At 43.3% G+C, this 213,325-nt stretch overlaps 1 protein-coding gene across 7 annotated transcripts; it reads left to right on the top strand.

Annotated features, from left to right (window-relative positions):
• Positions 1–26,058: 26,058 nt before the first annotated feature.
• On the top strand, positions 26,059–203,605 carry RFX4 (regulatory factor X4). 7 transcript variants are annotated; one of them, XM_070254114.1, is made up of 19 exons: positions 26,059–26,106; positions 28,389–28,492; positions 67,432–67,518; positions 89,967–90,027; positions 103,912–104,035; positions 124,448–124,509; positions 128,658–128,871; positions 130,607–130,684; positions 137,661–137,824; positions 156,184–156,284; positions 158,237–158,295; positions 162,135–162,279; positions 166,568–166,662; positions 167,077–167,194; positions 178,601–178,720; positions 179,051–179,212; positions 191,258–191,417; positions 193,126–193,264; positions 202,014–203,605. In XM_070254114.1, the coding sequence occupies exons 5-19, from the start codon at positions 103,970–103,972 to the stop codon at positions 202,284–202,286; spliced, it is 1,956 nt and encodes a 651-aa protein (XP_070110215.1). In that variant the 5' UTR covers positions 26,059–26,106; positions 28,389–28,492; positions 67,432–67,518; positions 89,967–90,027; positions 103,912–103,969; the 3' UTR covers positions 202,287–203,605. The 7 variants fall into 7 exon arrangements, with proteins under 7 accessions (XP_070110215.1, XP_023486807.1, XP_070110213.1 ...); XM_023631039.2 differs by lacking the exons at positions 26,059–26,106; positions 28,389–28,492 and adding an exon at positions 42,542–42,986; XM_070254112.1 differs by lacking the exons at positions 26,059–26,106; positions 28,389–28,492 and adding an exon at positions 42,542–42,986 and having other exon boundaries at positions 179,054–179,212.
• The last annotated feature ends 9,720 nt before the right edge of the window (positions 203,606–213,325 follow it).

Genomic DNA, 213,325 nt, shown 5'->3' on the forward strand with positions numbered 1-213,325 from the left:
AAAATAACTCCTGTCCATTAGCAATAGATCAATTGTGCTATGTTTACACAGTGGAATACTGTGCAGCAATAAAAACACTATGTACAATATCATAGATAATCTTACAACTATAAGATCGGATTAAAAAAGTTAAACACAAAAGAATTCACAATGTGTTGGTTTCAAAATAGTTCAAATACAGAGAAAACTAATCTATGATCTAAGAATGACAGTTGCCTGTGCAGAATGGGTGGCTAATGACTAGTGCAGGAAGGGGGCTGCTAGGGTGCTGGTACTATTATTTTTTGACCTGAGTGTTGGTTACATGGGAGTGTTTATTCTATGAAGATTTAGTTTTCCCATCTTCAAAACGGGAATAATAATAGTACAGAGACCTAGGGCCGTGTTTAAGATTAAATGAGATAATACGTGTAAAGGGCTTAGCACAGTGCCTGGCACATAACAGATGTTCACAAGTGTTTGTTACTGGTTCCACTGATAACGTCATACTCCTCATTGTGACGCTGCCAGGGCCGGCCTCATGCTGTACAGCTCCATCAGGAAAGAGTTTGGAGAGGTGAACTCCCGGTTTCCTTTGGAAGAGGGAGTTTGGAAACCAGGACCCAGTGCGGAAACTGTAGGGGTTTGTGAAAGCCGCCCCGTTCACGGTGGTGGGGAGGAAGGAGGGTGGCGGGATTAGAGAAACACTTCCCTGGAACAGCCGCTTAGCACGGACATCAAAGTGAGGCCTGTTGTCGGTGCGGGAGTCCCGGCGTAGTTCCACAAAGCCACAGAACCAGGTCTCCAAACGCTTCCATGTGGTGGGAGTCAAGTAAAGGATTTTTTCAAAAAAAGAAAGAAAATGGCCTTGATTGGGTGCTACATAATGGGATAGTTTTCAGCTGCTTCAGAGCATTTTGGGCCAACACCTTTATTTGCTCTAATGAGTCACATGAGATTGAACACATTCGGGCTGGTGGCTGGGCCCATCCGCTGCTGGGCCTCTGGGTAATAGAGAAGCCAGTTTCTGAGAGACCTGTAAATAATTCCTTTGTGAAACGAATGGCCAGAAAAGTGACTGTAAAAGTAGCACCTCTTTACCATCCATATTTACTCCATATGTGTCTTGAAAACAGTTTTATTTCATTTGCTGACCAAAAGTTGGATTTTTACTCTATCAGCCGCACAGGGCCAAGTTTGGTGGGAAATTAAAGTCAAGCTTTAAAGGGGCAGTTTTAAATGGGAAAACAACAAGTGCTGGCAATCCAGAAGTATACACTCTTACCAAAGACAATTTGGATTTCAGACACAGGCTCCAGAAGCAATTAAGAGATTTCCCTCAGCAAATCAAATTGTGATCAGGACGTCATGGCAGAAAATTTCAGAACAACCTGACGCTCACATTTTCACTCACAAGTCTAAACTCTCAAATGATGGTCAAAGGAGTGAAAGTATTTTTCAAGTCCAGGTAATAGCTCTCGTTCCATGCATAATAAATTTTAAGTCTGGTTAACTCCCAATCATCCACGTTAATGGAGGCAAGGAGCGGGGTGAATAAATCAAAACAGATGATGGATCCAAAACCTTTTGCAGTGGATGCCGGGATGAAGTTTGCGGTCACACGTTAACATAACTTGAATGGAGGTTTGGCAAATTTGCTGTACTTTAGTGACTCCTCTGAACACTGTATTTGAAGAAATTGGAATAATACCCTTTATGATTAAGTCATGATGACATCTTTGGAGGGGGCAGTAGCCTTACTCAACTGGGATGCTTCTAGGCCAATGGCTCTCAAGCGTGGTCCCTGGACCGACAGCATCAGCATCAGCTGAGGACTTGTTAGAACTTCAGGTGGAGCCCAGCAACCTGTGTTTAACAAGCCCTCCAGGTGGTTCCAGTGCAGCCTAAAAGCTGAGAGCCACTGCTGTAAGCTACATAAAGAGCTTTGGAGCCTCCCTCCCTCAGAGCCAGCCTTTGGATTTTTAGGGGTGCCAAAGAACCCCTCCCTTGGGAAGTAGCTCCCCACTTTTCTCTCTTCCTTGCTGGTGTGACTTCCCCTTAAGCAGCAGGTCGTATTGGGTCGCTCCTCCCACAGAGCTCCAGCCTCAGTTTCCCAGCCTTCTGCACCCCTCCCCCTGCTGGTGGAGACCCTGCACAGAGGAAACTGGCGTTAAAAGTCAGATTTATACAGGAAAAGCTCTTACCTATCAACCTAGAATGCTGCTTCTCACTTGTGCTGACTGGTTTCTAACTCTCCAGCCCTGAGGTTTCCACTTTCTCCTTCTGCAGCTTCTTTCCACACTGACCACATCTGCCTGCCAGCCCCACAATGATATCCCAGATCCAAAGTGGCCTTTCTGCAATGACTGTTCAGAGAGCCGCCGGTTCTGGCCCTGTCCCGGCTGGTCATTTCAGTCTGCTGTCCAAGTCTTCGCAGGGATGCAGCCAGTGTCCCCCGACCTGGAGCAAAGCAGAACATCAGCCGAGGTGCTCTCGGTGCTACACAGCTTCCTAGGGGTAGTTTGGTACTGTGATTTTCCAACTCTTTCCGGGTGCTAAGCCTGAAAGAGTGGAGGAGCCCCAGAGCAACTGCCCGTGGAGCTGCTGTCCTGAAGATGAATTGGCAGTGGCGTTATCAACAAAGGAGAGGGTGAAGCCACTCTGTCCTGTGTTCTGTGCAGGTGAACACAACAGGGAGGCACCACCCCGCCCTGGACTGGAGTGGGAAGGCCCAGGTCTTCCCCTAACACGTCAAGTCTCAGTCTCATCATCTGTTCAATAGCGTGTAACCTGCCTGCCTGCCTGCCTGCCTGCCTCATCCACCCCACGAAGTCTTGTGCGTGAGTAAGAATAGTAGCTGCCTCAGAGGTTCGTTGTGATGAGATGAGTTAATTCATCTGCCTGCCCTGTGGTACTCAGTAAAGGTTAGCTTTCTTCTCTTTATACGTGTAAACACCAAACTAAACCAGAGTTTCTCACCCTCGGCATCAGTGATGTTTTGAGCCGAGGGTTCTTTGTTGTGGGTGCCGTCCTGTGCTCTGTAAGGTGTTGAGCGGCACCCCTGGTCTCCACCCGCTAGATGCCAGTAACGTCTCCCTAGCTCTGACAATCAAAAATGCCTCCAAACATTGCCAAATGTCCCCTGCAGGGCAAAATCACCCCCGGGTGAGAACCCCTGAACTAAACAATGCATATATAAGCGGTTTAAATTACAAAGCAAATGGGAATAGTCTCAAAATTGTAGTTATGTGGATTTGTCCTCAGTAAACTGATTGCCTGCGTGCTTCTGGATAACAGGGAAACTCTGCTAACAAATGTTAACGTGAACCGCAAAGCCCTTGTTTTTTCTTCCATGTACCAGTTGTAAATAGCATCAGATAAAACTGATGTCAATCATGTGTTGGTGGCAAAGTTAAATAAGTTTCACTCCTATTGTACAATGTGCTTATATATATATATATATTTTTTTTTTTTTTTGAGGAAGATCAGCCCTGAGCTAACGTCTGCTGCCAGTCCTCCTCTTTTAGCTGAGGAAGACTGACCCTGAGCTAACATCCATGCCCATCTTCCTCTACTTTATACATGGGACGCCTGCCACAGCATGGCTTGCCATGCGGTGCCATGTCCGCACCCGGGATCCGAACCGGCGAACCCCGGGCCGCTGAAGTGGAACATGGGAACTTAACCGCTGTGCCACCGGGCCGGCCCCTGCTTTTATATATCTGATGATAATGTGACAGATATCAAAAGATAAGGTTAATTATAATCTCCATTTTTATTCACATTTGCCCACATCCTGGTTTTGTTTTCAATCTAGCTAATTTTTTGTTTTTGTCAAAGATACATACTGATGTTCATCATTTACCCAATCAAACCTCAGCTTGTGTCTGCCTGCCTGCCATGTGGCAGGGACTGTTCAGCTCCCAGTCTACCCTAAAGCCAGAAATTCTGCCTTCCCTTTGAATGGCCGTGTGTGAGGAAATGGGGCCATGAGTCCTGGGAGAGCCCTCTTAGCAAGCTGCCTGCTGCCTGCGCTTTAAATGACAGCAACAGGGCTGGGCCCCAGAGCGGACATCCCAGCAGCGGCAACTGTCTTTCTGAGTTACTGGAAAATTTCCTTCCTCTTTACTCTGGGTCTTGCATGTCCGAAGTAGGGCCACAATCTGTCAGGACCTGAAATATATCAACGCTCATCCAGAAAATTAAACAGGAGGCTGTTCGTGATTCATTACCTGTTCTGCCTGCGGGGAGAGTTATTCTAATTACCTTACTCGGTGTCAGATGTTACAAAAATCCAGGAGTAAATATTTGTAGAGATTGAGGCAGACACGGTTCTGATAGCACAGATGTTGTAGGACCTTTTCTTTTAAATAAAGTCAGAGATGCAAATACACATACATGTGCTTCCGTTCTGTGTCTGGATCCCCTTGGCAGCTCCTAATCAATCATGGCAGTCTACCCTGCTAAACCTGAACTTGGCCTCGGACCTTTGAACACCAAACTCAGCCATAACCCATCAGCTGGGATGCAGGAGTGTGCCGTGGTGGAGAGCAAGGACTCTGCGATCAGAATGCCTGCCTTCAAATCCTGGCTCCGCCAGCCACCTACGGGCTATATGATCTCAAGCAAACTATTTTGCCTCGGTTTCCTCATCTGTAAAAATGAGGTAATGATAGTACCTACTCATAGGGCTAATTGAATCAATTCATGTGACCCACCTAATAAGTGCTCAATAAATATCAGCTATCCTTATGATTAATGGAAGTGGCTTCCATATGGAACCTATTTGGCATCCCTGTATAATAGCATTTCTTCTCTTTCTTATTAAGTCCAATTCAACTGTGTGATTTGTTCCCTAAGTGGAGTAGCCTATCTTGCTGATAAATCTAGGGTTGGACCCTTGTTGGAGTAGTAAGTTTAAACATGCCCCTCACTTTTATTCAAACACTCCCAAATGTGTGCCTTTGGTTACAATGGAGACTGGGTCAAAGGGTGTGGTTGACAAAGTGAAGCCGTTTTCACTCTTGGAAAACAAACAGCTTAAACTATTTACCTAATACTGGGTTAGGAGTGCAGTCTTCTTGTGGGAAAGAAATCCAAGACATCCATATGGCACTCTTGGCCTTCCCATTCAGCATCCCCACTCCCTCCACTTACCAGATTTTATGTATGTATTTCTATTCAGCCTTGTGCATTGAACTCAGCATTAATGTCCCCCGCGAAAGAATCTGATGACCTGTGTAAGAAAGAATTTGTGTATGAAGGAATCATTTGGCTTATGTGCAAAGGAAAAAGTCTCCCCTGGAAAAACGCAGGCCTTACACATTTAGCAGACCCTCTTGTCCACAGAAACAGTCAGTCACTGGCAATTAAGCAACTGCTGAAAGATCAGAGGCAGGAGCCCAAACATGAAACAGAGGCGGCGCATGAAGATCACCGCCTTCTATCTCTGAGTTATGGGCGGCCGAGGTTGCCTCCCCCTGGGCCCAATCTGCTCTGAGCTTTTCCTGCTGTGGACAGAGGCCCCCGGGGACTTTTACTCACCCCAGTCTTCATGCAGCTTACTGATCCCTTTTTCACATGAATGAAAAACGCCTTTGATTTTGAACACTCACGTCTGTTTTGTGTAACACTTAACCGATGTGCCAGAATCATTCTGTACCTTAAAGGGGGTCTTGCACCGCGTTATTAAAATCAGTCCTTCTGTGAAGAGTCACTTTGCTCACTTAAAGGATAACCACCCTGCCTTTCTTAATGATGCTCATCTCGTTAAACCTGGATTAGGGAAAAGAGGGGCAAGCAGACCAACAGTTGGAACCCAGCCCAGAGCCTATCGATGACTTGCTCCAGCCACAGGAGAGACTTCAAAGAAATATTGTCTGCTGATCAGCTGATCTGGAGCCTTGTAAGCCTTTCAGCCCTCTCTTCCTTGGGAACCCTGCTTCAGATCATTAATTCCAGTTAGAATCCTGGTAAGCCAATAGAGACCTTGACCCAGTGGCTCCACTTCATTTGTTCAGATGACAGAATGGACTGTATTATTATCTATGGAATTCCCCATCTCTGGAGAGGTCCAAGAAGAAGTTAAACCATTAATCCATTCAACTAACGTTCTCTGTTTCTTGAGGGCGCCCTAGCAAGTCCTGGGACTGCAATGATGAATGAGTTGCTCAGAACTGGGAGAGAAGACAGAGAATCTACAATTCAAACAGTGGGGAGGCTGCCGTTCATGTATGTAACCTCGGCAAATTCAACTACGTGCTCAGCATTGGAAAAGAAAGGAAGGGTAGTATTAGCCCAGGCTGACAACTCTGTTCTCACCTCCCCTCTGTCAACTCGACTTTAGATTAAGGGAAATGTAATAGCTGTCTGCTCATGCCTCTCACAGTGAGACTCTCTGCTCTAGTGTGAGTCTCTAGAGTTAAACAGATTGTGAGTGGGTGTTTTGTGTTTTTGTACATTATGGACCCTAAATTTATGACATTGTCCCATTGGGTGCCCAAAGGACTAGTCAACTGTTCCAATGCTGAGTGGCTTAAGTTGTCTTCAAAGGTAATTTTTCACTTTAAATCCTGATTGTAGAAGCTAATGCCTGGGTGAGACTAGATTTTTCTATCATACAGCAGAAGGGGAAGCTGGGCTGTGACATCATAGAACGGGAGCTCCTGAGCAGTCAGGGCAAGTTTCCCAGAGGAGGTGACTGCCAGAGCTGACTTTTTCTTTTTTTTAAAAAGATTGGCACCCATGGGGCTGGCCCCGTGGCCGAGTGGTTAAGTTCGCGCGCTCCGCTGCAGGCGGGCCAGTGTTTCATCAGTTCGAATCCTGGGCGCGGACATGGCACTGCTCATCAGACCACGCTGAGGCAGCGTCCCACATGCCACAACTAGAAGAACCCACAATGAAGAATACACAACTATGTACCGGGGGGCTTTGGGGAGAAAAAGGAAAAAATAAAATCTTTAAAAAAAAAAATAAATAAAAAAAAATAAAAAATAAAATAAAAAGATTGGCACCTGAGCTAACAGCTGTTGCCAATCTTTTTTCTTTTTTCCTGCTTTTTCTCCTCAAATCCCCCTGGTACACAGCTGTATATTTTAGTTGTGGGTCCTTCTAGTTGTGGTATGTGGGACACCACCTCAGCGTGGCTTTATGAGCTGTGCCATGTCCTTGCCCAGGATCCAAACTGGCGAAACCCTGGGCCGCTGAAGCAGAGCGCGTGAACTTAACCACTTGGCCTTGGGGCCGGCCCCCAGAGCTGACTTGTGAAGAATGAATGGACATTAACCAGTAGAAGGATAGTCTAGGGTGGGGTTGGAGGGGAGGAGGAGGACGATGATGACAATGATGAATGGAGAGAGTCAGGAAGTAGAATTGACAAGACTACGTAGGAAGTAACAGAGAGAAAGGAATCAAGGAGGAGCTCTGAAGTAATGGCTTGGACAGCCAAGTGGGTAGTGAACCACCAGGATGAGGAGTAACTGGCAGAAAGCCGATGGTGGCGGGGGAATGGGGGGACAATGATATGTGCCATTTGGAACATACTGAGTTGGGCGCCTACAGGACACCTGAGTCAGCAGCCTGTCTGGAGATGAGAGGCTGGGGCTGCCAAGGCAGACTTGGGAGTCACCAGTGACTGAGGGCATGGGAATGAGCGTGACATTGTCCCCAGAGAAGTGCAAAGGGAAGAGGGCCAGAGAAGGAACTTCAAAGACACCAACCTGCAGGGATGGGTGTGAAAAGAGTCCAAACAGGAGAAGCAAAAGATAGCCAAAAAAATAGCAGTGTCCAACAAACCAGGGGAGGAAGGGTCTCCAAGTAGGTGGGGGGATCAAGAGTCGGGTGCTGTGGAGAGGACCCGGAAGATGAGGTCTGAAAGGCGTTCTGTGGATCTCTCTAAGCTGTGAGAGCAGATCCACAGGGGCATGAAGGGGCTGGGGCTCTAGGGGGTGGGACGTGGCTGTTTAATTGGGTGTCAGAGCTCCTAGTCTCCGTCCTGCTCAGTGGTTCATAGGGCAAACCAAGGGAACACCACTGGCCTGTAGATCGCCTCTGGTGTGATGGTTGCAGCACCCTTTCCCAGATCTTTCTCTGCATCAGTCTGCCTGAAATCCTCACCATTAGACTCCTGCAGGCAGGTCTCCTGGGAAAACACGTTAACCAGTTAACTAAGGAACACGTGATCAGTATCATGACTGATGAGATTAGCTAGCCTGTCTTCTCAAACCCCTAAGGGAATGCACAAGGATCAGGAGAAAGGGGTGAGGGCAGCAAGAGGGGGGCAAAGTGAGCAGACTCAGTCAGCTAGGGGTCTCTTTCCCCTACGTTACCACACCACTACCCCCGTAGTGGGGGCTCCTGGATTCATGATCTGGGGGCGCAGGGAAGGGTGATATGAGAGCATGATGTCCTCACAACTTCCACAGTCTTGAGTTTGACCTACTTGATCAATCCTTCTAGAGAAGGAAATTGAGATTGCTTGAGCACCTGCTTCGCACTAGTCCCTTTGCATAAATTACCCTCCACCTAACCCTGCTCAGTAGGCAGTGTTCTCCCCCATTTTATTCCCCTGTGATGTGATGTGATGGGGGAAATGTCTTAATACAAATTAGCAGTCTAGACTTTTCTGTATATATAGTTATGCAAATTCACACACACACCACACATACACAATCTCTTTTTTGAACTTTAATCATTGAAAATTCCAAATATTTACAAAACTAGAGAGAAGTATAGTGGATCCCCATATACCCATCACTCAGTTTCAACGATTATCAACTCGTTACTGATCTTGTATCTATAACCTCCCCCCCCTTTTCCCCTCCTAGGTTATTGTGAAGCAAATCCAAGATTTACAAATATCAGTTCACGTTAATATTTCAGTATGTACCACTAAAAGGGCTTTTTAAAAATCATAACCACAGTACCATTGTCACACTTAGTAAGAAGTAACAATAATCTCTTACTATCATCAAATATCCAGTGTTCAAATTTCCCAGCTGTCTCGTAAATATTTTTCCCAGATGTTTGTTGGCGTTGGAATCCAGATACTTTACATTGGTTAATCTGTCTTTTGTCTCTTATAATCTATATGGGTCTCTCCAATCTCCCATGTCCCTATCTCCTTTTATTATTTACAATTTATTCGTTGAAGAACTAGACGTTTGCCCTAGAGTTTCCCATAATTCAAACTTTGCCGATTGTATTCTCTTACTATAGTTTTAACACGTGTCCCTGTACACTGTATCTTCTGAAGTTTGCACTTAGATCTAAAGACTTGATTGGATTTAAGTTTGATTTTTGTGACAAGACTAATTTATAGGTGGTTGTGGTTTTCCATCAGGAGGCACGTACCTCTTGACTCTCTTTTGGTGATATGAGTGGCCGTTGATGCTCAATGCCTAGCTTCACTCATGCAATAGAAATTGCAAAATGGTGCTATGCTGATTCGATTACTTCTCCTTCATTTGTTAGCTAGGATACACCTGTTTAGAGAAACTTCCCTTCATCAACTCTTTCTTTACCCAGAGGTATATTTCATCTAGTAAAGGCTGGATATGTACTTGATTATTTTCCTTTACTTACCAGGTTTCAAAATAATGAGTTCGTCTCCTAGCATCCTTCAGTAGGGACCAATGAGCTTTGGGCATATCATTAAGAACTCATGGATTAGCATGTTTCATATATCCCAGTCCATTGCAGTTGTTATCCTTCTGGTGCTCAGATTGCCCTCTCTTTGGCCAAGAGCAGCTGTTCAGGTTTGCTCCTGAGTCTTTTTGATACAAATCCAGGAGCCCTTGAAAACTTCCTTGCTTTCAGGTATGCCCTGATGTTCCAGTCTCCTGTTGTATATTTCCTGTCCCAGGACTGGACTCAACCATTTCTTCAAGGAGCCCAGTCTCCTTTTTGTGAGAAATGATATTTCAAGACCACAATCCATGTGTTAAGGATGCTCGTTACTACTGAGTGAGTAATTATTTCTAAGCCTTTTTAATGGTTAGTGCTAAGATAGATGGGGCATGGGGGGCAAGGAGGAAGGAAGAGAAAGTGTATCACAAGTTCATACTAATACTTCCAATTCCAATTCAGGACTGCAGGGTTATCTTAATTGCATCAGTCTTACATCTATTTCCACACCAAAACTTCCAGTTCCCAGTTCTCAGCAACACCAACAGAATTACTCAGTTACCATCCCAGAATATGTGCACAACAGTCTCAGAATAGCAATATCAACATTACCACCAGCAATATGGCTACGAAGAGAGTTTAATATTTTTGTGGCTTTCTGGTCCTTTCTGTTTATACAGGATATCCCACGAGGGATATGCAGTCAAATTACTGGTTGTGCAGTAATTTAGAATTGTTCTCTGTGAGGTTTTAGGTTCAGTGATTTCATCTGATTTCGGTTGTTAGGGATTTTTAGTCTAGTTTCGTTTTACATTAAGTCTAGCTTATATCCTTGTCCTCTCCACCCTGTTCACTTGCTTCTGTAGATAACAATTTAAAATTTTTTATGTTTATATTTTCATTGGTTTTTTTAAATATATGCACATATCCTCTTCCTCTTCAAAACACCAAAACATATTACCTATACTTCTCCACCTTGATTTTTTGACCCAACACTATAATGCATGAGACAGCTCTATAGCGATATCTAGAGAAATGGGTCTCGCTGTCAATGGGATCAAATATTACATACTATTTTGTGGCCTGCCTTTTATCGCCTAATACTCCAGGAGCTTCTTTCCCTCTTCCTCTAAGGCTTTGGAAATACGATCAGATGAACACCAGCTTCGTGGGAGGGGCCCCATGGCAGTATTTCTCAGGCTTTTGGTTTCGTCCATCAGTTAAAGACTACACATATGTCATCCACCAATTTTAGGTCAAGTAGTGTGTAGAGTTTCAACACACTTGGTAAACAATAAAAACACTATTTTAAATTATTTTCACTTGTTTTAAATCTGTGAAAGAGATGACACTTGCCGTTTTTACCCAGGATTTGTATGTGACTTGATGATACATGGCTGGAGACCCAGGGGAGGGTCCCCATCAGTCTTTTCTTGTTTCTCTTAACTATAAATTTTTACTCAGTTACAAAATCTTAACTCTCAAGTATTCGGTGGTTCTAATAGATAGTTCTGGATGTTTCTTGTGGAAAGTATTTCTATTGCTACCACGAACTACCTCAAAACTTAGCAGCTTAAAACAATAGTTGATTTCTCATGATCCTGTGGATCAGGAACATGGGCAGGGCCTAGCCAGGCAGTTCTTCAGCTCCATGCCGTGTCATCTGGGGTCACTCATTCAGCTGAATCCAGCTGATGGCTGGGCTGGGCTCGATGGACCAAGAAGCCCTCATTCACAAGTCTGTAGGACAAGTTAGGAGTGAAGCTTCAGGAGGCAGAGCACCTGGGTTCAAAATCTGGCTCTGTCACTAATTAGCTGCACGCAACGACCATTAGATAGGTGACCAGGATCAACCAGTCGCTGGACATATTGAGAGGTCCTGCCTATGGCATGCCTTGATGTAGGCGTCCTTGGAACAGCTGATGGTGGTGGGGAGTGAGGCTGGCTCCTAACTTTCATAAAGCTCTCAGAGGTTTTTGTGACCATAAAAGTTTTAAAACTATTGATGCAAAGAAAGCGTGCCTTCTTTAACCATTCTGAATTGGCTACCAATTAGAGAAGTCCTAAAAGAGAAGATACCAGAGATTATAATTTTTCATGTAAAAGGAAGTTGAAATTGGATATTTTTGGTCCCTCTGTCTGCTTTTTGGCTAAGGCCCTAAAGGGTGAGAACTACAGAGTGTCCTCATTTCCCTCGTCAAGGTGCGAGACGCCATGCAGGGCGTGCTGAGACTATGAGACCAGTTCTGTCGCCCTGTCAGCAATCATCTACCTCTAGTTTACAAAAGGAAGGTGGTTGAAGAGGCCAGAGCGGGAGGATTTCTTAGAAGAGAGGAATTGGATTGTTCTGGCATTTTCTCTTCCCCTCACCTGTGAAGGACAGTGGGGAGGATTCTCCCTCCCCTCAACCCAAAAGAGAGTCCCTCAAAGGGACTCCACATGGGTCGGATCTGAAGCCGGACACAAGCCTAAGAAAGCCAAAAGCGAGAGACTGAGGCCATTGGGCTGAGGGAGCAGAGGAGAGGGCCAGCGCTCTGCACTTTCACTGACGACAGGGACAAGGATGTGTGAGGTTTCCCAAGGGCCAAGTGGACTCGCAGGACAGAAGCTGCCTAGTGCTACTGTAATGGAGACACCAGGAAAGAGAATTGCTTCGAGGGGCTATGTGACTCCAAGAGTCAGAGTAGGATTCTGTTAGTTAAGATTTGGTTTGGTGCAAGTGAGAAAAAAACCAACAATGACCTAAACAAGATTGAAGTTCATTTCTCTCAAGTAAGTGTAAGCATACCAGGGCTGATATGGGGGTTCCAAAATCATCAGGGATCCAGACTCCTCCTGTCTTGTTGCTCTGCTGTACTCAACACATAGCTGGCACCAGAGGGCCCAGTATGACCATTCTATCTCCGTCCATTGCTTCTGCAGTGTAGCCAGCTGGAAGGAAGGAGAAAAGCCGTCTCCCTACATTTGAGGACAATTCCCAGAAATTGCTCACATGACTTTCACCTCCATACTATTGGCTAGAACATTGTCATAGGCTCTATCTAGCTACAAAGCAGGCTGGGAAATTTCATTATTCCAAGTTGCTATGCATTCAGCTAATCGAGGATTCTGTTTCTGAGGAAGAAGGGTAAAACTGATGTTGAGGAGCAATTAATAGTCTCATCACATTGGTAGACTGCCCACGATTGAGAATAGAGTTGTAAAAGTCTAGGCATATGAGAGGCATCACCCAGGTCAAAGGAATTGCAAGAAGCTCCCAGCAAGAGCACGGCCAAACACATTGTCCAAAGCATCCCTTGAGAGAGAGAATCTGCACCAGTGCAGGTGACAATTGTGTTCCCCACAGACGGCTGTGCCTCCTTTTCATCTCACGGTCTCTCCCCCGAGAGCTTGAGTTGGAGGAGACGGAAATCATGACCCGTGAGTGGCAGAGCAACCAGTAAAGTAAACACAGTAAAAACCCTCTTTACCCCACTCCAGGCTTGGGTTCAGGCCAAGCTGGGGAAGTTAAGGATCTCTAAATTAGATAAGAGCTTGGATTTTTAAGTTGTTATTCTGCATTTGACTTTTAGATGACTAAAACAAAGCTTGCTGTTCTTATAAGTGCCTGGAGGACTTAAAAAAATCTAATAGTGGCAGTTCCTTAGAAAGCTGAACACAGAGTTACCATATGACCCAGCAATTCTGCTCCTAGGAATATACGCAAAAGAATTGAAAACATATGTCCACACAAAAACCTGTCCACGAATGTTCAGAGCAGCGTTATTCATAATAGCCAAGAAGTGGGAACGACCCAAATATACATCAACTGATGAATAAAAAAAAATGGTATGTCCATACAATGCAATATTATTTAGCCATAAAAGGAATGAAGTACTGATAAAACTTGAAAACATCATGCTAAGTGAAAAAAGCCAGACACAAAAGGGGCACATAAGATATGATTCCATTTGTATGAAATGTCTAGAATAGGCAAATCCATAGAGAACGTCGATTAGCGGTTGCCAGGGGTGGGGGCGAGGGGAGTTTGGGGAGTGGCTGCTAATAGGTATGAATTTACTTTTGAGGTGATGAAAATGTTCTGGAGTTAGATAGTGGTGATGGTTGCAAAACCTTGTGAATATGCCAAAAACCACTGAATCGTACACTTTAAAATGGTGAACTTTATGGTATTTGAATTATATCTCAATTAAAAAATTTTTAGGGGCTGGCCCCGTGGCCGAGCAGTTAAGTTTGCACGCTCCGCTGCAGGCGGCCCAGTGTTTCGTTGGTTCGAATCCTGGGTGCGGACATGGCACTGCTCATCAGACCACACTGAGGCAGCGTCCCACATGCCACAACTAGAAGGACCCACAATGAAGAATATACAACTGTGTACCAGGGGGTTTTGGGGAGAAAAAGGAAAAAAGTAAAATCAAAAAAAAATTTTTTTTAAATCTAATACTAGCCAGAGAGTTATTAATCTTGCCTGAGATTTCATCCAGAGCTGAGGAGAGAGCCGGGCAAGAGGCGTATCTAAGGGGACAGTGGAAGAGTTGTTTATTCACTGTTCTCATGAGAACTGAGTCCCTTCAATGTAGTGGTTACATTTGTGGGAGCTCGTCTAGGATCAAATGGATCGTCTAGGATCCTTTACATGAAACAGAAATGATCAAAATGTTAGAAAGGATTAGGGGACTTCATGTTCAGCTTTCACATGTAAATCTGTCATTCCCATTCTTAGAACAGGAAAAAACTGAGTGAACTGGAAATCAGCCACTTTTCTTGAACACAGCAGAGAACTGAGTCTGTGGGTGTGTTGGTCAGTTCTGGCTGCCCTAACAAAGTGCCACAGACCAGGTGGCTTATTAATAACAGGAATTTACTTCTCACAGTTCTGGAGCCTGGAAGACTGAGATTGGGGTGCCAGCATGGTGGGGTTCTGGTGAGAGCCCTCTTCCGGGTTGCAGACAGCCAACGTTATGTTGTATCTTCACATGGTGGAAAGAGGGCAAGCAAGCTCTCTGGGCTCCCTTTGGACACTACTCCCATTTGTGAGGGCTCCACACTCCTGACTTAATCACCTCCCAAAGGCCCCACCTCTGATACCATCACATTGGGTGTTATAATTTGAACATGTAATTGGCGGGGAGGGGTGGGAGAGACAGAAACATTCAGTCTATAACAGTAGGTCAAACTGCCACCCTAAAATCTGGAGAGACAGGCAAATCCAGACACACATCTTAGATCTGCTTACCTGGAGCAGAAACTGCTGGAGCCATAAACTGATAGGAAAGTTTGAATGGTAATTTTGATGAACTTCTAGAGGGTGAATGTAGACTAGCCTGAGAGTGAGAAACTTCTGAGGTCTTCAGTTTTAGGGGGGCCTTCACACTTTTGTGGGCTTTACCTCTAGCAACGCCATCAGCTTATCATGGTGAAGATGCCAGAAAAATCCCCTCATGGCTCTGTCAAGGACTGGGGAAGAGTAATCATTGTGAAATACAACCAGAGTGTTCTCCATAACAAAGACCTACTCTCCAAGGAAAAAAGACTATACCAGAGCCTTATCCCACCTGAGGGAAGGGCATTCCTCCCCCTTCAGCCCCCCCCTAAGCTCCTGTCTCACTTACTGAAGAAAATCTATACCAACAGAGAATCGCTTGTAAAGGTCACAGGCCAGAGGCACGGCTCACTAGAACACTGATATTTAATGGTAAGGTTATAGAATGCTGTCTCTCCCCTACACTTTACCACCACTCTAACAGGGCTCCAGTAAAATAACAGTGGAATATAGCTGAAAGAGCTGCAAGACACAGACTCATTTCACAGATGAGGAGTTCTTAAGGAAGCCCGAATCCAAGAGAGTAGACACAAGCAAGAACAGTAGAGGAATTTGAATCCTCTGACACCTATGGCTACAGCAAACATTAAATGGAGTCCAACTCCTAACCAGATTAACATAATCCTCACACTAAAGGCTCAGTTCCCATTACTCAATACAACAGATCTAACTCTCAACAAAAAATTACAAGGCACCCCAAGGCAAGAAAAAAACACAGTGTGAAGAGATGAAGCATCAGAACCAGACTCAGATATGACACAGATGTTGGAATTATATAACAGGGAATTTAAAATAACTATGATTTGTATGTCAAGAACTCTAATGGGAAAAGTAGACAACATGCAAGAAGTGATGAGTAGTGTAAGAAGAAAGATGAAAATTCTAAGAAAGAATCAAGAGGAAATGTTAGAAATAAAAAACACCCTAACATAAATGCAGAATGCATTTGATGGGCTTATAAGCAGAGTCACCGTGGCCAAGGAAAGAATCACTGAGCTTGGAGATAGGTCAATAAAAACTTCCCAAATAGAAATGCAAAGGCAAAACAAATAAACAAAAAAACCAGAACAGAACATCCAAGAACTGTGGAACAATCTCACAATTTCAAAATATATAACATACATGTAATTAGAATATCAGAAGAAGAAAGAGAAAACAGAGCAAGAGAAATATTTGAAGTAATAATGGCCAAAATTTTTCCAAAAGAATGGCAGACACCAAACCACAGATCCTGGAAAGTTAGTGAATACCAAGTGGAATGAATACAAAAAATCTACACCTAGGCATATCATACTCAAATTTCAGGAAACTGAAGACAAAGAGAGAATCTTGAAAGAATCCAGAGGGAAAGAAAGACCATATCTATAGAGGGTAAGAATTACCATGGGGGCCAGCCTGGTGGCATAGTGGTTAAGTTCACACGCTCCACTTTGGTGGCTCAGGGTTCACGGGTTCAGATCTCAGGCATAGACCTACACATTGCTCATCAAGCCATGCTGTGGCAGCATCCCACATACAAAATAGAGGAAGATTGGCACAGGTGTTAGCTCAGTGACAATCTTCCTCAAGCAAAAAGAGGAAGATTGGCAACAGATGTTAGCTCAGGGCCAATCTTCCTCACTAACAAAAAAAAAAAGAGGGAGAGAGAATTCCAATGGACTTCTCGTTAGAAACCAACCAAGCAAGAAGAAAGTGGCATGAAATATTTAAGATGTTGAAAGAAAAAAGCCACCAACCTAGAATTCTAAATTCAGCAAAATTATCCTTCAAAAGTGGAGGAGAAATAAAGACTTGCTCAGACAAATAAAAACTGGAAATTCATTGCTAGCAGACTTGCCCTACATGAAAAGCTGGAATATTTTCTTCCAGCAGAAGGAAATTATATAGGGTAGAAACTTGCATCTACATAAAGAAAAGAAGAACATTAGGGAAAGCATACATGAAGGTAAAATAAAAGTTTTTATCTGCATTTTTCTTAATCTAAAAAATAACTGTTTAAAGTAATAATAATAATGATTTCTTGGGTGATTATAACATATGAGTAAGTGAAATAAGTGACAGCAGTGTCATGAGGGGGTGAGTGAGATGAACTGGGAATACTTTGTTATAATGTACCTGCACTACACCTGAAGTGATGTCATGTTATTTGAAGCTGGATTTAGGTTAGTTAAAAATGTATTTTGGAGACTCTAGGGCAACCAGTAAAAAAAGTTTAAAAAGAAGTATGATTGGTATCCTAAAAGAGGAGATAAAATGGAACCATATAAAATGCTCCTTTAAAACCAGAAAAGGCAGAAGAAAAAGAAACAAAGAAGAAATGCAAGGAATAGAACACAGTTATGAACATGTTTGATATTAATCCAACTGCACCAGTAATCACTTTTAATGTGAATTGTCTAAATATACCAATTAAAAGACAGAAATTATCAGAGTGGATTAAAAAAAAAGACCCACCTGTAGGTTGTATACAAGAAACTTACTTGAAATATAAAGATTTAGATAGGTTTAAAGGATCTGATACTGTCACTGTCTAGCTCTGTTTTCGTAGATACACCTGATATCCTTAAAATAAATTTCGTGTTTTTTTGTTAAGCTATTTCCAGGTTTACTTGCCAGCCAAAGAGTCCAAACTGATACTCTACAAAAGACTGCAATGAGTATAGACAAGATAATATGTGCACATGCATTATAAAGGCAGTTAAAAACAGTGGGTATGTATTGAGGAAGGCTTCCTCTGATTATTTGGAACACACATGGGAAATATGGCAGAAGCAAGCAAAAATGTTGCCATGTTATAAGCACAGCTACTGGGGGGAAAAAGCAAAGAGATCGAAAAAGACATACTACTCTAACACTATCCAAAAGAAAACTGTAGTAGCTATATTAATTTCAGACAAAGGAGACTTCAGAACAAGTAAAATTATCGGGAATAAAGAGCGACATTATATCATGATAAAGGGGTCAATTCTCCATAAATACAAAACAGTCCTCAATGTGTGTGCACCTAATGAGAAAGCGTCAAAGTTCATGAATCAAAAACTGATAGAACTGAATGGAAAAATAGACAAATCCACTGTTATAGTTGGAGAGTTCAACACCTCTGTTTCAGCAACTTATAGACCAAGCAGAGAGAAAATCAGTAAGGGTATTTGACCTGATCGGCACTATCAGTCACCTTGATCTAATTGACGTTTATAGAGTACTCCATCCAACAAGGGCAGAATATTCATTCTTCTCAAGCTCACATGGAACATTCATCCAACAAAGACCACATTCTGGGCCATAAAACAGACCTTAATAAAAATAGGTATGGGATCTATATGAAGAAACTTCAATACTCTGATAAAAGAAATCAAAGAAGATCTCAGTAAATAGACAGATATTCCATGTTGAGAGATTGGAAACTCAATATTATTAAGATGTCAATTTTCCCATCTTGACATATAGATTCAACACAATCCTAGTCCAAATCCCAACAAGTTATTTGATGGATGTAAATAAAATGATTCTAATGTTTATATGGAAAGGCAAAAGATCGAGAATAGGCAAAACTATCCTGAACAAGAAGAACAAAATTGGGGGACTCACACCTACCCAATTTCAAGACTTCCTATAAACCTCAGTAATCAGCACAGTGTGTTATTGGTGAAAGGATAGACGCAGTGATTAATGGAACAGAATAGAGAACCCAGAAACAGACTTAGACGAATATAGTCAACTCTTGGACAAAAGAGGACAGGGGATTCAATGGAGAAAGAGAGTCTTTTCAACACATGGTACAAGAACCACTGGATGTCCATATGCAAAAAAGTGAACGTAGGCCTAGACCTTACGCTTTTCACAAAAATTAACTCAAAGTGGGTCATAGACTTAAATATAAAATTCAAAACTAAAAACTTCAGGAAGAAAACGTAGGAGAAAATCTAGCTCACCTTGGGTTTGGTGATGATTTTTCAGATATAACACTAAAATCATGAACCATGAAAGAAAAATTGATGTTAGACTTTATTAAAATTAAAAAGTTGGCTCTGCAAAAGACAAGCCACAGACTTGGAGAAAATATTTGCAAAACACATATCTGATAAAGGACTTGTGTTCAAAATATACAAAGAATTTGTAAACTCCATCATAAGAAAACAAACAACTTAATTAAAATGAGCAGAAGATCTGAACAGACACCTCAGCAAGGAAAATACACAGATGTTAAATAAGCATATGGAAAGATGCTCAACATCATTTGTCATTGGGAAATTTCAAATTAAAACAACAACAAGATGCCACTATACACTGATAGAATGACAAAACCCCAAAAAACTAACAATACAAATTGCTTGTGAGGGTACAAAGCAATGGGACTTCTCATTTTTGCTGGTGGAAATGCAAAATGGTACAGCCACTTTGTAAGACAGTTGAGCAGTTTCTTACAAAATTAAACATAGTCTTACCATATGATCCAGCAATTGTGCTGCTAGATATTTACCCAGCTGATTTGAAAATCTAGGCAAATAGTAAAATCTGCATAGGAATGTTCATAGCAGCTTTATTCATAATTTCCAAAAAAGGGAAGTGACCAGGATTTCCTTCAATAGATGGGTAATGAAACTGTGGTACATCTGTACAGCGGGGTATCATTCAGCAATAAAAAGAAATGAGCAATCAAGCCACTAAAAGACATGGATGAATCTTCATTGTATGTTACTAAGTGAAAGAGTCTGGAAAAGGCAAAACTTTTTGGTGAAAAAGAGATGGTAAAAACATCAATGGTACCATCAGGGGCTTGGGAAGAATGGGGAAGATGGAATGGGGAAGTGAAGCATAAATTTTTTTTAGGTTGGAGAAATTATTGCATATAATACTGTAATAGTGAATACATGATACTATGCATTTGTCAAAACCCATAGAACTTTATAGCACAAAGAATGAACCTTAATGTAAATAAAGTTAAAAAAAATCCTTTAGAAGGTTGGAGGATCCCAGGATGGAATGCGGAATATGACCAAACAATCTAACTGTATTACACGTGTGTGAAACAACTTTATTGAAGGGGGTGGGAGGAAAATGGGCTGACCTAGGTAACTTTGGAAATTAGTAACCTCTGAGACCACAGGCACAAGAAACTGCACATAAGCCCTGGACTCCAATTGATAAAGCTGGTTCTCACGGGGGTATGGGTTAACAATTCTGGTGCCACTGTATGTGTATACTGGAATTAAACAAGTAAATAATGCTGTATGGGGAGAGTCAAGCTTCTCACTATTGGAATGGGAGGGGCAAGAGGGAGCCAAGAGGACCCTAAGGAGACGTGACTGCTAAATGTAGTATGTATCCGGGATGGGATTCTGAAATAGAAAAAGGACATTAGGTCAACACTATGGACATCTGGATAAAGTACTGACTTTAGTTAATAATCATGAACCAATGTTGGTTCATTAATTAATAAGTATACCTTACTAATGTTAGATGTTAATAATAAGGGAAAATGGGTGTGGGGCGTATGTGAACTGTGTATAGTCTTTGCAATTGTTCTGTAAATTTAAGCTGTTCTGAAATAAAAAGTTTATTTAGAAAAAACACTGTAGAAAGTGAGAATTCCTCAGAACTGCAGTTAGAATTATCTAAACTGATATTTAATCTATGTGTGGCAGTAAAATAATAAATGAAACAATATTGAAGAAATTTTGAAGAAAATTTTGAAGAAAGGATTAGAGAAAACCACAATGAGATACCAGTACACCCCCTAGCATGAGTAAAATGTTTTCATTTGACAGTATCAGGCAATGTTGTGGGCAATAATGTGGAGCTGCTGGATCTCCCACACATTGCTCACGGGAATGTAAAATGGTACAACCTCTTTGGAAAACTGTTTGACAGTTTCTTATAAGTTAATTGCGCACTTACCATATGACCCAACAATTTAATTTCTAGGTGTTTCCCCAAGAGATATGAAAGCACACACTCAAAGACTTGTTCATGAATGTTTATACAAGTTTCACTCATAGTAGCCCAAAACTGGTAACCACCCAAATAGGTGAATGGCTAAACAAATTGCCGTATTTTATACAACAAAATACTATTCAGAATTAAAAAGGAACAGATCTACTGATATATGCAGCAAAGTGGATCAATACCCAAAACATTATACTGAGTGATAGAAGCTAAACAGAAAAGAGTATATGCTATATGATTCCATTTTTTATGAAACTCAAGGAAAGACAGATCTAATCTGTAGTGTTAGAAAGCAGATCAGAGGCTGGTCCTGTGGCCAAGTGGTTAAGTTCGCACACTCCCCTTCCACAGCCCGGGGTTCACCGGTTGGGATCCTGGGCACAGACCTGCACACCACTCATCAGGCCATGCTGAGGTGGCATCCCACACAGAAGAGCTAGAATGACCTGCAGCTAGGATACACAACTATGTGCTGGGGCTTTGGGGAGGAAAAAAAAACAAAACCAAACAAACAACCAAGAAGATTGGCAACAGGTGTTAGCTCAGGGCCAATCTTGCTCACCAAAAAGTAAAAAAAAAAAAAAAGAAAGCAGATCAGTGGTTGCTTGGGGCTGAGGAGGGGAGGTGGAAGTTGAGAAGATGCAAAAGGGAACGTTTTAAGATAATGACAATATCATATATTGATTGTGGTGGTGGTTATACAGGTGTATGTGTTATCGACGTTCATCCAACTGCATACTTAAAATGTGTGCATTTTATTGCATATAAATTGTTTCATAATGAAGTTGATTTTTAAAAAGGAGTCGAGAAAAAGTGACAAATCAGAAGATGAAGGAGATTAAACTTGTGCAAAACCGACACTCTGAAGAAAGATACCAAAGAAATGGAATGAAAAAAACTTCAAAAATACAATTCAAGAAAACTTTCTAAAAAACAAAGCCTCAGACCACAGACTGACAGACCCGTCGTATCCTGGAATATCTGATGCAGAAAAATCAACACTGAAATTAGAAGGTTTACTAGGCATCAAAGAGAAATAAAGAATATTTGGGCTTCTATGTAAAAAGTCACCTATGCTGGGAGAAACGAAGGCTGGCCACACACTTCTCCACTGCAACGTCAACAGTGGAAAAAGTTGAGCAATGTTTGCATTTTTATCTCAGATAAATAAAAGACTCATACCCAGCCAAATTTTCTTTCTAATATAAAGCGAACAGCAAATATTTTTGAACATGAAGGGAATATAATGTTCATGAGCCCTTATAGAATAAACTGTAGGAAGTTTCAGCCAACTGCAGCAAGAATAGAGAAACCACGGTAAAAAAGACTAGGGGAGAGGGTTGAATTTTTTTTTAATGTAGAGCCATGCCTAAAACAACTTTAGAAATTGTATAAATATGATAAGCCATGACAGCTTAGAAATAATGTAACTAATAAATGCCTGGAGGAGCAGAAGAGAAGTTATGAAGTAGTTTAAGTGTACTGATTAGCTCATGTTTTACAACCTGAGTCCAAAGGGTATTAAAACTGCTGAGTCAACAATAGATGGAAAAGGACATTTAAGGGTATAAAGTGTAAAGATATGGAAAGGTATAAAGGATATTTAAACATAAGGAGAAATACTAGAACTAAAATCATGATATAATGTAATTAAAAGTTGATGGTGGAAGGGAGGAATGGATGGGAGGCAGGAGGAAGTGGAAGCATGCCAACTCTCTTATTGCATATGGTCAAGTCAATAATTGCTATGTGAAGAAAAAGGGATTAATTATGTAAAATTAAAACGCTAAAATAACTTTAACACTAAACCATTAAAATAACTAAAAACCTTCCAAATCATCAGGAAATGCATGCACAGAATGAAATACAGCAAACACAAATCACATTATTAAAAAGATTTTTTAAAGGAATCAAAAATACATATTGTAACATAAAAGACTATTGAAAAACACCAAATATATCTGTTGCTATTGAAACATTCGAATGGATAAACTAACTTATTGAAAGGAAAATACTCAGGCTGGATCACAAAGCAAAACTCAGCTACTTGAGCAGACGCGAAACATGATATCCAAGAAAGTTTGAAATAGAGATATGGGGCAAAATTCTGGTCTATAGAAACAAAAAGAAAACAAAAATTATCACAGTAAAATTTAGGGCAAAAAGCATTAAATAGGGGTAAATAAAGGCAATTTGAAATAAGGGGAAAATTGCACAATGAAAAATTTACATTTATATTTGTTTATACACGAATTACAATACCATTCAAATTCATAAAGGAAATAAAAGAAGAGAGAGAAATAGAAGTAGAGGACTTCACGTCTCTTAGCCTCTGGCAGATGAAGTTCACGAAATAATAAATAATCTGAAAAAAGACCCAAATAAAATACTTAAGACGAATTTAATGCATTGAACTCCACACAGCCAAAGCAGATAATCAGTGTCTCCTCAAGAACCATACATTTAACATTCTCCAGTCGCAATGCAAGAAAACTAAAAATCAATAATAAAACTGGAAAACAAAGAAAAGCAAAACACCATCACAACTGTTGAATGAAAGAGGAAATCAAAATTAAAATTATAGAGTATTTAGAAAATATGTCAAACTCAAACTTTTGAGATATGACTAAAATAGTGTAGGGAGAAAAATTCAGAGCCAAAGACATTAATATTTGTAAATAATAAAAAATGAAAATTAGTTAATAATCTAACTCAAGAGATTAGAAAAACATAAGGAGAAACTAATGTAAAGAATTTAATATATTAGAAAGTAAAAAGGGTATAACTAATAAGTAAAAAGGGTTATTTAGAATAAAAACAGGAGTCTAATGCAGAAAAAAAGGAGAAAGCATGAAAAATACACACAAAAAAGAAGAGTGATGACAATAACCTCAGACTTAGAGTAAACTAAAACAATTATATGTCTTATTTGTTCAGTTTCCAAATGAAATAAGATGATTTTCCAGGAAAATATGATATCTAATATTAACCTTAGAAAAGAGAGAAAAATCTAAACAAACCATTATGTAGAAAAAATAAAGTTTTAATCATTTAGTCAGCTGTCTTCCACCAGAAGAAGTCCCACATGATTTCCCAGGGGGAATTGAACCAAATTTTTAGGGAATTCTAATGCTTTAATTTTTTTTCTGGAAAATTAAAGAATGTAGTTCTGTAAGTTCATGCATTGAGGTACCCCCTTTTCCCCCAGATGGATAGCAATAATGGACAAAACACACAAACAGAAAGTTAAACAAACCTAGCCAGGTTCAAGAACAAATGAAATCTCTCCACACCCTGGGAAACAGGACAGTAACACAAAATGAGAAGCTCAGCTAAAGGAACTGACAAACTGGGCTCAGAACCTGCCATGGCAGCTGGGAGTTTGTCTTTTGCGAAGTTAACTGGGTCTAGACGTGATCATATGCAGCCAAGGACATCACCAGAAATGAGAGCCTGCACCAGGGCTCCTCCATCTGTGAAAGTAGGCTGAAAAATCATTGCCAACTGCTGCCTGGTGCAAGACTTTCATGAAGCTGTGGTCCTAGGGAGGCAAAGAACAGAGCACAGTTTATGACCAGAATTAAATCAAGCTGTCCACTGACAGCTTGGCAGCGTATTTGCCATTGCTTCAGTATCACCATGGGGCAGGAACCCTACACTGCCAAATAAGACCTAGTTCAGGACTGAGAGGACTGGGTGGAACCACTAAGCAGGCTGGTAGGAGGAAAGTGAAGAAAGAAAGGGGGAGTGATGATAAAATAGACATTTTCCAACATATGAAGACTGAAAGAGTTTATTACCCATTAAATGTGTTCTTCAGCAAGAAGAAAAGAGGAAAGCTGTGGCATTCAAGACACAATGGGTGAGCACAGAAATTAATAAATGTATGGATAAATTTAATGAACTGTAGACATAAAAGCCATTAAAGAAAAGTGACACAAATTATAGGAATCAATATTACGTGGGAGTTATCTTCAATGGGCAGTTAAGATTCTTGTTTTATTTGTGACTTCAGACTTTTTATAAGAAGATTAATTAAAAATATACACTAAAACATCAAGGGCAACCATTGGAAGAGCAGAAACACAGTCAGCACAGAAGGAGGTGAAAGAAGATAGAAAACCTTACCAATTCAACATAAATCAGGCAAGAAAATAAAGCAGAAAAAAAGATAATGCAAAAAAATAGATGTTAAATATAAGTCCACATGTGCTATTTATCACAATAAGTGTAACTAGGTTATATTAGTTTTCTAGGGCTGCTGTAACAAATTACCATGGACTTGGTAGCTTAAAACAACTGAAATTTATTCTCTTAGTGTTCTGGAGGCCAGAATTCCAAAATCAAGGTGTCAGCAGGGCTGTGCTCTCTCTGAAGGGTCTAGGGGGAAATCTCTCCTTGCATCTACCAGCTTCTAGTGGCTTCAGCTGTTCCTTTGGCTTGTGGCTGCATAACTCCAATCTCTGCCACCTTCACATGGCCTTTCTTTTCTATGTGTCTCTCCCCTGCATGTCTCTTAAAAGGACACTTGTCATTGTGTTTTAGGGCCCATCTGGATAATCCAGGATGATCTCATCTCAAGATCCTTAATTTATTTACATGTGCGAAAATCCTTTGTCCAAATGAGGTCACATTCATAGGGTCTGAGGGTCAGAAAGTGGACAAGTCTTTTTAGGAGTCACTATTCAACTCACTAGACAGGTTAACTTACCTATTATAACAAAAAAGAGAAAGACCATCAAACTGGATTTTTAAAATCCAGCTAGACACCGATTACAAATGATATACCCAAAGGTAAATCACATATAATGATTGAACATCAAGGGGAGGAGAAATATATACCAAGGAAATGCTAATAAAAAAAAGTTGATATAGCAATATTAAAGCAGACAGCTTATAACTTGCATTTTCACTTTATTTTCAATGTCTTTTGGTGAACAGTTGTTCTTAATTTTATAGAGACAAATTTATCACTATTTTCCTTTAACATTTTTTGTCTTGTTTGAAATATTCTTGTCTAACCCCAAATCAGAATAATATTCACCACCTATATTTTCTATCAAAAGTTATAAAGTTTTGCTTTTGACAGGTAAGTTGGTGATACATCTGAGTTAGTTATTTGTATGGTGTGAGGCAGGGATCAACTCTATTTTTTTCCAATATGAACAATTTTTTTTTCAGATCCACTTGTGGAATGGTACCTCTTTTCACTACTGATCTGCCATGACAGATAAGTGAGTCTGTTTCTGGGATCTATATTCTATCCAGTGTTTAAATTGTTTATCCTTTCTCCTATACCATGTTATCTTGATTACTGTAGCTTCATAATAATCCTAATAGCTAGCAGGACAAGTCTCTCCTCCTTACTTTTTTTCTCTAGAAGGTATTGACTTCTTTGGGCCTTTTATTTTTCTCTTCAGAGACAATAAAGATCTAAATAAAGAAATCTATTATGTTCATGAATACGAAGATAATAACATAAAGATGCCAGTTCTCCCCAAAATGACCTATAGATTCAATAAAATTCCAATCACAGTTTCAACAGGATGTTCATGAAATTTGATAAGCTAATTATGAAATACACATTCTCTTTGATTCAGCAATTCTATTTCTAGTAATATATCCTACATATACTTGAACATGTGGACAAAGTGAATGTACAAAGAAATTCACTGTAGCGTTGTTTATGAATGCTAGAAAAAAAGATTTTAAAAACAATCTAATATCAACAAAGATGGAACTGGTTAATTATGGAACAACCATATGAAGAAATACCATGAAAATTTTTAAGACCAGGGCAGCTCCATATACATTTAATATGTCATGAGCTCCAACATACATTGTTAAGTAAAAAACAAAGGAGCAGAATAATAATTTAAATTATACTTCTAAATTACTGATTTTAGTTATTATCTTTAGTATCATTAATATCTACTGAACATTTATTGAGACAAACACTTTTCTAAGTGCCAGTGTGGCTGAGATATTTTACCCCAGTGGAGTGTTGAGAGGCAGCATTGCCAGTAATCTACCATTGCCAGAGAGAATGGCAGTGCATTGGAGGCCGCACACACTTATATTTAACTTGGAGAATTTAGCCCTGTGTTCAGGAAGATACCATGTAAATAGTGTGGGCAGTCCTATCCATCATTCCACTCTATAAGCGCATGGTCAGAGGAGAGGGACCCATGAGGGAGATGAACATTGAAATAGTAACTAAAAGGGGCCGGCCTGGTGGTGCAGCAGTTAAGTTCGCACGTTCCGCTTCTCAGCTGCCCGGGGTTCGCTGGTTCAGATCCTGGGTGCGGACATGGCACTGCTTGGCACGCCATGCTGTGGTAGGCATTCCACAGAGGAAGATGGGCATGGAGGTTAGCTCAGGGCCAGTCTTCCTCAGCAAAAAAGAGGAGGATAGGCGGCAGATGTTGGCTCAGGGCTAATCTTCCTCAAAAAAAAAGAAAAAGAAATAGTAACTAAAAGACGTTGACCAAGTGTCTCAAAGGAGAAGAACAGAGCATGATGAAAGTGTATGACATAAGAAATTATTTATTTCTGACTCTTTTGTTTGCAAGTAGCAGAAACCAAACTCAAACTACCTTAAGCAAAAAGGTGAATTTATTGGCTCACATATCTGAAATGTCCAAGAGAAGATCGAATTTCAGGCATGGTTGCATCCACTCAAAAGGCATCACTGGGGCTCTCTCCCTTCCTTTCTTGGCTCTGCTTCCATCCGAGCAGGACTCAGTTTCAGGCAGGCTCTCCTCTTAGGTGGCCTCCAACAGAGCTAGCATTTCACCCTTGCAGTCTAAGCTCTCATTTGCAAGACTTCTAACAAAAGCTCAGGCTATGTTTGGGCCACATGCCCACCCCCTGGTGTGGGAATGGTGTCAATTCCTTATAGTTCAACCACATAGATGGAAGTAGATAGTATCAAAGAAAAAACGGAGCTGTTTTTAATAGAATGAGTGTGAGTAGATAGATGCTGAGCAGGCAAAACATGCAGATGTCTACATTTGGGGCTTAACCTAGTTTGCAAACCCGAGAATGGCTATTTTGGGAATGCGGAATTTAAGATGAGGATTTAGAAAACTCTGCCAAATAGGAAAATATTTACCACTGTCTTGAATAAAGGTTCTTGGAGGTGCTAAGCTGCCTTTTATTGCTTCTACCCCTATGTGACGGTGACGAGGGGTCCCCTAAATTGGAAGGTGGTACAGGAAGAGGCCTGGTAGCCTTGTTGTTTATTTTTGCCTCTATCTTGCATCTATCCCTGAGCATAGAAACAATGTTTTATCTTTGTTATAGTCTTAGCACTCAGCCCAGTGCCTGGTCTGTAGTGGGCAATAGATAGGTGTTTGACAATCAGAGGATAGACTGAGGAATATAATTTCTAAGAATGTCTTTTGTCATTGAATCTACTAAACTGTATTCTTGCAATGAGCTGTTTTTTCCTTCCCATTCCACTTGCTAATATTTTTTCTGGTCTCCCTGCCTCTTCCCTTGATTTTGTATCCAGATTCCTGATAACCTCTTCAGGCCATTCATGTTTTGAAGACTCATTTCAGCTCTGTGTCAGAGATTCCTCGTTCTTCCATAGAGGTTGAACCAGTGTTTATCCAGGTACGTGGACGCTCAGTTTAAAAACTATATTTCCCAGCCTCCCTTGTAGCTAGTATGGTCATATGGCTTAGTTCTGGACAATGGGAGGTACGCAGAGGTGTCCTATGACAACTTCCTGGAAACTTCTGTGGTGGCTAGCCTCTAAAGATGGCCCCCAGCAAGCCGTCTCCTCCTGGACGTGCATGCCACTCTTCTCATCAAGGGGTAGCCTGCGCCCACCACCACCCCTTCCTTGGGCTGGCCCTGTGACTGCTTTGACCATTAGAGTGCAGTAGGAAGGACATTCAGGGATTTCCAAGCTCAGGCCTTAAGAGAGAGAGAGCTTTCATTTCCTTCCTCTTGGGACACTCATGCTTGGAATGGTCCTTTTTGAACGTAGCTCCCATGCTATGAGGGAGCCCAAGCAGCTGTGAAGAAAAACCCTTGTAAAGGAGAACTGAGACTTCAGGCAGTGGCTCCAGCTGAGCTCCTAGCTAACAGCCAGTGCAAACTTGCCAGCCATGTGGTTGAGGTCATTTTGGACATATCCACTGTCCTAGAATGCTGGCCAACACCATGTAAAGTAGAACTGTGCCATCTTCTCACAGAATCATGATATATAATAAATTATTGTTGTGTTAAGCCACTGAGTTTGGGGGTGGTTTATTACACTGCAGTAGAAAATCAAAACACTTTCCGTAAAACATAGTTATCGGGCTGGCCCAGTGGCACAGTGGTTAAGTTCACATGGTCCGCTTTTCCGGGGCCCGGGGTTCACTGGTTTGGATCCCGGGTGCGGACATTGCACTGCTTGGCATGCCATGCTGTGGTAGGCATCCCACAAATAAAGTAGAGGAAGATGGGCATGGATGTTAGCTCAGGGCCAGTCTTCCTCAGCAAAAAGAGGAGGATTGGCAGCAGATGTTAGCTCAGGGCTAATCTTCCTCAAAAAAAAGAAAGTTATCATATACTCCCTGCCTCTTCTTTTCCCTTTCTTCTTCCTGTTCACTGAAATGCATACATGATAAACAAAGCTGAAGCAACCATCTTGGCCTATGAGGCAATCTTGGGAATGTAGGTCATGCAAGAGAAAATAACTTGAATATCTCTATTTCATTTATATACATAAAAGAAAGAAACTTCCATCTTGAATACACCACTGTTATTTTGGGTCTCTTATTCACGTTGAACCTAGTTCTGACTGTATTAACTCATTCTCAGACACCACTTGAAGGTAACTTTTGCACATCCCTCAGTTTCTTCAGTTTCCTTGTTCTTCTGTTTATTTTTAAATTAATTTTTGTTTTACCAAAGAGGCATGTACATACACTTTTAGAATCCAGATAATTTGAGTGTTCCAGTTTCTAACAAGATGAAGGATCAGCTTAGCCTTGCTAATTCCTTCCTCCAAATCCCACCTCATACACGCCACACAAGGGGCTGGCCCCGTGGCCGAGTGATTAAGTTCGCGCGCTCCACTGCAGGCGGCCCAGGGTTTCATCAGTTCGAGTCCTGGGCACGGACATGACACTGCTCATCAAACCACGCTGACGCAGTGTCCCACATGCCACAACTAGAGGAACCCACAACGAGGAATATACAACTGTGTACCAGGGGTTTTTGGGGAGAAAAAGGAAAAAATAAAATCTTAAAAAAAAAAAAAAAACGCCACACAAAACCAGAAGGAAGTTGTGTGGAACTGACATAACTCGTGCAAAATCTCTGGTGCAACAGGAGGTATTTAGGTCCTGCTGTGAGGGAGAAGTGGAACATGGCTGAGCCCCGTGGGTGGAGACGGGCACTTGGGTCACAGAGACTTTGAGATGTCCCTTTTGCTCTTTTACATTTTCCTGGACAGACTCGGCTCATTCTGATGCCACAGTGAAGTAGAAAAAACAGCAGCCACCCCTATATTGTCAGGACTGCCCGTGTAACATCAGAGTGAGCACTCTAGCCAAGTAGGGGGGTTAAGAACCAGTTAACAATGGGTGCAAACAGACTGGTCAGCCCCTTAGCATTCCTTGTTTGACCCACTCTGCTTTGTGGTGACTCTTGCTTCACAGACAACTCTTGAAAAAGAGCAGGTCTGGGATGGAAGTCTAAATCGTAACATCCTGAGGTGTGTTCTCACTCTCTCTCTGCAACCCCCATGTCAAACTTACCAAAAACGACAGAAGCTAGGGCCTCTGCTTTGACCCTTCTCACAAGCCCAGGTTTCTAGTACTTCTGGGATAGGATTTCTCAGTCTTGGCTCTATTGACATTTTGAGCAGATAAATTATTGCTGTGAGAGGATATCCCGTACCTTTTAGAATTTTTAGGAGCATTCCTGGAATCTACCCAACAGAGGCCAGTAGCAATACTCTAATACTGCACTCCGCCCCACCCAGATTGTGGCAAACCAAAATGTCTCTGGAAATTTCTAACGCTCCTGTAGGGCAAAATCTCCCCTGCTTGAGAACCTCTATTCTAGGAGAATAGGTATAGGGCCCCTGCATGGCAGAGTGACAGCCCTGAACATGAACCCATTGGAAAAAATAACTGGACTTGTTGGGAGGGTCACTGGGATAAGAGAAAAACAACAAATGGAAAAATCTAAGCTAGATGAAAGCAAATTTAGCAGACCAAACAGAACAAGAAAGAAAATAAGTATATTGAAGAGATAAGAAAGGATACTATAAAACCAAAGGCCTCAAGGAGCCCCAAGAATTTCTGAGTATGAAGAAAATGGAAACAAAAAACTCAGTAGGTTGACTACTGAATAGTATATTGAATAGCACAGTAAATATAGAATAAATCAAGGAAGTAGAGGATTAGTTCCAGAAAGCCTCAGGATGGGTTATATAGTCAAAATGTAAAACAGAAAAGTTAAAAGACATGGAAAATAGAAATAGAAGCATCAACATTTAAATAATAGAAGTCGCAGAAGAAGAGGAAAAATATAGAGTGGAATATTTAAAGAAATAATAACGAAGATTTCTTGGATTAGAGAAAGTTTTAGAGCCTCAAAGTACAAATATAAGTACTTAAAGAAATACAATAGATGAGGAAAAACATACCTAGGTACATTTTTGTATCATTTAAATGCATCAAAGATGAAGAGAAAAGTCTGAACATTTCTGAATACACAGCAAATTGTCTACAAAGGAACAAGAATCAGACCAACATCATATTTCTCAACAGCAACATCTGCAAGGAGGCCACAGAGCAATATTTTCAGTGTTGAAATAAAAGAACTTGGGACCTAGAATTCCATATCCAGCTAAACTATCATTTAAATCTGATGTCAGAATTAACGTTTACCATACAAAGACCCTCTTTGAAAACCTTCTTAGAAGAAGTGCTCTAGCAAGAAGAAAAACCCACCAGTGGGATGTGACCAAAAATGGACGGATAAATTGAACACTTGGTAACGTTCACTGCCGTAAATTCAGCAACCATTATAACAAAATAAGCAAACAGAACTTCACATGCATGGCAATCAGCAACGGAAATTGATCAGATAGATTGAGATTTCTTTTGCTGGAAACTGTACATTCAGTTTTATTCTTCTGGTGGTTACTCATAACTACTAAAACACAAACTTGGCTTAATTTTAGCCTTTGTAATGGTGAGTAACAAGGGAGGAAAAAACAAAAAGAAAGTGTGATGAGTAGAATACATGAAAATAAGGTTGATAGGATTTTTTAAGAATTTAAATGAGTAATTATAATAAGTAGAAATAGATAAAACTCAGAATAGGAGCCAGCCGGGTGGCACAGTGGTTAAGTGCCCACGTTCTACTTTGGCAGCCCAGGGTTTGCCGGTTCGGATCCCGGGTGCGGACATGGCACCACTTGGCAGGCCATGCTGTGGTAGGCATCCCACATATAAAGTAGAGGAAGATGGGCATTGATGTTAGCTCAGGGCCAGTCTTCTCAGCAAAAAGAGGAGGATTGGCAGCAGTTAGCTCAGGGCTAATCTTCCTCAAAAACAAAAAACAAAAAAAACTCAGTATAAAAATATAAAGACTCAGAGAGGATTAATGTGTATCTACAAGAGAAACACTTAAAGCAAAAGGATACAAAAAGATTAAAATATAGGGATGGAGAAAGATAAACCAGAGAAATATGAATTTTTTTAATGTAGCAATTTTATTAGAACAAATAGATATATGATTAAAAAGCATGCTATATATTTGTAAAACATATTTCAATAGATACAGTGATCATACACATATATTCACCTAAGAATTCTTTGAAATATATATATATTTAGATGACCATTGAAAGAAATAACTAAACCAGCAAGTATAGTTGGTAGTATGAGATACTCGGGTATAAACATCTGTTGTACTCATGGAACAGTAAACAAGATCTGTGCATTTTACTCTGTAAATTATTCCTTTCTCAGTTCAAGTCCTCCAAGAAGCAGGAGCCAAAACAAGATGAGCGACACAAGAAAATTATTGGGGAGAAATGCCCATAAAGAGTAAAGGGAACAGAGCAGGAAAGGATGGGGGAATCTCCCCTGCAGTGCACGTCTGACACCTGTGGAGGGAGAGGGGGAAGGCAGATTGGGTAGGAAGACTCTCAGACTCAACATGCTTCTAAGAATGTTTCAGCTAGACCAAGAGGGAGACCTCAAGCCAAAGTCTGCATCCTGCAAGAATGAACGACTCCTATTACCCTTCCTGTGCCCCATCATTGTAGTGTGGCCTCAGCGGGCCAGAAGGCAATGGTGGATTCAGAATGGTAGCAGCAAGGGCGTGTCAGTCAGCCACGCTCCCTGCAGCAGGTTCTCTGGAAGGAGATCTGAGCAGCACATCTCCCATGATTGTCACATGCCTAGATGAAGTTATGAGAAAATCATCCAGTAGAGTCCCTCTACACCAGCAGTAACCACATATAAAATGTATCAAAGATATCATGCATGATAGCAGCCCACTATAAAGTCTCCTGGAATAAAGCAAACCAGGGCAAAGACTTTTACGAAGATACTCGATTAAAGGGCACTCTTTTTTTTTTAATAAATGGAGAGATTATGCTATATTCATATATGGAATAACAAACATGTAAAAAATGCTGATTCAACTCAAAACAATTTTAATTTTAACTTAAGTCCAATTAAAATTCCTCAAGGATTTTTAATAAATCTGAAAAATTTATTCTAAAATGTGTATATGAAGAAATTAGTTCCATGAGGAGCGAAACCAATTTTGAAAAAGAAGAGAATGGAGAACTTAGCTACCAGATGGAAAGAAATGTTACAAAGCCATAGTGACCAAAATGGAGTGGCAGCAGGTCGGGAACAGGCAAACAGATGAAAGAAAAGACTAAGGAGCACGTGTGTGGGAAAGTAGAATATGATTGTGGTGGAACCACAAACCGGTGGGAAAGCATGGATTATTTAGCAGATAGTTGCTGTGGATGGAGTTGTGTCCCCCTCAAATTCATATGTCACAGCTCTAACCCTCAATGTGACTGTATTTGGAGGTAGGGTTTTTAAGAAGGTCATTAAGGTTCAACGAGGTCCTAAGTGTGGGGGCCTAATCCTGTAGGATTGGTGGCCTTATAGAAGAGGAGAGAAAGATCTCTCCATCTCTCTAGGCGCACATACCAAGGAAAGGCCATGTGAGGGCGCAGAGAGAAGGCAGCCGTCTGCAAGCCAGAAAGACAACCGTCCCAAGAAACCAAATCGACCAGAACCTTGTTCTTGGACTCCTAGCCTCCAGAAATGTGAGAAAATAAAATTCTGTTGTTTAAACCACCCAGTCTGGCAGCCTGAGTGACTAAGACGATAGTTTTGGTGAAGAAAAAGAAGGTTAACTATATTGAAGAAAATGTATACAAAGATCAACTATAGACGGATTAAATGTCTAGAGATGGAATGGCAAAAAGATTAAGCTCATAAAAGAAAAATGGAAACTTTCTTTGTAATCTGGGAGAAAGGAAGATTTCTTAAATAAGAGCCTCAAAGCACAAACCATAGAGTAGAAAAAAAATTGGAAGTGACGTCCCATTACTTTTGCCAAATTCTATTCATTGGAAGTGAATCACAAGGTCCAGCTTACACTCAAGGAGAGAGAATTACACAATTGAATGAATATCAAAGTGGGGGTCACAGGGAGCCCATTTTAAAGGTTGCTTAACAAGGGTAGAAATAAGCAATTCACAAAGGACAAAATGCAAAAATCCAATCAATACAAGAAAAGGTGCTGAACCTCTCTAGTACAAATTAAAGTAGCAATTATTCATCATTTTTACTCCACATTTGGCTAAAAAATGTTTAAGTAATCACATTTAGTGCATGGAAGGGCTTGCAGAAACTGGCACTTTCATATACTGGTGGTGGAAGTGTGAACTGTTAAACTTTTGGAGAAAGCAATCCATCAAGGTCATTGAAATGTTAAATACCTAGCGCCCCGCTTCACAGCAAGCAGTTTGACAGAAATAGAAGCACCAGCACTTAAGAACTTATGTGCAAGGATGGGCCACCGTAACATTATCCACGATGGCAAAAAACAAGGCAAACAAAGAAAAAACCTGGAAACAACCCATATGAACTTAAATAAGGGAAAGATTGGAGAAATTATGGTACAACCAAACTATATTCATATCCAATTACTAATCTATGTTGGAGCATAGAGAAAGGTATGGAATCACATACACCCAACTATTAATATATGTTGCCACAATAGGCTGATGGGGGGAAGGGAGATGATTAATTTTTACTACACTTTCATATAATTTGAATTTTATAGCAAACATGTTACTTTGATATTTAACAAAGGCAAAAATAAGTTTTTAAAAAGGTGAAAATTTTCTCAACCAAGTCTCATCAGTTTACACTTCCAGATGAATTAAAATCACATTGGAATTTCTCTTGGAACTGCATTAAGTGTTTAAACTATTTTCTCCCAGTTACTTATGCATTTTAAAAGCACACATTCATTCATTCAGTCAATGCGTAGTTCCTGAGTGTGACCTGTTTACTATGTGCAAGAGCACTGGCTACTAAGAGTAAAGCCTTTCACGCTGGTAAATCAGTTCTTCTTGTGAACAAGAAGGGGGAGAGAGATATTGGTTGGTCTGGGGACATGGCTCTTCTTTGCACCTGTCAAACCAAACCAAGGAACCGAGTTTTGAAGATTCCATCTTGAGAAATGAGTGAACCGCAAAGTTTTGTGCCATCCTCGGTGGATATTATTTCTCACAAGTGAACTATTGCTGAGAATCAAACAGGAGAGTATTGGAGGTCACGTGCCCCAGCAAGGCAAGGACCTGGAGTGAAGGTATTCATGGACAAGATGTATGTTTTGTTAGTTGACCAGAGGGCTCTTCCCACTACACAGCATGAAGTTATGCAAGGCTGATCCTCTGTTAAATGGTGTGGCAGACACTACTGGCTGCTTACCCATACCTCTCCTTCTTCCCTGGTAACTGAACACAGATTGGGTTCATGTACCTGATGTCTGTGTGTTTTAGAGGAAGATAGACCCCTTTGCAGCCCCAGGGAAGAATTTTGGTTCATCTTAGCCTACCATAGTATTTATTTGCCCTTTATCTATTATTATTAAGGAATGGACAAGTAAATAAATTGTCCAATGAGACAGGAAGAAAAATCTTCCAAGGGGCTTTTGAGAAAGTTTTCCTACTCTTAAGAAAGGACAGAGGAAGGGACGTATTTTTTTCCTTCCAGTCTTTGAGAAGTGTGTGAGGGAGGCTGTGAACCTTTAGCAACTAACAGCCATCTTGTGATCATGAAGAAGGAATGAACTGTGATCACGTCCTAATAGCAGGGGACAAGAACAAGCAGAAAGCAGAGGGTAAGTGTGGGAGGAACCTGAAGCCTGGTAACACCTGAACCCACTGATCTTAGCAACCCAGAGAGACCTTGTGTGAATCCCAGTGCGATACAATAGGAAGTGCAAACACCAGTATGTGCTGTGCTTGCCAAAAACGTGAATCTGATCAAGTCTCTGGACCCAACTAACAATTTACAGGAACTACAGGGGACAGAGGACCATGTTAAATGACACAGCAGGGATGCAGTTAGCAAATTGCAGAATGTTGGGCACATAACAGGACGGAACTGGTTTTGTCTACAAATAAATGAGAAGGAATAAAATAAGGAGGGGAAATCTCCAGGTTTAAAGAAACTTAAGAGACATAGCAACCAAATGCATTATGTGGCTCTGGTTTAGATCTTTTTTTTGGTTTGTATCTTGACTCAAACAAACTAACTTTCTTTTTTTTTAAGGTATGTGTTTTGGTGAGGAAGATTGGCCCTGAGCTAACATCTGTTGCCAATCTTCCTCTTTTTCTTTTCTTTTTTCCTCCCCAAAGCCCCAGTACATAGTGGTATATCCTAATTGTAAGTCATTCTAGTTCTTATATGTGGGACGCTGCCACAGCATGGCTTGATGAGCGGTGTGTAGGTCTGTGCCCAGGATCCGAACCAGTGAACCCCAGGCTGCCGAAGCGGAGTGTGCAAACTTAACCACCCGGCCACAGGGCCAGCCCCTGCAAACCAACTTTAAAAAAGTTATCAGACAATAAGGCAAATTTGAACTGTAAATTTTTTATGGTTATGGAATTGTTGTTGATGTTTAGCTGTGCTAATGGTAATATGATAGTGATTTAAAAAAAATCTATTTTAGAGATATAGACTAGGAGTATTTATGGATGAAAGTATGTGATGTCTGGAATTTGCTTTGAAATTAACCTGTGCATGGGGTTGCGGGGCGGGTAATAGGGTGGAATTATAGATGAAACAACACTGGTCACATGTTGATATTCATTGAAGCTACTTTATGGTTCCATGGAGGTTCATTGTATTACTCCCTCTTCGTTTACATTTATTTGAACTTTTTTAATAATAAAACTTTTTAAAAAGTGCATATTACTGGGCCCACTGCAGACCTTCTGAATCAGAATCCCTGAGGACAGGACTCACCAGTGTGTGTTGTTAACAAGCTCTCCAGCTGATTCTGCTGCACAAGAACAACTTCACAGTATCCTATGAGTTAGAAGGCGAGAAACCAAACAGCCATCCTTTTAAAACCTCTGCATATATGTTTTTGCATTTTCTGACTATAAATAACAGTTGTAGGCAGAAATCAATTCAGCCCTCCAGTGGTTCCAGAGTGAGCTGGGGGTCCCTTCCTCTCATAGCAACTCCAGGCATCCCTCTTGTCGAGGACTTACTCATCTGTCTTACGGTTCTCCTTGACTCTCCTTCACTGAACCCAGACTTACCGTAAACACAGTCTGTTTATCCCCACACCTCACAGAGGTCCGTAGAGGGTGCTCAGGCAGGGTTTGTTGAATGTAATTGTTTAACCAATTAGCAAATGAATCACTAACAAACGTAAGGTTGGGGCTCATGGCTTTACTGGAAGGTAAGATCCACGAAGGCAGGAATATTGCTTATTGTTAGTTTCTTTGTTTATTGTCGGCACTCCCAACAGAATGTAAACCTCCTCCAGGAGGTGGAGGGGGGCGGGAAGCTTGTCTATCCTGTTCGCCTCTGAACCTCTGCCTAGAGCAGAGCCTGGCACATGACTGGTTGTTCACGCGTTGGCTGAAAGAAAGAAAGAAAGAATGAAAGAATGAATGAACGTCTTACTCAGCAGAGGCTTGTCTACTGAAGGTGATCCAGGCTTAGACCCACACATAATGCAACTCTAAAACAGAAATGTGCTCATGTTTTGGAGATTTTTAAAGAGGAGATACTGTCCTTTAGATTTCGTTTTTAGAATCAGTTGAACAGGGCTCTGTCCGGTTTTTACTTAGAATAACCAAGAACCCTTCGGTACTAGGCAAAATGTAAAACTCATGCCCAGTGACTTCGCTGCACAAGGAAACTCGTCATCCTGTGCTCTTGTGGGGCTGTGTCACCTGCCACGAGTCAGGCCACTGGATGGACCATTCATAGCAGTCAGTCGATGCTCTTCAGAGTCAGAGGTGACAGCAGTGAGCAAGAAGCATGAGGTCCCAGTCCTGAGGCTTGTGTCCTGGTATGGAAATGCATACACAGACCAAGGAAACAAATAAACAATTTTAGATGATGGAAAGTTCCATAGAGAAAATGAAACATCAAACAAGTAAATAATTACAATAAAGTGAGTGTTAGGATTGGAAGTACAGGGCACTGTAGAGGCAGAGCATGCCAGAGGATCTCAGAGGGATCCACCCTGGGCCTTTGCCTTATCCACCCATTCCAAGGGCTTCAGCAGCCACCCAGGCAGTGCCAACGCTACACTTTTGTGAGACTGCCTGCCTGCCATTGGCACTGGGCCACCAGGAAGTTTCACAAGTATTTCAAGTCACCTCTCCCTTGAGACCAAATCTTCCCTCCTCCTGCCACCCTCACCTTCCAGTTGGATGATCTCTGAATGGTGTCAAAGCCCAAGTCAGAAACCCTCCCTGCCCCTCGCTGGCCACATCCATTCAACACCAAGGCTGCTGATGTGGCCTCCTCAGTATCTCCTGAACTTGGTCATGTCTCCCTGACCCCACTGCCGTGTCTATTTCAGGCCATCATGATCTCTCTCTCAATGACCTCCATCTCTAGTACCAACCCCCATGCTGCAGTCACACTGTGACCACACTGGTATCTCCAAAACCCAAATCTAGTCTTGCATGCTCAGGACCCTTCCCACATAAATTTCTTAGCATGACCCTCCTGCTCTGATCCATGCCTACCTCCCAAAGAACTCGTTTTTTACTCCTTCCTCCCATTCCATGTGCAGCCAAGGGAAGCTCCAGCCCCAAACACACCACACACACTCTCCTCTTTGCTCTTGCCTCTGTCTATAACACCCCCCACCCCCTTGCCTGGTGAATACGGCTCCTGGCTTAGTCATCACCTCCTCCAGGAGGCCTGCCTTGAGACCAGGTTTCTGGGCTCAGTTTCCTGTCCCCCATCTTGGTTCCTACAGCACCCACACTTTCCCCATCACCCCCTGTGCTATATTTGCTTTAGATCTTGAACTTCTGGAGGATAAGAACTGGATCGTTCATTATTATGTCCAAGGACAAGAGAGCCACACTGAACCCCAGTGTCCCCTTCTCTAAAAGTGAGGACAAAAATGATACTTATATGTTAGTTGTATTGTGGGGATGACATGAGATAATGCATGGAAATGCCTATCATAGTGGAAGCACAGTTAGTCAACACATAAAGAGTAAATGGTAGTTATTACTATTATCATGTTAGCATTACATCTAAAACATCTTATTGACGTTTGAAATACATTCAGAAGAATGCATAAAATCATAAGTGTACACAGCTCAATGAATTTTCACAAATGAACACCCTTTGTCATCAGCCACTAGATAGCACTATTTTTAAGCTCAAATGTTACCTTCTCAGAGAGGCCCTCCCTGTCCACCCCCTACATCAGTCAACCTATATAATCTAATTATGTATTTTACATAGTGCCCGTCTGCCCTCACTCCAGTGTAAGCTCCAGGAGGACAGGAAATGTTTTGGTCTCTTTTTTCTCACTGCCGTATCCCCAGCTCCTAGAATAGTACTGGGCGTATGGTAGGTGTGCAATAAAAATTTGCCGAGGAATGAAGGAATAAGTGCTTATGTTCATTTCTTTAAGCTCCCGGTGCTGAGGCACCGTCATGGCTGAGAACTGGCGCCCTCCCAGGTTAGAGAGCGCAGGGCAGGGCTCCGCTGCACCCAGCCTAGCCTCGTCCTGAGCTGGGCAGGGCACGCATCCCACCCTGCGGGGCCCACCTGTGACACCTTTGTCCTCAGTCCTCCCCCGCGAGCCCAGCCCAGCCCACCTCCATTTTGCTCGTATAATATTTAAAATAAGAATAATAATAATAGCCGTAACAATAGTCTCATCTACCCTCTGGAGACCACCTGGGCCCCTGGCATCACTCAAGGATTCTCCCTGGAAGCCGAAGCACTCCGGGTGGTGGCAGCTCTCGACTGTGAGGACGCGCCCCCCACTGCCACTTCAAGGCACCTGGTCAAGCTCTGGGCCGCGTCTTCGACCTCCCTCCTATTCGCCCCTGTAGCCCGCTGAAGGCGGCTTTTATCATTCGCCCCATTTCGCGGAGGTAGAAATTGAGGCTACGAGACATGGAGCCAGCTCCTCAGATCTTCTGATTCCGAATCCCGCAGTCTTTGCCACGACGCACGCCGCGACCACATGCGGCGATCGCCACCAAAGTGGGTTCTCAGCCACCCCTTTCCCTTCGCCAACCTTGGCAGCCGGAAAGAATGTGCCTGGCGCTGTCCTCGGCTCTGGGCTTACAGCTGTAAACAAAGTTCCCGCAGAAACAAACCGGTAGTGAGCCGGGCAGCGGCCAGAGCAAGAGGGAACCCTCACACAGAGTGGTCAGGCACAGCCACTCCGAGGAGGCGACCCTTAGCTGAGACCAGGGTGGTGGGAAGGAGCCGGCCACGCGGGGACGTGTTGGGAGGGGGTAGATGGTAAGAGAGTTGTAAGTAGAGGGAACAGCAAATGCTCAGCTCCTTTTCTGTTCACCACCTTGTTTAATCTCCCCCCAAACTTTGAGAGGGGACGTCTTTGCCCCATTTTACAGACGAGGAAACTGAGGCTCAGAAAGATGAAGGAATGGACAGAGGCGGGATTCGAACCCGGGGCTCTGAGAGACGCCCAGCCAGGCTCTGTCCAGCCCGCGTTCCGCGCCGCCTCCTTCCTCCCGCACCGTGACCTTAACTCGGCACGTGCTGGCCCCTCGCCCCCCCGTCCGCTCCCACATTGTCCCACTTAGCTCTGCCTGGGGAGGCCAGACTGGGGGGCTTTCCGAGGGACCGCGGGACGCCGCGCCCAGCTTGGGGGCCGGGGTTAGAGACCCCCTCGGCCGGCGTTAGGGACCCCGCCCGCGCCCCGCCCCTTCCGCGGCCGCGCTGCCTCTGTCCATGGTCAAAGCACCCGGTAATCCGCCTTTCTCTTCCGCCCGCCGAGCCCCATTCATATTCTAATCACAGCGCGGCCGGCCCGCGAACGGCCACTTTATCGGGGCCCGCGGAGACGCAGGCTGCCCCCCCACTTCCCCTTCCAGCCCCCCGGCTCCTCGCTCCCTCCTTCTGCACTTTAAACTCAGCCGAGGAGGGGGTCCCTGGGAAAACCGCGTCCCCTCTTGGACGCCGGGCTTCTCACAAACTTCGTGGCTGGCTGGGGGGCGGGGGAGAGGGCGGGAGGAGAGAAGGAGGGACTGAGACACAGACAGACTGACAGACAGAGTTACGGGAAGAGGCGGGGAGGGGGGTGTCGGAGAGACCAAGGGGGATAGAGACAGAGAGGGGCAGAGTCCTAGGGAGAGACAAAGAGACGTGGGGGCAGGGGCTGGACAGAAAGCCAGCCAAAAGAGAGGAAACAGAGGGACACAGAGGACGAGAGAAGGACAGAGTGAGAGACAGAGACAGGGAGACAGGCGGAGAGGGAGAGAGACACAGGGAAAAGAGAGAGACAGGGTAAAGGAGACAGACCCAGAGCAGGACCGAGAAAGTTCTGGAGGCGACAATTCAGCCCCTCACGCTCTCCCTGCCGAGCGGCCTTCTGGCCGCCCAGGTGGGGGATGGGGTCTGAGGGCTGCAAGTCCCCTCCCCACTTTCCCCCTCGACCCTCTCCGCTCCTCCACGCGCGTCCGCGGATCCGCGTGGAAGGGAGTCAAGGCATACCTCCTCCCGCATTCCCAGGACCCCGACTCAAAGTCTAACCCGGGACCAAACCGGGGGAGGGGGCACAAGAGGAGAGGGAAAGGAATGGGGCCCACTCGTGGCCGCGTAGGCGACTCCCCAGGCCCCCCGGAGTCCCCTGCCCCCCCATGCCTGTGCCGCGCCTGGCCCGATCGGGGAAGGCGCGGGGAGGGGGGAGGGGGCCACATCTAAGCCAATTTTGATTTCGCCTATAATGAGTGCCGGGCGAAGGCTGGAGAAGGCCTCTGGAACTTTAAATAAGAAAAACGTTGCTAATGCTATAATAGAAGGGGGAAGTCGGAGGGCTGGGATTGCGTCGCTCTGAGCCCCCCTTTTCGGAGGCGGCTTTTCTTATTCAAAACAGGCCCACAATGGGCTTCACAGTGCGCCTCGCCACGGCCCCATCTGACGAGCGGCCATTCATCAGGCCGGCTGGCCTATCAATGACATTGCTCCCATCGGGGCTCCTATAAAATGATGCTTTTTCCCATGAAACATCCGCAAACATTTTGACGGGTTTGGCTTTGCCCGGCTGGATTACTGAGTGTCCCCTCGCTCGCTCGCTCTTTCTCTCTCCCCCTTCTCTGCGCTCTCTCCTCTCTCTCCTCTTCTCTTCTTTCTCTTTTCTTTCTTCTCTCTCTTTCTTTTCCTTTCCTCTTTTATCCTTCTGCCCTTGCACTCTCTGTGTCTCTCTCCCCTTCTCCCCTCCTCACTCCCTTCCTCCCTGGGCATCTCTAGCACAGGGGATCCCCAAACATCAAGACTTTTGGGGGGCGCCTGTGCTGTCCATGGGAAGAGCATGCATTGTGGGTTACTGGAGGAACCCGACATGGATTCCACAGGTCAGTCCTACTGGTGGGGGGTGGGGGGAAACATTGGGAGGGAAAGAAAGGGGAGAAGGGAAACTTCAGAAGGAGTTGCAAAAAGTTCAGAAGGGTCAACTTGACAGTGGAACCCGAGGAAATAACACAGAGCGTGCAGAAGTTTTCAATCTGGCGCGATGTGTGTAAGTGGATGCGCGGAAGTGTGTGTATGTAAAAGCGTGTGATTGTGTGTGTAAATGTGTGTGTGTGCGCGCGCGCGCACTGAGAAGCGCGCTTTCTCTTGCCGTGGACACAAAGTTATGTAAAGATTCATTGGCTCTAGGCGAGCTCGAGGTGCCACTTGCAGAAACTTTGCGAGCCGACCGCCCCCTCCCTGGCCCGGCTCCTCCCCCGGGTTTGGGGGCCCCAGAATAGCGGTGCGCTCCGCTCCCGGGGCTGGTGCCTAGGCTCCGGGGCTTGAAGCCGAGCGGAACGCCCCAGAGGCGGGGGAGGGCGACGGCTTCGCACAGCGCCTGGGAGGTGGGGACCAAGGCTCCCACTGGTGGAGACGCGCAGCTGGAGGGAGTGGCGGCGGCGAACCCGGTGGTCCTGGGGAATCCGCACCCGGTCCGAGGTGGGAGTCCCGGGCCGTCGGAGGCGAGGTGTAGCCTCCCTGCCCGGAAGGAGCACCGGACCACGCGCTCCGCTCCGGGGCTGTAACTCTGCTGGAGGGAGGGCAGGATGTAGCGCGGCCGGCCCGGCCAGGCCCGGCGTCAGGGTCTGTAAACTGCTCGGCACTTTGGGGGCTGTTGGCTGTGGGCGTCAGGTTTTGGGGTCGCGGCTGTGCGTAACAACGAAGGAAGCAAGCCAAGGAATCTCTTAGAACGAAAAAGCACGGCGTCTCCGTTCTTTCTCCAGGAGAGCCTTCGCCACCTCTCACTTCTAGCACCTTTGAAGAACCGCCAAACTTCTAGATCTGCGTTTTGCTTCCTATGTCCCTTCCAGGTGGAAGAAGTTCTCTGAAAGTTCACCTCCTCCCCCAGCTGCAGTCTCCCAAGCAGTCCGCTCCTGTCCGGGCTCGGCTGCAGGCTCGAGGTTTCTCGGCGAGATGAGGTTGGGAGAGGCGGAAGGAGGGCGCTGAGCGCAGCCTGGGCCCAGGCAGCGGTTTGACGGATGCTCCGGAGGATGCCTGCGAGCATCCACTGCTGGGCTTTGCAGCGTGGAGCAACAAGTGCTTCCAGCCTCTGCCATTCCCTAACACACACACGGCCCTTCTCTGAGCGAATAAACAAACAACACACGAATGTTTCCCCACCCAAGGAACGTTTCCTTTTCCCCCCGAAGCAGGCTGGAAATGGATCTGGGGTGGAGGTAGGGGTCATCCGGCTATCGCCCCAGATGATCTTTCTTCCGTCCCCGTAGACAGACTTCCAGCTCCTCCAGGCTTCTGCCGAGGCCCTAGTGGCCGGAACACCCACCCCCTCTGGCCGGGGGATCTTCAGTTTTCCAGAGTAGTTGTTTATCTCTGATTCCAAGAGCCAAGTCCCTGTCCTACTGCACTCCCCCGAGTGGGTGTGGGTCCCCTGGGAGTGGGGAAAGCCTGAGCCCCGCAGTCCACCTTACTATAGGCAATGACAAACGAAGGCAAGGAGAGGCGTTGCCTGCCGCGGGCCCAGCTGCGGTACGGTGCTGGCCCTGCTGGGGTCCTCTTCACTAGCTGTGAAGAAGGCACCCAGAGAGGGACAAGAGCCCCCCTCATTTTTCTATCAAGTGCTTGTGCCACTACGCATCTCCTGAGCACCCCAACTTTAGAGGGGAATATCCTTGAACAAAATTAAACCCATGTCTGCCTCGTGTGTGGCCAAGTATTTGCAAGGGGCCCAGGCAAGGACTTGGGGGGTCTCCCCACACCCCACACCCGCCATGGTCCAGCTGGGAGTTTTAGCCTCCCCCTCTACACGACTGGAGCTTCTCGGTGCGTTCTGGGGAGAGCTATGAGGCTGTGGAAACGTTCTGCTTGTTGTTCTTGATGTCACTGGTGGTCGTGGAGGCACCTGCTCACTTTAAACTTCAACTGCAAACACCGCAAATGGGTTCTGAAACCGAAATCTTTTCCCCATCCACTCCTTCTCCCATTTTCCAAAATCTGAGACATCTCTGGATCGCCATCCTGAACTCAAAAAGTTCTGGGAAATGGCAGCGTGAAGAAATAACATGAGGCGCCCCAGGTGACATTTCACTCGGGCTTGCAAAACCGACGACAAGGCAAGGACAGCTCGGCGCGGTCCGGTCCAGGAGCCTCCCCTCACCTCCCTTCCAGAGAACTTAATCCAATTAGCTTTTCTTCTGAGTTCCCCTTGTCATGTAAAGGTCCTTTCTTCCCGGGTAGCTGAGACCAGCGCTCCGTGGAGCAGTTCGATTCTGCTCCTTTTACAGCAGGTTGCGCGGGACCAGAACCACGGATATTATTGTTATTATTTCCTCCCGAAAAGGCTCGAGCTATCGACTCGCAGCAAGTGCTGGGGCGAAGTCGGGAGCGTCCAGGATCAGGGAGGCTGGCGAGCCGGGCCTCCGTCCCCTACTCTTAAAAGGAAAAATCCCCGCAAAGTGCCTCGGGCCCGGGAGAACGGGTTTGCAGGGGCCGAGGCTTTAGTGGTCTGCCTTGGGGCCACTTCAGCGTGACCTGCGTAAACGCGCCCCTTTGTTCCGCGCACCGAGCCGGTAATATATTCCTTGAGTTTTCCCAAAATACTCAGTAAGTGTGGGGCTAAGACAATGGCCCGGTCGGTGGAGGCAGGGGAGCCGGCGCGCGCCTCCCGGGTCCTCTGCTAGCTCGCGGCCGGGCGGGATAAATCAGAGCCCCTCTCCCAGGAGACTGGCTGCGCCGCGGAGCTCCAACGGGCGGCGAAGGCCGCAGGCGCGCGCGTGGGACCGTCGAGGCGCGATCCCGCAAGTAGGCAGTTCGCAGTTGGGGCGGGAGCGCGTCTCCCTTGGCCCGCGCCGCAGCCCCACGCTGCGCCATTGCGAGCGCAGAGCCCCGTGTGGCTCACCCTACCCACGCGGGCCACCAGCGGCGGCTGCTTGTTTATGGCCTGTGGGTCCAATCCGGGCTGCCCTTCCCAGGCGAGCGTTGCTCAGTTGCTCAAGGTACGCGGAAATTCGAGAACGTAGGGAGAAAGTCGGTAGAATTTTGCGCCACGGAGAACTTGTGCACAGTGGGCCGCAGCCAGGTTGGTCGCCTACGCAACAGAAGGGTTCTTTCTTGTAAAACGGGATGACGCGTTAGAGAGGGGCGCTGCCGAGCCCGAACTGGAAATTTCTGCCTCTACCCACTTTCCGCCCCGATCTCCAGAATCCAGAGCTGGGGCGGCCAGAGTATCCCTGGAGCCGGATTTGAGCACCCCAGGCCGCAACGGCGGGAAGACACGCTGATCTACAGGGCCCCGGCTCAGGACAAGGCCCGACCTGGCTCAGTGGGCCCCCAGGTGGGGACATCCAGGGGCCTTGGCGCGGGGCCGACGGGGCTGAGAGCGCCTGAGTGGGAACGGGCCCCGGCCTTCTCCATCCTCTCCCAGACGCGGCCCTAGGAAAAGAGCCGCCTTCTCCAGCCGGGGGACCTGGTGTGCGGGCTTGCGGGAGCAAGGGGTCGGGGGTCTCAGCTTTGGCCCTGGCCCAAATCACACCATCTCGGTCCTTCCTGGGCCTGGGTGTGGGGGGGGGGGCAAGTGAGGGGGACATGCACGCCCCCATCCTCGCCACCTGCCAAACACCGGCATCTGGGTCTGGCAGCAGGGTCAAGTGGGAGCCGCGTGGCCGCCGGGTCCCCAGGCCGGGTGGCTGCAGCCCTAGCCATCGCGGACGCGGCACCCAGGCCGGGCTGGGGGAGCTTCGCACGCTCTCGTTGCGGTGTCCCGGGACAGGGCGCTTTCCCGCCGGACCTGCAGGACCCGGAGACCCGGAAAAGTTTGCAGGGGCCGCCGGGTGGCTAGGCCCTGGGATTTCCATAGCCCGGCCCGCCCCCCTCCCCAGCGCGTCGCCATGGAGACTGCTGGAAGTTGGTGGTGGAAAACAGACCCAGCGCAAAGCAAAATATTATGAGTGCAGTTGGGGTGACTTCAGGGAGGCGGGGGACCGGAGGGCATGAGCTGGAGCCAGAGGCAGAAACCGACAACAAAGGGCCGAGTGCGAGGAGGAGAGAGGAGTTTGCACAGGACCTCCCCGCCTCTGTGTGAGAGCTGGACCATCCTGCTTCCCAGAGGCGCCAAGGTCTCTAATTTCTCTCCAGCAGCTACACCTTTTCTCAGCCCGCCTGCGCGCCCCACTCGCCCCCAGCCTCTCCGGGTTCTTTTCCAGCCTCCCTACCCGTCCCGAGGTTAGGCGCCAGCTGGGCAGTGCGCCCGCCTCCCCCAGGAGCCACAGGCTCACCAACGTGAAAGGTTCTGGCTTTTCTTCCCCACGACCCGTGGGTCGCCCAGGATGAATTTCTCACCCCCTTTCTCAAACCGGATCTGAAAGGGTGAGGGGTTAGGATAAAGAGGGAAAGAGAAGATGAGGTGCCTGGTCAGAAATCTTGCGGGGGGGAGGGAGTAGAAAGGAGATCCTATCTGATTTTCTTCTCCTTTGCACAGTGGGAAAAGCTCTGAGTTATAATTCTAACTCAGCCACTTGTAATGTTGCTTTAAGTAAATCTTCTAGCCTTTCCAAGATTGATTTTCATTGCTTGTGAAATGAAGGGTTAGACAGCTCACAGTCTGGGATTCTAGAATCCAGGAAGCCCATATGTGAGCTGGGTACCACTATCTGAACTATGATCCACTGCACAATTAGTGGATCTTTCCCCAAACTAATAATATACTGAAATATCCTTACGAGTCATTTAGGATTTTAAGAGTCAAGAAGAACCTTGGATAGCCACTTTTTAAAGGCAGTCCTTAGGACACTAGATTTTATGGAGCTGGACCCAATGTTAGTTTGGGAAACACTGAAATGCCTCTAGATGATGAAGCCAGCATCACAGACCCTCATGTATGTTGGAGAGGCATACACACTGGCCAATGTGTTAAAATGTTCCCGTCAAAAGAACATCAAACTTTATCCTCCCTTGCTCAAGCTTTTACAAAGAGGTAAGGCTCTTCTCACACCTAGCCAGCCTGCCTGGTGATAATTTGGGCTGAGGAGCCCTTCCCTTTTCCTTGAGACTCTGTTGTCTCATCTTGAAGTGGATGGGTTGGAGGTAAAGATCACTATGGTCTATCTAAACTTCTACCACTCAAGGACATGCCTGTGTCCGTGTGTGTCTTCTGACATATATGTGAAATCGGCCTGGTACTTTGTTTACAAAGTAGTTTTATGGTCGTCAATGCTCACAAGTGTTTCAGGAGAGAGAAATTATTGTGACCTGCGTCTTCATTTTCCAACATTGTAAGATTGTGATTCTAAGTCAAGTTGTCGTGTTTGTGTCTTTGCCAAAAAGGCTAAGAAGGTGTAAAGTGGTGCCATCACAAGTTGGGATGCCAGACGGCAGGTCTCCACTTGCATAGGCGCCTGAGAGCCCACCCTACATGTTCTACAGGTCACTTGGGACACTTTTCAGCTGCCCCTCCAGGGCTCCAAGGGTTTGTGGGATGGAAAACGTGGGAGAAATCCCTGAAGACGTTTTTACCCCTTCCGCTCTATTTTATATATCTTTGCAATTTTACTAAGCTTTAGGGGAGAGGGAATGGACTCAAGGATAGATGATTTGGAAGTGTCAGGTAAAAGTTAAAAAAATACTTTGGGTTAATTTATGTGAGGTTTTATTCAGTCTTACTCACTGAGCACCTGTTGGGTGGCAGACCCTGGGGATGAGCAAGGCCCCAGTCCCTGCTGTCGGACTGTAGAATGTATTTGATGAGAGAAGGTGTGGACACACTGAAAGTGATGAGTGCTCCAAGGGACATAAAGATAGTGCCCTCTTTGAGCCTAGAGAAAAGGGTGCTCTCTCCTGTCCAGTGCCTGCCACATGTCAGCCCTGTAACAGGCACTTTTTTGCACATTAGCCATTTAAGCTTTACAGTTCTGCACTATTCCTTTTTAGCATGAAAGAGGGTCTGGTACTTACCTGGGGTCACAACTTGTACACAGCAGAGCTCGATTGGAGACTAGACTGGGGAAAGCCCAGTCTGTCACCCCACCCAGTCCACTTCGTCTGGACATGGCTAGAGTGCTACACTGCCAGGGTTTGGTTGTGACTCTGGCCTTGAGGTGGAGTTTGATCCCACTCAGTGAGAAGGGAAACATGTGGATGAGAGTGGACAATCCCAGAATGTTGTCGTCTTTGGGCTCCGGAGAAAACCTCTCTGAAGGAGTCATGTGATTCTGCATTTGAAGAGGTTTTAAATGATGGCAGTGTTGGGAGGCAGTGTATCATAGTGGTTGAGTATAGATTTTGGACAGATTTTTGCTTGCTGCATTCATTCATTCATTCATTCACTGAAGAGTGCTATGTGTTTTCTATGTGCCTGTTGCTCTGCTAGATGCTGTGCTTAACAAACACGCCATGTCTGCTCCTCTGGAGCAGAGATTTTAGACAGATAAACACAAAAATTGATTATGTCAGTGACTGATAAGCACTATGGAAAAAAAAACGCTATCTGGAGTAATGACGATAGAGAGCGCGGTGATGGAAAGGTTGTTACCTTTATGCCACATAAAGCTGTGTCCTTTTTGTCCATATTGCTGAGCCTCAATCTTCTTATGGAACTGATACAACCATCCAATAGGGCTGTTGTGAATATGAATTGTGGAAGTGGTAATAGATAACATGTATCCAATACTTACTGTATGACTTCACTTTGCTAAGCATTTTTATTTAAATGCATTATCTGCGTAACGCTCACTACAACGCTGTAAAGAAGGAACTGTTATCATTCGCAGTTTACGTAGGGAAATCAACAGGTTAAAGATAAAAGTCAGACTAGAAGCTGAAATGTTTGATGAGTTTCTGAGCTCTAGAAGTCGGGCTGGTAAGACATACGTTGATTGCATGGAAAGCAGGATCAGTCTTAACTGTGTGTGCCTAACTTCCCAGAGGCAGAATGTGAGTAATATAGCTAGCTTTTTACTTGTATTTTTAAAGCTAATGTTTCTTAAATGCCTTTCATGTACTAAACTGGCACCAAGTACATGTGCCGGGCATGTACTAAGCACTTTAATTGCATTGTTAGTTGTATTTAAAAATATGTTATGAGTACTATTATTATCCACTTCATATTATGCAACGGGAAACTGAGGCAGAGAAAGGCTATCTGTGAGGGGGTAAGTGGCCTAATCCGTGAGTGATCCACACTCTTAGCCACAAGGCTATACTGACTTTCGCTTCTTTTTTGTTTTAGTGAAGGAGAGGGTTGTGGTGGAAAGGCTGTCTCATAAAGCATGTATCATTTTAGCAAGACCATGCTACTTTTTGCCTATATGAAAGTGTTAGCATAGTTCTTTAAACTGTGGAGACAAAATTTTAAATTATTGTTGGCAAAAGTAGGGACATAAAGCATTCATGTCTTTACTACTTTGGGATTCATTTGAAGTTTAGTTAGCATTTGCTTTGTCTCGGAGAATGTCAAGGCTTCATTCATGCTCACAAACAGACACCCTCAGTAAGAATAAACTAATGAGGCAAAAGCTGTTAAGTTATGTGATAATATATGGAGCCTTTAGGTAATTTAACAAACAATATATTGCAGCTAGAAGTAATTCACAGATATTTGTTAACTTATGACTTCAAGTGAATGTAGTGTGACAATGAAAAGAACGTGGGCTTTGCCATCAGACAGACAGACAGAAGTTTTAAATCCTAGCTCAGTCACTTTCCAGCTGTGTGACCCAGGGCAAATGACCTGACTTCTGTAAGCCTCAATTTCCTTCTTTGTGAAAATATTTACTCCTTACCTTCTTAAGGTTGTTAAGAGATTATAATGAGATTGTGCATGTTAAATTAAGCCTGGCTCTTAGACATTGCTCAGTAAATGGCAGATATTATTATTATTTAAAAATAATTCTATGTCTTCCTATGCTTAAACCTGGGTGTATAGCCAAGAAAAGGGGATAAGAATCCTGAAAAAAATTTAGCCTGTTTCAGCATATCTAGATGTTTTCTGGACTATGTTAGACATAGCCTCAGCTCTAATGTCAAGACAAATCATTCTTTTCTAAAGGATTTTGATTGAGGGATTAATTCGTTTTCATTTCTCTACTGTTCACATAAAGAAGGCATTTTGTGAGCTCTTGTTTGCCGTGAATTCATCCTTGCACTTCCTAGTCTGTTGGAGAAAATGGAAAACACGTCTTTGTAGAGACAGCACCTGTTGACTGGGATTTGAATCCTGGAAGAGAGTTCCATGGAGCACTGAGACACACATACATTGCACACCTCTGATGGAGGCCCCTTCGTAACGCCTGATACCCTTGCAGTTCTGGAATGCGACGGCCCACATTCTCCCCCAACCCCCTTTATACTTGTAGGCATCACTGTTTTAAAGACTAAACCATTTTACACTTGCTTTTCATTCAGGAAGTGGAAAACTCAGTTTCAAATGAGCCAGTCTCTGAAGCTCATTTTAGGAGCATCCAGATCAAGAGTTTAGTTTTTTTGCCTTTCGTGCATATATTTTTTTTAATGTGAGGAGAAAATGTCCGTTGGTTCTGTTTCTGTCTTCATAATTTGATTTTTACCTGCATTGTGGTTTTTGAAATGTTAACAGATTTCTTTGAGAGACAGGATCATAAAAAGCAGGAAAGAATTAAATTCAGCCATTATATTTTCAGTTGAATATGGTCCGAATTTAGGCAAATAGGGCTGGATTAACCTGTGCCGGTAGATTATGTAGTCTCTGTTGCATCAGATCTGATCTTTACAGCAGCATTTCTTTAAAGTAGGTAAATAGTTTCCACTTTTGTGGTTGGTTAGTCCTCAGTAAAACATGAAAGTATAATCTGCCTCTGAGTAATCAGTAATTATTAGTAGAAGGTGAACCTGGACATGTTGGGTTTGTAGTATTGTGATTTTTTTCTTTTAATTTAAAGGGATAATAAGAAAGCCTTTGAGAAGGCTGCAACCCAGTGAAAGTTAGCACCTTGTGTTCTGTGTTTTCTGTCTACCCAGTTGTGCTAAAGGTCGGCGTTGTTTAGACGCAGCCTAAGTGAGATGAATATAGCAGATTTTTATTTAATCACAATGGAGAATTACCACTTCATAAGCATTGATCCCCTGAATCCATCATGGTGGAGAAAATGCCCTGTCAGTCAACCCGAGTGAACTACTCTTGGACTAGACTTTGAACTGCCACCGAATAACCTACAGAGTGACTAGTGATTCCTAAGGACGCCGCCAGCATCTCATTTTCGAGGCACGAATGCATTTCGCGAAGAAAATTATGTCAACGTGTTTGTTTTGAATCTTGTAGCTGCTGTGAAATCATTTCAAGCTAATATTAGACTTTTGAAGCAGGAAATGTTTCTTTGAATGTTATAATGATAGAATTTAAACTTTAAAAAAAACGAGCACGAGTGATTTTTTGAGTTCCACATCATCTTTTTCTGAACGATTAGTCTAAATTTGGGGTGTTCATCCATGTATTTATAATTTGTCTACTGATTCTAAATGCTTTTGGGTAGGTCAACTTCCTGTTGAAATTATTAAGATTTTATGAAGTTCCAGAATTGGGCCCATGGCATAAACTCAGATCTATTTGTGATGGAATCGATTCATTCCTTTAAATATTTTGCCACGTTTTCTTGGTGGTGTTCAGTTCCGCTGCTGCTAATAAATGTCGAGTGAGAGAAGAATTAGGTTTCCTCTACAAATTCTTTGCTCCACCGAAGAGAAAATCAACTAATTTTGTATCATCCTTATATGATTACTAAAAAGGCTAAAATTTTCATTTCTAAGAGTTTTATTTCTTTTCCTTGATGACTCCTTTTTTTCAAAAGCAAAACAGCTTCTCCGTAAAGCATTATTTGACGTCATAGGAAAGAAAGAATACTGGCTGAGAAAACCCTGCGAGTTTATGAGGAAGAGGGCCTGAGGCCCTCAGATAAATCGTGAAAACTTTGAAGCATTGGAAAGCAGCTTTCTAAAGCATTGAGAGGTTGTTGTGAGACGGCCTTTGGTCTCCATGAACTTTTATTTTCAACTCAGTGGGCAGAGTTTTTGAGGTTGCTGTGGTTTGGGTAGGGGACCTTTTCAGAAATGCCAGGCTTTTTGAAAAAAAAAACAGCTTTTCTTCTAATCAAGACGCCGTTTGAAAGTTTGAAAACTTTGCTGTGATTAGAAGAATGAATTATTTCGCTGCTTCGTTGGGGTTTCCTCAGGGTGCCCAGGCTGCAGGGCATTCTCCGTCTCGGCTCCCTCACTGGGCACAGCCGAGGAGGTGCGGGGACAGCCGCCCGCCCAGACTTGGCCCCGCATGCAGCAGGCGCAAGCTGCACAGAGGCTGGATGAGCCCAGAGCATAGCCAGAAAAGAGTGCAGGGTAGAGGGCTCCAGAGGGATCCAAGAGGTGAGGGACCTAAGAAAAGGATTCCCTAAGGGTCTGTGGTTTGTTCAGAGTTTTTCCTGGTATTGAGAGATACTGAAAAAAAAAAAAGAAATGAAAGCACCAAAGTTGTGTGTTGATACATAGATCACTTTTGAGAAGGAAAGAATGAAGGAAGAGGGGAGGAAGGAAGGAAAGAAGGAGGAGGGAGGGAAGAAAGGCAGGAAGGAAAGAAGGAAGGAATGAAAAACCTTCAAAACAGAAAGGAATGAAACGACCAAAGTTGTATGTTGATGCATAGATCACTTTTGAGAAGGAAAAAATGAAGGAATTGGGGAGAGGAGGAGGGAAGGAGGGAGGGAGGAAGGAGACAAGGAAAGAAGGAAGGAAGGGAGGGAGGGAGGGAGAAACAGATGGAGGAAGGGAGAGAAGAGGAAACTACCCTGAAATCATTCCTTGACAGCAGGCTGACTTATTTTCAAAAATTTTAGTTACTTTTTTATTAAAGTGACTCCCTTTCTGAAATTGCCTAGTGGATTAATAAAATTTATAATCTTTTCCAGGCACTGTGTTAAATTCTTATGCCTGTTACTTCATTTAACTCTCATACTGAACCTATGGTATTATTGTCCCCATTTTACAGATGAAGAAACTGAGATTCAGAGAGCCTAGGTAACATGTCCAGGCCAAATGGCTAGTGTCAAACCAGGATTTGAACACAGATTATTCTGATTTCGAAGCCAGGCTGCCTCCTTGCCTCCTAAAACCTGGAGCTAGAAGGAAGACCCTAAGGTCTAGAATATCCATTCTAGCTCACCTCCTCTGCTACAGAAAGAAGTTCAGGAGGTCAAGTCATCCCTATCCTGTGGGAGACAGCAGCTCACACTGCAGTGCTCTGGAGCACTGCCACGGGTGTCAGTGGCCGTCTGGCTGCCACAGGCACCTTGATGTGACTTTGGCAGCAGCTGCTGACTGAGGACGCCCATGAGCGCTCCTTCCTGCAGGAGCACCTTCGCGCAGTGTGTGCCTTCCATCCCAAATCATTCTCAGAGCTTCTAAATTCAACCTGGCCCTGCCGCTGGGTTGGTATCCTCCGCTTGCCAGTTGCTTTGGTAAATTTGACATCTTACACACATCCTCAAGGCCTTCATATCTATTTACTTACAGACATGATTTTCCTTATAGTATTGTCTACATAAAAACCTCGGGGTTGGGGCCCGCCCAGTGGTGCAGCAGTTAAATGCGCACGTTCTGCCTCAGTGGCCCAGGGTTCGCCGGTTTGGATCCTGGGTGCAGACATGGCACTGCTTGCAAGCCATGCTGTGGCAGGCGTCCCACATATAAAGTAGAGGAAGATGGGCACAGATGTTAGCTCAGGGCCAGTCTTCCTCAGCAAAAAGAGGAGGATTGGCAGCAGATGTTGGCTCAGGGCTAATCTTCCTCAAAAAAAAACCCTCGGTGTTAAAATAACAGCACTTTCCACTTGCATAGCATGTTCCAGTTTGCAATCAGCGATACGATCATTAATAGCAGGCTATTGCAATCATTGATGCAGTCGTTAAGAGCTGCGGCTCTGGAAGCCCTCAGGCTTGGTGAGAATTGGCTTTGCCGCGGGCTGAATATGTGAACTCAGCAAGTTATGTAACCTCTCTGAGCCTCAACTTGCTTGTCAGTAAAGTGGCACCATGCATAGTACCCACTTTATAGGGTATTGTGAGGATTAAATGAAGTCATGCAGGGAAGGGATCAGCACAGGGCCTTGGCATGTTGTAAAAGCTCAATAAACAGAAGATGCTTCGAGTGCCTCCTGCTTCTCCTGGGTTCCCCTAGGAGCTTCCCAGACCTGTCTTCTCCCCCTCCTCCACCCCACACACCAGGGCCACATGGGGGAAGAAAACAAAGTTTTATACAACAATTCCACTGTGTCCAGTCTCTTCAATACATGACCTCATAAACCTGTGAGTTAGATGGGATCACTCCCATTTTATACTTGGCGACACTGCTGCTCAGTGGGATTCTGTCCATGCATGGGTTCGCGTAGCGAGAGAATGTCTGAACTGAGGTTTGTTATGGCACCAAAGCTGGTCCTGCTTTCCTTCAGCCAGGCCACTTGCATACCGATTAAAAACAGAGTGTCGTCAGGAAGGGGCTGGTGGTTTCCCTCCCACGTAGAGTTCTGACTCTAACTTTGCCTCACGGTGCACTTACACACGGGGTCTAGAGTGCACATACGCTTTCCATCCTCATTTTATGTGTTTACTTGATGCCTCTTCCTTTGTTTCTCACGATTGCCACCTGTGTCATTATTACGTGTTTAGCACAGTGCAAAGCATGTACTAGAGTGTCTTGCACGAGTCAGTGCTCAATAAATATTTACTTAAGATATAAATCAGTCCATCATTCATTTTCTGAAGAATGCTGCATCTCTTTGCTTGCTTTCTAGGAAGCCTGGCTTAAGGCTCCATGTGAACAAGTACCTGATAAATTAACTACAGGTGAACTGACACTCTTTCAAGCCCCTACGAGGTGCCAGCCATGGTGTTGGTGCTTCATTCTTTCATTTCATTCCCTCTCTCCCCTCCATTCTTTTTTCTCCGTCTCCTCATTGCTCTGCTGTTCTGTGCCAAGCACTGTCCTCAGTCCAGGAAGTAGTGGGTGAGTAAAGTATAGTCAGGTCTTAAGGAGCTTATGTTATTTCTCCTAATCCTCGTAATAACCTCATGGGGTAGATTTTTTTATATATATAGGAAGGAAATTGAGACCCATGAGGTTAAGTAATTGCCTAGGGTTGCAGAGTTTACTTAGTCACTTGTAAGGGGAGGACTGGAATTAGTGTCCTCCTGGCTTGCAAGGCCATGTTCTTTTCACTGCACCAAGCAGATCTAAGGATCAAACAGAAAGAGTGATGGCAGAAAGGGACTAAAGTGGAAAGCCTTGGGGGCGGGCGTGATATAAAAATTATAATAGCTAAGACATACAGTGCTTACCATGTGGCACTTTATGTGCCTCATTCACTTAATTCTCATACAGACTCCCTGAGGCGCTGTTATTCCCACCTCCATGTTGCAGACAAAAAGCTGAGACTCAAGAAGGTTGAGCCGTTCACCCAAGGTCATGCAGCGAGGAAGTCAGACCTGAACCTGGCAGTTGAGCACCACAGCGCGTTGTCATTAAAACGAACCAAAAAAGTGCTGTGTCACAAACAAGTGCCTGGGAATCAGAGTGGCTCCACGTATCTAGAACTTGCTCTGTGCTGGGCACTATGCTAAGAGCCTTCCATGCATTTGTTCACTGAAATCTCACCACTAGGATGAGGTAGGCAGGTTATTATCCACCTTTTACTCAAGGGGACACTGAGGTTTAGAGGCTTTGCCCAGAGTCATTCAGCAAGTGAGTACTAAGGCTGGAATTCAGACCATTCATTTGTAGCTAAGTTACTAAGTCACATGCTTAGCCTTCCTTCTCTAGGTGATCCTCAGGACATGATTCCAAAGAGAGAAAAGATGATATGCACCAAATTGGTCGTTAAAACATTACAAAAAAATAGGAACACTAGCTCCATGAACAGTGGGCATCTGTTAAACAATGATGAATATGAAGACTGTGGCAACAGAGGACAAATCTGCGTGATAGAATGTTAAGAGGAAGAGGAATAGAAATCGTATGTTCATTGGGGTTCGTTTACATATACGCACATGTGGACGTGAGGCGAAGCAACATGGAGAAAGGACACGTAATTCACGAGTTAAAGGGTGGGATTGTGGGTGAATGTGTTTCTCTTTCCAACATTTAAAAATATGATTTCTACGATAGATTTAACACCAGAAAGCAAAAAGCATTTTGCCTCAGCGAAGGGAGTTTTGGAGATTTATCTCAAAAGTTCAGGCTAGTTTTAAGACTGTTTGGGTCCTGCAGCCAGGAGTGCCTGACTCCTAAGGTTTGGGGGGGAATCACATCCCCTAAGAGAGGGGGTGAGAAGAAGTGAGGAAGAGGTGGGGGGAAAAAAAGGTGATGATCAAGAATCAAATAATATCAGATGCTGTGCACAGTGATTAGCCTTGGCTCTGGTAACCTTTTTCAGATTCTTACATGTTTTAATAATATCATCATAATAGAAATAGAACAAAGAAAAAGACTGCTGACATTGGGTGTGACAGTTATGCGCCACCCCAAAGTGGAGGGGGAATGACATCTTTACAACCTGGCTATGTGATTGTGTACATTAACTCTTGCATTCCCTGGCATGTTTTCAGAGTGGAGATGTGCTTTTACAGTGAATCTGTCTTCGACAGGAGATGGCACCGAATACCTAGCTTTAATTTTCTCTAGTCTCCAGGGATCCTTGATGAGTTGATGATCTGTGAACTAACCACATTGGTGCACCCTTGGGGTTTCCTCATTAATCCTTGTATATTGTAAATAATGATACCTTACTTAATCTCTTTACCCACTTTAGAGTTTTATATATTGTGTTTTCTTAAATTGAGAAAGGGCAGTGACATTATGGAGCACATATTGTGTGTCTCATATTCTGTTAGACATAACTTAGTACTCACAATCAGACTGCAAGGAATATATAGTTATGGGTATTATAAGTTAATGCTCGGTTCGAGTCAGATTCAAATGCTGGCTCAGCTGCTTACTGGCTGTGTGACCTTGGGCAAGTCATTGCTGTGATAATGATGTTGATGAAAATGATGGTGCTTGCATTGAGAGGCCACAATCCAGATATCATTAGTGTCACCTTGGACTCACCTGCATCATGCTGTGATGAGACCCCAGCTGATGAGGAAGAGACATGGGGACACTGGCCACATGGATTGGCTAGATGAGTGAAGACAGTTAGCTAGAAAGAGGATAGAGTTCTTGTCTTTTCTCCTCTCACTGCATCTGTTCTAGCTCAAGCATCCAAGACTTAGATTGTTGCGGTGGCCTCCTACCGAGGAGGACCATTACGTCCTATTCTCCTGGGAATCCTGGTTTACATGGGTAGTCCTGACAAAATTATTATCAATGCTGTTCTTCAATCTCAAAAGTGTCTAGGTTTGGATAAGTCATATGGTCACTCCACTACAAGGCCTCTTGTTTCCCTTTCTCTTTCCTCTAAGATTGTGTTCAGCAGCCCCAGAGGGAGCTGCCCCCAGAACTGCTTTGCTTATGCCACATCCTGCTAAAACACTCTCAAAGGTTCCCAATCACCGACAGGATAAAACCCAGACTCCTTAACACAGCCCTGAGTGCAGAGGCATGCCCCACAGCATCTTCTAGAGTCCTAGTCTCTGTAAACACGAGAGTCTCAATAAACACATGTTGAATTAGTACCTGAATGAATGTGAGCATTCACACTCAGGGTGCATGTCAATTTCTTCAATGCTTTTGTCTTCTCTCAGCCTCAGGGCCTTTGCACATACTGTTCCTTCTGTCAGGAACACTTCTCCCTCCCTCTTTACCTGGGGTAGTAACATTATGCCTTCTCACTTTTTAGCTGTCCATTTAATTCAATTTCTTCTGAGAAGCTTCCCTGGCTCTCACAAATTAGGTCAGACCTCGTTTTTTTCTCTCCTGTGCCTGTCTTGGTAATTACCTCTCTATTGTGTGATTATTTAATAGCTGACTCCTGCACTAAACTCTAACCTTCCATGAAGACAGAAGCTGTATCTGTCTGGTTCACTGCGACGTCCCTACTGTATGGCTCAGTGCCTCGCACATAGTTCTCCATAAATAGTTGATAAACAAATAGTGGGGCGAATGAGTGTAACTCCCCTAGTAGGCTACCCTTTCTGAGCCAGTGCAGTTCCTGTCACCTGGGTAGTGCTCTCCAATAGCTTCCCAGCACACTTGGAATAAATGTGAAGTCCCTATAAACATTGGGCCCTTCCTGACTTTCTGACCTCATTTCCCACTGCTCTCCCCTTTCCTCCCCTCCTCCACCACACTGGTTTCCTGGTGCTGCCTCACACACTCCAGGCCCACTCCTACCTCAGGCCTTTGCACGTGCCCCAACATCACCTCCTCCGAGAGGCCTTCAGCTTCCTGCTACCTAAGACAGCACCCCATCTCTATCCCATTCCGTGGCTTCATTTTCTTCTTAACACGCCTTGCACTCTGTTTATTTGGTTTTGTCTGTCTCCACCACAGACTATAAGCTCCCTGAGAGCAGGGAGCTGGCCTGCCATGTTCATCACTAGGTCCTCAGAGCCTGGCAAACAGTCGGCGCTAAATCAATATTTGGTGAGCGAGGGAAGGAATAAAAGCAGGGGCAGGATGCAGATGCCCCTTGGAGACAGGACAGGGGCCCCTTCCTAGAACCCAGTGGCCTTTGGGGCAGGGCCAGTGGTGTCGCCATGGCAACCCACTGACCTGAGGGCACCCTGCCATCCCAGGGAGGCCACAGCTGCAGCCTCCTGGGGCCCAGACTTTCCACACGATCCTGTGTGTCACCACCGTGGGAGTCCAGGGGAGAGAGAAAAAGAGGCCGAGAGGGAATGATCAGGAGGAAAGCACAGCCTGGTGCCGGGGCGATGGGAGCAGACCACGTGGGCCTGGTTCCACTGGTAATGACAGGGCCCAGGGGAGGGGGGCATGCGGTGTTCTCTGGCACCTTCCAAGGGACCTGGGGCCTGGTCCTCTCTTGGTAGCTGTGAGTGTGGCATGTCAACTCATTGTGTAGCGTTTCTAAAGCTGTGAGTTCCTAAAATAGGCCCCAGCACTCGACTGTTGAGATAAAGAGTTTGAATAACGCCTTCCATTAAAACCTGGTGACACTTTCTAAGTCAGGTGGCATTTCCTTCAGGTATTGCATCAGTCAGGAATGCCCTGTTCTCACCCAGATCCTTAGGAACAGAGCTCATGGTGGTCCTGCCCCACTGCTTCTGAATCACAGGTGGTTCCCAGCTGCCTGCTGGCAGCTCGGCCCGGTGGGCTAGGCCTTGGCAACCTGCTCCCACCGGCTCTCCAGCCCATCTCCCACCACTCTGTGGGCACGGGTCAGTGAACTCTTCACCTTTCCCAGAACCCACTTTGTTCCTTTGTTCCTGACCACGGCCCTCTTCCCCGAAATGCCCTGCTTTCCTCCTTGGTCTGGCAGATGCCGAATCCTTTAAAGGACCGGCCACTGGTCCTTTAAGGAAATGCCACCCGCTGTGTGAAACAACCAGGCCCAGCTGGGAGCTCCCTTCTCTGTGCCGCCCAGCACCGTGTTATAATAACAAAGGTACTCCTGGCTACCTGCTGAATTAGGGAGGCAGTGTGCCACAGTGAGAGCAAACCAGCTTTTGGGGCAGACAGCCCTGCCCCAGCTCAGGTGACTTTACCTGGCTCCTCTAAGACTCCATTTCCTCTTCACAATCAGAGTTGCTAAAGTCTCTTTTTCCCAGTCACTGTGAGGAGTAGGGATGAGGCATGCGAAGCAGAGGGACTGACACTGGCGGACGCTCACTAAATGCTGGGCATGGCTGTTACTGTCTGTCCCTGTCCCTCGGCTGGGAGCTCCTGGTGGATGGAGACCATGCTCTCCTCATCTTTCCGTGGCCCCCAAGGCCAAGCATGCTAAGCACTTCGCATGTATCATTTCAGTTAATCTTTGGAGAACATGGGAGGAGGGGCTTTAGGAAAGTTCAGGCACCATCCCGATGGTACATCGCTTGTAAGTGATAGGGCTGGGATTTGAAATCTAGTTGTTCTAACTCCAGACCCCACCTCCTTCTGGCCTCTCTCTGGCTTCTCTTTCATCTTGTACCGTCTCTCCCTCGGTCACTCCACATCGGCCGCCGGGCCTTCTTGCCCTTCCTTAGCTAGGTCACCCATGATACCACCTCAGGGCCTTTGCCTTTGTGGTCCCCAATCTCGGATCCTTCGAAGGCGTTGCTCCCTCACTGCACTCAGTCTCTGCTCAGGTGCTGTTTCTTCTCAGAGGCCTTCCTGGGGGAGGATCCCCCGCCCGCCATTCTCTGTTGCTTCAAGCTACTTTACTCCATCACAGCTGTCCCCACCAGCTATGTGCTTGACACTGTCCAGGCTCTTGAGGACCAAGCATCGAACAAGATAGACAAGGTTGTTAGAACTTACATTTTTAAGGTGGGGAAAATAAGAAAAAAAAAGGATACATACACAAGCAAGATATTTTTCAGGTCCTGAGACCCTGGCCCATTAGAGCTATCTTGCTGTAATATATTGGCTTCCTATTAAATAGTATTTGTCTATCTCTTCTGTTAGAACTTTACATTGGAGGCACTTGAAGATTGTTTGCAAAACAAATGAATGGATGGATAATCTGAGATAGAACAACTGGTCTGTGCTCAGTACGATGAAGCAAGAAGAATAAGCATAGGGTTTGGAGATTAAAGATCTGCGTTTGAATTCTGACTTTAATCCTTCTAACTGTGTGACCTTGGCCAAACCACTGCCAAAAAGAGCTACCACCATGTTCTAAAGCCCAGTTTCCTTATCTGTAAAGTGGGATGAATTTCTGTGTCGTGGGGCGGACTGTGAAGGTCAGGTCAGGTTCTCCTTGTCAGTGTGCTCTGTAAACGTCAAGGATTACCTGATTTTGGATAACCACCTTAGTTGGCTCCTCCTACCAGACCAAGACACGTTCAGGAAGCCCTGCTCTGAGCCTTGACTGCCTTGGATGTGCCATGTCCTGGATGCAGCTACTTCCTGGTTGTTCTTTGCTGCTGCAAAGGGAAGCAAGCCTGCTAGAAACCCAATCCAAAGCAGGGAGGCATGAAGAGCTGCCTCTAAGGAGTGTGAGTTAAACTCCTCATAAAGTGAAAATCCACAAGGCGTTATTAGCATCCTCCTTCCTGCCCATGATCTCAGATGAGTCGGGTGAAGTGATGCTTTGCAGCCCAGGAGCCTACACTCACAGCCCTTGCTAAATCCTGTTGGGCACTTAGAGCAAGCTTGGTCCTCGCTGAAAGGTCAGATGAGTTTTATGGATCAAGAATAAGGCAGCTGGGAGCAGGAAGTTATTCAAGTGTGAACTGAGCTTTCCTCCTATGTCCCAAAACACAGTGCCAGTATTACAGCATTGATCATAGTCTGCTTTGTATTAGAATTTTGCTTCAAGCCTCAGTTTTCATATCTATAAAAAGAGATATGAAAACATACCCTGTAATATTGTTCTGAGGTTTAGTTTAAACCACATATGTGAAAATACTTTGCATGGTAGCTGGTGCACAGTAGGAATTTAATGTTGTTTTTCAAAGAAAGTAATGCATTTAACAACACATATTTATTGTGCAACATCTGTGGGGCAGAGTGCCAGCTTCTGGGAGCAAGGTGGTAAAGAAAAATGACAGGGTTCCCGCACTTATGAGTTTGGGGAGTAGCATCTGCCTCATTTTCTAGATGACAGCTAGAGGACAGAAGTCAGCCTTATTCAAGTCTAGAAGCTTCTCTTTATTACAGCTTCTTCTATCTAGAAGTCACAAAACAAATGTTGGTTGAATTTTACTTTATTTGGCAAATCGCCTTGCATGTATACTTTTTTATGCCTTATGTGGTAAAAAAGAAAATGATTAGTAAGTTCTATAGATATGTGGATGTGTCTGTCTATATGCTGTGCATTCTTTGATATCGCATATGTCAATAATGTACCATTTATTGAGGCCAGACTACAGGAAAAACTTTATACCAGGCAATAAGAGAGTCAAAAGGAATAGAACAAAATATGGAGCAAAATAGAACAAAATTTCTCTCCCTCCCCTTTGACGGCCAGGGGTTTGCCGGATTGGATCCTGGGTGCGGACCTATGCACTGCTTATCAAGCCATGCTGTGGCAGGTGTCCCACATACAAAATAGATGAAGATTGGCACAGATGTTAGCTCAGGGCCAATATTCCTCAGCAAAAAGAGGAGGATTGGTGGCAGATGTTAGCTCCGGGCTAATCTTCTTCAAAAAAAGAAATAGAATAAAACAGACTCCATTCTTAAGATGTTTAAGTTCTAAACTGAAGAGCCTGTTATGAATAACAAAGGCTGGCAAAGAAATAAGTAAATGAATTTAGTAAAATTTGTAATATGTGAGTAGAGTTTTAGCAAAAGTTCTAATGCAAAGCAGACTGTGATCAGTGCTGCAATATTGGCACCATGTCCTGGAGACTATGTGGGACGTCAGAGGAGAGCTCAGTTCACACTTGGAGAGAGCATTGTGGTTATGACTCGAGTTTCAATGCTGGTCCTGCCTCTTACTAGCTGCGTGACTTTGGACAAGTCACCTAATCTTTCTGAGTCTTAGTTTTCTCATCTCTAAAATGTGCATATTAACAGCACCCACCTCATAGGGTTGTTATGAAGATTAAGTATGATGGCGTAACGCATTGCACAATGAGTGGCCCATAAAGGCTCAGTATTTGGTGGCCTTTATTATTATTAAATCACATAATCTACAAATAAATAAGTTAGATGAACACAGTGCTTTATAAAATTCAATATACCTGTCATTCTGGTCCAGTAATTCTAGATCTTTGCAACACCCAAATCTGTTGTTAATAGTTTTAAAGAATATAAAGCTTACTTCTGGTGACCTAAATAGAGGCCTTCCGATCATATGGAGCAAGCTGACTTATCAGACGCGAGTTCCAGATGTCCCTGTAGAGGGCCTCACTAGGGAGGAAGACAAAGGTCAAAGGACACCTGTGGATCCAAGGCCCGTGGCCTGCTTGGATATTCCAGGTGTCGCATCCCTGCAGTCTGGAATGCAAGCCCTTGAAGGCTCTGAGTGTCCAGAACTACAGAGGTGATGGTTCTGCCATACTTGGCACTGCTCAGACCACTGTGTGGACCCTCCGAGTTCATCCTAGGTGCCACAGGTTCCAATGGACCTTGGTTAACTGGAAGACAGCCAGAAGCAAGTGAACTGGATGGCAAAGAAGTGGGAACAATTTCTTCCAAGAAAGAGCTGAAACAGGTGGGGTACTTTGACCAGAAAAATGGAGAAATGATGGCTGTCTTCTTACATCTGTCATGTGCAAGAGAGACCACACTTACTCTGTGTTGCCCCAGGGAGCAGAGCTGGGTAGCAGAGTGGCTATAGGCATGGGCCATGGGGTCAGAGAGACCGGAGCAGGTGCAATGGGTGGGGGAAAGGGTTATTTGGTGAGATTTCTTCGTGTCACTCCCAGCCCTCTCTCCCTTCTTGTAACCTTACTTTCATCTCTCTCCAGTGTTGGGGTTGGGCAGTATGGAGGAGAGGCACAGCCGCCAGGAAAGCTCTTACTTGCTTTGGACTCGTGTGGGCGAGTGTTGCTCTCTTTGGGCCCACCTAATGTTTAGAGCTGGCTTCTGTCTGGAATGTTGCCATGAGTTCTTCAGAGAGTGCCCCACCAGTCACTGGGAATTCTCACCTGCAAGAATGGGCCCTTCCAAGAACTCCAGTTTTAACAGGCCTGATGCTGGCACAGGCAAATGGGTGAGAGGAAGAGTGTTTCTCTTAGTTCCCCGTTTCTGCTGAAGGGGGGTGGGTATATGCGTGAGTGTGCGCCCACACACATGTGAGAGTAACTGCATGTAAATACCTGCGTAGGAAGACCAGGGCCTGGCCCGGAACATAGGAGTGGCTTTTGGAGGTATGATTTGGCGGAGGAAGGGGCTGCAAATTTCAGTAGATGCCATCCAAAACCAGCCATGGCTGTTGCCAGGGAAAATGTGCCAGGACTCGAAGCGATTAGAAGATTTGAGTGGAGACATTCTGGAGAGTCCTAAAGAGAATTCTGGAGATGTGTATCCAGATGTGTTTGGATATGATGTGATGACGAACACCCACCTTGTGCCATCGCAGCCTTGAAAACATTACAAGCCATTTGTTTCTACATTATGCCTTTGGTAGCTGGTAGGGGTAGCGTTTTAATGTTTTGGATTTCTCTGCTGCTCAGTGTTTCCCCAGAAGTACCAGATTTCCATATCCTCTTAACAAGCTGGCTCCTGTTCCTCCCCTTGGATATTTCCCCCTACTTATTTGCAATTTTGGAAGCTGCTTTTAAAAGAGCAGTTTGTTGGAACATAAAATACGAGACACAAACTCAACGTTTCTCCCTGCTGTTTGCGTTTGCCTCCCCCGTCTCTACATAGCATCCTCCTCAGTGTGGCTTCTTCTTACAATATGCTACCTAACGTGTCAACTCACAATCTTTCCCTCGGCTCTTTGTATAACAAGGAGTGACTTTACTTAATCTCTAAGCATCATTGCTTTCTAGGAAAAATAGAAATTAAAATCTTTACTTCCTAGAGTTGTCAGAATTCACTGACATAACATATGTAAAGGGCATGTTTAAATAGATGTCAAACTAGATGTTCAATAAATGCTAGTCTAGGGGCCGGCCCTGTGGCCGAGTGGTTAAGTTCATGTGCTCTGCTTGGGCGGCCCAGGGTTTCGCCAGTTCGGATCCTGGGCATGGACATGGCACCGCCCATCAGGCCATGCTGAGGTGGCGTTCCACATGGCACAACCAGAGGCACTCACAACTAGAATATACAGCTGGGTGGGGTGGGGGGGAGGGGCTTTGGAGAGAAGAAGAAGAAGAAGGAAAAAAATGAAAGATTGGCAACAGATGTTAGCTCAGGTGCCAATCTTTAAAAAAATAAATAAATAAATAAATACTAGTCCCATGTTATAAAGACGGCAACAGGACACTGCAGTGTTGAGAAGCACACAGCCACAGGTGTAGTTAGTTCTGCTATGACACCGCATATGCAGTCTTGAAAATCACCACTGTTCTGCAGAATTGCACAATAAAAACCACAGAGTTAACTGGAAAAATAAGCTAGGGATACGACACTCAAAAACTTTGTCAGTGACACACACACACACAAAAGATTGGAACCTGATAAAAATGATAGCACAGTTCTGCACACGTTAAATGGTTAAGAGAGACACAAATACAGTAAACATGGCCCTTCACCTTGGAGAAGACCTGAAGTCTGCTTCTGGAAGCGGGCTTTGGAAGGGCTGCAGCTTGTGAGTTATTGTGAAGAGCTAGAAGTTGGGTTATCTGGGCAGGTGTGACTCATAACACACACGATGAACTGAAGTAGCTGGTAGACGTCGGAGGTGTGAGCACGCGTGCATTTTGCCTGTTCCTGTGGGAATAGTTCAGCTACGTGGGGTTTTCTGCGTTCACTTAATAATTTTTAAGGAAGAAATCAAGCATAAGCAAACACGAAGCTTGCACTATGCTCTAAGTGTTCCCTAATATATGATTTGCATTGGAACATATTCGTATTTTCAAAACAAGCATCCTAGCAGAGCTGACTGTACTTAGCTGACGGTGAATGAATGAATAGTGAATGGGCTAGACCGTGGAATAAGCATTATGCTACATTGTGCAGAGTACATTTGTAGCCTTCGGAATTGGATTAAAACGTCATAGTTTTTTGCATTTTAAAAGTACTACATGGCTATTATAGAGCTTTTGAGACCTCCTCCTGCAGTGTCTTTCGGTCTGTCTTGGAAGAGCCCGTTCAGGGGTCACTGGGCAAAGGGAGGGGAGTTGCAAGTTTCCTTGCCCTCCTTCTCCGCTTCAGCCAGAGCCCTCGGGATTATCTGCTTTTCTTTTTGTTTCCAACCAAAGGAGAGGTTCTGCTGCTAGTTTACAAGTCTGCAGACCACCATCAGTGATTCAGCTGACCAGATTTTGTTCTTCAAACTACTCTGGAACATACCTTCTTTGCAAAGGAAGATGATCCTCAGTTGTATACTATTGGGTTATGAATACTCCAAAATAGTAGAATTTGACGAAGAGATACTCAAGTGGGGCTTTAGCTACCATTTTGCCTGCAAACTACTCTGCCGAGTCTTCTCAGCCATGGTGCGTGTGGAGCTTCACGGAACATCCAGCTCCAGGTTGGGGCAGATCTCAGGGGAGAGTTGACAGGCATTTAAATCTATCGCGTTCGTGATGTTCCTGTCTCTTCACAAACGCCCACGGCAATTCTGCAATTCCGTGATTTTCTTTCTTTCTTTCTTTTTTTTAGAGAGCTGGATTGAAAGATGTCTCAATGAAAGTGAAAACAAACGTTATTCCAGCCACACCTCTCTGGGGAATGTCTCTAATGATGAAAGTAAGTGCTTGAAACTCATTCTTCCACAACATCCTAGACACGGCCAGTGTCCTGATGGGAGGCATGGTGCTTCTAGAATGCTAGGCTGGGCAAGTCCCCTGGAACAAGAGACTCAAGCCATTTATGAAGTACCCCAGGCCCTCCCTGTAGTTTTCTGCAATGGGGAGTGTAATCCAGACAGGGGGATGTGGAAACCGAGGTCACGGCAAAAACTTGCTGTTCACAGATTCACGTTGTCTGAGTCCCCAAAGACCCCATTACAGTGATGTTCCAGTTGGGCAAATGTGGACCCTGAATGGGAAAGGCAGTCTTCTGTGTCACTGTAGATGTGGGTTTAAAGTTGATGTGTCATGGGATTGTTGTAGCATCACAAATGTCCTTTCTATTGGAAAGTAAAAGTTTCTCTTGGATTTTGGACTAGAGAGTTGGAGTTTATAGAACGATATAAATTGCAGTGTTTATACCTTTCCCTGTGTTATGAGACTGGTGCTTCTGCGTACCTTGTATTAAGAGCAGAAGACTACTTGGGATTTGTATTTGCCCCTTAAGTATTACAAAAGTGGGGGCGGCTTATTTAAATGTCATCCCAACAGGGGCAGAAGTGTCTTTCTCCCTTGGTTGCTAAAGTGTGTCTCCTTAGTTCAATCTTCTCAAAATATGGGCCAAGCACCACTCGCTCCATAATCCCCAAAAGCGTTTGTTAGACATGTTGACCAGCTTCCTTCTAGAGTCCCTTCCAGCATTGTCCTTCTATCATTACTATTTTCCTTCATTTTATAAAATTGAGATAAATTGAACATAAAGTACACAAATCTTTTGTGAAGACTTTGATGAAATTTTTTTTTCCATGTTGTATCCACCTGTGTAACCACCACCCAGAAAAGACCTAGAACGTCTCTAGCACCCCAGGAGGCTCCCTCATGTCTCATCCCTGTCAATAACTACTGTCCTGACTTTTATCACTATAGTTCGGTTTTGCCTGTTTTTGAAACTTCATACAAATGAAATTAGAGATTCTCTATTCTTTTGTATGTAGTTTTTTCACTCAACATAGTGTCTGTGGGATTCATCCATGTTGTTGTTTGTAGCAGTAGCTCTTTTTCATTACTATATAGTATTCCATTGTATGCAAGTATACCACAATTTATGTATCAATTTAATGACTGTTTCTTAAGCATCTCTGATCATCCTTTTTTTTTTAGTTTTATTTTATTGTTATAAAACATGCATAACATAGAATTTACCATTTTAAGCATATAGTTCAGTGGCATTAAGTACATTCACCTTGTGCAGCCATCACCACCATCCATCTCCAGAACTTTTTTCATCTTCCCAAACAGAAACTCTGTACCCATTAAACAATAACTTCTCATTCTCCCTTTCCCCAGCCCCTGGCACCACCATTCTACTTTCTGCCTCTATCAGTAGGACTAAGTATCTCATATAAGTGGAATCACACAGAATTTGTCCTTTTGTGACTGGCTTATTTCACTTAGCATAATATCTTCAAGGTTCATCCATGTTGTAGAATATGTCAGAATTTCCTTCCTTTTCAAGGCTGAAGGACATTACGTTGTATGCGTATAGCACATTTTGTTTATCCATCCATCCATTGATGGACATTTGGGTTATTTCCACCTTTGACTGTTGTGAATGATGCTTCTATGAATACGAGGGTACAAATATCTGTTAGAGTTCCTGCTTTCAGTTCTTTTGGGTATATACCCAGAAGTGGAATTGCTGGATCATATGCTAAGTCTATGTTTAATATTTTGAGGAACTACTATACTATTTTCCATAGCAGCTGCACCATTTTACATTCTCACCAGCAATGCACAAGAGTTCCAATTTCTCCACTTTCTTGCTGATACTTGTTATTTCCTGGATTTTTTATAATAGCCATCCTAATGGATGTGAAGTAGTAGCTCATTGTGGTTTTGATTTATATTTCCCTAATGATTTTGATGTTGACCATCTTTTCATGTACTTATTGACCATTTGTATATCTTCTGTGGAGAAATATCTATTCATGTCCTTTGCCCGTTTTTTAATAGGATCGTTCCTTTTTTTGTTGTTGAATTGTAGGAGTTCTTTATATATTCTGCGTATTAATTCCTTGTTAGATATATGATTTGCAAATATTTTCTTCCATTCTGTGGGTTGTTTTTTACTTTGTCGATTGTGTCCTTTGATGCATAGAAGTTTTTATTTTTGATGTGGTGCAATTTATCTGTCTTTTCTTTTGCTGCCTGTGCTTTTGGTGTCATATTCAAGAAATCATTGCCAAATCCAATGTCACGAAGCTTTTCCTGTACATTTTCTTCCAAAATTTTTATGTTTTTAGCTCTTATGTTGAGGTTTTTGACCCATTTTGAGTTGTTTTTGGATATAGTATAAAGTAAGGGTCCAAATTCATTCTTTTGTAATGTGGATTTCCAGTTTTCCCAGCACCATTTGTTGAAAAGACTGTCCTTTCTCCATTGAGTGGCCTTGACACCCTAGTGAAAAATCGTTTGACCATATATGCGAGGGCTTATTCCTGGGCTCTTTGTTCTATTTGCCTATATTTCTGTCTGTATGCTGGGACAACATTGTTTTGATTACTGTTGCTTTGCAGTAAGTTTTGAAGTCAAGAAAGGTGAGAGTTGTGATGTTGTTCTTTTTAAAGACAGTTTTGGCTATTCAGGGTCTCCTGAGATTCCATAGGAATTTTAGGATGGATTTTTCTATTTGTGTAAAAAAATGTTTGACTTTTTATAGAGATTGCATTGAATCTATAGGTCTCTGAGTAGTATTGACATCTTAACAATATTGTCTTCAATCCATGAACACAGGATGTCTTTCCATTGATTTAAGTCTTTAATTCTCTCAACAATGTTTTGTAGTTTTCAGTGTACAAGTCTTTTGCTTCGTTGATTAAGTTTATTCCTAAGTATTTTATTCTTTTTAATGCTGTTGTAAATACAGTCATGCACTGTATGACAACGTTTCAGTCGACGACAGACCACATATACAACGGCCATCCCATAAGATTAGTACCATATAGCCTAGGTGTGTCGCAGGCTAGAACATTAGGTTTGTGTAAGTACACTCTATGACATTCGCATGATGACAAAGTTGCCTGACGCATTTCTCAGAACATATCCCTGTCGTTAGGCAAAGCATGACTGTAAAATTGTCTTCTTAATTTTTTTTTGGATTGTTTATTGTTAGTGCAGAGAGGTGCAACTGATTTTCATGTGTTGATTTTGTATCCTGCAACTTTGCTGAATTCATTTATTAACAATTGTGTGTGTGTAATCTTCTTGTCTAATTGCTCTGGCTACGACTTTCTGTACTACGTTGAATACAAGTGGCAAAAGTGTGCGTCCTTATCTTGCTCCTGGTCTTAAAGGAAAAACTTTTGGTTTTTTACCATTGAGTATGATGTTTGCTGTGGGTTTTTCACATAGGCCTTATAATGTTAGTTTTCTTCTGTTCCTATTTTGTTGAGTGTTTTCATCATGAAAGGGTGTTGAATTTTGTCAAGCACTTTTTCTGCGTGAATTGGGATGATCATGTGGTTATTTTGTTAATGTGGTATCTTACATGGACTGATTTTCATATGTTGAACCAGCTTTGCATTCAAGGCATAAATCCCACTTGGTCATGGTGTATAATTCTTTAACGCACTGTTGAATTCTGTTAGCATTTTCTTGAGGATTTTTACATCAATATTAATAAGGAATATTGATCTATAGTTTTCTTTTCTGGTAGTATCTTCATCTGGCTTTGACATCAAGATAGAGCTGGTCTTGTAGAATGAGTTTGGAAGTGTTCTCTCCTCTTCCATTTTTTGGGAGAATTTGAGAAGGATTGGTGCTTTGAATATTCTTGTGGATATCCTCTTTTGTAAATTACCTGTTCAGGTTTTTGCCTGTTGGTTTTTTCTTTTTGATTGTGCTATTTGTCTTTTCCTTCTTGATTTGTAAGAGTTGTTTTTATATTCTGAATAGGAGATGTTTCTCAGATGAAAGTATTGCAAACATCTCTCGGGTTGTGGTCTGCCTTTTCATTCTCTTAGTGGTATCTTTCAATGACATAAGTTCTTAATTCTTATAAAGTACAGTTTATCAGTGTTTTTCTTTTATAGTTGGTGCATTTTGTGTCATACTAAGAAATCTGTGCCTACCTCAAGGTCATGAAGATTTTTTCATGGTATCATCTATAAATTTTATTATTTTATGTTTTACTTTTATATCAACTGTCCATCTGGAATTTTTGTATATGATGTTAAGGAGAAGTCAAAGTTCCTTTTTTATTTTTAATTTTTGAAGCATAGAGCATCTTTTTTAAAAAAAGAATATACTTTACCCACTGTTCATAAATTAGGAGATCATATATATTTGAATCTGTCTTTTTTTTTTTTAAAGATTGGCACCTGAGCTAACATCTGTTGCCAATCTTCTTTTTCTTCTTCTTTTTCTTCTCCCCAAAGCCTCCCAGTACACAGCTGTCTATTCTAGTTGTAGGTGCCTCTAGTTCTGCTATGTCGGATGTCGCTTCAGCATGGCTTGATGAGTGGTGCTAGGTCTGCACCCAGGATCCAAACTGGCGAAAGCCTGGGCCACCGCAGCGGGGCATGCGAACTTAACCACTCGGCCACAGGGCCGGCCCCTGGATCTACGTCTTCATCTTTATTGCCAACCATTGGTCTCCTTGTCTATTTTTGGACCAGTGCCATAGTCTTTGTTACTGCACCTTTATAATAAGTTGGGACATCTGGTGGCTTGAGACCTCTTTTTCAAGATTGTTTTGGTTAAGTTCTTTTCTATTTTCATATGGATTTTAGAATCAACTTGTCCATTTTCACATGCATCAAAAAATCTGCTAGAACTGACATCTTACCAGCATCGAATTTCTAATCTATGTGCGGGAGTTTGGACGTCCATGTATTGGATGGCCTTTAATTTTTCTCGGCAGTGTTTTGTGTATTTCAGTGTGGAGGTTTTGCGCATCTTCCTTTAGATTTATTCCTAGGTAATTTATGTTTTCAGTGCTATTGTAAATAGTAGTATTTTTAATTTTTTTATAATTGTTAGTTGCTAGCATATGCAAATACAATTAATTTTTTAGGTAATGACTTCGTGTCCAGCCAGTTTGCTAAATTTGCTTATTATGAGTTTACCTTTTGAAAATTTTCTATAAACACAATCACGTCACCTGAGAATAATGATAATTCTCTGTCTTCTTTTATAGTCTTTATATTTTTATTTCTCTTCTGTACCTTAGCACTGGCTGGGACCTCTAGTGCAATGCTGAGTTGAAATGGTGTTAGTAGACATCCTTGCCTTGTTTCTAACCTAGCAGGGAAAGAGTTTCCTGTTTCACCATTAAGTATGATGTTGGTTGTGGATTTTTTGTAGATATTCCTTATCAAATCCCTCGTTTGCTGAGATATCTTTCTTGAATGGGTGTTGAACTTTATCACATGTTTTTTCTGCATCTATCGAGTTGATCGTATGTTTTTCTCCTTTATTTTGTTAACATTGTGAATTACGTTAATTGAATTTTGAATGTTAAACCAACCTTGCATTGCTGGAACAAATTGTGCTTGGTTAGAAGTATTATCTTTTTATATATTTCCAGGTTAGATCGTCTACTATTTTGTTAAGAATTTTGATGTCTATGTTTATGAGATTTGTTGGCCTATGATTTTCCTTTCTAACAATAGCCTTGTCAGGTTTTGGTGTTGAGGTTATACAGGCCTCATAAAAAGAGGTGGGAAATTTCTTCTTTTTTTTTCTCCTGAGGACTTTGTGTAAGATTAGCATTATTTATTTCTTAAATATTAGGAGGAATTCAACACTGAAGTCCTCTGGGTTTGGACTTTTCTTTGAGGAAAAGTTTTTAATGTTGGGTTTAATTTGTAAAATAGCAATAGGATTATTCATATTTTTCTTTCTTCTTTTGTTACTTTAGCAAATTTTTATTTTTAAGGAATTAATTTCACCTAAATTTTCAAATATATTTATGTGACATTGTTTAAACTTTCCTTTTATTACTTTTTGTCATGTTTTTAGCTTCTATAGTGATGTCCCCTTTCATTTCTGATGTTGGCAATTTATGTTTTCTCTGTTTTTCTTACTCAGTCTTGCCAGAGTTTATCAATTTTACTAGTCTTTTCAAAGATCCAACTTTTAGCTTTGTTGTTTTTCTCAATTTACATCTTTTTTCTGTTTCATTTATTTCTGCTCAAATCTCTATTGTTTCCTTCCTTCCACTTTCTTTGAGTTTAATTTTTTATCTTATTCATGCTTTTGAGATACACACTGAGATCACTGACTTTCAATATTTTCCAAGATGGGCATTTAAAGTTATAAGTTTTCCTCTAAGCACGACTTACCTATATCCTGTAATTTTCCTGATGTCATACTTTCATTATCATTCAATTAGACTTATTTTCTAGTTTTAATTGTGATTTCTTCCTTTGCCCATGATTTATTTTAAAATCTATTGCTTAATTTCTAAACATTTGGGTATTTCCTAGTGGTCTTTCTGTTATTGATTTCTATTGTAATTCCACTGTGGTCAGAGAACGTATTCTGTATGATTTCAGTATCTGAAATTGTTGAGACTTGCTTTTTGTCCAGACACGTGGTCTATTTTGGCAAACGCTCATGCACCCTTGTGAAGACTGCATATTGTACAGTTATTGAATGGAGTGTTCTAGTTATCAGATCAGGTTGGTTAATTGTGTTATTCAAATGTTCCATATTATTATGGGTTGTGTTGTTGTTGTTTGTTCTCTCAGTTACTGAAAGAGGTGTATTAAATCTGATTTAATAAGCTCTGATTATGGTTGTCTATATTTTCCGTTTTGTTAATTTCTGCTTTACATGTTTTGGAGTATTAGTTTCTTAGAAATTGAAGATTATTATATCCTCTTGTTGAAATGATCCTTTTTATCATTATTAAATGTTTCTCCTTATATCTACTAATACTTATGGTCTTAAAGTCTATTTTGTCTGATACTGACATAATTATACCAGTTTTCTTTTCATGTGGGTTGCGATATATCTTTTTTCATCTTTTTTATTTTCAAGCTTTCTGAATTCAATATTAAGGTTTTTTATATAGTGATTTTAGATCCAGTCTGATAATCTTTAATTGGAATATTTAGAACACTTCAATTTAATGTAGTTACTTACTCTGTTGGGCTTAAGTCAACAAACTTACTATTGAATTTTGATTTGTTCCCTCTGTCTTTATTCTTTTATTCTTCCCTTTTTGGCTTTTTTTTGGGAGGGATTAAGTAGTTTAAATTTTTTGGATGTTTTCCTCTGCTAGCTTTCCAATTACATGTTGTTTGAGAGTGGTTATCTCAGGGATTATAGCGTGCATCCTTCCTTTCATGTCTGCCTCATATTCCTTCTCCTCCCACTTCAAGCCCAAGCCCAGCATTCTCATGGCGTAACCTCATTTACCTCTTCCCACCCTCTGGGCTATTGCTTCAGTGTATTTTCCTTCTACGTATGTTATAAGCCCTGCAAGACATTATTATTGTTGTTTTAAACAGTCAATATTTATTCCCCTATTTACCCTTCCCAGGGTTCTTCATTCCTGCCAGCAAGTCCATGCTTCCATCTGGGATCATTTTTACTTCAACCCAAAGAAACTTCTTTAATATTTCTAGTAGTGCAATGTAGAGCATGAAAAACATTTTTATTTCCCTTATATCCAGGACATTTTTGCTGGATATAGAATTCTAGGTTGATAAGTTTCTTTTTTCCTCCAACACTTTAAAGTGGTCATTCCATTGTCTTCTGGCTTCCTAAATTTCTGTTGACAAGGTAGTTTTCAGACTTATTTTTACTCCTTTAAATGCAATGTGTGTTTGCATCTCTCACTGCCTTTAAGACTTTTTCTTTGTCTTTAGTTTGCAGCAGTTTGACTATGATGTGCATAGATATGGTTTTCTTATATTTATTCTTCTTGGGGTTCACTGAGCTTCTTGAATCAGTGGGCTGTTCTTCATCAAATTTGTAAAATTCTTGACCACTGTCTCTTCAAATATTTTTTCTGCCCCATTCTCTCTCTTACCTCCTTCAGGGACTCTACTTACATGAATATTAGACCTTTTGACTATACCTCATATGTTTCTTATGCTTTCCTATGTCCATTTCTCTTCTCTCTTGTCTGTTATTCTCTCTTTGTACCTCAGTTTGGCGTTTTCTATTGACTTGCCTTTCAGTTAATCAATTCCCATTTTCTATCATGTCCAGTCTGCTATTAAGCTCATCCCAAGTGGTCTTAATTTCAGATATTGTATTATTTCTTCTATTGGGAATGCCCATTTGATTCCTTTTTCCAAATCTCAGTTGATATTCTCAATTTTTTCCTCTATTTTTTTCATCATTTCTTATATTTTGACCATCTTTTCCTCTGTCTCCTTAACCATATTAACTGTAGTTATTTTAAAGTCCCTGTCTGATAACTCTAATATCTGAGTCATCTCTGGATCCATTTCTATTACAGTCATGTGCCACATAATGATGTGTTTGTTAACAATGGACCGCATATATGATGGTGGTCCCCTAAGATTAGCACCATATAATGTAGGTGTGTAGTAGGCTAGACCATCTAGGTTTGTGTAAGTACACTCTATGATGTCTGCACAACAATGTAATTGCCTAATGACACATTTCTCAGAACATATCCCCTTGTTAAGCAATGCATGACTATCTGTGTTTTTCTTGGATTTCAGGTTTTTGGTCTTGTTTTCAGCACTGTGCCTTTAGTTTTTGATTTAATGCTGGATGTTATGGATGCAAAGTTGGAGGGGCTTTGGGTGAATGATGTTACACTCTTTCCTCCAGAGAGGGTTAAATTTTGTTCTAGCAGGTGATAGAGAACCAGCGGTCTCCTTGATCCTGTCCAGCCTTGGTTAATTCCAGTCTCTCAGTTTTGTCCATACTATTAGGGTGTGATCTTTACTCCTAGATCACAGCCTTTCTGGGTGTACAACTGAAAGCTCTGGGTGTTTACCAAGTTCCTTCTACCTTGACCCAGCTTGAACTGCGACTTTTAACTCCTCAACTAATCAGCTCTTTAGGCTCCAAGCTGGTGTCTTCTCCTCGGTTTTTTGGTTTCTCACTCTCTGTGTGTGCAGCTGAGGAGCGGGCTAAACACTCGAGGGGGACTTTAGTGCAGGTACATTTGTCTCCTTCTCTGTGGTTCTCTCTTTAGAATGTTGCTCTTTGGATCTTAGCCATTCTGTCCCCTCCAAACTCTGACTTCTCACCAGCCCAATGGACTGCATTCTGCTTGAGTTCTGTTTCCTGGTACAGCAATTAAAAATGTCCTCAGGGGAGACACCAGGGTGAATGCGGAGCCCACAGCCTGGGCTTCCTTTCTCTCAAGGCTTGCAGCTCCTCCAGTCCTGTCGTATTGACTGCTCTCCAATGGCTTCATATTGTTCTTTTAGCTTTTACAATTGTCTTTGGTGGATGAGTTAATCCAGTGCAAGCTGTCTCATCATGGAGAGAACTGGAAGTCTGGTTATCTTCAATTTTAGACAGGGAAATTTAGACCTACATTGGTGAAGTGACTTCCTAAGATTGCACAAGTGCAGTTCAATGCCAGTGCTAGATCTAGAATGTGGGCCACCTATCTCCCATCAGGATAAAAGAACCAACAAGTTTCAGTCTACCTGTTATTTTTATTTTCAAAACACAAAAATTACATTAGAAAATATACCCCCTGGCTATAAGAGTCATATGTGTATATGCTTGGAAAATGAAGGAAAAAAATATGAGGAAGAAAAATAATCGCTTCTAATCCCACTATCCAGAGGTAGCCACTCTTGATGTTTTTCTGTGTTTCCTTCTCGTCTTTCTTTCTAAGCACATATTGCTAAACAAAATTTGTAGTTAATCTGTATATTGGCTATCATCTATTAAGCAACAAGAGATGCTTTCGTTCTGTTATCTCATTCAATTCTCACAGTAGTCCTAGGAGGTAGTTTATTATTATGAGCTTTATTTTACACCTGTGAAAACTGAGGCTCAAAGGAGTTAAGTAACTTGCTCAAAGTTACACAGCTGGGAAGTGATGGAGCTGGATTTGAACCCAGGTCTGTATATCTACCATTGAACATTAGTCATTTTAGTCTTCGCACTATTCTGTCTCTCAGAATGTAGTGCTTCAAAGACTTGCTACCGAGAATTTCATAACTTGTCCATAGGAATACCAAGAGTAGAGCTCAGGATGCTCATCACCTGCTCCCAGGGGCTGATGGGTATGTCAATACTTGTCTGTGCCTTGTCGTCTCTTCTACTAGACTGAAAGCCCCATGAGGGCAGGAGGATTGTGTGGTTCACTGTACCCCAGGGCCTGGCACATAGTTGGGGGCTAGGGGATGGTTGAAGTTTTAAAAATTAAGAGAAAAAAACTCCTCAGATTTAGTATTTCAAGAATATTTTGGATTTTAAGAGACAGAAACCTGATATTTATCATCTTATTTAACTAAAAGATGGAAAGGAGGGGGTTCCATGGTTTATTCAACAGCTCAGCATCATCCAGGACCCAGGCTCTGTATGTCTTTCTGCTAAGTCCTCTTAAGTTATTGGCTTTTTGTCCTCATGTTGGTGCCTCATGGTCACAAGGTAGCTGCTTCAGGTCCAGGCACGAGGTCCACATTCAAGACAGATGGATGGGGCAAGGGAAGGCACAGTTAGCTTTCCTCTCATGTGTCTTCCTTTTATCAGAAAACAACAAGATCTTTCTCAGAAGCTCCCAGTAGATTTTCCCTACTTTCTTTGTGTCCAGAACTCTACCCTCTGTAGCTGAAAGGGAGGATAGGACAGTGAATGTTTGTCAAAAGAATAGAAAAAAATGGAATTATGATGGTTGGACCACCCCCACACCAAATCCAAACTGCCTCCTGTTTCTATGCAGGCCACGATCTAAGACACTTTTGCTTTTTGTTTTGTTTTTAATTTTGAAGAGTAAGGAAAAAAAAGACTATGTGAGAGAGACCATATGCAACCCGCAAATCCTAAAATATTTACTATCTGGCTCTTTACAGAAAGAGTTTTCAGACCCCTGACCTCAGTAATTGAGGATTTACCTCTGGAGCTGTCACATTACTGCCTTGACTAAAACTGAGGTTGATTAGCAAGCAGGAAAAAAAGGAAGATTTGCTATTGAGTGGCCAGTTAAAGGGCCTGCCATACAGTTTATCATTTTTTTTCTTTTTTAAAGATTGGCCCTGAGCTAACATCTGTTGCAATCTTTTTTTTTTCTTCTTCTCCCCAAAGTGCCCCAGTACGTAGTTGTATATTCTAGCTGTATGTCATTCTAGTTCTACTATGTGGGATGCTGGCTCAGCCTGGCTTGATGAGTGATGCTAGGTCCGCACCCAGGATCTGAACCTGTGAAACCCTGGGCCGCTGCAGCAGAGTGCGCAAACTTAACCACTCAGCCACAGAGCCAGCCCCTTATACATACAGTTTATCTTTGAACCAGGCCAAGCAGGTAAAAGTACCTTCCCAGGGTAAGTTGAAAAAGGTCCACCTACTGAAAAGTATTTCTTCCACTGGCCTGAGCGAGAGCTGGGTATCAGCACCAGGAAGTCCTGGTTAAAATGAAATGGAATGGGAGAATAATCAGTTTATTAGCCTACAATCAAAGACTCTGAGATTTATAGATCACCTTGGCTCACTCTCCTATTTTACGGATGAGGAAACTGAGGCTCAGAAAATAGACTTCATTTGCCCAAAATCGTACTCTTAGGTAACACTGGAATCAGAACTGTTACCGAGGACTTCTGATCTCTGTCTGGGGCTCTTCCTCTGCTGTCCCTTTTAGCAGCCCAGAAAAGATGGATTTCATTGATTTACCAGAGCTCCAGTGAGCATGGGGAAAGGGACATGGGACATTTGATGGAATGCAGTTGGGAAGAAAACCCTGGACCAGTGAGGAGAGGCTCTAAATGCCTGATGTGTGGGAGCCTGAACAGGAGTGGATGGGTTGTTTATCATCATTCGGGTCTCATGAATTCTCATTTCCGAGCTGAACAAATCGAATTTTCTCCCTGGCAGATGTCAGTAGATTCTTATGTTTCTGGTGGCGTCCTCACCAACAGATAGGAAGGCTGTGCTTGTGAAACATTTCCAGGTCCGTGACTGCTTAGAGCATCATATCCAGAAAGGAAAGCTTAGCAGTGTGGATTGAACAGAGTTGTACAGGTAAAATAGAAGTTCCTGCAGAAACTGGGCCTAGAAGATTCCTTGAGCACTTACCATATACAAGACTCTGTGGAAAGTCTGGTGATACGAGGAAGGAGAGACAGGGAGCCAAAATCACAATATGTTCAACATCAGGCAGGATGCTAGGCATAATCACAGGCACTATTTCCTTTCATCCTCTGGGAGGGACATATTATTTATCCCCATTTTACAGATAAAGAAATTGAGATTCAGCGGTTATATGACTTATTCAATATCATAGCAAGTAAGTTGCAGAGTTAAGACTTGAACTTAGAGCTGGCTGATTTTACAGCTGGCTCTATTTATACTCTATAAACTGTGTCTCCTGGGGTCCCTGCTCTCAAGGGATTTTCAATCTAGAAGGGAAGCTAAGGCACATGCATGAACATTAATAATATAAGGTCATATGTGATAAATTCCGTTAGAATGATGCAAGGTGTTCTACCTTACCATACCAAGTATGCTCCTGGACTCCAGCACAACCTCACTGGAAGCTTGTTAACAATGCAGGATCTCAGGCCCTGAAACATGCTCTGCATTTTGACAAGCCCCCCAGGTGATTAGAATGCATGCTAAGTTTGGGAGAGGCCACAAGGTTGAAGGTGACGACAGGGGGAAGTCCTCTTGGAGGAGGTGCCATGTGCGACGGACCTTAAAAGATCCGTGTGGTTCCTTTAAGTGGTGATGGTAAAGGGCTGGGAGGCAGAAAGCCACAAGGCAGGTTTTGAGCCTGGAGAGTTTTCCAGATTGGCTTGAGCAAAGAGGTTGAAGCATCATGGGAAACAGGGTTGAGAAGGGGAGTTTAGGCCTTATTGTTGAGAGACTTGAATTCCAAACAAGAGATTTGAAATTTGAAGGAGCTGGGCGGAAGAGTGACAAATCAAAGTGGCATTTTCAGGCGAATGTGGAGGGTGGATTAGAGCCAGGAGGGCACTTGAGGGGCTTCTACCTAGTCCAGGTTTGAGGTGATGAGGCTGTAGTCCAGGGTGGCGTTAGCAGGATGGAGAGAACTGGAGAGACTAGGGTGATAGGCTGGGTCCACACAGCAGGAACCCAATGGGAGTCCTTGGGATTCCTGTTTCCCTTCTTGGGAAGCAGAACAAGTTAAATGTAACCCAGATGTACCCAAGTCCTCTACCCTTCAGGTCACCATTTCCTTAATATCTAGATCAAATGACTCTAGCCCCTATCCTATATCCTAGGTGGGAGTCCAGAGTCTTCCCTGTATCTCCAAGACTTATCAGTTCTGTGTGTGTGCATGTGTGTGTGTGTGGTAGATGTGTGGGAAGGGGGCTCTGTTTCTTCTGAGACAGTCCATACTGAGCCCTGTTCCCTCCACTCTTTGACACTTGCTAACTGCCACCCTCCTGTCCTGCCTGCCTCGCTAGGAACGTAGCCATCTTCCTTTACCCTCCCCAGCCCTTCACTTGTCGTGGCTGTTACTGACAGGGAAGGGAAGAGCTGAAATTCAATGACACAGAACAGGGATCACAGAGGGTCACAACTTAATATGACTCATCATTATCCTATTAAAATCTCATCACATTTCAGGGCTATATAAGCGAAAGTTAGGAATCTGTCTCTCCACTCAGTTCACTCAGCGTGTCAGTTTATTACCCAATTTGGGGTCTTATAACTTCATAAGACGGGGTTCCAGAGAAGAGGAAATGGAGTTAAACTATTTCATATTCCCATCGCGTTGTGGACAAAAGCCCCTGACCAATAGCAGAAGGGCATTCAGACAGCTCCAAGAGCAAGGGCAGTGACTTAGAGTGGGAAGTCAGGGGTCAGAGTCCCACAGATGGCCATCCCATGATGGCCTTTAAAACTTGGATTGCCCTCAGGTGGTGTTTGCTGCAGTTTTAGTCCTGGCTGGGGACTGAGGTCTAAGGCTGCTGGCTGGCTGTCAAGGCTCGGTGCTCAGGTTACAATTTAAGACGACCCCGCAGACTCCTCCCCTTCCTCAGCCTTTCTGTCCCCTGAGTGTCTATCTGTCCTCTCCTCTTGTGAAGAACTAGGTAGTCCCTCCTGTGGCTTGGAGCACACTGACAGGGCCCCTCTGTGCCTTCCCCAGTCCTTCCATGGGCCCTGACGCCCTAAGGGGATGGGAGCTTGTCTGATGGGCTATGTCTCACCGGCACTTAACACAGTAGGTTCTGGTACACAGTAGGTGCTCAGTAAGTGTTCATTAAGTAAATGGATATTAGGAAAGCAAAATAGTGTAAAGCCTTGCCAGATTATGAGTATTTATAATTTGCTTTCAGTTTTTGGCACTCCGGGACCACTTAGTCATTCAAACACATTCTTCTTTCAGATGCTCCCTCCCCAAGAGGGTCTTTCAATTTGTTCAAATTTAATTAGAGTGTTTTTGAATCGATAATACATCCCTTGGGTGCAAAAATCAAAATGCTTTAAAAGGTACTCATTGAGAAGTCTTGATTCCACCCCATTCCCCACCTCAGCTCCCTGGTGGTAAGCATTTCTGTTTGTTAATTGTGTATTCTTCCAGTATTTTATTTCTTTATGCAAATAAAAAATTCAAATATATGTTCTTTTTTTTTGCCACTTTCTTGCACAAAAAAGTTGCACCCTGTATGCATTTTGCTGTGACTTGCTTTTTTCACTTAATAATAAACCCTGCAGTGTTCCTTATCAGTGAGAACAGAGAGAGCATCCTCATTCTTTTCTTGTCTTTAATTTTTTTCACAGTTGTGTGGTATTCCACTCTGAGCATGTATCATAATTTGGTTAACACTGGGCTGTTTGCAAGCTTTTGCTGCTACAGACAAGTTGGAACGAATAATCTTGTGTATGGTCATTTCCTGTGTGTCCAGGCGTAGCTGAAGGATCCGCTCCCAGACATGGGTCTGCTGGGTAAAGGGCATGTGGGATTTCAGTAGATTCTTCCAAATGACCTTCCATACGGGAAGGTACCATTCTGCACTCCCCCTGCAAGGCAGGAGGGCACCTGTTTCCCACAACTTCCCAGCAGAGTTGTGTGGTCGCGGTTTGGATTTTTGCCAATCTGATAAGTGAGAAATGGTCATTTAGTGTCGTTTTCATTTCCACTCATTGAGATTAATCATCTTTTCTCATTTCAGGAACATTTGTATTTTTTCCAGGAACTGTGTGTCCTGCGCTTTGGCTATTATTTCTCTTAGTTCTTGGTCTTTTTCCTCCTGGTTTTATTGGAGCTCTTTCTGCGGTGGGGAGGTGAGCCTGTGCTGTGATTGCAATTTTCCCAAGCGTGTTTTTATCTTTGTATGTATGGTGTGGGTTTTTTCCCCCACACAGAAGCTTTGGAGTTTTTATGTAGTAAAATTTATCCATATTTCCTTTTATGGCTTTGGGGTTCGTATCGAAGTTAGAAAGGCCCTTTCCTGCCCCGAGGTTATGAAGGAATCGGCCCAGAGGAGGTGAAAGGAAGCAGGTGTGAGCCCCCCGCTGCCCCCTCCCGCCAGAGCAATGCTGCCAACACCGCAGTTCTCTTTGGGACTTAGCCCTGTTCCCACGGGGAGAAGGGTTTGCTGCCAGGGGTGGATGCCCACTGCCAGAGGCCTGGTCCGGGCCCCCTCCTCATCAGCTGGTGCCCTTTGCAGAGGCTGGGAAGAAGGTAGATAAGGGGAAATGAAATCTTTGGCAGCCCCATGTTCCCAACAGGCGAGGTCTGGCCAGGTGCAGCCAGGTTAGTATAATGAAAGGAAATAGAATTAAAACTTTGAAGTGCAACTCGAGACTCACGTAAATTTGAACCTTTCCTGGGATTTGAAGAGAAGTAATTAATTTAGAAACTTTCTCCCTCAATATTACACTCTGCCACCCTGGCTCCAGGTAGGAAATATTCTAGAATAGGTTCCCAAGTATTGTGAATTCATTCAGCATAGAGGCAGGAAAGAAATGATTAGGCTGATGACATGTCCCCTAAAATCTTCAGTTCGTTGCCATAGATTTGAAGAGAGAGGGTTTGGGTTCGGGGAGGTTTGGAGGTCAGCTAGCCTGGGTCCCTCTTCTGGCTCCACCATTAACTGTGTGACCTCAGACAGATCACTTCACTTCTCTGAGCCTCAGTTTCTTCCTCTGTCAAAGGGGATAATACTAATAATTAGACCTAACGTTGATTAAGCACTAAGTATACATCAAGCACCATGTTTGATATTTCATGTGCGTTAAATCATCCACTGTCTCGGGCAGCTGTGAAAATTAAATGCAGCAACGTAAAGAGCATTGCACAGTGCCTGACACACTATAAATTGTCAGTAAGTGTCCCCTGGTTGTATTGTTGTTTTATATGCTTACTGAAATCAGATGGGCAGGCTCAGCATTGAATTGCGGTATTATCTTATTCATTCATTTATTCCACAAATACTTCGTAAGCCCCTACCATGTGTGGGTGCTGAAGACACAATGGCAAGTGTGGTCTGTGCCCCACAGAGCTTACAAATGAGCATGGCAGTCGCGCTGGTCAGTAAGCAGCCACCATTCCCTGTGAGGAGGCCTTTGCTAGGGAGCAGCCCAGGTGGTGTGGGAACGCAGGGGAGGAGCGAATAACCCTGTCCCAGATGCTGGCCTTGCCAGACACAGCCCTGTGGGCAGGACGAGGGTCCAGGCGCCTGGCCCCTCCGGAGGAGTGACAACTATTATAGCAAGAGAGAACACTTAGAGAGCATGTATCTTGTGCCACGAGTGGTTCAATTAATCCTCACAGTATGTGCCTGGTGCTGTTATTACCCCTACTCGACAGATAAAGAAACTAAGGCACTAAAAGCTTGTTCAAGGTCACACAGCTAGCAAGCGGTGGAGCCAGGATTTGAGCCTGGAAATTTGGCCCCCGAGTTTACATTGAGAGATGGATCCAGAGAGGGAGCAGAGCTGCTGCCCACTGGGAGCTGGACTGAGATTCCCCGGGGTATGCCTGGAACCATAACTGCAAAGTGGCGGCAGAACAGAGCGGCCAGGAGGAGGCCAGGCACCGGGCAGCATCTTGCCGGGAGGTTTTTGAAGGAGGAGCTGCTCTCCAGTTTTGGTAGGATGAGCAGGGTGGGCATTGAGGGCGGGCCTGTGCTGTGAATGGCTCCAGGAATCTTGCTGGCCTGAAATTCCGCCTTACGGGCTGAATCTTGTTTGGCTTGAGGCGTTTCTGCCTGTTAAAATGAAAAGGCATTTGGCAGGACCCGTTCCTAAAGTCTCTATCAACTGTGGCTGTCCCCATGCACCTAAAATGTGCTCTCCTGTCCTCGTCGCCTAGGTGGCTCCTGCTCCTCCTTCAGATCCCTCAGCTGGGCTCCCGTCCCCGTTTGGTGCTGCCCTAGCATCCTGGACCTGCCTTCACAGCTCTTGCCCAGGACTTACATTTTATTTGCTGATAATTTGACTCTGAGCTCAGGCGAGCAGAGACCGTGTCTGTTTTTTCTCACCTTAGCCCCTGGCATAGGGCTGGAATATAGTAGACATTTAATAAATATTTGATGAACGAGTCAACGAGTAACCAGCACTTCGGGTGAATTAGAATCGAGAGCCATCAGATAGGAGGGTCAGGCCTGGGGGTGACACACACCCCCTTTGGGGGAAAGAGGCTGGGTGGTCAGACCCTGGGCACGAAGTCACTAGTGGTCTAGAAAGTGGCCTGCAGAGGTGAACGGCACCTGTGTGATGAGTGAGCCAGGGGGTCCCTGTTGGCTGCCGGGCAGACCAGTTCTCGTCTAAATACTATTAGTAGCCACCATATGCCAAGCACTGAGTGGGGTCCAGTCTCCAGTCACCAGCTGTATGACTTCATGCAAGTCATTCAGCTTCACCGAAGCTCGGTTTCCTTATTTATCAAATAGGGACGTAAAACTTCTTCATAGCACTATTGGCTCCAGCCGAATAGACCACTTGCATTTTCCCCTGGGCCCCAGGTTGCCATTCTCCACACCATTCCTCATGGAGCCCCCTCTCCCTCAGTGTCCTCCTCGCAAAGTCTGACCTGTCCCTGTAAAGGTGAGAGAGACAGGTTATAAGTCAGGATGAACTGTGTGATCTTTACTTGTTTTAAGTTAGGTGTGTGTGCCTGGGTGAACACTGAGAATAGACTGGAGGGAAATAGGATAAAAAGGTTAACAATAGTTCTCTCTGTTGTGAGGGGCTTGGATTTCTAGAGATTTCTATTTTCTCTATATTTTCCAAATTAATAATAATAAAAAAGAACATGTATTATTTTTGCAAACAGAAAACACTTATTTAAAAACCCTGATGGTCTCTTCAGGACCCAGCTCAAACGCCATCTCCTGTTTGGAGTTGTGATGTCCCCTGGTGTGTGTCTGCCTTGCAGGGTCCCTGTCGACACAGTTGTCTTTGCTCCTGTAAATCTTTCCAAGCACAGAGGTGGCCTTCCTTGCCTGCTTCCCACAGCCGATCCCAGCTGGACAGAATTGCCCCAAGGCCTCTTGACCAGCCGGAGCAGCCCAGGGCAGCCTCTGCCACGGAGCTTCTGCAGCTCATGTTCTGAGCTCTTATCCCTTGTTAAGTTCATTTCACTTAATCCTTCCACCCATCCTTTGAGGAAGGCAATATTACCACCCTCAGTTTAGAGACAAGAAACTGTCTTGAACTTGAAACAGGATTAGTAGATTGTCAAACAACCTCCCTCCAGCATCCTTGCTTCATTCCACCACACAATAAGGACGCATGCTCCGGCCACCTGCTTCTGGGAAGGTGGCGTGATCTCTTGGGTCCCTGTGTCTTTGTCTGTCCCCCGCCTTCTCCACCCTACCCCTCGACTTCGTCCCATCTTCCCTGCCATCTGGTGCCCATCTCTGGCCCATTCCAGGTCTCAGCTCCACTTACCACTTCTTCCAGGAAGGCTTCTCTGACTGGACCTGCTTCTTTATGCAGCCTGGGTTGGTGGGCTCTTCTTTGCCTAACTTATCACAGCCTTCATCACTTCTTACTGAACGTGGCCTCTCTCTCCACTGTTTGTCTTTCTCTTTCTCCTACCAGACTCAAGGGCAGGGGCTTAATTTCTTTATCCCCAGCATCTAGGGCATAAATAAGCTATTCAATGAATATTTGTTGAATTAATTAATACGATCCTTTCCATAGCCCTGTAAAATGACCTTTTTACAAATGGAGAAAATGAAGCTCAAAGGTTGAGTGGTTTGTCAGTCATGGCCAGTAAGTTTTGGAATTGCTTCTACAACATAGGTCTTTTGATATCTGGTCCAGCTTGGCTGAAATGCTAAAATTTAAAGAATCAGAAAAAAAAACACCAAAAACCCTGCCAGTTCTAGGGAGAACGGAAATGTTAGTCATGTTCCAGCATAAGCTAGGCAGAGGTGTATTTAGGTTTGTATGTACTTTTCCTTGTTTAAAAAAAAAATTGATCATATTTTTTAATATAGCCTTTTTTTTCTTTTTGATTATTTGCTTAGTATAATTTCTAGAAGTTGGGTTATAGGGCCAAGAGACTGGACATTTTAGATGGCTCTCAAAATTATTGCCAACTTGCTTACCAAAAACATGATTAAAACTACCTTCAGAGAAGTATGAGACTGTCAGTTTTACCATTTACACACCAGCATTGGGGATTATCATTTTTTAAAATTTTTGTTACTCTCAGAGATATAAAGTCATGCCTCATTATTATTTTCCTTTTATTTCTTTGTGAACAATTGAGGTTGAGTATTGTTCTTTGTGTCTATTTACCTAGCTTTTTCTGAGACTCATGGGCTCATACTCCTTGTGTTATTTTTTTAAAAAAGATTGTCGAAGACATTTGTGAAAGGCAGACTCGACTGTTTAATTAAGTGCCAAGGAGAAGGCGCTGGTGGGAGGGAATGCAAAGATGACTGAAATACCATCCCGCCTTCTTAAGTAGGAGCTCTTACGTGGGATACTCAGGTCAGAGATGGACACGGATATGTACAGAAATGATAATCCCGGCAGCTACACTGTTCAACTGAGAGACAAGAAATGGGGTGTCGAGGAACAGAGTTAGGATCAATGATGCCTGACTCGGAGAGTATCAGGGAGGGCTTCAGAGAGGTGGTGGTGTCTATTGGAAGCTGGCAAGAATGCGAAACATTTAGAAGGAGCTCCAGGTTGACAAAGCAGCACGAATGGGTGTGGAGCCCATGATGTATTGGGACATTTTGTCCCTGAGAACATTTAGGGTCAGAACATCCATCAGTTGGGATGGTTTTGGTGGCAGAGAAGAGAATATCCGATGAGAAGAGGTTATATTAACTGAGAAAATTGTATTATCTCACAAAACAAAGCGGCAGCTATTTTTAGGGTTGGTTAGTCAGAAGCACAACATGACATCCAGAACCCCCAGCCTCTCCCCCTTTCCTCTCTGCCTCCCTCAGCATTGACTTGGTCCTCAGGCTGCCCTTCCCCCAGTCCAAAGTTTGCTGCCTCGCTGCAGTTATTGTGTCCTCTCAGCCATGTTCAAAAGCAGGACAGGCCAGGGTCATTCCCCCATTTTCCTTCCTTCCTTCCTCCCTCCCTCTCTCCTTCTCGCCTTCTATCTCTTTCTCTTTATTTATATAAAATAATAGACATTTGCTTTTTCATAGTTTTGGAGGCAGAAATTTGGAGTCAAGGCCCCCATTCCTTTTTATAGGGAAAAATATCTTTCCCAGAAGCATCCAGAGGGCTTCTGCTGAAGTCCGATGGGCCAGCACCAGGTCACATGCCCACCTAATGCATCAGTGGCTGGATGACATAAAATTACCTTGAGAGATTTAAGTTAATCAACGTTCACCTCCCTAGGAGTTGAGAGGGGTCAGCCTCCCTGACGCATGATCCCCTCTAAACCGGGATTCTGTTAATAAGGAAGCTGAGTATGTACAATTGAATAAGGAACAACAACAAACATCTTCAGTTTCCATAAGCAGACATTTTAACCAGAATTATATCAATATTGATAAACTTTCATCAAGAAAATATTTTCTCAACTTCATTAAGCTAATTTATTTTAAAATATTTTTTGGTACAGCGTATTTCACTTTTTCCCACTTTCGCTTTGGTTTTACTTACATTATTTTAATAATTAATTAATAATTAATAGGTATAAATTATTTTCCATATAAATTTTACACCATAGGTTTCTTTCATTGACCATATTACATGTTCTTGTTAAATTTTGTTGATTATATGTGTAGGTTTTTAGATTATTACTTTTCTTTTGAGGCTATTATTTGTACCAGTCTTCCTAGGTCAAATTTTGTGGATCAAGAAATTTTATTTTATGTTGAGTATTTCTCTATCAATAATCTTCATTAGGAATTGGATGAGACTAATTATATGTATTTCTCAGTCGATGATGAAATTGTGAGCAGTTCTTCTTAGGTACGCAAAGATTGGTCTGTTGTTCAGATTGCTGTATTGCAGATGTCAGCAAACTAGAACCCCGCAGGGCCCCCCCACCCCGGCCACATCTGGCCGGATGCCTGTTTTCATAGGGCTGTAGGCAAGAAAGGTATTTACAGATAAATATTTGTAATCTGTTTGATGATAGGAATTGTGAACTTTGAATCCCAAGAAAAACGTTACCCACTCCCCTCAAATAATTTCATTCTTCTCACTGATAGACCTATATTACAAAAATTGTACTCAGTTACTATCATCATATTTTGAACATTGTCAATAAAAGCTTTGTGGAAATTTGTTTTCTCTCCTGTTGTATAAATACTACATAATATTCTTGATTTTGCCCCTTGGCCCCCAAACCCTAAAATATTCACTATCTGGCCCTTTATAGAAAAAGTTTGCCAACCCCTGCTCTATTGTATTGCTCACCTGATTCTTCTGAACTTAGACTCTGCTTACCCTACACCATCTGTTCCACTGAGGTTACAAGGAGCAAATGGTAGGTGAGGTCACCATGGTCTTAGGCTCAGAATCACCAAGTCAGCTTCAGTTGGGTAAACAGCAAGTCGGGGGAACACAGTTATATTGTCCAGTGATGAAGAGAGCTCTCACCCTGTAACCATATTGTGTCCAATAAAAATACAAATCGATGGGAGAGTTTTCTGTCAAAGTCAGCTTCCCCTCTTTCTCTTATTAAAGTATGATAAGTCTAATATGTTGGAAAAGCCAAAATATCATTGCTCTCGAAGCATCAATATTTGAGGTAAATATAGTCTTTTGAAACTTGGGAGAGCTGAGAGGCCTTTTACTTTTTCCTACTGAAGTTAGCTCCTTTTTCTTTAACAGATGAGGAAAAAGAAAATAACCGCGCGTCCAAGCCGCACTCCACTCCTGCCACGCTACAATGGTAAGTCCCGCTGCAGCGCTCTCCGGGGGGCGCTCCTGTACCTGGATCTTCCCGCCAACGGTACAGCATGGCACCCGGATGTTTTGAGATTGTCACAAAAACCTGATATCCATTAGGCCACATGCCATCAACTTTATTTGCAGGTATACGTAAAATATTCAACTTAGATCTAGCCTGGAGATTTGACTTTTCATGTTTATTTTATTTTGGGGGAGATTTTTTTTTCCATCATCAAGACACTGGCAAGGACTGGATTCCACATGGATTTGATTAATTGATTTTAATAGAACCCATTCTTTCAATTAATAATGTTGCAGCAAATTATAGAACCACAGGTCTGTTCATTCCCACCAATGAACCCTTAATGAATTAATAATTAATGGCAACTACAGTACAATTTTTTAACATTAATAACAATAATAATAATAATTTGCTAGAGTGGCTTTCTCTTTAATATTTGGAATTCCTGGACGTGATGTAACATTTAATGATGTTAAGTGATTGCATTCATGTTTGATATTTACAGGTGAATTCTGCTCTAAGAGCTTTACTTAGAAATTATGTTGTAACTTTGAACACCAGAACTCTCTATGCCTGAGATTCACCCCTCAGAGGATCTTGTCCATTAAGGACTATTAGTCTCCCAGCAGTACAGCCCAACAAACCTGAAGAATTCAGGAATGAAGGGGAGGGAAAGAGAAGTGAGGCAGAGAAAGGAACTAAAGTCTCTTATGTGCCGGCCTCCATGCAAGGCACTTTGTACACGTGCCTCATTTCCTGCTCCCAGTTCTATGAAGTTAGTATTGTTATGCCCATTTTACAGATGAGGAAAATAAAGCTTAGGCAGTTAAATCATTTGCCTGAATATGCAAACAGCCATGAAGTGGCAGAGGCAGGAACCTGGCTGGGTCTCTTTAAGTGCAAAGCCCAGGCTTTGGAAGAAAGGAAGAGAAAAATCAAGAAGGATGGAGAAGAGAGAACAGATCAGAAAAGGAAGCCGATGGGCTTTCTGGAGCAAATTATATTAGATTCTCTAGTCTAATCCACCCACAGGTGAGAGGAAAACAACATTGGGAGAAAGCATTCAGGGCCGTAACTCAATCTTCTTTAACAGCCAACTTGTTTTGCTATGAGGATAGCAAAGGTTGTTTTCAAGAGCTCCATTTCCAGCCTTTTGGCTTGTTTCCATCCGTTTGTCCCTATGTTCTTTTTCTCATTACATTTGCTGCTTTTTGCCTTATTTAAAATTCTGTTCTACTTCCTTGGCCAAATTTTCCCCTGCACGCTTCACCCCCAAATTATGGCCACAGAAATTCCCATAATGCCAGGACATCAAATGAGGCATCAACAGAAAGGACTGTGGGAGTGGGAGTTTCTAGAAAGCAAGGAGTCAACAGAAACGCTTGCTGTAATAACCTGTATATGTTGTACATTTCAGAATAGAAAATTTGAAAGAGACTAGAAAAAAATCACCTTGTTCATGTCTGTTTTTGTGATTCTCTGACATCTGCCTGGCAACAGGGAGGCTGTGCAGTGCAGTCTCTTAAGTCAGACTGCCGGGAATTAAATCCCAGCTCTGCTACTTTCCAGCTGTGTAACCTTGGGCAAGGTCCTTAACCTCTCTGTGCCTCAGTCTACTCATCTGTAAAATGGGGATGGCAATAATCTCTACCTCATAGGGGAGTCACGAAGAAGAAATGACTTAGTACGATAAAGAGCTTGAACAGCATATGGCCTAGCGTGGGTGCTGGGTAAATCTTAGCAGCTGTCGATCACTCAGCATCCCCTTCCTTCTAAGTCCCACAAGGACATTCTGGAATAAGGCTTCTCTCCTTCCTGATGTATGTGGTCAGTTCTCCTTCAGTACTGTGCCTAATTCTACACAAAATATCTGTTTTTCTAAATAAAGGGTCACATAGATCATTCCAGAAGTAATTTCATCCTCCTGTTCACCAAGTCAGGCAGTGGATTTTTAAAAATGATATATCTTCTTCCAAGGCTGAATCAGCTTTGAAAATTTATAAATTTTGGTCTTATTATTATCAAAAAGCCTCAAGTCATGCAAACATCAAATTGTCCTCCAATTCCCTTTATATTATATTTTTAAGATAGAATTTTAGTCATTGATCAATTCAAGAAATATTTACGAAGCACCGTGTATTTGCCACGCCCTGTTCTAGGCTCTGGGAATGCATTGGTGAATAAGATAGACCAAGGATAGGGCCTGATGAGGGGAAAAAATGGGTAATAATTTTTAAAATTAACATATTAATGATAAATAAACAAGTCATGTTTTGGATGGTGACAAGTGCCAGGCAGAGAATTAGAACTGGCTGATACGATAGCATCTCAGAGGATATTTTAGGTTGAATGGTGAGGGAAAGCTTCAGTGAGGAGGTGACATTTAAGTGGACATTTGTGTGACAGGAGGTCCTCACTGCCACCATGACAGTGTTGAAATCAGGGGCCAGGGAACGTTCTGGGCAGAGGGAACAGCTTCTACAGAAGACGTACTGTTGTGGGTCAGGCTCTTCCACAGGCCGACCCTGAGCAGAGATGTGCGTACGGGGGGCTTCTTCAGCAGTGCACCCCGTGTTGCCGACACCGTGAGGGTGAGGGAGCAGGCAGAGGGGGTGTCGGGCTGCGAAGAGGCTGCTACGGAGGCTTCAGCGACCCTGCAGGGAGTTCTGAAGCTGGGACGGCCCTTCAGAGATGCCTGGAACTGAGGCAATGGATCAGGGCCTTGATGCCCCCACCTTGCCCATCATTGGATAGGCTGCCCCCAGGGAGGCGGTGTGACTTTGGGTGAGGTAGTTCCCTTCCCGTTCTGCTGAGGACAACTCCCCGGGAAGGATTCTGCCTCAACAACCAAGCTCCCAACAGTGGGGAAGGATGCCCCAGTCCTGAAGGGTAACCTGGGCACACACTGCAGCATCCGCTACTCTCTCCAGGATGAGAGTAGGCTGAGCTTGTTCGAGGAACTATAGAAGGCAACCTGTGTGATTGGAGCATAGTGAGCGAGGAGGACAGCAGTACAGATGAGGTGGGAGAGGGAGGTGGGGGAGAGTGTCTGTAAACATCAGGGAAGAAAAAGCAGGACGTTTCTCTATACTTAAATAGGAATAGAATCATGCTTGAAACTGTGGTGGACAACATGTGGGCTCCAGATAAAGTCCCACATGAGTAAATTTGTTTAGAATATAGTTTCAGTATAGAAAATTGTCTCAAAAGGAACTGGATGCACCCTCCATTTGGGGAAAATGATGTAATTTATACCATGTCCCCTTTTTGCTCTGGCTGCCAGGGAGTTCAGAGCTAAATCTGATGCTTATATACTTTTCAATTTCTTTCCTTTGTCTCATTTTCTTCTTTTTCTTTTATCTTTTTAGAAAAAGGCAAGATAGAAATAAATTTGATAAATATACCTTTAATTTTAATTTTATTTACACAAGTAATACATTTCCTTATTAAAAAATGAAAAATTACAGATAAGGCTAAAGTCCATTCTTCATGTAGTCCCTTGCCTCCCCCTCCAGAACAACCTTGTTCCCAGTGAGAAATATTCATGTGTGTGTACATACATATGTGTATATCTATGTGTACTGTCCCTTGCCTCCGTGTTTACATGCTTACGTACTGATAGACATTTCTGAACGGTGATTTTTTTTTAGTATTTTCTCCCTTATAAAAAGAATATAGACCTATCACACTAAAAATACTGTTCTACAACCTGTTACGTATTGATCCTTGCTTTCTTTCCCAGTAGAACGTCCTGAAGCTATACTCATCTTAGTCCATAAAGAACAACTTCACTTTAACTGCTATGCAGTATTCCATGTAAGACAACAGTGGGATTGATTTCGCCATTGCCCTCTTGACAGACTGTCAGGTTGTGTCCAGATCTCGTCTTTGCCATTACAAACAATGCCCCAAAGAACATCTTCTTATGTCCCCTTGCACACCTGCTGGAGTGTTTCTCCTGAATGGATATTGAGACATGGAAGTGCTGGGTACCCAGATAATGTTAATAGGATTGCAAAGTTACCCCCTCAAATGGCTTTACCATTTTATATCTTCACCCACAGTACAAAATGCTGCTTCTGAAAACAGGAACCCAACTCCACCACATGGCATCTCATTCTTTGAGGCGTTTCTATCCTTCATGTTGGCCCCTCTCTCCAGTGGCAGAGTGCAGCCCCTCAGGACCTGAGGCAGGCAGGCCCAGGAAGGGACATGGCCTGACCATCAAGGCAGCAGCCACCGGCCCAATAGTGCCGAGGTTTTCTGGGACACCTGGCTTGTTTCTGGAGTTGGGTTAGGAGCTATTTGCTTCTCCCCCTTCTCCCTCCGTGCCACGAGTCCCCTCTCTACAGCCCTCGAGACCATCCCTGCTGTAGGGACAAATAATACAGCAGCCAAGCAGCCTACAATAAGCGGGGCTACGTGATCTGGAGGCAGCTCCCAGCAGAAAACAGGCAAATATTGTCAAACGCCTTCTGCCAAACACTTTCCAGCATCCTCCGTCGTAAGATTAGTAACTGCCACCGGCAGGGATGCGGAGCGCTGCACGAGTCCTGGCTGCACAATGACCTCCGTTCACACGGAGGAGTTCGGAATGGGAGTGGCCTGTGCCACCGTCGTGGGCTACTCGCCGCCAGCACGTGTGCCCCTCCACGCCCCGCCCTCTCCCACACCTCCCTTGTCGCCTCTGTCACTTCGAGTTGCCGTGTGCAGTCATGGTGGAGGAGTTCTCCCTTTCTGCAGTTTACAGGGGAAGCGAGACCCTCCCGTAAGGGACGAGGATAGAAGTCCAAATTGTCGCTTTCTTGGGGGGCGTTTTCCTTTCTTTTGAAGAAATAAAAATGAGGCCTTAGGTGACTGATGGGCTTGCAATATTCCAAATTCATATGAAACAAAATAAATTTAATGTTTCTTTTTAAAATGTTCTTGGAAGCCAGAGGTAGAAAATTGAGCTGGGAACTCTTCCAAAGATTCACGTTGCAGGTTTAGACCGGGTCATGGCTCCTAGACCAGACCCATTGAGGGTAACCAATGCCTGACTTTTTGCACTCATTTCTGACTTCATTCTTTATTCGATGGTGGCATAATATTACTTACTTGCGTGATACGAAAGGGAAGCTGAACATTTTTAGCTCTGAATGTAACCAGAAGTGCTAGATAATACCAACAGGTGCGACTGTGTCCTGGTAGCAGCTCTCAGCTGCAGATGGAGGAAGGTGAATTAACAGGACAACATGAAGGGTGTGGATGTCTCAGAGAATGAGTCGCTGTGTTGTGGAGCCAGGTTCCTACTTAAAAAAAAAAGTTTTTTATGCTACAATGAAGGTGTAAAATGGTAAAGCCATTTGAGTGGGCCATTTTGCAATCCCATTAACATTTTAATATATGCATCCAGCAATTCCACTTCCTGATAGCAACATGAGAAACACCCCCGCAGGTGTGCGAGGGGGCACATATGAAGATGTTCTTTGCGGCCCTATTTATAACGTAGAGACAGGGGATAGATGGGAAGGGAAGATTGAGGGGGATGAGTCATGGTAGAGAAGATGCCAAAGTCACCTCAGCTGCCATTCAGGGCCACGAGAGCTCTGGGCTGCCAACCCCTAGCCTAGATCCCAACAATAGTGTGGAACTTGTAACGCTGTGCTATTACATACTGCCTAGTTTCTGTCCAAAAGAAGAAAAAAGGCCTTGATTGGCCAAAAACTGAGCAGAGGGATTCCAGAACCTGGCTTATCCCAGGCCCTTCTGGAAGACCACCTCAGTAGCCTTCAGGACAAACACAGGCTGTGGACTGGATTACTCCAGGTTCTGGTCAGATTCAGTCATTACAATGGCAGAAATAAATCCCTCATTTGGTCCGTTGCTCAGCATCGGCCAAGCCTACAGGTTGAGCAGACATGAGCGGCGTGTCAGGCTGGTACCGGGGGATGTCACCGGCCGAGCTCATTTGATCCTCATGAAAAACCTGTAGACCAGGCAGGGCTATTACCCCTGTTTGAAGAGGAGGAAACCAAGGCAGGTGACTAAATCCCACAGGGGGTCACAGTCTCACTCCCCCCAATTGGGGGACATGCTGGATCCTAAGAAGACCCTTAGCAAAGGGGAGGTGGGGCCAGCAGAGTTCCTGGGAGAAACACAGGAGATGCACCTGAACACGGGTTTCTGGTTGGTTTGTCCCCAGTAGCAAATCGTGGAGTGGACTTAATCGTTGTTGTTTAATAAAACGGATTGGTTATTTGTTTGTGTGTTTTGGCCTTTTGTAGAATCAGCCTCAGGCCTAACTAGAGCTCACATGAGCCAAATGCCACCATTTTTGTACTTATTTTGTACTTATTTATCATCTGGTGGGGATCTCCCCTTGGTTCCCATCTTCCTTCTGAGAAACTGTCCGCTTCTCAAAGGCAATGGCGAGGATCATGTCTCCTTGTTCATGCTGTGTTTTACAGTGCCTGGCACATAGTAGGACTCAATGAATATATGCTGACTCCCTGACTGATGAACGTCAGTCCCTTGCACACAGCGAGAGCTTTAGAAGCATCAATCTGAGTTCAGACTCCAAGCCGGGCTTTTCCCAGCCGAGTGACAGTGGGCGGGTCACTTTGCTTCCCTCGCCCTCCTTTTCTGCCTCCATGTCATGGGGATAATGTTACCTGTCTTGTGGGGGTAGTGACAGCAAATATGAACATCCCTGGCACAGAGTAGGCACTTAAAAATATAAATCAGATATGTTAATATTAACTAGGCTTTTCCTTTAACCACCCAGGTCTTAAGATTTTTAAAAGAGTCTTTTGATCTGTGCAAAGTCTGCCTTCCTTCCTTCCCACGTTCTCTCCTTTCTCCTCTTCCTTCTGCAGTGTTACTTACTGTGTTTGTGGCACAGTGCTAGGAACTATGCTAACATAAATGGGAATTTTTGCTCCCTGCCTTCAAAGGGCTTTCAGTCTAAGATATAAAACATTACCTGAATATTCCACAATAATATAGAAAAATACTCCTAGTTACCCTTTATTGAGTGATCTGCATATGCCAGCTAGAGGGCTGAGGGTTGTGCATGGATTCTTATGTAACCCTCACAGCAACCTTGGGAGATGGTATTGGGTCTTTTTTCCTTCATCACAGATGAAGGAAGTGAGCATCCAAGAGTTCAAGTGACATACCTGAGACTGGTGTTTCTAAGTGGTGGAAGCAGGATTCAAACTCGGTGCCCCCCGACTGTAAAACCAGGGCTGTCTCTCACTGACGGCTGTTAGAGCCGTAAGAAGGTATGAAGAGCTACAGAAATCCCCAGGAAGAGGCAATGGCCTTAGGAGCAGGGGATGTGTCTCCTCTATCAAAATATTCTCCTCTAGACATAACTCAGTACTGCTGTGTAGACCCTTGTAGCGCTCCACCTGTTATCAAATGGATGAATAAGCAAATTTGCCGAGGAAGAGGCGATTAAGAAGTGATTAGCAGATGGGGCTGGGTAAGAATTAAACATAGTTTTGTGGAAGAGAGAGATTTGAGCTGAGCTTTGAAGGGTGAGCACAGCAGAGAGGATCACCTCCCGTGCTAGGAAGGCCATGGAACATGCGTGGGGGATGGAATGTGGCAGGATGTGTTTGGGGAACAGTCAACAGTCCAGTTGGCTGGAAAAGACTGTACATGTAGGAATTGGGGCGAGAGAAGCCTGGAGAAGTAGTCAGGGTCGGAGAGTGGGGGCCATGGCTGCCAAGGTAAGGGGTTTGGACTTCTATGAAGAGGCAAAGGGAGCCATTGATGGGTTTAGACTACTATCTGGCTCTGACTGCTTAGCAAGGTTTTTTTTTTCCCCCACATATTTTACAGTCTCAGATCTCTCTTACAACCTCAGTAATAAGTTATGATGTTTAGCAAATTAAAAAAAAAATCCTGTTGTCTTTTCTTTTGGTAAAATAGAAGAAAAAAGTTTCTGTCCCAGACATGTCTGTAAGGACTTGAGAAGTGGGGACTCAACTGAAAGCCCATGTGTACATATAGGGAAATGGAGGTTGACAATGAGAACAGAAGGAAAAATTATGCCGGGGCTGAGCCATTTGCTCTTCATTGTAAAGCGTTAATACAAAGCTTCCACAATATGCCCTAGGATGCTGCCTGCCGAAACCATATGAGGAGGTCTTTTTAAAATGTATATTGTGGATAATGACTCATGTTGGCTAGTAGACTGGGTTCATTATCTCTCCATAATAGGATAGGCTCAATTCAAATAGGATTGAGTTGTTAAATAGAAGAGCAGAAAATGGAAGAAGTGGGGAATGTTTTTGTGATCATTAAAAAAATCCAGGTATAATGGAGTATTGTTCACCATGTCAGGCTAATGATGGCCTCTAAAAGTGAGGAGGAAAAGGGAAAATTTCATCAGATATGAAGAGAAATAATTAAGTGCCTTTCCTTCTGCCGTGTCTTAGTCAGGGAAGCGGACATTCCAATTAGCAACTTCAGTACCAGCACGGACCCTCTGGATTTTGTAAGGGGGTCTGTGGAAAGGTGTCGTGATGCTATTCCTGTAGAAACTCATCAAGCATCAAAGTTGCCCTTAACGCCAATTACAGCTGTTCCCTCATAGAGCTTATTAAAATGCTTCATAGTCATAAGCCACCTAGATACCTTGAGGCCAAGAAGCTCCAGTAAGAGGAACAAAACGTGGGCAGAGTGCAGTTATTTAGAAGGCGTTTGGCAGGTAACTGCTTAATTAGCTCAGCCTGTGTGGACGGTGACTTACACATCCAATTCCGTTTGTTGCTGCCAGGGCATCGTTTAATGAGATGTATTTTAACCTTGATCTTGTATTTTAATTTTGATCTCTTGGCCAGATTTAGTGAGCAAACAACAACTGGAAACCGAGGTGCAAGGGGCCTTATGTAAAGTAACTAGAGAATGAGGAGCCAGGAGTTTACCTGGGAGGCCGTGCACTTTAACACCACAAGACAACCGAGTGGTACTCAGAGAACTGAAAAAATAAAGACTCAGAGGCAGGAGGACCTGAGTGTTTCCAAGATGCTGTAGGAATAATAATAATGTCATCAATAACAACAGTAACTAACATTAATTTAAAGCTTAGTGTGTGTTCTATTTGCCAACAATGGATTGAATATAAAAGAATAATTTTTTTTAAAACCCAGGTTTCATAGGTTTCATCTTAGACTATTGAGGTCCATTAGGCAATTTCCTTAAAAAGCTTTGACTTAACTCTTTAGACTCTCAGAGCATGCGAACTTAACCACTCGGCCACAGGGTGGGCCCTGAAACTTGGGTTTTTAAAAAAATTATCCTTTTATACTCAATCCATTGCTGGCAAATAGAACATACTAAGCTTTAAACTAATGTTAGTTACTGTTGTTATTGATGACATTATTAATATTCCTACAGCATCCCAGAAACGCTCAGGTCCTCCTGCCTCTGAGTCCTTATTTTTTCAGTTCTCTGAGTACCACTCCATTGCCTTCTGAAAATAACTCTTTCCTAGTAACTCTTCAACGCCAGGGCTTGCTAAACTCTTATGTATGGTGGAATATTTTCCAGCCTAATGCAAACACAAATGAAATTTGGAAGCAGTGTTTCCCCCATAACTTGCCTCTCCTCCATTTCTTAATCAGGAGGAATGGAGCCCCCATTCGTCCATTCAGCCCGGTTGGGAATCTGAGAGAGCGGGCCTTGGTTGCTTCCACCCTCCTCACCTCTGGCATCATGAGACCCACATTCTCCATGTTATCTCTGCCCATGTGGCCACTCCTTCAATTCACACCCCATCATTTCTTGCCTGAACACTTGTAGTAGCCCCTGATCTCATTTGTTCATTCATTCATTCAACAGATACTAATTAGTCAGCCACCATGTGCCAGGCTTCACTAGTCCACCTTGTCCACCCACCATAGAGGTGCCAGAGGGACCTTTCCAAAGAATAAATTTGATCATGCTACTCTCATGCTTAAAAAAGACAACTTGCTCCCTGTCACTTCAAATGATTACACACTTTTTGTAAGATAATTCTGAATGGTTTGGAATGTATGATTGTTGAATGTGTCCATGGATTTTTCTGTCCAGAATTAATTTTAGGAAATCATTAGCAAAGATAAGGAAAAATGGATACTTTCTCCCTGCCCACAACTTGTCGTGCACGAAGTTCCAGCTCCCCAAATTGTTCATGTGTTTGCATTAGACTAGACAATGTTCCACTGTACAATAGTCTAAAGAGCAGACATCAAAGCTTTTTAAGGAAACTGCCTAATTGAACTCTCAATAGTCTAAGATGAAACCTATGAAACTTGGGTTTTTTAAAGATTTTATTTTTCCTTTTTCTCCCCAAGGCCCTGCAGTACATAGTTGTGTATCTTTAGTTGTGGGTCCTTCTAGTTGTGGCATGTGGGATGCCGCCTCAGCATGGCTTGATGAGCAGTGCCAGGTCCACGCCCAGGATCCGAACCAGCGAAACCCTGGGCTGCTAAAGCAGAGCATGCGAACTTAACCACTCGGCCACAGTGTGGGCCCTGAAACTTGGGTTTTTAAAAAAATTATCCTTTTATACTCAATCCATTGCTGGCAAATAGAACATACTAAGCTTTAAACTAATGTTAGTTACTGTTGTTATTGATGACATTATTAATATTCCTACAGCATCCCAGAAACGCTCAGGTCCTCCTGCCTCTGAGTCCTTATTTTTTCAGTTCTCTGAGTACCACTCCATTGCCTTCTGAAAATAACTCTTTCCTAGTAACTCTTCAACGCCAGGGCTTGCTAAACTCTTATGCCAGTCCACATTCTGTCGTGGCATTTAAAGATTCTGCACACCTCCCGCCAATGGTCTTTCCTTTTGGATGCTCCTTTGCAAGCCTCCTACTCCACTCAGACCAGTGTGTCTATCATCCAAAGCACATGCCATGTTGGCCTCTTGTCTTTGCTCTTCTTGTCTAGAATCTCTTCCATCGACTGTGGCACAATACCACAGGGGTTCTGAGTCCATTTACTTGCCGCATGAGCGTGGACAAGTGAGCTGCACTCTCTGAGCCTCAGCTCCCTCCTCTAAAATCTGGGTATAAAACTTGCCTCACATGGTTGTTGTAAGGATGGGAGGAGGTCATGGATGGGCACCCAGTGCCTGGCACCCAGTTAGAGCTCAGCAGATGCTGATTGTTACAAATTTCCAATTGTTAGAAATTTCCAATCCCAATTCATCCATGAAATCTTATTTCTTGCATCTACTGCTTGCATCTTACTACTTACATCTATTCTTGTCTACACACTAATTTCTCTGTTTTCCCACCTCCCACTGCACCTGTGGTCAGGAGTGTTTGTAGTACTTAAATATTCTTATTCCTGTGCATTATTCTCCACAAATAAACTGCAAAGTGAAATAGGGCATAGATCGTGTCTTACATCAACACCAGGGCCTTCAGGAGCCAGACAAGCAGCAGAAAATAGATTGGGTGTAAGAAAAAGAAGGAGGAGTGAGGACTCTGGCCAACTCGAGGCACATGTAACTCTGGCCAATTGTTGTCATGCGGGAATATGGGCCCAGTGTTGCCAGACCTCGGCCTTTTCAAAAGAAGCCAGAAATCCAAATTCTTAGGTAAAATGTCCTGAATTTTAAGAGTTGGGCCAACAGTGTTCAGGCCAAACAAAGCATGTGTGTGAGACCCCGCTTTGTCTTATTCAGATGGCTCCTGAAGTTTGTATGTAAGCTGGTTATTTGGACCTCTGAACCCACTTTTCTAGAGAAACAATACTGTGAATGGCGTTTAGGAGTCCAGGCTAAGCTAGAAGGCTGATTCCTACTCACACCAGACCTGGAGCTTAGGACAGTCCTAGAAACCCGATCTCTATGTGAAACCATTTTCCCAAAGGGAAACACATTTAGAGTTCTGAGTTATGATGTTGGGGACACATATACGAGGAGGTGAGCCTTTCAGGACAGGGCCTTTGTTTTGTTCACTGCTGTTTCCTTAATGTCTAGAACACTGCCTGGCACTCAATAATAATTTGTTGAATTAGAGATTACCTGTGTCTTTATCCATCTGTCCACCATTAATCTGTTCTCTGTATACAAACAAAGACCCTCTTGCTCACCATGGCATCCCCAGCACCTGGTACGTGATAAGAGATCAATAAATGTTTGTTGAATGAATATATGAATCTATCCATCAAACACTTATTGAGCACCTGCGGTGTGACACGGAATATGCTGGACTTCAAGGATGCAGAAGTGAATCAGACACCATCCCAGCCTCAAGGAATTAGGTTGCCTAGAAAAGATTGCATAAACTAATTCCTGGAACACTTCTAAAAATTGTCAGGAGTTACTCAGTGTTCCCCTTCCCAGAAGAGGGGGGTGTGGATGCGATGACCTGGGACCATTCAGCACTACACTTCTTCGTTTATCTGAGCGTCCCTGGGGTTGTATTCATCTGTGGGGTTTGGATGGGAAGTGGTTGAACTGATTTTCTTTCAACCACGTGTCAGAATGAGCCAAATGAGCACTGCCCTTTCAAGTGGGCACCTCGGGAGGCCGTGTCCTCATTCCACTTCAGTTACGACAGCCCTGGACCACTTATTTGGCAAGTGCCCTCAGAGAAAGTTAGAAGCCACTTAAGGACATTTATTTCATTGCGTTAGCATCATGTCTTATTTTTGAGCCCCACACCCCAAATGTTTGGGAGAAAAGAGTTATTCCAGTCACTTTATGCCTGAAACTTGGTTCCAAAGGACTTTGGGTTGTTTCCTAAAATCCACTTCATGATCCAAGGAGAAATATTTTCTGTTGTGAGTTTATTGAACAGTGTGTGCTCCAGGCTCTGAAGGCAGCAGGCCCCAAAGTCCCCAAATTGTCCTGTCCCTCCGCAGTTTCGTTGGAGGAAATGTTTAACCCTCCAACGTGTCTGTGACAGAGGAGGGAGGATTCTTTTGGATGCCTGCATTCTGGTGTTTGGGTTAAAGAGGAAAAAAAGATAAACGGTATCTAGTTCACTATTATATCCCCAATAACTAGTACAAATTCTGGACATGTAGACGCCCAAAAATGTTTTATGGAGAGGAAAAACGAACGATGATGAGGTCCAACATCTACTCAGTGCTTACCATGTGCCAGGCACTGTGCTGGTGCGTGTCACACATTACATGTGATCGTCACAACAACCTTATGGGGTCGTTACAGTCATGGCCTCCAAAAGGAAACTGAGGCCCGAGGTTAAGTTACTTGCCCAAGGTCACCAAGCCAGCAAGTGACGAGGCTAGGATTTGAACCCAGGTGGAAGGTCTCTACCCTGAACCCCTAACCTATACTCATCGAGAAGGTAATGGGTATCGAATCACATAATCCTAGTCGAAGGTGATCCTAAAAAACTAAGTGGTTCAGCTGCCTGCTGTGGTCATGAAACCTCCCTCAGTCAGCAGATTAGTGGCTGTCCAGCTGTCCAGCCTCTCCTTGACCGTCCTACTACACTGCTCTTGTTAGCCAAGATTTTGACACCTATTAGAAATCGCTACACAAGTAAGCATGTGGTTGAAACTTGGCGGAGTGGGGCACCTGCGTGCTCCTGTATTGTTTTTGGAGTTTTGGGGAACCTGATCCATCCCGAATGTGGCCAGGCCACTGACGGCACAGGGGAGGGACTGGGAATTGGGACTGGAAAAGTGACCTGAAGTCATACCCAAGGGGCCAGGAGTCTGATCCTACTAACCTACTATCTTCGTGCATGACCCTAGGCAGATTGCTGTGTCTTCCTCTGCCTTGGTTTCCCCATCTGTAGGAAAAGAGTTATTTCTAAGGTCTGTCCAGGTCTGGAGGAGGACTAGAAAGAACAGACCCTTCTTGCTTGGGGTTTGCTCATTGGGCATTTGTCTCTGCAGGCTGGAGGAGAATTATGAGATTGCAGAAGGGGTCTGCATCCCTCGCAGCGCCCTTTACATGCATTACCTGGATTTCTGCGAGAAGAACGACACCCAGCCTGTGAATGCTGCCAGCTTTGGAAAGGTGAGTCCAGCCTCACCAGGCTTGCTGCTTTCCTTCACCCACTTTGAAGTAATTTGTGTACAGTTCTTAATCATGTTTTGAAACATCATGATTGGTTTTCTTCAGTAACCAAAGTAAACACTTTGGGTTTCTTCGCTGTAAAAATTTCAAACAATTGTTAACAACTAACACCAAAACAAAGTAATATCAAAGTATTAAAAATTTCAAAGAATTCAGACACATTGTGAAATAAATGTGAATGTCTAATTTGAATTTCCTCAGTACTTAATTGTCAGACACTAACTTCTCTGGGAGGCAAATGTGGAACCCACAAGTGTGTTATATGTATGTCAGTGAGCCTGGGACAGGCAAACTGCTTGGCTTCGTAACGTGAAAGGCTGGGGGAACCTGGGAAACAGCCTTGTCTTATCAGCTTGGAGGTCTAGAGTCCTCTGCTGGGAGTGGTACTATCTGTAATATCACTGCAGCCTGACTGTTCTCTGTCTGTCTTATGATAAAAAGATATTCCACGCTTATGGCTATGTCTACAAAAAATCGCTGTCACTCATCATTCCTATTTAACAGGCCAAGGAAGGTTGTTGGAGCACTCCTTAGAACTGATCGTTTACTGATAGATAAAAATCTAGATTTTTACACCTCCAAAATACTCAATTTAATTTGAGTCACTATATCTAAACTCTTTCTCCTTTTGGTAGCTTCTTTTTCCTATGTATAATTTTTACTGCGTCTGCTAATGACAAATAGGCAGGCTTGTTCTGCCCCGCTGTTCCTCACCACTTTTCTAAGTGCAGGCATAACAAGGACTGAAATGGCAGAAGGAGGTCAGTGTACAAGTTTCAGGAATTCCCTTTGCAGATCCCCAACAGATAAATCATTAGCAGGAAAGAAAACAAACAAAAGAGCAGTGTCAGGCCTCAGCCAACCCCCCTGGAGAGTCCAAAACTGAGTGGCTGAGAATTGGCTCCCCTCAATAAATGGGAAGATGCTCTGTGCTGACTTAGGGAGGAGAAAATGTTTATGTGTTGCATTAATGCTGTTTCTCCAAAGTGAAAAGAATTTTTTAAAAAGTCGATGGAGAAGCCACCTTTGCTGTTTGGTTCATCCAGTTCTTCAGTCCATCGGTATCGGCTGACAGGCTGGGTGGCAGGCACTGTGGCAGGCGGCAGAGAACCAGAAGGGAATCTGGTATGGGTCCTGCTGTGCAGGGGCTCGCAGTCTAGGGAGGGGTCAGCCCCTCAGCTGGTGGGAGAAGGAAGAGCATGCCAGGAATGTGTGCGATACTGGAGCTTTTTCATGTGTCTGTGGTCCTGGAACGTTCGCTTGCATCCACATGCTCCCTACCGGTGGCTGCAATGGAGAGTCCAGATAAGGCCTCTTAGATGGAGCGACAGGTTGAGTTAACCAAAAGACCAAAACTCCTCTCTCTCCTGGAGTTACCACTTAACATCTCTGACCCTCAACCCTCTCAGCTGTGAAATGGGACTTAACCCCTACCTTTTGCAGGGGGATGTTGCAAGATTCAAGTGAGAGGATGCTGGTGGATGCTGTAAGGTACTGTTCAGTCAGTCATCTAATAGCTCAGATATTTAGTAAAACCTACCATGTGCCATTACAATTGTTGTTATGAATTCTCCATAAGATGTTTGTGCACAGATACAAATAGCCGTTTGTTAGTTTAGATTCTGGAAAAGAAACCAAAAACCTTCACCATTTCTAGAAACTCCAGTTTTCCTGTTGAAGGACTTTCCATTCCTTTTTTCTCAAATACTTTTGTAAGCCTGTTGTCTGATCAGGGTTTCCTTGACCTTATGATCTAGGTAAAATTGACTTAACTCTGCCCCTCTTCCCAGTACCCCAGTTCCATTCCCACTTTAAATCTCAGGTCTGCCCCCAAGATTTCAGTAAATCCCAGGGCGCTTGCCTTCTCAGGGTCACGTTGACCTGGGACCCTTCCTTCTGCATATACCACCTCTCTCTACACCTGTGTTATTCAGTATGGTAGCCACTAGCCACACGTGGTTGTTTAAAAGTTAAACAAAATTAAAAATTCAGTCCCTCAGTCACGCTAGCCACATTTCAAATGCTCAATGGCCACATGTAATTAGCAGCTACCGTATTGGACAGTGCAGCTAGAACATTCCCATTATACAGAAAGTTCTATTGGGCAACCCTGTTCTGAATCATCGTGAGCCAGGGATGAAACTCAAGGTCCTCTTTGTTTTGCACAAGACAGCCCACAGAAAGCATTTGTGATCCTAGTTCCTGAAGTTTGTAGGAGGGGTTAACATCCCAAACAGTGTCCTATGGAACAGATGTCCCCACCTCAAAATGCTCTTCCACCTCCGCACGACACTGGCTCACTGGCCCTCCACCTGCTGGTTCCCCACAACTAGTCCCAGCCCTTTCCACTCCGCTGCTGCCTCCTCTTTCCTCCGCCACCACCTCCTTCTGCTCCCCCTCACTCCTTTCTCCCCCTCCTTCTTGGAACAATCTCCACCGAATTTCCTCTGTTCTCCAGTCCTTGATTCCTGCTGACGTCTATGCCCACAGGTCTCAGTTATCCCAAATGACTTTTCAAAATATTTTTCCAAATAGTAAGTTTCCTCTCTAGGCAGAATTACAGTACCAGCTGCTTCCAAGATAGTCATTAAAAAAAAAGCATCCAAACTCTGTCTTATCTTCAGTCCAAAAGCAAGGAAATACTCTAAGAGTGTTAAAAGCACAAATGCAAAAGCTCTTTGTAGCTGCCTTGCCATCATTTTCAGAGGCACTGGAAATTGGGGCTGTCCTCCCAGCCACAGAGGACAGAAGGTGCCTACTGAAGGTTTCCACACTGAGCTTGTTGAATTGAAATCCCAGACACATTTGCCCTTCCTGAGGGCTCCCAGCATGCTGCAGCTGCCACCTCCTTGAGAGAAAGGGACTAGTTGTTCCACAAAACCTTGGGGTGTAATCGCGGACAGTCTTCCTTTGAGAGATCTTTCCGAACTTCGGATTCATCTATGAACTTTTAACTCAGCGCAGGCGAGGTTCAAGATTTCAGCGTAGTTTTTAAAGGAAAATCAGGTCGGTGGTAGTCTCCCCACCCAGTTTGCAAGCGGGCTGAAGTGAAACAAGCTCAGTGGCGAAGCTCTCCCACTGTGTCGCCTGGCTGGGATACTGTTCTTGATAAAGAAGGTGGCAGCAATTGCTTTGCTGCAAGTAAGATCTGAAATAGAAATCCTCTTTCCAATACTGTAGCCAAGTTTCATAAGCATTGGCTTCCAGTAAGGTTGTATTGACTTTGGGTCCCGGAATTAATTTAGGAGCTGCAGAGAATGCCGAGGCTTCTAGCTGAGCTGGTCTTGTGCCTGTGTTTGCTGTTGGCTTGGGTAATGAAAGGTCACCCAACTTGGAGTTACTTAACTTTTCTGAGTTCCCATTTTCTTACCATTAGACAGAAATGATCTCTCCTCAAATTACTCTAGGGACAAAATGGGACAGTGCTTATGAGAGTAGTTTTAAAAACTGTATTCTACCAATGGAAGAAATCACCATTATCTAAAATTGGCCCCACTCTATCCTATCTCCTCTATTTCCTTACCATGCTTTATTTTTCTTTATAGCGTTTGCCACTGTCTGAACTATCATATGTATATGATATAACTAATATATTATAAATTTAAATATAAATACAAATATATTTATATATAACAAATATATAAATACATATTTACAGATAACTATATAATACATATAACTATCATATATCTGTATATGTATATATGATACAGCTAATCTATATTTTAGTTGCCCGTGTTTTGTCTGCCGCCTTCTCTAGAACGGAAGCTCATGAGGACTGTTTGTTCACTGTGCAACCCCAGCTCCCACAGTAGTGCCTGGCACATAATAGGCCCTCAGACAGTTGTTGAAGATTGAATGATTTATATTATTACTCCTTGCCAGGGACCATAGCAATCATTTGACCTGTGTGAATTCGTTTCACCGGTACAGTAACCACTGTACGGAAGTGGCATCGTGCCCATTTTCCACTAGCCCGTTTGCGGAGTAGGGATGCCCTTGTGGAGGTACCAATGGAAACTGGCTGTATTTTCACTTACTTTGAAGAGTTGCCTTCAAAGTCCTCTGTCCAGCCTTCCCGGCCTGGCCTCTGGACACCACCGCAGGGAATTCCCGCAGCATCTGACCGTGTTCAGCCAGCACATCAGTCTTGATTGGATAGTGAAAACTCATTCTCAGCTGTGATAAAGCCCAGTTTGGTCCACCCCACATGGGAGCCAGAGCCTCTCTCTCCCCGTGGCTCAGAATTTGCTCTGTGAAAGAGGAGCGGGGCCGGCTCTTTCTTGCTCTTCCTGTGGCTCCTCCAGGGTTGGGGGAGGGAGACAGTAGAGGAAGGCAGTTAGAAGAAAGGCAGCAAGAGTCATTTTGATCAGCTGGTACCCTTTGAGGGCTCGTCCTAACTGTTGGTGCCCTCTGGTACGATTCTCATCCACACGCTGGAGGAAGCGGTCCAGTTGTGGGTTTTGGGGGAGCCCCTATGGGTCTCTGTCCACACTGGCTGAAGGGACGTGCTCTCCAGCCAACCTCCTACCACCCACCCATAGGTTGCTCTTGCTCCTCCGCCAAGGATTCACCCTGTGGCTCTCTTCTTGTGTTGGAGGGTCTCAACCAGCTCACCACACACTTCGTGTTATGCCCTGATTCTTAGAGATGCCCAGATGAGCCTCCACAAGTATAACTGGTGTTTGGAATGGGCTGAACTCGATGACAATAAACAGAAAATAGCTTGCTCTGTTCTTGTCATTTCTTCAAACGTGCTGTCGCCAAATTCCCTTCCCTAGTCCCTGATGGTTTCGTGGCAGGTTCAGTGGCTTTTTGGTGACTGATTATAAGAACAAGCCTCTTTTCAATAACGTAGACTCTCGTTTAGACATTCGAGTCCAGTCCAGAGCTCGGGTTGAACCTGCAGTCTCCCCAGCTCGGGTCCACCACGCGCGGCCTGGACCTGCAGTGGGGAAGGGGAGAGTGTGTCTGACCTTCTGCTCTTCCCTGACCTTTCCCTCCTGCTGCTGGCGCCTCCAGGCTTGTCAGCTTGAGGAAAAATACTTCCAAGATGATAACCCTAGTTCTCTAGCAAAAGCAGTAAAATAAATGTTTACAGAAAACAAAACTATCAATTGAAACAAATACGAGGTAGTGGGGATCAGAATAGGCCTACACATGACATCATACCCAGCTAAATGGTCCAAGATTATTAATAGACAGTCTTTTAAACAGATGGTAGAAGTGTCTAGCTATGTCTGATCATGAATGCAGCATTCAAAGATTTCTCATAAAATTAATAAAAGTCAGGGGCCAACCACGTGGCCGAGTGGTTAAGTTCGCATGCTCCACTTCGGTGGCCCAGGGTTTCAGCAGTTCACATCCTGGGCACAGACATGGTACCGCTCGTCAGGCCACACTGAGGCAGCATCCCACATAGCACAACCAGAGGGACCTACATCTAGGATATACAACTATGTACTGGGGGGCTTTGGGGAGAAGAAGGGGAAAAAAAAGAAGATTGGCAATAGATATTAGCTCAGGTGCCAATCTTAAAAAAAATAAAAAAATAAAAGTCACAAACACCCAGGACTCTCTATGTACCTGGCACTGGTCTAAGCACTTTACATATACCAGCCTTGTCTAATCCTCCAAACAACTCTGTGAGGTAGTAACTGTTATTATCCCCATTTCATAGATGAGTAAACTGAGTCCCAGAGAACTTAGGTAATTTCCCCAAGGCCACACAGCCAGTAAGTGGTAGATTCAGGATGTGAACCTGGGAAGTTTGGCTCCAGAGTCCATGCACTTAACTGTCTCATTTATGCAAAGCAATTTATTTCAGGGGTAGAATGGGTATGTGTGGAGGATAAAACAGTTGTCCTTTTGACTTTGGTGTAGTCATTTGCAACCTCTTAGATGACAGGAATTTGGGAGTGAAGTCTCGGCCTCTCTTTCCCTCAGGGGTCGAGCGTGCTGGTCATTGCAGTTGAGAAATGCCCCCTCTCATCTTCCCCCCGGGGTGTCCCGGGACTGTGAACTCCGCCCCTGCCTCAGTATTTCTCATTCTGCTTCCTCCCTCAACACTTGGGTTCACTCATTTATTCAATATTCCTTTATCTCGTTCTGCTGTGGACCCAGCCCTATGCTGGCAGATGGACTACAGAGTGAAGAAGACAGACTGCCCTCGAGGGGAGGGAGCTGCAAAAGGGGTATGCGCACATGAACAACTGCGAAACAAGATGGCAGATGTGCCTCCTGAGCTGGAACACCCAAGACTGGGGGGACACAGAGGAGGAAACTACTGTCTCCTTAGCGGTAGGGGTGAGGGCAGCCTGAGAACCAGGTCAATCTTGGAAAATGCCCAGGTCCCCAGGACAGTAGTCCCTACTTATCCGTAGTTTCACTTTCCACAGTTTCAGTTACCCATGGTCAACTGCTGTCCAAAAATATTAAATGGAAAATTCCAGAAATAATTCATAAGTTTTAAATTGTACTCCATTCTGAGTAGTGTGATGAAATATTACACCATCCTGCTCCCAGAACGGGAATTATCCATTTGTGCCGTGTAGCCATGCTGTATACACTTCCTGCCCCTTAGTTACTTAGTAGCCTTGTCCGTCATCCGATCAACTGTCATGGATCACAGTGCTTGTGTTCAAGTAACTCTTATTTTACTTAGTAATGGCCCCAAAGCACAAGAGTAGTGATGCTGACAATTCAGATATGCCAAAGAGAAGTTATTGCCGTTAATCTCTTACTGTGCCTAGTTTATAAATGAAACTTTATCATAGGTATGTCTGTATAGGAGAAAAGATAGTATATATAGGGTTCGGTACTATCTGTGGTTTCAGCATCCAGTGGGGCGTCTTAACCCCCCTGGATAAGGGGAGACTACTGTATTATTTTCTCCCAACTCGCAACCTTGCGCGATCCATGGAAGCTGAGGTGAGTGTTTTAATTTCACCAGATACTTCTTCCTCCTGCCTTCCACTGGCTTTTTGGAAACTCTAGAACAAAAACTACCTGCACAAAGATGGAGCATCATGTGCTTAGCAACAAGCTAAGTCTTTTCAGGAAGGAAAACTGGGCCTCAGATTTCTGAGCAAAGAGAACATCTCTAACTTACATATGGATTGCTGTCCAAGCATTTGTAACCTGCATGCCAGCAGAGGTTTAAAGGTCAAAGAATGTCTTCTTCAACAAACCTTTATTGAGGGCCCACCATGTGCTGTAGGCCAGGAGTTTCCCGTAGTGCCAGGTTCTGAGCCCTGAACTTCAGGCTCTATCACCGTTACTCTCTGTTGACCGTAACAGGTCCCTTTCCCTCTCCGAACCTCAGTCCCTCCATCTAGCAAATAAGGAAGCTAGTCTACAAACATGAGGATCTTTACCATATTAGCTGGGAATACTTTTCAACCAGAAATCGCAATGACAGTAAAGCTGACTCTGTGCCAGATACCGGGCCGAGCCCTCTGCACCTGTTATCTCATTTAATCCTTGCACAGTCCTGTGAACCAAATGCCATTTTTGTTCCCATTTAAAGGTGATATATGATTCCACGGCCATTGGAACCTTCTCTATGAAGTAAATCCTGGGTGGAAATCAGAAGGTGTATCAGTTAGGAATTATGTTGGGGCTGTGGGTAAAAGATGCCCTTCTCCATCCCCAAACAGTGGCTAAAATAAATTAGTGGTTTTACTTTTCTTCACATAAAATAAGTCTAAAAGAAGATGACCCAGCGCTGGTATGACAGATTCTATAAGAGTATCAGGGACCCAGGCTCCTTCTCTCCCTATGCTCTGCCATCCCTAGCAGATAGCTTCCAGTTTCTAGGTAACCTCATGGTCCAAAGTGGCTGCTAGACAACAAAGGCTATATTCCAGGCAAGAAGTAGAAAGAAGAGAGTAAGGAGAGAAAGGTCAAAACTCCAGCCGCACCTCAGCTCTCTTTAGGAGCTTTCTCAGAGCCCTCCCCAGTGATTTCCCCTACATCTCACTGGCTGCCCTTGGCTGTCAGGCAGACAGGAAAATGTATTCCATTCCACTTCCATTGTTTACTGGAAAAAAAAAATCACAAAGGGAAAGGGGTAGGCGACTAGCCATTTCATCCACATCAGGGCATTTCAGACACCCATGATCCTTTTTTTAAAATTGGGATATAATTGACATATAATGTATTAGTTTTAGATGTACAATGTAGTGATTTGATATTTGTATATATTGCAAAATGATCACCACAGTAAATCTAGTTGACATCCATCACCACAGTTATAATTTTTTTTCTTGTGACAAGAACTTTTAAGATCTACTCTCTTAGCAACTTTCAAATATACAACGCAGAATTAACTACAGTCACCATGCTGTACATTACAGCCCCAGGACTCAGTTATCTTATAACTGGAAGTTGGTACCTTTTGACCCCGTTTGCTCATTTCACCCTCATGTATCCTTTTATGTCTCACAACTATGAAATGGAACCCAGGATCCCGAGAGTGCAGACTATAGTCTCATAATAGGAGCCCCCAGGAAGTGACATAGGTGATGCAATGGGATCACTGAAGATCGTGTGAAGATAATGTGAGTTATGGCTGGCAATTTGTTGAACTTGTCAGGAAGAGGCAGATTCAGGGACAGGCGCTAGGCAGCGATGATGTAGTGTAATTTGAATACCCATTTAGTCTCACAAATACCCCTACCCCAAACGCTTGCTGATGTCTCAGATTCCTCAATGCCTTTCGCTGAAATCTGTGAAAATGCAACTAGAACAGGGCAGGATAATTCATTAGTACTTATCAGTTACTAACACCTCAATATAAGTTTAATCCATTAAGGGAGCTTCGACATCTGCCGGTGTGACCCCCTCGTTTTCCAGATGAGGAAATTAAGAGTCAGGGGGATTGACTGGTTTTTCCAAGGCTACACATTAAGTGGCAGGGCTGGATCTGAGGAGGGGTGGGAGAGAGCCCTGGGTGCCATGTGGGGCGGGGACACCAGTAAGAGAGAGGGAGACTGGAGAAAGGGAAGCTGGGGTGTCACATTTACTTGTGTAAATTGAATTTATTTCCTCCCTTTTCCCCATGAGGATTTGAAGAAGTTGGCAGTTTGAGCTGTGGATGGCTCTTCCTGAATATTTGACTCCTTCCTCCCCACCAGCCATGCTTAAGCAATGCAAAAGATGCCAAGTGTGTTCTGGGGACCTGTGTGTCTGGCAGCCACATTTACCTGGAACAGAGATAAGGCTAAAGATTCTTCTTGTTTGACATGACTTTCCTCTTCCTTAAGAGTCCTTACACTGCCCTGACACAGAGTCTCTTGCACACCCGTGGAGGGGCAGAGAGGGAGAAAAATGTGCTCTTGAGGCAGCGTTAGGATCCTACAAGAAGTGGTCTTTTTCCCGTTTTCAAAGGGAAAAAATTAAGTACACAGATAGAGTTTCCTTCTACTTTAAATTCTTGCATGTGTTTTTCATAACCTTTAGTGTCTGCTGTGGCGTGTCCACGTCAGAATGTCTGATTTCACACCGGATTCCGTGTTTGACTTCCGGTGTCTTGAGTGTGGTGCAGTGTAAAAGCTCAGAAATCAGATTGTTTGGGTTTCAATCCCGTCTCCACCATTTCCCAGCTGTGTGAGCTCAGGCGATTTCTTAATAGCTCTGAGCCTCAGTTTCTTCATCTGTAAAATGGGAAAATGATAGCAACCACCTGGAGAATTGTTAAGACAATGACTGTCAAAAGGACTTCCCTAGCATGGTGCCTGGTAAATATAAACACTCGGTGCATGTTAGCTGTAATTAGGATTTCGGTTTACCCTAGCAACGTTTCATGGCTTTAATACATCATGTTTTTAATATATCATCACTAGTATATCAACGCTTCAACCCTTCTAGCTGTTCTTCCTTCTGAACAATTTTGAGAACAATTGTTCTAAAAATTTCCTACATCGCACCCGTGCTGCCGTCGCCACCCTCACCCTCTCTTATTATCATCTTCAGAATTATTCCATTTTTGACTTAACCTGTATCTTATGTAACTCAACTTGTTCTAGCTAAATGGGTGTGTGATGACTGTCTTTTCACGTACTCACACACGTGACACATCATCCAGTCAGCCTAAGGACAATCTGGGCTCACGTATGGATTTTTGGACTTCTTGGAATTTTCATCCATGGTACCCCTCAAGGGCAAGAGATTAACTCTTGCCTTTCTAGCCCTAGGGATTTTCACAGAATCCTTCATCAATCCATGCACGTGATGTGAAACTCCATTTCTGTCTCATTACACTCGATATGAATTTCTTGAAAAATTCTTGAAATTTCTCTTGGGGAATTTCCTGTGGAACCTGCAACATTCTATCCTTGCAACCCCCAGTGCCTGGTACCCAGTAGTTGCTACAAAAAATAATTGTTGAGAGTTACATCAGCGTAATAAATTTACTCTGGCAAACGCCCATTTCAAGATGGTAGCGTTGAGGTAGGGTGTTTAAAAATCCTTATTAATACCATTAGGCTTGATTGTTTTTTCTTCTCTGTGAAAGGGGCTAGGTCTATTGTCAACAAAGAAGGTGAATGCCCAATTTCCATTCAGACTTAAAGTTGTGACAATTAGAATCCTTTTAATCAACCTCTTTCCTAATTATTTCTCTCCCTTGTTCAAAAAATTGTTGTTGGTTTTTTAAGAGAAGGCACAAGACTTCTATAATACATGCTTATAAAAGAGCAACTTGTCATTGTACTGAATTTCTAATTCTTGCTGTTTGAAAAACCCCCTTCTTTGCCCACACTCAAATGACTTCTCAAAGACCCACAGCTCTTATTGTTAAACTGTTTTAAGCATACTTGACTCTTTATATACACATGAGTTTGTCTCCTTCAGAGTGTAGGAGGATATGTATTTATTCCATTACATTGGAACTTCTTGTTGGTGGCAAATCTTTGCCTACTTAGGGTGGATTGAATTTTTGGAAACAGCCAAAAGCGTTTTTTCAGAGCCGTCCCTGATGACTAAGTTTGGAGATCAAGCTGGATCAAGACCATATGATTTGGGGTCAAAAATCAAACAAATCTGTGGCCAACTTGGTGCCTAGTGGTTAAGTTCACGTGCTTGGGTTTCGCAGGTTCCGATCCTGGGTGCAGACCTACACACGGCTCATCAAGCCATGCTGTGGCAGCCTCCCACATAGAAAATAGAAGACTGGCCCGGATGTTAGCTCAGTGACGATCTACCTCAAGCACAAAGAGGAAGATTGGCAACAGATGTTAGCCCAGGGCCAATCTTCCTCACACACACACACACATGAAATCTGTAGAGTACTGAGCCTGAGTGGCTTTCCTGTGTGGCTCTGAGGGTGTCTCTTGAGGCAACGGCTAGAGAGGACGTTGAGGGTTTCACGCACAGTTAGTGGACCCTCTGCTGGCTTCTGTGGGTGATCAGCCAGAGTGAGGAAAAGGAGAGACAGTAGAATGGGATTCCTGCTGCTTCCACTGTGAGTCTGAGCAGCCTTGAATCGCCGTAGATCCCAGTTTCTCATCTGTGAAATGGGAATCATCACACTCTCCTCCAGGGTTGTTTTTAGGATAAAATATAATGCCGAGTGTAAAACACCGCATCTAGCGCATGGTGCCCAGTGATGCTCAGTGGGTGTCGGTTCCTCCTCTCACTCTTTGCCGTTCTTGTCTTAAAGGAGGACAGTGGTTTGAATATGCCATTTTCAGGAACATTTGTCTAGAACTCACTCATGTTTCTGAACAACTGCACCCACAAAATTATGTCAGGAAGCCTGCATGCTGAGTTCCCTTCCACCTGGAGCGACGTGTGGTTGTATGGGGAGAAGAAAGGACGGACAGGGGAGATGAATAACGTGACCACCACCACCTAAAAAAGAATTCCAGCAGCTCCAGAGAGAGCAGCTCTCCAGAGCCCCTCCGCTTCCCACCCCCAGCCCGGGAGCCCCCAGCCCTGTCCACCCAGGCTGAAAGAGCGAAGGGTGGGATCCGCGAGTAATTAAAGGGAATTTGGAAGGCTGGGGTGTTGCGGAATGTTAGATCAGTAGCTAGAACAGCGTGTGGTGTTCTTTAGGCAGGCTTCATTGAATCCACACAAAAAGAGAAAGAGGGGCTGCCTGCCGTCTGCTCATTTATCAAACAGCGAAGCTCCACTTTCACAGCTCCACAAAAGTGTTTGCCTGTTTGCTGAGTCTTGCTCCAGAAATTAAAAGCTGCACGGCCTAAGCGGGGCTGAACCTACCCTACATTTGGAGACTCAGACGAAATTGCGCCAGGCTTTCAGATTCAGGGACCAGCTGGTTGTTTGGTGAAAGGAGAGGAGAATAATTTGTAAATTTGCAGCCCATAAGAAACACTTAAAAGGAAAAGAAAGCAACGAAAGCAAACCCCCTTCCCACAGGTTTTTGTTGCGACTGGAAGGAGGAGGTGCTGTCTGCAACGGCCCTTTCTTTGCTGGGAGTGGGAAAAGTCTTGACCTCCGTTCAGCAGATTGTGATGCGGCCCGCTGCGCCTCCGCCCATCCCCCAACCCCACCCCTTAACATTAAAACTTCCTTTCCCCTTAGTTCTTTATTTGAAACTACCTCTCTTTTAGGGGGAGGAGGAGAGGATTTGGCCATCAAATATGTTTAGATAAAAAGTATCTTCACCAACAGAACTAAATATTCTAACCGCACAAATCTCTTGCTTGGGAGACCGTAATAACCACAAAGCCTGAAAACTGGGTTGGATGAGGATCCTCTGGAAATCCATCAAAGCATGAAAGATGGAGTGCTAACTCTGTCCATGAAGAGGACGTGCTAGAAAAGAATGAAGACCAGCGGAAGACGTGATAAGGGAGGCAGAGGGAGATGTTAGCGCATGTGGATCCCCTCCCTGGCAGCTGGTTGCTCTTCTCCAGACCAGCCAAAGGAGGCCCACTGAGCTGGAGCTCCTGCTCTCCTCCTGGCTGGCGCAGTGTTTGCTCCCTGACTCCTCTGACCCTGTGGCAAGCCTGTGGGATAAGCTGAGTGTTATTATCCCCATTTTATAGACGAAGAAAGCTGATGCTCAAATGAAAGAAAGAAAGCAAAAGGTCTTTTTTGGCTCTTCAGATTAGCAGATGTTTTAAAAAGTGATAATACCTTTCTACACTTCATGAAAAGCAACTTGACAGTATTATGTTTTAAGAACCTTGAGGGGCCGGCCCAGTGGCACAGCAGTTAAGTGCGCACATTCTGCTTTGGCAGCCAGGGGTTCTCCGGTTCGAATCCCAGGTGTGGACATGGCACCGCTTGGCAAGCCATGCTGTGGCAGGCATCCCACATATAAAGTAGGCAAAGATGGGCACGGATGTTAGCTCAGGGCCAGTCTTCCTCAGCAAAAAAGAGGAGGATTTGTGGCAGATGTTAGCTCAAGGCTAATCTTCCTCCAAAAAAAAAAAAAAAGAACCTTGAAATGTTTCTCCCCTTTGATCAAGTAGCTCCACACTTGAGAAACTATTAGGAGGGGGGAGAAAACCCAAACAAAATATCAGCAGTAAAAATAAAAATCATTATGCAAAAGGTGTTGTTCATAGCATTATTTATATTAACACAACATTGGAAACAACTTCAGTGGCCAACAAAAGAGGAACGATTCATTCATTCTTTCCTTCATTTATTGAATCAATGAGTTAATGTACTGAGCTATAGTACCTCCTGCCTGGACTACCACAGTGGCCTTCCGACTGGTCTCCCTGCTTCCACCCTCCCCCCTGCACTCAGTTCTCCACACAGAAGCCAGAGTGAGCCTTTTGAAAGATAAGTCAGATCTTGTCCCCCTCTTCCCCGCTGAAAGCCCTCTGAAGTCTTCCCATCTCATTCAGAGTAAAAGCAAAAGACCTATACAAAGGCCTATAAGGCCCTACATGAACCGTGCTCCATCCACCCCTCCCGGCCTCCCGACCTCGTCTTCCACTGCTCTCCCGAGCACTTGCTCTGTTGCAGCCACGTTGGCCTCCTTACTCTTCCTGACACACGTCAGACAAGCTCCCACTCCAGGGCCTTTGCACTGGCTGTTCTCTCTGTGCGCAACTTTTCCCCCAGATACCCACCCCAATCAAATGCCACATTATCACTGAGTCCTTATCACCCTAAATTAAATAACACCCTATCTCCACATTCCCCATTCTCCTCACCCTGCTTTCTTCGTTCCTCTCTGTAGCATTGATCTGATATGAGATATATTGACTTTTTTGTTTATTTTTGGTCTTCTCCCTCTAGAATGTAAGCTTCCTAAACAAAGGCTGTTTCTGATTTGCTCAGGGTCATATCCCTAAGTGCCTAGCAAAAGGTATGGCATATAATAGGAGCTCAATAAATTTTTGTTGTTGAATGAATCTGCTATGTACCATCAGGTAACCTATTATTGAGGCTGCAGCTTGTCAAACTGAAGAAGAGTAGTAGAAAATGAGGCTGGAGATCCGGATCATGTAGAGTCTCGTAGGCCTAGGCAAGGACTCTGTAGACTTGCGTGGAGCGCTGACTAGATGTGAAGAATCTGTGGACAACGTAACCATGGTCACTTAGACCAAAGTGGCCCAAGGAAGATTCTGGGAGGAAATAAGGTACAAGCTAAGATTTGATGGATGAGTAGACATCAGGCAGACAAAGGCCGTGGGGAGAGGGTTCCAGAAAATGAGAATGCCTATAGGAAAGGCCAGAGTAAGAGAGAACATAGTGTGTTCATGAAACTCGAGAGAAGTTCCGTATGGCTGGAACTTGGGCCTTGGGAGAGGAGGAGGGGGAGAGGTGAGTTGGAATGAAGGCAGGACTTGGTGGGTTGGGACTTTGTCTAGAGGCTTCGTGGAGACGTGGTTGTGGTGGGGCATGACTGGACACAGGGGCGATGAAGAGAGCATTGCGGCAATCCAGGCGTGAGATCGTGACTGTGGGACTGGTGGAGGTAGGAAGATGTGGGTAGAATCAGGATATGTTCTAGATGGAGGAAGGTTGGAACTTGGTCGCAGATTGGAAGTGGCAGGTGCAATCATGGTTTGGAGAAGGAAGAGCTCTCATCTGGTCAGGGAATCAGGAAAGGCTTCATGGAGGAGTGGCATGCATGCTGGCTGGGTAGGGTTTGAGGCCACAAGTGGTGAGGAGGCAGAGCGAGTTTCAGGTAGAAGGTGCAGAGGCGTGGAGCCCAGAAGCCAGGAAGCATTCAGAGAATTCACCAACACCAAGCAGTCTGATTTGGATGGAGCTCAGGCTCACGTAAGAAAATTTTGAGAGAAAGGGTGGAAGCAAAGCATGGAGTTGCACAGTGATGTCTGAGCTCCAGGCCAAGGAGCCTCTGCTGGGTCAGCTGGGCATGGGGAATTGTCAGAGGGTGCTGAGTAGACAGGTAATAATCTGGATTATTCCCTTGGTACATCCACCTGGGGACCACAATGATCTGAACAGAATCACTTTTACTTACGTAGTATTTTTATTAAGCAGGAGAAGTGTTTAATTTCCAGATTTCCACTTTACTGGATGCAGATAGATTTAATCTAAGATGAGACACTGGGCTGCCTGCTGATGTCAAGCTGTTTCCTACTTTCCCTAATACATATCAGGGCAGGGCTCCCAGATCCTGTTCATAGTAGAGGCCACCAGAACGTTTCCAAGATGGTCAAAGCGAGGGGAATTGAAAGGAAATCTTCATTGAAGAGTAGATGGGAACAAGAAATCATTTCATTCCTCAAACACACCTAATGTGTGTAAATGCAAGAATATGACATAAAAGAAGGAAAATTGCTGTTAAAAGAAGGAATGAGGGGCTTTGGGGCACTTTCATTCATCCAGAAGCAATAATAATGTTGTGGTCAATAATGAGCGCCGAGTCAGACTGGGTACATTCAAATCCCAGGTCCGCTTCCCGTGAGCTGTGTGGCTTTGTGCAGGTTACTTAGCTTCTCCAAGCCTCAGTTTACTCTTCTGTACAGAGGGAATAGCAATGGAACCTGGCTTGTTGTAATGATGAACTGAGTTCATACAAGTACAGGGGTTGGCACAGTGCCTGAGCCAGGACTTGACCCCACAGCCCGTGTGCTTAACCACTGTACAGAACTGCTTCCTGACGCGCTAGGAAAACAGAGCCGGGGGCATCTAAGTCTTCACGGGAAGGGTCATGGGGCAGTGGAGAAAAGAGAAAGAGAGAGGAGTTGCTCAGGGGTGAGTGGGGGCAGCGTGGGTTTGGCCTTCCAGACGGAGGGACCGGCATGTGCCTGGAGCTTGGGGAGCACGTAGGGGAGAGGCGGGATTTGAGGCTGGGGCATTGGGCTGGGGTAGATCACAGAGAGCCTCATGGACCAGACTGGGGCGGCTGGATTTTAATCCAGTGTAGGTAACGAGAAGGCAGCCAGTGTTTTCAACAAGGAAATGAAATGATCATATTTGGATTTTAGAAAGATCCTGCTGGTGGGGCAGCAAGACTGGAGGCAGGGCAGCCAGTTAGGAGGATGTGTCTGTGGTCCAGGCGAGAGATCTGGGGGGCTAGGGCAGTGGCAGCGGGGTAGAGCAAAGTGGCTGGCTTCAGTGGCTGTCTTGGGCAGAATCAACAGGACATGGGTTGTAGTATCAGGAAGAGAGTGGAGTCTCTCCTGCTTCTGTCTTGGGTGACTCAGTGGAGGGGATGCTGGTCACAAAGATGGTAAAACTGCAGGCATTGATCCACACATTATTCAAAAAGAATAAGTAAAACCCATCAGCTACGGAGGAAATCATAGGTTACATGACTGGTGAATTCACAGGCCCCGTTCCACGGCTTGATAACTCCTTAAGATCATAGTGCAAAGAACTGCAAACACTGACTGTATGTCTTATTGCCTCGTGGAGGTAGAACAAACTGTTCCAGAAGGCCCATCCACGTCCCCAGTGGCTCTCTGGCACGTCTCTAGAACTGAGTCTGCGGCCCTGGCACCTTAGCCGAGGGCCAGACGCTGCTCTTCGCTCTGTGGACATTATTTGGGACACCATTTGGATAAACACCTAGAAAGATTTCAGAACTTTGCCTATTCTCTTAAATCAAGTAATAATAAAGCTTAGCAACCAAAAAAAAAAAAAAGTGCTGCTTTTAAAAATTATATGCATGTTATTTGCTGGGAATAGGGAAAGATTTATTTTTTTTTAAAAGAAAAAGAAAAACAACCACTAGAACATTCTGGTAGATTTTGGGTGCTTCTTTCAAGATTATCTTGAACTTCATTTGCCAATTAAGAATATTTGTAGTGAGAAAATCCTTTTCTATTTGCGAAAGATAATTGATTTCGTACGCAAATTTTATACAAAAATCTTTTTGTTCTACCCACAATCCTACGACCCTAACAAAAATCTGTTTTATTTTTCCATATTCCCTTTCCATTCCCATATTTGTACAAACATGAATTGTAATCCTAGTATAAGTGTAGTTTGAGGTCTGCTATTTCATTTAGTGGTACGTCGTAAGCATTTTCTGCATTGTGACATAGTTTTTGTTACCATCATTTTTAATGCCTGCATGATATTCTGTTGAGCATGTATATACAATCATTTATTTAGCCAGTTCCCTATCATTGGACATTTATGTTGTTTCCAATTTTTCAATCTCATTAGTAGCCCTGCACATAGCTTTTTCTTATTTTAAATTATTTCCTTGGAATAAATCAAAAAGTATGAATATTTTGTGGCTTTTGATATATATTGTAAAAATGCTTTGGGGAAGGATTGCACTAATAATCGGTGAGTATTTCAGTTTTACCACACCCTTGACAGTACTCATTATTATCGTTTTCAAAATGTCTGCTAATCTCAGAGCATTAAACATGGTCCCATACTGTTGTGCTCATTGCATAGGAGAAATTTCCCAGACCAAAATATTAAAAAATCTCTGCTTTTTCTAAGCAACTAATATGTGTCTCTCATATGGATACTGGGACTCTTGTAACTTTATTGTGTTATTTTCCTGGGTTGGTAGGAAATTCAGAACCCAAATCATAACCCACTTTTAACCAATGTGAGCACTCCTCTGGCTCCATCTTTGTGCTTCTCATGTTTTCCTTCCGTTTCTATTGACAGATCTGTATCTGTTCAGTAGTGGACCTTTGTGAACAGCTGCTTCGCATCTTGGCTCTGAAACTAGTCACGTGATGAAAGTCTGGAGGGCGTACTTGGCCAGAGTTTAATATAAGTGGCCCACGGTGATCAGGCCACTAGACCTTGGTGTGGTCTTGGACTGCATAATGGGACAGAGCGTTTAGAGAGCCCTGTCACTGACCCCTGCGTCAGACCCCATCCTGAATACTGCATTTTCCTCGGGTCACAAAACAGTTTGAGAGGGACATAGACAAAGTGAGAAGTACATGTCCTTAGCTTACAGGAAGGAGTTAGGGTTAGAGAAACCAGGTGTGTGTCACCTACAAAGTGACACCCTTAAAGAATTCAGAGAATTACTGCATCAGTTTGTTCAGGATCATCACTACGAGATAACATTTTAGAAGCCCTTTTTACTTCCAAAAGTGGTATCGTGATGTCGTCTCATTAGATTCTCTAACCACCCTTGAGGAATGCAGGTTTTTTCACCCATTTTCAGATGAGGAAGTGCGCCTCCTCCATTCTCCACGGTGGAGACAGTCAGCTTCCTAACATACAGAAGGGTCAATCTTCACACTACCTATTCCAGAGTCTCAGTTCCTCTCTAATTTGTCCACTTCTCTCCATCCTGCTAATGCCACTTTCGTTGAGGCCACCGTCATCTATCCCTCTGAGTAGGGGAGGGTCACGTGAGCCCTGAGTCCGCTGACTCAGGCACGGAGAGGTTAAATAGTATGTGCAACTTCAAACAACTAACAAGGTCACAGTAAATGTTTGTTGAGTGAATGAGCAAATCAGTCAAGGAGAGTATCAGTGTGGATGGAAGAGGGTGTGAACGGATCAATAGAGATTCATCCCTACCTCTGAGAACGTGCTTAACGTTCGCGTCCTACCAGTGGGAAATCAGCAACAGTGTCCTGTCTCAGGAGGACAGCGTGCAGGCTCGCTCTCTCTGGCCACACATGTCTGCTGGATGCTGTCCGAGAAGGGAAGAGAGTCCAGAAGAATGTGGTTAGACTTAAGAGAAAAGTCCCTGGAAGTAAAAGGGAGTGAGTCATTAAGACAATCAGTGGTAATAATGGGTTATGTTTATTGAGCCCTTGCTAAGTACCAGGCACTGTTGCGAATTATTTACATACATTTGCCTTTTAGATTTTCACAAAAATTCTCTAAGGTGGAGGTTATTATCATTCCCATTTTACAAATGAGGGAACTGACTCGTCTGAATGTTAGATAACTTGCCCAAGGGCCCCCAACCAACAAATGGCTGAGCTTGGGTCTCCTCCCCGTGGTCTAGCTCCAGAGCCCTTGCACAGGAGCCCGACACTAGCCTGCCTCTCCACAAACATCATCCCTGTGAACACCAAGGAGAGAGGCCCCGCTGGTTGTGTTTTCACCTTGGCAGATAGCCCCTCCTCCCAGCTTTCTGGCAAATCCATGTGGTCGTCCTGGGCAACAGCAGTTACCACCCTCCACTCTGCACAGGAGTAAAGGACACGCTGGAGGGCAGGCAGGGTCAGGCTTCCTTCCTTCATTCAACAAACATGGACTGAGCTGTTCTCATGTGCCAGCCCTGTGCCAGGCCCCTGTTCTCGTGGAGCTGACATTGCACTTGCAGGAGACAAAATAAGAGTAAGAGGACAAGATAACTTTAGAGAGGGCTCAGTGAGAAGACGTAAGGCGGGGCCACGGGACCCGGGGGGACTGCTCATGCCACTCTGCATTGGCTGATCTGGATCTTGCCCAGAGGCCAGACTGTTATAAGAGAAGGAGCTGATCTAGTGAGGGTCTGGGTGAAATGCACTCCAGGCCGAGGGAACTGCAGTGCAAAGGCCCCAGTGGGAAGCAAGCCTCGTGTGTTTCAGGAGTAGGAAAAAGAAACAGCCAGTGTGGCTGGGATCCTGTGAGTAAGGGTGAGAGTCTTGGCAGAGGAAGGCCAGGAGGTTGGCAGAGGCTGAGGGCGGGTTTTAGCTCCAGGGGCGAGGGAAGCCACTGGAGGGCTTTAAGCAGGGGAATGACGCGTTCCGGCTCAACCAGCACTCTCCCTACGTTGTGAGTAGGAGGGGAGAAGGGCAGAGGGGTGAAATGAGACCCCTCAGGACGCAGAGCCCCAGGCTCCCTCAAGTGCTCCCCTCCTGCCTCCTGCACACCGGCAGTCTTCCTCAGGGTCCCCATGGACTCAAGTCACTGCGACGAAGGACATGTTTTCCTCCCTTCTTTAGGTTGCTGTTTGTAAAATTCAGTCACTGTGCTCCCAACCTTTCCTGACGGGTAACTGATTCTTGTGTTGACTTACAGATCATCAGGCAGCAGTTTCCTCAGTTAACCACCAGAAGACTCGGGACCCGCGGACAGTCAAAGTAAGCACTGTCACCCATTCCACCTGCACAGCGCACATCTCGGGGCCTCCAGTCAGGCCCCGACCCAGGCCTGTCATCCTGAACTCTGAATACAGGCCTGGTGGGAAGTCTGTGTCTGGCTGGAGCATGGACAAACTTTAGACAACCAGGGTGGAGTGGGGTGGGGGGCCTCTCCCAGGACCCTGAGAGAGAGGCTGTCCAAAAGCCCAGGGCCATCTGGCCCAGATGCATCCAGCTGTGTGCCACCTTTCCTTTAGCCACTTTTGTAAATAGTCTTGAACATCATTTAAAAGAAGACCTTGTGGCTTCTTGATCTCCAGGTTACTTGGATTGTTTTGCTGAGCAAATGCTCTGCTCTCGTCCAGTTGGCCAGAGGAGCAGCCTGTACTAATCCCTGCTAGGGAGACGGGGGAAAGGTCCAGCCACACCGTGGTACACAGAGCATACTGCTTCCATCCGTCACTTCTGCCCAACCAACCGATGTTTGCTTCGCACTTTCCATGTGTCAGATACGTGCTGCTGAGTGCCGGGAGCGCAGGAGCAAACGGGTCACTGCCCTCATGGAGCACATGATGTTGGGGAAGACAGACAAAAGACATAATCAGATTGTGACAAAGAGGGTTGTCCTGGAGAATAAGGAAAGAGGAGTGGCCTAGTTTAGAAAGGACGGCCCAGGAAGGCCTTTCTGAGGAGGTGACCTGAAGAGTGAGAAGGATGTGTGAATGCCTGTCTCCCGGGTGTGAGTCGGTGGGAGGGACTATGCCTGTACTGCTCAGGCTTCACTAAAATCTGGATTTATAAGACTTGCCTCAAAGGGTGTTTCAGAAATTGTTATACATTAATAGATGTTCCATGAAAAAGGTCTGATGGCCATGTAAGTTTGGTAAGCACTGAGTTAAACAGGTTCCTCTATGCAGGACTTCTCAGAGCCTTTATTATGCTAAGGTGCATGGTGACTCCACTAGAGGGTGCCTTATCATGAAGGATTTCTAAACGTTTTGATCCTATTGAGTAGCAGGTGAACACACACTGACTTATGAAATACTGAAACTTTTTTTAAAAAAACAACCACCATATAGAACTTATAAGACTTAGAGATCTAAGGATGTTTCAAAAGGAGTGTGTCCAATAATGTCCCCTCACTCCCTTACCACCACCCCGCTCCTGCCATCCCTGGGCAGCACGTTCCCATCCTTCCAAGGTGGGAGTTAGGTAGAGAAAGTTAGGTAAGAAAATGGTTGGACAAACCCTTTTTGGTAAAGTTCTGAAAATAATGAGACTCATTTTTGTGTGTGTGGCGCAGAAGCTCTGAGGGCGATTTCCAAGGAGAGTTACAGAAGACTTTTGAGCAAGGGACATTTTGGAATCAATTTCTAATAGCTTTCTGAAGAATAAAATGCTGAAGAAACAAATCTCCTTTATAATGAGAAATTCTAGTATTTGTTTAAAAATGAGGTTTCAGCCTTGGTAAGATTGTGGTGTTCAATAGGCAGATTCTTCCTTCCTTATTTGCTGGTGAGCACAGTGGTTGGCACACACGGGCAATTCAAAATGTAGATTGAGCAGCTAAGCGGATGGATGGAACAATGTTAAATGAAAGGAGGTGAATTCTTTTTCTCCAGCTCATGGTCTTTGAAAAGTCGTTGGCTCCAATACATTGTCGCCCATTCCTCAGATAGAAGGGTAGAAATAGATAGTAAAGACAGGGAGTAAAGATAATAAAGACAGAACAGAAACGTTTCCCATCTGATATAAACGTGGAGAAAGTTTCCTCCTGCCTGCATGTGCAAGCCTGCTTTTGTTTTGTTTTGTTTTTTGTGTTTTGAGGAAGAATGACCCTGAGCTAACATCCGCTGCCAATCCTCCTCTTTTTGCTGAGGAAGATTGGCCCTGAGCCAACATCTGTGCCCATCTTCCTCTATTTTGTATGTGGGATGCCTGCCACAGCATGGCTTGATAAGCGGTGCATAGGTCTGCACCCGGGATCCAAACCAGCAAACCCTGGGCCACCAAAGTGGTGTGTATGTACTTAACCACTACTCCACCGGGCCGGCCCCTGTGTGAGCCTGTTTTTGTTTTTTGTTTTCTTTAACCTAGAGGTTGGCAAATTTGGCAATATCCTCTTTAAAAATTCAATATAATCAGTTTCATCGTATCTCCTCCATAAGGTTGGTCATACCTTCAACCAATCAAAAAGCTAATAAGCTCTAGTCTCCAACCTGCCCCTGGGCCTTATAGAGACAATCCCTCAGCGGCTTTACTTTGGCAGAATATATTTGGGGGGTGGCTAGCGAGAAAGTGTTGATGTGCCCTACAGAACTGAAATAGAAACACTGAGAAGTGATCAAGGCAGTAACTTCACCGTAGTTGCTGATTTTAGCCACATGCACTCAGAATAATCAACAAGAGGTCTGATCTGAACATGTTTTTACTATCTCGATCTTAAGCAATTATAAAGGGGAACTTTGTAAAGTGAGGGAGGCGTGTCATAACTGCTTCCCCACCTGGAGGGCGCTTCTGGAGCAACGGAACCCGTCCCCTCCCCCCTGCCAAGGAAGCCCTTCGAGATGGAAAGGCAGTTATGACAGTTGGGAAGTAGAAGGCGCAGAAGACAGAGATCAGCTCAACACAAAGAAGAACTTTCTGAAACCGACCTAAGATGAACTGGGCCGCCTTCGGAGGGCCTGAGCTCTTCGTCCCAGGAGGCATTCAGATAGAGGCGAGATGCCCACTGAGCAGAAGTATCACAGAATGGTATCAGGAGTGAAGGGGGGCGGGAAGACGGGAGGTTATGCCAGCTCATCTCTCCCCTCCCCAGGAAGCCTCTCCCATAACTCAAAATGTTTCTCATTTGTGTTATTTTGTGACTATCACCAGCCACACCTCCATGAGTAGAAAAGAGTAGTTAATATGTTGTACAGTGTCTCTGAAAGCGAGGTCCATGAGTTATTTACAAGGGTATTAGTAGTGTGAGTGTAAAAATCTACTCTAGACCTACTAAATCAGTGTCTTTGGGGGTGGGACCCAGGAGTCTGTATCTTAATATGTTTTGTAGTTGATTCTTGTTAGCAGGAAAGTTTGAGAGTCACTAGCTTAGTGGTCAAAAGCACTGTGGAGGTTCCAATCCTGCCTTTACCGCTTACTTACTTGGTGGTCTTGGGTGTGTTACTCAAATTCTCTGGGCCTTAGTTTCCTAGTCTGTGAAATGGGGGTAGTAATTAGTTCCAGCCTCACAGGGGTTTTGTCTACCGTTTACAATAGGAGATAATGACAGTCTCTATGACCATTGAGGATCACGGGGCCATAAACATCCACGGTTATAATACTGCTGGGCAGGGCTTTCCGTTAGTATATCGTAGTGGCTCTGTAGTCAGACAGACCTGTGTCCAAGACCCTGTTCTTCCCCTCCACAGCTGTGTGACCTTGAGCAAATTATTGAAGCTTTCTTGCCTCCATTTTCTCATCTGTGGAAAGGCTAATAATCCCCATTTCATAGGTTTATTTTACAAATTAATGCGTGTGAAGCGCTTTACAAAGTGCCAGGCACGCAGCAAGTGATCCATAGATTGTAGCTGAAATCCACACTATGAAGCCTCCGCCTCTCATTAATCTTAATTGAAAACATTGCTATTATTAAGTCCGTTTTGAGTTAATACAAAGTTCTGGTCTTTGTTTTACATTCGGTGTCAACTGAATTTCTTTTTAAAGGTATACTTCCTCAAGACAACCATTTATTGATTTCGAATGAATTTTTGTTGGCGGGACAGTTAGCAGTCGTAAACATGCCCTTCTTCTTGGGTCCCCACAGAGGTGGGCACTCAATTACTGTGCCTCTGGGATTACATTTGTCTAGATATAAGATATTATGTACAAATGGAAATTTTTTTTATCCCCCTTTCTGCTTTGCAAAGTATTTGACTTAACATTTTCTGTAGGAGGCAATTTTGGTTATTTTTACCTGCCTGATTGATGGCTGGTGACATGGAACTTTGGTTTAATTCTAGATTTCAGAGATGCCGAGCCTTACATGACAGTTAACTCTTCTAGCCCAGGGAGGATGGGCCCAGCCCTCCTTGGCCTTGGGTACTGCCACTCAGGAAACCTCTCTGATAACAGTGCATGTGGGTCTCTCTCTCTTTGTGGCCCAGGTACCATTACTACGGCATCGCGGTGAAGGAAAGCTCCCAATATTATGATGTGATGTATTCCAAGAAAGGAGCCGCCTGGGTGAGCGAGACAGGCAAGAAAGAAGTGAGCAAGCAGACGGTGGCATATTCACCCCGGTCCAAACTTGGAACGTTGTTGCCAGAGTTTCCAAATGTGAAAGATCTAAACCTGCCAGCCAGTCTGCCTGAGGAGAAGGTGACCACGTCTAAAGTGTTACTGGGAACGAGGTTTCTCTCTCCTTCTCTCTCTGTCACACACACACACATGCACGCACACGCAATTTTATTGCAAAATGGTGAGTTAAAAAATTTAAAGACAGAAATCTGAATCAAGTATAGACGTTAGTTAATAATAATGTATCAGTATTGGTTCATTAGTTATGACAAATGTACCATACTAATGTAGGATATTAACAATGGAGTAACTGGGTGCCAGGTATATGGGAGCTCCCTGTACTATCTTCAAAACTCTTCTACAAACCCAATACTATCCTAAAATAAAACATTTATCTATCTATCTAACCTACCTACCTACCCATCTATGATGTTACACTGTCTCGTTTCACAAGTGAAAGACCCCTCTCCTCTAGATTGTTTTTTTAATAGGATAAAGTTTATTTTCTGGGGCCGGCCCAGTGGCTGAATGGTTAAGTTCACGCTCTCTGCTTTGGCAGCCCAGGGTTTCGCAGGTTCCGATCCTGGGCACGGACATGGCACCGCTCATCAGGCCATGCTGAGGTGGTGTCCCACATGCCACAGCAAGAAGGACCTACAACTAGAAGATACGACTATGTACTGGGAGGCTTTGGGGAGAAGAAGAAGAAGAAAAAAAGATTGGCAATAGATGTTAGCTCAGGTGCCAATCTTTTAAAAAATAAATAAATACAGTGGTACAACCTTTTTTAAGAAAAGTTTATTTTCCCATGTGCTGCTGAGGATGTAGTGAAGTCATAGTCCTGTAGACAAACAAGACTTTATAGGTATAGTAAATCAGATAGTTTGGGTCGTAGGGTATTTCGAGGAAATTACTGGAAAACAAATTTGGGGACTTTCCCCTGGGTTATCACATCTCTAATGCACCTATCTTGATGCAGCCCAGTGCACTAGCAGGTGTCGAGCTTCTACTGTCTATATATCGCACTGGAAGCTGGGATGCAGTGGTGAATGAGACATGAGTCCTGCTCTCAGGAAGCTTACAGACAAGCAAGGAGGGAGACGCTTGTATAAGCAAACTACGGTTACATAAAACACGTGTCTGTGTTCTGAAACAAAAAGAATATCTGTAAAGAGTGCTTTAAACCTAAGAACTAGATAAATCTTTATTTTTTTGCTCAAATTTGCTTTTTTTCCTCAACAAACTTCCTGGGCTGTAGCTTTAAAATTCTTGGAAAAATGGAGCTGGAGATGAAATTCTTTTGCTATGCCAGAGAATTTACAAATGTCTTTTTGTGATTTTGGCAAATGTACCTCTTCTTATAAACACACACTGAGTTTTAGCTTTTCGGTATGTTAGCTGATGAGGAGAAATTAATTCGGTATACCAACTGAACTCTACTATGTGCCAGGCACTGTGCTAAATGCTGGATGCGCAAGCATGAATAACATGCCGTTTTTATTTTCCCAGAGCCCACAGTCTGAGGGGGTGGAGAATGGGCGCAGAGAGAGAAACTGATGCTTTCCATATCACAGGCTGAGTGCTCTGATGGAGCAACACATTCAGCTGCTGTGTGAGCACAGAGGAGGAAGCCGAGGGTCGGAGAACATCACCTAATGAAAATGAGTCTCATTTGGGTCTCGCTGGATGAGTAGATGTTAGGCACATTTCCATCGCCTCAACAGGGAATAAATGACTTGAAAATTGAAATTCCAAGCACAGCAGTAATGTGTATTAATGTATGCCTTTATTATTGATCTCTCCCCACCCCCTACAGGTTTCTACCTTTATTATGATGTACAGAACACACTGTCAGAGAATCCTGGACACTGTAATAAGAGCCAACTTTGATGAGGTAGGTCAATAAGTGATGAGCTGTGAATAGCCTGTATTAAAATATTATAACAACACCAGCTCCTCTTTCACAAGCTCCTGCTGGGGGCCAGACCATCTGGAAGCCCTGGATGCACATTAGCTCAGTCTTCACAGGGATCCTATGAAGCCCACACTATTGTTATCCCATTTTACAGATCTTGTATGTGAGCAGCAATTGGCGTGGCCTTTTCCTTGATCTAACTAGTGAACTGCATCCTGCCTGATTGGCCTACTAGGAAGACAATTTGGCCAGGGTATCATTACACCTAGAATTATAGATTCAGAGAAACTAAAGGAAAGTTTTCCTATATTTTGTATTTAATCTCTTCCTGAGGCTCATCCACTTTGGTGCACTCGGTGCTGGTTACCCTCCATTCCCAAGACCAGACCTTGAGAAGGAAGGGTATGTCCATTCAGTGTCCATCAAATCCTGTAGGGCCATCTTTGAATACAAACAATATAAGAAGTCCATTTCACTTTTATTTTAAAATATTACAGTTAAAGAATGGAGAAGAAAAGAGAAGAAAGGATTGAGGCACCATTACATAATAAAAGAGAGACAACAAAATTTTCTTGCCCAAAATGCCATCCAAAAGAGCCTTCCAGAGGGATGGCAAGAAACTACACATCTCACCCCATAAACCTGAGGCCTTTCTGTTTAAAGAAAATGCCTTTCAGGCAAAAAAAAAAAAAGCACCCTGGGATCACGTATGGACATTCAATTTGAGGGAAGATAATACAGGCTCTAAAGGGGCTGTAAAAACCAGTAGTTAGTGGTAGAAAAGATCCCAGAGAGTCCCTTTGTGTGTGTTTTGGCAGGTGGAGGGGTTGCTGCTGGAGATGGAGGGGTAAAAAATGATGGAAGATACAAAATGCTCTTCTCCCCCATATTTTCCTGCCTTTCTACCACTGTGTCTCACAACAGTGAACTTGTAGTAAGACGTGCACTTACTTGTGTCAGCTCATTTACTGTTCCCACAGTAATCCTGTGTTGTCATGGTCGAACGTGAGCTGTCAGTTGGCTCATGGACACAGCTCCAGGAGAGATCCAGTGTGTTGGTGGAGAAGTGCTATTCTTCCTTCTCTTGACTTTTATCCACTAGAGTTTTTAAACCTCCCAAGTTCCTTGAGTGACCATTTAAGTAGATTCATTTATTTTTTTTGGTGAGGAAGATTGTCACTGAGCTAACATTCATGCCAATCTCCCTCTGTTTTGTATGTGAGATGCCACCACAACATGGCTTGATGAGTGGTGTGTAGGTCAGCACCCAGGATGCTAATCTGTGAACCCGGGGCTGTCCAAGTAGAGCGTGAACTTAACCACTATACCACTGGGCCAGCCCCCTTTTTTTAAGGAAAGAAAAATCGCTGCTCTCTCTCATATTGTGGTTTCTCTCAAGTTGGCTATATCTTAACATTCCGAAGATCTCTGAGACCAGGGCAAGTAATGATTCATGATTGGTTAAGACAACACTGGCTTCTGTAACAAATAATGCCCTAAATCTTAATACATGAGAAGTTTATTTCTCCCTCATGTCACAATCCAATGTGGCTGCTCTCGGTTGGAAGGCTGGTTGCTGGGAGTGGTTCAGGGACCCAGGCTCCTTCCCCCTTGCAGCCACACTCTGCCCTAGAGCCTTGGAGTTCTCTTTGTTCAGCTGATGGATGGGGAAAAGGATTTCAGGGAACACATGCTCTTAACCTTGTCAGTCCAGAAATAAAACGCGTCACTTTTTTCCACATCCCGTGGGCAACAGATGGTTTCACGGCCCCACCTTGATGCAGGGGGAGCTCAGAAGTGTGGCCCCTCACTGGGCAGCGGCTTACACTACTACAGAAGAGGAGCTCAGAGCTCTAGTGGACAGCTCTCCCTCTCTGCCACAAGGACTAACAATAAAACTGGTGATAGTCCTCCCTTACGTTCATATGTAGCTTTCTTCATCCCCAAGCTCATCATCTCATTTTACTTAATGCCATTCATTAATCCCAGCACTTACTGGATATCTGATGGTGCCACTCACTGCTCTAGGTCCCAGGAATGGGGCAATAAGTAAGACACGGCCTGTTGGGGGAGGGGGAAGAAGGCACACCAGCAATTAGGAGGCAGATATATGGTGAGAGGTCCAGAAACCTTGCAATGGGCAGGGTGCTCCTATGCAAAAAGTGCCAGACTTGGAGCCCAGGCTTGGATTCAGGACCTGGCTGTGCTAGGAAAGCCTCAATTCCTCATCCTAGAAGTGAAGATAAAAATATCATCCCTGGGGCCGGCCCGGTGGTGCAGCAGTTAAGTTCGCACTTTCTGCTTCTCGGCGGCCTGGGGTTCGCTGGTTCGGATCCCGAGTGCAGACATGGCACTGCTTGGCAAAAAGCCATGCTGTGGTAGGCGTCTCACATATAAAGTAGAGGAAGATGGGCATGGATGTTAGCTCAGGGCCAGTCTTCCTCAGCAAAAAGAGAAGGATTGGCAGTAGTTAGCTCAGGGCTAATCTTCCTCAAAAAAAAAAAAAAATCATCCCTGCTTATGTAATTCATAGGATTACTGGAAGGAGGAGATGAGACAATGCCTGGAAAAGCTCTTTGTAGACACAAAAGGAGTACAAATGCTTGCTTTTATCAGATATGGCAACCAGAGAGTTAAGAGACTTGCCCAAAGTCACATAGTTGGTTAGGGCCAAAGTCACGACTAGATCTTTTGTCACCTGACACCACTAGTCCAATATTCTTTGCACGCCTGTGGCAGGGATATTTGGTGGCTGTTTTTAAGATGGCTAATCAAGATATGGTTCATTCTACCCAACCACAAAAGAATGAAGGGGGATGTTTTACTTCTGATGGGCATGGACTTTCTCCCACCGCTAGGAAAAGTCATTGGTAAATGGATAGTGGGTGCATCTGGTATACCTTGACATTATAGTTTGTTTCAAGTCTTCAAAATATTTAATATCTGTTGTGGTCACAACTTACCCTAATATCACAATCTCAGATTATTTGTTTGCTTGTGCATTGTTTGTCTCCTACCATCATAATGTAAGCCCTTAAGGCCAGGGATCTCGTTTGTCTTGTTCACTGCTGTATCCAGGTCTGCCATACTCTCAGGCTCTCGGTAAATATTTGTTGGGTGGGTGAGTGGATGAGTAGATGGACGGATGGATAAATGGATGGATGGACAAATGACTTGTAGCATTGTCAGGCAAGTACAAAGAGCCCAAGTCTGCATGTAGGAGACTTGCTGCAAAGCCTTCCCCAAACTACATTGCACAAAGAGCATAAAGTCAGATAGTCCTGTGTTGGAGTCCTAAATCCACCATTAGCCTGTGACCTTGAGCAAGGTACTCACCTTCTGAGCCTCAGTTTCTTTTGCTGTGAAATGGAGATAATTATATCTACCTCATAGTTAAATTGTGATGATTACATGGAAATTGTGTATGTAAACTGTCTGATTTCGAACTCAGAGCATAAGAAATGGTAGGTATTTTGGTAGTTACTGTTTTGTTGAGATCCTTTCAACACTGTAGCAATTCAGCACCCTGATTGAAAGTCATTAGATGTATTTCCGCAGGGTGTCAATATGTTAGGAATGAACTAAACATGGGCGTGGAAAAAAAATAGAAAACTTACTTAGATATTCTTAAGGAAATCATCTCCTGATACTTCACTGAGCCAAGAGAAAAAGGGTTGAGAGTTCAGGGGATAATCCAGGAAACTCACTTTAAATAATCAGTTTCAATCGTTTGCCTCTGATTCTTTCACCATTTATGCTTGCAAAGGGTAAGGAGAACTTCTCCCTTCTGCCTAATAGTGAGTTTCCATTTGTTAAATGCCTACACAGTGCCAGACATTTTACATAAGTTATCTTATTTCATCCTAATAATAGGTAGACATCGTCTCCATTGTATAAAAGCTGGTAACTTTCATTTTTATATATTTAGTCCTGAGCTCCAGATTCAATTGACTTGACATCTAACCTAACATGGCCAAATCAGAGCTCTAATTTTCCACTCCGAATCTGTTTTCCCGAGTCTTAGATTGCCACGACCACCCACCCAATTCTCAAGCCACAAGCCTTGATTCTTCTCTTTCCCTCAACCTTCATATGCAGTCTGTTGGGAGGTCCTGTCGGCTCTGCCTCCTGGTGTAAATACCGTGTCTGTCCATTTCACACCTGACTTCCAAGTGTCAGAGCGTGAGCTTTACGCTGTTCTACCTCCTTTTTTCCTCTCGCTCTGAGGAACTGGTACCACTGGACACTAAATAGTCTAAAATGCAGAGGGTATCAAGGGAAGTCAAAACTGGATAATATGCCCTCTACAAGGGCTGCCCAGGAGACCAGGGACTGATCAGGGCTCCCTGTGCTACATGAACAGGCTTGAAACAGATGCCTGCTAAAGACACTGATTTCCCACAGATGTGTTTTAACGTACACAGCCGCTGATCTTTTCCACAATTTCTGCTAGAAATTAACTGCTCATATAAAAAAAAAAGAGTAGAGCTGGATGCAAGGAGAGCTTAGAGATGCAAATGAATTCAGAATCTACCAAATCTTAGGAATCAACTGGGCAGAACTTCTTACTCAGAGTTGGAAGGGAAGGCAGGGAGGTCCAAGCCCCAGCCTGAGGCCAGTGTCCAGGGACAAGCTGGGATCAGGGGACAGCAGAGGGTCTCTGGAGGGCAAGCACCTTATCCTGGAGATGTGGCTATCTCCAGGCCGAGGCCAGGCCAACTCTCAGCCACCAAGGTGTCCAAATGACAGAAAAAGAACCTTGACAGGTGCGCAGAGCCACAATGAGGATCCTGGCTGCGTGACACTCAGAAACTTAGGCAAGTGTGTCTCAAATGCTTCGGGCAGCACACTGGTTTCTTGGACCTAGTAGTGATAGTGCCTCCATGATATGATAAAAATAGCTAATTTATTAAGCATCTACTATGCCAAGGACTATAATAAGTACTTTTTAGAAACCTTTACTGAAACCTGTGCAGTAAATACTACTTTTATTCCTGTTTCACAGGTAAGGAAACTGAGGCATAGAGATATTACACACCTAGTTGGTAGTGGGGCCAGGATTGGAACCCTGGAAGGCAATCTTAACTCATCTGGATTTTCTTTCTTTTAATTTTCAATCTGGATGAAAACTTTGCAATATTTTCACTGTCATGGGATTAACAGAACTGTGATTTGAGTTTCACAAATTATAGACCTGTCTTCATGCACCATTTTGATCATGTTTTTACCACTCCCCCCCAGGAAGTCAGGGGGCATGCTTTTCTACCCATTCCTCCTCTGCCAAGCCTCCCATCCAGTGTTGACGCTGGGAAGTCCAGGCTGGCTGTGGATATCAGGGGAGTCAGTCTGCCCAAGGCTGAGCTAAGGTCACCAGGCAGGGGTCACAGGTAGCCTGGTCAAAGGAAAGCAAGACCTTCCTCCTAAGAGGGACCTGAGAGACACTGCAGGTCACCAGAAGTGGGGAGCAAAGAAAGCTGGGAAGCAGGCAGTGGTCCAAGGAGAGACATGGGTCTCAGGAATAGGGTTGAAGCCCACGTACTACGTAAAGAACAAACTAGCCATGAGACTGACAGGTGGACAGATAGGCAGACATGGGCTCCACTTCATCCGTTCCCTGACTTGCTGTCCAGCTTTGGACAAATAATGTCTGCAAAATGAGAGTAATGATTCTCAGCTGTAGCAGTATTGTGAGTATTAAATGAGAGATCCTATGCCAAGTACCTGGCATATAGTAGGCACTCAATAAATAATAATACCACCTCCAAAGTATTAGACTAGGGTACTAAATTATCTCCTACATGGGATCAGGATTCATTTGGGGAACCAGGGATGTGGTAATGCTATATGTGGAATCTTAGTATAGGCTCAAGAGTGCCCATCTGTGGGGGAAAGAAGGATACACAGTCCAGGAACCAAGTTGAGCCTATGAGAATTCACAAAAATTCGGTTATTTGTTCCCTCCTATCTTCCAGATGAACCAGTCCTCAATGTTAGCTGAAGTCTAGATATTTTTGAATGTTGTTATATTCACCAGTTCACCACCTTCTACTATTTCCCTTCACTTCCTTTATCTTGTCCCACCCTCCACTCCCTACCTGCTCTCTCCGTGACCTCCAGCTCACACACTACAAGATATAACTGTAGGGGCATCGAGGAGTTCTCTGCTTTGGATATTCGCGCTGCCATTCATTCATCAGCAACACAGCTTGAGTTCCTGCTATCATCATATTAACAATAATAACTACTTTTGAGTGCCTGTTATATTTCTGTTCTGTGCTAGTGGTTGGGGTTGGAGTGTCCACATAGCTCACCACCTAGATATCACCATGTAGCATCCCAAAATGGCAACAAGTGGCCAGTGCTCTTTGGGACAATGGAAGAATTTGTACGTGAAGAGGCGCTTGCACTTTATCCAGTTTTGGGCACGCAAATTTGAATCAAGAGACTTTCCTTTACGGCCCCTACTCTTCAGATTCTTCTCCCTTCAGACACATTCCTCTCACCTACAACTCCCACATTGTTCCCTTCCTTCCAGAACACCCAGGGGCCCCCGAGGCACCAAGGGGCCCAAAGAATAGTGGGTACTAGTGCTCTGAGCTTTTTAAGAGCGATATCCCGCCTTCCCTTCCTTAAACTTTTCCCAGACCAAGTGGACATGAAGGGGCCGATGGATTAACATGCTACTCCCCTCTCCCAGGGCAGAGGAGACCCCAGCCTGCCAGACCAACTGGTTCTCTGGCAGGGGGCATGCCACACGGGTGGGCAGGGGGAAGACTTGGGACAGGAGGACCTTGCAGGTCCTCCAAAGCTGCACCAGGCTGGGGCGGCCTCTGCTGCTGCGGGGGAAGTGGATGACAGCACTGCCGACTGGGTTGGCCTTGGCCAAGTCCCTGGGCTCTGTTGGGAGGGCCCTGTGTAACCTCATGGTTCTTCTCCTCTCTGTGGGTCGATACAGGTTCAAAGTTTCCTCCTGCACTTTTGGCAAGGAATGCCGCCCCACATGCTGCCTGTGCTGGGCTCCTCCACGGTGGTGAACATCGTCGGCGTGTGTGACTCCATCCTCTACAAAGCTATCTCCGGAGTGCTGATGCCCACCGTGCTGCAGGCATTACCTGACAGGTGGGCACGCTTCTCGTCTCCCCCATGGCTGGTCCCCAGCTTTTATTGTTCCTGCTTCTTCTTTTATTGAATATAATCATGTACTATCTAGGGGCCTTTCTTGTAAAGACCATTAATATTGGACTTTTAAAAGTTAAATTTTATTTATATTTTTGAACATAAATAAAAATTTTAATATTTTGAACCATTTGTATGGTTCAGAATTCAAAAGGTATAATATGGCACACAATGGAAAGTCTCCCCCAACTCTTGTTCCCCAGACACCCAGGTCCCCTCCCCAGAGCATCAAATATGATCATTTTCTTGGGGGTCTGTCCAGATCTCCTATGAACATGTAGCCAATGCATATACGATACTTCTTCTCTTTCTTACTGAAATGATGACACACTGTATATACTACTCTGTACCTTGCTTTAAAAAAACCATCTTGGAGATTGAGTTGGATAGCTTCCATGCCCCTCCAGAGGCACTCTCCACCGGGCTCCTTGCTGACCTCTGCCCTGCGGGGTGGACCGCATGGAGGACCTCACAGGGCTCCCTTTCCCTCTGGCTTCCGGCTGGGATCAGCCAATGGGGAGGGTCACGAGGGACATCAAAGAGAGGGAGGGAGGAGAGTGAAGTTAGGAGATTGATTCTCTGCCTCCCTCCCTGTGAAGTTGCCTTGGGCTGGCCATGTCCCTCTACACGGCTCTGCTGCCTTTCAGGCAGTCTCTCTCCTTCCAGATTGTCCTTTGGGCATGGCAGTGGTGAGAGCCCACTGCCCCTAACCCCAGGGTGCGGCATTCTCCCTTATGGGTTCCTCTATGCCTGTATACACCCTTATTTCTTGTCCCTTGTAAATAAACTCCCCTATTTTGAGTAGCATCTGTTTCCTGTTGGGCCTGTTACAGAGAGCATTTCCACATCAGTTTATAAAGAGCTTTTTTTCACCTGCATAATATTCCACTGTATTAAATTTAATCCGTTGTCTTGCTGTTTCCAGTCTTGTCCTAATACAAACAGTGCTGTGATGAGTGATGTTTAAAGCACGTCCTTTTACATGGTGGAGTATGTTCGTTTCCTAGGACTGCAATGACAAAGTACCACAAACTGGGTGGCTTCAAACAATGGAAATTTATTCTCTTGCAGTTCTGGAGGCCAGAAGTCTGAAATCAAGGTTTTGGCAGGATTGTTGCCTTCCAGAGACTTTGAGGCTGGATCTGTTCTCTGCTTCTCTCCCAGCTTCTGGTGGTTGCTCCCAGTCATTGGTGTTCCTTGGCTTGTAGATGCCTCGTTCCAGTCTCTGCTTCCATCTTCACGTTGACTCCCACTCTGTGTGTCTTGCTGTCTCTTATAGGGGTACTTGTCATCAGATTAAGGCCCACCCAGTCAATCCAAGATCTTATCTCAAGATTATTAACTTAGTCACATCTGCAAAAGCCCTTTTCCAAATAAGGTCATCTGCACGGGTTCCGGGTGGACATGTTTTTGGGGGGAACCACCACTCATCCTACTACATGGAGTATATGTGCAAGATAAATTTCTAGAGGGCTGAATTCCTGGACCAAAGGATATGTAACTTACACTTTTCTCAGTGAAGTTTTCATTTGCATTTCTCTTATTAGGATGAAGTTGAATATCTCTTCATATCTTTAAGAATGATTTCTATTTTCTTTTCCGTGAACTCTCTGTGCTTACCCATTGACTGTTTTGCTATTTGGTAGTTGATGTTTTTCCCATTGATTTTTAGGATCTCTTTATTTATTAGGGATATTAACCATTTATCTGTAATAAGAGTTGCAAATATTTTCTCATTTTGTTGTTCTTTTGTCTTCACCATACAGAAGACATATTTGTGTAGTTGAGTTTCTCAGTCTTTGTTTTTATGGCTTCTGGATTTTTGTATCATAGTTTAAAGAATCTCCCCCACTCCAGTTATAAAATAATTTTACCATGGTTTATCCCACTAAACTTATGGATTAATTTTGTGCTTTTGAATTTTTGTTCAATTTGGAATTCATCCTTGTGTAAGATGTAAAATATGGCTTCATTTTTTTCCCTAGCAGTTCTCTCATTGTCCCAACACCGCATTAATTATTCCATCTTTTCTTCACAGATTTGAGATGCCTCCTTTTTGTATAGTAAATTTTATATGTATTTACTTGGGGCTATTTCTGAACTTCTTATCCTATACCATTGATATTTCTATATATTCATGTTCCAGGGTCCCTCTGTTGTAAGTTTTGTGCTTTTAAACATACAATAATATTTTGTAGGACTAACTCCTCATACTTACTTTCCTTTTTTTTAGACTTTTCCTGTTATTGTCACTTATTTTTCCATATGAAATACTTTAGCATTAGGTTGCCTATTTAAATAAATATGTACATATTTAACATATATATGTATTTTTATTGGGGTTACTTTACACTTATAGCTAAGTTTAGGGAGAATTATATCTTTATGATCTTGAGAATTCCTCACAAAGAACACTGTTTGCCTTGCCATTTATTTTTATCTTTAATTTTGTGGCCTTCAGGAATGTTTAAATGTTTTTCTCATATAAATCCTATACATTTTTAAATTAAATGTATTCTTAGATATTTATTTACTTTTGTTGCTGTTATAAATGAAGACTTTTCCTCCATATCTCTTGACTGATGGTTGTTTATATATATGAAAGCTGTTGATATCTGTGTATTATATTTGGACCTGAGCATGTTAAATTTAATTATCTTATTGTTGTATTCCTTTCTTGAGATTCTCTTAGATTTTCCAGGTTTACAATCGTATTATCTACAAATACAGATAATTTTACCTTGGTATTTCTAATTTTTATACCTCTCATTTATTTCTCTTGTTGAATTACATTGGCTTATATCTCAAGAACATGTTGAAGTTCTTGACTTTAATGCAAATGCAGTGTTTTTTAATGTTTTAATGCAAATCCAGTGTTTTTCCATTAAACATGATACTGGCTTTTGGGTTAAGATTGATATATTTTATCATATTATGAAATGTCCATCTTTCCTTAATTCATTGAATGTTTTATGAAGAAAGGTTCTTGAGTATTATCCAATGTTTTTTATTGTCTAAAGAAATGATCACATTATCCATCTTGTAACATTGAACCATTCTTGCATTCCTAGGATAACCTCCCACCCACTGATAGTATACTGTTTTCTTTAATGTGCTCCAGGACTTTATTTGTCAACGTTTTATTTAGGATTTCTACATCAAAGGTCATAGTGAGATTGGACTGTAATTTTCTTTTTGTGTTTAATCTTTGCAGCTGTTCGTATCAATGTTATTCTTGCTTCCTAAAGGAATCTGGAAGCCTTCCTCCACATTTTTTTCTAAACTCTGAAACAGTTTAAGTAGCATTAAAATTATTTGCTCTTAGGGGCTGGTACAGTGCTGCTCTCCTTTGGCAGCCCAGGGTTTGCAGGTTTGGATCCTGGGCACAGACGTAGACACTGCTCATCAAGCCATGCTGTGGCAATGTCCCACATACAAAATAGAGGAAGATTGGCAACAAATGTTAGCTCAGGGCCAATCTTCCTCACCAAAAAAAATTATTTACTCTGGAAGATTACATAGAATTAATTTCCCTTTGAAGGCATCTGGACCTAGTGGTTTATGAGGGTAAATCTTTAAAATTTTTCTTCTTTTTTTCCTATAGTAATTGTCAGTTTAGATTTTCTATCTTCTCTGAGGTAAATTTTGGTAAATTATATTTTCCTAGAAAATTATTCATTTCTTCCAGATCTTTAATTTAATTTATTTGCTTAGGGTTGAGCAAAGTGGGTTTGTAGACTCATTGGATTTCCTCTGTGTCCGTGATTATTTCTGCTTTACTACATTTAGTTTGTGTAGTTGTGCTTTCTTCCATTGCTTGGTGCTTAAGTTACCTATTTTCTTTTATTTTTTCAGAAACAAGCTCTTGGCGCTGTTATTATTATTTCTTTTTTCTACTATGTTAATTTCTGCTTTTATTTTATTAACTCATTCTTTTTCCTTTCTGAAGTTTACTCTGTTACTCATTTATTCAACAAATATTTATTGAGTGCCCACTATGTGTCTGGCCCATTCTAGGTGCTTGTGTTACATCAGTGAAAAAAAGTTTTACCAAAAATTAGATGCTTATTTACTTTCCTTCGTTCTTGTTTAATAACATAAGTATTTCAGGCTTGGATTTTTCTTTGAGCATTATTTTAGCTATATTCCGTAGGTTTCCATATATAATATTTTAATACGGTTGTTTTCTGGAGATTTTGCAGATTTGGAGTTCCTCTTTGTCCTAAGAATTTTAAAAGAACATTTTAAAATTTCCAATTGTTAGGAGATATTGTTTTCTGGTTATTTACACTACAAAGTACAAATACACAAGTGTGTGTCTTTGACATACACATATTTGGACCCACGTTATTGTTATTTAGTTCTTCTATTTTCTTGGTGTTGTCCACTTAGACTGTTATGGGCCAAGAAAGGTAAGTTAAAAATTTACTGCTGATTTGTGCTAACCTATTGCACCTTGCATTTCCTATAATTTTTGTTTTTGAATGTTGATGCTATGTTATTTGGTGTTTTGATATTTCTAACTGCTTTATCTTCAATGAGAGTTGTAATACTTTCATTATGAATTGCAACATCTTCATTGTGAATTGCACTCTTAGCATTATCAAATCTCATTTAATATTTTGTTCTTTTGGCCCAGAATTTAACTTGTCTGATATTACTATCATGACGTTTGTTTTCTTTTTGTTTTCATTTGTCTGAATACATTTGGCCATCCTTTTGTTACTTTTATAACTCACTTGTATATAGAACCATTAGAATTTGTTTTATAATCCAATCTGATTTTTTCTCTTACTAGATAAGTCCACTCCATTTACGTTTATTGATACAATAGTACTTTTGTTGTTAGTTCTATCAGTTTATTTTGTTATTATTTATATTTTTACAGCTTTTTATTTTTCATTCAGATTTATTGATTATTCATTAACATTCACCATTTTTAGTGTATACAGTCAAAATATAGAATAGTTCCATCACTTCAGAAAATTTCCTCATGCCCCTATTTAGTCAGTTCCTCTTACCACTTTCCAAAATCTTATATAAATGGAATCACAGAGTGTGTAGCCTCTTGAGTTTTTCTTTCACTTAGCATACTCTGTCTTGCGGCGTCTATCAGTAATTTGTTCTTTTTAAGGGCTGAGTGTGGTATTCCATGGTATGGATATATCGCAGTTTGTTTTTCCATTCACCACTTGAAGGACATTTGAGTTTTCAGTTTTTGGCTATTATGAATATACCTAGTATCAACATTTGCATACAGGTTTGTGTGTAAGTTTTCATTCCTCTCTCGTGAATCCCTAGGTTGTGATTGCTGAGTAATATAGTGAGGATATATTTAACACTATAAGAAACTACCAATCTGTTCAAACTGTAGGAATCCAAAGTGCATTCCTACAGATGATGTTGGGAGTTCCTGTTGCTCTGTGCCCTCAACAGCACTTGGTATTGTCATGATTTTGTTTGTTTGTTTTAGCCAGTTGTGTAGTTGTGTAGTTGTGTAGTGATATCTCACTGTGGTTTTAATTTTCATTTTCCAAATGACTAATGATGTTGAGCGTCTTTTCAGGTGCTTATTTGCGTTCACATATATTTTTTGGTGGAGTAGCTGTTCAAATATTTTGCCTACTTTTTTTGTTGGGTTGTTTTATTATCAAGTTTTGAAAATTATTTTTATATTCTAGAAACAAGTTCTTTATCAGACACGTGTTTTGAAAATATTTTCTCTCACTCTCTGGCTTGGTTTTTCATTTTATAGGCAGTATCATTTGAAGAGGAGAACTTTTTAAGTTTGATGAAGTCTAACTTCTCAATATTTTATTTTATGGATTATGCTTTTGGTGTTATATCAAATAATTCTTTGCCAAGAAAGGTCACAAAAATTTTTCTATATTTCAATCTGGAAGTTTCAGGTTTTACATTTTTTGCATTTTACAGTTTTCTAGACTTTAAATTTTACTTTACATTGATTCATTTGAGTTTTGTAGATGGTGCAAGGTCTACATAGAGATCAAAGTTCATTTTTGCTTTCTGCATATGGAGGTCTAAATATCCCACCACCGTTTGTTAAAAAAACTAACCATTCTCTATTGAATTGCTTTGAAGTTTTGTGGAAAATTAATTGGCCGTGTATGTGTGTGTATATTTCTGGACTTTCAATTCTGATGCGTTCCTCTATGTGTCCCTTCTTTCACCAGTACCATACTCTCCTGATTACTGTACCTTTATAGCAAGTCTTAAAGTCTGGTAGTGTGAGTCCTCCAACTTTGTTCTTCTTTTTCAAAATTGTTCCTTTGCTCTTGTCTATTAATTTTATAGAATCTATAAAAAGTCCTATGGGATTTTGATTGGGATTTCGCTGACTCTCTAGATAAATTTTGAAATAATTGACATCTTAACAACATTGTCTTCCAATCCATGAGTATGGTATACTGTAACTCTCTATTTATTTAGGCCAACTTTGATTTTCTTCAGTGTTTTGTAGTTTTTGGCATATAGATCTTGCACATATTTTTCTAGATTTATATCTAAGTATTTCATGTGTTTTGGTGCTGTTGTAAATGATACTATTTTTTTTTAAGTTTAATTTCCAATTTTTCATTGCTGGTTTACAGAAATATGACTGATTTTTGTTTATTGGTCTTGTATCATGAGATCCTATTAAACTCACTTATCGGTTCTAATAGCTTTTTTGTAGAATTTTTGAGATTTTCTTTAGGTATAATCACATAATCTAGGAGTAGAGGCACTTTTATTTCTTGACTTCCAACCTATATATCCTTTTTTCTCCTGTCTTAATGCACCAGCTAGGACCTCTAGAATTTTGTCCCAGCCTAAGTGAGGGTGGCCATCTTTGCATTTTCCCTGATCTTAAGGGGAAAGCATTCAGCATTCATTGTAAAATATGCTGGATGTAGGTTTTTTGTAGATACCACTTATCAAGTTGAGAAAGTTCCCTTCCATTTCAACTTTGCTGAGAATTTTCATCATGAAAGTATTTTTAATTTTGACAGAGGCTTTTTTGTATTGAGATTATCATAGTTTTTTCTTCTTCAGTGTATTAATATGGTGGATGATGATGTTTTATGTTCAAATATTGAAACCAGCCTTTTGTTTCCATGGTAAACCCCCTTGGTCATGATGGTTTCATATATATATATATGATTGCTAAATCTGAATTGCTAATATTTTGTTGAGGATTTTGTATCTGGGTTCGTGAGAGTTATTGATCTTTAGTTTTCCTTTCCTGTAATGTCTTTCTCTGGTTTAGGTAGCAGGGTAATCCTGACCTCATAAAATAAGACTGTATCTTCTATTTCCTGGAAGAGTTTGTATAGAATTTTATCTAAACTTTTTGAATTCATGAGCTTAAAGCTGTTCATAGTATTTCCTTATCACCCTTTTAATATCTGTAGGATCTGTAGTGATGTCCCCTTTCTCATTCCAGATGTGGGTAATTTGTGTCTTCTTTCCTTTTTCTTGGTCACTGTGCCAAGAGGTTTATCAATGTTATTGCTCTTCTCACAAAAAACAGTTTTTGGTATCTCTGATTTTTTTGGTTTCTTATTGTTTTTCTGTTTTCAGTTTTATTGATTTCTGCTTTTATCTTTATTACCCTTTGTTCTTGCTTTGAGTTTAATTTGCTCTTCTGTTTTTAGTTTCTTTAACTGAACGATTAAGTCATTGATTATAAATCTTTCTACTTTCCTAACAAAGCATTTATTATTTTATTTATTTATTTATTTATTTAACTATTTGAGGAAGATTAGCCCTGAGCTAACATCTGCTGCCAATCCTCCTCTTTTTGCTGAGGAAGACTGGCCCTGAGCTAACATCCGTGCCCATCTTCCTCTACTTTATATGTGAGACGCCTACCACAGCATGGCTTGCCAAGTAGTGCCATGTCCATATCTGGGATCCGAACTGACGAGTCCTGGGCCACCAAAGTGGAACATGGGAACTTAACTGCTGTGCCACCAGGCCAGCCCCCTAACAAAGCATTTAATGCTATAAATTTTTCTGTAATCACTGCTCAGCTGCATCCCACCAATTTTAATATGTTGTATTTTCATTTTAATTCAATTAAAAATATTTTCCCTGTGACTTCCTCTTTGACCTATGGGTTGTTTAGAAGTAAGTTGTTTAATCTCCAAATATTTGAGAATTTTAAAGATATTTTTCTGTTATTAATTTCTCTTATAGTCAGATTACATACATTGTATTATGTCAGTTCTTTTAAATTTGTTGAGACTTATTTTATGGCCAGAACATGGCCAATGTTGGTGAATGTTCCATGTGTCCTTGAAAATACTGTATATTCTACTCTCATTTGGTGGAGTGTTCTAAAATGTCAAATAAGTCAATTTAGTTGATAGCATTGTTTAGGTTTTCTATGTCTTTACTGATTTTCTGTTCATTTGTTCTATTGATTACCAAGAGAGGAGTGTAGATGTCTCCAACTACAATTGTGGATTTGTCTATTTATTTTTTTAGTTATATCAGTTTTTGCTTTATGTATTTTGAAGCTCTCTTGTTAAGTACATACACCTTAGGATTGTTACGTCTTCTTGATGAATTGATTGATTTTCATAATGTAATGTCTTTAATTATCCCTGTTAACATTTCTTGTTCAGGAGTTTACTTTGTCTGATAGTAGTATAGCTACTCCAGCTTTTTTTTCTTACATTAGTATTTGTGTAGTATATCTTTTTCCACCCTGTTACTCTATGTCTTCATATTTAAAGTAGATTTCATGTAGCCAACATATAGTGAGGCTTTGCTTTTTTATCCAATCTGACAATTTTCATTTTTAGTTGCCATGTCTAGACCTTTATATTTAATGTAATTAATAACATGGTTGGATTAAAATTTTCCATCTTGCAAGTTGTTTTCTATTAGTTCCTTCAGTTTTTGCTCCTTTTTTCCTCTTTTTTGTGGCTAGCTGTGGGTTAATTATTATTATTTTTTGGGGGGGAGGAAGATTAGCCGTGAGCTAACATCCACCACCAATCCTCCTCTTTTTGCTGAGGAAGACTGGCCCTAAGTTGACATCTGTGCCCATCTTCCTCTAGTTTTATATGTGGGATGCCTACCACAGCATGGCTTGACAAGCAGTGCATATGTCCACACCCAGGATCCGAACCTGTGAACCCCAGGCTACCAAAGCAGACTGTGTGAACTTAACTGCTGCACCACCAGGCTGGCCCCTGAGATAATTATTTTTTATCATTCCATTTTCTCTCTACAATTGGCTTGTTTCTTATACCTCTTTTTAAAGTTTTTTTTAGTGGTTGCCTCTGGGTTTATATTATCTTTGATTAATTACAGTTTACCTTCATAGTATTATACTACTTCTCAGGTAGTGTAAGAACTTTACGACAGTATACTCTCAGTTTGGTCTCTCATTTTTCCTTCTATCATTGTCTTACATTTTGGTTTTGCATATGCTGTAAACTTACAGTTTATATTTTTGCTTTAGATAGGTATCTTTTAGAGTGATTAAAGACTTGGAAAACAATATTTTAAATCTAGTTTTATTCTAATGATTCCTTATCTTTATTTCTTCATGTAAATCCAAGATTTTGTGGAATATTTTATTCTGCTTCCTAAAGAATTTTCTTTAACATTTCTTGTATTGTAGGTATGGTGGTAATGAATTATTTCAGTTTTGTTTGTCTGAAACAGTCTCTTTCATTTCTGAAATACACTTCTATTGGGTATAGAATTATGGATTGACAAGTTTTTTGTTTTCTTTTCAGCGCTTTCAAGGTTTCACTCCATTGTTTTCTGGTTTGCATGTTTGTCTGTGCACATCTTTCCTCCTCTGTATGGACTGTGCCTTTTTTCCTCTGGCTGCCTTCAAGATTTCCTATCTTTGGTTTTCAGCTGTTTAAATATTATGTGTCTAGGTGTTTGTTTGTTTTGAATCCTGCTTGAGGTTTTCTGAGTTTGCTGGATCTGTGCTTTGATGTATATATTTTTGGAAAATTCCCAGCCATTATCTTCTGCTCTGTTTTCTCTCTCCTTTCTCCTTCTGGAATTTCAGTTACATGTATGTTAGACCATTTGATACTGTCCCACAATTCTTGGATGCACTGTTTCACTCTTTTCACTCGTTTTGTGTTTTTGTTTGGGTAATTTTTATTGACCTATCTTTGGGTTCACTGCTCCTTTTCTGTGTATGTCAACTCTCCTAATGAGACTGTTGAAGGCATTCTTCATCTGTTACCATACTTTGTTTTTATTTTCATTTCTAACATTTCATTTAATTCTCTTTTTTCATAGTTTCTATGTTTCTGCTAGAATTCCTCATCTGTTCATGCTGCTTGTTCACCTTTTCCATCAGATCCTTTAATGTATTAATCATGGTTATTTTAAATTCCCTGTTTGATAGTCTGGTTCTGTTGATTGCTTTATCTCTTGAGAATGGGTGCTTTTTCTTAATTTTTTGTGTGTGTCATAATTTTTGAATGACTGATGAACAGTGTGTAGAACGGTGGAGACTGAGGTAAATAGTATTTATGCCTGGAAATGGGTATACCTCTTTTTCTCCTAGGCTCTTAATATGAGAAGTTTAATCAGCTATTCAGGAGTTCACTGGGTTTGGGCTTTATTGTTGCTATGGTTACCTTCACTGCATCACCAAATTCAAATTCTTCTGGGGTACCTTGTGCTTAGGTTGGAAGCTTGTTTGTTGAGGGGGTTTTCTCAGTGTTGCTGCTCTGCGTCAGCTTTAGGCCTTCCCTGTGTACCTCTACTACACTTGTTAGCCTGTTTGGGGCTGGGGCAAGAGGTGGGGTAGGTTCTCTGTTGTTCTGGCTCAGTCTTAAGCAAGCCCTGTGGTTTTTGGATCTCAGAGTTGGGCATCTCAGTGATCCTGTCCCACCACTGAGATAAATATCTAATAGTCTAAGCCCATGACGGTTTCTACCAAAGTTAGAGAGCTTTTCCTTTTTATCCTTCACCCACCTGCAGTGGATCTCTCCCTGTGCCCTGGAGTCAACAGTGTTTCCTGCCCTTCCCCTAGCTGCTTGAGGCTTTTGTCCCAAGGGAGAAAGGTCCGGGTCGGGCTTCATGCTTTTTCCACAGCAGTGGCTGCTCCCCTCCTCTGAGTTTGCACTCAGACATAGGCTTTCTTTGTTCTCTCATCCTTCCGCTAGTCTTTCTCATGAGCACCTGGTGAGGTCTGTGGAGAAGATCTTGTGAATACCTGTAAACTTTCTTTGATCTGTGGCTCCCAGAGTTCTATACGCTCATGATTGTTCACACTTGGTGTTTAGCAATTTGTTTAAAAAAATTTGAGCTGAATTCTTTTACCTAGTTATGAGGATGTCCTGCTTTCCTCCCTCAAGCAGAGATGAGCTAGTCCAAAGTCTTTCTCTCTTTGAAGGTGCCTGTCTTTCCATAGATTCTAGGCTAGGTGGTTGGGACCTCAGCTCTCTGATGGGTTAAAGAGAAGTTCTGGTTTTATAGATTATCTGCCTTTCCAATTTTTCACATTCTAGGTGGAACAGAAGCACAACTAAATAGGCTAATGAGGTTTACATCCAGGTGGGATTATGGTTAAAGTTTAGTCTCATGGTTTTCTGCTCTTTTCAAGGGTTCTACACGAAGACTGAATTATTTTTATAACTCTATGTCTATGCATATATATGTATGATCTTAAAATATACATAGGATTATAAAAATAGTATATTTATATATTATATAGTTAATATGACATATTTAGTAATATTTAATTATATTATAACATTAATTTTACTATAATGTATTATAAAAATATAATTATTACATATGAAATATATTACATTGTATTATTACATTATACATAATTATATATATATAAAACGACCCCTTTAGGCTTTGAGTTATTAAATTCTTTCTTGTGCAATGATCAAGTGAACTAGATAATGGCTAAAACTCTACCCTCATTTTGTACTGAGAAGGTACCTCCTGAGGCATTGGTAAAAGTGTGCACACCTTTATAAGATTGCTTTACATATTTCTTCACATGCTTTATAGGTATTACACACACATACAAGGCATTTATAGTTTACTATAAAGCAGTGTCTGGGGTAAAAATGAAATGCTAACCCCTGCCTTCTTCTCTATAATTGGCTTCTTTTTACAGATGTGCAACTTGAAGCTTAAGAGCTGAAATAACTTGTTCACTTTCAGCTTCAAATAAATGAAACAGCCAGGATTCAAATATTCATTAAACAAATGTTTACTGATCACTACAATGTGGTAGGCACTGAGCTAGGTCCTGGAATCCAGCATTAAGGAAGATAAACATGCTGTCTGCTCTCTTTGAGTTTATAGTCTGCCAGAGAAGACATTGTTTTTAAATGACATAGTTAATTAAATACCAAAGCCATCTTTGGCTTACAAATACACTGCCTTTCCATTAAATCAGGAAGACAAAATTATTCAAAAAACCAGGCTTCATCTGACAGCTGACTTTTCACAGTTTTATATAGGCATTCATCCCTCAAACTTGTTTGAGTACCGTCTCTGTGCCTGGCCCAGTGCCTGGTCAAGGGTGGAAATGAGAATGGGCTCTAGAAGTCCTCACTTACACCCCTGGCAGGCCCAGGCTGGAGCACAGCTCCCCACTCACCAGCTCAGACACACCTCTCCCTTTCCAAGGGCAGTAAAGCATATTGAAATATGCTTTCAGGTGAATAAATGACAATATTATAGAGATAACCATGAATCACACACTCTTATTTATAAGAAAGGTAGATTATTCTCAAATTTGGGCTTTTCACCTCTTGTGATCTCCTAAGTGATCCTGGCACCATGGTTGTTAATAATGATTGGTTAAGCAGAAGTAAGAAAGCATGTGTGTGTATGTGTGTGTGTGTGCGCGTGCACTTATGTGTGTAGGGATGGTGATTAGGCAGGGAGGATAAGACATCAAAGAAGCACAGAGAAGACTGAGGCCTGAGACTGAGATAGTAAAGCAATAGCGATGCCCTGCTGGGGAAGCAGGAAAAGGCTCTGGTCTGGAGATGGGGAGTCACGCGGCATCTACAGGTGCACAGTGTGGGTGTTTTCATCATCTGAGATGGCAACGAGATAAGGCTGTGAGTCCAGGCTCTGGAGCTAGACAGATGTGGGCTTGAAACCTGGCTCTTCCTCTTACTTGCTGCATGTCCTTGGACAAATAAAATAACTTCTCTGAGCCTGTTTTTCACTCTCTGTGGGGACTAACAATAGTACCTACTTCAAAGGGTTGATGTGAGCATTAAATAAGAAAATACGTGTGAAGTGTTTAGTGCTTGGCACATTGCACTCATTAAAAGGTGCCTGTTGTTATCACCACTGTTCCTGTTATACCAGCATCACTGTTGGAGGTCATTCAGGGAGCTACCCGTATGGAATTAAGATACAGGAGAAGGGCTGAAGCTGTAGCTAGAGATGTGGGAACCCTCTGCACAAAAGTGGGGAGAAAGTGTGTCACTAGCAGGGCAGGGCAGCCCCTGGGAGTGCCAGCCTGGGGAGTGAGATGGAGGAGGGAGAGCCAGGGAGGAGACGAGGGCAAGTCAGCAGGGAAGGAGGTCAGGCTGCAGGGTGTACACCATCAGAGAAGAGTATGTCAAGAAGAGGGGTGATGGTCAGCATCATCTGATGCTGCAGGAAGGTGGGGTGGGCCAGAAGGCAGCTCTTAGATTAGGTGATCAGGAGGCCGGCTCTTCACCGGCTCATTCGACACCAGAGCAGAGCAGCTCGAATGTTTAGGTTACTCCTAAAAGTCCGGCAGCTCAAGTCTGAGTCCCAAAATAGAATCCTTTCTGAGCTGAACCCCTCCCCACTTTTCTGCAGCTTAATAAAATCAAACAATTGCATGAAGCAAAAGGCCCCATCAGCAGTCCTGCCTACGTCCTTCTCCCGGACTAAGGCCAGCTCCCCCATTCCAGCTGCGAGTAACATCTTCTGGGCAGTGTGTCATGGGTGGAGAAAGGCAAGCCCACCCTCCCTGTTGGTCCAACAGCCAAGGATGGTCACTCTTGGCACTTCTCTGAATTTTGACCTCTGTCAAAAGAGGCCAAATATTCTGAGAAGTCGTCTCACTTAGAAACTGGATTCAGTGCGCTAATAAGTGATACCATTTTTGAACTTTGGCTTTATTACACGTGCAGTAGTTTGAGTTCACTCGGTGTTCAACATTATTAAGCACCTCCTGTATATCAGGTGCTCTACTAGGCACAGAGGGTGTAGATAATCCCTTTTCTTTCAGGAAGACTTACTCGACTCCATTCTTTCCTCATACACCCACACCCACTCACCAGGAAGTCCTGTTGCCTCTGCCTTCAGGATATTTTAATCTGACCATTATCGCATTATTTCTACTGTTAGCACCCTCTTGTCTGGAATATTGCAGTAACCTCCACACAGATCTTCCTGCTCTGTCCTTGCCCTCCTACAGTCAGTTTTCATCACAGAAACCAAAGAAATCTTTTTAAAACATATGGCAGGTGCAAGAGTGTTGAGATAGTGGGAGAGCTGCAAGAGTGGAGAGACCAGCAATTTCAAATACTGTAGTCAACGCTTGAACAAACCTTTGAAGTTGGTAAGGACGGGAGCTAGGCTGCTATCTGGGGCAGGAGCTTTCTAGACAGAGGGAACAGCAAATGCAAAAGCCCTGGTGAGGTGAGCAAGGGCCTGGAGAAACAGAAAGGAGGCTGGTGCTGCGGGAATGGAGTAAGCCCGGGGAGAGTGGGAGGAGCTGAAGTCTGAGAGATACGGAGGGACAGTTTGGGTACGGTCTTGTGGGGAATATATCTGAGGTCTGTCCATTTGGAGCTGGGAGCCATTCATTCATTCATTTCATTTTACAAACGTTTCTTATGTGGCTGCTAGGTGTCTGGCACTATGGTAGGTACTAAGGATACAGTGATAAGCAAAATAGACGTTGGCCCTGCCCTCTACATGGAGCATACAGTCTAGTGGGAGAGATGGGCATTAATCAGATAATCACACAAGTTAGTGTATGGTTACCAACTGTCACAACCACAGCACCCTTCAAGAAGAATAACAGGGGGCTCTGACCTAGTCTAGGGGGCTTCCAGGAAGGTTTTCCTGTGGAAGTAACATCTGGTCTGAGATCATATCAATGATGAGGAGTTGAGTGGGTGAAGAGGGGTGGGATGCTCTTGGATGAAAGGATGCCAAGGGCAAAGGCCCTGGGATGGGAAAGAAGTGGACGGAGGCCAGTGGGACTGGCATGTGCATGAAGGGAGAAAATGCAAGCTGAGGCTGGAGAGGAAAGCAAGGCTGGAGTATGAACCTTGGGTGTCATGGTGAAGATTTGGGGTTTTATCCTAAGAATCATGTAAAAGCATTGAGGAGTTTTGATCAGAAGGTGAAATAGATCAGAATTGCAAATGTTTTGGAAAAAATCCCCCTTACAACGTGGAAGATGGAGTTGAGGTGGGAAGGCAAGCAGGGTGGGGTGGACTCTTCAGAAGCTGTTGCAGTGGTGCAGGTAAAAGAGGACGATGATAACTTGAAGTAGGGAGAAAAGGAGAAAACTAGATGAGATTGAGAGGTGACTTGGAGATAAAATCTGTAATACCTGGTAATGGGAAGAGAGACTATTTGAGTCTCAAAATTAGAGAAGAGAAACACTCCTACACAAAAGGAGGAACAAGCAGACATTATAAACTTCATGATGGGAGGCAGTGGGCAGCACAAGGGCCACCTACAATGTTTTCTTGCCTAAAAAATTATAACTGAATTTAAGCAAGCCTTTAGACCTAACTGCCAGTTTGTAGGAAGCACACAGGATAGATGAACAGGTTAAACGGCACTACAAGGAAGAAATTAACCAAATCAGAATGTGGGACATTCCAGGGAACAAATAACATGATGTTGCCAGTAAACCAATGGCATGAAATAGAACATAAAAAAGACTTAAGAAATAGAAGACAATATTATATGTTTTATGCCATGTGCGGACCTTGTTTGGATCCTGATTCAACAAACTAAAAGACGTCTTTGTGAGAAATAGAGAATTTTGAGTACAGACTTGGTTTTAAATAATATTAAGGAATTACTGCTCATTCTGATATGTATACTGATGGGATGGTGGTTTTAAATGTGTGCGTGGGTACACTTACATACATATTTAAATGAATATTGGAAATGCATACTAAGTTTTTGAAATGATATGACCTCTTGAATTTGCTTAAAACACTCCAGAAAAGAAAGAGTGGCTTGTGATAAATTAAACTGGCAAAATGTTGCTAATTCTTGAAGCTGGGTCATGGATACTTGGAGGTTTATTATACTATTCTCTCTATCATGGGGTACATTTGAAATTTTGCATAATAAAAAAGTTAAAAACAAAACTTCATGGAAAGTAGAGTTCACACTGAAATAGGGAACACAAGAAAAGAACCAGGTCTGAGGGGGAAATGATGGGTTCAGTGGACACGTTAAGTTTGACGTGCCTTTGGACTTCTAAATGGAGGTGTCCTGGATGCAGCAGGTCGGGCGTTCTGAAGATCTCTGCTCCTGAGATATAAAAGTGAGTGTAGATGGTGACTGGAGCTGCAGGGACGGAAAACTGTCAAAGGAAGGAATACAGCAAGATAAGAGAGGGCCCAGGAGTAGACTTGGAAGAACTGGAAAACATAGTGTTCAGGGATAGAAGCATGAGCTTTGTGACTAAGGAGGACTAGCCAGAAGTCTGAAGGGTCACAAATGCCAAGGGAAGCAAATGTTTCCAAAAGGAAGAAGGGGTAACAGAGCCGAATGCTGCCAAGATGTCAAGCAAGCTGAAGATTAAAATGAGTCCATTGGGTTTGTGTCATGGATGGACATTGCTGCCTGTGTGAGGCTGCTTAAGTCAAGGGACGGGAGTAAGGTGAGGCATGAATGGGAGGTGAAGAAAAGGAGACAGAGAGTCTAGACAACTCTTTGAAGAAGTATGTCTGTGAAGAGGAAGAAAGAGGGTGGTAGCTTAAGGGGACAGAGTGAGGAAATAAGAGGGATTTTTGTTTTTAAGGTGAGACATTCTTGAACACATTAAAATGACGAGAGGAACGATCTAGAGAAAGGAAAAGGTGGAGGAAGGACGGTCAGTAATGTAAGGTTCCTGAGAGGGCAGGAGGAGATGAGTTGGGGAGTTGAGCCTTGGGACAGGAGGAGGGATGGCTCCTTAATTCTGTTAGGAAGTCATGGGAGATGATCCATGTGGGTAGCAGAATGCCGATGTTCTTCCTTTGAGGTTTGTTTTCCCCCAAGAAGTAGGAGGTGATGCCACCTGCTGGTGGGGAGGAGGGAGTTGGGGGATTGGAGAGGTTAGGGTCCTGGAGAGGGTTGGAATTAGTCATAGAAAAGGAAGAGTATGTGAGCAGCAAAACATGGGAGGATTGCCAAGCGGGGTGGAGGCTGGTGATCATGGTCTGACAGGAGAGTTGGTGGGAGACGGAGCCAGGTCAGGGTAGGTGGTGTTGGTGGAAGGCAAAGATGGTGTGGATGTCAGCATTGGGAAGAGGTCCCTGTGGCCAACTTGATCAAAGGGGACATCATGGAGGATATTGCACCTTGGCTATGAGCAGATGCTTTTGATGGTGAGAGCTTGAAAATGGTGCTCAATGTCTTCCCAACTCCAAATTCTGATCTCATATGACAAGCTGCTGCCCCCCTTAACCCTTCACTCCTTGGCCCTGCCCCCCACCTCCTGTTTCAAAATAGTCCTCGACTCTCCAAATCTGATATGGTTTCAAGGTCAGGGTTGGTTGCCAGTTAAAAAACATGCTGTTGCCTCCCAGTTCCTGCCAAACAGCAAGGAGTTTGGTGAGCCTGAGCCCAAGCTGCGTGGGCAGGCACGGTGGTATGAGGCAGACGGGGTTTCTCCCCAGTTGGGGGGCTCAGACAAGACTGGGCAGCATGAGGTGGAGAGGCCAATTGCAAAACAGCTCTCTTAGGCCCGCTACCCACTGTCTTCACCCCTCACACGAGGCTCTTCAAAAACATGAAGGATGGCGTTTCACTTGCGGCAAGAGTTGTAGATGCCACCAAGCCTTGCAGTGGGCTTTTCCCCACACTTGCGCAAGCTCTGTCTCCCTCGTCGACCAGTGTTGGCACCAGAGCACATTCTCGTCATGCTCTTCTCAGACCCACCAGCTCTCTGCAGGGCTTGTGCTGCCTGCCCTGTCTCTGAGGTTGCTGCAGTGAGTGGCACCTGCTGGTTGCAGCCAAAACACGATTAGGGAAAATGAAACCCCATCGGGACATATTGGGAGGACTGAGCAACACTCTAGGCACTTAAAGCGTATCGTTTCTCTTTCCAGCTTGACTCAGGTGATCCGAAAGTTTGCCAAGCAGCTGGATGAGTGGCTAAAAGTGGCCCTCCACGACCTCCCAGAAAATTTGCGAAACATCAAGTTTGAACGTAAGTACGAGTTTGGCAGCAGAGGGGAAGGGAGAACATTTTAGCGCCAAATATTTTACATACGTTGTTAATAACTATAATAATAATAAAGGCTACCATTTACTGTTTGCCTACAAAGCACCAAGTATTATGCTTAGTGCTTTCCATGCATTAACTTATTTAATTCTCACAAAATGTTTATTACGGGTGGCACACTTCTTTTATAGAAAAGGAAACAGGCTTAGAGGTAGTAAGTAGCAGAGGCAGGATTTGCTCCCAGGTCTCCCTGTTGACACCAACGTTTCTGCTCATCTCATTTAATTCTCACGCCACCTCTGCAATGTAGGAAACAATATCCCCATTCTACAGATGAGGCTCCGACAGGCAAAGAAAATTCCGCAAAACCACACAGCTGGGAACTAGGGACCAGGAGTCAAACTCAAGTCCGTCTGACCCCAGAACTCAGATTTCCCTGAAGTTCCTGCCTACAAAATGGTGGAAACAGGAGACAGGAAACAGCTTCAGGGCTTCACATATTTACTTCTCTGCCTAATGAGAAAGCCAAATTAATATTTCTCATAAGGGGATTGGGACTGTGCATGTCTTCTCTGCTGAGCATCACCACTCATTCCCCAGCATCAGTCTTGCCTGAGAAAACTGGTCCTATTTCTGTCTCGATGCGTCTTGTACTTGTAGGAAGACTCACGTGCTGTTACACAAAGGTGAAATGATTTTAAGCAAAACACAGTTTTAAGATATATGTTTCTGAAAGCCCTATTTGAATACAGCTTGCCATTCGTGCCCGAAATAAGTGCCAGCGAGGAAAATGAAGGAGATCAAATTACCCTCTCTCCACAGGCAAAGCGGGCCTTTCAGACGTGCTTTGAGGCCGCCTGCAGTGTCCATCACCTATTGATAAAGCCCGCTTTATTTCACGGCTCTCAGTTCTTTTCTTTTCCCGAGCACTAAATTCCACATCACAAAGTTAAAGAAAAAGTAATTAAGGAGAAGGATTAACGATTGATCGGCCCGGAAAATTAGAAGTTCATCTGTGCCCCCCACCCCCCATTTCTCCGTCCCACGCCCTATTTTTCAAACCAAGCTGGCTCTGAGCACAAATTAGAATAATCCCAGGGAAACTTCTGCTCCTTGACCAGTTCAGGAATTAATGAGAAGAATGCCCTGCACCTGTTTTAATTATGCTGACAAAACAAACCTGTTGAGGTCTGCTGGCCCTTCCACCTGTGGGTGCCTTGGAGCGCCCTTCAAGAACGTGCAAGGAGTGGAAACACACACCACTCCAAATGACTCTGTAAGAATAAAGACCTGGGCAGGCACATGGCCTGTCTGCGGCGAAATCTACAGATCACCCGGCTTCAAATCACCAGCCTATTATGGCAGCATAGGCAACAGGATCCTCAAAACATGCAAATAGGTCATGGAGATCATTTGATAAAATGATGGATGAGGAATGCAAAGCCACATTGAAGGTTCAGCCCAGGGTTGCCTAGAGGCAACCCCTAGCACCACACGCCGCTGAGGTTCAATCAGGGTTTCCTATTAGATAAACTACTTTTTTAAGGGCCTTCTTCAAAGCTTCCACTTGATTCCTGCAATTATTTATGAGGAGAAGCGATTGAGCTCGCAATTAGCGAAATGAAAGACAAGTAAATAATTGCTTTTACTCACGGTTGATTGACGCCACAATTTCTCACACCTGCCAGTGTGGCGTGTGTGTGACTTTGAAATATGTACCCCAAATATCACTGTTCGGAAATAGTTGTGGAAGCCCAAATGGGAGAACGAAGAATTAAACTCAGGGTTTTGCCAGTGGGTGCATAAAATGGGGTTGGACAGTGAGACAAATCTAGGCAAATAAGGAAGCTACTTTTTGAAATCTGCCCGTGGCAAATCCAAGGGAGGACCATAAAGCATGCAAATATTTCAAACTAACTCTTTTTTTCTTCTTCCAGTGTCGAGGAGGTTTTCCCAAATTCTGAGACGGCAGACATCACTAAATCATCTTTGCCAGGTAGCCATCCTGTGTTGTGTGTTCTAACTCCTGCTAGGTCATTGCACAGGAAGGGCGAATCCACAGACAACTCCCTAGAGGACGTGTCGGGTGTTTAACAGCACTCTCTCACTATTCAGTTTCTACAGATAAGGAGTAGAAACATTAGCCCATCACTAGATACTTTCCACTAACATACAGAATGTTTTCTGACGTCAGTTGCCCCTTAACCTTTCCGATACGTTCTAGGTCCCACCAGTGGGTCTTTTCCCTTAAAGTCAATCGGGGTTTCTCAGCCACTATTGGCATTTGGGGCTGGGTAGTTCTTTGTTGTGAGGAGTCGTGTTGGGCCTTGTAGATGTTTAGTAGGGTACCACCTTGGTTGTGACAATCAAGAATGTCTCCAGACACTGCCAAATGTAGCCTAGGGGGTGCAAGGTCACTCCTGGCTGTGAAACACCGAGATAAATGATTCAAGCAGATGAAGAGGATGATTTGTTTGTTGTGTTTGTGTCATCCAGAAGAGTTAAAGCCACGTAGTATATTATACACCAAGTTTTGTTTATTTTTTCAGATTTCTGTTCTTTTTAGCACAAAGGTGACATATGCTTGCTATAAAAAACGTTTAAGATAACAAAAGTGTATATAGTAAAAAGTGGAAGATCCCACTGTAACTCCATAGTGATAACTTGACTGCATAAAGTGTTGCATTTCTATTAATTTTGCACCTTAAGGAAGGGAATCTAAGTCTTTGGGCAGTCCGTTAACATTCATTAAAATATTAATGATCTTAAAGCAGAAGGGGCAGACTGGTGGCTACAGATCAAATCTGGCCCTCAGATGTGTGGGGTTATTTTTGTTTGATTTGCATATGTTCAAAAATTTTTTCACTTAGTTGCTAACAGTTGAAACTGGGAGATGACAGTTAAACACCCAAATTTTCTGTAGAAAAATTTTAAGAGCTGGCAACCCCAGAGCTACATTTCCCCAGGGCAGTAATCAGCTGGCTGGGCTGAGCTTCTGTCCCGCAGGCACTGTCCTCCTCATGGCCCCCACTTTCTCTTACACATGGCCCACCTCGCTCATGTATGTCACCTGCCTGCCTTCTTTCTATGTTTAGGTTTGCAGCCTCTCCCTTCTCCAGTTGGTTCTTGGTTGGTGCCGGTTATTCGAGGTCAAGTTGGGAGGGAGGGATTTCTGGTTAGAGTGGCCTGAAGGAAGCCTCCAGACCAGGAACCAGAAAGTGTAAAACTACACGTACACACACCTCACTGTTCCTGCCCTGCCCTTGGCATAAATGGCACAGGGGGTGGTTTGGAGACCACAAGGAAACCCTTCCACATTCGGGCAAGCCAGTATAGAGACCACACCTGGGCATTGTTCTGGGAATGGGCAGAGCCTGACAGACTCAGGGAAGCAAACAAATACTGGCGAAACAAAGAAACACTGCCATATTTCCGAAAGCACGTACCTTCTGGGTTTTTTTCCCAGCTTGGAAGAGCTGGTCCTGGGTCATATCAGGGCGCGAGATGTTGTTTGGGTGCCTCTGTCTGGGGCTCAGACAGTTTAGGAAAGCCTTTGACCTGTTAGTGCACGTATAGGTAAAAGCATCCACATCCATGCATATAACCACCCGCACGCACACGCACGTGCACACATACACACACACACACTCCTTCTCTCTCCACTCCCCACACAGGTAGTGTATAATTTAATCAGCAAATGCTACCTTTCCATCTTGGCTGGCCGGCTATCAGACACATTCCAGGATCAGCCAGAGGACTAGGGTTTGTGTTGGGAATGAAACACCATGGACCCCTCTTAGCTAATAGCCCAGTGAGCTTTCCTAAACACATACGAGGCGAGTCAGACTAAACGACATCTAGCCGAAAACTTACCCCAAATGCTTAAACCAAGATCTGAATATCAAGGCCCTTTTAGATATACTAAGCGAGCAACTTGGCGTTTACATCTCAGCCGTTCATCCCACAAAAATCTTTGGCGTGCCTACTGTGTGCCAGACACTGTGCTTAGTGGTACCTGCTACTAAGTGGAAAAAAAAAAAAGTAAACCAAGAAATAATTAAAAGTGATAAAGGTTATGAAGGAAACAGAATGGAAGTAGAGAATAATGGGGCACTTAGGTTCTATTTCGATAAAGTGGTTAGAGAAGGTTTCTCTGTGGGTGTGACATTTGAGTTGGAGCATACATGATGGCAAGGTTGCCAGGGCAGGGTGAGAGAATAGAATGTTTCAGCAGGCAGGAACACCATGTGCCAAGGCCCTGAGGTGTCAATGCAATCACTACGAAGAGAACCGACCTGAATAACAGTAGCCTCCTTTACTGAGCTCTTACTCCCTGAACTATGCACTTTTCAAACATTATCTCAAGGAATCCGCAACAGCAGCCCTCCTTCAGAGGTAGGTACTGTTACATCTCCATTTTATAGATCAGGAAACCGAGGTTAATCTACTTGTCTGCCCCAAATCAATGTGCAGGTGAGCAGCAAGGCCAGGATTTGAACTAAGTATATTTGAATCCAGAACCCCGGCCCTTTACATTTGCTTGTTTCCATTATCATTAGAGACTGACCCAATTCATATTCATATATTCTAAGCCTCTGTGACCTTCAAAGAGTTCTACAAGGATTTAAGTGAGATTTCCTTGCGCTCAGACAGTCTGGGTGTAAAAGGGGTTGTCAGTATTTATGTTTGCCTCGAAATTCACAAGCATTAGGAGACTTAGAATGTCCATGTATATTTGAAATCCCTTTTTTCATTTCATGAAAGACATTTTTGAAAATATGTAAGTGAAGGAAGTGATTCTGGAGATGTTTTTCTTTGCTTTTATCGGTATTGTTCCAACTTGGTAGTTCCAAGTATTATGCCAACTTCCAAGTTTAAGTTCTAATGAGGGTTGCTGAGGAAGCCACAGGTTAAACACATACATACACACACATATTTACATTAATAAACAACTGAGTCTTGAAGTGTGCTTTCCCTTTTCTTACATCTCAATTATTCATATTTGTTTTAGTCATTATAGTTACATAAAAAACAAAAAGCAAAATCAGGGGGCTGGCCTGGTGGCATAGTGGTTAAGTTCACATGCTTTGCTTTGGTAGCCTGAGGTCCACCGGTTTGGATCCTGGGCACAGACCTACACATCACTTATCAAGCCATGCTGTGGAGGCATCCCACATACAAAATAGAGGAGGACTGGCACAGATATTAGCTCAGGGACAATCTTCCTCAAGCAAAAAGAGGAAGATTGGCAACAGATGTTAGCTCAGGGCTAATCTTCCTCACCCCCAAAAAAACACAAAACCCCACAATATCAGAAAACTAGGCCATAAACTTCTTCAGAATGTATTTGTATGAAAAATATACACTGTAAAATTTCCGAAGTTAAGGCTTTCATAGGCCCAGGAGTAGCAGGACCATTCCTAGATCTGGGCCTGTTGCTTCTCAGGCGCTAGAGGTACACGGGTTATTAAGCACAGAGCTCCTGTCCCACAAGCTTATATCAGAAGGCTGACAGATCTCTGGGCTTCATCCCATTGTTCCATGGGGTCAAGACCAAAGGGGCTGGGAACACCAGGGTTTGGTCTAGCATAGGACACGTTGCGGTAGTTTCTTATAAAAAGAGATGTGAGGAGAGAGTCACCAGGGAAAACAGTGTACGGATCTTCTGAGTTATGGAGTCATCTGCTGATTTCCTGATACTGAGTTTTCCTAAATTTCAAAGTGGTTTGCAAAATACCATAAGCAGATTCATTAAAATGGCCTAAAAGGAAATAAAGTGAAGGGGTTTTAACCTAACAACCCGTGAGCTAATGAATTGATTGCATTGGATTACAGGCATCTCGAACAGTGATCCACAGTGCAGACATCACATTCCAAATGCTGGAAGACTGGAGGAACGTGGACCTCAACAGCATCACCAAGCAAACCCTTTACACCATGGAAGACTCTCGCGATGAGCACCGCAAACTCATCATCCAGTGTAAGGTGTTCCACCAGGGATCGTGTCTTTCTGTTTGTTTTAAAAAGAAAAAAAACGTATCTTGGTGCATATCTAAGTGGAATTCCCACCCTGTCCCTCTCCCTAGGATCCCGTCCCTCTTATCGTTCCTGTTAAATGGGTCAGCCCAGATGGGAGGGTTAATTGATTTAAGAGGACGTATGTCAACATTGCTGGGGGAAATGGGGGTTCTAGTGCATTGGGCAGCACACAGTGTCATGCAAAAGGCTCCATACGTGACCCTCAATGCCAGATGTAGTTCCATGGGTGGCATAAAAAACAGAGCAAGAGCTTGTTGCCTCTGTCAGTGTGTGTCAGCCTGGAGGCAGCTGGATATGCTGCCTGTTTTCAGTGGAGGGCCATGTGAGTCGGCCCACCTCTTGGCAGGTGACCCTTTAATCAAATGTTTGAGGAGGGGATGTTCGTGTCCCTGTGGACAAAGACTGCAGGAATACTGCTCCAAATATTATCCTGATGTGATGATCAGGTTGGTTGTTCTTAGTAGAAGAGGACATGAGAGTGGCAGAGAACACCACTATTCTTAGCATCTCTGCCATTCCTCAAACGCCCATCAGAGCCTGCTGCCCAGGGCATCCCCCAGCCCAGGGACCCTGGATCAGGCTCTGTTGACTACTTCCTTACTTTGCTCAGCCTTCCGTTCTCATACCTCTGGGGGAAAGTGGACATGGGGGTGGGAAGGGTGAGTCCACACTCCTCCTATCAGCTCTCAGAAAGGTTGGTGCCAAGAGTGTTGGGAGATGGACCCAAGATCCTAAAAGTCATGTCATTCAGGAAGCTGCAGAGTGGCTGTCCTCCCAGAAGAAGCCCCTGGCCCCTTAGATTTCCATCCTCTATATGCCTCTCACACTGTTGTCTTGAGGGAAAACTTTCTTCAGCCAGCCTAAGCATGTTATGTTTATAAACAAATAAAGTTCCCTAAGATGTTCCTCTTAGAGACCTCTTTCCCACTGAGACCTTTCCAAAAGCAAATGGAGCAGCTGAAACATTGGACCACGTCGACCTTCATTGGGGCTTCTCTCTTGGTTGACCCCAGAGCTCCTCTCAGGCTCTTATTTCTTCCTCTGCAGCAGCCCCCAGCCCGCTTTCCCCCTGTGAAGAATTTTAGAGATTGTCACTAAAATAAATCAGCTTACAGAGTGCCTAGTCTATGCTAGATCCTGTGTCAAACCCACCACATGCATCATCTCATTTAATCTCCACATCAACGTCAGGAAGAAGATTCTCTTATTGCCCTCCCACCCTTTTGGAGATAAGAAAACTCAGCCTCAGAGGGTTGGCCAACCTTCCCCAAGGTAGCCAAGCTGGACCTCGAACCCAAGTCTAGTCTCAGCTCCACTACCATGCATTAGTGCTGCTCACTTTGTGGAGGAGCAGAGGAGACAAAAATGATGAGACATGGGCAAGTTTCAGAGGTTTTAGAATCTTTCCAAGTTCTTACAGTCATGCTTCCTGTTCTTTTTCCCTGCTAGAAGGCCAGTGGAAGTGTGGCTATGAGCACTCTAACACCACAAGCCGTACCTCTGATGGTTGTGGCCCCAGGGCCTCATGCAGGGCCAAGCATGGAGGGGGTGCCACTGATGTCTGTGTGGGACCAAATAGTGAATGGAAACCCAGGATGATCCGACTTCTAGTTCTGCCAACCACTGCTAGCAGCATTAGGCTCAGCTTTCTCCTCCTCTCAGCACCTTTTGTGGGGAGGAAAGTGTGACCCAGACTCAAGGGGAAAAATACAGTCACCGTCACTTGCTTTAGGGATCAGGCTCTGAGCCTTTGCTGGGGCACCACGGGGTCACTGCTGCCTCTCCAGCAAAGACCCTGTTGGGGCTTTCTCTTCAAGCTCTCTCAGGCTGGGGGCAGAGTGTCGCCCTTTAGGGCTGAGATTGTATTCTCCTAGAGGAAGGGAGTGATGCGGTTCATTTCAAACTGGGTGGTATTTACTGAATGCCTGTCTTGGGTCAGGCACTGTTAGATGCTGAGCAAAAAGCAGTGAATAATATGGGCACTACCCTTCCCCCATGAAGCTTAGAGCTAACGGTAAACCAGAAGTTAAACAAGTAATTTACAAATGGTTGCGTCTTACCAAAGAGGACATGCTTTGTGATGCAGTGCCAGGAAGAGGGGGATGAGGAAGGGCACCAAGCCTGAAGGCAGTGGCCTGGCACATAGGTGTCATCCCTGCACCTCCCAGCCAGACAGCTGGGAAGTAAGTCCCTGACACAGTGAGCCAGACCAGAGGTCACTTTGAGCAGGGCTAGGGGCAAATGTGTGCTGCACTCTCCTTTCCTTACAACCAGTTGACAAATCTGCAAATTCTTGCGTCAAATCCATGATGTAGATCCCAGCTAGGACTGCTTGGCTCACCTTAAATTAAAAAGTGCGTGCTGGGACGTGAGCATGCTGCTTAGACTGAGTGTTAATGGTGCTATGGTATGAGCATGGAGTTGGGATGGCCAACAGACCTTGATTCAAACCCTGGCTTTTATGCACTGTGACCCTAGCTTCCAAATCTGTAACATGGGGATGATGCAAGGGATTAAATGGGACACTATGTGCCACATGCCTGGTACATGGTGTGGTGCTAATATAGTGAAATGGTTAGGAGGTGAGCACTCAAGTCAGGCTGTGTTTGAAACTTGCCTCTGCCATTCACTAGCTGTGAAACCTTTGGAAAGTTATTCATCCCTGAGTGCCTTTGTTTCCTCATTTGTAAAATGGGGGTAACAATGCCTACCTCCTTGGGTTGTTCTTCCATTCATTCAACAAACATTTGAGCAACTACTGTGCGTACCAGGCACTGTTCCAGGTGCTGGCCTCATGACATGCACATTCTCAGGGGTGTCTGAGGTTAAATGAGCGTGTCCATGTACAGCATTTAGAAGAGTGCCCAGCACATGGCAAGCACTCAATAGATGTTAGCAGTTAGCACTTTCATTGCCACCACTGTCATCATCATCATCTTTGAAGCGCAGTAGCCCAGATACACAGACAGTGTTATGAAGAGTGAAAGAACACCAAAGAGAAATTCAGAGACCTGGGTTCCAGGCCCTCCTCTGTCACTCACTCACGCTCTGACTTTGAGTGAGTCATTTAATCTCATTAAGACACAGCTTCCTCACCTAGAAACTGAGACAGATCAACTAAATGGACTTTTAAAGCCCCTTCTCACTCTACAGTTGTATGACCTTCTGGTCCCGGAAGCCGACCTCTTGTAGCGGTCATCAACTAAGTAAAATAGAGCGGATTGGCCAGTCCTGTGAAGTGGGAGAATGAAAACTGCTCAGACAAATGAAAACTATAGAAATGTGAGGATTTTGAATTATGGTTTGATTTATTGAGCTCTGCACACAAAAACACAAAAAAATGTAAAGAGAAGAGATGTTTCAAATTGGAGTGCACCACAGCTCTCTATAACTTCCTCTTTTCTATAGCGCTTCAGTGATGGCAAGTCCTTCCAGATTCAGTTACTTGACTTGCAGCTGAAGACAGGTAGTAAAGTGGAACGATTATCTTCCTTTCACTAATGCAGAAACGGAGGGCAGAGAGATTGTCTCCTTCATTCCACAAATATTTATTAAGCATCTATTGCATGCTGAGCACTGAGAGGCTGGTTAGGCTACTTGCCCAGCATAGTTGTGGTTCAGAAACATGTAATTTATCAAATGTGCCCTACCATAGGGCAGAGGGCAGGAGAGCAACAATGCCTCTACCCATTCATGCAAGCAAGCAAGTACTGGATAACAGCTCTATCAAGGTAATGCACCAGCTAATCGAGACATTAGATAAAGAACTAGCAGGGGAGACGCACACACACACGCACCCCTAACTATGACAGTGTTACTAGTGGTGTAAGGGAGGTAGAATACAGATAATAAAGTGCTATGAAAGTAGAGAGGAGGAGTGACCAATTCCACTGGCAAGGGGCATGGGGAGGTAAAAAGGATTTCACAGAAGGGTCATTTCAGCTGGGCCACAAAGAACCAAACAGCCCAAGCAGAGGCAACTGCCTGAGAAAAGCAGAGCTTGTTGGGAGAAAAGCAAGAGACATGGGGTGGCCAGGGTTTAAAGTGTTCCCAGGCTTGGAAGATGAGCCTGGAAAGGTAAGTTGGGGCATATTTTCTAAAGCCTTGAATGAGCTGCTAAGACTTTGGAGTTATAGTTTATTCAGTTTCGTTCCTCTCTTCTTCTAAGATGCATCTCAATTTAAACACAACTGCAGTGATGTGGGGGGGCTTCTCTTATTGTTTGACAGTGTATCAGGAGTTTGACCACCTCCTGGAGGAGCAGTCTCCCATCGAGTCCTACATTGAGTGGCTGGACACCATGGTGGACCGATGTGTTGTGAAGGTTGGTAAGCTGGAGTAGAAGGTGCAGCCTTGGGTCCTGCAGCCCATCACTCCCCTTGTGACACTTGGGCAATCCGGTGAGCTATCTGAATGTTCCTCAGCAGCCACGGAGCCCTAGGGTTCTAAGCAGAGGCCTGGTCCCCCCTCAGGAGGCGGGGGATGCAGGTGACAGGACTCTGAGTGTCCCTCCCCAAATTCAGCCAGGTCAGCGTCAATTTTATCTGCTGTGTACACTGGGTCTTGACATAAGGTCTCATTTTTTAAAATATATTTTTGCTGCTAAAAACAAAAAGTCAAAAACCATTGCTCCATAGCATTGAACTTGGAGACCATAAACCTTCCTGTCATTTTTCTAAGAGACAGTAATAAGTGAAAGTTAAGTTGATCACTGTTTAAGCCATGCACTCTCTTATAGGTGGCTGCCAAGAGACAAGGGTCCCTGAAGAAAGTGGCCCAGCAGTTCCTCTTGATGTGGTCGTGTTTCGGCACAAGGGTGATCCGGGACATGACCTTGCACAGTGCCCCGAGCTTCGGTAAGGCCACCTCAGCCCTGTCCACATCCAAACCCCTTTCCTCTGGGCTTCATGCATCAAGTCCACCACTCCAGAGTCACCCACGATCTCACTTGCTATCTCTGGGGCCACATGGACATCACCCTGAAATGTATCCATTCTGAAAGAACACAACATTGTTAGGACTTTCAGGGAGAAAAGTGGAATTGCATGCTAAAGTATACAAATCTGAAAAAGAGAGGTTCGCACACAGATAGCATTATTTGAGTTTAAAGAGGAAGAAACAGCAGTGGCTGTATCCCGTTCTGCCAGGTGTCCCCAGTGAATGCTGCTTCCACAGGACTATTTTGCAGAATTTCATAGTGCGGACTTCCCAAGACGGGGCACGTGAAGAAGCTCCGAGCTCAAACATTTGCAAGTGTCTTGATTAACACTCTGGCAGTGGGTAGACTGTCTAAAGTTTTCTTTAAAAACGTGTCCCAGTCTGATCCCTAGAAGAGAATTTTACATTCACTTTCCCTTTTGTTTTACTGACCCCTTGGGTTTTCATCACCTCCAGGAGACAGCCCTACCCCAAGTCCTTGTCTACTGTTTTCCAGTGTAACAAGACTTGAAATCTCTGCCCAGAGGTGCTTATAACAGGCTCTGTGGGCAGGAACCTAATCGCCGACTTGGGATGAACGCTATGCTACATTGTGGGACACAGTTTTCTATTTTTCATTGGAAAGAATGGCGTATGCATTGAGTCCAGGTCATCATTAGCAAAGTGAGGTGGGACTTTAGGGCATTATCCAGACATTTGAAATCTCGAAACACTGTGGCCTCCAGTTTCTAGGCATTTCAGCAAAGGGCTGTGGATAAATTTTCTGGGTAATTGCTTCAGTTCTCTATTTTACTTTGCAAGTAGAGATGTGGTTTTGTTTCTCATTATCTCCAATTAAGCCAATCAGCTCTGGATTTTGCCCTGGGTTTAATTTGACACTTTTCCATCTAGCTTTTTATGGTCTTGTCACCATTTTCCAGTTGTGCTATACAACGAAGTGAATATGTGGTGAAACAAAGAAGGCACTATTTTTTCTAAACAGCTCTGTCCATGAAAGACTGTGTTTACCCAATTGGAGAAGTGTTTTGTTGTGGATTTCTTTAATCTCAGCTTTGGGAAGTTCTCTGAACCTGCCTGCACCATGGCTACAGATGGAAATTCTCTTTGAGCCGTATATGGAAATGCTCTGGTGACTGCTACCTGGGCAGTGCCATCAGGCATGGCATTTTGATCACTTCCAGTTCAGCATAGTTAGTGTTAGCACATGTTACCTCTGGCTCTGGGAAAATCATTCGTGCATAACTGCTTTCACTTAAGCGGATGGTTGAAAAATATTTGAGATTTTTTCATTGCTTCAAAATCAAAGAATCAACAATATCACACGCTTTAATACACATTACACATCCACAAAGGAAGCATCCTTTCCTTGTTTTATCTCTTATTCTTCAATTTGCCGATTTTTAAACGAATTATGTGTACTACCAAGTACCCTTCATTAGACAGAGAAAGCAATTCCTTTGCAGTATTCTTTGAAATTCACTTGTTTTTACTAAGTTAACAGTCAGTGTGATAAAGGAAGTTTGGACAGTAGCACAATTAGGGTTCTATGAACGGATTGAATTTATTACTAAGAAATATTGTTCCTTAAAATGTGTTTATTTCTTTTTGAACCACACACTATTTTAGGATATACTGGAACCTCAGACAAATGGCAAAAGTGGTCACAAGTCTTTTAGAAATGGAAATAAAGAGATATTAACCCAATTTCACATTTACAGTATTTTTCAACGCTAGGCAGGTTGAAATAATACCTGTTTCCAAGTGCATTTAGCAAACTGTCTGAAAGGGTCCTGCTCATCCGACTCATTGTTAAGTTTTGCAGCTTGGGGTGACAGGCAAGTTGAAAGAATCTGCAGCAGACAAAAGCCCAGCTCCCCCTTTCCGCCTGTATATGTCAAAGACACAGTTGGTGGTTGTGTTTGGGTCATGTGTTCCCTGTATAAAAACAGCTAATTAGGAAAAAGAGCCCTCTGTTCCCTGGCCCCCTCCCCCAGCCGCGGGGGCCAGCTCTATATCTTATAACTCCCACACGATCCTTGTCGCGGTGAATGGTGCGGGGTTTGTGTGTCAGCATAGCAGGCTGACCATTACAATGATCGTGTGGAATATCGCAGTGATCCTGTGGGGGACTCCATCACCTCTTCCCAGAGCAGCCTCTTTCAAAGGTAGTTGACTCCTTTCTTCTCCTTAATTCCTTTTCACTCTCTTCTCCCTAATTCCTTTTCACTGAAAGAACCTATGCTGTGAACTAAAGTAGCCAGACTTACTTTGCTGCAAGCAGTGGTTTCTAGCAAAATTAGTCAGCAAAGGTGGGCTAACAGGCAATGAACTTTTTAGTCTTAATAGAGCTAAGCAAATTAGAGTTTCTATTTTTTTTTTTTTTAAACAAAAACATATTTTCAGTTGACTGCTCTGATTTCAGTTCACAGGATACCTGGATCCCAAGTCAGTGCAGGTGCCTTTACCCTTTCACTCAGGGTTTTCACCAAATGCCCCTTATTTCCCTGTTAGGAACTTCTAGAAGGCAACAATAGTTTCTGAAAGTAGTTCGGCATAAAACAGATTGAAAAGGAGTCCTGGGTTTGATGGCTAAGGGGACAGGATTACACATCATTCCCCACATTTCCACTTTCTCACGCCTGTTTTCTGACCTAGCATCAAAGCTCACAGACTTGGGCAGGGCCTGGAGGCCACATGGGAGCAATTCTGTCAGGGACAGGCTCCCAGAGCAAGTGCCCATGATGGAGCCTTCCAGACCACTCTATGCTTAGATGTCTTGGCCTGGCACTCTTTTATCCAGAACCTGCTGCACTGCAGGATCTTGACATTTGAAATGTCACCCAGGCTCCCGCCAAGCACTAGGAGGCAGGACTTTCTTTCCCTGTATTCAGGAGAGGAAGCAGAGACCCAGAGAGGAGAGGGGATTTGCCTATGGACGCATGGCAAATTAAGCTGAGCTCCCCTCAGAATCTATCCCATGTCAGAGCTCGTGTCCTTTCTGCTATGCCACACTGCCACCCCCTCTTCTAACTCTCTTTGGTTTAATACTACTAATAAAAAACAAAGTAACATATATTGAGGGCCTAGTATGCACTAGACATAATATTAGGCACTTTCTCATTTAATTCTCACCACAACATGTGAAATCTGCTATTCCTGCCCTCACTACAACAGAGGAGGAAGCCAAGGCAGAATATGAAGTGAAAGCAGGATAATAATCATTTTAACAAATATTTAGGAAGCACACACTACCATTTAATTCTCACACTAATTCTGCAAGGCAGATTATAATAGGTGCCTTTTTATAGAGAGGAAAAGGGAGCTTGGAGAATTTTCTTGTCCAAGATCAATATGGCAAGTGGCAGAGCTCTGTTTCAAAATCAAATCTGCCTGACCACGAAACCTCTGCTTTTTCAACTACCACAATTAAGACAAATACCCTGGGCTCAGATGCATGGGACAAAAAGGCTAGATAAATGTGTTCAGTCCTCATTGATGGTTTTTTAAGAAATCCCTATTGATGGATTAAAAAAACTTAAAGCTATGAGAGAAAAGAACAATAACTAGATTATCATGAGTAATAAGAGATGCCAGGAGACAATGGAATAACATCTTTTAAGTGTTGAGAACAAAGAACTGTCAACCATTATTCAAGAGGGAGGGCACAGTAAAGACATATGTAGTTATACAAAGACTAAGAGAATTTGGCACCCATAGAATCTACTATACTTTAAAAAAAAAGCTATTAAAGGATGCATTTCAGCAAGAAGAAAAATAAAGCCATAGCTAAGGTCTGGGATGCAAGAAACAAAATGATCTAGTTATTGTGGCTGTGTAGCAAATTACCCCAAAGCTTACTGGCTTAAAATAATCGTTTGATTATGCTCCTGGAGTCCGTGGTCGGGAATTTGGACAGGGCACAGCAGGGGTGGCTTGTCTCTGCTCTAAGATGTCTGGGACTTCAGATGGGAAGATTCAAAGGCTGGTAGCGAATTGACAGCTGGAGGCTGGAATCGTCTGGAGGCTCTTGACTCACTTGTCTGGTGCCTGGGCTGGGATGACTCGAAGACTCAGACTGCCGATCAAGGTGCCTTCAAGTGGCCTCTCCACGCGGTTCAGTTTCCTCACAGCATGGAGGCCTCTGAACAGTTAAACCTCTCACATGGTGGCTCAGGGCCCCACATGTAAGTGTTCGGAGGGGGAAGCCACATTGCTTTTTATGACCCAATCTCAGAAGTTAAAGTGTCACTTCCCCCATACTCTGTTGGTCAAAGCAGTCACAAACCTACCAACATTGAAGGGAGTACACTGACCCCCAATTCTCAAGGGAAAGTATTTGGGGGCCCTGTTTTAAGATGAGAGAAATTTTTAAATATGTAAACAAATTTAATTAACTATTGATTATAATTTAAAAATTAAATTTATGTGTTAAAAAAATAAAACCAAATTCTAGAAAACAGTACAACATAAGGTTGTGGGAAGGGAATCTTCAAAGAATAGCTAAATCTTACAAGGTCTTTGTCTCAAAATACTAAATAACTTTAGACTTTGTTGAAAAAATGTATAGTTTGGATTTAATAAATGTATAGGATATATGTTAATAAATTAAGTGATCATCAATAAAAGAACAGAATCATAATTTACTGAGGAAAAATGAAAAACTATGACAACTTAGAGATGGCAGGATAAAGAAGCATAGATAAATGATGGTAAACAAAAACCACAAAATAGGATGCTAGAAATAAGATCAAATAATCATCACAGCAAATGAAAAAGTGTCTTCCTTTAAAAAACATCAGACAAATGTTTTTACAGCCAACTTTTACTAAACTTTTAAGAAACGTAAAACTTTTAGTTTATGAAAATGAACATGAAAAGTGATGTTTCACAGAATAAAAATAAAAGAAGGAAAGCTATACAACTCATTTTATGAAGCTAATATAATCTTAATTTCAAAATTTTGGAAGAATAGTAGAGGAAAAGAAGATTATGACTCAACCACACATAAATATAGATGAAAAACTCTAAATAAAACACTAGCAAATCAAATCCAGCAGCAAATTGTTTAAAATCATGATTAATAAGGCTTATGCCTAGAATTCAAGTATGATTCAAAGTCAGAAAGATTACTAATTAACATACTCTATTAACAAATTAAAAGAAAAATCATATGATCATTTATATAGATATAGAGAAAAAAACATTTGATACAATCCAGCTCTCAAGTATGATTTAAAAAGACTCTTAGCAAACTAGGAATAGAGAGGAATTTACTTAATATGTTAAAGGGCACCCAAAAATCTGCAGCAAACATTATTCTAAATGGTAAAACTTTAGAAGTTTTCCCATTCAAGTCATGGATAAGACAAGAATGCCTTCTTACACTATTTCAAATAAATATGAACTGGAAGTCCTAGCCAATGCTGTAAGAAAAAGAAAGGAAATACAAGAATTGGAGAGGAAAACACAAAATTGTCTTTATTTATAGATGTCATGATGGCTGACAATGAAAAGAGAATCTACAAACTAATACAACAAATAAGAATTCAACCAGGTTACTAAATTGAGTTTTTTAAAAAATCATTGACATTCTTAGCACTAAGTAGAAAATATAGTTAAGTATATATATATCTCTTTCTCCCACTCATAATAGCAACAGAAACTAAAAGGTACCTACAAAATAATTCTAACAAAAATTGTTTGAAGACCTTCAAGGAGAAATTTTTAAAATATTATTGAAATATACTCTGTTCATGTTTGAAAATGTTCAACATCAAGAAGATCTTCTTATCCTATTAATATATAAATTCAATGGAATTCCAGTCCAATTCTTAACTTTTTTTCCTTTGATTTTGACAATCTGATATTAAAATTCATATGGAAAAGCAAAAGGCCATGAATAGTAAAGACATTTTCAAGGGTAAAGAAGAACAAATTATAGGGACTTGCTTGCCTGATATTAGGTTTAGTACAGAGGTAGACGATGTGGTGTTCTAACATAGTTAAACAAACTGAATAATGAAACAGAACAGAGATGCCCAAGAGAGACTGCCATGAAGCTTGTCTTCGCCTCGTCAGACCCTTGTTCCCTTGTCTGTAAAATGAGAGGATTGTATGGATGATTTATGTGACAGAGAGGGCATTAAAAATCAGTGGATAAAGGTTCTGGGACAAGCATTTTAGGGTAAATAAAACAAAATTAGACCATTTCCCTATAACTTCTGAAAAGAAAAATCTAAATTAAAAAAAAAAGCCCTTAAATCTTTTGGAGGAAAATATGGAACGATATCTTTATGACCTTGGAATAGAACATTATTTCTTTAAAAAGGCACAGACAAGGACAAATCATAAAAGAAATTACCAAAATTCACTACATTTGGATTTTAAACTTCTGTTTAATAAGCACAGCATACACAAAGTTAAAAGATAAAAGACATAGAAAAGGAGAAGATATTTTGCAATCCATATAACAAAAGATTAATAACCCCTCTAAATAAATGTTTTAAATAGTCCAATATAAATTCAGATACCTCAATATTCTCCAAATACCCCAACAGAAAAATGGGCAAAGACTATGAATAGGCAATTCACAGAAGAGGACATTCAGATGGACAACAATCATATGAAAAGATGGGCACCTTTCTAGTAATTAGAGTAACGCAATTATAAAGAATGTAAGATAACATTTCACACCTTTCAGACTGCCAAACATTATATTTCATGTACTCTCAGTAGGAATGTAAAAAATTTTGGTGAGCAATCTGGCATTATCTCGTAAGACTGAATATGCAGGTGTTCTTGGACCCAGCGAATCCACTTCTGGGCCTAGATACAAGAAAACAGGCACACACAAAAAAAATATTCATTAAAGCCAGTTTCCAATAGTGAAAAATGGTAAACAGCCTAAATTCCCTCAACAGGAGAATGGATAAATAAATCGTGGTGTGTTCAAACAATGGCCATCAAACTAGAGCTCCAGGCATCAGTGGGGGTAGATTGTCAAAAGCGAGTTGTAGAATGCTCTGTAAAGTGTGATCCATTTATATCAAGTTTGGAGACAGAATTCAATACCATATATTATTTATGGATACATGAAATATGCAGTAAGAGTATAAAAATGCGTGTGAACAATAAGTACCAAATTCAAGACAGTAATTACATCAGAGGATGAGCACGAGGAAGCAGAGAAATGGGGTTCAGGAAGGGAACACAGGGGCTTCATCTCTATCTTCAATTAAAAAAATCTGATTCGAATATAGTTAAAATATTAGAACGGTAAAATATACAGCTGGGTGGTGAGTCCATTCACATGCTTTCCTATATGTTTGAAAATTTTCCTAAGAGAAAAGAAATGCTTTGATTCTATAAAATGCAGTTGACTATGTTACCATGTAACAACAAAAATCTCCTCTTGGCTCCATCCTAATACCTTTTGCCATAACAGGCTCTGATGCTCACTGGCTCTGTGACTTTAGGGGACTTGTTTAAACCCTTTGAGCCTTCATTTCCTCATGTATTAATTGAAGATAAATATGACACCTTCTTCACGGTCTTGTTGGGAAGTTGAAAGAGCTCAGCACCAGTGCATATGGTAAGCTGTCAGGGCTTGCTCATTTCATTCCCTCGTCTAACAAGTGTTCATTGGGCCTCTACTGTGTGCCTGGCACTGTTCTAGACACTAGGGATAGAGCAGTGGGGGAAAAAAAAAAACAGATAAAGTCCCTGCGTTTATGGAGCTTACAGTCTAGTGTAGGGAGGCACGTGATGAAGATAAATAAGTTAAACATATAGTCGAGCAGATGGTGTTAAGGGCTAAGGAGAGAAATAAAGCAGGGAATGTTAGCTGTAATTGCTTCTCTCCTGTCTGTCTCTCTTCCTTTCCCCCTTCCCACTCCCAGCCCTCCTTCCTCCGCTTCCCCCATCAGTCTTTCTGTGTCTGCTTTTTCACTTTCCTCTCTTCTTCTATTTGCATTGCTCCTGTGCCCATGACGTCCTGGCACTGAATCGTTTGTTGCCCACTCATCTTAATGATTGCTTTCTGCTGGCTAAGGACACTGTGGCTTTTGTGGAGTCGGTGACTGAGCTTTAAGTTTCCTTTGTGCTCAGAGCACTTAGCACGAGTGTAGGCAGGTAGCGGCAGCTCTACTGACTCTTGTTTGAAAGATGATAGAAAATTATCAGAGCAACTGGGTAACTGATCGGAGCCATTCACGAAGAGAGCTTGCAGCCCCAGATCAACACTCCCCTGGAGTGCTGGCCTCCAAGCCCAGCTCTGATGTTTTCCAACAGTGTGGTCTTAGGCTAGTTTCTTCACCTCATCAGATCTTTGTTTCCTTTTCTGTAAAATAGGGGGTTGTATAGATGATTTCTAAGGTCGCTGCCCGTGCTCCCAGTACTAAACCCATTTTTAAAGTCTAGGGTTTTCCATTCTAATTCATTGTTTCACAGTGTCTTTCTTTCTTTCTTTCTATCCTTGATGACTTGGAGAAACATCTCAGCAAATATTTCTTCATTTTGGAGACCGTTTTAAGTATTTGATGCTATCTTTTGACTTCTTTGACTCTATGCACAAAACAGTCATATTGTAGGATCTTATAACATTAGTAGCAAAAGGGACCTTAGAGATAATAACAATAGTTACTATTTATTAAGCAACTACCGTATACTTTTCCTCATTATAGTACTTTGTAACAGGTTTTATGGTCCCCCTTTTAGACAGCCGTATTGCACGACTGATGAACAACTTCAGAATCAGACAGTCTTGGGTTCAAGTCCTGGTTCTGCCACTTAATAATTGTGTGACATTGGACAGTTACATTACCTCTGTAAGCCTCATTTTCCTCCTTTGCAAAAGGAGAGTATCACTCAGCTCAAATGGTTGTGATGAGGATTAAATGCAATAGTAAATCTACAATGGTTGACATACTGGCTGCCACAGAGTGAGGGCTAAATGGCTGATTTCGTTTTTAACATTTACAAGGAGTAACTTATGCAAGGTCTCAGTTACCAAGTGGCGGAGCTGGACCTCAACCTGGGCAGTTTGGTCCAGCATCCGTGCAGTTATGCACAATGGTATGCCTCCTCAGCAGTTCACAGGACCTATTTTGGGGAAGTGGATTGAAATTTTAGTTTTTGAGACTGCATCTCACAGTGACTCAGCAAAACCTGAACCTTGCTGAATCCCAAGTGGGGTTGAAAAACAGACACAGCACTCATGGGAGAGGAAGAATGTGGAGAAAGTGCAGGACAGGGGACCTTGGCCTTGAGCTCTGTAGATGCGAGGATCAGAGGTTGCGGCAGGCTCCAAAGAGACAGGGGGTATAGGACTAGTTGTGCATGACCTGCTGGGCATCTGGAGGCTTCAGTGTTAAGCCAGGGATTTTTTTCTGTAGCCTTTCTAGTCCAAAAGAATCAGTCTCTTGGAAATGAAGGGTGTGTGTATGTGTGTGTGTGCAGAAGTCAGGTGCAATTAAAAAGGAGAAAATTGATAAATCCCACCAAGGAAGAGTCATCCAAAAGCCCTCACTGGCCCCCATCACCTTATTTCTGAGATTTGAAAAGGCATAGCTCCCAATTCACAAGGCCCTTCTAGGCACCAAGTCCTTTCTTTACCCTGTGCTCTGAGGAGGCTGGACTAGATGATCTATAGGGAATGGGAACAGATTTTGGAGCCAGATCAAACTGAGGCGAATCCCTACTTAATTCTGATGGCGAGACTCATTTCCTCATCTGTAAGAAAGACTAAGACCGCCTATCTCACAGCTTGTTGTAAGGATGAGAGCTGTGTGAAATGCTTAGCAGAGTTCTTGGCACATAGTAAGCATTCAGTAAATGGTAGGTGTGAAGACGATGATGATGATGATGGATAATGATGATTATGACAGTGACAACAATTATAATGATAGTAGTGGTGATGATGATGATAGAATCACAAGGTAAATAATGTCAGAGAGTCTCATAAGGCCTCTAAAAAAGCCTTCCCTCTAAAAAACTAGAGAGAAATAGAAAGAGAAGGTCAGTTTGTAGATAGGCAGGAAAGAAGTTTTGATCATTTCATAGAACTGCAGGATATCCACATGGGGATGTCCTCTTGGGAGTTAGAAACATGAGACTGGAGATGAAGACTTGGCCCCTCTCTCTGACTCTGGTATCCATGAAGTCTTGATTACAGCAGACCTGAATTGAGCCCCTTCATATGTGGATCATTCCACTGTCCATGGTAGCAGCATGACATGCAAGAAAAGAAGGTTTGAAATAATGTGTTATCTATTAATTGTATCATCTTGCACAAGTACTTGACTTGCATAATAGGAATAGAAGTACCTACCTTACAGGGTTGTTTAGAGATTAAGTTAGTGAATATTAAGACTTTGAGCACAGAGACTGGCACATTGGAAAAATCTTTTAGTGTTTTTTTTTTTTTTTAAGATTTTATTTTTTTCCTTTTTCTCCCCAAAGCCCCCCGGTACATAGTTGTATATTCTTCATTGTGGGTCCTTCTAGTTGTGGCATGTGGGACGCTGCCTCAGCGTGGTTTGATGAGCAGTGCCATGTCCGCGCCCAGGATTCGAACCAACGAAACACTGGGCTGCCTGGAGCAGAGTGCGCGAACTTAACCTCTTGGCCACAGGGCCAGCCCCTGGAAAAATCTTTTAAAATGATTGTTCACATCCCTTTTTATGAAATAATCTACTCTAGATTAAAAATGAAGAGTATTACTTGAGAATGCCAAATCTTTTCAATTTACTACCTTTTCTAAGAACCATGTGCTAAACGGAGGTCTCAGAAACATTTAAAGAAATAATTCAGTTGCAGATTTAAGACTTCAATTGTGCTTCTAGAATTATGTCAGGTAACTGGTAGATACCAATGACCTAGAAGGCAAAGACCCTGCCATGGACATCCTTAAAGTCCAATTGGAGAAATAAGACACACTTGTGGAAGAGATAAAAATGAAAGACACTAAGTCAACAGAAGCTGAACAAAGTAGGTGTTCACACGAGGCTGAGGCTAGTATGTATATGAGAGCTCAGAAGTATTTGGACAGATGGCTGAATGGGTGCCACTTTTGGTGGTGTCATATTAATAGATTGAACAAGGAAAAGATTCACTTGCCACAAAGTGTTAATGACACTTAGCTTACGTTAAGCATTAGGCTGAGGATACAGCAAAGAAGAGATCTGACCATTAGGAGATCACTGAGTGGGGAATGAGAGTCTTGAACGGAGCATTAGAGCACAGTGTAACATATGCTGTTGACCAGGCAGAGGGGGCATACATGAGCTGACGTGACTTACCTTTCTGTTTGTATCTTCTCTCACCAGGGTCTTTCCACCTAATTCATTTGATGTTTGATGACTACGTGCTCTACCTATTAGAATCCCTGCACTGTCAGGAGAGGGCCAATGAGCTCATGCGAGCCATGAAGGGAGAAGGAAGCACCGGTAAGCCAGCATTTCACTGGGAATTGCCCTACTTGTTAATTTGATTTGTCTCCTTACTTCTGTGCTCTGTGTTTCTTTAACTCTGTATCCCAAAGAATTTAATTATGGTGAGCAAGTGGTGTGGAACCAATAATGTCTTTTTCTTCTTTAGGATGGGCATGTGTGTATATGGGAGTTGCCTTGCATGCCATGATGGTGATGAGAAACCATCGAAGGGTTTTAAGCAGAGGAGTGACATGACACAGAAAGAATATTTCATTTTTTAAAGTCCCTTAAAGACAACTTGCCTTGACCTTTGGCTCCAAGAACTTACCCTTTGTCTACCCGCAGCAGAAGTCCGAGAAGAGATTATTTTGACGGAGGCTGCCCCGCCAACCCCTTCACCAGTGCCATCGTTTTCTCCAGCAAAATCTGCCACATCTGTGGAAGTGCCACCTCCCTCTTCCCCTGTCAGCAACCCATCCCCTGAGTACACTGGCCTCAGCACTACAGGTAATGAAAGCTGCCTCAAAGGCTTTGTGTGGGGAGTTAACATTTAAAGCAAGAGCTTTCTGGAAAAATATTCTTCCCTCCAACCCCTCAAAAACAATGCCCAAACCTGAGTATCTTCCTGGATTTACGGATGACTTGCAGTTATTCATTTATTCGTTTGTACATATTGCTTATGCTTCTGTTTTCAAGTTGGCTGATTAAGTACATAATAAAATCTCTAGTCCCCAAAAACTAAGCCACTGAAATGATTAAAATGATATAAAACATAAATTAATACATGGCCATCTTTGAAAACAGAAAAGGGAGCTCTCTATGAACCAGAAACTGAGCCATATCTCTGGAAAGTGGGGTAGACAGGAAACCAAATGCTAAGCCATGGTACCCACAATTGAGGCAGGGGAAATAAGTGAGGTACAAACTGATGCTATGGGTTCCCCAAGGAAAGAGAGAGTGCATCTGGTTGGAGGTATCAAGGAATACCTCACAGCAGAGGGGGATCTGAGCCGGAACTTGATTTTAACTGACAAAGCTATAGCAGAAGGGCCTTCTGGGCAGAGGACAGCATGAGCAAATGCACAGCAGTAGGGAAGTGTGGGGCCTTTTCAGGGAATGGTAAACTTTGGCTAAAATGTCAGAGGTCCATGAAGGAGTCTTAGAAGACTGGAAAGGTAAGTTGAAGACACATCTTCGAGGATCTTGAATGCCAAGATAAATTTTGGAAATGGAAAAAAGGAGATGTTACAAGGATAGTAATAGCTAGATGCTAATATCGAAATGTTACTTTATGATATGAAAAGGACCTTTGCATAATTGTCTCACTTGATATTCACAATAACACTGCAAGGCAGATATTGTTCCATTTTAGGGAGGAAAACTAAAAGGGTGAGAAGGTTAAATTTCTTGTCCTGGGTACCATAGTCAATAGTAGACATAAACAAATTCATTCACTCAGACATTCCACAAATGTCCTTGCTCACAAGACGCGTGGAAATGATACATTGTATATATAATATTCAAAATGTGTTAGCTAACATATAATAATAGAGAAGGGGTGTGAGTGAGTGTGTGTGTGTGTGTGTGTGTGTGTGTGTGTGTGTGTGTGTGTGTATCCAGGATCTCACATGTTTGCTGTGGGGATCAGATGACATAGGAAAGGCCAAAGTGCTTTGGTAACAGTGAAGTGCTATCTAGACGGAAAGGGTTACTCTTATTAATGCCTATAAAATGAGGACTACAGCCAAGAGCACCACAGGAGTTTGGAGAGAGAAGCAGTCACTTTCCTTCCCGCCTGGACTCTGGCAGGCAGGAGGGAAGCCTGCAGGAGAGAGGTGAGACTCAAAGGCAGCCTTAAAAGATGAGAAGGACTCAGCTCACGGGAGAGGAGTGGGCACGAGAAACCACAGGCTGAGACAACCTTCTGCTGGGTGGGCCCTGAGTGGGGTGGGGCAGGTGAAAAGACCAGTCTTTGTGGTGTGGAGGGCTGTGATAAGTAATTCATAATCTTTCCATCTAAACCTGCTCTACTATCCTCCCAGTTACCCAAGCATCAAACCTGGGAGTCAGCCTCAAATCCTTCCTCTCCCTCAACTCCTGTATTAGTTAAGATAGGCTAAGCTGCTGTAACAAATAGATCCAAAGATGTATGGAGTTAACACAGTAGAAATCGATTTCATTCTTGCAAACAGCCCTGGCAGGGTGTTTAGGTGGGAGAGGAGGCTCTCTTTAATGCAACTATTTGGAAACACGTGTTCTTTCAATACTGGCCTTCACCATACCCAAGGGCAGTGGTTCTCAAAGTGTGGTCCATGGACCAGCAGTATCAGCTTCTCCTGGGAACTTGTTAGAAATGCTCAGTATCAGGTCCCATCACAGACCTACTGAATCAGAAACTCTAGGGGTGGGCCCAGTGATTTGCTCGACAAGCCTTCAGGTGATCCTGACACTCACTTGTTTGAGGACGACTGCCTTAGGGCTCTGTCAAGTGTGCAGCCAGCTGACAGAAATGGAAAGTGGGTATGGAGGAGGAAACTCCACTCTCTTAAAAGCTGGCCTGAAATGGCACATGCCACTTCTACCTATATTCCATCAACGAGGACTTAGTCACGTGGCTTCAAGGAACTGCAAAGAGAGGCTGGGAAATGTAGGATGGCGTGTCCCCAGGAAGGGAATGGGGAACAGATTTTGGGGAGACAGCTAGCATTCTCTACCACACCTCCCAACTCTAGTTGTTCTAACACAAATCTTGGCTGACCCACTCCTTCCCGTCCCACTACTGCCTTGTGGTTCAGGCCTTCTTCCCCACCCCTCGTAGTCATCTACAGTGACTCTCCAGCTGGTTACCTGCCTCCAGACTCTTGTCTGTCCACTTTCACACTGCCCATTGGGCTAACTGTCCCGAAGCTTGTGCCTCCTCAAAGTGCTGGGGCAGAGAGCCCACTGCCTCACACTACAGCCTTAAAGCACTCTTCTCCAAACCGCTTCTTGTTCTGTTCCACCTCCAGGACTATCCTCCTTCTACCCTCTCATAAAATCCTGCTCGTCTTCTTTGACATTTTCCTCACCCTCCAGGTTGGAATCATCCCCCAGACCCTCATAGTGTGGGCTTATATCCTAGCTCTACTTAGAATAGGACTATTTTCAGAATAGACCAGGAACTAAATTATACTCTTTAAAGACCAAATAGGATGAGATTGTCCTATTTAGGATGTTGTCTTTCATCCATTCACTCACTCACACGTCCATCCATTTATCCATTTATCCAATAAATGTTTCTCAAGTGACTTCTCTGTGCTAAACCTTAAGACAGCTGGTGTTATGAACAAGAGAATCATGGGCCCTGCCCCTTGGGAGTTTATGGTTTAGAGGCTAGGGTTCTGATGAACAAGCAGTAGTTACAGGATAATGTATGAGTGCTATTAGGAGAAGGGCCAGGATGTTAGGGGAGCACAAAAAGGGACCTCCAACCTATATCTGGAGAGTCTGAGCAGACTGAATAATGAGAGAAAATGTAATCCAGGCAGAGGAAGTAAGTAGTACAAAGGCCTGGAGGCAAGAGAAAGCATGCCATTTTCAGGGAACTTAAAGTATATGTCCTAGGAGTCTTTTTATCAGTTCCTTCCCCAAAGTTTGCTCTTTCTCCAGAACTAGAGCTACTCAGAGAAGGAATGAGCAGACGCTTAAGAGCCTGTAAGGTGCCTGCCCTCTTTTGAACTTTGCCAGGGGCGGACACTTGCCAACAAACTCAGTGGCCCTTAGTCAGGGAGACTGGATTCTTCAGAATACTGAGAAGTAGGGTTGTCAGTAACTGGCAGCAGATGAAACTTTGATTTCACTTTGGGTACATAGCTAGAGAGGGTCCTCCTCCTCAGTGGAAGTTTAGATTTGAGCATCACTCTATTTGTTTACAGAGATGCACCTCGAATCATGTTTTGTTTTCTACTTTAAGGAGGAAGACCATGACTTCCTCCCATCTCCCTCCCATTTTCCTTCCCTAGTGAGTTGTTGTAGTTCCTGCTTTGAAGGCTTGGGAAGAGGAGTTGTAGAGAAAAGAACAACTTTATTCACTGAAAATAAACAGGGAAGAGAACTTGAACACTGTTCACAGCTCTTCAGCTGCTCAGGGGTCCTTTCAAGGCTGGAATTAGGGGGCAGCCATCCCGAGTGCCCTGCCTCACTCAGGAAGGAATGAGGGCAGTAAGGGCAGCCAGGAGCCATATAGCTGCCTGCATACCCCCACCACCGTCCCGGGAGACACACACGCAAGTCAGTTAGTGATAATATGCTTACTTCTAAAACAAACAGAGAAATTATGCAAATAAAACAGTTCTGCATTATGAAGCAGAAAGAATTTGAGTGGAACCTTTCTTGTAGTGTAGCAACATATCAAACAAGGAGACTAAGGAAATAAGGATACAGGAAGAATGTGAAGGAAAGGTGTCTAGGATCTCTTCACGACTATCATCCAGCTAGTGAGTATGCCTGGCTTTCTTCGGAGCAATTTGGAGGCCTCAAGGTATGGCAGGTGTGATAGTCAAAGCCACAGGAATATCATAAATGTGTTCAGATTTCTGCGCAATGTGTTCAAGAGTCATAAAAGTAGCTTCGTAGAAATACAAATGTGAAACAGGTTCTTTTCAGATGATTGTAACCTTTGAAGATTTTGGCACATTCCAGCTTTGTTCTCAGATATCTCCAGAGGGCATTAAAAATGTCATCCTATATAAAACTATGTGTAATATTTTTCTCAAGTACCACTTTTGAAATACTCCATTGCTAAATTAGACTGAATCTTGGCATGTATTGTGGGCCATGGTCTTGGAGGAAACATAAAGATAATTTCCTAACAACATATATGGTTTTATAGATATTACACTATAAAGGACAAATTATTTATCTATGATATACACCTAAATATTAGGAAATCTATTAAGGTAGGCTTCTTGAATTTTGGGATTTGTGCAATTTTTCATTGAACAATTCTGTAAATTGCAAAGCAATTACTGTAAATCTTATAAAATGCATTTGCCATGTTTCTTTTTTAAAAAAGTTAGCATATGTTTCTCATGCCCACTTAATTTTTATTTCTGTCTTAAAATTACTGCTTGATTTATACACCATTACTTTCCAAAAAGGTATCTGAAGTGGTTAACAATTAAAAAGACAAAAAGCAAAACCAAACCCAAACCAGGAAGCAAGAAATAAAGAATTGGGGGAAAATTAAATGAAACAAAACACCTCTTGGCTAAAACAGTTTATGAACACCTTAAATAAAATTTTACGTTATCTAGTTATTTTGTTGGGTTTCTAGCATGCTCTGAATATCACTGCTCAGATGATGAACATATTATCAAGTTCGACTTATTGAGAGTAAAGGCCAATCAGGTATCTGACACTCATCCACATATCAGTGTCTCACTTTTGATGGACACTTCCCCATTTTTCAGCCGTGAAAAATAGAACAGTATTATGTCTGCTTGGTGAGCACAGAGAGAAAATTAGTTTGTTGCGCATAACCTTCTGGCATCCTTTGATACAAGGACTAGTGAATACAAAGTAGTATAGATAATGAGTTATGACTCACTAGGAAAACAGCCACTCTTCTTGTCTACATCTATATGTAGTTCTGTGTCCATACCTATATGTATTTCTAAATATATTTTCTTAAGACTGTATTTAGTTGTTTTTAAAAAGGGGGGTAAAAGAAAGTGAAAGGAAAGGAATATCAGGCACCCAAAATTGAACCTAATGCATGGCCAATTCTGATTGGGTTTGTTAAAGTCTATGGCAACACCATGATAAGAGACTGGTTAAAGGATTCCATCTCAACAGATTTCCACAAGGTAAAATCTAGCCCATTTATCCACTTTTCGCTAACTTTGTGGGCTTGCCACCTCCCTGATGGCCCAGCAAAGTTCAGAAGCCTTTAGGAAAGCTGGCTCTTTTCCTCCTCAGGAGCATGGGAGGTGGTACCAAACTGAGCAGCCCACTTAACATGACATTGGGCCACAATTCTTTAATGTCATTTAAAGCAAAATGTTAAGTTCCCACTCTCTCTGGGTCAGGCCATGGAAAGGTTCTAAGACCTCATTTATGATGTCATTTTAAGTATCCCCTCCTTCAGCAATGACAATAAAAGTTAACTATTAAACTCATGTTTTCAACTTCCCACCATGGGTTCCCTGCAACACAAAACTAGCAAATTAAATCACTGAGATGCTAGGATGCCTAAAGAAATAAAGGCAAATTCCTCATAAATGGCCCTAACTGTAGAACATCTGGCCTGCCCAGCTGCGTTTTCTCTACATGAGTTGAGGATGCAACAAAGATAACTGGCCCCTAGTCTTCCCAAGTAACAAAAGCTCAGTTATCGCGAGGGCAGCTAAAGTGAGTGGGATATGGTGGACACCACGGCCCTTCCACAGAGCCTGTGATGACTCATGGACAGAATCTCAGAGTTGTCACTGCCAGTGAATTCCTCCTCCTCCACCCCTGCTGCTTCCTTTTCTTTAAAGGAATGGCATTAGGAAATATAAACTGGGATTGAAAATAAATTGTTGAATCTGCTCTTGTCTTCATACCATCAAGGTCTTGGCTTGGTGTTGGGACCTTTGGATTCGCTCATTCCTTCATTTGTTCGTTCATTCATTCAGTAAATATGTATACTGTGTCTAGTCTGTGCCATGTCCTAGGGGTACAAAAGTGAAAAAAACAGGCATAGTTGCTACCCTCATGATACTTACATTCTGGTGGGTAAAGGAGTCAATAAAGAAGGAAACCACCATGTAAATATAGAATTTCAAATAGTTATAAGTGCTACGAGTAAAAATAACAGTGTGCTATGCAATAGTGTAAAAGGGGGACCCGCCTTAGATGGTGGTCAGAGAAGGCCTCTCTGAGGAGGTGATGTTTATCTGTGACCTGAAGTACCATAAGGAGCCAGCCACATAAGTGTTGGGAAGCGGAAAAGAACATTTTAGGTAGTGGGCAACAGCGCGTGCACAGGCCTGAGGCAGAGAAGAGCCTGGCAGAGTGAGGACTGACCAGCGTATACAAATGAGGGGGAGGGTGGCAGGAGAGGATGTTGCAGAGGTAGGCAGGGGCCAGATCAGGAATCAATATCTCTCTCTGGGAACTGAGTCTTTTGCTGCCCCTGGTGAGTTCTGTCAATCAGATTTTGGCCATGGAAGTATTGGTAAAGTGTAACTTGGGTAAACTATTGGTCAAGAGGTTTTCAACTTCAGGTATCTCCTTAAGCACAACTACCTTGAGGATAGATGATAGCCAGTGGGGGATGTATATATATATGAAACCTTTCCCTATCTCAGTCTTGAAAGTTACTGGAAATGTTTGTTTAATATCAAACACTGTCAAGCAACACTGTTCAAATAGAACTTTCTGCAATAATGGAAACATTTTTGTTTTTGTTTTTAATGTGAGCTGCCCAAAACGGTAGAAATAGTCACTTGTGGATACTGAGCACTTGAAATGTGGCTAAGTACAACTAAGGAATTGAATTTTTAATTGTATTTAGTTTTACTTATTTTAAATTTATACTGGCTATCACATGGGCAGGGCAGCTCTAGAATCTAGACGTATTTAAAGGAGCCTATTTATCAGGAAGGTACTAACAAAGACTTAGGTTAGCTCAAAACCTAAGCAACATCTGTCACGGTTCATAGAATCCTAGTGGGAAAGAGGTTCAAGTGATTTAGTCCAAGATCTGAAGGAAGGTATGGCCAGGCAGACTAGGAAGCAGTCCAAATGTTCACAAGTCTGTACCAGAATCTCACAACTACTGATTTTCAATGGCCCTCAACATGCAGGATGCATGACGGGAGACAGCGTATCATAGAGCCTTGCTACTCAAAAGTGTGGTTCATGGACCAACAGCATCATCATCATTTAGAAGCTTGTTGTAAATGCAGAATCTCTGGTTCAACTCCCAACCTACTGAATCAGAATCTGCCTTTTAACAAGATCTCCAGTGATTCAAATGCACATTCAAGTGTAAGAAGCAATTGTTGTGGAACGGCTTTGCTGGTGGGCAGATGTGGGTGCAAATCTGAACTCTGCCACTTAACCTGACCAAGTCTTGGGCCTCAATTTTCTCACCTGAAAAAGGAGGTAATAACTACCTAACTCTAAAGGTTGTTGTGACGATTCAATGAGTCAATGTATAAGAAAAACTAGCACGAAGTCTGGGTTATGGCAGAAGATCATTCATTCAACAAATCATTATTCATTGCCTATAATATTTCAAGCACCCTCCCTGTCCTGTGTTTAAAACCCCTTAAAAGAAAAAGGAAAAAAAAAAACAACCTGGGGAAGAAGAATGTTTTGTTGGGGATGCGAAAGAAAGAAAATGTTCCTTTCTAGAGGATTCAGTACTATAATGTGAACAACAACTTATCTTTATAGGATTCTCAAATCCTCTAGGATCTTTACAGGATTCTCAAAGATCAGGGGGTTTCACCACTATCCTCAGACTTTTAATTAGGGATAACGGAATGGGGAGGGGAGAATAAGAGAAAGATATGGGAACTAGACAAAAAGGGAAAGTTAGTTATTGTTTTACTAACAAATAAAAAGCATTAGAGCTGTCTTAAAAATTAAGCACAAACTGTTAACTGCACAGATTTTCTTTTATTAGTTTCCTTAAAAAAAGAAGCAGCAGCAATTCTCACTGGAGGTCCCACTGGTAGGAAAGGGTATGCAAGGGGTGTTCTTTTCTGCTCCCCAGGCAAAAAGGGTTTCTCACCCAAGCCAGTAGGTGTTAATCTGCTTAAGCCTGCCTGAGTGGATCTGTTAGATTGCTGGCACATGGCCATTTAGGGGTTTTGTTTCCCAGACCACAGGAGCCCATTTTTCCAAGAGTTCCACTAGCTTTTTGTTTGATAACGTCTATTTCTAGCAGCATTTACTCCTTCAACAACAAATTCAATGGAACAAAAATTTACTGAACACCTACTATTTGGCAGACCCTCTGCTGGGGATACAGAGATGAATAAGGAACAGTTGCTGTGCTCCAGGAGCTCACACAAAAGTAACTTCTGCTGCATTCTCTCAGGTGACGGCTATTATCACTGTGTCTTCCTACTGCTTGGGAAGAAAAAAAAAAAAAGAAAATCCTTTGGCTTCCTTAGCTGCCCCTTTTAAAAACCCAGTGACCTCACTGTGCTCTCCTGAGGTCCCAGGGGCTTCAAGGGTTAATTACTTGCTTGCTGTGGCTGGTTCATTGTTCTCCCAAACTTCCCACCCCCGCCTCCAATTCCATTTCCAACTGTAAAATTTGTTTAATATATTTTAATAACGTTTTTCTTTTCACAGAGGCAATACACATTCATTATAGAAAAATACAGATAAGCAAAACAAAGAAAAAAATTTTTAAACCACGCTCAATCCCACCACCAAGAGAGATAACTTGTTTAATAAAAAGGGTATTTTTAAAAATTATAACAGTAATATAATTTCATAGGAAGTTCAAAATATAGAGGAGGGAAATCACACATAATCCCATCATCTGGAACATGGTCATTTTGGGGGTTTTTCCTTCCAGTCTTCTTGCAGTTATTATAAATGATGCCTACACACAGCCTGCTAAAGTCATTATCTTTGGGGAGGAAAACAAGGTGTCGATGTGCAAACCAGAAAGGTACTTTTAAGCTGTACTGGTGGATAAGGAGACCTGTGATTTTACAGAAAAACATATGTAGTAGTTTGCTGTAATTAGTCAAATTACTGTTGCTATTCAAACGTTTCAATCCTGGTAACAGAATCTGACCCAAGAAACTTGTCTTCCTTGGACTCTAAAAGGGGAAATATAGAAACTTCTACTTTAAGAAAGCATGAATTTTCTGGGGCTGGCCCCGTGGCCGAGTGGTTAAGTTTGCACGCTCCGCTGCGGCAGCCCAGGGTTTCATCGGTTCGAATCCTGGGCGCGGACATGGCACTGCTCATCAAGCCACGCTGAGGTGGCATCCTACATGCCACAACTAGAAGGACCCACAACTAAGAATATACAACTATGTACCCGGGGGCTTTGGGGAGAAAAAGGAAAAAAGTAAAATCTTTAAAAAAAAGAAAGAGAGCATGAATTTTCTACTGAAATTTCTACTTTAAGAACACCTGAATTCATAATGAAGCGTGCCTGAATATCATTGAAAGCCTACCATGTGCCAGGCTCTTTGACATATGTTATCTCAGTTAATCCTCACAATAGTCCTGCAGGATAGACACTAGTATCCCTACTTTACAAATATGAAAGAAAGACTCATAAAGTTTAAGAGGCTTGCCCAAGATCTTACAGCCAGGACATGGCAGAACTGGAACCCAGAGCAAAGAGACATGGTAGACAGAGTGGAAGGTGTGTGGCAGACTGGGGATCAGAGCCCCACTGGGCCACCCACTCACTGTGGGACCCTGGGCAAGTTATTTAACATTCTAAGTTTTCCTGAACTGGAGTTTTATGTGACGCCACTAGCCTGCGATTAGTGTGACATAAGGAACAGTCCTAAGAATCCAGACGCAGAGGCCATTGCAACGGTGTTGTTGAGGACACTGGTGAATATCCACAGTTGCCTCTCTGTGAGGACATCTGAAAGAAATTCCTGTTTGATCTTAATTCCAAGGACAGTATACCCCTGAGCAATTTGTTTACTATCTTATGGCTCCTAACTTGTCAGGTTTCCCTTTTAGCATTGGCTCCTGGAAAACTCAGCCAAGTTTAAGGCCCACCGGTAGGAAGAATTTGGACCTTCAGAGTATTTGCCTCATTCCTGCTTGCACTTTTTGCTCCAATTTTATGTTAATTTCTTCTTTCACTCCCACTGTCACATTATCTTCTTGAATCTTCTGTATTCCTAACCACTCCCTTAAATTCTATTAGATTTAACTCTTGGCTTCCTCATCTATGAAGTGGGGATAATATTTCTTTTAAGAGTAGCTGTAAAGCACTTAGCATGGTGCCTGGCCTATATTAGATGCTCAGTAAATAGTGTCTCCTTTCATGCTCTTGGAATGAATCGCTGGCACTTTATTAAAAAAAAAGGACATTATTTGCATTCCAAAAGATTCTCCAGTTTACAAAAGGGTTCAATACAGAGTTCTTTGAATAATAAGCAAAGGTATTTAAAATAGGATTCCACTGTCACCTCCCTTTAAGGGTATTCCTCACCGAGTCTCTGTCAGATCATTGGCACAGTGCTGATCCACCAACTTTTCACTTCCCCCTGCTACTCCATATCAGTGCAGCTACTTGTGTGCTATTTGCAAAGTCCTTGGGATGGAATGGACTGAATTTTTTAGATGAATATCTTTATCTTCCCAGCAGAATTTTAAGATAAAAATGGTCTGCTGCAGAAAATAGAGGACTGGAGAACCAAGTTTTCTCTTTTACTGCACCTTAAAAATGGCCTCCCTTAACCAATTCTTCAGTTTTCCATGTGCCTACAAGGGGGTGTTGAATCCTATTTCCTCTGCCTTCTAAAATAGTTTAATTATCTCCACTATGTCAATATTCTCAAACTTACCAGAAATTAAGTTGGTAATTTAATTAGCACTATTAGAGATTTCTTAAATTACCATTTTTAAAAAATTCTAACCATCTCATAAAATTCTTAAGCATCTTGAAGCTTTTAAATTTTGTCAGTTTCTTTTCCCAGTCCTCTTGAAAGTCCCAGCACTTTCAAGGTATCCAATTAAAAAGTAAATTAAGGGAATTAATAATATGTATGGAATAGGTCACCGTTAAGGTCACTGTCTAATAATCTTCAAAAAGACCTGGGCAGGCAGAGCCCAATAATCTACTTATGTTTGCTTAAAGCAGTTTGTTGGATCCTTAACACCTGTTGAGCTGAGCATGGAGAAGTTATTTTGCTGGACCTGTCTGAGCCACATTACCCTGAGCTTTCTTTTGTCCTCTCTCCTTCCTTCCCTCTTTCTCCTTCTTCCCATCTTTCCTTTCCCTTTTCTCCCTTTTAAAATTTGTATTGAAAGTCTTGTGGCCACCGGGCTCTGTGCTAAGCACCAGGATCTAATAGTGGGCAAAATGACAAGGCCCCTACCCTCATGGAGCTTACAGTCTGGTGGTGGTGTTGGGGGGAGTAGGCATTAACTAAATCACATTCATTAATGAGTATAAGATCACAAATTGTGGTAGGCACCATGAAGGACTGTAGTGCAGCATGGGATCTGACTTAGTCAGGGGTTTCGAGACAGCTTCTCTGTATTGAGGTATGAAGAAAGAGTGAGTACTCAGGGAAAAGTGACGGTTCTAGGCAGTAGAAACTGCATGTGCAAAGGCCCTGTGGTGCTAGGAATCATGGGTACTCTGGAAAAAATGAAAGAAAGATACTGTGATTGGATCAGATAGAACAGCAGTGGGCAGAGGCTACTTCTGGTGAGGTCGGCAGGGACAGAGACACATGCTTTGTAAAAGATTTTGGCTTTCAGCTTGAGAGCAATGAGAAGCCACTAAAGTGCTCTAAGGGAGAAAAGCAGATGCAAGAACTGTGTTAGTGACTGATGCATCTTAATTTGTCTCTGCAGGAGCGATGCAGTCATATACATGGTCTCTTACATACACAGTGACAACGGCAGGGTCCCCAGCTGACAACTCCCAACAGCTGCCCTGTATGAGGAGTACTCATGTGCCTTCTTCCTCCGTCACACACAGGATACCAGTTTATCCCCACAGAGAGGAGCACGGGTAGGTGACTTTTCTGGGATGTTGCCTTACTTTTACGTTTGATTTTAAAAAGCAGGGTTTACTTAGCGGTTGTTTTCTCAAAGAACAGGCAGAGCACCACTCTTTGTTGAGTCCTCGCAGTGTGCTCAGCACTGCACCGTGTATAACTGTCTCATGTCCCCACAACCACCAGGTGAGGTAGGTGCTAGCAACCCCCCAAGGTCACACAGCTGGTAAACATGGGGCCCAGACTGAGCATCTTTCTGCCTCGGAGGCCTGTGTTCTTCCCTCCCATTCAGCAGTGCCCCAGGTGGCTCTTTGTGCCCTTTGCCGCCTTATAAAGCTTCATGGTAGGGCTGCGTCTTTTATGACTCCATCAGAGGAGCACTTCCCCACCTGAGGGTGGGAGGTCGCTGGAGAGCAGCAGTTATTAACGGGGTCCAGGGAATCCCGGTGGGTTCCAGTGGTGCTTTGGACCCTGAATAAAGAAATCATTCATTTTGCCCATATTTTTTCAAATCTATATAGTGATGTTGCTGTGACGAATAAACTACTAATCCATTTAAAAGCGTTACCTGAATCATAGTAGCTTTTTGCCATTATGCTTTGTCTTTATCGAAAGAAACTAATCTCATATTATTTAATGTGCAGTGATCTGAAAAACACTGATGATGTTAAAAGGGGCCTTTATTCCCCAGAAGGCGAGAGACTGCTGTGTGGGTGCAGTGAGCCCCCAGGCCAGGTTTCATCAGGCCAGCTATGGGGGAGGAAGAGGGCTTCCAAAGTCCCCTCCACGCAGTGGCCCAGGGTAATGCAGCCAGGCAGCGCCCCTGAGGGTGTGCGCAGGCCCAGCTGCTGGTTTACTTGGTGTTATTTTCATAGGTTCAGGTGCCCCGACCAGTCAATGGGGCAGCCATTATTTCCTCAGGGGGCCTCCTAGACTATTATTTCACACTTTTGGAATAGACTGTGAAAACTGTTTGAGAGTTTTTTGATTCTGCAGGAACAGCAGAATAGACACCCACGTGGTCTCCTGTCAGCAGCTTCGCTGTAAGGATGTTATTAAGAACAGTGATAATAATATCCTATGTCTTCAGAGGACTTTGTCTTTCATAGAGCGTCCTCACATATCTGACCCTCAGAATACCCGCGTGCAGCACTTTTACCGATGGGAGAAATGAGCTTGTGAGTAGCCCATGATCCCACAGCTAGAAAGTGGTGGAGCCAGGCTTAGAACCTGGGTCTCTGATGCCTGGTTGACTGTGCCATGGTGTTTTCCCCCAGGAGAGAGCTCCCAGAAACATGCCACATCCTTCCCCGTCATGGGGAAGCAGAGGCCTGAAAAATATAAAAACATAAATTGCAAAGTAGTTTCTTCTTTTTTCCTGTTTGACTTCAGGCTCTAATATGAGGCTTTTTAACACAACAGGAGTAGAGATTTCCATCACTAATTATGTTTTGCTCAGGGCTGGCCTTCGTTCCCTGAGCGCTCACTGGGTGGTAAGGGAGGTGTGCTGAGGGGAGAAGAAAAATCAACCTGGGAGTTTAAACTTAGTACAACAGAGCCACAGAGTGGAAATGGTAAGAATCCAAAAGAAGAAAAGTGGGAAAAAAAGAAAGAAAAGAACAAAAAGGAAAAAGGAGAGGTGAGGTTGATTTTTAAAGGTGTCAACCTGATTGGTTCTCCCTGCTATTATTCACGATATTCACCGTGCTTAATGCGTTTCAGATACACGGGAAGCTATAACTACGGGAGCTATGGCAACCAGCATCCTCCCCCGATGCAGAGCCAGTACCCGGCCCTCCCTCACGACACAGCCATCTCTGGCCCACTCCACTACTCCCCTTACCACAGGAGCTCTGCGCAGGTGAGTTGGTGGTCCTGCTTGCTTGCCCAGGCCTTGGTATGCTTGGTGGCAGGTCTAGTCAATTTAACACAATTAGTAAGTACCTTCTGTATACTGTGCATGCACTTGTGTGTTACCAGGGAAAGGACGGTCTTTTCCTGAGTGCCATTTCTACCCTCTGGTGGCTGCCCACAGTGGGTGTTCAACCAGCATTCATGCTCCACTTTCTCTGACACGTGCGGGTGCTGACCCATTGTCTTTAGTTCCGTCTTCTCTTTGACCTCTCCAATCCCAGGATCCAATCAGCTGCAACGTCTGCTGCCCTTTTTCAGGCTCAGATTGGACCTTTTGTCTCCTTTCGCATCACCCTTCTCCTGGTGCAAACCCTCATGAAGTCCTATCAGGACTATTAACTCGGCATCATTCCAACTGGTCTCTCGATCTTCCTTGTCTCTTCCCTTTCAGTCCAGCCCACACATGTAAGCTTACCAGAAGAATCTTCCTGAAATGGACCCTTTGTCAGATCGTTCTCAGGCCACACATTTCCTTTAGCTCTTCACTGTCTAACAAACCAAATTGACCCTCTGTGGCCAGTGGTGAATGGAAATTGTGGTTGCACATATAACATCAGTGTCAGGCACTCTCCTTGTCTTAGACACCTTCCTGTGCACTGGCGTTGACATAACTGGTCATCAATTCCATTCAAGTCTGCATCCTCAATGCCTGTCCTTGCCTTGGTTCAGGTCTTTCTCTAACCTAGATGATGACAGAAGCCTTTCTATCTGTCTCTGTGTCACTAAACAACTCTGGTCCATTCCCTACACTGAAGCTAGAGGAATCTTTTGGAAAAAACCCAACTGGCCATAACACTCTCCCTCTTTCACATGTCATTGCTTTCAGAGTCAAGTTCAATTCCTTAGCACGTCTCTCAAGACTCATTACCATCTGGTCTTTGCCTGCCTTTCTGGCCTGCCAGCCCCTGCCCCCCATCTTTGCTCCAGCCATGCCAACCTGCACGCATTCCCCTATGTCTTTGCAGATACTGTTCCCTCAGGCTGAGGATTCTCTTCCCCAACCTCTTCTGCTTCTTGTTCAAGACAAGCATCTCACTGTCTTTGTGGCATTTCCTGACACTACCCCCTTCCTTCCTCCAGGACCTTATTAGGTGCCACTCCTCTGTATTCGCATAGCACCCTGGGATTTCCTCTATTGGTAACACTGATCACACCTTGTTATCATCACTGACTTCCCTGACTCCTGCAGGGGACCCCAAAGCTCCCGAAAGGCCAAAATTAAGTCTACTATCCTCAGGTCATAGGCCATGGCACCTATCAAAAAGAAGAGCTGACTTTTACTGAATACTGGCACTGTGCTGAGCACTTTACGCAGCCTCATGGTGACCCTCGCAGAAAAGGAAGTGAGAGTAACTTGCCTGAGGATTTGAACCCAGGCAGTGTGACCCCGGCTGGCCAGCTCTCAAGCACCAGCCTCTGTCACCTCTCATATGTCAGCATTCACTCAGTGTGTATTGAACAGATAAGTAAACAGGAGGTGAGGTCAGCATAAACAAGTGTGGTGTCCCGAGGACGCTCACTCCATTCTGCAGGTGTGGGAGCCACAGTAGGTGTAGGAGCCAGGGAGAGGCAAGATGAAAGCTATGCTTTAGAAAGAGAGCTCTCGAAGCACTCCTAGGCTGAACTAGAAAGCAGACTGGGAGAGGCAGGGAGCTCTGCTATGAAGCGCTTGCAGGAGTCTGAAACAGAAATGGCAGGACTTGAGCTAGGGTGGAGGCCGCAATTACATCAGCTGTCAGCACACAGACTTGCCTCTGAGGGAGGGCACTGAGGAGAATGTATCCACAATACACGGGCACTCAGGGCAAACAGGCGTCTGTTTTGATTTCCATCTGCAGTACCAAGGGGAGCCCTGGTATAATCCCCAGACAAGCCAAGGAGTTGATTCCACTAAATCATCACCTGGGGCATTCATTATAGGTCTCCAACTGCGTCACACAGAGATGCCAGCTCCTGAGGTACTGCTTCTCTTGGGAGCAGTCTGTGCTCCTCACTGTGATCCATTAAATGACTGCCTAGCTGCTGCCATAGACTGGGTCACATTTAACATAGTCTAAGCAGCTCATTCATTCATTCATTCATTCATTCCTCAAACGATTGTTGGGTGCCTACTATGTGGCAAGCACTGCTCTAGCCTTTGAGAATAAATGCAGTGGCGAATGGGACAGAAGGTGCCTGCTGTTGGAGAGCTCACGCTCCAGTAGGAGACACTAGCCTAAGCAACACTGGCAAGATAAATCAAAATCCCAAGCCACAACTCCCAACATTATCTTCCTTCTTTCTTCACTCCCTCACCCCTCCTCATGATATTTCTGGAGCTGGTTTTTCTGGGGTGATATTTTTAAAGCCATGGCCATAAAAAGAAGCCAAGGTCTCCGAAAGGCCCATGTGGTCCTGGCGATCAAAGATAGGTCTGCAGCATCTACTCTGGAAACAACAGGCCCCCTCTGCAGCACTGTCATTGAATAGCTAGTCTTAATCGAAGGGCCAAGCACTAAATGAAAACCCACGTTGGAGCCCTTTGAATCCAGAGCAGGTGTGAGAGGTGACAGGGTCCCGGCAGACTCTTCACACTGTGCCATGTGGCTCTTAGACAAGGCCTTTTGACACCCTCTGACCCCCACCGCACAGTCACACTCTGCACTTTATGGTTAAGCCTGAGTCTCGATTTGTACGGTGGGGTGGGGAGAAGTTAATGATATCACTTCTCTGCCCAGGTGGATGGGTGAGGTCAGCGCTTCTCCTGAGGAAGGTACTGTCAAAGACAAAGAATCCTTTGTTTTGTTTTTTATTAACATGTATGCATCAAGCACTGTTTTAGACACTTGCAAATACACAGAATCACTTAATTCTCATAGTAACCTTGGCAAGAAAGCCTTTTTCTCCAGTTATTAAAGATGAGGAAAGAGCCTCAGGAGGTCATTTGCCTCAGGTCATGTGTCCAGCAAGTGACAAAGCAGACTCAAATGCAAATTCTCCACCTCCAGCCCCAAGCCAGGGCTCTGAACGCGACACACTGGGTGTGTTTGGGAGGGTGGAGGAAATTTCAAGAGGTTACCGCTGCTACTCTCAGTTACCAAAGAGAAGAATCACACTCCCAAGATTCTTTCTTTCTTTCCTTTCCTGGGACTTTGATTTAAGGTTGAGCATTTAGGGGAAAATCCACTGCAGGGCTAATCAGTTTTAGCTTTCCAGAGCAGAGTTCAAGCTGTTCCAATCCCGAGTACTGAATATCACACTTCATTACATCAGACTCACTGGGGGAAAGAGCAGTCTGAACTAAAGAAAGACCGCAATCATAGAATATGGTTAAAGAATGGAACTGGTCATCAGCACAAGAGTAACTGAAACTAACTTCTGCAAATAAATGCCTGCCAGGCTTGCCCTAAAGAACTGATACAACACATCTGTCAAGTGCAGTAATCGCATGCATCCCAGCATTTATGTGCTCAAAATAATGTGAAGTCATTTGTTTCTTGAAATAGAGTATGTATGTGCCCTTGTTTATACTACTTATTTGCATGGCACATGCTTTCTGCCTGGGTAATACAAGGGTAAACCTCCAGCCCTGCTTGAATCCTCATAATTTCTGAATTAGTGAGTCCAGATGAATGAGGTTTCACAGTGTAAGGTTTGAATTATTTCAGAAAAACACCATTCTGGCAACTATTCTGCACTTGTTCACATCAAAGTAAGTGAACAAGGGATGGTGTCGGCTGCCCCTTCCTAGGTTCTTCTTTCTCATGCCTGGCCAAAAGAGAAAACAAATGAGACCAAATGCATGGCTACAAAATATTTCTGAGCCTCGTTCAACAGCCATTCCTGGAACTTCTACCCTGTTAGCAGCCATGAATGTGAACTGGGCCCTTGAGCTCAAAAGCCCCGTGATCAACCAGAAGCTGTATGGCTAGAAATACACAGAGTCAACTAGAAAGCTGTTCTTTATTTCTCATTTGTATGGCCAAGGCCCAGCCTTGCCAGCCAAGCACACGTCTCTCACAGAATCTCCAGCAGCCCAGCCCCAGGGCCGGTGGGTCCTCCATCTCAGAGCCCAGTGACTGCTACAAAGTTTGCTTAGGGTGCTCCACTTTGGGATAGCATCCTGGGCCAAAAGGAATAAAAATCAGTCCGTCATAGTGGTGTAAGCTCTCTGACTGGAGAGGCAGGCTTCCTGGGTTCCAGTCTCAGCTCTGCCTCTGATTAACTCTGTGCCTCAATTTCCTCATTTGAAAAATCAAGATAATTACAGTACCTATTTCATACGATTGTTGCGAGGGTTAAGTGAGTTAATAAAGGTTAGAATAGGGCCTGGCTCATAGTTAACACTATTTGTTTATTATTATTATTATCCTTTGTAATACCAGAGTTATTATATTTTGTGTAATTATAGAATTACCATCTGCTTCCCTCACTATACTAGCTCTGTGAAGGCAGGGACCAGGTCCTTTTGTTTTCTGACCATTATATTCCCAGGACCCAGAACAGACTTGGCCCTTAGTGGGTACTCAGTAAATACTTGTCAATGAAATGAATGAATGAATGGATCCTTATTCTGGTACTACGTTGCTGTGTGACCTCAAACAGATCATTTCCCCTCTCTTGACTTCAATTCCTTCATCCTTAAAATGAGAGGTAGGACCAGATGGTTAGTCTAAGTCTCTTCCTGTCATTAATAGACGATGATCCCCTGATTTGAAGAAGAAGAATATTAATATTAGCTAACCTGTTTTGAAGACTTAGTACATGGGAGTTCTGTTTCACATTTATTCACTCAATTAATCCTGACCCTAAAAGCTCAGCATATGTGGACTGTCTGGCAAAGATTTTTGGGGAGCTATGTCCTCTTCCAGAAGAGGCTAAGAGGAAGCCTGCCTGGGGTGGGCCCACTGGCAGAACTGTGGAGCAGTGAGAGCCGCCTTTCATAGGAAAACAGTTTGTGCTCCTGACTGGGCCACCTTTCACCCCTTGCTCAAGTAGCAGCCCATTTGGTAAGGGTCAGGGATAAAGGGCTCATTCTTCCCTCTCCATGTGCAGGAAAGTCAGCCCTTGGTGTGGGGAGTTGTTTCTCAAAATAGAACTTCCTAATATGGTTCCAAAGAGGCCCAGAGTCAATGACAGCTGAGATAGACTTACACCATAGCCATTTGACGGAATCTTTGACTATATATGCATACACACACACACACACACACTCTCACACACATATGTGCCCACAAGCACCCCTCACACACCTCTCTCAAAGGCTGAGAACTGGTGACTTATCTCCATTTTAACACCAGTAGCGACAGCGTGTGATTTGACCTAGAAAATGGTAACTTCCTGTTATGGGCCCTCAACAAAAAGCGCCTTTATTCTGGGCAAGAGCTCTCCGGACCCCAGGGTTTGTGCCCAGCATGCTTAAGGACCCTGCATGAAACCGGATGTAAAGTGTGAAAGGTGAGGCGGGTGCCACGGGCCAGCCTTGGCCACTCCTGCCAGACTAAATAGAAGCTTCATTGGTGGCGTTAATCACCAAGCCGAGGCAGTGGGCACTTCAGCCTCTCATCTTTCAATGGTCTCTTCACCACGGGGAAAGCGAGTCACTGACTCATTTGCAATTAGCTGACCTAACAGGACAGAATTTTCCATGCCGGATTCTGTGGTAACAGAATTTTATTGTCACTTTGGAGATATTTTGAGCCAGTCTCATTTCCAGGCAATTACTCTTTTGAGTCTATGACACAACCCCTGGGCACAGCTGCATCTAGGGTCCTTGATTAGGCACAAAAGCCACACTCTCTTGGGTTCTGTGGGAAGGAGGCTCCAAGTCCATACTGTGACATTTTACCTACACAAGCCAAAGCAAGTGAAGGCTCTGTCTTCAAGTTGAGGCCTGGTCAGAATCGGAAGACCTTGTTGTCTGTAGGAGAGGAGGGAGCTTAAAGGAAGAGTGACAGAGATTAAAGTTTAATGGGCTACATTCCAAAAAAGGAGTGTCTTCCTCTCCTGCGGAATTCAGTTGTGGTAGGTCATGCCTTGTTTGGGCCAGTCAGATTGATGTGGAGAAAAAGCTCTACCCCAGGACTGGGTTTTTATGCCAGCTATTCCACAACCTTTCCATGTGACTTTGGGCAGGGTGCTTCTCCTCATGGGTCCTAGTTTTCTCATGTGTACAACACAGGGTTGGATTATATGATCCCTAAGGTTCTTTCCAGTGGTAACATCCCAGTGTTCATTCACCAAATAGTTACTTAGCACCTGCTAGGTGCCAGGCATCATTTCAGATGTCTGGAATATGGTAGTGAACATGACAAAGCCCTTCCAGGAGCTTATGAATATAAGCCAGTGGAGACAGCTCGAAGCAGGATGGTAAGATCCTGACCTGAGGATCATGACCTGACCTGAGAGGCGGAGGGGGGAGCATGTAGCTTCTTGACATAAGATAGCCAGAAAAGTCTCTCTGAAGAGGTGACATCTGAACTGAGATCTGAAGAATGATAAAAAGGCAGCCATGCAAAGAGCTTGGGGGTAGGGGTGCTAAAGAAGTGTTCTAGACCGAAGGAACAGGTAGGACAAAATTCCCTGAGATGGGAACCAGCTTGGCATGCCATAGGACCTGAGAGGAGGCCTCTGTGCCAGGGAGGGTACCATGAGGTGAGGCCTCATGCATTTAGGCTTACTTGAGAGGATATCAGGAGAGGGATCCAAATTTTTGGAAAAAATTAAAGACCATTTTGTAATATTTTTCTTTTTTTCTTTAATACCATCTTTTTTTTTAAGATTTTATTTTTTCTTTTTCTCCTCAAGAGCCCCGGTACATAGTTGTGTATTTTTGTGTTGTGGGTCCTTCTAGTTGTGGCATGTGGGACACTGCCTCAGTATGGCCTGAGGAGCAGTGCCATGTCCATGCCTAGGATTCGAACTGGTGAAACCCTGGGCCGCTGAAGTGGAGTGTGCAAACTTAACCACTCGGCCGTGGGGCCGGCCCCTGTAATATTTTTCAATATTACCTGTTCAATACCTGGGATCTTGTTTTCTTGGGCAGGGCCCAATCTTACTATGGTCTCTTTGGGATTTAGATTGGGTCCTGGGCTGGAATCCCACTGCTGAGAGTCCACCATGGCTGCCATACAAACAGCATCCTGGAGATTCCCATACTGGGTACATGGGTATACTTAAGTGTTTCTGATCTGATTTGGGATTATGAAAGCCTTGGTATGCTGTCTATAGTCTCCTTGGCAAGAGCCCTTGGTGCCTTCTCCCTTGAGCTATGCCCTTCTTCTTCTTTCCTACCTGTTCTTTTGGCTGTGAAGTGATCACACTTTGCTATGTAAGGCATGCTGTCCTATGCAGGACAAAATCTTACTAAGGGAAGTTGGAGCCCTGTTTCTTGACCTACAGATAGCTGGTTCTCTTCGCATGCTTTGGGCCTAACTGCCTTCCCCTGCTCCCCTCATGCTCCCAACTCAGAGGCAAAATGGCTCCCTTTGGCCCCCTTGACTACAGGGAGCAGCCATTGTTGTCATAACCCCTTCTCCCGGCTGTCTAGGCTTCAGCCTGTCTGTCTCCCTCACAGGAGGCAGCCTCCCACCTAATCCCTCAGGGCTCCACTCTCCAACTGTCAGGGAAGACAGATGGGGAGCAGAAGAATTTATACATTCACACGCACACTCTCTCCCTACTCGCTGCCCTTGCCATCCTTGTTGACTGGCTCCTGTCCTTGTTGGGGTGGCCTTTAGCACAGCAAGGAAATTTTTGTGTTTACTGGCCTGCAAACTGAGAGCTCTCAAAGGGAGCCCAGAGCTCCTCCCCTTCCTTCCCTCTGATTGTACTAAAAGGGGCTTATTTGCATAGCTGTCTTGGAAACTGAAAAGAATGTAAAAGAAGCAGCACTTCAGAGGCACTTCTCTTATTCCTAATTCTTTCTAGAACTGCTTCCCCTCTTTCTGGAGCTACTAACACCTGTTCTGACCAGCACAAAAGCTCCCCTTTCCTCCCCTCTCAGTTGGCTTATCTTCACTTCTTCCTTCACATTCACACCAAGCCCAATAATTTACCATTTCCTGCTTGTGTATCTTCCAGGACTTCAGTGAATGTGAACCAAAAAGAGAGATGTTCTCTAAATGATAGGCACTAATAATAACCTTCGAAGCTGTTGACTTGCTTCCTCTTCAAAAGCCTGCTTCTAGGCTGCAGTTCATAATTGAATTCAACTGTAAAATGCTATTTTTAATAATGTCATTGTGTTTTACTTGGCAGTATTGTTCTCTTGGTTGATGGAGTGGGAACTATCACATCTCCCAAACTAATGATAAAACTCCTAACCATCCATATCTATTTGGACATGCTGTTATTCGTGTACACACACACACACACACACACTCTCTCTCTCTCTCCCTCCCTCTCCCTCTCTCCTGTATTCCCAGTGGGGCTATTCCTTCTTTTGGGTTTAACTTCCTGAGACATTCCAGATTAGGAGCATGAAGTCAGTATTACTGGTTGAATACCAGCCCAACTCTGGCTATGAAATCCTTTTCATTTCTCCTGTTGGATACTTCCTAGACCAAGGTTCAGTCTTTCAGAAGTTCACTCATTCCTTCCCACCAACTTTCATTAACAGCATCTTAACTTAAAACAAACTGTGAACATGACTGATATTGTGTATATGCAACTTCAAGCTAATTTTAACTTTGTGGAATTTCTTTCCCCTCAACAAGTACCCTTTTAATAGCCCCACTTCCCGGATGGAACCGTGTTTGATGAGCAGTACTCCCAGACTGCATCCTACCCCAGTCACCCCCCGATGGCCAGAGGTGCCCACAGCCAACACCTGCTACACAAGCCCGTCTGTGCATTCCACGAGGTATGGAAACTCTAGTGACATGTACACACCCCTGACCACGCGCAGGAATTCTGAGTATGAGCACATGCAACACTTTCCTGGTTTTGCTTACATCAACGGAGAGGCCTCCACAGGATGGGCTAAATGACTGCTATCATAGGAATTCATATTTAATATTAATAATAATTAATAATAATAATAATAAACCCATACCCACCCCCAGAAGACTTTCTCTCTATACATCATAACTCATGGACTATTCCTAGGCGTCCATTTTCCTAATGAGTGTGAGACTGGGATTCAGTGTGGGATAAATAAACTTTAGTTCAGAAACAGGACTCACTAAAGTCAGTGAGATTGGGTTCCTGTAGCCAAGCCAGACCTGACTGTTTCTATAGAGCACTATCTCGGGCAGGCCAATCTGTGCCTTTTCCCTTTGTTCCATGATTTTGCTTTGTGTTGGCAACCACTCCCAGTAAGCTACTTATTTTCCTGTTGACAAAAGCTCTTTAGTCTTGAAGGATGGATACTGGAGACAGATCTGGTTTGTGTTCTTGGATGGGCACATAATTTACCAAGAGCATTCACCTTTCCATCTATCTGTCATTTTACTGTACAATGAACAGCCCTCAGATATGTTCTACACATCCTTTCTTCCTGGTGGTGTCATTACTGGTTCCTGGAGCACCAGGGCTAAAAGGAGGTTTCTGGAAACTCTAGATTCCCCGTTACACTCATGTCAGTCACAGTATCTGCATTGTCTTGGAATGTAAGCACTGTCTAGAGGGAAGGAAGAGGCTGGTTCTGTATGCCTTAAGTTGATTGAAGTTTGTAGGGGACTGGTTCTCCTACACACAAGTATTTGTCCTAAGTTTGCACAATGGCTAGTGTCAGCAAAAGGCAGGAGGGGGGGTTTAAGTTCTGTAAGAATGTGGATTTATGGCACTGAGTATCACACTCAGCTCTGCTGTGTTACCTTTGTGAAACTGGATGGACCAAACATTAGCTTGCCAAGCACCAAGTGTGAAAATGACTTTTGCAGTTCCTTCATAAGACTATAACAATTTCCGACACTTTGATAGAAAAAAAAAAAAATTCAAAGCTGTGCCTTTGAGCCTATACTATACTGTGTATGTGTGGAAATAAAAATGTATTGTACTTTCGGAAAATTTTTTCGTAGGCATTTTTCTGTCAGATTTGTAGCAATTTGTGAGGTTTGTTAGAGATTAACATAGGTTTTCTTTCTGTATTATAAAAAGCACCAAGCAATTATGGTGGACCTATTACCCTATGGGTAAGAAATAAATGGAAATATGACATCGGATGTTTTAGCAATTGTTCTGTAAATAAAATCTTTGATCACACCATTCAGTGTGATAATCATGTCTACAGCTAAAATGGAAATAGTTTTATCTGTACAGTTGTGCAAGATATGGTTTCACACTCAAATAAAAAGTATTGAAATGACCTGCTTTATTCATTTTCATTTTGCATTTGATGACCTGTGTGTGTGTGGGTGTGTGTGTAGGCAAAACAAAACTAAGTGGTCTTGTACGGTTGTGTTTCTTCAGTTCCCCATCATCTTGTCATAACATAATCATTAAAATTTGGATAGGCCACACATGCAGTCCTTAAACAACAATTTAGTACCTGTGGCCTGACTGAGGTTTGTAGCGGACCAGTTCCACATACGAGGATTTGTCTTAAGGTTGCATGATGGCTGGCATCAGCAAAGGGCAGGAGCCTTTCGGCTCTTAGAGGGAACAGTCTTCTTCAGGACCAGCATCATTAAGAGGTTCCCCTGGTACTTCATTATGCTTTAATGATCACTAGGTGTAAAGATATTTCAAGTGCAGTGCTTTAAATGCTAATAAACTCCTGGAACAGAACAGTAACATTACTGAATACTTAATAAGTATCAACAAATTCTTCTCCAGCACTGCATTTTGATTCTAGGGCTGAGGAGTGAGGATATAGAAGGAAAATGATTAAATGTTTTGTCCAAATGCTAAGAGTCTAGGATTTATGAGAAATTCAGGGCCACAGATTTCCAGAAATGGCAGTAGTGACTATTTTAACTAAAAGGCGTGAGAATTTGACAACTCAACTTGCATTTTGAAAGATTTGATTTTAAAGCCAAGCTCTTACTTGCTATTATATAACCTATTTATACCTGAAAATGACTTTAAGATTAAAATGATATATTTTACATAGCATCCCCCTAAAAAAATTTAGCTATGTTGTTCTACCAAAGGAAAGTACTAGATGTTGGATTTCACTCTCTGAAAGTCAATTAATTTGATCTTTTGGCCACAATCCGTTAGTTGGCTTTATATGAGGAAAGCAAGGGAAGAGGAAGAATGAAATTTCAGATTTAGTCACTGTATAAAATAAACCTGAGGATAACCAGACCTGTCGCTCTCTTACAGTTCAAAGCTAGTGCTCCATAAATGAAAGGGTGTAGAAAGTCTGATTTTTTACTTACTAAGCACAAAAAATTAAGCAATTGTCAAATTCTCTAGCCAGGGAGCAGCAGCACATAATAACAACCGTGTGCAAGTAACAGCCAAGCTCATTAAATGCACAGATCTTTAGGTAAAAACAGTCACAATCAACAAGGGCCTGAGTCCCAGAGAATAGGGTGGTCACTCCAAGAACTTTGCAGAGGAGAGAATGTGTGCCGCCTTCTCACAGCACAGCCAGGAACTGGGAGTCATCAGTGCCATAGGAAGAAGGCAGCTTTAGATGAGGGCAAGTGGTCACTGGGCATTCTCTCCAGAGCACAAGGCACCAATCTCTTGGGAGCTGAGAGTACTGCCTACGTTCCCAATTGTTCTAATAAACCTTCAACTTCAGAACTGAGAAGGATCTGATTAGGAAAAGACAACAGATGCTGTGAGCTCATGACTCAAATGCACCTTCTCTCTCTCTGATGGTTCCTAGCCAGTCACCAGAATGGGAACGGGCAAGGTTGGCAGCTGGGAGTGGGGCCAGTCACTTGTCAGAGGAAGAACAGAGGAGTCTTGGCAATAAAGGGACACTCCCCTCTTTAGGACTCTTTCTGAAAAGGACTCTGCCAGCTTGAAACTGGCTGAAGTCATGAACAGCAGCCAGGATGGCTCACCCACGTCGCAGGCCTGTGGTGTCCTCGGCATCCATCCTGCTGTGTCCTTTGTCAGGCCTCTCGTATATCCCAGGTCTGGAAAGAAAGGGAATCTGTGGCCCCTCTGAGACTGCAACCCAGTCACAGACCAATCAAAAATGTTTGCCACTGAGTAAGCCCAACCTAAATGGGGAGGGGGATTGCAATCATGGAAAGAGAATTGAAAGGGAGCCTTAGCTTCACCACCATGTGACCTTGAGGGGTCACATCCCCACTCTGGACCTCAAGCAGGCATGTTATATGACTATGACATCCCAAATTATAGTCTGTGTGCTGATGGACCAGGGCCGGCAGCTCTGGGTGAGGAGGGTGGACAGCTCAGGGAAAACAAAGAATGGACTGGCAGCTGGGCAGTGATTCAGGGTGGCAGCCACAAGAAAGGAGGCGATGGCTCCACCAGCTGGTGCTACAAAAACAGCCTGAGGTTCATGCCATGAGCTCGGCCCATATACCTGCACCACCATCACCAAGCAACGTCCACCCCCTGCCTCATACCCGACCCCACCCTCTCTGCCACGAGTCCAGGTAGTCATCTTCTGCTACTTTCCCCTCCCTCCAGGTTTGTCCTCAATATTTGCTCTAAAGCAACATCAATCAAAATGTCTGAAGTGAATCTGGAGAAGGAAAGAGCAAAAACAAACAGGCTGTTTGTCCCAACTTCTTGTACCTCTTAAAGGCAAAACCACAAGATTTTTTAAAAATTAAATCCTGGGAAGGGATAGCATAAATACTGTCTTTATTACAGGGGAAAGGATGTGAGGAGGGGTTGCTGTAGCTGACCTGAGGCACAGAGTTCAGACTTAGTCAAGAGTCTGAAGTATGCAAATCATCATCACTGGAAGCTTAAAAGAAAAAAATGGCTATACTTACTGGCTTCAAACTGAGGTAGAACTGAGATTCAATCTTGGTTCCACCAAAGATGTTGTAGAAGGGACATTCTCGCTCTAGGTAGGACTGGAATTCAATGGTTCTCAATCCTGGCTGCCCATTAGAGTTACCCTGTCAACTTTTAAAAAATACTGATGTATAGGTCCCACTCACAGTAATTAATTAACCTGGAATGTGACTAGGGCATCAGTAGTAGTTTTTTAAGCTCCCCAAGTGATTGTCATATGCAGCTAAAGTTGAGAAACCCGACCCCTTCCACTTTGGAGTTCTAAGATCGGGGACTGCTATTCCCTGAACATGCAGCCTTAGTTTCCTTTTTATAGGGTTCCAGTCTGTCCAGAGTGGAGAAGAGTGGCAACCCCCAAGAATCTACGCTGGTTACAGTTTCCCTGCAGCTGACACACCTTTCCCTAACCGCACTGTTCTGTTTGCCCATCAGTCCAGCCCGCTCCCTGCCACTTTGCCGCCGGCCCCTAACCCGGACCTTCTCTGCTTCAGTTCCTTGGCAGCCTCCCAGGCTAAGCCAGCTGGGACACAGCCCTTGTGGCTTCCTCTTCTTCCAAGGAGGTCAGGACCTTTTGTGCTTCATCAGCCTCCTCCCCGAAGCTCTTCCCCCATTCCTCCTCCTGCACCTCAACCCGCGTGCCCCCAGCCTTCTCACCCCCATATTTTGCTGCTACTGGTGTAGGTGGAACGGAAGACGTGGGTCCCAAGAGTTGAGAAAAGAGCTGTTGCTAGGAAAGGAGTGTGGGTGAAGAGAGATGGTGGGCGGGCGAAATAGGGCTCCCCAGTTTTATTCCTCCTTTTGAAATAAAAAATGCCTCAAGAGCTAAAACCAGCAGTTTAAGAACTATTATGAAAAAATAATGAGATCTGACCATGACAACAGGGGTGAGAGAATCAGAATCAGAATCAGGTGCAGTGCTGATACTTGGTTTTTATAATAGTCTCCTGAGAGAACGGAAAAGCCACTCAGAGAAGTTTAGAACAGTGAATTCTCAAGGAACTGCCAAACTGTGCCCCAACCAGAGATGGCATCCAAAATGCCCCGCCCCGTGCCACAAGTCTCAGAAACGGTAAGCTGCAAAATGTCTTCTTAAGAACTGAAATGTAGTCAAGGAAGAAGAAGAATCTTTAAGGGAGGAGCCTGCAACACGCTTTCCTCACCTCGCACTGAGGGATATGTGGCACATTTCTGAAAGGGATCTGCCTTAATCTATAGAGGTTCCCATTTCTTGGGGTCTGCTAGTACCAGGCACATCAGAGGCATCGTCTCCACTCTCACAACCTCCTTGCAATGTCAGTAGTATAATCACTTCTGTTTGCAGGTGAAGAAACGAAGGCTGTGAGCCATTTAGTGCCTTGCCCAAAGTCCCACGCAGTAAGTGGCAGAGCCGGGATTTGAAACAAAACTGCCTTACCACGGAGTCTGTGCTCTTTTTACTATAAAACTGCCTTCTTCTTCCTTCCTACTTTTGTTTCCACTTCACCCCACCCCCATTCCTCTCTCCTAAGCGGCTTTGCAGTTTTTAAATCAACCTTGACCGTGGTAAAAGAACCTACTGGGGTTGAAGAGAGTTTCAGAAGTTCTGGGAAATTTCTGTGTGCGCTAAATGAAGGCAGTTTCTAAGCTGGGCACCAGATCTCTACCCCACCCCCGAGGTGGCATTCCATTCACTGTAAGCTAACAGCAGACTAGCTTTTCCTCTATCATTTCCCAGGGTACATACAAACCAATATATTATCAAGGACCAAGATTTGGTCATTCTATAGAGAAACAGGAACAAAAGAAAATCAATAATAATGTAAAAAAAAAAAAAAATACCAGGTCACAGGAGGATTTTTATTACCAGGTCGAAAAAAAGCTCTGCAGGGGAGGTGCAATGAGCCAAGTATTCACTAGAATGAAGTCACTTGAGGGGGGTGGAGGGGGGGACTGGCTACCTCTTGCTGTTCAGGTCACTACCCTTTGACAGCGGTGGCCTCTGACCTCAACAACCCTACAATTCTGTTTTGACTGACCCTGAAACCCATGAAATTCAGATGTAGGCACTGCCCAAAAGTTGAGATAAAGCTGACTAATATGGGAAAAGCTCCCGGTATGTGCCCCCAGCTGAAAGGAGCTGGCAGTTCTTTGGCGGTAGATGCAATTTATTCTGTCCTCCTCTTTTCAGGGAAATGCTAATCCTTCATAGGCAACTCGAGGGTAGGCTAAAATGTGTTGATGATGAATGACAATAATCCTTTGTCCACTGCCACCTCCTCCTAGGGTTGAACCTTAAGAGTTTAATCAAATGTTGGTAAGTAAATTAATGCTTTACTGCATAAAGAGTTAAGAAGGAAGTGGTGGGAACAAGGGTTGTGAGAATATATTCCCTCTGACATGGGAATCTCAAAAGCTTAATTGCAAAGAGATGATATGGTGTGTGTGTGTGTGTGTTGAGTGTTTTAGACTCCTTATTTACACACACATATATATGACAGTCACTATCCCAAAACAATTTTCTGTTGTTAAAAACAGCATCAGTAACAACAAAACTCATGCATTTGTGCATCAATAGGAATAACAGGACCTTTAGCCCCAAATCTTCACAACATCATTGTGAAGGTGGTTGCATTTTTCATTCAGTTCAGCTAACATTTGAGTGGCTACTCCATGCCAGTTCTGCTGTGCTGGCCACTCTGACAGCCATCTCTTTTACCCCTCACAACATCCTACAACATCATTATTATTATGCTCATTACAGCTGAGAAAAATCAGTGCTCAAAGAGGGCAAGTGACTTAGCCCTGAACATCCAGAGACAGAGTTAAAATTCAAAGTAGAGTCTTTTGGCTTTCAAGTTTTCCTGCTAGATACAAAAAAAAAAAAAAAAAAAAATGGTTGCCAGAAGAGTTTTAAGGAATTTGACAAATGATCGGCTTCTGAGACTCACATAGTGAGCTGGGACTAAAAACCAGGTTTTCCGATTCCCAGGCCAGGTTCTTTCGCCACATTACAGCATTGCCACCCAGAGCGCTGGGTTTTCCCAAGAGGTGTTTGGATGGGCTTCCAAACCAGTGAGATGCAAATAGGTCTGACCCACATTCCAGCTCTTGGATAAATAAAAACTCCTAAAGGGCAGAGCCCATTTTGTGTGCTTAATTTGAAAGTCCCACGGTGGACAGTCAATCAATATTAAACAACTATAGGTGCATTTGCCAAGTACTAATAGCATAGGCTCAATTTTAGCAATTAGAATACTGGGAATATTACTGAGGAACCTCATAAAGGTGCTGAAAGTTTGGATCACGTAGTCATACATTTTTAAAAGTTTAAAAAAAAAAACTTTGAAGTCGTCTAGTCCAACTCTAATTTTATAAATGAAATCCTGAGAAGTTAAAATAATATGCATAAGGATCTGACGCCAGGCGACAACAGACCCTCTCCTGTCTCCCAGTTCCATTTAACTTTATGTCATATGGCATTGTGAGAGAAGGTTTCCAAGAATGTACCATGTTGTAAGCTGAAGTTGGATTGGCTGGTTATAGAGTCATCATTGATTATGAAATGTCTCTCAGATTTAACTTTCCTTATCCCACTGACCAAGTGAGCTCTAAGAAATCTCCATTGCTGGCTTCCAGTTCAACGAAGTTGCTATCATTTCTCAATTTGTGTCTTGTTAATTTTGGCCTTCTGAACTTTTCTCATGACATTTCCCCCAATCTGCTAGCCCTCCAAGCTGTCTACCATTCTCTATAGTTCATCTCCTCCAAGAAGACTTCTCTGATTACTCTTCTTCCCATCAATGTTAATTATGTTCCTTTGCTTTGCATGATACCTATGTTCAATTTGTTCCTTCCTATCGGTAGAAAAGATTTGCTTATTGCCTGGATGTTTCTTATATCCTCAAAGGACAAGATTAATTGTTTCTATCTGTTTTTATTTTTTATGGTGCGAAGACAATACCATGCTCCAATAAGCACCAAATATTTGTTAAAGGCACAAATCATGTTAATTAACCTTACTACAAAAGAGAGACTTCATTCTTGGTAAAAAATGAAATTAAAATAACTTATTTTGCTAGGTTATTTTTATTTCTCAAAGACTAATGAATCACATGCACATGAGTTTGGTAGTCTATCAAAAAATTAGTTCAGGGGTTGATACTCTATCAAAACATTCATCCAGTGGTTCTCAATCCTGGCTGCTCATTCAAATCAACCGGGAAGCTTTTAAAACTACCAATACCCAAGCCTCACCACAGATCAACTGAATCAGAATCTTTGCAGGTATGCCCAAGCAATAATTTGCAATATCATGTTGATATTTGATTTGTACATATTGATTTGTACAACCTCACTCCCATTAATAGATTTTTCTAAAGAGTGAGCATGTTCAAATATGGTTTTGTAGTTATTCTTAGAATCACAAAATTTTAGAACTGAGAGAGAACTAAGATAATATCTGAATCAATCCCTTTATTTCATGGCTGAGGACACTGTGGTTTAAGAGAGATTGAGAGAGTAGCCTCACCCAGTGGTGTGGTGGTTATTGAGTGACAGGTAGTAGCTGAGTTGGTGGAATTCTCTGAACTCCAGCTCTGGAGCTGTAGAAACGAGACCAAGCTTTTAGTTTTTAAATTTCTGCTTTCTTCTAAAGAAAATGTATAAAAATTATTGCATGTGAAAATTTGGATTTTAAAAGCACCAGGTGCTCCTTAAAGATCTTCAGTTTGGCACGTTCCAACTAGCCCATTGCCGTGGCAGAGGAAATGCCACAGCAGGATATATCAAAGTCCAAAATAAATGACTAGCATCTATTTGCAGGCTTTTTCATTGGCCCTGACATGTAAGTCCATAACATTTTATGTTATCAGAGCCCAGAGCACTTCTGGCCCTTAACTATACCACTTAGTAGCAGACTTATTACATATGAGCAAGCTAATCAGCACCCTGAACTTCCCTTTTCTCTATAAAAAGGAAGACAGTGCCTGTCCTATTGACCTTGCATTTTTCAGCTATTATAAGGATTAAATCAGATGATCTATGTGGGGATACTTTCAGAATAGTAAAGCACTATCTATCTATCTATATATATGTACAGAATTATTATATTACTATCTCTAAAAGCAATGACTTGTGAATAAATATTTATTGATTACTCAGGCTCTAAATCCTAATTCCCTGGTACCAAGAATAAACAGGAATTGGAGTTAGTGCTGGACTAGAAACCCTAGTCACTGAAAGTATCACATAACTAAATATTGAGGGAGGTAAAGTGATGTAGTGACCCAAGATTTAGCTAGTCTAGGCTCTAGTCCCAGAGTCTGCTTTTTAACTATTGACTTTGGATACGTCACTTAATTTTTCTGGGACCAGAGTCTCGTCAGTGGTCAAAGGATGACTTGAATTAGAGTCAAAGATCCTTTTGATTTATAAAATCAGAATATTAGTGCTTAATTAAAATTACTAAAGTGCAATTTCCCAAGCCATTAATTCATGTGGTTTCACATTTTTTAAATCTCTTTTTAGAAGTACAGGGTTGGAGCCTAAAAGCATAAGCCTATTACTGGTAAACAGACATTTCAAACACATGTGGAAGACCTTCTTTAAAAGAAACGTCTCCACTCAGATACTTTATGCTTATTGGTATTCTGTCCAGGAGCCCTGGCTCCAACAATAAACATATCGTTACCCAAAAAGCACATAATACAGTACTGGACACAGAGTAAGGCATCCAAATACTGTTATATTACAGCTCTCAGTTTGAGTCCCAGTTGGTGTTAATTAACTCATCTGAACCTGTTTTCTTATCTATAAATGGGAACAATGCTTTCCTCAATGATCCACTGAGATAGTGTATATCAAAATGTTTTGTGAACATATTAAAAGCAATTGCAAGATATTACTATTACCTAAGGAATGTAGCTTACTATACCATGACCTTTCTAAGAAGTGTGCTTTTTCAAGAGATAGATTAGTATCTTTCTGACTTAATTTATTATGGACAGAGCATGTACCCCAATGCCTGGCTCAACAAATATGTTCATATGTTCAATAAATGTTTGCTGCATGAAAAGCACAATCTACAGAAAGACCAAAAGCTCTACAAGGTCAGATTCCATATTTGTTTTTATCTCCAAATTCCCAGAGCCTAGCACAGTATCTGACACATAGTGGAAACCTAATAATTATTAGATGAATCCATTTTTGCCCCCTCTAGTTCCTCTTCAGCACAGTTCAAGAGGGAGAGGCCAGCAGGGAAGGCATCAAAGATGATTTGTGGTAAAGGATGCTTGGAATGGAAAACTGGAAATTACTTGGAGAATTTACCCACCCTCTAACAAATAGCTTGGGAGAGCAGAAAGAGCATAGGCTCTGAGTTCAAATTCAGTTTCCAAATTCTGCAATCTTGATAAATGAATCTATTAACCTCTCCAAGACTCAGTTTCCTCCTCTTAAAATGAGAATAGTGCCTCCCTAACTGGGTCATGCACCAGAACGGAAGCTCCATAAGGGCAGGGACTTATTTGGGGCCCATTGTATCTACGCTGAACAGTACTGAACTGCATTCAGCAGTGCCTGGCACGGCATAGGTTTCCAAATATTTGTAGACTGAATTTGTGAGAAACTGAGATAACACACGTAAAGTATGTAACAGAATGCATGCACGTGGTAAACACCTAGGAAACGCGAGCCTCCACCCTCGTCACTACTATTACTTGTATATCAGTATTATTACATTACTGGCAGTCGTGGAGCAGCCCCCTTTGAGGAAAGACCCGGATTCAAATCTCGAATTCCTCATTTACTAGCTACGTGGCTTAAGACAAATTACTTAACCTATTCGAGTTCCTTTGGTTCCACAAAAATCTGTGTCGTGAGAATCTATATGGAAACCCCCTAACGCTGAGTCTGGAGCCCCCGCGGCACGCGATCCAGGGCAGCGATTATTATTAAGGCACAAAGTCGCCGAGTCCCCTTTTATCTAGATAACTGCCTGCAAGTTCCCACACTACTGTGGCTGGATACACAGCATGACCGCAAACAAGGGAGGAAGGAAAGAATTTCAAAGACACCGAAACCGCTAAACGAGAAAAGAGAGAATTAAACCGATGCTTGGCAGTTCCCACCAAGGGGTGCCAGTTTCCGCGAC

Source organism: Equus caballus, chromosome 28 (assembly GCF_041296265.1).
Source record: "Equus caballus isolate H_3958 breed thoroughbred chromosome 28, TB-T2T, whole genome shotgun sequence".
NCBI classification, from domain to species: domain Eukaryota; kingdom Metazoa; phylum Chordata; class Mammalia; order Perissodactyla; family Equidae; genus Equus; species Equus caballus.

Excerpts from the sequence above, each read along its gene's own strand:
- RFX4 (XM_023631039.2), top strand. The coding sequence starts at position 42,944 with ATGCATTGTGGGTTACTGGAGGAACCCGACATGGATTCCACAG. Across the intron at positions 104,036-124,447 it reads ATGCTGCCAGCTTTGGAAAG|ATCATCAGGCAGCAGTTTCC; the intron begins GTGAGTCCAGCC and ends GTTGACTTACAG. Across the intron at positions 166,663-167,076 it reads TGGACCGATGTGTTGTGAAG|GTGGCTGCCAAGAGACAAGG; the intron begins GTTGGTAAGCTG and ends ACTCTCTTATAG.